The following is a 288,358-nucleotide window of genomic DNA, read 5'->3' as shown; positions in this document are numbered from 1 at the left end:
GAATGTCTGGCTAGCCAGAGAAGTACAAGGAGACTAAATGAAGCACACATACACACCCCTTTTTTCTTTTTTTACAGCTTTATTGACATAACATTCACATACTGTATAATTTACCTGTTTAAAGTATATAATCCAATGGCCTCTAGTATGTTCACAGACTTGTACATCCATTACCACAATCAATTTTAGAACACTTTCATTACCCCAAAGAGAAGCCCCCCACAGCCCCACCCCATGCCATCACTCTAGGCAACCACTAATCTACTTTCTGTCACTATGGATTTGCCTATTTGGAAATCTCATATAAAGAGAATCATAAATATGTGGTCCTTTATGACTGGTTTCTTTCACTTAGCATGTTTTCAACATTCATTCATGTTATGTCATGGATATATCAGTACTTCATTCCTTTTAATTGTTGAATAATATTACATTTAGTGGATTTACCACATTTTACTTATCCATTCATCAGCTAATGGACATTTAGGTTGTTTCTATTCTTTGGCTGTTATGAATACTGCTGCATGAACATTCATGTACAAGCTCCTGTGTGGACAATTGTTTTCATTTCTCTTGGGTATACCTATAAGTGGAGTTGCTGGATCATATGGTAACTCTGTGTTTAACTATTTGAAGAACTACCAGACTGTTTTCTAAAGTGGCTGCACCATTTTCCATTCCCATCAGCAGCGTATGAGGGTTCCAATTTCCCCACATTCTTGCCAGTTGTTATTATCTGTCTTTGTCATTATAACATCCCACCTCCTATTTAAAAATCTCAAACAGATCTTCTGGATCTTTGGATCTAGAAACTGAACCAGTTCCTTGGTTAGCAAAGCCCACCTACAAAAAGCAAAATTCTTGGGTGCCTGGGTGGCTCAGCCCGTTAAACGTCTGACTCTTGATCTGCACTCAGGTGTAGACCTCAGGGTTGTGAGTTCAAGCCCCACGTTAGGCTCCATGTTGGGCTTCATGCTGGGCATGGAGCCAACTTTAAAAAAAACGGCCAAAATTCTGAGCACACACATGCCTAATGAGCAAGCAGGAAGAAAAGGCCATAGGGGACCCAGAGGACCCAGTCCCTTCTGACTATAAACACAAAGGAGGCCTGGATTGAGATTGCTTCTAACTGAACTTGTTTGAGGCATGGCTAGGACACGATATGTAGGTGAGAGAAGATGAGCAAAGGTTGGGACTTCACTTGACAATTCAATGGAGAGGGGAATATGGGGACATTGCTAAACTCCGACTATTATCTTCTCTCCTCCATTCCTACTTGGTATTTTCCCACATACTAAAAACCTTGGGGATCTCCTCTACTTTTAAAGTTCTATGATTCCATGACTTTATTCCTGTTAAGTGCAATTTAAATGGATCATGCAATGTATGTCTTTTAAAAAGAGAAGGCTTTATCTTAATGAGATTCAGTTTAAGTGTTCTTAATGTTTTTAAAAAATATTTTTATTTTTTGTACACCTGAAACTAACATAATATTGTATGTCAACTATACTTCGATTAAAAAAAATTTACTTTTAATGTTTCCTGAAGCTTGTTGAAATATTATAACTCTATCCATAGCATTAGTGTTTCCTAGAAGTCACTAAACATGCCTATAGTGTACCTAAGAAAAAAGGTGAATATAGTTAAAAGGGAAAAAATACATTTATTCCTTGGAAAGTACACTGATTACTATTTAGCCAGTTAGAGAATTGTGTTCTTTCACCCTTGAGAATTGTGCCATGGAGTAAATTAATTTCTTCGAATTGCAATATAATGACCACATCTGAAAATATAGGAAAAAATGAAATAGAAGGATGGAGGATTCAAAATAAGGAGAGCCATTGCCAAACAAAATACCAACCAACCAAATTAGAAGATATTACACATGCTCTTCCTTATTTAACATGGAAGGAAATTGCAATTATTATTTGGTTAATAAGGCACTTCCTGGGCCCTAAAGTTACTAGTTCTTCACTTCAACATACATTTGTTGTGCAACTGCTGTGAGCCGGAAACCTTGTTAACTGCCAAAAATAAATAAGAGAGTCTCTGCTGGCAAAAAGCAACAGAGGGCTTGGCCTCTGCCAGGCAGATGCAAACACACTATCCAGCTGCAATCCATTCATTCTATGGCTACAACAGGAAAGAAGGAGAGTGGAAATGGTGAAAAGGAGTGATTTACACCTAAACTGGGGAAGGAAGGGAAAGAGGAGAGGGAGGACAAAGGAATAGGGGCGTAGGGAACATGACCAGTGAACGTGGCTTTATAAGGAGTGGGAAGGATTTCACCAAGCAGGGAGAGACAAGACATTTGTGAAAACATTCTAGTGGGAAAGCAAATATTTTGGAGACTTATAAGGTTTAACCATAAGAAAATGTCAATAGTCAACCACTTGTGGCCTATAAAAATAGCACATTCACATAGTTCCAACTCATACAAAACAAAATAATCCCCATGGATGTGTAGGGTGAATGTTTAGGACTTGTAGGAGAATTAGTTAGAAAAGAAGTTGGGGTCAGAGTAAGAAGAGCCTTGAATCGCCTTCTAAGGTTTCAACTTTATCCCATAGGTGATGGAGCAGTCAATTCACAAAAGAACTTTTGACAAATGACCAATAAATGTATTTATTTTTTTAAAAAAGATTTTATTTATTTGTCAGAGCGAGAGAGAAAGAGAGAGAGAGAGAGAGAGATACCACAAGCAGGGAGAGCGGCAGGCAGAGGGAGAAGCAGGCTTCCCGCCAAGCAGGGAGCCTGATGCAGGACTTGATCCCAGGTACCTGGGATCATGACCTGAGCCGAAGGCAGACGCTTAACCAACTGAGCCATCCAGCCTCCCCCAATACATTTATTTTTAATGTCCAAAGAATTTTAGGCTTCAATGAAAACTATATATCATTTTCAATACCACAAAGAAAAAAAATTTTAACGATAATATTCAATGCTATTAAGGACTCAGGGAAACAGGATGCTCTCATACACCGCTGTGTGCATACACTGGAATAATCTTGCTGGAAGACAATCAGAATACCCTTTGACTAAGCATTCTAGGACTTTATCCCAAAGAGAGTCATGGATATTAGGAAAAAAAAAAAAGTTTAGCCACCAAGATATTCTTAATGTCCAACAACAGCAAGTTGGTTAAACCAATCAGGAATCATCCTTACAACTTAACACTATGTAGCTACTTTAAATATTTAGATGAATATTTAGTAACATGGATACAAGCTCATGAACTTTTGTTATATGAAAAAATTAGGTTAGAAAACAGTACACGTGTCAGGTAGGGCTCTGAAGAACTAGGTCAGCTGACCACGTTTGAGTTTCAGGGCCCCCATTTAAAGTTGTGTAGACCTTGAGCAAGTAACCTAGCCTCTCTGTAACTCAGTTTCAACATCTGCAAACTGGGGATAATACCAGTACGTGCAGGATAAGTTGTAAAAATTAAATGAGTTAATACACACAGAGCATACTTCATACATAAATACATTTTGAAATTTGCCTGGCATATAATAAGCACTAAGAGTTGGCTTTGGCTGTTGTTAATATTGTTAGTATTTGTTGCCAGTAAGTTAAGTCAACTTTTAAGCTAATTTAAGGAGTAAAGGTGGAAAGACAAACCACTGGGCAAGAACCACACCCAAAGCACTCCGAAAAACTGGTCCTGTGAAGTTATGACTGCGGCTGCCAAGCACCAACCTCGTGATCTGCAATGCCAAGTCCTTGGATGCTGGACACCACACCCTGCCACAGAAGAGCTGTCTCTCCTGCCACTGGAAACCGGATGCAGCTGCCACTGCTGCTGTGCCCTGGCCAGAACAGATTCTGCGTCATCCCTGCTGCTTTGAGTCACCAGCTCTTGAATCAAAGTCGAGAGAGGATGCATCTGCTTGGCTGCACCAGGTCCCAAGTTCCCAGATGTAAGAGAGGTCAAGAAAAGCAGCAGTGAGCACTTTTATCATATAGAGAAGGTAGATTCTACTTTGTAAGACAAGGTCAACACACTTAGCAAATGCATTCATCGAGCAACTAAAGAGAGAATAAATGACCCCTCTATGGTTTTAAAAATATAAATAAAGCCTGAATATATTTATATGCAAAGAAATAAAGGACTAAAAGGATATATCTAAGTGTTAATGATTGTGAATTGACCATTAGGGCTGATTTGAAATTTTTTTAAAGATTTTATTTATTTATTTGACAGAGAGAGAGAACAAGCCCAGGGAGCAGCAGAGGGAGAGGGAGAAACAGACTCCCCACTGAGCAGGGAGCCTGATGTGGGGCTCGATTCCAGGACCCCAGGATAATGATCTGAGCCGAAGGCAGACGCTTAACTGACTGAGCCACCAACGTGCCCCAGCTGATTTGAATTTTTTATCTTCTGTCTCTGTAACTTTCCAAATCTTCTATGACATAGAAAAGACGTTTTTCTCTTTTAAAGCAAGACTAGGCAAAATCAGATCTCTATTTTGAAAGAGAATTAAGTATTTCTTAGATATGACCATGGGCTGGGAGGTGAAAGACTATGTTCAAATAGCCATTGTTAGCCGATAGCAGGCCTCTGCTACTCAAAATGTGGTGAACAGACCAACATCAGCTTGACTCAGAAGCATATTAGAAATGCAGAATCTCAGGCCACATTCCTGATCTACTTAAAGCAAAGAAGAGGATGAATCAAGAGATACTTTAGAAATATAAGCAAGAAGGGTTGACAACTGACAATGTGGAAAAACTCATAAACAATTACAAACCTTAGAAACACTTCCAAACTTGGAAGAAGGCAAAGCTATTAACAGAAATGGATGACTGGAACCAGTTTTAAAGGAAAAGAGATAAATGTAGTTGTAGATCTGTAAGGTTTGAGACCTTGAAAGGTGGCCAGATGGATATGCCCAGTCTGGGACATGCAGAACTGAAAGCCAATAAGAAACATCAAGATTGGGTTTACAAATTAAGAGTCATCTAAGAAAAGGAGCTAACAAAGGCCATAAAAGTGGTTAAGAATATGCAAAGCAAGAGAAGAAATCCAAGCAAGATCCTCTGGTGATACCTATATTTTGGAAACAGTGAGAAAGAGAAGTCAGAAAATGGGTTGCCAAAACTAAGATCATCAAGAGATTAGTGTCAAAGAAAGCAAAGGACAGACATTTCATTATTATTCAATTCTTTCCTCCTTTCCTGACAAATTAGGAGTGGTTTATACAATTATACTTAGACTATAAACAGGACAGTGGTGGATTAATCATCTTAATTCTTGAGATATAAAATGGCCAAAATATTAGGAGGGGGGTCGAAGAGGAAAACAATGATACCTTGGATATCTCGTCATCAGAAAAGATCCAAAGTTTTCTGGCTTTTGAAAAAGTTTTGATGAAAATTTTACAATTTTTACCATGTTGCCAATCACATAAGACCATATCTTATCTTTGTCTCATCATTCATTTATTCATTCAGCAAATATTTATTGAACACTATGAGGATACAGTAGTTAACAAAACAAACAAAACCCTTTGCCCTCATGGTGCTTCCATTCTGGAGGGGAGGCAGATAATGAACAGAAGAAACAAATAAACATATTGTATGTTAGACGGTGATAAGCATTATGGAAGGAAGGGATGTAGGAGTGGGGTAAGAGGTGCAAGTTTAGAGGAGGCAAAAGGGAAGACCCCGCTGAAGAGATGAACAGACCTGAAGGAGGTGAGGAAGCTACTCCTGCAGATACCTGAGGGAAGCACATTCCAGGGCAAAGCTGAACTGAACCTTGTGTGGTCTAGGAGGCCAGTGTGGCTGGACGGAGGGAGTGAGGGGGTGGGCAGGAAAAGAGGACTGGGTAGGTAAAGGCCATCGGAGGTTTTTGAGGATATAAATGATATTATCGGACTTGGATTTTAACAGAATCATTCTGGCTGCTGTTTTAAGAACATACTGAAGTAGGAAAAGCAGATGGGTGGCTATTGTAAATACCCAGGCAAGAATAATGGTGACTTGGACCAGATACCTTTGACAATTTTCTCTCTTTTCAGATAACTACCTTCAGATATCCTTCTAATATATCATACTAAAGTGAGTGGGAGGAGGAAGGAGAGACTATGTATGTAGCAGAGAAAGGAATACAAATCTCTCAATTCTTCTAGTTACATAAATCTAGGTATTTTCACATTTATCTTCAGCCACCCAGACCAAAATGTGTAAGCAACTTAAATACTTAAATTTTATGTAAATATTTAATGTTTAAATAGTATGTTTGAATCCTCTATATTATTACAGCTTCAAGGAAATGTTTAAAAAAAACATTAAAAACCATTATCATCACCATGTCAATAAATTTATATTTAGGCCAAGGTAACAATAAAAGAACCTGATCATTTATTTTAAAGACATGAGCAATATTTTTGAAACACAGAGTCACTGAATAATGACTAGTTCTGAAAGGTGTAATTTTAAACCTTCCACTCTTTCAATGCTATAATTAAAACAAAAATGAAAGTGAGATCAGAGAGTACACACACAGACCTGGGTCACACTGGGACATGTAATTTGCTTTTTCTGTGGATATGAGACCAAAGGCTCCATTTATTTGCTAAAGAATTAAAAGGATAAACTGATTATTTCTTATTTTAAAATACAAAGGCAACTAAGTCAAGTTCAATATTGATTGAGAGAAAAGAGTTGTCAACACTATTAATATGACCCTGGCTCTGCAGTGGCTTACTGTTTACAAAGCACTTTCACTGCCATTATCTCATTTGAGCCTCACAATAGACCCATTAATATCATTGTTCTTAATTTATAGACTCAGAGAGCTTCCGTGACTTACCCAAAGGCACTCAACTATCTAGCAAGTGCCAGAGCTGGGAATAGAACCCTAACTTCCCAGACTACAGCTCTTTGTACTATGTCAACCTGTGTTCTTTTCCAGATACAGAAATTTGGGAATGTTTTTCTCCTGCAGGAATTATCCTGGTCAGCAAGACCAAAGGTGGAGAGCAGTACCTTGGGTAAGGTACCAGGGTGGGAAGAGCAGTCTTACGATAAATTCTGTCATCCTCATTTAATGTTAGAAAAAACAAGGAACAGAGCCTTGCTAAGTCAAACACTGGCTCTTCAATTACTCAGGGGCTGGTGTCATTTGGGCTTACCTGGTCTTTTGCACTATTTCTATTTCCGTTATGGCTCGCTTGATCTCCTGGCCTGCTCTTTAACACCTCCACCAGAGGGCAGGCAGGGCAGGAAGAAGAGCATTGGTAACTGGTTTGCTCAAAAAGTTGGAAGAAAACTTAGGACATTATCTTAATTTAGATTTTTAGAGTCTTGCTAGATTACTCATGCAAAATTTGCCGCTTTTCTCCTATGTGGACCTGGAATATTCAGTGCAGTAAAATGATTTCAGAACTAGAGAATAGAGGTTTGTTATACTTCTTTGTATTTCCACTACTGGTTTTTCTAAATGATAAATGTTAAATGTTAAATCTTTAACAAATAGAACACTTAAAACCATTTGCGGAAATAGATGGGCAATGAACAAGAACAATTCACAAAAGAAGAAATGCAACTGGCAATGAACATGGAAAAATGTTCCACTTCACAAGCAATTAAAGAGAGAATATTTGAAACAAGAAACTGCCATCCTTCATCTGTCAAATTAATCAATATTAAAAACGAGAATTATTGGTAAGGGTGTAGTGAGATGGGCATTTTCATATACTGTTAGTGGAAAAGTAAATCGGTACCATCTTTCTGGAGAGAAATCTAACCATTTAGACAGATTAAGCCTGGCAGAAGAAAATCGGAGTAATTTCCTACTACCCAAGCTGGAACTAAAATCTGGTTCTTTTTCCTCTAATCAAGTGAGCCCTTACATGGAGAATACAGACGTATGATACACGATAGAAAGAAAAACAAGCTTTGTGCCACCCCCTCCCCGCCGCAGACTCAGTGAGCGGGAAAGAAGAAGGTCCCTACCCCAGGAGAGAGTAAGGGCTCTAACTCTTACCGCCCCAGGGAAGAGGCAGAGCTCTGGCAGTGGAGAGAACTGGGAGCATCTGAAAGCCTGTGGGTCTCCCAAGATCACAGGATTTGCCTCATCCCCACAGGAGAGAAAAATACTGCTTTCTGCAGGTTTCAGCGGCTGTAACACATCACACTGACCCACATCCTACCTATGCCAGGTTGTACTAGACAGACAGAGCCAGAGGGCTCTGACGTTTATGGGACTATTGAGATATATTTGTATATCTTTTCAATAATGGTCAGGCATGCTTGCACTGGATCAGCCATGCACCCTCAATTACGCTGCTGTAAGACTTACAGGTCAGGGGTGCCTGAGTGGCTCAGTCGGTTAAGCCTCTGCCTTTGGCTCAGGTCATGATCCCAGAGTCCTGGGATCTAGCCCCATGTCTGGCTCTTTGCTCAGCGGGAAGCCTGCTTCTCCCTCTGCCTGTCACACCCTCTGCTTGTGCGCACGCTCTCTCTCTGTCAAATAAATAAATAAAATCTTAAAAACAAAACAAAAAAACAAACAAACCAATTTAGGAATTGCCCCTAAATTCAAACTACTGGACTGTTAACAGACTTGCTCAATCTTGCTTATAACTTAACATCTACTAGTTCCAGCTAATTTAAGAGATAGCCTAATGGTGAAAAGGAGAAAGAGTCTCACTGTAACAGGAATGTGCTTGGAAGTCCCAGGCCCCACGAAAAGAGAGATTCTCCCAAGTTCTAACTATAACTCATCACAATCTATAATAGGAAGAAACTGGAAACAATCTAAATGTCCAATCAAAAGTGTGGTATGCACCCATTAACTATTTAACAAAAACAGAAAGTGCTTATTCTACAATAAGAAGAGACAGAACAGAGAGGTTCCAGGTCCACATAGGCGGACTCCATCCTGCGCCTCCCACTGAATGCGGATAGAAGATGGACAGAACACCTGAGTACCCTAAAATGAAATGGTAGCAGGCATATTGGGAAAGAAGAAAATTGTGGTCCTGCTGAAGGAGCCCAGAGTCTCCCATTTTCTCTTCCCTCCAGTGCCTCCTTGCTTGGACTCAGGCTAGCCTGAAACCAGAAGTGGAAACCAGGTCCGGACAGAGAGAATACCAGAAGAAGGCTCTAGTTCTGGCCCAAAGAGCAAGCATGGAGATCTCTACTGCTCAGAGAAAACAGAAGAAATCACTAGGGTTTTGTTTTTTTTTTAAACCCCCCCCCCTTTCTTATTTCTTTCATGCCCCACACTCCAAGCAGCCACAATGCAGGGAGCAGGGAGCCGTGGTGCCTAAAACTCTAAGGGAGGGGATTATTTACTGAGAAGGGAAACCAGTGTGAGGTTCTGTATCAGGATTGGAACAGTGGACCTGGTATGGGCAAACTGCCTGCCAGAGATACCATGGGGATCTGTGACGGGCAGTTAGAAATGTAAATCTAGAACTCCGAGGAGAGGTCTGGGTTAGAACTGTAAGTCTGTGAATCATCTGCACTTAGAAGTGATTTAAAGCTAAATACTCTGGATGTTTTCTCCTTATGACTGAGCTAATTACTTATGACTCCTAATTACTGAGCTTTTCTTACAGCATTCTTTAGTATCTGTTTCACTGAAGAAGTAAATAAACTGATTATTACAATTCTAAACATGGAGTCTATCTTACCACTGGAAAAAATAGGATTTGATTTAGCCCTAGGATCTGCGCCCTGGCTCCTAAGTGAATGGTCTTTAGACTCTGCTTACATGCTCCCTAAAACAATTTTGAAAAACTTTATAGTCCCTTGTATATTTCTAAATTTGCACCTAAACTTTTTTATCATAAATTTAAATAGTGGCAAAGGATGTGATTTCTGGTGTATTATAACTACTGACATGTTTAAAATTAAACTATTATGTGACTCTTAAATATAATCCAGGAATGTAAACACCAGAGAGGTTTGATTCCCACATCATTAAAAAAAATACATATGAGGGCACCTGGGTAGCTCAGTCAGTTAAGTGACTTGATTTTGGCTCAGGTCATGATCTCCGGGTTGTAAGATCGGGTCCCATGTCAGATTCCATGCTGGGTATGGAGCCTGCTTATGATTCTCTCCTTCTCTCCCACTCAAGCTCTCATACGCCATATTTTGATGCTTGAAAATCCTTGATTGATCATTCTATCATAATTCTTTACAATACAAATACGCATGCACACTGAAATATTCTCTGCTTCTATAATGCTGTTATTTTTTTCTTCTGTAGTTACTGTCACAGTAATTAAATGACAACACTGATCAAACAACACAAATGACACATTTAAGTAAATGTTAAATATAGGTTAACATATTAGTGTAAGCATATCTTTAATAAGGTAATGGGGCCTTTTTTCAATTAGTCTTTGTATCTGTGGGTTAATATTACTTATGCTAGAATTAGACTTACATTTGACTTTCTTTTTTAATATAAGTGCTGAAGAACTTAGTCACATGCATGAGAAGAAGAGACTGAAAGTTTTATTACAGCAGTGACCTACAATTATTTGAAACCCTTCAGGGTTATATAATTGAAATCACATAGTAATGAATCATAAAAGTTATTCTTTAATGAATCACCAGCTGACCGCTCAATTAGTTCCTCCTTTAATTTTGTTGAAAGTAAAGAACTGAAAACCTCCTGAGTTTCAAAAGGATTATTATAATTACTCCCCCCTCTCCCCATCCACACCAATAATTTGTCTTCTTGTCTGACTCTTCAGAGGTTCTTCCACCCTACGGCAATGTGCCACTGTAACGTCTCCAACGGGAGGGAGGCCCTTTCATAATGTGAGAGGTGCAGGGGAAGGGATTATGCAAGGGGCCGTGAGAAAAGAGAAAGCACCACACCTCAAGGATATCTTTAGGCAGATCAATTTTAAGGGGAGTGAAGGAAGCTGAAGATCCAGAAACAACTGGATTCCATTCAGTAAATCTATCTTTAGGCCCTTGTGCTTCGTAGAAATCTTGTGCACCCTCAATTGGTTTAGGCTAGCTAGCATTTCCTTTCTTGCATCATGCCCTATTCAGGGGGGGAGAAGGGAGAGGTAAGAAAGAAAAAAGAAATCCACGAGGATTTTTGGAGGGTTGTGTGAAAAGTCAGCGTGATCCCTACGGATAAGGAAAATTCCTCAGGGACAGGGATTTGGGAGGTGGACGGAGGAGGAAGGAGTGGTAGGTGTCCATAGGTGGAGTAGATCAGGGACTGTACCTACTCTCCATCCCCCAAAAGTGGGAGAACCTTGAGGTTAAGGCCTCTCCTTCCTGAATCAGCACCCTGGGACTGCATTTCATTTATTCAACAAACATTTTTTAGGCACTTTCTATGTCAGCCTCTGTGCCAGGCCCCAGGGATACAAAGACCTTTATACTCTCGGTCTTCAAGGAAGCTGATCAGGATTCAGCTTCTTCACTGAGGTGCTCTAGCCCAGCCAGCCACCCTCCCTGCTTCTTACCAAATGCTCCCTACATCCTGAGATTTCTCCCCAAATCCCTGTTCCCTATTCTACCACTAGCAAAAGCTATGTTCGCTTCATTTCCTCCATGCTTTCTCATGTAGAGCGGGCCATGACACAGTGAATGATGCAAATGGACTACAGTGAGTTACAGGGATGCCTGAGATAGTTAGCTCTTCAGGCCCTCAATAACTCAGGGTGGTGGGGGGTGTTGAGACCTAAGCATTAGGAGGCCACAATTCAGATACCTCTAGGCAACAAGAAGCTTCTTTCAGTGTGCTGTACAAATGTTATCATACTTTTATGTGTGCTCTGGTGTCAAATATGTTTTATGAAATTATGAACATAGGTCTGTCTCAGCAAAAGTCCAAATATGCTGCCCAGAAGCTACATCTGTCCTACAGACGTCTTTGGTTTGGCAGATACAGTGCTGACAATTAACTTATTTTGTTGAAAATAACTGAAAATAACTTATTTTCAACATTAAACATTTTCACATAAAAATCTAGATATCTAACTTCTCATGAAAAAATGCTATGAGCTATAATCTCCTTTTGCAGCACTCAGTTGGCAATGAGTCCTAGCTGCCCCCTTGAGATAGGGTTTGCCCTTCCACTTTATTTATTTTTTTTATTTATTTGACAGAGAGAGAAGGGAGAGCACAAGCAGAGCGAGTGACAGGCAGAGGGAGAGCAAGGAGCCCAATGTGGGACTTGATCCCAGGACTCTGGGATCATGACCTGAGCCAAAGGCAGACGCTTAACTGACTGAGCCACCCAGGCGTCCCAGCCCTTTCACTTTACCTGCTTTTTCTCACCCACACTATTTGTATGCCCTCCCCAATTCCATCATCACTTGAGCTTCTCTCTACCGTGCTAGAATACAGTTGGCCCTCATGCTAACTTCAGAATTACCATGTGTGCACACGAGCAAACAACGCCTGCTGTCTCAGTAACAATACCCTCAAAAGTAAATTTAAAAATGCAATTTAATTATTATCATAAAAATAATACTTATGCATTTCTAATCTTTTTATTTATTATTTGACAGAGAGAGACACAGCAAGAGGGGGAACACAAGCAGGGGGAGTGGGAGAGGGAGAAGCAGGCTTCCCGCTGAGCAGGGAGCCTGATGTGGGGCTCGATCCCAGGACCCTGAGATCATGACCTGAGCCGAAGGCAGACGCTTAACTGACTGAGCCCCCCAGCTGCCCCAAATTTCTAATAATTTCACAGAAGCAGTTGAAGAGGTATAATCAGTAGTTATCTCTTCTGTTTTAACTCGAATACATGAAGTTTCAGAGATTTCAATGCCAGTGATAACTATAGCTTGAGAGAGGTGAAATCATGAATTCATGAAATGATGATGGAGGAGGAGAAGGCTTCCTTTTCTTTTCAAGTAAAATACAAGAGTATCAGTAAAGGTTTTTGTTTTAGTGGTTCTTTTTAGTCAAGGAGAAAATAATGTTTATTCTGAGTTATCTGTACTGTTTTGGCCCACTTTTCTGTTGTATATCACAGCAGCTTCGGTAGTATTAAATATAATGTGAATCTGTGTCATAATAATCCCATTTTATAAAGTTGCTCCACGTTAAAAAAAAATGAAGTTGTTCCATGTTGCATTTTACTTTCCTGGATTACTTATACGTTGGTTATTTTAACATACATTTACAGAATGCCTGCTCTGTGTCAAGCACTATGCTAAGTGCTGAGGGAAAAGAGCGAACGAGACAGTCCTTCCCTTCCAGGAATCTCGGTGTAGGGAGACTGACAACTGCACTACAATGCAGTGATGTAGTGCAATTTATTTGTTTTCAAAATTTTATTTATTTGAGAGAGTGAGCGAGCGAGAGAGAGCGCACGCGCGCACAAGTAGGGGGGGAAGGGGCAGACAGAGGGAGAAGCAGACTCCCGGCTGAGCAGGGAGCCCCATGCAGGACTCGATCCCGGGACCTCGGGATCATGACCTGAGTCAAAGGCAGACGCGTAACTGACTGAGCCACCCAGGCATCCCTGAAGTGCAATTTGGGGTAGAATGAATCATGCGATAGGGCATGCATGGGAACACACCGGTGTTAACAGCAACCTGAAAGAGTGATTAAAGATGAAAAAAGGAGATGGTGGCTGAATCTTAATGGATGAGTAAGAGTTTCCCAGATGAAGACAGGACGAAAGCCATTCCAAGCAAGAGGAGCAGTATGTGCAGAGAAGTGTGATGAGAAAGCAAGGTGAATTTAGGGAACTAAAATTTGGTTCAGTATGACCAAGAAATGAAGCTGGAGAGCGGACAAGAGTGCTGGAAGGTGAGGCTGAACAGAGGGGCAGATCATAATGAATCTTTTATGTCACGCCGAAGGTTTGCATTTTATTTTCAAGGCAATGGAAATTCACTGACGGCTTGTTAAAAGAGGAGGGTCATGATCAGACTCATGTTTGAGAAGGTCAGCTTGTTGACAGGATGGAGAATCAATATCGGAAACAGGAAGAGCAGCTGGGAGCTGGTGTAGTTGTCAGGTAAGAAAGGATAGTGGCGTGAGCCTATGTAGTCACAGTGAAGACACAGAAAAGAGGATGCAACTGAAGATATTAAGGACAGAGGGTCTGTGAGAACTGAAAACTTCCCAGATGTATGAAATGAAGGACTTCCTGACCATGGACATGAAAAACGCTTGTGAAAATGTTTGATCTCCTTTATTGGTGCAAAATTCAGATTAAAACACCTAATACTCATTCTTATTTTTGAGTCCTAAAGCTTTATGTGAAAATCTTTTCATCCTCTTGAATAAAAAAGATTCTGATGGTCTCATTTCAACCTTCAATACATCTTTTTCCGTATCATAAAACCACCATTTGCTGAGAAGGTGAAAAAAAAATGGGGATGTGGTTCTTTAGAATAGCAGCAATTTCATATCTCTGTCACCACAATCTACTACACCTGTTCATACACCCACCTCCTGTCATTATTAATAGACTTTTGCTTTCTCCATTTTCCATTCAAACCTGAGTTTTTAAAAAATAGGCTGACTACCAGTTGGGTGAGTCACTTTTAAAGTCATTCTTATGATTAGTGGAGTTTCGGTTCTCAAATTTGTTTTAAATAATGAGTTATCCTAAATGTCCAAAAATGTGGTTGAGTAATACCGTCAATGCATCTTAAATGTATCAGAAGGTGGCAAGGGAATTGTAATGCAATATGAATTTAAATTTAGGACTCAAGTCATGTACTATGATAGGTGTGATTTGAAGGAAAATGTAATCGCTAATGTCAACATGCATAAATTTGAATCAAAGGGGAAAGACACTGCTTAATAGACTTTATAGTTACAAGTTGTAAAACATAACATTGCATTAGTTAGAAACTTTGCAAGCTTACTGAATAAGCTCATTATCATATGAAATATATTAGTATGCTTTTTATTTGAACCACTATTTCTCATATGCCCTTGAATATAATGATAAATTGCTGTTGTTATAACAAAATACTTAGATTAGAATTCTATTACCAGTTACCAGTGGCACTTAATGGTAGAACTAAATAATTATGGGAAATGGAGTTTGGGAAATTCTGTCTCCACTAACAATGATATGAGACTCAGAATGTCCAAGACAGAAATTTGGGCCTTGGTTTACACAATATGTTCCTGTAACTTGAATTTACAGAAGAAACCATAGAGATTATCTTGCTTAACCCCCTAATATTGAGGAACTGAGCACCAGAGGATTATTTGATACAACTAATGAGACAAAACTGGTCGGTAAAGGCCCTAGAATCTAGACCGGAGCTCTCCTCAAGCATTCCTGCCTGTCTTTTCCATGACCTTATCACTGACTTAGTTGAATCAGAGAATTTCCAATTACAGAAGGAAATCTTTTTCATAAAGCTAATAACCAGCCTCTAAATTATACTATATTTTATTTAAATTCTGATTTTCATATCTGTATTCAGGGTGCTTAAAGGAAAAAAATTCAAATAATTACAGGTGTCGAATTTGAACTAGACGAGTTTGGAGGTTGTGGGGAGACACAGCCTGAATTAATCAAAAGAATGAAGTTTTTTTAAATTTAGGAGAATTTCTTTCTTTGGAGTAAAAACAGCAGTAAGTCAAAGCTGACCATATCTTGCTCAAAGAGATGAGAAATTCTGTGTTAATAACTGCATATGGATGAGAGGTGATCAGCATATCATGAGCCTAAGCTGAGTTGTTCCACACAACCCTAATCAACGGGGTCTAAAGCCCAGCCAGCTTTTATTTAATTTGTGATTTTCAGAAGTTCTAATGATGATGTTACTACAATCATGAAAAATCTGCAGCAAAGAGAAAGTGGAGGCCTGGCCAGAAACTGCATCAGGGGCTTTCGATGGAGCCCAAAACAGGTATATTCTCTTCTCTCTACCTCCTTGTTTCCCCCTATCATCACGGACTACAGAAAGAAATGGGAGGGACAGTCATGCTAAGGACATGACATGTAATAAGAGTCCTGGGAATGTGCTGGGAATCCTGAGCTTCATATGCAATATTCAGTTGGAGTTACTTGATTTCTGGCCATTAAATTCTTTTTACAAATTTGTGTTGAGAGTGCTAACAATTGAGGAACAGTTGGCCGCTCACTGGTATTCATTTTCACATGGGTTGGGTGGGGCCCTGTGCCAAAGGAAGTTCAAAGCAATAAAACAATTACTCAAGTCCTTGTGGTTAAGCCATTGTGATCCAAGAATCAGGCTGCCCATCAGACACACTTACCTTCAGAATCCAAGTCACACTGATAAGTCCTCTCATAAAATGGCAGCTACTCCTAGTCAAGAAGGGAAGGGAACTGACATTTGGACACCTGCAATGTTTTACATGTTTCCGCATTCTCACAACAGCCCTGTAAGAAATGGATTACCCCACTTTACAAATGAAGGAACAAATTCTGAGAAACGAAGAAAGTTGCTCAAGGCCACGCAGCCAGACCGGTCTGTTCAAAACTCAAAAATTCAAGTCCACTCCATCATGCTCTGCTTTGTTCCCAATCGAGGAAGAGGGGCGTGGTCCCAGAATCTCTATTCAGAGTAAAAATATATTGTAAAATCCCATGTCCTGTGGAAATGAAGGGAGTTGCCCTTGCTATGACACCACATTATGCCTCTGTGCATTTTATCTGAAAAATCTGCTGGCTCTCTTTCACTTCAAATAGCCAGAATGTATCTCCATGATTAACTAACTCAAGGGTGGGTGTTTAAGAAATGCAATTTGATGAGACTGGGAACATGGGCTTCACAGCCATCAAAACAGACCTAGTCCCAGTTTCAGTGCATTGAGATTGTCAGGTAGCAAAACAGGTGATGACAGGGGGCCAAGGCAGATGTTATTACAAATTAACAGGGGAAGACTGCAGGCCAGGAAAGAGTCATAAGATGTCTCAGACATATGCTGAAGTATACTTTCAAGTCATCTAAGATCACTGACTGAAACAGGCCGTCAGAAAAGTAACACAGTTTTGACTGAAAGAGCCACAGAGACCAGCCAGCTGAGCTCCCAGCAGAATCTGGTTTTGTCATCAGTAGTTTCACTGCTATTTAGCTAAGCATTTGGGCTGGCTTTCACATGCAGAGCGATGGTGTAAGACGGAACATTAGGTCATGGCCAGTATGCCAAAGCCAGTCAAGTGTGTTCCACATTTAGAGAAGAGGAAGAATTTCTGGGCCTCTGCCCCCTTAAAAGGCGATAGGACAAGCTAGGGTCAATCAGAATGGCAATGTCTTGGTTTTACTTACCCTACACACACACACACACACACACACACACACGGAAACTATCTCTAGCACCATTTAGGCCTCATTTTTATATATTATCATTTTTATATTACTCAATTTGAGAAAGTATCAGTAGCAGAGTGTTTTCATCATATTGACAAAGATGAATATTAAAGACCTAATTCTTTCAGTTCATACACATTAGGGTACACTTCACCAGCGCAAATTATCTTGCAAATATGCCGATCACAAAATGTAATGGTGCACTGAAGGGGCTAAAGAATATATGTGTTAAAACAGAAATATGTAAAAACAGAAGTTTTTACTGAAAACCAAAGGACCTGCAAACATTTTAAAATGGGAAAAAAATGTTCACCATCACAGATAATCACAGATGTGCAAAATAAAATTGCAACGAGTTCACTTTTTTTATCTTTGGCATTAAGAAATTACAATATTCAGGGGTGCCTGGGTGGCTCAGTCATTAAGCGTCTGCCTTCGGCTCAGGTCGTGATCCCAGGGTCCTGGGATTGAGCCCCACATCGGACTCCCTGCTTGGTGGGAAGCCTGCTTCTCCCTCTCCCACTCCCCCTGCTTGTGTTCCCTCTCTCGCTGTCTCTGTCAAATAAATAAGTAAAATCTTAAAAAAAAAAAAGAAATTACAATATTCAATGCAATAAAGGGTACTGTGAGATGGGCTTTCTCATACTCACCTGATAAAAATATAAACTGCTATGAGCTCTCTGGAAAGTAATTTGCCAGTATATTCAAAAGCCCTAAAATGTTCCTGTGCTGTCGAAAGTACAGTAGTATCAGAAATTCTGGGGGTGGGGCCAAGCAATCTGTGTTAACAAGCTATCCAAGTGATTCTGATGAACATTTCCATTTGAGAACCACTGCCCAATGGACTCTCATCCACTCCTGTGGTTAATGACCATCTATAGGCAGATGAGACCTACATCCACATCTGTGTCCCAGGTGTCTTTTTTGAATTCCAGGCCCATAGAACCAACTACCCACTTGACATTTCTTATTGATATCTCATTGATACTTCAAAATAAGTAAGTTTAACATTAGTTTTAGATATTTCTCCCCAAAATATTCTCTACCGCCAGTGATTCCAATCTCCATAAATAGCACTATTACTTCTACTCAAGCCAGAAACCTAAGTTCATCCTTGACTCCCCTACATTCTTCCACCTCATCCCCACATCCAATCAAGCACTATTTCCTAAAGATACAATATATTGCTATGGACTGAATTGTGTTCCCTAAATTCATATGTTGAAGCCCTAAACCCCGGGTGACTAACTGGACATAGGGGCTTTAGGAGGTAATTAAAGTTAAGTGAGATCATTTATAAGAAGAGGAAGAAGGAAAGAGATCTCTCTCTGTCATGTGAGGACACAATGCAAGCCATCTGCAAGCTAGGACTAGAGCTCTCCACCAGAAACCAACCCTATTAGACTTTGATCTGGGACGATTAGACTCCACGACTATGAGAAAATAAATTTCTCTTGTTTAGGGCCCCCAGTCTTTATTATATACTTTATTATGGCAGCTTGCGCAGACTAAGACAGATATCTGTAAATCATCCATTTCCTTTTATGTCCATTGCTACCATCCTTGTATAGATTATTTTCATCTCTTGCCTAGATAGACTACTGCAATATCCTTCTAGCAGTTTTCCCTTGAAATCAGTTCCACCTACTTCCAACCATTCTCTATACCCAGCTAGACAGATACCATCAAGACAGGTTTCTATTTAAAATCCCTCAGTGGTGGGGCGCCTGAGTGGCCCAGTTGACTGGGCGTCCAGCTCTTGATTTTGGCTCAGGTTGTGATCTTGGGTTGTGGGATCTAGCCCTGCATCCATCGGGATCCATGCTCAGTGGGGAGCCCGCTCTTCTTCCTCACCCTCTGCTCCTCCTCTCTCTTTCCCTCATAAATAAATAAATCTTAAAAAAAAAAAATCCCTCAGGGGCACCTAGGTGGCTCAGTTGGTTAAGTGTCTGCCTTGGGCTCAGGTCATGATCCAGGGTCATGGGATCAAGCCCCATGTCGAGCTCCCCAATCAGCAGGGAGTCTGCTTCTCCCTCTCCCTCTGCTTCTCCCTTTCCTTCTGCTCCTCCCCATGCTTGTGCTCGCTCACTCTCTCTCTCAAATAAAATAAAATCTTAAAAAAAAAAAAATCCCTGGGGCACCTGGGTGGCTCAGTCGTTAAGCGTCTGTCTTCGGCTCAGGTCATGATCCCAGGGTGCTGGGATCGAGCCCCTCATCGGGCTCCCTGCTCAGCGGGAGGCCTGCTTCTCCCTCTCCCACTTCCCCTGCTTGTGTTCCCTCTCTCGCTGTCTCTCTCTGTCAAATAAATAAATAAAATCTTAAAAAAAAAAAAATCCCTCAGTGACTTTCTACTATATTTCAAATAACGCCCAATACTTAACATGGATATGTTAGGATGCTATAAGAAATATTACCTGATGTACTCCAACCCCACCCCAACGTACTGATCCCTTTCCCTCCCCCTCTAGACACTTGCTGCCCTCAGTATTTGCATTGCTTTGCAAGCAACCTCCTGGTCAGCCTACCTTTTAGTGTCACTTTCTGGTCACACTGGAAAATATTGGACTGCTCCCCGCAGCCCACAGGGGATCACCTCCATCTGTGAGGCTGTGCTCGGGTCCTTTTCTCAGGGACCCTATGCAGCCGCTTTACTCTTTTCTCACTCAGTATGCATACTGCCCCAATTTCTCTAATGCCCAGCCTTTTTTTTTTTTTTTTTGGTTTAGATTTAGCCAAATATTTAAAGTTTCTGTTACTGGTTTTCTTTGCGGCACTTCCTCCACCTCTTGGGGGAATACCTCTTGGCTTACAGCCCAAGTGGTGGAGGGTTGACAGTTAATAATAATACTGGCATTAAAAACACATCAATTAATAACTTTACAAATTACCCCCGGGCATTGGCTAGAAAGTCTTGCATGATTCGGTTTCTATCAATAGCTCACTAGTCTCTCCAGCTTTGTTGGGGAAAAGCCACGTTGACTTTTAGTTTCTCAAATAGCCCAGGCCCTCTCCCACCTTTGGGCCTTTGCACATAGTGGCCCATCAACCTGGAATACATTTTTTGTCCTTCCCTTTGCCTATTCACCTTTTATGTTTCAACTTAAACACCATTTCCTTAGGAAGAACATCCTATACAAGGTTAGGTCTCCTGTCATACATTCCCAACATACTTAGGATTTTTTTCAACTTGTAGTTTATACACTTGTAAATTACTTACAACTTTTTTTTTAGTGTCTACCTTCCCTGCTAGGCCATAAATTCTATGTGTCTGTTTTCTCTAATACAACCTCAACATCTAGAACGTACTAAGTGTTCAATGAATATTTATGACTGACCCCTGATAAAGTTAAATAATTACAGGGTAGATTTCAGAATTAGGGTTCTGGTACCATATCGATTTACTTTCAGTATGCCAAGACCGCAAAATATGTTTGTTTGTTTTTTTAAGTATTCATCTGCAACTACTCTTCTGAATGAATCAGTATTTTATCATTACAGATTTGGAAAGAAATTTGCTTGCTCACATATAACCATTGTCCATATACCCTAGCTTTAAACTTTTATCTCCATCAAAACAGTCTCATTGTTCTAATGGAACCTAGGCAACAGGTTTAGCATGAGTAAATGATATATATTTGAATTCAATCAAGTACAGTTACATTTCTGAAATACTTTTTCTGCATAAGATTTCACTCGAACCAAGCTTGAAAACCACTCCTAAACAATGGCTTTAAGTCCTAGAGAAGAAACAGAACTTTCACAATGGGTTGGAAGAATATCTAGAGTTCTCCTTTACACAAAGACCCGTAAAACATTTGCATTTACAGTAATACCTGTAGTTTTGAGTTTTGTTCTCTTCACTTACACTTATCCTACATAATTTTTCCTTCCCCAATTTACATAACTAATGTATATTTGTCAGCAGGCTGGAGGAAAGGGAAGGAAGGACTGAGGGAAAGAAAAGGAGAGCTCTGAGGGAAAGAGCTGGATCTTAGGCATCTCCTAGGCAACTTATAACACTGAGTATCCTACCATGAATCTTCTCACTTTTCCTTTTTTTTTTTTGTTGAAGATTTTATTTATTTGGCAGAGAGAGACGCAGCGAGAGAGGGAACACAAGCAGGGGGAGTGGGAGAGGGAGAAGCAGGCTTCCCGCGGAGCAGGGAGCCCGATGTGGGGCTTGATCCCAGGACCCCGGGATCACGACCTGAGCGGAAGGCAGACGCTTAACGACTGAGCCACCCAGGCGCCCCTCACTTTTCCTCTTATACAATTTCGTAAAAAATACAAAATATATTGATTCCACGTCATATTGGGAAAGACACAAATAGATGTATGTCATCTTCAGGACAATCATGGTTGTACCACACTAAAGAAATAATTTAGCTACAGCAGTAATTCTCTGAAGTCCACACAGCAGAGAATCCATCCCACTAATCAACCCCCAGACCTGAGTCACCAATCCATTACAAGCTGCCAACAATATATCATCTTCATTTGGATGTCAAACCCAACATGTCTCAAATGGAACTCATTATTTCCTCCATAAACTGGTTTCCCTTCTTAATTTCCCTCTTTGAACCAGCGCTACAATCGGAATCCTAGTCATCCGAGTTTACAACCTAGGGGCTCCCTTTATTGTTTCTCTTTTCTCATCCTTCACAGTACAGGGAAAAGGGAAGGAGTTAGGACCTACTCTCTGTCCTAACCACTCAAGTGGTTTACGCACTGTCTTCACAGAGTTGTCAAGGTGTAGTACAAGGCCCGAGTGGGTCACAATGCCCTGTTGCATTTGTTAAAAATGTAGACTTCCAGCTATACCTCAGACCTACTACGTCAGGGTTGAGTTGGGGAATCTGCATTTTAAATGAGCTCCTCAGGGGACTTCTTAGGCCAAATAACAGAATCGATGCTCTAAAGGAAATGACCCAATTACAGGAAGTCACACTGCGGAGGAGAAGCAAGGTGAGTAAGACACTCTGTCCAAAGGATACAGAAAGAGGTAATGGAGTCCCAAGAAGGTGAGTGGAACACAGAGGCAGACAAACAGAGCAGACAGTATGTAAGAGTTCAATACTTCTGAAGCCACCATTTAGATCTGTTTATGAATAGCCTTCACCAGGGTAAGGCAGGAGAGACTGCAGTTCACCAAAAACAGGACCAATCAGAACATGTCAGAGACCAGTTCTAAAAATTAAAGCACACAGAGGAGAAATAGGAACAATTCAAGTAGCAACGTACCATTCCAGAGTTATCACTGGCCCATAGGATAACAGCTGGTTGACAATGAAGAGATGTAGGGAACAATAGGAGGCTGGCAGGAGGCTGGGAGGAATGATGGGCTTCATCTGTGTTAGCCAGGATTTGATTGACAATAAAAGAAGCCATTCTAGCTAATTTAAAGGGATTTAATATAAAGAACTAAGTGTTTACAAAATGGTTAGAAAGTGTGGAGAAACAGGCTTCAGGATGAGCTTCCAGGAATAATCACCAGACATGCCAACCTGTGCAATGGTCAGAGAACTGGGGAATGACCAGAAAGCTGAGCAATAAGGAAATGGCAGCCTCAACTCCTGGCTCCAGGCACCCTGCCTCAGGGCAGATCCATGCCATCAAAATGGATGTCCCTGGCACCCACAGAAATAGGTACCAGACCCTGGGTACATCGTCAGAGAAAAACCAGAGCCTCCATATCCTTGCTTGCTAGTGGAAACAGCAGAAAGCGCCACCTCTGTCTCACTTCTGTCTTCCAAATATAACATTCATATGTCTGCTTTGGCAAAAGCTGGGCCACATATGGAATCTGAGGAAGTCTGGGAAATGGAAGCTTTAGCTCTCTGTCCCCTAGCACGTTACAAGGGGAGAGAGGTGGAGTAGTATGGGCCATATATCTCTCTCGGCATCACACTTAGCTATAAGCTTCTCTGCTAAACTGGAAGCTATCAGAGACCAGGGACCTGATATTAACTGTTTCAGAAGTCTCAGCACTTAGCAGAGTGTCTGATGAATAGGAGGAAAAGGAAGGAAGGAAGGAAGGAAGGAAGAGAGGAAGGAAGGGAGGGAAAGTGGGTAGCAAGGAGCTCAAGACCAAGTCCAGGCAGAGTCTACAGGTAGGAAACATCGGAAAATTCTGTTTTGGCAATATTTAAAATTTAAGATGAAATGAAGCAAGGACTGATACTAATAATTCTTATTTCTTAGTAGCTTTTGATTTCAGTCTGCTTCTCTTCATTTCCATGACTATGAACTTGATACAGTTCAAATTCCTTACATCTGGAAAAAGTCAATTGTCTCCTAAGTGGTGCCCTGCCCAATTTCTCTCAATTCCTCCCCATTCTACACACTGCTCTCTGACTGGGTTTCCTAAAATAGTGGTCTTCAAACTTTTTACTTGCAAACACTTCCAAAATAATTTTGTAAAGCTTTGTATCTTCTTGCACATTAAGCTGACACCTAAAACTTTTCATCTCAAGTTAAAAATACTTGCAAAGGATGTAACTTCCAGTGCGTTGTAAATATTATCATTAAAAAATATATACAGCTCTTTCCCGTCTTGCAAGATGGCAGGCAAAAAAGCTGAGAAGCCGGATGCTAAGGAGAAGAAACCTGAAGCTAAGAAGGCTGATGCCGGTGGCAAGGCTAAGAAGGGTAACCCCAAGGCTAAAACGCCAAAGAAGGGGAAGCCCCACTGCAGCCGAAACCCTGTCCTTGTCAGAGGAATTAGCAGATATTCCCGATTAGCTATGTATTCCAGAAAGGCCATGTACACTAGGAAGTATTTGGCAGCTAAATCCAGGGTTGAAAAGAAAAAGAAGGTGAAAGTTCTTGCTACTGTCACAAAACCAGTTGGTGGTGACAAGAACGGTGGTACCCGAGTGGTTAAACTTCGCAAAAAGCCTAGGTATTTAACAGTCTTGCACAATTCACAGCACTCACCATAGCACATACCCTCCCCAATGTCTATCACCCAGTCACCCCAACCCTCCCACCCCACCCCCCACTCCAGCAACCCTCAGTTTGTTTCCTGAGATTAAGAATTCCTCATATCAGTGAGGTCATATGATACATGTCTTTCTCTGTTTGACTTATTTCGCTCAGCATAATACCCTCCAGTTCCATCCACGTCGTTGCAAATGGCAAGATCTCATTCCTTTTGATGGCTGCATAATATTCCATTGTGTATATATACCACATCTTCTTTATCCATTCATCTGTTGATGGACATCTTGGCTCTGAAACAAATAATGCAATATATGTTAAGAAAGAAAAAAAGAAGAAGAAGAATGTAGCAGGAGGGGAAGAATGAAGGGGGGAAATCGGAGGGGGAGAAGAACCATGAGAGACGATGGACTCTGAAAAACAAACTGAGGGTTCTAGAGGGGAGGGGGGTGGGAGGATGGGTTAGCCTGGTGATGGGTATTGAGGAGGGCACGTTCTGCATGGAGCACTGGGTGTTACGCACAAACAATGAATCATGGAACACTATATCTAAAACTAATGATGTAAATGTATGGGGATTAACATAACAATAAAAAATTTAAAAAAAAAAAAAGCCTAGGTATTATCCTACTGAAGATGTGCCTCGAAAGCTGTTGAGCCACGGCAAAAAACCTTTCAGTCAGCACGTGAGAAAGCTGCGAGCTAGTATCATTCCCGGGACCATTTTGATCATCCTCACTGGGCGCCACAGAGGCAAGAGGGTAGTTTTCCTGAAGCAACTGAGCAGTGGCTTGCTACTTGTGACCGGACCTCTGTCCCTCAATTGAGTTACTCTGTGTAGAACACACCAGAAATTCGTCATTGCTACTTCTACCAAAATTGATATCAGCAGTGTGAAAATCCCCAAACATCTCACTGATGCTTACTTCAAGAAGAAGCTGCGTAAGCCGAGACACCAGGAGGGTGAGATCTTTGACACCGAGGAAGAGAAATAACGAGATTACAGAGCAGAGCAAGGTTGATCAGAAAGCTGTGGACTCGCAAATTCTGCCAAAAATCAAAGCTGTTCCTCAGCTTCAGGGCTACCTCTGCCCTGTGTTTTCTCTCACAAATGGAGTTTACCTTCACAAATTGGTGTTCCAAATTTCTTACAAAGAACGTAATTAAATAACTGATCCATTTGAAAAAAATATATACATATACACATATATAACAGCACTTACAAGATATAACTAACAGAATCTAAATACATCATCTATTTAAAAAAAATACATGAACAAGTTGTTCTTTAATAATCAGAGATTTTGCATCTTTCCTTTCTCTCCTTGAAATCATATTTCTATTCTGCTTCTACCAAAACCTTTCATCCTAATATGACATATTTTTTAAATTTATTTTTTATTTTTTAAAAGATTTTATTTATTTATTTGACAGAGAGAGAGACAGCGAGAGAGGGAACACAAGCAGGGGGAGTGGGAGAGGGAGAAGCAGGCTTCCCGCTGAGCAGGGAGCCCGAAGCGGGGCTGAATCCCAGGACCCTGGGATCATGACCTGAGCTGAAGGCAGACGCTTAACGACTGAGCCACCCAGGCACCCCCCACCTTGTTTTTAAAGATTTCTAATATGAATATTTTTATTCTTCAAAGACTTTGGTCAATTACCTTATCACAACAAAAGGCATATATGTTGAAATTACATTTTTTAATTTGAGGTGACCATGAAGCTATATTTAAAAATTATTACGGATCAAGTTATTTCAACTACTATTAGCATAGTGTTGATGAAAACAACATGGGTTATAAGTTTTGCTAATTAGACAGAAAAATCAAATTTTTTATTTTAGATGTATCTTAATGAGCTGGATGGAGACTGGCTAGTTTTGCTAAAATTAGGTCAAGTATCTAATTTTTGCGAAAATTAGGTCAGGTATCAATTTAGCCATAATTACTTACTACTTGTGGCTAAAGTGAGACAGGTTTCAACATCAGTTTTATCCTCCCACCTTTTTGTGTTTTGAAAATGTTGAGAAAAAAACTGTTTATGTAAATAAGTAGGTGGGGATAGAAGGAGCTTTGCTACAGCAATGCTCTCAATTCTTTGCACTTTCAGTCATATGCCAAAAATCACAGGGAAAACTAGCACAAGATTGTGTTTTTAATTATCAGTTGACAACTGATTGTAGATCTTCTTGCAATTTTACTGAAAGCAAAGTAGGAAACCATCTAACTACAAAAGAACTTATTACTCATTTGTTAGTGTGACTCCCTTTCTCAACACTGATACCAATACCTACACTATGTTTCTGATTATATCCATGGACTACAGAGGTTTTTCTCCTGTAGGATAATATGCTATAGAAAGATTAGGGTGAGAAGGGGGCCTCTCTTCTTTAAAATATGAGATAATGGGGAAGGGATGTGTGGAAGCAGAACTGGAAATATATCCTCAGGCAGATCAGGCTTTTTAAAATTATCTTTTCAGCTTTATTGATGTGTAATTGACAAATAAAATTATTAGATATTTAATGTGTACAATGGGATTTGATATATTATATATTGTGAAAGGATTCACTCCACTGAGTTAATTAACACATCCATCACATCACTTTTAGTGTATGTGTGAGAATATTTAAGTTCTCTCTAAGCAAATCTCAATTATACAATGCAGTGTTATCAATTATAGTCATATTATACATTAGACCTGCAGACCTTGTTCATCTTATAATTGAAAGTTTGTGCCCTTTTACCAACTTCCCTCTATTTTCCTCACCTCCCAGACATTGTAAACTACTTTTCTACTCTCTGTTTCTATGAGTTTAATTTATTTTTTAGATCTCACATGTAAGGGATGCCATGCAGTATTTGCCTTTCTCTGTCTGGCTTATTTCCTTACCACAGTGCCTTCCGGGTTCATCTAGATTGCAGCAAATGACAGGATTTCCTTCTTTTTTAAGGCCGAATAATATTCCACTGTATACATATACCACATTTTCTTGATCCATTCACACAAGAATGGACACTTAGACGGCTTCCCCACCTTGGATATTGTAAATAATGTTGCAAGAAGCATGGGAGTCCAGTTATCTGTTCAAGATAGTTATTTCCTTTCCTTTGGATACATACCCAGAAGTGGAATTGTTGGATCACATGGTAGGTCTACCTTTAATGTTTTAAGAAACCTCCATATTGTTTTCCACAGTGACTACACCAGTTTATGTTTCCACTACCAATGCACAAGTGTTCCCTTTTCTCCACATCTTCACCAACACTTGACATCTCTTTATTTTGCATATTAACGCCTTACTGGGTATGTGGTTTGCAAATATTTTCTCCCATTCCATAGGTTGTCTTTTCATTTTGGTGATGGTTTTCTTTGCTGTGAAGAAGCCTTTTAGTGTGATGTAGTCTCACTTGTTTATTTTTGCTTTTGTTGTCTAATTAAAAAAAAAAAAAAATCATTGCCAAGATCAGTTTGAAAGAGCTTACCCCCTCTGAATTTTCTTCCAAGAGTTTGACAGTTTCAGGCATTACATCCAAGTCATTAAACCACTAAATCCACTTGAGTTAGTTTTGTGGTATGGTGTAAGATAGGGGTCTAGTTTCATTCTTTTGCACGTGGCTGCCAAGTTTTCCCAACATCATTTATTGATACCATCTTTTTTGCTATGGTCTTGTGGGTCTTGTGGATGCAAGCTCCATTGGCTTTCAAAGTTAGGTGTTTTTGGGGGCCAGTCAAGTGGGACACTAAATGGGGGGTCCAAACCCTTCACTCCTCAGGGAGAAATGGGGAGTTAGGAGTGTGGAGGGTGGGGGGAGGCTTATGGCAACAGCATGTCTCAGCCTTTCCTACATGTTTTGATGTGGGTATTTTCTTTTTCATCGGATTGTAGAAGTTGCTTGGCTAGTTTCTGGGTCTCTTCCAGTAAGAACTGCTCCATGTGTAGCTGTACTCTCAGTGAGTCCATGGATGAGGGGAGCTCAAGAGCCTCCTGTATCACCATCTTGGTCTTCTCTCCAGAAATTATTTTTTCAGATCAATTTTAAGGAATGGAAAGGGAAATGGAATATTCAGAATCTTGATTCCTTTAAAGCTCTCCTTGGCCTTTATATCTATTGTAAAGTCTTCCTACATCATGGTATAGGTAAATTGAAGACTGCTACCCTAAAATAATTTGCCTAAGTATTATCTCCTCATTGGTGTAAAATACTCACATTTTGAAAAAAAACTTAAAAGGATGAGAACAACTAACCATTTAAATCTGTATTTTAAAAGAGCTTACTATTGAGTAACAACCGGTAAACATATGGGCGATGTTATTGTTCTTAGAACTGACGGATATTTTTTCATTTAATATATCTAAAATTTTCCCCAAAATGTAGGATTTCTTTTTGCACAAGAAGCTGTTGTTAAATCAACAGTGCATTTTACAGCTTGAGAAAATACACTTCTAAAGACGGTGGTGGGCAGGAACGGAGTGGTGGTTTATTGTTCTTGGTCCTGCCATCCCACAGCCAACTGGAAACTTCCTCTAAAGCTTAGTTGTGAGTTGTTACCGCGTACTGGAGCCTTGTGCCTGGGCCTTGCCTCCAGTGATCTGTTCTGGAACATGTGTGGTGGGGGTGGCTCTCAAAGCATTCCAAGCGATGTGGGTGCAAATGAACCTTAGTCACACCTTGGGGAACTTTCACCTAAAGGGAAAGTGTCCTGGAAAATGTATAAATTGAAATCTGTAGAGGTGATTTATGAAATGAAAGTGTTAATTAAACAGAATTTGGAGCAAGAAGACCACTACAAAATGCATGTATTATGAGTTCAGGATTGACTTGAATAGGAAGAGCACAACCTTGCCCCAGTTGTTCATCTCCACTGGATCTCTGAGGTCAGAAGGTGAGCTCAGACTGGTGAGCTCACTCTGTGCTCTGGAGTCCGTGGGATCTCCCAGGGAAGAAGAGGACCCACTGAGTCACCTTACCATTTCTATAACAAAACATTTTATATGCTGGAGAGGCTCTGAAGACACCTCATTCTATAAGCTACTTTACAGACTAAACAATTTGAATGGAAGAGAGACCTGATTTCAAAAAGATCTTTATTGTCCAAGGATGCCTGGAGTTCTTAAAAGTTTTTTTTCAATAAGTGGAGGAGGGCACTATGAAGAGGACAAATAAATCAATGTAACTTGATACATTGTAACCGAGAGAAAAATACCTCTACATTTACATTTCATAATATTTATTCATTAGTGCTCATAGTGCAGAAATACTGTAAAATAAAAAAACAATGATGAGCTAAAATAAGTCAGGCACTCTTTGGGGTAAAAGGTAGAATTTTTAGTATGCATTAATTTGTTAGTTTTACAGTATATATTTAGTTGCCTACTTAGTTATCTCTAGAATTCCAAAAAGATTGTTTATCTACATATGAATATATATTAAAATTCTTTAGAGCAAAAGGTATTAGAGGTCCTTATAAAGAACTCAAGATTCTCTTGACCTATGGAGGGGATAATGAACTGATGACATCGAAGTATACATGGATCTTTATATTTGTGAAAACAATTATTCCTTTCCCACCTACAAATACAAGATGAAGGGTGACTATAACGTGACTTTTAAAAAAACTTTCTATTATTGAAAGCTTTGAACCTGTGCAAAAAAACATGTGCAGGACCAAATACGATGAACCTCATATGGCTACCCACTAAATCATCTGTACTCCCCACACTGCCCTCTCCTCCCACCACTGGATTATTTTAAAGCACATCTCACCTTATTATTTCAGTATGTGTCTCTAAAAAATGATTTTTTTAAGAGATATAAGCACAACATCACACCTAAAAATGAACAATATGTGACTATTTTAAAATATACTAGAATTTGCATATCCAAAGGAGTGTTCTCAGAGAATCACCTTAAAAGGCTATAAAGTGACGCCAGCACTTCTCAAAACATTTTTGGAATACTTCTCAGGATTATTTTCAGAATGTGCAACATATTCCTTAATTATCCCAAATGATGACAAATCTTTACTCCTCAAGGATAGACTTGACTTGGAAACAGTCAAAAGTCTTTGGGAATAAACCCCAATTAATGGGAGGAGTAATCAGACTAGGCAAGATTGGTTTTGTTAAAGAGAGTAATAGACACAGAGAGGCACAAGGTGTGTCCCTTTCATGAAAGGAGTCTGACGCTCATAAACTAGCCAAGAAATGACCTACTCAATGGCCAGAGATGCTGGGTGAGAAAGAGAGCTCTGTTGTACTGGAGGCTGAAGCAGGAGTCAACCAGAGGAGAATGTGAGAGGCAGCTGAGAGCCAGCCAACTGGTGAAAGGAAGTTATGCTTAATCTTTGTACCCTAAATTCCAGTGATTCCAGGCCACTTCCAGGATTTATCTTGCATTTCAGGCCTCCGTGCTTTTGCAAACAATGTTCCCTGTGATTGGAATGCCTACTCCCACTGGGGGAACCCACTGAGTGAATCTCTAGTCATCCTTTAAGACCTCGATCAAATATTAGCACATTTCTTGCCTCTCTCTCTCTGGCACAACAAGGAGTTGTTCCATTGTCTGGTCCTGGTTGTGCTTTGTAAGTATTTCTTTTAACATCTCTGTGATGACTTCATAATTATTCAGATATGTATATATTTCCCCAGCTGGACTGGGAGCCTCATGACTGTACCTTGGGCACACAAACAGTGACTGGCACATAGTAGGCCCGCAGGAATCATTTGTTCAGTACACAGGAACAAGTAATAATCTGTGTATCTTTACATGGTTTAGACCCCAAAATGTCCCCATAATACAGCAAAGTAGTTGCAGGCTCAAAATGTTATAAAATAAAACAAAGAAGAAAAACCTTATGCAAGGGCAGTTTTTGTAACAGAAACCCTGGAAGTATCAGATGTTGGCAGTGGAAAGTTACAACACAGAACTGCCCAAAGAAATGTTAGTAATTCCTTTCTCTCTTTTTAAAAATAAAATTTCCAGGGGCGCCTGGGTGGCTCAGTCGGTTAAGTGTCTGCCTTTGGCTCAGGTTATGATCCTAGGGTCCTGGGATAGAGCCCCACATCGGGTTCCTTGCTCAGTGGGGAGCCTGCTTCTCCCTCTTCCTCTGCCTGCAGCTCTCCCTGCTTGTGCTCTCTATCTCTCTATATGTCAAATAAATAAATAAAATCTTGAACAATAAAAAACTGAAAAAAAAAATAAAATTTCCAAATTCATTTTTTGGGATGGTAAAATTTTTTTTTGAGGGATTAATCCTTGAGGAGTCAGCAAATTAAGTACCGGTTAAAATTGAGTTCAAACTTAGTTGATCCACATTTTTCTCAAAATAAATTTGGAAGGCAGAACAAAAAGCATAAAAAATGAATCATCTACTTCAAAGGAAACAGATGACTGACCCGTAAGGTCATCATGTAAAAACTATAGAAATTTGGAATGATTGAAACTAGGACTTAATAGATCTCTTGTCAGGACAATTCATACACTCTTCTCGCATTCTCGCCCTCTTTCTGCCCCAGAGCAAGAACAAACGCATCCGCCATTCCTACACCAATGACCTGGCCCTGGGCCTGGGTGGGAAGCAGAAGCATCTCTGCCAGAATCGTGCCAGCGGCAATGCCTCACCTGCCACACCTGTGGTACAGTTCTCGGCGGAGAAATAGAGGCTTTTGTGGGTAGCCCAGGTGGGTAGAAAGAAGAAAGGGAGAGCCACCCGTCAAGAACAATTGCATCTGACGTCACCTGTTCTTGGCTGAACCTGAATTTTACCCAGACAGTAAAGCCTGTTTTTTTTTTTCCCCATTCTTAAATAACATTTATTATTGTTGCAAAGAAGTCTTTTTGATAACAGTTCTCATATTTAAAGCTATTATCAGTTATGGTTATAGAAGCAGATTTCATTGAGTGCTCTAGATGAAGTAAAGCCTGTTTTTTTTTCAGAGTGTCTTCCAAGCCCCAGTGGACTCATGGCATATTTTCAAACTAGTTTTTTTTTTTTTTTTTTTTTTTAATTCACTAAGTCCACAGAAATTTTTGCAATCCTTCTTGTCAGGTGGTAAATATTATATTGAACCACGTGTGCATGGGAATAACCTGATTTGGATACAAAAGAGACAGGATTGAAGTAGTTGAACAGGTTTGCTTGGTTTTAATGGTTACATTGCACAACCAGGGCAAGGCATCCCATGATATCAAAGGTTGTTCTAACTCAACCCGGAAATCCGGTCAAACTACCCAGGGACTCACAATAAGCACTTCAGCTCCACAACAAAGGAATGATTTCACTGACCTCATGACACATGGCCTCTTGGATTCTGTGACCATTTCCAACTGAAGAATATATTAAATGAATGAGCATTTGCTTTTTTTGCTAGTTTTATAAAGAAAATTTATTTATTTTTTAAAATAGAAATGGAATCCAAAATTATAGTCTAAAATGAATGCATGCACACAAAAGTTGAAAATACAGATATGATGCAAATCCAAATAACAGTATCATTTTTATCCTGTTGAAAACAGTGTATTTTTTTTTTTAAGATTTTATTTATTTGAGAGAAAGAGACAGATAGTGACAGAGACAGCAAGAGAGAGCACAAGCAGGGAGGAGAGGGAGAAGCAGGCTCCCGCTAGGCAGGGAGCCTGATGTGGGGCTGGATCCCAGGACCCTGGGATCATGACCTGAGCCGAAGGCAGCTGCTTAACCGACTGAGCCACCCAGGCGCCCCGAAAACAGCATATTTTGATGATTACCTCATAAAGAATTTTACATTCCAGGGAAAAAGTGAAATGTTTGAGACCTTCTTTTATCCTCTTAATACCAAAAGGTAAGATTTAATCTTGTTTCCAGATTACAGGGAGAGTTATATGAGCGATACTTTCTTAAATTCTCAGGGAAAACAAATTAAAATATTTAAAATGATTTTTCAAACTGTATATATTAACAGTTTTCTCTGAAGATCAATGTATTTAAATTGAGATCTATCTTTCCTAAAGAAGGTTTAATTTTTATTTGTTGGGTCCAGCTTTTACATATGGAAGTTCAAAACTGTTCATTGTAACTGATGCTTTCTAGTTAATCATCAATTCAGTTCCCATTAATAATGCAAACTTTTACATGCAGATCTATCCATGATATTCTATTTGCCTGGAGGAACCACGTATTAAAAGGATGACAGAGAATTCATCACCCTCATTACTTCTTGTAAGCACATTCATGGAAATAAGGCATCAATTATGGTAAGTAAATCTTTATAGACTGCTAAGGGCTAAGACTACAAACTTTTTTTTTTTTTTTAAAGATTTTATCTATTTATTTGAGAGAGAGAGAGCACAAGTGGGGGAAGGAGCTGCAGGCAGAGGGAGAAGCAGACTCCACACTGAGCAGGGAGCCCAATGCGGGACTCGATCCCAGGACCCTGGGATCATGACCTGAGCTAAAGGCAGATGCTTAACCAACAGAGCCACTGACACTGACTTTTTTTTTTTTTTTTAAAGAATACAGTCCATTTGTAATCCTCCAATTTAGATTTCTTTGAGGTTTCCTCATTAGTAGATCAAAATATGTATTTCTGGCAAGAATGCTTAATGAGTGATGTTGTGTCTTCTTCATGCACCACTTCAGGGGGCACACAGAGAGTTTTTTCTCATTAGTAATGTAACTTGGTCACTTGGTTAAGGTCGTGCCCATTAGCAAAACAAGATAAATTACTGGTTGCAATAAAGAAATAATTAGATGACATTTTAGAGTTATTTTGTGTGGGTTATTTTCTGAATATTAAAATTTCCTATTTAATGACAAAATACCAACCACACAAAGTAAGAAAAGATACAGGTCCTGCTATTAAATGAAATGCCAGGGATCAAGGCAAGAAATATTACTTATATCAACGACTAATTGGACTGCATGATCTGATAAAAATAGCTTTGACTTATTTCACTCCCTGCAAAACATTTTATGTATACGATTTCGAAGCTTTATGGCAGTCCTGAAAGTCTTGAATTCCAGCTCCATTTTGCAAAGGAGGAAACTGAGGCCAGAGAATTTAGTGATTCTTTTGGGGTTAACAAACAGTAAGAAGAAAAGACAGTATTTGAATTCAAATCTACCTGGATCTCAAACCCTTGCTTATTTGAGGATATCACACTGCAATTCTTTTAAATTAAAAAAATCTGTTTCTATATGTCAGCCCAAACCAAATATAAGTATTATTAATTCTTCTCCATATAAAAAGATTATCTTTTCAAGAAAATTTTTTAAAATGGTAATGGCAAATTTTAAAAAATTATCTCGAGTATATTTTATATATTTTTTTATTTTTAAAGATTTTTATTTATTTATTTGACATAGAGAGAGGACACAGAGAGAGAGGGAACACAAGCAGGGGGAGTGGGAGAGGGAGAAGCAGGCTTCCCGCTGAGCAGGGAGCCTTGACGCGGGGCTTGAACCCAGGACCCTGTTATCGTGACCTGAGCCGAAGGCAGACACTTAGCCAACTGAGGCACCCAGGCGCCCCAAGAGTATATTTTAAAATAGGCACTGGAAATAATGGACAGCTGGTATGCCAGCTTTAAGTAAGATGTGGTGTATGTATTAAACTTTTGCTTACTTACTCACTTATTGAACTTTATTTGTCAGATGTCTCTCTATTGCAGACATTTTTTTCCTTTTTCATGTTCTCCTATTTAGCCTTATTACTCATCTATATCTTTCTTTCTGTTTGGATCTCTAGATTTCTCTCTCTCACTCAGGCCTCTTTCCTTTCCAAATATTTATCCACCTTTTCGATGTTTCCTTGTTTCCAATATACCACAGCTAATAAGGACTTGGGCACTGAAGATTGTTTTAGAGATCAATCCTTAACCCTATGACATTTTGCATTTCCATTAATAATTTAAATGATGATAATTAAGAGTAATTCCAAAGTGGCTGGAGTGGCTACAGCCTAGGAAAACTGCATTAAAACTAGAATTTCTAACAAGACAGGAAAACAGATGGAGAAGAACAGAAAATGCTTTGCAAGTATGAGTAGCACAATTACTTTAGGAAAGAAAAATAGGGGTGTCTGGCTGGCTCAGTCACTCTGATCTTGGGGTTCTAAGTTCAAGCCCCACGTTGGTTTATAGAGATTCCTTAAAAATAAATTATTTTTGAGACAGAGAGTGGGGGGGGGGGCAGAGGGAGAGAATCTCAAGCAGACTCCCTGCTGAGCATGGAGCCTGACATGGGGCTCAGTCTCAGGACCCATAAAATCATGACCTGAGCCAAAATCACCAGTCAGATGCTTAACTAACTGTGCCACCCAGGTGCCTGTTGGCTGTTCACATTTTAAAATGTTTGCATCTTATAGAAATATTGGAAAAATAAATGTTATAGATATATTATAAATTAATTAAAGATTCCAAGGAAAAATATCCAAAAGCTTTAAAAGATATACAATCAGATCTATAAGGACAAATTTAAGAAAATGAGCTTATTAGTTGACTCTGTATTTCAAAACTATTAATATGGACTGTATTAAAGCATCAAACTCTTCAGATAAGGCCATAAAAATATTATTTATAGGATCAAAGACTATTTGGAGTCTAGGATCTAATAATAGTAGATACTATTTGCTTTATGAGTATCATCTACAAAGCACTTTATTATTATTATTTCTAAACTTTACACAGTCCTCAAAGGAAGGAATATTAGCTCCAACTTCTAATATCTTTCACTGATAAGCATTTTATTTCTTTTTTTTTAAACAGCATTCTTTTTTTTTTTTTTTAAGATTTTATTTATTTATTTGACAGAGAGAGATACAGCGAGAGAGGGAACACAAGCAGGGGGAAGTGGGAGAGGGAGAAGCAGGCTTCCCCCTGAGCAGGGAGCCAGATGCGGAGCTCGATCCCAGGACCCTGGGATCATGACCTGAGCTGAAGGCAGACGCTTAACGATTGAGCCACCCAGGTGCCCAAGCATTTTATTTCTTAATCAATAGGTGCTTGCTTTAAAAAATAAATACCTGCTGAAGAAAAAAGCCTTTTTAATCATTCATATCTAAATGAAAAACATTTCGTCAGGTAATCACTTCGCTCCACTCAATACCTAATAAGTAGCTGTTTTGAAGGGGGAAGGGTGAGGGATGGAATAAATTGGGGGTACTGGGATTTAATGGGGCAGCCAGTTTGAGCTGAGCATCAGAGTAGGACTACTGGGACTTACAGGGCATGATGGGCACATTGTAATTTGTTCTACACCTCACCAGCCAACAACCACTCCCTCATGCATTCTCTGCTTAAGAGTTTGGAAAGGCTCCTTGGTGAGTAAATTTCTGTCCAGCTTGTTCCCATTGTCACTGCAGGGCAGACAAAATGGAGTAGGGATCATATATGGTAGATGCAAAGATGAACTTCCTGCTTACAAGGATGAATAAGCACTGGAACCAGCTACCCAGAGAGAGAGTCTATGGAATCTTCATCCCAAAAGAAGTAGATATATCACGGGAAAAAGTTCTCTAATGGAAAGACGCTCTCTGGACCACATACACCTGACTAGACATGACCAGGGATACTGAAGGAGGACAAAGCTTTGCTATAAGTGAGAGGCACAGGAGTTGTTGTGTTTTTAAAAAATGCTATGAGTATTCATTTCTGTCCAAAGCAAAAAGAGATACTTACCACTTTACAAAATTTTCTTATTCTGCAAGAAATCTAGTAAATAGACCATCTGGAGAACCTTATAGTTCAGGTTTCCAGAACTGATTTTTTTTTTTTTTAATAAACGACCCTTCCTAATTTTTTTAAATAACAGAAGTACTTCCAATTAGAAATTGGTAATGGGTAAGTCAATTTGGGGGAACTTCATACACCTAAAATATGCTCTTATGATTTCTCTAAACCCCCACATTCCCCCAAATTTATAAGCATATGCCAGGAAAACAGGGGGTGAGCAAGGGGAGGTATGGGTGGGGAGGACAGAAAGTTTAAGCATTGGATTTTGTTCACTTAGTTCACTGATTTTGCTCCCCTGCCAACAACATCCTTCCCTCCACAAAAAGTTAACAATTATCACAGTGTCCTCTTGTTTACTCATTAAAATGTGAGTGCCAGGGTGCCTGGGTGGCACAGTTGGTTGAGTGTCTGACTCTTGATTTCGGCTCAGGTCATGATCTCGGGATCTTGAGATCCAGCCCCACGCTGGGCTCTGTGCTCAGGAGGAGTCTGCTTGAGATTCTCTCCCTCTGCCCCTCCCCCTGCTCGCCCCCATGGTGCACGTGTGCGCTCTCTCTCTGAAATAAATCTTTTAAAAAAACGTGCCTACGATGTATTAGGCAAAGAATTAAACTGGTCCAATATGTAGTGTGGGACTTTGGGCACGTTACCTAACCTCCTTTGGAGCAAGCCTCCTCACAGTACTGCCAACATTACAATCCTTACTTCATGCACTCTGTTGTCAGGTTACTTAACCCAAGTCTGTTCCCTCATGTATGAGATGCCATGGACAGGACCTGAGAACATATAATACCTATAAAAAATGCCTAGCATAATGTCTTACACTGTCTTTCCTATGAGAGCCTCAATGAAGTTAATCCTATTCCTTCTGCTATCTTTGGAGAGGCTCCTCAGCCATTTCAAACTAATGTCACACATAATTTCCCATGAAAACAAAGGACAGGAGTAGGGAAAACTGTTAGGCTTATATTTTGGAGTTTGACACAGGCTTCGCATTACAATATTTTATCTTTCATCCTTTAATTGCTCATTATGATCAAAATCATCTGCATGTATATTAGCTGTCTGCGTGTCCAAAGTCAAGGCTCAAAATAAATGCATATATGAGAACTTGACCAGAAACACTTGACTTTATCAGAAATACAAATGGTTAGATCAAATAGCCAGATAAAAGTGTGAGGGTCTTGGGGTGCCTGGTGGCTCAGTTGTTAAGCGTCTGCCTTCGGCTCAGGTCATGATTCCAGGGTCCTGGGATCGAGCCCCGCATGGGGCTCCCTGCTCCGTGGGAAGCCTGCTTCTCCCTCTCCCGCTCCCCCTGCTTGTGTTCCCTCTCTCGCTGTGTCTCTGTCAAATAAATAAATAAAATCTTAAAAAAAAAAAAAGTTTGAGGGTCTGGAACTTTTTCTGGTTATTTTTAATCCCTTGCCTCTTATTATTTTCATTGTTTGTATTAATAATTTTAAATGTTCTGTCCAAACTAGATCCATGGAATGTTTTAATTTTTTTCCTATTTAAGTGCAAACCCTCACTTTACTGTGGGTGAAACTTAACTTTCTATAGATTTCATGAAAACTGTAGTTGAATATAGAATTTAATATGTAGATATCTCAGAGAGCAAGCTGACAGTAAGAACAATTTTTCCTTAGAATCAAGCGATGTACACATCATATATAAATACTTAGGGACCATCTAATGATGAGATATTCATGAACATTCTAGGACACATACAGAACAAGCATATGTAGTGACATCAATAAATACCTGTTGAGTTAATGAAAATAAAAGATCTCAGAAGGGTTTTGAGTCTTGAAACCTGTTGTGATCAATATTTTTTTCATTGTATACCAAGTGGACATTCTAAGAGGCATAGCAATTATCGAGTCTATATTAATTCAATTTACAATCACCCCCCAAAATTACAAAATTAATCTATATTTCTTCAGCTTTCATATAAGTCTATTTATTTAACATTATGTTCTTGGACTTCTGCCAAAAGCTTATGCTGAAACAACCACAATAAGGACTATTTTGGCATCTTTCAGAAAATTGTAATTTGATGACACTTTTGTTTATCCTCCATAATAAGATCTGTGTGGTAAATTTGTCTTTGAATTTAATGCTTGGCAATATTTGTTTCTTCTCACCAACTAGTATGTTTCATTTTAGTTGTTAGTAAGAACTATGCAGCTTGTATTTCCTCCTTTTCTTAAAAAGATTTTATTTTTTGAGAGAGAGAGAGAGTGTATGAGAGAGAGGGCACAAGTGGCGGGGGGAGGGGCAGAGGCAGAAGGATAAGCACAGGTGAGCAGAGAGCCTGACCTGGGGCTCGATCCCAGGACCCTGGGATCATGACCCAAGCCAGAGGCAGAGGCTTAACCAGCTGAGCCACCCAGGCATGCCTTATATTTCCCTTTTTACCAAGAAGTCCAGAGTTAAGTTTTCTACTCAATTTTAACATCTACTCATTCTTTTCAGATTAATGATCCACCATCCCTACACCTTCTACTCCCAACAACCTGTTTGAAAACTGACTTGTTTTTTCTCTCTTGTGTTTTTTTAAATGTCTCTGTACTTCATTATAAGCTACTCCAAATCTTTTTAGAAAGAATACAGATAAATAATTTTATACTGTCTAAGTATGATTTTTTTCTTAATTTAGCAATTATTTTGATTAAAGCTAACATTACGTCTGGGTACATAATGTTAAAGCCTAAATCTGACTCTTGATAAATAATATCTACCACAAGAGCCAAATGCTAGGGGTGTGTGTTTATTTAGATGTAATCTACTGACACCCTGTAGCAGCAGTAGATATGTTTACCTCCAAACATGTCAAACAGCTCCAAATAGATATATTACATTCTTAATGTAATGCCATGTACTCCAAATACACTAAAAACTTCCTTTAATTAATAGTATAAATGATATGGCTCTACATATTTGTTTAAAATACCTGAATCATTCCCTGGATTTATAGTCCAAAAAGAAACAAGTCTGACATATTTCCAGATGTGGTCTCTATGAAGTTTTTATTCCCTTTGACTTTGATTAGCTGAGTATTTGAGATCATCCTGAAATGTGAAGCTTGCCAGTCCAGGAGTCATGCCCATTTTATATTTGTCCTAGAGGAGAGGCTAATGGAGATCACTGTATTAGAGCATTCTCCTTGACTTAACCTTAGTGGTATGCATGCATCAGAAGGGCTGAACTGTGAAAGCCACTCCTCTTTGGTTCTAATAACATTATGGGTCAAACCTTCTTCCAGTCACCATTATCTATGAACTCTGAATTGGCTACCTATGAGTAAGAGAACTTCAAGCCCTAATATCAGTGGTGGGAAGTACAAACAGAAGAACAAAAATGAGGAGGTGAGTGCCTGCTGGGTGCTACCCCCAGGTCATTTTTGGCCGCTGGGTAACAAGCTAGGCCTCTTCTGGGTTAGTTCCAAGTGTAGCATGGACGAAGGCTAGCTCTGAAATCAATATTCTGCTGATCATTTGATCATTTCACGAAAACTGAGAAGGAATGTATTACCTTCTCTTCCTTTTTGGCCTTCTATTCAGGAATGCATGCCATTAAGCAACTCTTATTCTTGCAAGAGGAAGTTGATCGTTACTCCAACCCAGAAAAAAAACTAGAACGAGTCTATGTGCTGAAAGAAGCACGATCACAGAAATGATCTGAAGGATATGAAATCAATTCATTCCTCTAGATAATCAGTCACAAAATGAGGTCAATTTAGCCCACAGAAATACTTTATTTGGCCCACATAGTATCTTTTAAAATTTGAGCTGACATTGAAAAATTGTGAGATTTCAAATATAGAAGGACTGGCAACACCGTACGGGTGTCCCCACATGGCAACATCTGCTGGAGCTGAGACATGGCAGCTGTGCCTTTTAATGAGGGTAGGGACTCTCCAGGTGGTTACACTCCACACACATCTGCCTTTGCAATGCCTACAAATACTCTACAGTCAATGAGAACCAGCAGAGATACGATTGTATCATGTACTGCCATTTTAGTGTCAGTATGGCTTTTACTGATTTTAATTTTGGTGGCTGTCATCAGCCTACATCTAGGGATGCTATAAAACAGCCTGAGAAATTCTGTATTCGGCTACAGTTAAGAGTGTGGATTGCATGTTCTTTACAAAGCAGAATCTTCTGTGAGGACCGTTAGGAGAGATTTTTTTTCTTCCTTTTTTTTTTTTTTTAAAGATTTTATTTATTTGACAGAGAGGGACACAGCGAGAGAGGGAACACAAGCAGGGGGAGTGGGGGAGGGAGAAGGAGGCTTCCCACTGAGCAGGGAGCCCGATGTGGGGCTCGATCCCAGGACCCTGGGATCATGACCTGAGCCGAAGGCAGACGCTTAACGACTGAGCCACCCAGGCGCTCCAGGAGAGATTTTCTTCTGCCTCTATTAAGAGGCCTATGCATGCTTGTCCTAAGCAGTTGGTTCACTTTCTTCTCATATGGTATCTTGTGTATCTCATCAGCTTATTCTTTTTGGTAATTATAAAATCTAAAGACAAATCTGTAGCCCATTCTTAGCAACGATCTAGGGCTCAATGGTGTATGTGCACCCCTGCCTGCATCTGACAGTTCTCTTGTCTTTTGCTTCAGCCTTCATTCTCGCTTTACATATAAAGTAACACATATTATACATTAACAGAGGAAAATAAAAAGGAGATAGCAAAAATGGAATATCTAGAGAACTCCTCTTGATACTAATTTTTTTAAAATGATTTTATTTATTTGACAGAGAGAGACACAGCGAGAGGGAACACAAGCAGGGGAAGTGGGAGAGGGAGAAGCAGGCTTCCTGCAGAGCAGGGAGCCCGATGTGGGGCTCGATCCCAGCACCCTGAGATCATGACCTGAGCTGAAGGCAGACGCTTAACGACTGAGCCACCCAGGCGCCCCTTGATATTAGTTTTTAAAGAAAATACATAACCAAAGTTAGGAAATTCAAATAGTATAGAGAATAAGTTTAAAATGTCCTGGGGTGCCTGGCTGGCTCAGTCGGTAGAGCATCTGACTCCTGGTCTCAGGGTCGTGAGTTCAAGCCCTACACAGGGTGTGGAGCTTACTAAAAAAAAAAAAAAAAAAGAAAGAAAAGAAAAATCTCCCTCCTCACCTCCAGTTCCTTTCCTCAAAGATAGCTACCTGCAGACGCACACATATATTTTAATATCAGGGTAAAGATGTATCATCAAGGCTGAAGAAAGAAGTTCCCTTTCTGATACTTAGCATTTTCTAGGAATAGTTTAGATGTCTTTTTTTAAGAATTTTACTATCTTGCTCTGAATATTGTAATTCTTTTATAATAATTTATAGTACTAGATTTTCTTTGATGTAAAAAAAGAGCCTTCACAAAAATATTATTTACAGGACAATTAGGAAAATAAGAATACTAACTGGATAATTGATGATACTAAAAAGTTACCATTGTTTTTGGATCTGTAATAATAATTTTGTGATTATGTTTAAATGGTGGATTCCTTACTTTTAGATACGTGTACCAAATATTTATAAAATATGATACTTAGGACTTCAAGTAATTTGAGGTAGAGTAGAAAAACAAAATTGGTGAATTGATAATGGTTAAAACTGGGTGATGGGCATATGGACTTTTTAATACTGTAATATTATTATATGTTTAAAACTTTCCATAATAAAAAGTTTAAAGACTTCATAGGTACTATTAGATTTATTTAAAATGTGATAAAACTGAGTTTTAAAAAAAATATAATCTAATACTTCTTTGAATATATATTTTTAAAGATCTATTTGAGAGAGAGAGATTAAGAGAGACAGAGTGGAAGGGAGGGGAAGAGGGAGAGAGAAACTCAAACAGACTCCCCTCTGAGTGCAGAGCCCGATGCAGGGCTCCATCTCACAAGCCTGACATCACGACCTGAGCTGAAGCCAAGAGTTAGACACTTAACTGACTGTGTCACCCAGGCGCCCCTCTTTGAATTTTTTTTTTTTAACATTACCCAAGAAAAATATAAAGTTCTTTAGATTATCGAAGGCACTATTTTTACAGTTCCAGCATGCAAGTGTTGCTTATCTCAGTTTTATTGAAATATAATTCACATACCATAAAATGCACCCTTTTAAAGTATACCCTTCAGTGGCTTTTCATATTTTCACAAATTTGTGCAAGTTTTATCACTGTTTAATTTTAGAACATTTTTATCACCCCAAACAGAAACTCCATGCCGTTAGCAATCTAGCATGAGACTTGACTGCAGACTCACTCCACTGTAATCTGGCTCTTTCTTTCAAGATGTCAATACAAGTAAATCCTCCACTCCTCTGCAGAGAGATCTAATGATTTCTAAGCACTTTTCCTTTCCTATCACAAAAATAAGATCTCAATTTTCTTCTCATCTCATCACACTCACATCATAAAAAATATAGTCACCTTCTACAGGACACTGCAAGTATAGGCTTCCTGAAAGAAGATTATGTACTCACAGATGATGGGTCTGGCCAACGGAATGTGAACAGATACGATATACATAATATCTGAGCAGAAGCTTTAAAAGACATTGTGTTCCCACCAGCCACCTTTTTTCTGCCATGAGAAGGGAATGTCTCACAAAGGCAATGCTGCTTCACCCTAGGTCCTAAAATGAGGAGTCATGTGAAGCCTACCAGAAGGCTAATAGAGGTGCAAGTGACCTACAAGCCACATGCAATATGAGCAAGCTGAGATAATCTTGTGAAACTAATATATCTTCACGTGGCATAAAAACTCAGAATAAATGCCAGTTTTGTTTTACTCAATTTATATTTGAGTATTTGCAGAGAAAATGAGCTGCTAATGGAGAACTGTGGAACAAGGCAGAAGATTCCCTATCTCCTAAGAACTTATAATCTTGTAATATTATAAGAACGGTGGCCTTTGGAGACATTTTGACTTTTACCTTCCTTCAGAAAGCCCACCCCAACTCAGTTCTGGCACCATCGAAGACAGAAAAATTCCTGCTCATCAATGTCCACAATAGCCAAAATATGGAAAGAGCCCAGATGAATGGATAAAGAAGATGTGATGTGTGTGTGTGTGTGTGTGTGTGTGTGTGTGTGTGTGTGTATGTGTGTATGTGTGTATATGTATATATGGAATATAACTCAGCCATCAAAAAGAATGAAATCTTGCCATTTGCAATGATGTGGTTGGAACCAGAGGGTATTATGCTAAGTGAAATAGGGGAAAGACAAATATTGTATGATTTCACCTATATGTGGAATTTGAGAAACAAAACAGACAGGGGAAGGGAAGGAAAAATAAAATAAGATGAAAATTGAGAGGGAGGCAAACCATAAAAATGCAGAACTCTAGGAAACAAACTGAGGGTTGCTGGAGGGGAGGTGGGTGGGGGGGGATGGGGTAATTGGGTGATGGGCACTAAGGAGGGCACTTCATGGAATGAGCACTGGGTATTATATGCAACTGATGAATCACTAAATTCTACCCCTGAAACTAGTAATACACTATATGTTAATTAAATTGAATTTTAATTTTAAAAAAATTAAAAAAAAAAAAAGAAAAATTCCTGCTCAGAAACACACAAAGCTACCAGACATGGGGATAAGGACAGTGCTTCAGAAACTAAGAGAAGAATCGTTGTCTTTGTCAGAAGTGAATTTTTCTGAAGCGCCTGACTGTTCCAGCTACCGTAGAGGGTTCCTAAAAGGGCCAGGAGAGGTATCGCTAACAACTGTTGTCAGTGAGCAAGAACAGAAAAACAACAGTTTCTTAAAATGTTGTTCAAATCAAATTGGCTAATTTTAAAATAAAGGCTTCAGTTACTCTAATTAAGGGATCATATTCAGAATTCATATGAGAAAACAGATGTTTACAGAATGAAAAAAATACATTAAGATTGATTTGCTATAAAGTTCATTTAAGAATCAAACTCTTTGTAAATGTATTGTTCCACTTAAAAAACTCATTTTACACACAGCTACTCAGGCAGTTATTGTATAAATTGAGGTGGCCTCGGTGGCGTAGGTCCTTATATATACCGATTCCATTTTCGTTTGGGGCTGGCTTTCAGCTGGTTAAAATGTCAACCTTAATTTTACTCGTGAATGTGGCTATCTATAGGTGGCAGCCTGTTTATTTAGCTGCTTCTTTGTAGGGGGGAATGCCGGGAGCAGAGGGTGTTTGTTATGCTTTTCTCATTGAAAATGGAGGAAGTCATGTTTTTATCCTGGTTCTACTTCCTGTTTATAGGCTAAAGATGGAATTGTCATTATGCTGTGGAAACACCTTATATATTCTTTTCCTCCCACTCTTTCATGAAGAGGACATAACATGGAGGAATTCTTGCTTAGTCCAGGGATATTTGAATATTTATGTATGAAATATGACAAAATTAAATGTCAGGATAAATTAGTATAGCTTTGTGAAAGGCACTTTAGTGGTAACTTTAATTAAAAAACAGTTTTTTAAAGATTTTATTTATTTATTTGAGAAAGAGAGAGTGAAAGAGAGAGAGAGAGAGCATGAGTAGGGAAAGGGGCAGAGGGAGAAGCAGACTCCCCGCTGAGCAGGGAGCCTGGGGGGCTAGATCCCGGAACTCCAGGATCATGACTGGAACTGAAGGCAGACACTTAACTGACTGAGCCACCTAGGCACCCCGACCCCCCAAATTTTTTTGAGTAGGCTCCATACCCAATATGGGGCTCAAACTCACGACTCTGAGGTCAAGAGTTGCATGCTCTACCGACCGAGCCAGCCAGACACCCCTTAGTGGTACTTTTAAAAAAATATATACAAATCCTTTACGATAACAAATTATAGATATTTATCCTATAGAAACACTTTTATATGTATTCAAAGATCTATAAACAAGGATGATCTAAATGAAAGAAGAAAAGATCCAAATGTCTTTCCATAAAAGTATGATTAAACAAGTTATGGTACATCCATATTGTGAAATACTGTGCAGTCTTTAAGTGGTATGAGGTGGTCTACCAGTTAAAGATGACGTATTGATACACTAAATTGCATTTAAATGAGCGCAAAGGAATAAAACAGCATATAAACCCATAATGACAAAGACAATAGAAAATCAGAAGCGGCAGCAAGACATTTTAACAAATTTCTAAAGAAGATGGAGGAGCGGGAACCAGTGTCCCAGTGTCTCAGCCCACGAGCAATCTTGTGGCCTCCCCCCGTCCCACCGCCCCCTGTAAAGCCTGCAGACCAGGCTGAGAGCTTATCTGCAACCTCGTGAGACGGTGAGCAAGAATCACCCAGTTATGCCACGCTCCAAGTACTAACCCACAGAAACTGTGAGATAATAAAGGTATATTGTCTTAAGCCATTAAGTTTTTGGGTAATTTGTCACACAGCAATAGATAACTAATACAAAGCCTTAAATTGAAAAGTTAAGAAACAACATTATAGGCATGTTGAGTGATTTTAGAGGTAACTATTTTAAAACCCCCCACTGTTTGATTTCAAATGGCATGCAGGTATTCACTGACTAAATTTAAAATTTAAAAGATGTAGATTTACATGTTGAAAATTTTAAACTGTAGGAGTTTCGCATATTTATACATAGATGTGTGCATATGCAAGTATACACATATGTACACGTATAGATATATACGTGTACATATAAATGCATATATATGTATAACACTTATGAATGTATCTTTGAAAATAGATTGAAAAGTATCTGGAATATCAAATTAGAACAGTACTGGAGGGGAGGCTAAGAGATTTCCACTCTTTATGTATTTCACGTTAAGTTATTTTATTTATTTATTTGACAGAGAAAGAGACAGCGAGAGAGGGAACACAAGCAGGGGGAGCTGGAGAGGGAGAAGCAGGCTTCCCACTGAGCAGGGAGCCCGATGTGGGGCTCGATCCCAGGACCCTGGGATCATGACCTGAGCCGAAGGCAGACGCTTAACGACTGAGCCACCCAGGTGCCCCACGTTAAGTTATTTTAAAATGAATATATTTTACTTTAGCTATTTTGTTAATTGAAAATTTATGTAGACGGCGTATAACCACTGGCATAATCCAAGGGGGTTAAAAGCACTAATAAAGAAGAACTCTTTGCCTAAAACAAAAGAGTTAATTACGAATCAAGGGAAATATGTATGCGAAAAATTCTGAGGATAGATGTTTAAAATTTTTCTGGAGAGACCTATGAATGTTATGTTGTACGAGGTATTTGTATAGTGGTTTGGAGCACAGTGTGTAGATGCAGACTGCCTGCATTTGAATCACTTGTCACTTAAAACTTACAGGATCTTGACTTCTCTGTTTCTCTGTGCCTGTCCTGTCATCTACAAAATGGGGATATCATAGGGTCCATGGAAAGATCAAATAAGTCAATATACATAAAGAACTTAACAGAGCCCCTGGCCAGAGTAAGCACAATATAAGTATTACTATAAGTATGCTGTGAGTGGATTCAGTAATAACACCATAAGGAAAGGGATTGTACTTTTTTTTTTAAGATTTTATTTATTTGACAGGGAGAGAGAGAGAGAGAGCACAAGCAGGGGGAGCGGCAGGCAGAGGGAGAAGCAGGCTCCCCGCTGAGCAGGGAGCCCGATGCAGGACTCAATCCCAGGACCCTGGGATCATGACCTGAGCCAGAGGCAGACCCTTAACCGTCTGAGCCACCCAGGTGTCCCAGAAAGAAATTGTATTTGAAGCCAGAGGAAAATAGCAAACATCTTCCATAGCGTTTTAACATAACCATGAATACATAGCCAATACTTTCAGGTAATTAAGAGCATGAACTTTACTTTCAAATAGACCTTAAGTTATTTTGTATAGGTTATCTAAGCTCTTTGAACCTCAGTTTCCTGATCTATAAGATGGAAAATAAAAAAAATATTATGTACTTCATAGTAGGTGTGTGAGGATTAAATGAGATAATACAAGTAAAGCACACATTATAGGGCTTGGCATATGGTAGTTGCTCAAAACAGCTGATTTCTTTCTTTTGATTGTCCTCAAATACCATATTTACCCAACCCTTTGCTTACTTTCAAATAATATGCCAGTGTATTATTTATTATATGCTATAATTAGAAGCATCATGGACTTGTGGTTAAGAGTTCAGATTCTAGGGGCGCCTGGGTGGCTCAGTCGTTAAGCGTCTACCTTCGGCTCAGGTCATGATCTGAGGGTCCTGGGATCAAGCCCCGCATCGGGCTCCCTGCTCAGCAGGGAGCCTGCTTCTCCCTCTCCCTCTGCCGCTCTCCTTGCTTGTGCTGGCTGTCGAATAAATAAATAAAATAAAAAAAATAAAACTAAATATTTATTCATTTTAAAGAGAGAAAGAGAGAGAGAGGGAGAGAGACAGAGAATACGTGAGAGGCACAGGGAAGAGAGAGGGGAAGCAGTTTTCCCTCTGAGCAGGGAGCTCTACATGGGGCTGGATCCCAGGACCCTGAGACCATGACCTGAGCCGAAAACAAGAGTTGGATGCTTAACCGACTGAGCCACCCAGACGCCCCAGGATCCCTCCTTTGAAGGGACTTTAACAAGCATCTTTGAGGAAACATCTATGAAGCTAACTTTATTACAATGATTTTTTGTTTAAGCAATGAACCCAGGAATATTTGTTTTGCTGCTTTAAAAAAAAAAAAAAATCAAATACACTAACCTGTAGCAAACAGAAACACAAAGATCTGGCCAAAGGACATCATAAGCAACTTCTCAGAAGGAAAATCTTTTTCTTTTTTAAGCTGCTCGTTTTTATTTATTTTTCACTTTTTTAAAAGTCAGCTCTATGCTCAACGTGGGGCTTGAACTCACGACCCCAAGATCAAGAGTCACGTGCTCTACTCCGAGCCAGCAAGGCGCCCCCTCAACGAGAAAATCTAGATGACACTAATACCAACTGTCTTCCTCACTCTAATTTTAAAACCTTATCACATTGGCAGCATGTTTTTCCCCCCACAAATGATGACCTGTATTATATCCAATGCAGAAAAATCCATTCATTTATTATTGTTTCCCTAAAACTTGTATTGTTACCAGACTCCTCTCCGCTCTTCAAAGTGCAGCTAAAATATTACCTCCTCTGTAAGGCTGGCACTGAGCTTTCTCCTGTTTCTCAGACAGAACCCATCCCTTTCTGTTTTTGCTTACATAGTACCTTGGAGTTAGCAGTAGCCAACATTGATCATCAACAATCGTAATTTTTTATTACTTTGTTTTTCTCCTGTTAGAATGGAGCTTACAAAGGATGTCTTATTCTACAGTGTACTCTTTGACTTTGGTTTTGGTCCAACTGATTTCTATTTTGTACCTGGCCTGTGCTCCTTTGTGGAGTCTGCTTTTCTCACCTGAGACATCTCTCCCTTTTTTGAAAGAGACTGAGCCTACAACTTGGCTTCTTCGACTAATGCCAATTACACGGCCTGTTTTCTGAAGGCATCTTCTTGCTTCTTAGCACACATTTATTTTGGACAGTGACATTAGAAAAGTCTTTAGGCTTTTTAAGTTTAGAGACTGTGGAAAAGACAGTTTGTTGGTCCCTATATCTATTCTCTCTTTCGTATGGCAACAGAAACCCCAATTTTCACTGAGCACATGGTGGCCCAAAGAAAAGACTACACTTCTCAGCAACCCCACAACTGAATGTGGTCCTACAACTAATTTATTGACATTAACTGGCGTCCATGACCTTCACCCAAAGACCACAGGAATAAGCCAGTAGTTGAACGAGTTGGGTTTATTGCTCATTTCAAGGAGGGAGAATGCACACCATAGGGAACCAGGGGTGCCTCAGTAAGAGGGTGTTAGACTTTAGTATAGAATTTGGCTTGTATTAGGCCATTTTAGGATGGGTTGAAGCAGCAGGGCTTTACTGTGGATTGCATGTTGTCAGGAAGCAGGGGACAATTCTATAGTTAGGTATCTTAAAATGTTATCGGGAGAAATGAAACACAACCACAGCTGTAATTGGTAACAAAGCAGCAGTCGTTCATATTAGGCCGAATAGGGAGATGTTTGGACAATGTTCATTATTTCTGTCTGTGTTCAGGCATAATTATGGAGTAGTTTGTTTTTATGGCCTTGTCTGATGTTGGTGTTCTTTGAAATTGCATGTGCTTAACAGAATGCCAAGGCCTAGCTCTGAGTGCTAGAGCAGCTCCTGGATGTCAGGGGCTGCTTTTCTCTCTCTTCTAGGTAAGCAAAATATGGCACTGAAACCTTCTTTAAAAAATAGCTGGCGTGTATCCTTTGCCCTTGATTCCTCTTTTCCTTCTCCAGACAGACTGGAATGCGGCTGTGATGGCTGCAGCAGTCCAGGTGGAACATGAACTGATCTTGGGAATGGAGCTACAATGGTCCTGGACCACCTCACCTCTAGACTTTTATGGGAGAAAGAAGCAAAAGACTATCTTGTTTAAGCTACTGTTATTGGGATCTTTTACTCACAGCTGAAGTTATTCCTAACAGATACAGGGATCTAATGATCAGTTCTCTTTTCAGTGTTTGTTTAAGGTTGTTTTCAACCTTAAGTTGTATAAATTGACATGTCAGAGCTGTGATTTAAGTGCCAGAACTAATTACCTTTGTACAAATGGAAGAACATTATAAATCTGTACTGTTGTAAGTTGAAATACTAGGACAGAAGTCTCCCAAGCTGGTGTACTGAGCACTGGTTTATCTCTAGTTTACCTTTACCACAAAGGTGTATTCTTTCTGAGTTTCAACTAACTGTGTGAGTCCATATTGCCTACTAACTCCTTGATGTGTGGCCCAAGCACTTTGATTTCTGTGCCTTTGGCCCCATATGGCTATCAAAATTAAAGTCGAAATTTGCTAGGGATCAGCAAGTGTTTTTAGCACATGGATTCGGTGCTAACTAACCTCTCTGAGTTTTAGTTTTCCCGTATCTTCAATGCTTTTAAACTCTTTCTTTATATTTTTTCTAGCATTTTTAGTGATTTTTATAAGGAAGATTAATTAGTTCAAATAACCTCATCTACCATTAGTCAAAATATTTATAACATTAAGACTCATTACTACTTTTTGCTTCTTTTTACATAAATTTTCTGCATGAACATGCATTACTTTTGGAATAAGAAAAAATACAAGTTATTATAAAAGCTGTAATGCTAAAAACAATAAGTTGTTTTATATCTTTAAACTCTATTATCCATAATTTAGAGAAGACTTTAATGTGAGCAATATCTGACTTTCTAATGAACTGATTACTTTTTTATCTAAAATTTGGTAATACGGTATTTGATTTATTTAAAAAAATGAGACTACCTTACATTGTCTTTACTTGAATATCATGAACACATTATTATACTGACTAGTAAAGCATTCCTGAGTATTAGCATGTATTCACTGTAAACAGCCTAAGTCCATGTTATTGACAAATAACTCCTTGGGCCCCTTTGATTAAAAAATATATTACTTCCTTATCATTTGTAGTATTTGTCATGCTATTTGTAAAATGCGTACTTATCATTAGAAGTGTTTGTTTTTTCATAAATGTGTCTTATTTCCTCTATTAACTATTAAACTCCTAGAACAAATTATGTCTTATACATCCTTACATTCTGTATAGTATCTCACTCAATATTTTTGGTAGGTTAACTGCATTTCTAAACTTTTGAGAAAGTTTGTGACATAATTATTTCTAATGTAAAATGAGGTTCAACAGTAGTTATGAAATTATAATATACTAATATGCAGAGTAACAGGGAGACATTGCTACAATGTAGTTTTCCTTCTTATATCTACCTTGTGTTTTGAGTGCTAGATACTTTATAGATTACAGAAGAGATATCCGTGGATTTAAGATTACTTAGTACCTGAGTATCCAGGTTGAAGATTTACCCAGGTCTCTCCTGCTTCCTGTCTTTTAGACATATTTCTCATTAATGTCTCCAGCGAATGTGAACTAGAGAAAAAGAGAGGAAAGAAAGTCAAGTCAGCTGATGGGGCTACCCACTTACTGCTCTGGGGTAAAGTATGGTAGAAACAAGTTTGAAATTATTATTTAAATTATTATTTGAGACGAGAATAAAGAAATATAGCCCTTCCTTATCCGCAGGGCCTAAGACCCCTAATGAATGCCTGTGGGTAGTACTGAACCCCATATATACTGTTTTTCCTATACATACATACCTATGATAAAGTTTAATCTGTAAATTAGGCACAGAAAGAGAGTGGCAACAACAATAAAAAAATAGAACAATTATAACAATATACTGTAATAAAATTTATGTGAATGTGGTTTCTCTCTCTCAAAATATCTTCTCGTCCTGTATTTGCCCTTTTTCTCGTGATGATGAAATGATAAAATGCCTCCATGATGAGATGAAGCGAGGTGAATGATGTAGGCATTGTGAAGTGGTGTTAGGCTGCTACTGGCCTTCTGACAATAGGACCATCTGCTTCTGGACTGTAGTTTACCATGGGGAACTGAAACCACAGATGGGGGAGGGGCACAACTTTAACTGCAGACTGACTAGCTGTACCTGAGACATGTTCATTTAAACATGTACATTCTAATGGTAGTCGATATTTTCAGTCAGAGAGAACTTGGATTAGAGGAAGCCCAAGTGAGACAACAAAGTCATTCTTTTTTTAAAGATTTTATTTATTTATTTGACAGAGAGAGAGCACAAGTAGGCAGAATGGCAAGCAGAGGGAGAGGGAGAAGCAGGCTCTCCGCGGAGCAGGGAGCCCGATGCGGGGCTCCATCCCAGGACTCTGGGATCATGACCTGAGCCGAAGGCAGACGCTTAACTGACTGAGCCACCCAGGTGCCCCAACAAAGTCATTCTTATGTTCAGTGACCACATGCCCCAGATTTTTCAGAACAGTTCCTGTTTTAGACATTGAGTCTCATTGTTACCAGTGGTACATTCCAACATGTCTGACACATACCTTGATTTGTGACATAAATATGTCACCATATTTATAGGGACATTTAAGATACTTTTGAAAATTCTCCAGGTAAATTTCATCCAGGTATCCCTGATATCCATTTTGTGGACTTTCTGCAAATGTTCCAGAATACTTCCTAAGTATTATGACTTTATATAACGTAGAGAGTAAAACCTGATTTCTCCATTTCGGGTAAGTGGCACAATGCTTCATCCAGTAGGAACCTGGGAATCGTGACTCTTTCCTCTCCTTGAGTAAGTCTCTTAATCTTGTACTGCATACCCTCCCTCCCCATGTGATGCCTCACCATTCATCCTCCACAGTAAGCCAAAGTGGTCTTCTCTAGAAGAGCAAATGCATTCATGTTATCTCTGCTGTAAAATATTGTCCAGTAACTCCTCATTGTTGTAGCAAAAGAAATAAACTCAAATGTCTGCAGGGGTAGATAGGAAACCCGACTATGTGATTAGTCGGGTCAAATATGATATGAAGAGGTGGGCCTGAGGAGACAGGAAACTGGAAGATGTATGTCTGCTTAAAGGTATTTAAATTAACAACAACAACAATAACAACAAACAAACAAACATCCCACAAAAAAACCTACACCAAACAAAGCATATCTGTGGACAAGATTCCACCTGTGAGGTGACAGTTTTAATCCTTCTACCTTGTTAGTGTGGTAAAACAAACCTCTTTGTTATCTTGTCTACAAGCATCCATTCTGCTTTTCAATTATTCTAACTATGTAGCTGCTTAACTAAATGAAATTGTCTGAGTTAGTATTTTAGAACTGCAGTTTTAACATTTTCAAGTGCACAGAGTAGAACTGCCTGTCAGAAATGTTTTAATGAACAGATAAATACTGGCTACGATTGGCATACACGTTTATGTGAACAAATGAAGCCGAAGATGAGCATCCTTAGATCCACCCTCTCTCATGCTCACCAGAAAACTACATGGTAATGATCAAAAGTCTGAACCCTAAACCCAAAACTCCTGTTTGTAAAATGAGCATGATTAATAGTATTTACTTCATAGTTTACTGTAAAGATTCAGGGAGATAAAATATCCAAAAGCATTCAGTATAGTGTCTGGTGCATATAAGCACTCAACACATATTGATAATTGTAGTAGTATATATTTTGAGATATTTACCCATAATTTTTTCTTCTCTCCATTTTCCTTTTCCCTTCTCCACCGCTCAAAATTCAAAGAGATAGCTACATGTTCACTCTCTCAGGGAAGGGATCAGAACATGGTTGAAAACAGCTGGGCCAGCAAGTTTTTTGACTTTTATTTCTAAAAGTCCTGGAAATGATAAGAAGACTGAAGAACAAAATATTATGGCCATAAAGGTGGGTAAGGATTTCTCCAAGACAGAAACAAAATATCCCCAGGCTGTGTGTGTGTGAAGGATGGGGGGGTTCTGCAAATATGTCTGTCTTTAGGAAAAGGGGGAACTTTTAGGCCTTGCTTCCTGAGCACAGAAACTAGGAAGGTACAATCCCAGTGAAAGAATAATTACATGGTGTGTTGGGGTCAACAGGGTCATAGACAACCCCACAATAATTTCCATACTCCAAGTGCCTCGTGAAACAGCAGAATTCCTGTGCTCCTGGGATGCCAAGCAAAAGACAATGTTTATATCTGAATGAGCCATGATGCATTAGGTATGTATTACTGTACAGAAAATTACCTCTCCAAAACTGAGTGGGTTAACAACAAACATTTATCTCACATAGCAGTGGCTTAGCTGGGTGCTTCTGGCTAGGGGTCTCTCATGAAGCTGTAGTCAAAATATCAGCTGTGCCTACAGTCCTCTGAAGACTTGATGAGGGCTAGAGAATCCACTTCTAAAATGGCTCCATTACATGGCTGGCAAGTTGGTGCTGGCCATTGGTAGGCGGCCTGTTCCTCACCACGTGCACCTCTCACAGGGCTGCTTGAATATCCTTGGGGCATGGTGGCTAGCTTCACCCTGAATGAGACACCCAAGACAGCAAGTCAGAAGTGGCGATGTCTCTTTTTTGACCTAATCTCCAAAGTCACGGGCTATTATTTCCCCTGAATTTTTTTTTTTTTTTTAAGATTTTTATTTATTTATTTGACAGAGAGAGACACAGTGAGAGAGGGAACACAAGCAGGGGGAGTGGGAGAGGGAGAAGCAGGCTTCCCGCTGAGCAGGGAGCCCGATGCGGGGCTCGATCCCAGGACGCTGGGATCATGACCTGAGCCGAAGTCAGATGCTTAACGACTGAGCCACCCAGGCGCCCCTAGTTCCCCTGAATTCTATCTGTCACACAGACCAACCCTCATACGATGGGGGAAGGGGTGACACAAGGGGATGGAAGTCAGGAGGTAAGAATCATGAGAAGCAGGCTACCACACGGACAACTGGGGTGGTAGCTGTTTCAGCGGCAAGCTGCTTTGCCTGATCACCTCAGCCAAGACCGGACAACTTGCCAAGCTGGAAGATACCAGAACCTAGCATAATTGGGGGAGGAGAGGCTTAAAGGATTGCTCTTAAATTTTCCATCAACTGGTGGGATTGGAGGCACAAAACAGAATTTAAACTATCACAGAAGGTAAAGAAATGTATTTTTCTTATACAGTTTATGAATAATGATAGCAACTGCCATTATTATTGTACTTATGGGAATAACTCTACTTTTGTATCGTTTTTCCCAAACAGTTCAAGGTGATTCAAGTTCCACTAATTCTCAACTTGGAAATCAACTGTAGAATCAATTGGGAATTTCTTTTTTTTTAAGATTTTATTTATTTATTTGAGAGAGAGAGACAAAGAGAGCATGAGCAGGGGGAGGGGCAGAGGGAGAGGGACAAGCAGACTCCCCACTGAGTGCAGAACCTGATGCGAGGCTAGACCCCAGGACCCCAAGATCATGACCCGAGCCCACATCAGATGCTTAACTGACTGAGCCATCCAGGTGCCCCTCAACTGGGAAGTTTTAAGAAAATACCCACCCACAGAGCTACTGATTTAATTGATCTGGAGCAGAGCTGGGGCAACAGTAGTTTTAAAAGCCCCTCAGATGATTCTAATACGTAACTAGGGTTGAGACCCAATGGCTTCTGCAAATCCCAGGCCTTATTGCTATTTCAGACATCTATGATTCTATCAGGAGTTCACCTTATAGGAAGCTGGCTAATTCTTCCTGCCAACTGCCTATGACAGTTTTCTTTAAAAACACCAGAATAACTTCTCAGCATTCTACTGGAGAGAAGAGCAAAGGCTAAAGTTTGCTAAAAACAAAAGAGGACCAATGGAATCTCAGTTGGCTCTGTATTCTCAAAAACAGTCAGTGCAACCCTGCCTGTTAGGCCTATCATCCTCAGCAAGTGGTTAAAACTGAAGCCTCACCCATCAACTATAATCTCTCTCTTTCTCACACACGCACACACCCCTCCACACTTTCTCTTCTTTTATTCTATCTTTCCTGACTTCTTCAAGAAATCTGACACTTTTAAAATATATTCATCTCTCTGGACTTGAAGGATATAATTGATCTCTAGTTCCCCTACTTTTGTGACAATTTCTTGTTTTTTGCAAGCTGCTCTTTCTCTGCCTGCCTCTTAAATGATAGTGTTCTCTAAGATTCTGTTCTCGGCTTTCTTTTCATCTCTTATACATTGTTTTCCATAAGCAGAACAATTTATTTCCATAGTGTCATCTCTACCATCTATTTATTGACAATTCCCAGGTCTTTATTTTCCAGTTCAGGCTTTTCTTTGTGTTTCAGACCTGCATTCAACTGAGGCACCTGAAACTCAACATGTTCAAAATGTAATCATTAGCCTTCCCCACATCACCTCCCAACCTGCTTCTCCTCCGCCCTTTCCTATCTTATTGAATGGCGCCATACTTTTCTACTCATTCAAACTAGAAAACAGAAGTCATCCTAGAAGAGAGGCTGCAACCTCTCTGCTTATTTGTTGAAGTCGTTTTTATCTGATTCAGATAGAACTTTAGAAAACTTTGTGCCAACATTTGAGATTTGGGACATTTCCCATAGAAACATAGGTTTAGTTTCTCTTCAAAAATCAGAAGATGAGGCAACATCAGGTCCTATCTGCATGGAACAATCAGCTAGAGCTGAGTAACAGATGTCCCAGTTAGACTCAGATAAGCTCTTAGGTCATGCAGTAATTGTAATGGCCACAGTGGATGCTGAAGCTCCTTTTATTCATCTCTGTCATCTGTCTGGCTCTCCAGGCATCTGAGATTCTAACTCTTGTCCTAAATCCTTCCTCTCGCCATACCTCCACTACAATCAATCAGCAAGTCCTATAGATTCTAGCATTTCTCCAATCTGTCTCCCCCCCCCTTCATCTTGATTGCTACATTCCTACTTGAGGATCTCAATCATTGCTCATCTGGACTATCGTTAACAGTTTAACCTCCCCAGCTCCACCTGTCTAATCCACTGCTGACCCGTCAGTGAAGTAAACTGATGTTATTATCCTGCCAAAACGACTTTACTGGCTCTCCACTGCCTACAAGATAAATTTCAAATTCCTTTAGTCCATGGTACCAGACCATCCATGCCCTGACCCCCACCCACCACTCCAGCCTGATCTCACTTTACTCCATCTAAATCTGCCAAACAATTCTGCTAACCAGGTAGACTGCTGCAAACCTCTAGGTCATGCTGCTTTTTATGCCCAGAATATCTTCATCTCATCCACTGAGCCCACACAACCACATTCTTAACTCCACAGAGTCAGTTCAAGTGTTGTTTTCTTTTTGAAGACTTTTCTGCCTCATTCCCAGTCCTGCAGTTAGATGTGACCATTACACTCCCAACTCTACCGCTTTCTGTCCTCCGTAAGACTATTTTGCCAATTGTGACATTCTATTGTTCCTCTTTGTTTACTGGCTTGTATCCCCATCTATTATAATGTCAGTTCCTTAAAGGCTGGGACTCTACCTAATTGGTCCTGTATTTCCAGACTCATGCGTGGTGCAGTAACTGTAATGTGCAGCTGCTTAATAAATACTGGCTGAATGAATAAACGAATGATTACTTCAAATGATTACTTACAAGTAGGGTGTTCTCTTAAATAGGTTGATCATTTTCTTATAGTCCTCTTTACACTACTGATTTGCTTTTGTTCAGGAGTTAGGCAAGGGTTAAAAATTTCAGCTCAGTTCAATCAAATTAACTGAATTTCTGAAATAACAGGGGCTCAAATCATTGAGGTATGTTTGTATTAACAATGTTTCCCCAGTTTTATTTTTAAGACACCATATATTGCTTCTGACACCTAGGGGCAAATGATTGATAAGCAATTTATGACTCAGGTTAATTATACCATATGTAGGGCACACTTCAATGTGCCTATGGGTATAGCTTATAAATAACACTAGGTTATAGCTGTCAATCCTCTTAATGAGGAAAAGAATACAATAGGACCTTTAAAGAACCAATTATGCACCAACCAACTTTTACAGCATAAGGGAGTGTAAATGGCACTTCTCCAGGTAATATACTTTGTATTTCTCTTTAGAAAAGCATATTAATATAAAAGTAAAAATATTTAAAACTTCAAACTTTCAGATAAAATCACATAAAAACTTTTCTTGGAGTTCTAAAGACATTCATTCAGGAAAAATTTATAGAGTACCTACTCTGTGCTGGGTACCATTCTAAACTCCAGGAATACTGCTGCCTTTACAAAACAGGACTAAGGGATGGGGAAGCCAGTACAATACACCAGGCTGCAAGATAAGAAGGGAGCCCAGGGCTGACTATGGAACAGATCAAAACAAATGCCACTTTGCTGGGGAACTGAATAATTTTTTTTCACCAGCACCAACCCACAATTAAATTAATTGTAGAGGTACAGTTTTAAATAGAATGGTCAGGGAAAGCCTCACTGAAAAGGTGGCATTTAAAGCAAAGACCTAAAGGTAAGGGAGGGAATGAGTCATGTGGATACCCGCAGAAGAGCATTCCAACAGAGGAAATAAGCAGCAAATGCAGACAGAGGTCCAGAGGTGGCTATACGCCTGGAGCTTTCACGGAACAGCAAGGAAGCCAGTGGCCAATATGCCGACAGCCAGGGAACACAGAGAACAGTGAAGAGATTTGATCAGAGGTAATCTAGGGGAGGGGAGGGGAGGGGAGGGAAGGACCAGGACCAGAATACACAGGGCAGTGCTTCTCTAATCTGACAGGCCCAATGCTCTCTTTCTAGAACAAATATTTTGTATTCTTCCTTTACTATCCTGAAATTGACCTCACAGATAATACAACCTACCTATACACCGAACTTCAAAAGAAACAATATAAATGAGAAATGAATGAAAGAACCTATAATAGAAATGAGAGATAGACGAAACTAATTTAAAATAATTTATTTTGCAATACGTAAATGCTCAGACATGAACACTACAAATGACATAATGAAATGTGTCACCTTTATGTAGAATCACTATAAATGTGACAGCTACAAGTACAGACTGATAGAGGAGTGTATTCTTGGAAACTCAAATGCCACAAATGGTGACGCTGCCTCAGTCTCTGACATGCTTTTCCAAAATGGCAAACCTCTGGTAAAATTCTGAATGGAGTATCATCTTCCCTCAATTTACACGATAGCTGCATTTCTGGAAAAGCAAGTGTACACTAAAACCATGCAAAAAATATTTTGTATTTATATACAAATGGAGTTAGGTTCCAGGCTCAGATTATTATAAACAGATTCTTCACCCTCAGAAATGTCCAAAGGACACCCAAAAGTCATGCAGAAGACACACGAGGGGATTTTTTGTGGTGATGGGAATGTTTATATCTTGATTATTGTGGTGGTTACCTGGATGTGTATATTTATCCAAATGCATCAAAGTGTACACTTAAAATGGTGTATTTTATCTTACACCGCTAACCCTCAAAAAATATATTTATAAATTGTATCTCAAAAATTGATTTTTAAAAATGTCATGCGGGATGAGAGAGAATTCTTTAAAGTGAGAGAATCTGCGGGATGGGCCAGCAGCCCAGGCCCCCATACACTAAATGGTACTCAATCATGCTATGTCCAGAAATGTTTGCCACAGATTTCCAAAGTACACCCTAGTGAGCAATACCAGTCCCACTGAGAATATTACCTGCTGTCTTTTAGTGGGATGGGAAGCCACTAGAAGTTTTGAGCAGAGGAGGGATGTAACCTGACATGTCTGAAAAGGATTGTTTTAACCTTTGGGGCAGAGGTAGGCAAAGATCATAAAAGGCAGGTGAGAGATGACAGTGGTTTGGCCAAAGGTAGTAGCAAAGTAGAAACATAAAAAATGTTTATTAGATTAAAAGAAGAGTAGTAATTTTCAATATTCTTAACAATACTCCTATAACACTACTTCATTATGTGATGCAATTAAAAAACACCTTGGGGTTCTAGCTATGCCATCTTATATCTAAATATAATGAAGCGGGGTACCTGGATGGCTCAGTCGGTTAGGCATTCGACTCTTGATCTCAGCTCAGGTCTTGATCTCAGGGTTGTGAGTCTAAGCCCCATGTTGGGCTCCACACTGGGCATGGAGCCAAATAAATAAATAAATAAATAAATCGAAGCATTATTTTCTGGTGAAATGATATTCAACAAAAATGTTTTTTAAAAAACTCTGCCTCAAAAAAGAATATTTCTTTTTTTAAGACTTTACTTATTTGTCAGGGAGGGAGAGAGAGCACACAAGCAGGGGGAGCGGCAGGCAGGAGGAGAAGCAGGTTTCCCACTGAGCAAGGAGCCCGATTCGGGACTCGATCCCAGGACCCTGGGATCATGACCTGAGCCGAAGGTAGACGCTTAACCACTGGGCCACCCAGGCATCCCAAAAAGAATATTTCTTGCTTAAGTAAAATATTTTATTTTGGCTATTTCCTTGATATCTTAAGTTCAGTGTAATGAATATCAGTTTATTGTCTGAGCTTTTCTAAGTGTAGAAATTTAATAGATTATGCTGGAATTGTTTAAAGACTAGAACCTACTAAGTTGAATATTTTAAGCTCTGAGATGGCAGATAATCTCTTATGGTTTGTCTTGTTCTCTTAAAACTGAAGAACAATTAATTGAAGATTCAGTTTGGCTGACTCCAGGTACACTAAAGTTTTATATTTAACGTCCAAATTTTTCCCGTGAAAATGTCAGAAAAGTATTTATGAATGAAATGATTTCTGAGGTTTACTTCAAAATAATCCTGTGCGGAAAGAAAATTGAAGGGATTTAGATGAAAGAAGACTAGCCCTATGTTGATAATTGTCAAAGCTGATTAATGAAGAATGGCTATTCATTTCACTATTCTCTTTACTTTCGTATAAATTTACAATTTTTCACAATAATAAATTTTAAAAATCCAGGGCCAGATAATTCATTCACTACTTGGGCCAGACTTTTACTAGGGGCTTGGGAAAGATTTTTTAGCTTTGAGGATAACACACATTAAGGAGTTCATATCCTAGATACATAAACAATTATAAAGCAATGTAAGGGTTATAATATTGTGCTAAATGTATAAAGTGCTATACGAACAAAGAAAGAGTGACTGATTGGTGAAATCACAGAATCTTCCCAGAGGACTAATGTTCAGATTGGGCCCTGAAGGTTAAATAGGCTTTTTCTGAAACAAAAATAAGGTGAGAAGCCTCCATAGAGAAGGCAACCTAACTCTGGAAAATGATCATATTCAGGCATTAAGAGGAATACAGAAGATAACAAAAGAAATAAAAAGGTGTCAGTTGTATTTTTACTGCCAGTACCTAAAACAGTGACTAACAATATACTGGATATCAAAATTATCCTACTGGAAAAAGCTAATGTTTGAAAGAGTAATAGGAGGAAAAGAGCAGAAAGCAGTGTTTTAAAACCCAAAAGGAAACAGCCTACAGAATGGGAAAAAATATGTGCAAATCATGTAACTGGTAAGGATTTAGTATCTAGAATATATAAAGAACTCTTACAACTCAACAATAAAAAGACAAAGAACCCAACTAAAAAATTGACAAAGAACCTGAATAGACATTACTCCAATAAAGATACACAAATGGCCAACAAGCATACAAAAAGATGCTCAACATCAAAGTCATTTGGAAAATGCAATTCAAAACCAAAATGCAATTCAAACCCACAAGGATGGCTAAAGATTAAAAAAAAATTTTTTTAAGGAAAATAACAAGTGTTGGCAAGGATATGGAGAAATCAGGACCCTTGTACATTGCTAGTGAGAATGTAAAATGGTGCAACCACTGTGTAAAACAGTGTAGTGGTTCCTTACAAAGTTAAACGTAGAATTACCATAGACCTAGTGATACTGCTCCAAATACACGTACACGTATGTTCATAGCAGCACTCTTCACAAAGCCAAAAGATGGAAACAATGTCCGTCAATGAATGGCTAAACATATGTGGTATATATATATGCAATGGAAAATTATTCAGCCTCATCCAGGAAAGAAAATCTTGTCACATGCTACAACATGGATGAACCTTGAGGATCTTATGCTAAGGGGAATAAGCTAGTCAGAAAAAAGACAAATACTGTATGATTCCACTTATTTGAGGTATCTAAAGTAATCAAATGCATACATACAGAAAGTAGAATGGTGACTACCTGTGGCCATGAGTAAGGGAAATAGGGCTGTTGATATTTAATGGGTATAGCTTTTCAGTTTTGCAAGATGAAAAGGTTCTGGAGATCTGTTTCACAAAAATGTGGATATACTCACACTACTGAACTGTACATTTTTAAATAGTTAAGATAGTAAATTTTTATAAAAAGATTACTTATTTGAGAGAAAGGGCGTGCGCACAAACGCATGCAGGAACAGAGGGAGAAGGGGAAGGAGAAGCAGATTACCCGCCGAGCACGGAGCCCAGCTCGCGGCTCCATCTCAGGACCCGAGCCGAAGTCAGATGCCCGACTGACTGAACCACCCAGGTGCCCCAGATAGTAAATTTTACGTCACATTTTTCTTTTAACCATAGTTTTTTTTTTCTTTTTTTTTTTTTTTAATGAGGCAAGACACTACTTAATGTAACACTGGACATTAGAACAATAAAAATTTTAAATCCGAGATAACAGTTATTTCTGGGGAAGGAGGAAAGGGAAGGACTACAAAGGATCTCAATTTTATCTGTAATGTTTTGTCACCTAAATAAAATCTGAAGCAAATATGGCAAAAATATTAGAATTTGAGATAAAAAAAATTCCATTAAATGAAAGAAACCAGGCACAAGGGGTCACATATTATATGATTCCATTTATATGAAATATCCAGAATAAGTAAATCCACAGAGACAGAACACAGATTGGTGGCTGTCAGGAGTTGGGGGGAAAATGGAGGAGTAGGAAGTAATTGCTTAATGGATACGGGGTTTCCTTTTAGGTCATGAAAATAGCTTAGAACTAAATAGAGGTGGTAGTTACACAACTGAATTGCCACTTTAATTGCCACTGAATTGTTCACTTTATTTTTTTTTAAGATTTTATTTATTTATTTGAGAGAGTGAGAGAGAGAGCATGAGACGGGGGAAGGTCAGAGGGAGAAGCAGGCTCCCCGCTGAGCTGGAAGCCCCATGTGGGACTCCAGGACCATGACCTGAGCCAAAGGCAGATGTTTAACCAATTGAGCCACGTAGGCGCCCCTGAATTGTTCACTTTAAAATGATCAATTTCATGCTATGTCAGTGTCACCTCACGTTAAAAATTAGTTAAAACTAAGGGGAGAAATTCAAGGAAGGAAGGGTATTTGTCGAAAAGGGTCAGGTGCTCCAGACAAGTCGAGCAGGATGTAAATGAAGAGATCATTAGATCTGGCAAGTAGGAAGTCCATTTAGGAGAAGTGTGCCAGTAGTCAGACTGTTATGGGTCACAATAGATGGGCCAGTGTAGTAGCTCATGGTAGTCTTGCGCATTTTGTAGAATAAGGGGAGTCTGTGGAGAGGAAAAGGCTGAACACAAGATAAAGAAGAGGAGAAATTTGTATAGCAGAACTAGAAAGAGGTAAAAGAGGGCACAGAGGGTTGACAGGGGAGAGGTTAGCCTCGGAAAGGAGTAAGAGTCCTAACAATGGAGTGAAGTAAGTATGGGGTAAATTTATAATTTCCAAATTTTACTTGGAGAGCGGAGAGAGTGAGTGGGTTCAAACTTGGTAACTCCTATTTTCTCTAGGAATGAGGAAGCAGGGTATAGGGCTTGTGGAGCCATGGGAGTTCCAGGAATGAATAAGAGAACCGCCTTTAAAGAAGAGTTAATGCCTATTTTTCTCAAACTATTACAAAAAATAAGAAAGGAAGGAAAACTTCCAAATTCATTCTATGAGACCAGCATTACCCTGATACCAAAACCAGATAAAGGCACTACAAAAAAAAAAAAGAGAAATATAGGCCAATATCTCTAATGAACATAGATGCAAAAATCCTCAACAAAATACTAGCAAATCAAATCCAACAATACTTTAAAATAATCATTCACAGGGCGCTTGGCTGGCTCAATCAGAGGAGCATGCGATTCTTGATCTTGGGGTCTGGGTTCGAGCTCCACGTTGGGTGTAGAGATTACTTAATAAATAGGGGCACCTGAGTGGCTTAGTTGGTTGAGCACCCAACTCCTCATCTCAGCTCCGGCCTTAATCTCAGGGTTCAAGCCCTACATTGGACTCCACCTTGGGTGTGGAGCCTACTTAAGAAAAATAAAATAAATAAATAAATAAGTAAACTTCTTTTGAAAAATCATTCAAGTGGGATTTATCACGATCAAGTGGGATTTATTCCTGGGTTGCAAAGATGACTCAATATTCACAAATAAATCAACTTGATACATCACATCAATAAGAAAAAGGATGGTTCTTACCATACGATCATTTCAATAGATGCAGAAAAAGCACTGGACAAAGTACAACATCCATTCATGATCAAAATCCTCAATAAAGTAGGTTTAGAGGAACATAACCTCAACATGATAAAGGCCATGTATGAAAAACCCACAGGTAACATCACCTTCAATGGTGAAAAACAGAGCCTTTCCCTTAAGGTCAGGAACAAGACAAAGATGTCCACTCTCACCACTTTTATTCAACATAATACTAGAATTCCTAGCCACAGCAATCAGATAACAAAAAGAAATAAAAGACATCCAAACTGGTAAGGAAGAAGTAAAACTTTCACTATTTGCAGATGACAATGATACTCTATATAGAAAACCCAAAAAACTACACCAAAAAACTGCTAGAACTGATACACAAAATCAGTTCGCAGGAATCAAAATCAATCTACAGAAATCTGTTGCATTTCTATACACCAATAATGAAGCAGCAGAGAGAGAAATTAAGAAAACAATCTCATTTACAGTTGGTATTACAATTTACGATTGCACCAAAAATCATGATACCTAGGAATAAACCTAACCAAAGAAGTGAAAGACCTTTACTCTGAAAGCTATAAAACACTGATGAAAGAAATTGAATTTGACACAAAGAAATGGAAAGATACCCCATGCTAATGGATTGGAACAACAAACATTGCTAAAATGTGTATACTACCCAAAGTACCCAAAGTACTCTACACATTTAAGGCAATTCCTATCAAAAAACCAACAGTAGGGAGCCTGGGTGGCCTCAGCTGGTTAGGCGTCCAGCTCTGGGTTTTGGGTCAGGTCATGATTTTAGCACTGTAGGATTGAGCCCTGTGTCACGCTCTATGCTCAGCATGGAGTCTGCTCAAAATTCTCTTCTCTCTCTCTGCCCCTGTCCCCACTTGTGAACTCTCTCTCTCCATTTCTCTCTCCCTCTCTCTCAAATAAATAAATAAATACAATCTTAAAAAAACCAACAGTATTTTTTACATAACTAGGACAAATAATCTTAAAATCTATATGGAACCACAAAAGACCCTGAACAGCAGAAGCAATATTGAAAGAGAAAAGCAAAGCATCATAATTCCAGGTGTCAAGTTATATTACAAAGCTGTAGTAATAAAAACATATGGTACTGGCACAAAAATAGACACATAGATCAATAGAACAGGATAGAAAATCCGGAAATAAACCCATGATTATATGACCAACTAATCTTTGACAAAGGAGGAAAGAATATGCAACTGGAAAAAGATAGTCTCTTCAACAAATGGTGTTTGGGAAAAAGGGACAGCTATATGCATAAGAATGAAACTGGACCACTTTCTTACACCATGCACAAAAATAAACTCAAAATGGATTAAGGACCTAAATGTGGGACCTGAAACCATAAAACTCTTAGAAAAGAGCACAGGCAGTAACTTCTCTCACATCAGCAGTAGCAACATCTTTCTAGATATGGCTCCTGGGGCAAAGGAAACAAATGCAAAAATAAATTTTGGGGACTACATCAAAATAAAAAGCATCTTCATAGAAAAGGAAATAATGAACAAAACTAAAAGACAACCTACAGAATGGAGGAGGTATTTGCAAATGACATAGCCAATTAAGGGCTAGTATCCAAAATATCTAAAGAACTGATACAACTCAACACCCAAAAAAACAAATAATCCAATTAAATGGGCAGAAGACATAAACAGACATTTCTCCAAAGAAGACATACAGACGGCCAACAGACACATGAAAAGATGCTCAACATTACTCATCATCAGGAAAATGCAAATCAAAACCACAATGAGATATCACCTCATACCTGTCGAAAAGTCTAAAGTCAAAAACAGGAGAAACAACAAGTGTTGGTGAGGATGTGGAGAGAAAGGAACCCTCGTACACTGTTGGTGGGAATGCAAACTGGTGCAGACGCTGTGGAAAACAGTATGGAGGTTCCTCAAAAATTTAAAAATTGGGGCACCTGGGAGGCTCAGTAGGTTAAGCATCTGCCTTCGGCTCAGGTCATGATCCCAGGGTCCTGGGATTGAGCCCCATGTCAGGCTCCCTGCTCAGCGGGGATTCTGCTTCTCCATCTGCCCCTGCCCCTACTTGTTCTCTCCCTCCCTCTCTCTCTCTCAAATAAATAAATAAAATCTTTTAAAGAATTACCATATGATGGAGTAATTGCACTACTGAGTATTCACCCAAAGAATATGAAAACACTGGTTTGAAAAGATATGTGCTCCTATGTTCATAGCAGCATTATCTGCAATAGCCAAATTATGGAAGCAGCCCAAGTGTCCACTGATTGATGATGAATGGGTAAAGAAGTTTACGTATGTATATAGATATATATGTATATATTACTCAGCCATTAAAAAGAATGAAATCTTGCCACGTGTAAGTCAGTCAGAGAAAAACAAATGCCAAAAGATTTCACTCATATGTGGAATTTAAGAAAGAAAACAAACGATCAAAGAAAAAAACAAGAGAAACCAAAAAACAGATTCTCAACAATAGAGAACAAAGTGATGGTTACCAGAGGAGAGGTGGGTGGGGGAATATGGGAAATAGGTGAAGGGGATTAAGAGTACACTTGTCATGATGAGCACTGAGTAATGTATAGAATTGTTGCATCACTATGGTGTACACGTGAAACTAATATAACACTGTATGTTAACTATAGTGGAATTAAAAAACCAAAAAAACCACAACTGCCCCATTCCCCCTACCCTCAGGCCCTGATAATCACCAATCTACTTAATATTTCTATGAATTTGAATGTTTCAGATACCTGATACAAATGGAATCACAATTTATTTTTTCGAATTTTATTGAGAAATAATTGACATACATCACTATGTAAGTTTAATGCATACATCATGACGGGCTGATTTATATATATTGTGAAATGATTCCCACAATCAGTTCAACTAACCTCCATTATCTCATATAAGATAAGAAAAAAAAGCTTTCTCCTTGTGAACTCTTAGGATTTATTCTCTTAACTTTCCTATATATTATACAGCAGTGTTAACTATAGTCATCATGTTGCATATTACATCCCTAATACTTATTTAATCTTATTAAGTGGAAGTCTGTACTTTTTGAAAATCTTCCTCCAAATCCCTCTCTCCTCCACCATCTGCCTCTAGTAACCAAAAGTCTGATCCCTTTTTCTATGAGCTTGGTTTCTTCTTTTCTTTTTCAGATTCTACATCTAAGTGAGACCATTCAGTATTTGTCTCTGTCTACAATTTATCTTTAATCTAAAATATTAGCAGTCACTGAATGAAAGGGATTTTTGCTTGTTTTGTTTTGGGGCTTTCTGTTGATAACTGGGTCTGAGTCCAATCAATACACTGGATGGATTTTATATGGTACAATCATATTTCACAGCCCTTGTTAATGATCCATTCCTGAATATAGAAATTAAATGTCATTATGTTGAAGGATCACTAATTAGATGCTAAGGTACTAGTTGACTTTGAAGTTATTTATAAAATTTTAATTTTTCTTTGTTAAATGAAACAGTGTTAAGAAATATGAGATAGAAAAGTTACAGGGTGGATTTAATTACTGCATTCACCTGCAGTTAGTATTTATTATTACACTATTTGACTTTTGTTATGTAACACTGGAAAATTTTCATTGAGCAGAGAGTCACTTGGATTTTGGTTCCAGTTCTGCCATCTATGTGACCTTGGGCAGATCATTTTAATTCCTTTAAGCTTAGGCATTATTATTCCCAGTAGCATTCTAATGCATAAAGAAAGGAGATAATCATACCTGGCTTACCTACTTTAGGACAGAGTTATGAGAATAAATGGGGAGTATTAGGTCAAAAAGCTCTGAAATATTAGCTTTAGGAATACACATTAAATATTAAAGAAATATCATCCTTTCCAAACTTCTCTCCATTTTTATGTCTTTCTTCTAAAAATGTTATGCCACACTAGACTAAAAAGTTATACTGTTATTTTCCCCAGTTCCCTATCTGTTGGACTACATACCTCAAAAATAAACTCACGGATTAAAGATGGTCAACAGCTTTTTTGCTGTAACAGGTCTAGGAATGAGGGAGTAAGGGATATCAGGAATAAATTAGAGAAGAATTTCCCTCCCTTCTTTCTTATTCACTCTCCCATAACTTCCTAGTTAGGAGTCCTTTAGTTTGAAAGTACAGAGAAGACTGAGGGATGTTTCTAATGACAAGTTAATATTAGAAGTTCTACTTTGGGAGAATCTCAGGAATGGTTTGACTCCTCATCTGTAGTTTCACTTAAATTACACCAGGTATTAAAGCATTGTGACTCAATGGTTTATGCAACAAGCTGGAAACTCAGGACCTGTGGGTTCTGGATACGCGTCTGACATTTGTTTTTTACAAGTGAGCTGGTCATGTTCACTCCCGTGTTTTATTTAGTTATTCATCTATTAATGAGGACAAGGATGCCAAATTACCTCCCAGAGTTGTTAAAAAGAACAAAAAAGAACTCACAAAGAGTTATAATGCCTTGTAAGCCATAACAAAGGTAGTTTTCATGAGAGAATAGTTGTAAAAATACTCCAAAAGTTAGAATTTCTACACAGATATAAAGCATTACTTTTACCTGAGAGGGGAAAGGGATACAGTGAATATGAAACAGGTAGATAATCCTGAAACCCATTCTGAATTATTGGTTTCAAACTCTCACTCCAACCTTCACAAATGCACTAAGAAGATAAATTCTGAAACCGGTATTTTGGCTTTCTTTTCATCCCTCATGTCTTTACCCAGAGTGAAGGTGGCTAGTGAGTAGGCAAGAGCCTAAAGAAGAAAAGACAGCAGGTAAAAAATTAAAGGGCCAGAAAGCATTCATTGCTTATTTGTTTAACCGGCTCTTACTTTGTGTTTTCTGGGAGCAAGGGTAATGTGTGGTACACTAATTCTGCAACACACCTCCTGGAAGACGAAACCAAGGCTTAGAGAGCTGAAGTGACACCCCAGGGAAGAAATCGAGTGGGCGTTCGAAACTTCATCTCTCTCACTTCAGAGCCCAGGCTCTTTATTCTTGCCCTATTCTGTTTCAGGAAAAGCAGAATCTATTTATGGAATAAATGCCAACCAAACCTGTCCTGAAAAGTCCTCAGTCAGTCAAGTTGTCCTAGGGAATCTCCCCATCTCTCTCATGGCCACACAGGTCATATCGTGACATCTCTACATATCTCTGCATGCCTGCTTAATGTTCCTTTCGTGACTAACCAGATTCTTTATAATTTCTATTCTTACAAGGCCTGCCCTAATTGTATCCCACGGCATTCAGCTTCTGCCCTTGCGGTTTCATGACTTATTCTCTCTAGGTTTCTAAGTTCAGATTCCAAACAGTGAGAACTGATTGGCCATGGTCATGTTCCTACACCAAGCCACAGGTTGCTGCTGGCCAGTTTACATGGATTGGTTAATGTGGGTCAAGTGCAGCTGTGGCTGAGGACGTGCGAGGTGGTCTTTTCTTGAGAATTCTTGTGTAAACAGGTCAGCATTTCGAAACTTAGCCTGGGCTATTTAAAAAAATCTCCCAAATAAGAGCTGCTTTCATTTTTCATTCGGGTGTTTTTATTAAAGATATTGCCATTCTTCCTATCTATCATCTAGATTGAAAGTCTAAAAAATCTGAATAGATTTAATTTTGTTGGAAAAGTAATGCATACACAGAAAAATATTTAGAATATAAAAGGGTATACACATTGGAAATTGTCTCCTTTCTACCAAAAATTGTCAAGGCCTTCCTAGAGGCAAACACGGCTAACAGTTTTTGAAATATCCTTCAGAAAAATTCTGTGTTCAAGCATTTTATCCACATTCCATTTTACATAAAAGTAAGAATACATAAAACACAATGCCTAGCTTTTCTCATTTAATAAGAAGATCTTGGGACCTATTTCACATCAACATACATAGACTATTTTTTTCATATTTTGAATGGCTTCAAAAAACTTAATTAGGGGCGCCTGGGTGGCTCAGTTGGTTAAGTGGCTGCCTTTGGCTCAGGTCATGATCCCAGGGTCCTGGGATTGAGCCCTGCATTGAGCTCCCTGCTCAGCGGGGAGCCTGCTTCTCCCTCTCCTTCTTCCTCTGCCTGTCATTCCCCCTGCTGTGCGCTCTCTCTTTCTCTCTGTCAAATAAATAAAATCTTTTTAAAAAAAAATTAAAAAAACCTTAATTATATGTATGTGATTTTGTTTTTTAACCAGTGCCTTTTGATATGTAGGCACATTGTTTCTACTCTTGCCATTATAAATAAGGCTGCAATAAGCATAGATGTTTGTATACAGCTATAAATATTATCTATAAATTTTTCAGCTACAACATGCATGACGTTTCCATTTTTATACATTTATGGCCAAACTGCCTCCAAAGATGTGCAGATTTCTCTCACCATTTGTGCATGAACGTTCCCATTTGCCCAAACCATGCATAGTCCTGTGTTCCGTCAAACTTTCTGATCTCTCCCAATCTGGTAATTTCAGTCATTTTTAATTCTACCTTCTTTCTTGTCCACTAAGTCAGTCAGTCACCTAGTTCTGTGAGTTCTTTGTCTCTCTCACCTCCATCTATGTCTTTGTAATTGTGGTGCTATGACCTTAGTTACAGCTTTTGTTGCTTCATATATTGGCTCCTAATACCTCATTCCATTCTCTCCCCTTATTAAGTCACAATTTATCCAAAAAATGCCAGATAACTATTTTCCTATTTTTCCTTCTATTCTCAAAAACCTTTGGTGGCTCCCACTGACCATATGAAGTCCAAATCATTAGCCAGGCATTTAATGCTCTCCAATCCCTATCTACTTTAGCACCTTCACAGGCATATAAAAGTTCTCCTTCAAACTTCTGCTTTGCTGTCTTCATGTTTTTTGTTTCAACACTTCTCTTATCTGGGCGTTCTTCTTTCTGTTCAAACCCAATTTCACATATCCTTCAAGGTCCTCTGTGACCACTGCATGTGATAACTGGTTCACAAATCTCTCTTCTCAGAATTGTTAAACCACTCAATGTCCGTATCACTCATTTGGTATTTATTAACTCACGATATAACTAAGTTTATTGTTTTTCCTGTCTCCTGAACCAGGCTATAAACTCTAAGCCACCCCTAAAACATTTTTGTATCTCTCTCACACACGGCACAACGCCTCATATTCTGAGGTGCTCAAAAATTATTTGTAGATCGAAACGTGACCTAAGTATACTAAAGTGATGAAAGCACGGCTAAGCCTTTGCAAAAGAGTTGAAATACATAAGGGTACTTTACATTTGTTTTCCCTAACCTTTATCAGACGCCAAAGGTAGCTGTTAAGAACTCAAAATACACTCACGTTTTATAAGAAAGAGAAAATTGCCAGTAAGAGGAAAAGTAAAAACACTGCAAAAACACTAGCCAAAATGAGACTCAATAACTCAAAACAAGTAACACTTTCCATCAGACTGTCCCTAGACTATTAGACAACTTGTCTAGCATATAGTCTTTATCAACCACCCTGTGGTTTGTTCATTCTTTTGATACAGCGAAAGTACAGGCACTCCTGATCATCTACCCATTTCTTTGCTTAGAGTCTAATTTCTTTCCCAGTTCTGGGGGAAAAGGGTTACCTACAGTGAGCTGTCTTGGTAGGTGAGCAAGCCCAGATCCTGATCTTTTCTTACATCCAGTGAAACTGAGTCTCAGGATCTGATTAAAGTAAAATACTCCAGACCCTTGCTTCAGATAAAGCTTACCTTAGAAACTGAACTATTCCTCTAAGTAAATTTTTAAATACAGAACAAAACTTATCTTTTTATATGCACATACAACATATAAACCTATAGGAAGAGATTTAGAAGGGCACACCTGGAAATGCGTATTTCTGAGAGGAGGATTGGATTGGATACATTAGTTGTTATTATTTTTAAACTTACGTTTCCTATTTAACCAGATTCCCCAGCTTATCTGTAAAAAATGTTTTTTGTGGGTATAAGGGACTAAAAGAAGTCCACGGATCAAATCCTTCACTTCTGCCACATTACCACATCTTTACCTTCCTTAGTGAGAGGCAATGTAAGTGTTGTACTGAAAGCAATAAGATTTGAGTTCTCGTTTTGTCTCTGCTAAGAATATGCTGGGGGAGATCTTAGACAAATCGCTTTTTTTGTAAAATGGTGAGTTAGACTAAAACAGATATTCTCTGATTACTAGAAGATTTGCAAAGATGTATGAAAATTTATAAAGTCCATTCTATGGAGAAAAGTCACTTCTGAAGGGCTGCGAATCTAAGCGCAAGACGACAAATTCCCTTTCATTCAGCAAACACTGAGCCCTCGCCACATGCATGGTAGGTATTAGAATGCACTCCAAATCTTAGACGCTCACTCGCCAGGGTTTAGACGGATTTGCCAAAGTCCTTTCACTCAAGAAACGTTTCATTTCTCTTGGCCGTAGCCATTCCCCAAAGTGGCAAGGTCTACTTGCCGTCAACAGTCACCAAAACACTAGTAAGATGAAGACATACCTGCTGTGAACGCGGGGGTGACACAACTACAGTTCCCAGCATGCCTCTCTTTCCTACCACCGCCCTCTCCCGCCCCCGCCCCTGGATTCCCGCGGGCCGGGACTTGTAGTCCCAGCCCACAGTCGTGGGCGGCGCGGAAGCACTCTAAAAATATGCTTTTCCCACTAGTAGGCCGTGAGCCCGCAAGTTCCAACTATAATCTTATGCGACTGACTAGGGTTTACCCTGCTCAGAGGCGAATTCCCTCCTTCCAGACCTCCTCAGATCTACTTACAGCCCGGGCGGGACCACGCCCCGGAAGTAGAGTGAAGTCGCCCAGACGACAGCCAAGAGCCTTCCAGCCACTCGGAGAGGGGCTGGGACCAGCGGGGCGGGCTTGGGGGGAGTGGTCCAGAGGCGAGTTGGGAGGGGGCGGATCGGGCGTCCCAGCGCCTGGGGCGGAGCCACAGCACGGGGCCGCGCGTCGGGGTGGCGGCGGGGCCGCGCCCGTGGGGAGAGGCGGCTGCGGCTGCTAGTGGGGGGGGGGGGGGAGGGGGGACCGGGGAGGGGGGGGCAGGGCGAGCGGAGAGCCGTGTTCCTGAGGCGGTGGCGGCGTCTCCAACGAAAGAGGAGGAGGGCGGGGAAGGAGGATGGAGCAAGCTGGGGGTTGGGGTTGGCGCTAGCCGCAGCGGCTTGCCTCGTACTGTGGGAGAACGGCGGCTGCTCCTGGAAGTTGTGGGGTCGGGAGCCGGGCCGGTGTCTCCGCTGCCGCCGCCTTAGGCGGTGGGGAGGAGCAGGGAGCGGCGAGGCTTGGCGGGGGTCGGGAGGGAGGGGAAGGGCTGGGGAAGCGAGCTGGGGAAGACTGAGCGGGCTCTGCGCCGGGCGGGCGGGCGGCGGCGGGGGGGGCCAGCCACCGCAGCCGGGGGGACGCGGGAGGATGGAGCAAGTGGAGATCCTGAGGAAATTTATCCAGAGGGTACAGGCCATGAAGAGTCCGGACCACAATGGGGAGGACAACTTCGCCCGGGACTTCATGGTGAGTCGTTCCCCTTGCTGTCGCCTGCTCTCGCCGGCACCGAAGCCCACCGCCGCCTCGCCCGGCCGGCCCGGGCCGCCAGCGCTTTGTGTGCGGCTGTGAGGAGAGGGGCGGAGGGGGCGCGCACCAACTCCTAGGGCCGGGTGGTCTTGGAGGCGGGCAGGAGGTGAGACCGCCTCCGTCCCTCGGCCTCCTTTCCTCCCCTCACGCTTTCGCGGCCCCCTCCGCGGGCGCCGGGGTAGCGAAGGGAGCGGCCCCGACCGAGCCCGTACTCTGCACTGCCGCCCGCGACCACCTATTGTTTCTTGGGCCGGGAGCCGGAGGCGACTGAGGTGCAGACCCGGGGCGGGGGGACTCGTCTCTTCACCCCCCACTCCCCATCCAGCCTGCCCCTCCTTGTAGGGTCGAGGCAAGGTGTCTACCCAGGGAGAGCAGATCGCGGCTGATGGAGGAACGGGGGTGTTGAGGTTAGCATTAACTCGTGGGGTCCCTTTGCTCAAGCTGGTCTCAGAAGTGGGCAAGGTAGGAGTTCTGCCGTTTTGGGGTTCGTAGTTATTATCTCCAAGGCTTGGGAAAGGATTGTCCGTAGGGAATCCCGTGGCTTGCCCAGTTCCATTTACCCCCGTCCCATCTCGTGTCTCTTGAGACTCAGGTTTGAGATGGCGTTGGGGTCATCATGACTTTAGGTTAGAGGGGGTAAGTGTGTGTGTGGAGGGGTCGGTTATCCAGAAGGAAGCCTACTTCGGACTCCCTAGGGGATATTGTGGAAGGCGGAGGGGATGTGACTATCACTTCCTATCCGGGGTGGGGGGGGGGAACTTGGGAACAATAGTCCTGGTGGGGCGGAGGCAACGAAACGGGCCGAAGCCCTGAACTGGGAGATAACCTTCCAGCCTCCCCCCCCCCCCCCTTTCCGCCCTCCGCTTGGGCAGACCGGCTGGAGAGGAGGTTAAAAGTCTTGTTCGTGAAATTGCTCTAGATACATCACTTGTGAGGGGGTCAGATCCAAAGGCGTGGGACCAGAAGTCGACTTCCTACATGGCCCCCCCCCCCACCTTTTATTTTTCTGCTGGACAATGTTCCCTTCAGGGTTGTTTCTCGGTTTAGGAGGCGGTGGTTGCGGCTGCGGCTCCTACGGATATTGCGCAAGACTGGGGCGTTGGAAACTCTGGAGGTCTGGGGAATGGAAAAGGAAGTGGGACTTTGGGAAGTGGTTGCTCCTTAGCCTTGGCGGGGGTTTAGGAATGGGAAATAAGCTAGGGAAAATTTTGCTCCTGGACAAGGTACACCTCCAAGAATAATCACTTAACTCCGAAATTCTTGATTGTAAAAAGGATACACAGTTAATGTCGATGAAAATGAAAGAGCAGCAAACATTGGCTAGTTTTTGTTTCAAAGTACGGTTTAATTGTTGACAAGGTGCAGGTGAAATGACTTTTAGCACTGAAATACTTTTTCACATTTTAAAGAGACTAGGATGTAGTAAAGCTTTAGCATTAAAATTGTTAACAGCTTATAAAATAGATCGTTGACCTTATACAGTATTATAATAGTATTGTTGAGCTTTGTGATTCCCGCCTTCCTAGACTAATAATAGAGGATAGGAGTAAGATTTCGTATCTTTTGAAAACGGAAAAATATAGGTAAAATAATCTGCCTTATTTTAAACACTTTCTGTTGATATTTAGCCTATGTAGTTTTGAAAAATTAATTTTTGATCCAAGGGAGGTAAAGAAAAGAGGATATTTTCTCTTCTTACTAGTGAGAATTTTTATTGTGTTGGTATCTTTTGGATAGTCACTTAACAGTAATTGGATGGAGTCCCCTTGTTACTACTTTTTAGCAAATAGAAAATATTTACTTAGGATAGTTTAAAAGTTTAAAACAGGCTTTATTTTGGTTATGGAAGAAGAGGTGGTGTGGTTCTTGGTCTCTTCTGGTTTGCATGCTAGTCATCTTGTTATCCCTGGGCATATCCTCTCAGGAAAGAGCATTGTTTGGTGATGAAGGCCATCAGGACAGGTGCCCAGTCTCTGAACTTCTGTACTGGGGAAGTAGCCTTGGGGTTCATGCTTTGGGGATGAGTCAGGGATTCCTATTGGAGAGTTCATTTCTGAAGTAGTGAATGAGTTTCTTTTTTCTTCCATGATACCTACGGATAGCTAGGTGATTCTACATTCGAAATTTGATGACTAAGGCTATTTTATAGTGCCTGCTTTTTTTATTCCATGACTTGATAAGCAATAGCTATAATTAAGACTGATAGATAGTGCTGCTTTTTCCCTTGACTGGAAGGCTGGAGGGAAACCATGTCCCCTCTGCCATGGAAAGAGAATAGAAGATCAGCTAATAATTCTAAGTGTTCTGTTATTTTTAAATTCTTCTGTGGATCAAAAATGCATTTTTAAATTTTAGCATTTTAGAACTGAGCCTTAGAAATAATCTAGCTATTATAATCCTATTCAGTTATGAAGTACTAGTGTTCATTATTTCAAATTTGGAGATTATAGAATAATAATGAATAATGCCTTACTCTTAGGAAAGTGGAGTGGACATGCAGACTGTTCCTCCCATTGTTGGATCCTGTCTTTCTAGTCCCATCACCCAAAGGCGGTTTCTGTTAATGTTTTTAATGCATCTGTGTGACCATGTTATATATTTCATTTTATATTGTTGGGGTTTTTTTCAACTTAACATTTTGATAAGTGTTTTTCATTTGTAAAAATCATTTCAGTGGCTATATAATATTTCACCTGGCAACTATTTTATAGCTTAACCATTTCCTTGTGGTTGAATGTTTAGGCCATTTATTTTCTATTACATATTATAATTCTGTATTGAACATTTATGCGTAAAACTTCCTTATTTTGGATTGTTGCATAAGATACCTTCCAGTAGTGGAAGTACTAGGTAAAAGGATATAAACATTTAATACATGTTTATAAATAACTTTGAAGAAGTTGTATCTGTTTATACAACTGTCAGTAATGCATGAGTGTTCGTTTAATTATCTTGATCTTTGATAATTTGATGGTTGGAAAATGGTATCTTGTATTAATTTGAAATTTTTGATGACTAGTAAGGACAGAAAAATTTCCATCTGTCATTAACTATTCAGTGAGTTGTCTATTCTTGGCCTTGGTGTGTTGCGTCCTCCCCAGCCCGCCCCTAAAGAGTAGAAAACTAAGATACTAAGATGGTGTAAAATTACAGCATCAAGATGATTACTTACATGTTGAAGGTTAAACATCTGATTTGTGGCAGATCCAGAACTCAATTTCAACTATTTTGACTTTAAGTCTTCTTTACAAGATGGCAGACAGTGATCATGACAAGCAAATGTATACAGTAGAGTGGTGTGTATTCATGTTTGACAGACCTGGGTTTTACGCCATCTCTTTCATGGTCTAGCTGTTTGACTTTGGGCAGGCCACTTAGAAGAAAATAGTACAACTGATTTCTCTCATCTTTTAAGGAAGAAAAATGCTACATACTTCACAGGGCTGAGGTATGAGACTGATATTTAGGGTCATCATCTAACATATTATTTTGTGCTAAGGTCTGTGTAGACTCATCTAGCTGATTTATGTAGTCAGTTACAGATAACTAGACATAGAAGGAAAGAGGTATCTGGGCTTTTGTTTTCAATCCTTCTCTTGTGCTTTTTAAAGCTTTATAATGTCTAGGGGCTCCTGGCTGGCTCAGTCGGTTAGGTGGCCAACTCTTGATCTCAGCTCGAGTCTTGATGTCAGGGTCATGAGTTCAAGCCCCCTGTTGAGCTCCATGCTGTGTATGGAGCCTACTTAAAAATAAGTAAGCAGATAAATAAATAAAGGTTTATAATGTCTAAAACACTGAAACAAGAAGTAGATTTCTTTTGATCAGGCTGAAGTTTATCTAATTTACATTTAACGCTTGTATATTAAAAAAATCATAAAAGATGACACTTCAGCTACAAGTAAATACAGCAGTTTCAGCTTACAAACGAGTTCTCTCTCCATTTCTGAAGGTGAAAACAAAAATATAATGAGTGAATTCAGTGGAGTATTTAAAAAACAGGATGTAGCAGAGGTATGAATTCTCGTACTTTTTTGTGAAATATTGGGAGGAGAGTATTTAAGGACATTTTTCTAAAGCTGAACTGAGGTATAATAGCAAGCGATGCATCTGTTGTTATGTTAAAATGCTATTTAAAATAACTTTGATGTTTTAACATAATCTGAACTTAATTTATCTATCAGAGGTACCCAAGAACTACCATAGAAGTTATCCATTTCAAGGAATTTATTATATAAAACCATCTGTTTTACAAATAGTAATCCTGACAGAACTGTTCAAAACAACCAGTCTGTTTGCTTTGTTATGATTAAATAATTGTTAGGCGGTTTTCATTTTACTACACTAACATTAGTGACTTTACAAATTATTTTAAGTAGAAAAGAAATTAACGTTTTTCGTCCCTTTTATATACTAAACACTGTGCCAGATACTCTACACCCTGTCTTACTTAACATGTCAACAATTTATGAGGTAGATATAACCCGTATTTTACACATGAGGAAGCATACTCTGAGAAGTTAAGTATTCTGCTTGACTTTAAAACCTCTGTTCTTTTTTTTAAAGTTTATTTATTTCAGTAATCTCTATATCCAACATGGGGCTCTAACTCACAACCCGGAGATTAAGAGTCACATGCTCCTCCAACTGAGCCAGCCAGGCACCCCAAAACCTCTGTTCTTTTTGTTCTGTTTCTCCAGGATACATCTGAGGTCCTTTGGGACCTGGCTGGGACTAGGCTAGTGGTGGAGGGTGCATCACTATGTAAAGGGATGGAGGTTTTAGAGTTGAACATGTTTGGGGTGCCTTGGTGGCTCAGTCGGTTGAGTGTTGGACTCTTGGTTTTGGCTTAGGTCATGATCTCATGGGCCCAGGAATCAAGCCCTGTGTTGGGCTCAGCATGGAGTCTGCTGGAGACAGCCCCTCCCTCCACATGCACGCTTGAGTGAGCACACTCTCTCTCTCACTCTCAAATAAATAAATATATCTTTAAAAAAAATAAAGTTGAACATGTTTAGGGGAGTGGTAGATAATCAGCTATAACACAGCAGTTAACACCTTTTGGTTTCAAGAGTCCTTTACATTCTTAAAAATTATTGAGGGCCCCAGAAAGCTTTTGTTTATTTACTGTACTACAAATTAAAACAAATATTTTTTAAAATAATCCACTTTAAGGTAATAATAAACCCATTCTGTATTAACTATATGATAATTATTCAAAACAAAAAGTAATTACTGAGAAGAAACATTTTTATATTTTTTCAAATTTCTTTAATGTCTGGCTTAATAGAAGAGAACTGGATTCTCATATCTGCTTCATTCATATGGTTGCAATGGTACATTTCACATAGCATGACATGCCATGTACTCTAGAAAACTCTACTGTACACTCCTAAGAGAATGAAAATAATTTTTAAAAATTACTGTGTTAAGGTCTGTGTGTTCTCACATTTGCAAGTGAGGAAACATAACTTAGTATTATTAGGAAAAGAGTTTTAACTTCATGGACTCTCTGAAATGGTCAAGGGGCAGGCTGTCCCTGAACCATACTTTGATAACCAGTGAAGTAATGCATGGTAAGCATTAATGATGCTTCTGAGAAAGTTAGTAGGGGTTAGATTGTGGAAGTTCTTGCATCTATGCTACAATTTATTCACTAGTTCAATACCAGTAATTTTGAATAGTTCTATACTACAACTCTTAAGAGTCACCTGGACAGCAGGCAGGTATTAAGAAAATACACATAGTAACTGAACATTCTGGCAGTGAGTGTTTCCCCACCTCCAACCACTCACTCCCACCTCCAACCACTCACTCCCACCTCTTGCCCCAGTCTGCTTTAGTATGAGTCTTCACTTCTGTCATTCAGATAGGTTCTAGTAGAAAAGCTAAGAATCACTACTATGGGTCTTTAGAGAGCCACTGTATGTTTTAAGAAGAGTAAGCAGTCATTTGACAGACTTGTGTTGTAGATAGTTGATTCTGGTGGCAGTATTAAGGATGGAATTAGTGATGAAGGACAGCATTTTGGAAGCTGTTGAAATATAAGAAGTGAGATGAGGGCCTGAACTTAAACTAAGACAGCAGAATATAGAGTATATATAGGATCTGATAAGGATTAAGAAAGAAGTTTCAGTGATTCAGTAGACGTGGATAGTCAAGGAGAAAGGAATATTTACAGTATGACTCCAAGGTTCCTAGTTTGGTATACTATCACCCAAGTTAGAAAATACCATTTGGTATGGTTCAGAGTATGGGAGGAGAAAGAAGTAGAGGGAACCAAGTAGAAGATGGTTGGAGGAAATTTCAGGGTAGAAGAGAATTAGTTTAGTTTTAAATGTGATAAACTGAGGTGCCTGAGATATTGAGTAGAAATGTAGAGCTCAAGAGAGCTGACAGGATATAGTTAAAAATTTGGAAATCATCATATAATCATGTAAGAGGTAGTTGAAAGCGTGGGAGCAAGTAAGTTTATTCAGACGAGAATACAGAGTGACCAGCTTTAGGTTGGAGAGCAGCAGCATTTAAAGAGCAGCCCAAAAAGGAGGAGCCAGTGACTGTCCCTGAGAAGGTATTTTCAGAGAGGAGGAAAGGGAACCCAGAGGATGTCAGAAAAGCCTGGGAGAGTTTCAGGAAAGGAGTAGTTAGCAAAATCAAATACTTCTGGAGGATTGGTAAGGTGAGGTTGAGAACGTACCCATTCCATTTGCCAAGTAGGAGTGATTTGGTGACCACAAAAAGTGGTTTGGGTGGGATATGGGAAGAATTTAGATTATAGTTGATTGAGGAGAAAATAGGTAAAATGGGTATAAATTCTTAACATTTACATTTAACATTCTGAAAGTAGATGGTAGAAACCAGAGGAAGACAGATTGAAGGAGAGCTCCCTTCCCACACCCTGCTTTTCTTTTTTTAAGAAAAGATAGGTGCAATATTTTCCATGTTTCTTAACTACATGTATGTCCTCTTTTGTGAAATGATTGCTCTTTAAATATAATTGTAAAAGATAACAAGAACTTGTCTTTTGGTTAACTGAGATCTCTGAAGTTTTTTATTTGAATTCTGGGTTTGAAATGTTAGAAAAAAGGAGGGAGGAAAGACGGGAAACCTGGAAGATTTTACGCTGCACAGCCTAAATAAGTATAAAATTTTTCTTTGTTAAACTGTTTAATATTGTGGCTTGTAGGTATTTTAAAAATCAATAAGTTTTTTTGAGAGGTAATTCACCTACCATAAAATTCATTCATTTAAGCTGTATAATTTAATAGTTTTTAGTATATTCACAAAATTGTGCAGTCATCATTATCATCAATTTTTATCACTCCAAAAGACAGCCCAGGGATGCCCATTAGCAGTCATTCTTCCTCCCTTTCCTATCCCCCAGCCCTAGGCAACCACTAATCTACCTTCTATAGATTTGCCTTATATAAATGGAATCATACAATAAGTGGTGTTTTGTGACTGAGTTCTTTGACTTAATATAACATTTTCAAGGTTCATCCAGGTGTTGCTGGAATCAAAAATATTTCATTTCTTTTTATGACTAAATAATATTCCATTGTATGGATATACCACATTTTGTTCATCCATTGATGGACATTTGAGTTATTTCCACTTTTTGTAATATTTTCTTTGTATATAATACATAAAATAGAATATTTTGTATTTTATGAATAATGCTACTATGAACATTTATGTACACGTTTTTGTTAGGATATATGTTTTCCTTTATCTTGGGTATATACCTAGGGAGTAGAATTAATGAGTGATATGGTGACCATTGAACTTTTTGGGCAACTACTAGACTGGAGTTCACATTTTACATTCTCACCAATTTCTCTACATCTTCACTAACACTTGTCTTCTTTTTGATTATAGCCATCCTAGTGGCGTGAAGTGTATCTTGTGGTTGGCTTGTAGGTTTTTAAAATATCTTAGTAGGTTTATATAAATGGTGCTGTATGTTTAATGTGTCTTTAAAACCTAGAGTGGTAAGAAATATTGTCAGTTTTTACATTTGCGACTGGTTTAGTGTCTTATCCATCCTTTGATGAGTATCCAGCCAAACATACTTTGATTCTAACTAACTTTTCAAGTGGAAGTAAACTTTTAAGTAACTCTCTCCACATGGCTTACCAGAGACAGCATAGTACAAATTTAAAAGTGTTAATTCTCCAGAATGTTTTATTCTATGTATTTACTTTTAGAATACTGTTAGTTTTTTTGTTCAATATTTGACATTTAGTTTGAAAAAGTTTTTTGACAGTTTGAAACTGAAAGTAAGACATTGACATTTAGATAGATTAAAAATTTTTTGTTTATATGTTAAACACTTCTATGTTTCTATAGCACTCAGTTCATTAGATTCATAAACATTTACATTTCTGACTTCCCCGACTGAGAGCCTCCAGGGCTAGCAACTGGGACTTAATTATCTCTGTATCCTCATTGCTTATTAAGCAAGTGCCTGGCACTTAATAGGCATTAATGGCCATTGCATGAGCAGAAATTGTAGTGAGCTTAAAACTGTAAGAGATTTATTCTTCAGGTGGATACTTCAAATGGTCCAAGGAGCTTGTCTTCTTAGATGAGCTTGAGAACTGCTTTTCCCCCTTCTATGCATATACACTTCTGTGTGTGCTTACACAATGTGGTTGTATTTTCAGTATCCACTGAAAAAGAAAATATGAGGTAAAGTGCTGGACTGCATTCAGGAAAACTTTTAGATTAATAGGGTTTTATCAATTGTAATATCTTCTGCATAAATATAAAAAATAGTACATATTTTTCTCTGGACACTGGTTGGTATGCATAAGGATTCAGGGAACCACTTAAAGTAACTACTTATGTATCTCCCCACTCCATAAATCCTACTTGGGGACCATTATCTTAGAATATTAATTTTAATAAAATATCTACTTTTAACTTTTGATTTTAGATTTCATTAATAAAATCCAGATATCATGTTACTGGCATTTCTTCCGAAATAGTGGTATCTTGTAACTTGTGGGTGTCTTGGGAGTGATTACAGCAATAGCTGCTGTTCTCTTCTTGCCTCTAGTTTCTTGCCTTATCCAATCCATTCCACATATCATACTCACTTTCTTAAAATACCATTTTCAAGTGTTGGCATCTGTGGGATAATAGAAAGCATACTGGTTGTAAAATCAGGATATATGAATTTTAGTCCCTGTGTTGCTGCTTAGTTCTATTTTCTTTAATATGTTTATGTAGTACTGTGGAAACACGGTTTTATTTTTGGGGTGCCTGGGTGGCTCAGTTGGTTAAGCTTCGTAACTCTTGATCTCAGCTCAGGTCTCCATCTCATGGTTGTGAGTTCAAGCCCCACATCGGGCTCCACGCCCAGTGTGGAGCCTACAAAGAAAGAAAGAAAAGAAAGAAAGAAACATGATTTTATTTTTATAAAAAAAAATGTAAGTTCAAAAACAACTCAAGGCTCCCTTTGATGACCATTAAAATTATTAGAATTTTAAATGGCTAAGCCAATTCAAAGCATCAGATCCAAGCTCTGCTTACTTTCAAACTGTAATTATATGCTGTCTTCCCAAATTCCCTTTCTCCTCTTCTCCCAATTTTGTAACTTTTGCCCTAGTTTAGAATCGCAGCCCAATAGGATAAAGTCTACACTTTTTAGCTTGGCATTCAGAGCCTTCTGAACATAGTCTCACATTACCTTTGCAGTGTTAAACTCCTGTACTCTGCTGTATATATCCCGTTCCCTCTAGAATAAGTTATTTCTTGTTCTTGAGCATACCCACTGAATGAATGAAATCTTATCTGTGGTTGTACTATTAAACATACTTTTTCCATTTCTTAGAAAACTTTCCTTAGAGACCAGTACTTTGAAGATCAAAACACTAAAAATTGGGGTGCCTGGATGGCTGAGATGGTTAAGCACCTGCCTTTGGCTCAGGTCATGATCTCCAAATCCTGGGATCAAGCCCAATGTTGGGCTCCCGGCTCAGCGGGGCGTCTGCTTCTCCCTCTCTCTCTGCCTCTCCCCCTGCTCATGCTCTCTCTCTATATCTCTCTGTCTCAAATGAATAAATAAAATCTTAAAAAAAAAGAACATTAAAAATTTAGAATGACTTTACCACGTTCACCCCGAACTCAAAAGCAAAAATGTAATTAATTCTCACTTTCTAGGGTAAATATTTTAACCCAGTTTATCTTAAGAACTTCTCCATTGTAATATCTCATCGTAATGATATGTCTATTAATAATATCTCTATTGTAATAATATCTCCATTGTAAAATTTGGTTTTTAACATCATGGAAAAAAGCCTTGCATTAGATTTGAGTTCAAGATTTGCCTAATGTAAGTCCAGTGGTATGCAGTTATTCTACACCTTAAATTTCTTCCAGATAGTTGAACTTCTCTTCCAACATTTCATATTTCCTGTAGTATTTTTATTTTTATTTTTTTATCCTGTAGTATTTTTAGATTCTTAGGTTCTTTAGATTCTAAAAAAATTTTTAGATTCATGCAGTCAAACCCTGACAATTATCTCCTTCTCTGTGAAATACACAAAAGTCTTGTTTCCATTTGTATAATATTATAATGTCTATGAACCGGTTAATGGCGGATATAAATAGTTGGTCCCTCAGAGTTTTTCCTAGACAATGTGGAATGTGGATCATGTTAATCTCAGAGGCTTTGGGATATATGCTACATTACATGCTAATCTATATTTCTTGTAATAACTGTTCTTAGATGTAATCTGCATTTGAAAAGCTATTTAACAACATTTGAGTAGCTACCCTGGTAGGCTCTGAAGGAATGCAAAAATCCCTGCATTGTATCCCTGTCATTTTTCCATGATTCTTGCCATCCACTGTTCATACATAAGATGTTCCTGGAGTGGCCACTATGCCCTAGGTAATGTGTGTAGAATTGGCAATTGAAAATATGACAGTCATTTTCCTCAAGAACTTTACCAACTGTGAACAGACTTGTGAGAAGCAGCAGGAAGTTTTCCTGGAGGCATTGGATGAGCTTCAGGGGGTCTGTGAACCTTTTCAAATCATACATAATATTTTGTGTATAAGCCCATTTTGGGGGGTGGGGTAGAGAAGGTTCATAGCTCTTAGATTCTCAAGGGGCTTGGGTTCCAAAAACCTTAGACCTTCCAGGCTAGTAGAAAGATAGCAAGGTTTGGAGCCACACAGGAATTTTTATCCTGGCTGTGCTGATTATAAGCAGGTTATCTGGGGAAATTGTGGATATAATACCTACTTGGATGGACCAAGATCAAAATAGTTTGTATATAAAGCTACTAACATAGTATATACAAGGTACTCAATAGTAATTCAAGATGTCTTATTAGTCCAATGGAAGTGTATTCAAGATATAAACCTTAGAGGGAGGATATGGACCGTTTCCGCAAGAGTCCACATTTGAGCTGACTCTTGAAGGAAGAGTTTGTCAGATGGACTAGCATAAAAGGCCTTTCAGATATAGAAAACTGATAGCGCTGGGGCGCCTCGGTGCCTCAGTCTTTAAGCGTCTGCTTTTTGCTCAGGTCATAATCCCAAGGTCCTGGGATCGAGCCCCACATTGGGCTCCCTGCTCGGCGGGAAGCCTGCTTCTCCCTCTCCCACTCCCCCTGCTTGTGTTCCCTCTCACTATCTCTCTCTGTCAAATAAATAAATAAAATCTAAAAATAAATAAATAAATAAAACCCAAAATTCTTATCTCTATGTGTTTCTAAGTGCTATTAGTTTTCTTTTTTAATATTAATATTTATAATTAATATAAATTAATATTATATTAATATAAATAATATAATATAAATAAATAATATTTAATATTAATATATTTTTAAAATATTCCTTAAATCTGGTAATTTTACTTTATCTCAGATATATAAAATAGTACTCTTTACATAGTTCTTAGATGATTAGATTAGGGTTTTTAATTGGCTCCTGTTAAAAGTGCCCTGTAAAAAAATTACATTAAAAAAAATCTTTAGGACCTACACATATTATTTATAGTGATAGACCTCTTGCTTAGTTTGGATTTCTTAGCAAATGTGAGTTTTGCATAAGATAACTCAAGAGGTTTTGAGACTACACATTTGGGACCAGAACCAAAGTAAGAAATGAAAGGAGTTCTGGAGTCCATGACACCAACATGTGAAGAATAGTTTTTCTGGATACCTTCTTATGTTATGTACTATGGATTTACTCATAAGTTATAGACCCTTTGATGTTAAAAGAAACATTAAAACTGTTTAAAAATTAAGAAGGAGCTTGTTGCAGGTTTTACAATTAGAAGTTGGCAGAGCCGAGTTTGTTCCAAGTTATAAAAGCAGATGCTTTTTCTATGACATGATGTTGCCTAGGCCAACAATTGCATTCTTACTATTTAGGAAGAAAGTCAATAAAAAAAAGTGGGACATGAGAAATACAGAACAGTTCTTTGTTGGTATAGATTTTTGTTTGCAGCCTACTTCCAAACTGGCTTAAGTGAAAAAAAAATTATTATAATAGAATACTGCCCTTGAGCTGCTTGAAGCACAGGAGTCAAGAAATGGAAAGCTGTCTATAATCTTGCCTTTTCTCTTCACAGCCCCTTTCTACAATTTTTCAGTTTGTATGTGTCTCCAGGGCTGTTGTCTTTGCTTCTTTGCACCTGCTTTATTCTTCTCTTTGCGTTTTGGCTTCACTGTTTGGGACTGCATATTCTGAATAAAGGCATCCCTTTTGGTGTCTAACCTGTCTTACTCACTTTATTTCAGTTTAGGGTAAGAGATCAGAAAGACTAGAGTTGCTCAGTCTCATTTTCACATTCCTGAAAGAGTCCATCAACTTGCCAGTGAGAGGAGTATTGTGTGAGGTGACCAAGGTAGGGAGCTTGTTTAGGTGTATGTAAGGGAAGGGACTTTTCTTAGGGAAAGAGAATGATAGTTCACTAGGCAGGCAGTCTGAAGAGTACCTAGGACAAAAATCCTTGAAGGAAAACTGAAAAAAAAATTTTTGTTAACTATTAAGGTTTTAGCTCCAAATAAACTTGTACCCACTTTCTTTCAGAGAAGGGGAAAAGAAGCGTAAAGAGTCCTTATGACTTGAGAGAATATTGTGTTGGCTCTGGTAGAGCATTATTTCACATACCCAGTACATATTAAACATCAGACAAGTTTTCGTCTGTGTGAAAACTAAAGATAGTCTATAAGCTGGGATGCCTGGGTGGCTCAGTCAGTTAAGCGGCTGCCAGAGTCATGGGATCAAGTCCCGCATCTGGCTCCTTGCTCAGGGGGGAGCCTGCTTCTCCCTCTGCCTGCTGCTCCCCCTGCTTGTGCTCTCTCTCCCTCTCTGATAAATAAATAAATAAAATCTTAAAAAAAAAAAAAAAGATAGTCTATAAGCTGCATATTTATGGTATCTAAAATTTAAATTATATTTTTTCAGTGTTAAAATGAGGAACCAGAACATTACCTTCGTGTAAGTAAATATTATTCTAAAGATCAATTTTATTGAAATATCGTATCTAGTCATTCTTTGTTCACTCCTTGACTATAAATCCGAAGTACATCACTATCTGAAAGACCAATATATTTTCTTCACAGTAGATTTTGCATCAATAAAATAAATCCATAGTTCTTTTAATTCCCAAATCGTGTAAAAATTAAGTATTGTAGTATATTTGCCTTATTGTCACTGTGCCTGTCCTGTGTATCTGCTTGTGTCTGTGCCTCTTTCTGACACCTTTTGTCTACTCATCTTTTCTCTGTCTACTCTGTCCATTGACCTGTGTGTGCCTAAGATTTGTTAATGTGTGTTAGAAATGGGTGTTAGAAATAGATCAGGATATACTGTGTAATTCAGAAATTCCCTGTTATTTATGCCTAATGTTTGTAATTCTTTACTTTTTTTTTTTTTAAATAAGTCCTACTCCTAACGTGGGGCTTGAGCTCACAATTCTGACATCAAGAATCATACACATACTCTACCGATTGAGGCACCCAGACACCTCTGTAATTCTTTACTTTTAATACTGTAAATAGTTTATACATAAATGCCAAGGAGGAACATAGAGTAGATGGATATCAATAATAGGATTCTGTAACTGAAGTGACTGGATATGTTCAAGCATTTGTCACTAAACCTGTTCACTGGCATTATTAGATGTTCAAAATAAAAACTTTTTCTTATTTAATTTACAATATGGATAATAGAAGATTATTAAAGTAAGAGAAATACGGTTTTAATGCTTAATATACCAGATGCTTTGGTTTTTTCACTTTTGGAAAAGTAAAGAGGATGGGTATTTTAATGGTTCTAAAGCTTGAAATAAAAAATTTTTATTTGTGAAAGTCAACGTTCATAGAAACTATTATTTCCTTTCTTGGTTGATAATTAGGTAGGCATTGGCTAACCCCACATCTTCAGCCTCTTCTTCATTCCTTTAACCCCCCATTGTAATTTGATTTCAAGGTCTACCATTTTGCCAAAATTGCATTTGCTATGGTTGCCTCACATCTCCTAGACACATCCGGTAGATTCTTTATAGTAGTGTGTTTTTATAGTAGTGTGTTTAACATTCAGCACTGTTCACTGTCTTTTTCTTTTTTTAAGTCCTTGCCTTGATGTTGAAGCATCATTTATATTTGTTTTTTTTTTACCTACCTCTAAGTTTGTCTCTGCTAATAGTGGCTCAGATGCAACATACTTTCTGTTTTTTACCCTGGTAGGTCCTATGGGAAATATAACTGAATACTTGAATATTTAGAAATAAGAAGGAATCTTAATAATCTTGTAAAACTGACTATAGTGATATGGATTGCTTTAATGTTGCTAAAGAGTCTCAAAGAATAATAAAGTACTGATTATTTTCTCATACTCTACATTCTTGTGATGACTAACAGATTAATCTATTTTTAAAGTATTCTTGGAAAATGTAACTTAATCTAAACTAGAAGTATAGGATGAATATTTAACCAATACACTTAATTTTCTGTTACCTCTCTATTACATGCCAGTTTTTATATTATTTACAAGCCATATATTGGTTGCAAACCATATGTTGTTTATGCCATATCTAATATTTTCAAGCATGTTCTAGAATTATCTTACCATTTATTATTTTTCTCATTAAAGGAGGTTTAGAAAATTTTATTTTAACATAGAACGTGGATTGAATTGATACATAAATTGTCACTTTATATATCTTTAAGATATGTTGTAACTAAGAAAACTAAGAAAAATAATCTTTATACTGGTGGGAGGGAATTTAATTATAGAAGGTCAAGGAAGGAATGTGTAGATGTCAAGAAAGAAAAGACCAGACAGAAGTAGTAGCATATCTTTGTGATATATTTTATTTTAGCAATTTGAGTGTCTAGTGTTAAGTTATATTGGATACTCCAGCAAATGTAGATCACAACAGTTTTATCTGGATTAAACTTAGCCATTACTTACATATCTATGTAATTTTGAGTAAGTTATTTAAGCTACTCACAATCTGAGTTTCCTTATTCATAAAACAGGAATATTTTGCAGTGTGAGAATTAGTAATAATATGAATAAAGGACATAATGTAGTGTTAGATGTTATTCTAAATAAATGATAGTTAGAAATGAAGAATGATTAAGGACATTAAGTGAGAAGTAAAATAAATGTGAAGGGAAAAGGCAACCCCTTGCTCTTTTTCTCTTTTGGACCTCTTTGATGATAGAGAAAAAAATAATGTATCTGATGTAATTATCTGATGATATCATTGATAGTAACTTGGGAGTTTTGACTTTATCCTCTAAGCCAGTGATCTCTCAACTTTTGATCACAGTAAAAATTTTTAAGCATGCACCTTCTTAATATAGTTTCATTAATTTATAAATTACATACTTATACAACTATGCTAAAATTTATTATTATAAATACATATAAAAATTAGAATGGGATGAGATAAAGCCTATACAAATAATATTCATAAATTTAAAAAATATTTACTAATGACAAAGTATATTTGTTCAGTAAAATTACAGTATTTTGTAAAAAATCTTGATTTTAACACTTTGTGAAATAGGGTTTGAAAGACTGGCTCTGAGTTTAATGGCTTCCCTAGATTAAAAAGATACCTGACAGGGGCGCCTGGGTGGCTCAGTCAGTTGAGCATCTGACTTTGGCTGGGGTCATGATCTCCGGGACGGGCTCCGGACGGGCTCTGGGCTCCAGATGGTCTCCGGGTTCAGTGCTCCGTGGGGAGCCTGTTTCTCCTTCTCCCGCTGCCCCTCCCCCTGCTTGTGTGTGCTCTTGCTCTCAAATAAATAAATAAAATCTTTAAAAAAAAGATACCTGACAAAGATACATAGATACAAATCTTTTTTAAAATCATCATGCTTATTTTTATTTATTCATTTAATGGTTACTGAAAACCTACTGTGTGCCAGGTTTATTCTAGACTCTGAAGACTAGAACTCCTCATGGAACTTACATTCTATTGGCAAGAGTCAGAGAATAACCTAATAAACAAGTAAATGTAACTAGATATTAAATGCCATGGAGAAGAGTAAAACAGTAAGGAAAAAAAGGAGTAAAATACATCAGTTATCACCATGGTGGTGCTACAACCACAAACCTTAGTGGCATATAATAAATATTTTTACATGCTATTGGTTGTCAGCTAAACAGTTTTGCTGATCTTGACTGGGTTCATTCATGTTTCTGGGGGTTGGCTGGCTGTCAGCACATCCAGCCTGGCTGTGGCTGGGATGACTAGGATTGCTTGTCCCTTCTCTGCATGTTTCTCATTCCCCAATAGGCTACCGGATGTGGCAGGTGGCTGTTGCAGAGGTGCAGGTGAGGGGAAAAAATACACAAGACCTATCTAGTCTCGGAACTGGCACATTGTCACTTCCATCATTTTCTGTTGACCAAGGCAAGTTACAATGCCATCTCTACTTCAAGGGGTGGGGAAATAGATTTCATCTTTTAAGTCAAAAGAACTGCAGAGTCACATGTGATTTTAATGCAGGGAAGGATGAAAAATAGGCTTTTAATATGATCAATCTATCATATGACAGGTATAGGAGATATTATTACAAAAGGTGGTTAAGATATTGGACCAAAACTTGAAATGCAGTTATCTGCGAGGAGAGCATTCCAGACAGAGCATTAAGTGCCCATGGACCTGAGTTAAGAGTGTTGAAGGAAGCCATTGAGCTTGAGCAGAATAGGTGAGGAAGAGAGTACTCTATTTGTGGTTGGGTAGGGAGTTAGTCCAACTGTCTAGGTTCTTGTAGGTCATTGTGAAAATGGCTTTTACTCTAAGTAAGATGAGAACCTTTGGGGTTTTACTCTTAGGTATGATGTTAACTTTAACAGGATCACCTTGGCTGCTATGTGGAGAATAAAATGTAGAAGGTTAAGGACTGAACGAGAGACCACTTAAAGCTGTTCCACTAGTTGAAGCAGGAGGGCCTGAAGGTAATGACAGGAAAAGGGATGAATTTGGAAGGCATTTCCTAGGTAGCATTCACAAGACTTGGTCATATTAGAAAGTGTGGAAGAACTCAGCTAAGTTGGACACTGACTGATAGTGGTGAGATAGAGAATACAGGAGGAAAGATGAATTTGAGGAGTTGGATACTACTGAGTTCGAGTGAAATGTATTGAGTTTGAGGTGAATATAGATATCAGGTCAATGTCATGGTTTCCCCTACAGATCTCTAATTTTTTTGTGTATGGGTAATTATTGAACTCATGGAAGAAGATGAGGTTTCTGAGGTAATATATACTGAGAGTAACAGAAGAATACAGAACATGAGAGACACTTAAGTGTCTTCTTGAGGTTGATAAACTCTCAGTGCTTGCTAGAGAGTTAGGAACAGAATCTGGGGGGTAGTGTAGAGGCCAAATGGATTGAGGATTTTCAAAAAGAACTTGAATTTAAACGTGGATTTGGTGATTAGGAGTCATGGGTGACCTTGTCAAAAGCACTGAGAAGGGGGTGTGACAAGTTTGCATTAAATTTCTTTTTTTTGAGAAATAGAAGATATTAAGGGAGTTTTAGGCAGTTGTTAATAGGTACGAATAGATTTTATTTTGCTTTTTAAAGCAGTGGGAGAATTACCATGTTCGTGAAATCCTATCATACATATGAGTTGTCCTGAAAGGTAAACCTGCCGTAGTCATTTTAGGGAAAAGAGAAGCGGGAAGGGAGTAATGACAGGTCTATTGATGTAGATTATTATTCTGTCTTCTCTAAACCCTGAGTCCCTTCTTCTCCCATTTCTACCCTCTGCTGCCACTGTTGTGCTGCTGTTTACATTGCATTCTGCTACTAAAGCAAGATGGTCATCCATTGCAACCAGAGCTGACTTAAAGCCCATAGATTATGAAATCAAGGAAGTGATTTTAAAACCCTACAGGTGTTGAGGTGGTGTCAGTTTGTGCTTAATGAACTCTCATATTTCTCCCTACAACCCAATGAGCAAGATATTATGGCCATTTTATGGATGAGGATATGGATACCAAAGTTGTCCTTCAGCATGGTAAGGGCATTGGGAGCAGTAGAGCTCAAATAGTAGGTAATGCCATGCACAACTTTTTCCTTTTAAGGTGCATCAGTCAGTGGTAATCATTAGATGGTAGCATATGATATGGCAGAAGACTGTTGATGAAGTAAATAGAGTTCGACAGAGTAAAGGTGTAACATATTTACCCTTTCTCCTTTTTTGCTCCCATGGCACTTTGCATCTATATTATTCTCCATATCATATTGCAATTGTATATTTATTTTCTGTTTCTGTTACTAGGTTGTAAGGACTTCAGTGAGCAGAGATCCAGATTCAGAGATTCTGAGATCCAGTGGCCTGGATCTGTCTTGTCTTTATACTTCTGGTACCTAGTCAATGGCTACATGATAGGTGCTTAGTGAATCTTGCTAAATAAATTAATCATTATAATGTACTTACAAAATATGTTTATCAGATAACACAAATAATGATGTGTATGTATTAAATGCTATATATCTTGTTTATATAATGAACTCTGCAATTAATGTCACCAGGTCCGTTATATTGGATCCTCAGACTAATCCAAGTCCTGTTTTTGCAGATGAGGAATCTGAACTTGCCCAAGGTCACATGGGTAGTAAGTGGCAGAATTATTCCAACTATAAAACTTATGCTATTAACTATTATGTTTTATTGCCTCTTTCAATGCACTTGTTGTTGGCACCAGCAGCATGATCATCCATTCCTAATTTGAGAGAGAGAGTGACTGGCAGAACCTTTAAAATAAGTGGTTGCCACCCAACCCTGCTCAGACCATCATCTCAAACTTCTGGGCTCCAGAACCGTGAGAAGATACATTCCTACTGTTTAAGTCACTCAGTTTGTGGTACTTTGTTATAGATGCCCCAGGAAACTAACACAGTCACATATGATTTTCGTGGGCCCTGGGTACTTTGGCCTGTAAAAAAATACTCAAAATTACTTTGTGACTATATTGGTATAAAGAGAAATAAAACCCAAGCTGGATCATATTCAAAAAAATAAAAAATAAAAAAAAAATAAGTGGTTGCCTGACACCTTAGAATTTAACATATCTGCTGGCTGTCAGCTATTTGTCAGAGTCCCTTACCTTAAATATGCTTGAGTATAGATTGAACATGTTAGTGTCCCGTAGCTTTTAACATGGAATTTTTTTTACATGCTACATGTTAACCATTTTTAATCACAGGTGGGAGTGGGAGGTGGCTTCCTCTCTGCAAACTTATCAATCAAAGCATTTCTGTTCGTATATACTCTACTAGTTAGTGTATATTTTGATAAATAATATTTAATGGTATAGTGAGGATAAATAATGATAATATGTTTTTAAAGTCTCTTTTATCAATGTAACAGCTTCATTGAACCAAAACTCCATTGAAAGTAGAGTTTAGCACTAATTTAGTATGTAAAAGTAAGGCTAATAGGCTCCTTTTCACCTACTGAAGTTATAAAAATGGTCACCTCTGTATTTCTTAATCACATCAGAATTGGAATGAATTGTAGAATTATCCTAAATTTGCTTCATTTCAAAGAGAATGAGTTATTCTGAGTTTTTTGGCAAATTCAACCCATTTAAATTCTATTCCCTTTCCTATATATATATATATATATATAATCTTTTTCCTAAGGGAATTTTCAGTAGAGATGGGGAAATAATGATGTACACAAATAACTAATGCAAAACTGAGCACAATATAATGGGACAAAGTGCCATAAGGATTCTTTTTCTTTTTTGGTAACTTTTTAAAATTGTAAAATGTACATCAGATTTACCCATTTTAACCATTTTTAAAAGTGTATAGGTCAGTGGCATTAAGTATATTCACATTTTTGTGCAGTGAGGATTAGTAAAAGGGAAAAATTACATACTGTTAGGTCATAGAATGCTTTATAAGAAAGGAGTTTTAAAGTGAATCCAGAAGGGGTGCACCTGGGTGGCTCAGTCGGTTAAAGCATCCAACTCTTGATTTCGGCTCAGGTCGTGATCTTGGGGTCGTAGGATTGAGCCCCACGTTGGGCTCCAGGTTTGGCGAGGAGTCAGCTTAGAACTCTCTCCCTCTCCCCTGCACCGCTCCCCCCTCCCAACGCACGTGCTCTCGTACTCTGTCTCTCTCTCTCTCCCTCTCTAGGGTAAATAAATTTTTAAAAACAATAAATGTTATTGGATTACAGGGGATACGCTCTAAAATAATTTAGCCCCAGAGATTGTCAGTGTACCCACACTACACATTAAATATTAAGGCTTATACAAGCAGTGTTGTGTGTCCCAAAGGACTCAAACTGACAGTGTAGTATTGAGTCACACTGATGTCCTCATCCTATTAGAAATTAGCTGGGTACCTAAGAATTGTCACTTCACAGAGTGATGCAGAAGAATACCACCTTGCCTAAAATTTCTTTTCGTAATATAAAAAGTAGCTGAGGGGTGCCTGGGTGGCTCAGTCGTTAATCGTCTGCTTTCGGCTCAGGTCATGATCCCAGGGTCCTGGGATCGAGCCCGCATCGGACTCCCTGCTCAGTGGGAAGCCTGCTTCTCCCTCTCCCACTCCCCCTGCTTGTGTTCCCTGTCTCGCTGTCTCTCTCTCAAATAAATAAAATCTTTAAAAAAAAAAAGATTATCTCTCTCCCTCTTCCTTTTCCCCTCCCCCCCAAAATAAAATAAGTTCAAAAAAGATATAATATCCACCATATTTGGGTAAATTTTTTTAATGTAATAAATAGTTGCTTAGAGGAAGTCAGTCAGTATGCCAATGTAAGGAGATAGGTGGAACATCATTTAGGGGTAAAGCCAATTAGAATGCTTTTTCTCCAGACTTACATTTAAAGCACAAATATAATAAAGATCAGATTTGACCTCATAAAAATAAAAAATATCTATAATACAAAAGGTAATGCAAGGTTAAGCAATAGATTAAGAGAAAATGTTTTCAACGCATTTATCAGATGATGGGTTATTATCTAAAACATGAGTAGCTTCTATATATCAAGAAAAAGAACACTCCAGTAGAAAAACGAGCATATGCTATGAATGGCAATTAACAGAAGAAAAATGCAAATAATTAATGAACATGGAGAAAAGTCATGTAAATTAATCAATATTAAATTTGGGGGGAGTTCTTCACCAGATTCCACCAAATTTCGTAAAATTCAAAAATTGATAATTGTAGCAATTCAAAAATTGATAAAACAAATGTTGGAAAAGATAAAGAAAAACTGGCATTTTTAATTTGTTGATAGTAATATAAACTGGTGAAACCTTTTTCAGAAGGCAGTTTGGCTACATCTCATAGAATTGATGTATGTACTCTGACCCAGCATGTTAATATTGTAAAGAAAAGATTCTTTTCTTTACAGTATTTGCTATGTACGTAAAATAGTATGTCCAGGTATTTCATTGCAGCAATTTTTGTGAAACAAAATAAAATATCTATTAATAAAGAGATTTAACATGGTTGGCTACTTCTACGGAGAAGAATATAGAGAAGGGGGAGTTATTTTTTTTTATTTTATAATTGTGTGCATAAGAGATTTAACATAGCAAGCCTGAAACTGCTATCCTTAGAAAGGCCTGCTTGCAAGATTAGCCCTTGGACAGTCTCTGGGAACTTACTGCTTTGGGAGGGTTCCCATCATTCCATGATAGCAGTGGTTCACCATGCCTTTACTGTATGTATATGGTTTATGCTGAACACTTACTTTGCTTCTGGGAATCTGGAATTTTGGCTCACGGTAGGCCGTGACCAGCCCCCATTGAAAACACTGGGCACTAAATCTCTAATGAGCTTCCCTGGTAGACAGCATTTCACAAGTGTTGTCACAGCTTGGTTACTGGAGGAATTAAATGGGTCCTAGGTGACTCCATTAGGAGAGGACTCTTGAAAGCTTATCCCTAGTTTCTTCTGGACTTTGCCTTATGCATCTTTTCCTTTGCTGCTTTGGCTTTGTGTCCTTCAGCTGTAATAAATTATAGCTGTGAATGACTATATATAGTCCTTTGCGTCTTCCTCGTGAATCACTGAACCTGAGGGTAGTCTTGGAAATACATGACACAACATGTCCGTATGGTTTGAATGTTTTAGCATATTCATGTATTGCTTGTATAAATTTTAAAATATTAAATTTAATGTATTACATGTTTAAATTTTAAGTGTATATGCATATACATAAGGTACATAGATATATGCCTCACCTCTAAGGATATATTGATGGGTTTTTTTATATGTGTGTATTATGTGACCCATTTATTTTGTATATCTTTCCCCTGGTGATAGAAAATTGAAAGCTTTCCTTGGTGACATTGTAGGTAATATAATAAAGAACTGAATAAAAGGGGTTTAAGTATATACTCTCCGGTTATACAAACTGTATTATCTGAACTTACTGAACTAAATGTGTTATAACTGTGACAATAGGGTGCCAGTTTCATTGACTATGTGATCTGAATGTGCTTATCAGTTACCATTATGTCTAAAAGACTTGCCATGCTTTATTTGATATATAATACATGGAAGACACTGGGCACTGTCGGGGAATAAAGAGAAATATAAAAGATTGTCACTGACAGACAAGAAATTATAATCTTGGTTGGCAGCAGCTGTGGTAATCATGGGCTAAACCATGTAAACAGATGATGGGTGTAAAAGGCAGAAATGATAAATGCTGTACAACAGGATGTACTTTTGGAATGTATGCTACATGAAGTCGGGATTTTGTCCTGTTTCCCACTATATCTGTAGCACCTAAAAGAAAACCTGGCACATAGTCTAGGTTAGGAGAAAATGATGTGAGATCAGTCATCCTCATGAAGGTGATAATTGAATCTCATTCTTTTCCTTTTATGATAAGTGTCTGAATCCAGTATGTCAGCAAACTGAAAAAGTAGATGTTTTTTGAAAATTGTAACTGTTAATTCATGAGTAGAGCAGAACTATCTGATTTTATATGAATGTTGTGTGACCTGGTAATCTGAGATAATTTAATGATGTTACCCACAACTAGCTTCTCCCTTTCCTATGACTGGATAGACATTTAATTTTAAAGCAAATAACTACAAAGGTTGCTTTTCATTTAAAAAAATCTTTTAATTGTGGTAAAACGCAAATATAGAGCTTAGCTTAAACATTCGTAAGTGTACAGTTCGCTAATTTAAGTACATTCACTTTGTTGGGCAACCAGTGTCTACAACTATTTCCATCTTGCAAAACTGAAGCTCTATACTCATTAAACAAGGCCCATTCCCCTCCTCTCCCTGTCCCTGGCAAGCACCATTCTACTTTTTATTTCTAAGACTTTGACTACTCTAGGTACCTCACTTACGTGGAATCATGCAATATTTATCTTTTTATAACTGGCTTATTTCAACTAGGATAATGTTCTCGAGGTTCATCCATGTTGTAGCATGTGCCAAAATTTCCTTCCAAGGCTGAATAATAGTCTATTGTATATGTGTACCACACTTTGTTTATCCATGTGTCCATCAGTGGACATTTGGGTTGCTTTCACCTCTTGGCTACTGTGAAAAATGTTGCTACAAACATGAGTGTACACATATCTGTTTAAAACTCTACTTTCCATTCTTTTGGGTATATACCCAGAAGTGGAATTTGTGGATCATCTGGCAATTCAAGTTAAAATTTTTTGAGGAATTGCCATGCTGGTTCCCATAATGGCTGTACCATTTTACACTCCCACCGGTAGTGCACAAGGATTCCAGTTTCTCCACATTCTCACCAACATTTGTTATTTTATTTTTTTGGTAGTAGCCATTGTAATGGATGTGAGAAATGTCATTGTGTTTTGATTTGCATTTCCCTCCTGACTAGTGATGTTGAGCATCTAACCCTATGTGTGTTGGCTCTTTGTATATTTTCTTCGGAGAAGTATCTACTCAAGTCCTTTGCCTATTTTTTAATTGTGGTGTTTGGTTTTTTTGTTGTTATTGCTGAGTTGTGGGAGCCCTTAATATCAAGGTATTTCTGTATATCCATCTTTAGCACAGAGAAGCCTCAGTCAGCTTATAAAAGCTTACCAATCATAATAAAACAAAACTTATGACTCATTTTCAGATGCTCTCATCACACAGGATAGTGGCGTCATATTTCTAGTTTAATTAATAGTTCTTACAATCAGCTGAAGTTTTAGTCATTTATCATTTTTCCTCAGAAGACTGCCTTACAGATTGACATACCTTCTGCTTATCTCAGTAAAGTTTCTTGTGAATATATTAGTATATTCTCTTCAGTGACTTTAACCACAGTATGAAAAGCTATCAAAATATTGGCATCTTTTGGGGCGCCTGGGTGGCTCAGTCATTAAGCGTCTGCCTTCGGCTCAGGTCATGGTCCCAGGGTCCTGGGATCGAGCCCCGCATCGGGCTCCCTGCTCAGCGGGAGCCTGCTTCTCCCTCTCCCACTCCCCCTGCTTGTGTTCCCTCTCTCACTGTGTCTCTGTCAAATAAATAAAATCTTTAAAAAAAAAAATATTGGCATCTTTTATTTAAAATTTTGGCTTATTTTGTAACTTTTTCTTAAGAAGTTAAACCCATTCTAGATAATATTAAGTTATTTTTAGTTATGTATTTCCTCTATATCATTAGTTTGTATGTTTTTAAGATTTATTTATTTGAGAGAGAGAGAGCGTGCACGTGAGACAGCGTGCATGATTGGGGGAGGGCAGAGGGAGTGGGAGAGAGAGAATCTCAAGCAGACTTCCCTCTGAGCATGGAGCCCAACATGGGGCTTGATCCCAAGACGCCTGAGATCATGACCTGATCAAGATCATGAGCTGGATGCTTAACCGATTGAGACACCCAGGTGCCCCGTAAGTTTGTATTTTTATTTAAGGTATTGCATTAAACAAATTATTTTTGTTTGATTTTACATGTTGGAAGAAAGAGGAGCACTGTTTATCATTATTACAAAGAGATATTTGAAGACAAAATAATGCCTTAAGTAACTTGGAGTACATATATTCATTATCTGGCCTTTCAGGACTAAGTCTAAAATAATGCCAGAATGAAATATTTTGCAGGGAATCTGAATGTTTAGTATCAAAAATAACCTCCAATTTGTTTCCCCAGAGAAATACACAAAAGCTTTAAGAACACATATTTGCTTAATTACCTGGATTTGGGTTTAATTCTTTGATTTTAGTCTTTCCTATCTCGGGTTAGAGTTATAGAAGTGATAGCATTTAGACTTTAACCCTAATTTTAGATAGCTTATCAATTATTCCCTCTCCCCCTCAGCATTTTCTATTTACTGTCTTCCTACCTTAAATATCTAGTCTTCCAGGTAGTCTAGCTTCATTAGTGTGGTTTGACATCAAGTTATGTTAAAACCTGCATTTTTTATCCTTCTTACTTATTGTTCTTATCTAACCTTTCCTGAAAAAGTTACTTGCTAAGTTCACTGGCCAAAGTTTCTAGTAGACCTGATTGTTTGTAATTTCTTTGTGTTACTCCTGTTTCAACCAGATTCTGCATTCTTGTTATGTTTGACCCTGTCAAATTAATGTTCTAATGAGAAGGTCTGCAGTGAAGAATAGAGACTTAGTAATACTCATTTTGAGGAGGATGGATATTCCTTATTACTGGATGGGACTGGATGCCTTGGTTAGCATGCTCTGATGCTGTCAATAATTACTATTAACAATATTACCTAACCTCCTTTTAAGGATTTTTTATAACAGCTTTGTTGAGGTAAATTCACATGTATTGAAATTAATTCATATATACCATAAAATTCAACTCTTTAAAATATACATTTCGGGGTGCCTGGGTGGCTCAGTCGTTAAGCATCTGCCTTCAGCTCAGGTCATGGTCCCAGGGTCCTGGGATCGAGTCCCACATCGGGCTCCCTGCTCGGCAGGAGGCCTGCTTCTCCCTCTCCCACTCCCCGTGCTTGTGTTCCTGCTCTCGCCATCTCTCTGTCAAATAAATAAATAAAATCTTAAAAAAAATAAAATAAAATAAAATATACATTTCGGTGGTTTTTATTGTAGTCACAAAGCTGGACATCTGTCATCACTATCTAATTTTGGAACATTTCATCACCAAGAGAAACCCCAAACCCATTACCAGTAACACCTTATTTCTCCCTTTCCGCAATACCATGGTAACTACTAATCTACTTTCTGCCTCTATTGATTTTCCTAGTCTGGACATTTCATATAAATGGAATCATATAAGATATGCTTTTTGTGTATTTTACATAGTACAGTGTCTTCAAGATTCATCTATTAAGTATGTTATCAGTACTTCATTCCTTTTTATTGCTGAACAACAGCCTACTGTATGAATATACCATATTTTGTTTATTCATCAGTTGATGGATATTTGGGCTGTTTCCACTTTTTGGCATTTGTGAATAATGCTGCTGTGAACATTTGTGTACAAGTTTTTATGCGGACATACATTTTTAATTTTCTTGGGTATATATCTAGGAGTGCAGTTGCTGGGTTGTAACTCTATATTTAACCTATTCAGGAATTGCCCAACTGTTTCTATTAGGAATTTAAAACCTAATTCTATAGACAAAAGTTTGGCAACCTAGCATGACTTTATCTCTACTTAGTCTCTCCTTTTTGAAAAGTGGTAATGATTGTATTCAAGAAGATCCTTTATTACACTTAATTTTTTATATCTTAAAACAAATACCTTTTATTAAACAAAGAGTGTTTTTATGCATTGATAGGAAAAATTGGCTTGGCAGATCTCTTAATAGTAATTCTTAGGTATTACTAGACTTGGGGAGTTGAAATGGAAAGGTGCAAAAATATGGTTTGTAAACTTATTCTGGTTTGCCAGGTAATTTTCAAGCCTTTGGATATATATAATAATTAGGACTTAGGTGGTCTCTGTATAGATTGGTAATGGAAGGATTAGAGAGAACATCAATGACAAGTTTATTTTCTACCATTTTAGATTTTGGCTTATGATTTATTTTGTCTAATGGGTCTAAATAGACTTGCAATGTACAGTTAAAAATTGCTTTCTGAGTTTTTTAAAGAGGAACTGGAGCTGGTAGTGAGCAATGTGGTCTCAAGTATCCCACTCCTAGTATGACACCAAATCTTAAGGTATACACAAAAGAGGATTAAAATGCTCTTTAAGAACAAAAATTGGCAGTAATTGAGTATACAGATAAAGTTAATTTGGTGTCTGCCAATTCAGCTAATCTGAGGCAGCTAATTAAAATTTTTCCTAAATTCCTCATCTATTAATAAATCCTACATGCTTATCTCAATTTTTCCATACTTAAAGACATGCTCTATGGTAGGTGCTACATAGGGTGCTTTACATGCATGGTTTAATAAATGCATTTCTTCTGTCTTTACTCCTTGACATAATTAATGTAATTTATTTATCACATTAAAAAATAATTATTACATAAATACTGTTTGTTTATAGTATTTATTTTGTTACGCCCACCAAGTTTGTTCCTTTCCTTCATTCAAAGGACTTCTTAAATCTTTTCATTTTTAATTGAAAAGACGTTGTAATTAAAGGAAAAAAACTTAAGTTACCTATATCCTATATTAAAACAGCTTTCTGTCTTCATTGGCAGTGGGACTAGAAAGTAAGGGGCCAGGTTTGGGAGTTGTTTAGTGAGGTACACTCACCAGAACTTGAAATGGATTAGGTGTGAGAGGAAGCAAGTAGGATAAGGGGGAAAAGGCCAAAACTACTAGGAGGTCTGAAGCCTGAATGGGTAAGGAGGGCAGAGGTGCTGTGGAAAGAAAAAGAGACATAGAATCATTTGAAAAATCAGGTAGGTTTCTTTTTATCTAGTTAGGTTTAAATTGCTGTTGGGCATGTTAGGTAAGCTGTTTGAATATGGACTGAACTGAAAAGTCAGGACTAGAAATAGAGATTTTGGAATCTTCATAAATGTACTCGGTTAAAGTCACAATAGGGAGGGGATAAACTTGCTAAAAGATGAAATCTGAGGAGAGAACAGTTCAGAGAAAACACAACATTTAGGGGTTGGGAAGCAGAGGATGCAGAAAGGACTAATTAGCAGGGTAAGAGGAGAATCAAGGGACTGTTGTTTCATGGAATCTAAGAAAGGAATTTAAAAAGGGGAGGATCATCTGTATTAAATACTTTATAGGAATTGAGGCTTTGAGATTTTGATGCTGTTTGGAGATTACTGGTGACTTCATAAAAGTAGTTTCAGTAGAAGTAGTAAAGATAAGATTGAAATTTTTAGGGGGTTCGGGAGTTAATGACACCAGTAAGTGCAGGTTTCTCTTTAAAACTGGTCTGTTGACCACAACTTTGTGGCAGTCTGGCTGAGCAAAAAACAATTTATTTCCATATAGTGGTAAATACGTATTGAACTCTTAAACTGCTAAAGTGACTCTTCCTGTGCTATATTTGTTTTTGCAAAGATGAATAGGAATTCTGCAACCATGCTATTAATTTGGGGGTCTTCTTTAATTTTTTAGTTGGACAGTTGATGTTATTGTGGCTAAATGTGTTAAAGCTGGAACTCCGTATTCTCAATTTTACTGTATGTTTATACTCTTTGTTATGGAATAATGAGATTGGTGATAGATTGCTTTGGAATACTTTTGAGAGTCTGGGCTTGGTAGAGTATTCCCCTGTGTAAACGAAAGGGTAACAGGGACTGTTATGACAGCGTTTACTTAAATCAGGACACATCACCAGATCATGGGTGGCATGGTCAGGAGCCATAGGTTTACCCAAATTTTGGAATTTCTATTTTTTTTTTTTTTATTATTCATTTGACAGAGAGAGACACAGCAAGAGAGGGAACACAAGCAGGGGGAGTGGGAGAGGGAGAAGCAGGCTTCCCACTGAGCAGGGAGCCCAATGCGGGGCTCATTCCCAGGACCCTGGGATCGTGACCTGAGCCGAAGGCAGACGCTTAACGACTGAGCTACCCAGGCGCCCCTAAAGATTTTTTTTATTTTATTTTTTTTATTTTTTATTCATTTGACAGAGAGAGACACCCAAATTTTGGAATTTCTGAGCAATTTGCTGTGGAGGCAGTGGGACAAAATATTCGAATTTGAATTAACCTGCAAAACGTGGAACCAGTGATTTCATGAGTTAAATGGCTAGAGGAGCATTAGATAAAGGATGATGAAGAAGGAATGAACAAAAAGGTGAGAACCTGTGTGTAGAAACAAAATAATCAAACCTAGGAACACTTTTTTTTTTTTTTGCCATTTGTTGTATTAAATATCTTCATTTCAATAAAATTAATACATATAACAAAACAATTTTAGTGTCCTCTTAATTCAGATGGAATTCTACTTTATTTCCATAAGAATGTAACTTGCAGGTAGACAGAGGATAAACTTGCATTACATCTTCTTAACTTACTTTGATCTTGAGAAAGCACTGTATTTTCTTTTCCGACCCAAGAACAGGAACCTTTCCTTTAAGGAAAGTATTGCTTGTTGTCTAGGCTGTGCAAAAAACAAAAATAACAATATCAAAAAAAACGATTATAGGCTTGTTGTGAAATTTTTATAACCTTCTTTTCCTTTTAGTTTTTATGCTTTGCTGTATTTATTATTTTTAAATATAAAGTCTATAGTACAGAGTCTTATTCTAAAACAAGTTCTCAAGGGGCACCTAGGTGGCTCAGTCCCTTAAGCATCTGACTCTTGATTTCCACTCAGGTCATGATTGCATGGAGGGGGCAGATCAAGCCCTGTGTCGCCTTGTGTGCACAGCACAGAGTCTGCTTAAGTTTCTCTCCCTCTTCCCCGCCGCGGTCGCACGCTCTCATGCATGCGCTCTCTCTCTCAAAAAAATAAATAAATCTTTAAAAAACAAAAACAAAGACAAGTTCTCAAAATTAAGGTCTATTGCTACCCCTTCAAGGAGAATTTTAAAAGCTGCTACGTTGAAGAGATCTCCATTACTAGTAGTTGATGGAACTAGGAATTGAACCCCAGCTCCTCTGACTCAAACCTGTCCCATTGTGAAGTACTAATAAAGTGTAAGAGGGCAGAGAAATTTGTTTCCTAAGTATACTGGTCAATTCTAATTTGTATTAATTTTCTCTGAACATTACCACCAGAGAAGGCCTAAAGAGTGTATTTACTCACTACTGTTTGTCCTGGATTATGCTGGTAGTAGCTGGTATTAATAGAAAGAAGACATGGTCTGCATTTTCAGGGAATTCATGTTCTCATGGTATATATGCATATATAAGTTAACATTGGGATATGTCCTAGATGAGAGGTAAATATAAAGGACTGTGGGTAGAGATGAGGAAGCACTTTGGGAGGAAGTGGAAGATGGGGTTTGGTGCCAGGACTAGTCTCAGGAAATGTTTTAGTGAGAGGATTTCTGTAGTGAGCTAGAAGAAAGTGAGGAGTTTGTTTGGTGTATACTATTAGGAAAATAAGCATTAAAATCAGCTTGAATAAAGAATAAAATCTTTTTGTTACCCAAAGACCCATATGATCAGCCCCTACTTCAAAATATGTCCTTTTACTATCAGTCCTGACTTAGCTTCAAATAAGAAGGCACAGCTTGCTCTCTGAAGAAGAATGGCAGATAAATTAGTCTGTTATATAGTAGTAGGTAAAGCGTGAGCAAAGATAGGAAGATGCATTTTGAAAGGTGGAGTTGCATGTTTTGCAGTTAAAGGTAAACATTGCAGTTGTATAGTTTAAAGACCCTTTGGTTGTTTTGGTTGCTTATAATGGGTATTAGGGATATGCATATTTTTATATAAATAGGTTTGTAAAGATTTAAGAAAAGCTGGTTAGAGATAGTATACTTTTGGTGGAAATTATACTATGATTTTACTACTTGTTGCTGTTACTTTGTATTTGGGGTTTAAAAAAAACTATTTTGTCTTAATGATCATATAACTTACACGGTAAGTATTAGTAATATTACAATTGAGTGGCTTTTGTGATAGACTACAGTTACGTATTTCAGGTATAAAACCAGATGAATCTATTCATTTAATAGTTATTACTAAGTGCCACCTGTGTGCCAGCCCCCCTCCCTTTTAAAATTCAGATGGATTCGGGCGCCTAGGTGGCTCAGTCGGTTAAGTGTCCGACTCTTGATTTCAGCTCAGGTCATGATCTCAGAGTTCTCGGGGTTGTGAGAATCTCACGAGCCCCGCACTTAGCGGAGAGTCTGCTTGAGATTCTCTCTCCCTCACCTCTCCCCCCCCCCCCCCCCCCGCCCACACACACACGTGGTCGTTCTCACTTGCTCTCTCTCAAAAAAATTAAAAAAATAGGGACGCCTGGGTGGCTCAGTTGGTTAAGTGTCCAACTTCGGCTCAGGCCATGATCCCAGGGTCCTGGGGTCGAGTCCCACCTTGGGCTCCTTGCTCAGTGGGGAGCCTGCCTCTCCCTTTGACTGCCGCTCCCTGCTTGTGCTCTCTCTGTCTCTCTGACAAATAGATAAATAAAATCTTTTTAAAAAATTGAAAAAATAAGATAAAATTCAGATGGATTCTCTGGTAATTGCCTCAGAAATTTTTCAGAGCAGTGGCAAAAGCATTACTATGTTATGGGTTAGGTATTCTTATATTTTGGTACAGTATAACCTTTAAGCATAAAGTATAATTTCATTTTTATTTCACTTTAAAGTACAGTTTTCAGATTTGTGTGCATATTTACTGAAAGTACTATCTTATGAAACTCATACTGTTTTTTAAATATGTTGACATTGAGGAATTTGGGGCAGTAGCGTGTGGCCTGGTAACAGCATAAGAAGTCTTGAGCTTCAATATTTATTTATGTTCCATCTTATTCCAAAAAGAATTAGCTTTTGAGTTAGCTAAATTTCCATTTTAGCTCTATTACTTTTTGTGTCCATTGTTTTCTTAGTTGTTCTGATTTAAAATCCAGCCAATTAAGCTTATCTCAATGTATTCTGAATTCTAAGTGTTCAGTGATATGAAGAGAATTGGATATATTTTAGAAGTGGAGCTAACACAACTTGCTGATGCATTGGATGTTGTAGGGGAGGTAAAGGAAGGAATCAAGGATGATTCCTAGCTTTTAGACTTGAGCAACTGTTGAATGGTAGTGCTATTTGGACATGTTTGTGATGTCCATGAGACACCCAGTAGACAATACAGTAGACACCTATTTGGAGAGATTCAACAAACATCACACAACACATTATTATTAGCTTAGAGCCTTAGATAAACAATGAACCTGTCCTACCTTGTTAAAGAACTCAAATCTTAACACATAAATGGATACCTTAAATGAGGATAGTTACATTGCACGTGACTTAGAAGCTTTTGAGAATCAGTTTATTGATTTAAGATTAAGGGAATAAAACTTTTGTGTTTTAAGAAATAAAGAAAAAGGGGTACCTGAGTGGCTCAGTTGGTTAAGCGTCTGCCTTTAGCTCACGTCATGATCCCGGGGTCCTGGGATCAAGCCCCACTTTGAGCCTCACATCAGGCTCCCTGCTCAGCGGGGAGCCTGCTTCTGCCTGCCGTTCCCCTACTTGTGCTCCCTCTCTCTCTGTCAAATAAACAAATAAAATCTTTAAAAAAAAGAAATAAAAAATAATTTGGAACTTTAAAACAAAGTGAATATTAAGCTTCATTTTTGTTTGCATCAAAAATTCTAATGTATTAGAGACATCTGTATGACTTAAGAAAGCTCAATAAGTAAATGAATTCACCCATTTTTAATGTGATTTGCATTAGATCTTGGCCTATAAAGTCCAAGAAGATAGTCTAGAGTGTGCCTTCAGTTTTATAGTTTAGTGGATGAGACCGGCAAGATTGAAATATCACAAGTGGTAATAGAGCAATGTATTATTGACTCTTCGGTGCTGGGGGCTGAGGAGCTGTTAAGGGAAAGGTCAAGAAAGCTTTCACAAAGGAAATAACACTTTATCCAGAGTCCTACTGTTAACTCACCAGCAAGGGTAAAAATTGTCAAACTGTGATGTTGAGGGGCGGAGGGTTGCTTGTGGTCGTGGTGTGGCTGAAGCATCAAATTCTTAAGTAAGAGAATGTTACAAAAAGAAGCTAGGAAATTGGACAGACAGCATTCAAAATGTTATAATTAAACAAGGAATTGGTAGTTTAACTTGGAGGTGATGGACCCACGAGAGGATTTTTAAGGGAGGGACTAAAAATGATCAGATTTACCTTTTTAGGACAGTAACTCTGAGATAAGAAATTATTTAAAAGAATTTATTATGTGACTTTTTCAAGATGTTTAAGGGTAGACAGTTGCAAATCTTAAAGTCTTTTTGTTTTGTTTGTTTGCATAGTTAAAAAAAAATCCATATATGATATAGGGTATGGTATCTATAAGCTTATGTAAATATACCATTTAGCTACAATTTGCCGAGTTAGGATAGTAAATGATTCAGAGTACTTTCTTGCTTAGGATTATATTAAATAATTATGTTAAACTTAATAAATGAATTATTATTTTTATTTTTTTTATTTATTTTTTTTAAGATTTTATTTATTTATTTATTTGAGAGAGAGAGAGAGAGAGAGAGAAACAGAAACAGCATGAGAGGGGATAGAGTCAGAGGGAGAAGCAGGCTCCCCGCCGAGCCGGGAGCCTGATGCGGGACTCGATCCCAGGACTCCGGGATCATGACCTGAGCCGAAGGCAGTCGCTTAACCAACTGAGCCACCCAGGCGCCCGAATTATTTTTTTTAAAGATTTTATTTATTTATTTGAAGAGAGAGGCAAAGCCAGAGAGGGAACACAAGCAGGGGGAGTGGGAGAAAGAGAAGCAGGCTTCCCGCCAGGCAGGGAGCCCAGTGTGGGCTCGATCCTAGGACCCTGAGATCATGACCTAAGCCGAAGGCAAACGTTTAACGACTGAGCCACCCAGGCGCCCCAATAAATGAATTATTTTATTGGTGTTTTAGTTCAGTGCTGTTTTCACACACTCGGTCACATGCAGTATATTTATGAATAAGATGCCTTAGTATTTTACAACGTTTCTCAATTAATTAATTTCCTAGTAATTAATTTCACCTAGAGACAATGGAATTGGTGGCCAGGAAGTTAAAATGAAATTACATGTGTAGATACTTCCATTTCATATAGTTAAATGAGCTTTGGTGCTACCCCTACTTCAAGCACTATTTGGACATTAATTTTGATGTATTAAAAGAATAAAATCTTTTGCTTAGGCCAGCATTCAAATCTTATTCTAAGATTAATGTATTTAACATACAAGCATTTAATATGTTCTGGGGTACAGAACATTACAAATATTAATCTGATCATAATCTTATACTCACAGAGCTTACAGTTTAGCTGGGGAAATAAGATGTATACTCTTTATGTATTTATCATAAAGAGAAGTAAATGGTGTTTTAAGAGTGCATATAAAATCTAAAAAGAATTCAGAAGGGAAAGATTATTTTTGCATGAGAGGGATAAGAAACTTCGAAGGACCTAGGACTTAAAAGATGGGTAAGATTTGGAGGCTTGTTTACTGAGTGTGGGTATTATCCTCATATTACAGAAGATGAGACAGGTTAAATATATTCATTGTCATACAGCTAGAAAGTGGCAGATCCAGAATTTTAATTCAAGCAACTAACTGTAAAGCTGACCCTGTTTTGTTTTGTTAGGAAATATGACCTTACTTGGTATCTTTTTAAAACATTTGGGTAGAATTTTTTGATGTCAATTTTTTTATGTACAAAGTTTTCATGTTTAATGGACCACCTTTGTTTTATTTATACTACACCAGAGATGAGTATTGCCATTGGGTATGAAACTTTAAGTACACTACTTATGTAGACTTATTTTAATAGAACATTGGAAGCTTGAAGTAGAAAGCGTACCATGCTGTGCTGCGCTTTAAGAAAACTGGATATATAAAAATTCAAACTCAAATGAGATGTTTATTTGTACACAAAAGTGTTCTTATGTTTTATTATATGAAAAATGCAGTCATTTCACATAAGAACTTTATTTTGCTCATTTCTCAATAACATAATTTGTCATGTAAAAAAAGAAATGATTGGAGTGATTGCAGGTATTCCAGAAGTGCATTAACATTTTATAATTAAATTCATTCCCTCTTCTCTTTTCTTTGTAGTTATATACATTTTTTTCAGTGATTGTTACCTAATTCCTTTTCCCCCGTGTTTCTGCAAGTGTTTAGATTGATAACCTTCTGTAAGTCACAGTCACATACAGTATTTTGTAACGCATTAAGATACTATAAATAACTGAAAATTAAAATCTTTGAGCAAAAAAATACAGAGATTCTAATTAAATATGTAAGATGTATATGTGTATAACTGGGAGGGTCTTTGTTAACATGGATTAAGAAAATCATGAGCAATCTTTTCTATTCCCTTTAATTTTTTTAGCATTTAATTTTCTAAAATCTTTTTAAGTTTTTATTTTATTTAAGTAATCTCTACAACCAACGTGGGGCTCAAACTCATGACCCTGAGATCAAGAGCTGCATTCTTCCAACTAAGACAGCCAGGTGCCCCTTTAGCATTTAATTTTTTGAATAGGCAATACATTCATATAATCTCTAATAAGTATGAAATAATATATAGTAATGTTTCTTTCCCATCCATTTCCTATAGCTATTCATTTCTCTTCTCCACCAATAACAACAACCTTGTTCAGTTTCTCTCCCAGAGATATTTTATGCACATGTACAAGAAAATGCAAATATATTTTTATTCTTAACACCATCGGTAGTGTATTACATACACTGTTGTGTTCCCTGCTTTTTACACTTAATATGTATTTTGAGGCATTTCCATATCCCTATATGAAGAGCTTCCTTACTTGTTTTCAGTTATATCATATTTAATTGTATGAATGAAACAAATTTAGCCAATCCTCTATTAATAGACTTTTATTTGCAGTCCTTTACTGTTTTAAACAATGCTGCAGTAACTAACTTTGTGCATAATATGTCATTTCACATGTGCCATTTAGAGGACAAATTTTTAGAAGTACACTTGCTGGGTTAAGGGGTTATGTGTATTTGTAATTGCCAAATTACCCTCCTTAGGGCTTGTGTTAATGTTCTCTTCTACCAGCATTGTATTGAAGTTTTGGTTTTCTCACACCCTCACCAACATCCCATTTACTTTTAAATACAATTTTTTCCCCTAACCTACTTTTGAGAACCTTATTACCATAGAAAATAGCATCATAAATGTGGGTAATTTAATTTCGGCATTGTGACAAGGCAGAACAAGATTCTAATAAGTCTTTTCATCTTACTGAAAAAAATGTGTATTCCTGTTTTAGGTCTCTAATACTGTCATTATAAAGTTTAGTAGTTTTTCAAAGAAAACAAAAGATGCACTATTCTATGTTAAATTGTCTACTCATAAGATTATTTCAAATGCTGTATATTGAAGTATATCATAACAAGAATATGTTAATAATCTTAAATAAGTTCTGTGATTTAAAAAAAAAATGTTTTGTTGCTTAAACCTCAGCATCACAAGTAGCAAAAGTAAAATGGTGAAAAAGTTAAATGTTATTACCAGACTTTTTGTTCATTTCATTTGTAGTCAATAATTCGTTGAATAGTAAAACCAGAATGCCTTCAATATGTCTTTAAGCTTGGAAGAAAGTAGGCTTCTTTGAAATTAAATTTCAGCAATGTAGTTGAGTAGTGAATTTAAACAATTCACAATGCTGACTTTCAGTGCTTCTGAAAGCAGGAAGTGTATTACTGACACGCAGAAATATTCCAGCCCAAAGAACATCCCTACTGCCATATGTGGTAAGAATTTGTCACTAACTCACAAACCACTTCTGTAATGCAGTGAATAAGCAGAATTGGTCTTTGTTGGACATTTCCAATTCAATATGAAAGAACTTTGTTTTGCAGTGTCTTATAAGTAATTATTAGCTTATGCCTTGGAAGGAGCCTGGCACATCATGGGTGCCCAAGGTTTATTGAGAGAAGGAATAAAGAAACTTGTACATAATCTTTTAGGCATGATTTACTTGGTTTTAGGGACCCATAGTTAAACACAAAATGTTGAATAAGTTAAGGACTGAGTTAAATATTCTGACTCAACTTATTAATGATTTCTTTAAATAAAATTGCTTACTTTTATTTTAGTGTCCCCTTTCAATGCTATTTGGAAAATTAATCTTATGTTTGCACTTATGGTTAAAAAAAAATTATCCTTGGGGTTAATTATTAAGGGATAGGGAGATACTGTGAGCCTAGAAAACCAGGAAAATGAGCTGTAAGGAATTGGGGTTAGCAGAATTCAATACAGAGCTATTTATAAATCATTAAAATTTTGAAAATATTAATGTTTTTATAAACTTGAATTTTTTTGTTTATATTTTAAGCGATTAAGAAGATTGTCTACCAAATATAGAACAGAAAAGATTTATCCCACAGCCACTGGAGAAAAAGAAGAAAATGTTAAAAAGAACAGATATAAGGACATACTGCCATGTAAGTTTGAAATGCCCTCATAGAATGATTAGAAAATGTTAATTAGCGGCTTGTAGCCTAAACTAGTTTTATTCTTCCTAATGCGTTTGATTGTAAAGGAGTTAGTAATTAACTTCCCTTTACAATACTCTATAAGATAATTCGTAATTGTGCTTCTTGTTTTTCCTTCTGAAAGTACTTGTTTACTTTTTTCTTTAAGCATCACAATTACTCTGATACTTACTTTTAAATACAAAAAAAATCCAAGTAAGAATGTCTTTTGTGCACTCCCTGTTCAAAGAAGGTATTTTGTTAAAATAAAATAGATAATTCAGTAAATATAATGGAATAAATTTTATAAAATGCTAAAAATTCTAGCTCTTATCTATTCACAATTAGAACCTTGATTGATTAATTATGCATGAAAACATGAACCATAAGGTGATTCAAGCCTGCATATCTGCTTTCTCAGTAGGCTCAGTATGTGTCTCTGAAGAGTATACCTTAGACTTATTATATATTATATTATATTAATATAATATATTAATTATATATTATATTAATATAATATATTAATTATATATTATATTATAATACAATTATATTATATTATATATAATATAATAATATAATATATTATAATTATAATATAATATTATATTATAATATAATTATATTATATTATAATAATATAATTATATTTTTAAAAGGCATGGTTTTTGGCAAAATACCTTTAACTCTAAAAGCATGCATACTTAAGTGTGTTCCTATTTTATACAAAAACTTTACATCGTACATGCTATCTCTTAAAGCTGCTAATAGTCTTTTTCTTTGGGCGCCTGGGTGGCTCAGTTGGTTAAGTGACTGCCTTCGGCTCAGGTCATAATCCTGGAGTCCCTGGATCGAGTCCCGCATCGGGCTCCCTGCTCGGCGGGGAGTCTGCTTCTCTCTCTGACCCTAACCCCTCTCATGTGCTCTCTCTCATTCTCTCTCTCTCAAATAAATAAATAAAATCTTAAAAAAAAAAAAGTCTTTTTCTTTTCCTTCAACTGTCTTGAAATAGCTACATTCCATGGCACCATTCCCTCAACTCTCATTTGTTGTTTTCCCCAGCCTTAAGTTGAGATATAATTGACAAATCTCATTAATTTTTAAAGGTTGTTCTCTCTAAAATGTCTTTGATAAAGTTTTCAGTGACTTTATTTGTGCCAGATTTAGTAGTCTTTTTTCAGTGCTTACTCCTATCTGTTAACCATTTTTATGCCATTGACTAGTCTCTATTTCTGAAATTTTCTTCTTCCATGAAATCCTTCTTTCAGATTGGCTTATCCCTCTCTTTCTCACTGTCTTCTTTGCATAAATTTAATCCTTCAGCTTTTTCTTGTTGTTGTTCAACTGTATTCTCAGCTGTGGGATCAGTGGGTGTCCAGTATTAGCAGAATTACTAAGTGGCAAGTGTACATAGTATAATGGTGAAGAGCTTTGGCTCTGGAAGTTCAAATCCTAGCTCTACCACCTGCTATTTATATGACTTTAAACTCATCCTTTCTGTGCCTTTTTTCTTCATCTATAAAATGCAGATTAAAATAATCATACTCTTTATGATTATTTTGAGCATTAGATAGGTTAGTGCATGTTAAAAAGCTTAGAATTATACCTAGCACATCGTAACTAAACATTCAGCTTTTGGAAAATACGGTGCACTTCCTTACCAATCCCCCTCAGAATGGTGGATGGTGTGGGTTTCTGGACAGTTTTTATTGAGCAAGATAATCTCAACATACTCTTAATGTACTCTGGAATTAATGCATATACTTTTAAAGAGATACATCTGGGAAAATGAATCTTAAACAGCTCCAGCTTTCTGTTTTCATGTGTTGTGTTTTATTCATTCATTTTACAAGAAGCTTTGAGCAAATACTGTATGCTGGGGATGCAGCAGCAAACAAACTCAAAAATCCCTGCCTTTATGGAGTTTATATTCTAGTGAAGGGGGAATAGACAGTAAATACAAATAACATATATGGTCTCTCAGATGGTGGTTAGTGGTATTGAGGATAATACAGTGGGCATGAGGCACACAGAGACAGCTGAGACTAGAAGGGGGGAAGCTTTACAATTTTAAATAGAGATAGAGGGAGACATTAAGTGGTGTGCTATAAAATTGGCCCTCTAATAAATAAAAACCTTAATTTGTGTTGTTTGTCAATTTCTGTAGTAAATGGATTATTTGCCATAATCAACACAACGAAACTTTGTGGTAGGTACTAGTATATGCCATTTTGCAGATGGGAAACTGAGACAGAAATTAAATAGCTTGTCACACAGCTAATAGAATCGATGAAAATTTAAACTCAGGTGATTTTTGTCCAGAGCACTAGTTCTCAACTAGGGTGATTTTGCCCCTAGAAGAGACAGTTAGCCAATGTCTGGAGACATTTTGGTTGTCACAACTGGGGTATGGAATGGCAGGCTGCTACTGGCATCTAGTGGGTAGAGGCTAAGGATGCTGCTGCATCCTGTAATACAGAGGCTACAGCCTCCCCACAAACAAAGAATTAACACAAGGCCAAAATGTCAGTAGTGCTCAGGTTGAGAAGCCTTGCCCTAGATTCTGAGCTCTTAATCATTGTGCTATAGTCAGACTGGCAGTGTCTTTTTTCCTTTTAAGTTATTTAAGGTTTGATAAGTCAGTTTCCAATAAATTTCTAGTCATTTTAATTTGGAAAATCATATTAAAAGCAATTGGATTTAGAGATGTATATTTACTTACTGTCATAAAAATAATATAAGTTGTCAGTTTCCTTTGCATGTTTAGCATGTCCAGTGCTTCCAGACACAGTATTTTTTTAAACAGCTTTATTGAGGTATAATTTACATACCAGGTATAATTTAAATATACAATTCAATAATTTTTAGTAAATTTATATAGAGTTTTGCAACCATTGATACAATACAGTTTTAGAGCATTTCTATCAACCCTCAAATGATCGTTTATGCCAGTTTGCAGTCCTTAGCCCCAGGCAACCACTAATGCTTTCTGTCTCTAGATTTGCCTATTCTGGAAATTTCATGTAAATGTAAGTATACAATATGTAGTCTTTTACGTCTGGATTTTTTCATGAAGCATGTTTTTGAGGTTCATCCATGTTGTAGCATCTATAGTATAGTTCATTCCTTTTTATTGTTCAGTAATATTGCATTGTATGGATATATCACATTTTGTTTATCCATTCACCAGTTGATGAACATTATGAATAATGCTACTATGAACATGTCCACATAAGTGGACATACGGCTCTCTTTCTCTTGGGTAGATAACCCAGGAATGGAATTTCTGGATCTATGGTACCTTATGTTTAACTTTTTAAGAAACTGCTAAACTGTTTGTTAAAGTAGCTTTGTACCATTTTACTTTCCCACCACCAATATATGGGGGCTCGTTTCTCCACATTCCTTTTTACTGTCAGTCTTTTTGAGTATAGTTACTCTAGTGGGTGTGTAGAGGTATCTCTTTGTGGTTCTAATGTGCATTTCCCTAATGACTAATGTTGAGCATCTTTTCATGTTCTTTTAGCCACTTGTATATCTTCTTTGGTGAAAAGTCTCTTCAAATTCTTTGTACTTCCATTAGATTTTTTTTTTTTTTAATTCTATTGAGTTGTGGGGTGCCTGGGTGGCTCAGTCGGTTAAGCATCTAGCCCTGCATTAATCTAGCCCTGCATTGGGCTCCCTGCTCGGCAGGGAGCCTGCTTCTCCTTCTCCTCCCTGCTTGTGTTCTCTGTCTCTCTGTCTCTCTGTCTCTTAAATAATTAATAAAATCTTTTAAAAAAATAATTCTATTGAGTTGTTAAAGTTCTTTTTTTTTTTTTTAAGATATTATTTATTTATTTGACGAGAGAGACAGCAAGAGAGGGAGCACAAGCAGGGGGAGTGGGAGAGGGAGAAGCAGGCTTCCCACTGAGCAGGGAGCCCGATGTGGGGCTCGATCCCAGGACCCTGGGACCATGACCTGAGCCGAAGGCAGACGCTTAATGACTGAGCCACCCAGCGCCCCGAGTTGTTAAAGTTCTTCAGCTGTCCTAGATACAAGTCCTTCTTTACATATATGGTTTGCAGATTTTTTTCCTCCCAGTTCATGGCTTGTGTTTTTATTTTCTTAAGGTGTCTTTTCGTTTTCTTAAGGTGTCTTTTAAAGTGTGCAAGCTTTTAATTTTGATGGAGTCCAATTTATCAGTTTTATGGATCATGCCTTTGATATTCTGTCCATGAACTCTGCCTAATTCGAGATCACAAAGATTTTCTGTTTTCTTATTTTTCTTCTGGAAGTATTGTAGCTTTAGCTTTTACATTTAGGTCTATAATCCATTTTCAGTTAATTGTCTGAAATAATCTGTGTATGTAGGATTGTTCTAATACCATTTGTTGAAAAGACTGTCCTTTCTCCACTGAATTGCCTTGGTACCCCTGTTGGAAATCATTGGACCATAAATGTAAGGTTTTTTTGTATTTAAGAATACAACACTGTTGTATTCTTAAGCCAGTATCATACTGTCTTCATTATGGTAGCTTTGTAGTAAGTTTTAAAAGCAAGAAGTGTTAAGGCCTCCAACTGTGTTCTTATTTTTTAAAATTTATTTGGTTCTTTTGGTTCCTTTGCATTTACATATAAATTGTGGGATCAATTTGTCAATATCTGCAAAAAACCCTTAATGGATTTTGTAAGGATTGCATTGAATCTGTGGATCAGTTTGGGGAGAATTGCCATCTTAGACCATATTGATTCTTCCAATCTATGAACATGAATTGTCTCTCTCCATTTATTTAGATCTTTAATTTCTCTCAGTAGTGTTATTTGGTTTTTAGTGTACAAGTCCTGTGTTTATTTTTTTAAATTCTTTATCTGAATGAAAATTTTTTTTAAGATTTTATTTATTGTGAGAAAGATAGAGCAAGCACGCACAGCTGGGGGAGAGGCAGAGGGAGAGGGAGAAGCAGGCTCCCTGCTGAGCAGGGAGTCCGATGCAGGGCTTGATCCCAGGACCCTGAGATCATGACCTGAGTCGAAGGCAGGCGCCCCTGAATGAAATTATTTTATTCTCAAATTCTTTATTACTAGCACATAGAAATGCAATTTATATTTTTGTATTGATTTTTTTTAATCTAGTGACCTTCCTGAACTCATTTATTAGTTTAGTAGTTTTTTATGGATCCTTTAGGATTTTTTACATACTGAGTCATTTTATCTGGAAAAAAATGAGAGTTTTACTACTTCCTTTCTGATCTGAATGCCTCTTTTGCCTTGTTCTACTAGTTACAACCGCTAATACATTGTTGAAGTGGCAAGAGCAGACATTTTTGCTTTTGATCCATTAAAAGTAGTTTCATCATCGTTCAAAGATTATATGGGTTTTTCTAGAGCTATCTTGGAGATTTGATTCATTTTATACTAGAGTACTGAGGCCAGTTCCAGAATTAAGAAATATCTAGATACTCTTGTGTCAAGAATGATCTGTGCTTTGTCTGCTAAGAGGACTAAAATCCAGCTGGCTAGCCTTTAGAAGTGATGGATCAGGGCGCCTGGGTGGCTCAGATGGTTGGGCATCTGCCTTCGGCTTGGGTCATGATCCCGGGGTCCTGGGTTCGAGTCCCGCATCTGGCACCTTGCTCAGCAGGAAGCCTGCTTCTCCCTCTCCCACTCCCCCTGCTTACGTTCCCTCTCTCACTGTCTCTGTCTCTGTCAAATAAATAAATAAAATCTTAAAAAAAAAAAAAAGTGATGGATCAGTGTAATACACATATTGTAATTTAATTATGAAGATTCTTGTTTTTCCCTGAGACCTAGGATTTAATCACTAGGAAGTTTCGGTTTCTTCAGAGGTGACAGTATTTAAATATTTTCTTTTTGTTGCCATACGTTGTTGATGTTTGTTTGGGGGAAAAAATGTTGTGTAGAGAGCCTCCTGTGTGGCCAGTCTTGGTTTTATCTGTTTGGAGTTGGGTTCTTGGGAGGTTATAAAGGCAATCAGCAAAACCATGGAGAGGAATGATTGTTTTAATTTCTTTAATATTCTTTAAGTTATACACGTTTATGCTTAATAGGAGCACCAATGAAAAATCGAAAATACACGTGATGATGTGTTACGTTACATAAGCAACCTAACGTTGGTTTTTAAAATTATCAGTAATATACTGTGATTATTTGGTATAAAGCAATGACTACAAAATTTGCTTGTGCTTTAGAGTTTAAAATAAGCCATTTTTCTGCCCCATCTTGAAGTTACTGAATCAAACTTACTACAGAATATGGTACTCAGAAGTCTTGTATTTTAATTTGCTTTTTCCAGCCCCCAGGTGTTGTATGATTAGAGACAGATGAAATAAGATTGGCAAAATGTTGAAATTATTTAATATCACACTGTATGTTAATTAACTGGAATTTAAATAAAAACTTAAAAATGTTGAAATTATTAAAACAGGCTAATGGATATATGGGGATTCATTATGTTATTTTTCTGTATGCATAAAATTTTCCATCACAGAATATTTTTTTAAAAATTACCAGCTTGAATGTAACAGCCTGGTACCAGTATTGACTGTTATTTGGGAGCCACTGTTCTTATTTGGGTTCACAATCCCCAGAAACATTTACTGAGGATCCAGTGGTAAACCAACTATTGTACAAAGTCCTATGTTTGAGATACTTTAACTGGAGGCTAATATGCCACATGAGTAAAGGTAATTAATTGGGACTCCTCATTACTGGCAAACATGGTGAGAGGAAGCTTTGTGTAGTTACTTAACTGTCATTATCCTAACTACTGAATATTCCCATTTACCAGAAGGTCAAGTGAGATGAGAACAGAGCATTGGTAAACATGTAAACATTCTCTTTTCTGGAAACACAGAAAAGAGATAACATGATTTTAATTGGAAGCTAGTATGTCTTTCTTCTGTATCTCTTCCTACAGATTTTCAAAGATTTCACCAAAAATTAATAAAATCAGCAGAACTGGGTGGGCCTTAGTACTAATGTATAAAATTTGAGTCATTGACAAATTAGTTATTCATTAGTTGACTTTTAAGGGTTTACTAAAAAGTTTTATTCATGCCTGTTACCATTTCTGTATTTGTCTTTTTCTAATTTTAATTGCCTTTAATATTCATCATCCCTGGATTAGAAAGGACCGTTATAATGATAATGGCATCTTACATACTAACATGCTATGGTTCTTTCCAATCTGGATACTTGTGAATATTAGGCAATCCTACTGCTTTAGGATTTCCTAGGCTCAGAGTATCTTCCCCCAAATATTTATTACTACAAATGGAAAGATAGTAACTTTACAGTGGGAGACAACCAGGCGACACCATATTAACCAAGTATTCAAGGTTAATATCACAAATAATATGGAATTGACATCATAAGCCCCTTGGTGTGTCTTCTCACTGAGAAGGACACATCATCATTCTCTGGTGTTCTTGCCAAAAATGCATAAACCTCATTCCAATCATAAGAAAAAAAAATGAGTCAAAGCAACTTTGGTAGACTGGAACAAACTAAGGAGAAATAGTAACTACATGTAATGTGGGATCCTGGAAAGAGAAAAAAATTTTTAAGAATCAACACAAACTGGAACAAAACTATTTGCATTACCTATGACTAAAGACTCATTTTTCTTTTTTTCATATAAATCGGTAGTAAAACATAGACATTGGTAAAAATGTGCAAAGGACATAAAGAAACAGTATATGGTAAAAGAAATCTCAGTAATCAGTTAACTATGAAAAATGTGCGACCACTTGCATAGTTCAAGAAATACAAGTGTGATTTTTTTTTACTTTTTAGAATGTCACCTGTTAAAAAGTATAATACCCAGTCACTCTTACAAATAGCATTTGTACTGTGTAAGTTAGTATACACCTTTTAGAAGGCAAATAGCATTTCTTCTTTTAGGAACTTACGTTTTACCACTGCTAGCAGTGAAAGCAGATACATGTACAGCAGTGTTCAGTGTGGTAGTGTTTTTAATAGGAAAAAATGGTCCATCAGTACTGTAGCTGGTTAAATAAATGATGAAACATCCATATAATGGACTTTATGTAACATGTGAATAAAATAGACCTGTATTATATTAGCTCTGGGAAGAATTCCAGGATATAGGATTAACTGAAAAGTGAGATAACAGAATATGGGATCATTGCATTTGCAGTTTTCAAAGTATGTAGGTATATGCATAAAAATTACTTCTGGAAGGAAAAAAAACCTTAATAGTGTCTTTGTTGGGAAAGAGAGACCTGGACTTCAAGGACAGGGGAAGATTACTTTTCATTTTATACCTTTCTTTAAGGGGCACCTGGGTGGTTCAGTTGGTTAAGTGTCTGACTCGATCTCAGCTCAGGTCTTGGTCTTGGAGTCATGAGTTCAAGCCTGCACTGGGCTCCATACTTGCATGGAGCCTGCTTAAAAAAAAAAAAAAAAAAGCCTTTCTTTAAAATCTGATTTTTAAAAATCGTATACATATTACCTTTATTTGAAAGAATAAAATTGCAATTTTATAAAACTAATGAAATTTATATTTTTGAACTTTTTTGTAAAGATTGTTTTTTTAGGGCGCCTGGGTGGCTCAGTTGGTTGAGCGGCTGCCTTCAGCTCAGGTCATGATCCTGGAGTCCCGGGATCGAGTCCCGCATCGGGCTCCCTGCTCAGCGGGGAGTCTGCTTCTCCCTCTGACCCTCCTCCCTCTCATGCTCTCTGTCTCTCATTCTCTCTCTCTCAAATAAATAAATAAAATCTTAAAAAAAAAAAAAAAAAAAAAAGATTGTTTTTTTACATTAATTTGGCCATTACCTAATAATATTATTGTCAAGTGCAGTATTTAGCACTTTTTATGCATCATATTTCATGTGTCATAATTTACTTAATTTTTATAATTTCTTGTAAAATATGAAAGCTGCATTTCCTAATAAGAATTTTGGCAAATGAGCTTGTACATTAGTGGTTAGTGTCCGCTACCTCATATGCTTCTTAAAAAACTGCAGAGGCTTCGCCCTGGGCTCTTGTCTAGCAAATCTGGGATGATGCCCAGGAATTTGTATTTTAAAAGAGTTCCTGAGATTATTCTGATTACAGCTTTAAAAACACAGCTTTACATCATTAGATTTTTGTTTTTATAGACTTATTTTCTATAAATATGATGTTAGAAATTGTTTTTTAAAGAAAATATTTTTGAGCTATATGGCTTATTAGACCACATGTCTACCAACAGGACATAATTTATGAAATCCTTTTTTTTTTCTTACAGTTGATCACAGCCGAGTTAAGTTGACTTTAAAGACTCCTTCTCAAGATTCAGACTATATCAATGCAAATTTTATTAAGGTATGTATTAACTTCAAATGATATTTCTCTGCCCTACTTAATGTCTTCCTACATACTAGTTTTATTAAAAATTTTTAAATTGCCTAAATATACCAATAGCAAAAACAAAACAAAACAAAAAACAAAAAGAAAACCATAGCCCTGACACACTCTTTATGTGGTGTCCTTCTAACCTTATTCATAAAGATAAAGAGTTTTGCTTAGTATCATGATAGTTGAGATCGCTTTCTGTTTTTTCTTTTTTTACATTGAAGGCTTATAAACAATATACTAATTGTTAAATCATCTTCTCCATTGTCCCTTTGGGTTTGTATACACAAATGTATATACGTGGTTATTCCTTGTTGTTGAACTCTATAGGTTGTTTCCAATTTTCTTGATGGTAATATTGCAGTGAACATTGTTATTCTTTTGAATAATTTCTTAGGATAAATTATCAGGGCTGGAATTACTGGGTAATACTGATTTAAAATTATAGAATATAAGTTTAGATTAAAACCTTTTGAAAATTGTCACTGTGTTTCGAGTGGCAACCCAAATGAATACAAGATTAAATACAGCCTTTATGTAGATAACCATTTTTGGATACTCTTATATCGAAAGCAGTCAAGTTCTTGCATAGTAGTTATCAATAGACAGATTCAAATTGCTACTTGATTAAATAAAAGACTACTTTGTTCCATTAGTTATTCTGTTTTTGAATGACAGTATAATTTCAGTTCTTTTATATATGGTATTTATAGATATTTTTAAAAAATATTTTGTTGACAAAAATATTAAGGTGGTACGAGTTACATGGTAAAATTAATATTACCCATGTCAACATTAAACAGTCAAGGTTTCAAATAAAAACTTTTTTCCCCAAAAAAATTTTATTAAAATTATGGCAAAACCCAAAATTAAGAAGTTAAACAAAAACTAATATGTAGGTGGTTTCCTGTTTAGATGTTGTCAATGTTGATATTCTTTTATAAGGACATTTATTAAAAGTACTAGTTTTGCGGGGCACCCAGCTGGCTCAGTCAGTGGAGCATGCAACTCTTGATCTCAGGGTTGTAAGTTTGAGCCCCACATTGGGTTAAAGATTACTTAAATATAAAATCTTTAAAAACCAAAAAAAGCTCCAGTTTTTAATTCTACTTAGTAACATTGATTTATTGTTTGATTCAATTATGTGCTAGTTTAGTATTTTAGTCTGTTGTCTTATTTGGTATATTCCCAGGTTTCTTATTAGATATGTATATAGTAGGCACCCAATAAATCTTTTGAGTAAATAATTGAAGGTAGCTGTGGAAGAATGTAGCTAAGAAAGAACTATCAGGTAGTTTTACTATTGTTTTTAGAATCAAAGCATGCTTCTTTATGTTTCTTTCTAGTTAGCTTTGTTGACTAGGTATTGGGGCTTTTTTTTAAAGCCAGGTAAATAGTAATTTGTAAATTAGCATAAGGCAGTTTATTTATCAATTCTGTGTGCCATGTCTAATAAATACACAAAAATAGGATATTGTTTGGAAATACTTCAGGTGAAAAGAGAAGTATTGCTAATAAAATTTGAAACCTTAGAATTTAGGTAAGGAAATATTTTTAGTAATTGTAATAAATATGAAATTTCCTTTTAACCATTTTAGGGTGTTTATGGGCCAAAAGCGTATGTGGCAACCCAAGGACCTTTAGCAAATACAGTAATAGATTTTTGGAGGATGATATGGGAGTACAATGTCGTAGTAAGTAATTTAATTTTCATAATCTATTTTGAGAAGTATTATATGTAATGACATAGGATGTTTTGCTGAATAAGGAATGAGAAGACTTTTTAGCCATAATGGTATGTTAATTATAACTAATGTTTACTAAAAAGACCGAAACTGAAGTCTAGGATGTCTCATTCAAGTCTCACAAATTAGTTGAAATATTTTAAGAAGAGTGTGTGATAATACTTTAAATCTTTTCCTCAGTCAGTTAACTAAGAAGATACCTACCAAGTAAGATGGATTAATAGATGGATAGAGGGATAGCTATGTGATAGAAGAAGAGTGAAGTGTTAATGGTAGAATATAGATGGTAGCTATACAGTGTTTACTGTAAGATTATTTCAGCTTTGCTACATGTTTGAAACATTACATTATAAAATGTTGGGATGAAGAAGCAAATCTAATAACCTTTTTGTTTAAAGACAGTATTAAATGCATTCAACTTTCAGATAATTTTATTAAATATATTTAAAATACCTTGGGTAAATGTTTGGTAAATATCCTAAAGGGTGATATTTTAATGTAATTTCAAAAGTCAGAGGCCAGTCTATAAGGATCATAAAATTTAATTCAAATTAAATACATTATGTTAATTGAAGCCAATTTAATTTGTTGCTATATAGTTATCCCTTGATTGTAAGGTGTGATTTTGATCATTTCTTTAACTCCTACTTTTAATATTAAAATTGCTTTGACAGGCCAGGTATAATTTTACTCAGAGTAAAAAGTAATTCTTGAATTCATATTTTATTTAAAAAGTAAAATTGTGTTTAACTGATACAGTCTTTATCTCATCCCATCTCCTATTTCTTTTTAGATCATTGTGATGGCCTGTCGAGAATTTGAGATGGGAAGGGTATGTATACCTATTAACACTTAAAGTAATTGTGGAGGATCCTTTTTATCACTTCATTTCTAGGGATATATGGTTCCTGGTTCTTTATTATATTCTGAGCCTAAGTAGTTAAGGTAGATACTTCTTTTTTGTGTTCTGTTACTGGTTTTATTTGATAAAAGGAACATCATAATCTCTAAAAAGCACATAAACTTTTTTTTACATTTCATAAGTATGTTTTATGATACACTTAAAATAATAGATACTGTATTATTACTTAGTCTTTCGAAGTTTAATGGTGTTGTAAGTAGAACACTATTTATGGATTACAGTAGAGAGGAATAAATTGAACAAATGAAAATTAATTCAATAAAGTAATTTTGATTAATTATATCAATTTATAGCTGGAATATTCTGATTTTTCTGTCTGAGAATACCACTAAAATTTTTTGTTTGCTCATACTATCTTCAAAAGCAAAGAGAACAAAATTCCTTAATCTGAAATTTTTAACATTGGTATTTTTATACTCTGCAAGTAAAATTAGTTTTAAAACCATGTGATCTCCTGCAGCATCAAGACCAACTAAGTCTTTTTTTAATGTTGGTGGTGCTAATATATTTACAGAAAATAGGTATTAAATAAAACTTAAGTGTGGTCTTCTATAAATGTGACACATCAGACTTAGAAACAAATTATTTGGTGATTCGAATTTTCCTTATACTAATGTGGTACATTAGTTAAAGTAAAATTTTTTTAAATCTGTTTCACCCATCTCCTCACCTACCCTCCCCTCTGGCAAAAAAGTTGCAAAACTTCTTGTTAAATTTTTTTCGGTAAAGGATATATTGCATAAAGCAAGATAGTGCATCTTTTAGTTATGTGAGACATTGTACTACATAAATCATTGGGAAACCAATGTATTGGTGTATTTTAACTAATAATTTTTGTCATTCCTTCCTATTAAATCCTTTACCAGTAGTGGAAGTATTAAGTAATATTGGATAGAAAATTAATAGTCTAAGATTAGAAAATACACAAACCAATAAATTAAGTAATTAGGTTATCTGTTTAAGAATTGACAGGATATACTTCAATACCAGTATTATTAATTGTTTGTATTAGAAAATTTAAATTTCACTCTCCTACTGTTTAAGTTACTGTTAAGGTTTAGGATTTATTCCTCCTTTCATTTCTGTTAATGTTTGCCACTTGTATTTCAGTAATAATACTTGATGGAAAAAGGTCATACTGAGTACAGAATTTTTGAAGCTAAAGATTCTGTGATTCATAGTGTTTTGTTAGTAGTAAACTGTCAGTGAGTTAGGACCTATGAATTTATTTGATGAGCTTGACTGATTTTGACCTAATGGAAAGAACATAGATAATGAAATCAAATAAACCTACACTTTACTAGCATTTTGACCATGGTGCAGTGAACTACACCCTCTGAGCTTTAGTTTTATCTATGAAACGAATGTGATGATTATAGATTATGCATGTATGATGTTTAGCACATAGTTTTTGGTGTCAATTGTTTATTAGTTTGTACCTGGAATATAAATACCAATATATTCCTTACTTAGTTACGACCTGGAAAATTCTTCTTATAGCAAGTAGAGTGTTCTTTCTACTATCCCACAGATTTTATACCTAATGGGAATTCAGCTAGATATTATAGAGATTGTCATTTTACAAACATTAAAACTTGCCTGGCAACCCTTTATACTAAACAGACTTCTTGTGCCAGGTGCTTTGTTTTTTTAAAGCAGTGTTTCTTTTCTAGAGGAGGGTCTTTGGAATCTACTCTGTTGACCAAGCAGATAGCAATGAACTGCTTAGACACTTATATTAATAAAGTTCCTTTGAGTAACCTTGGAGAACAAATAGTAGCTTACCTTTAAGAACAGTTGGATAAGTGTAAGCTCTTCTAACACTTTGCCTACTGATGTCAGTTTTTCTGTCTTCTGGGAAGAGCAACAAGCTGAACACTAGGGCACAGAATATTTGTAAAAGTTCAGGAAAAACTACCATATGGATTACTTACTGACTTTTTTTTTTTGGACAACAGAAAAAATGTGAACGCTATTGGCCTTTGTATGGAGAAGAACCTATAACATTTGCACCATTTAAAATTTCTTGTGTAAGTACTTAGTTATATATATATATATATATATATATATATATATAAATTATTCAGAAAATTGGGATGCTAGACTGATGAATAATTATAATATGATGTGAACCCAGTTTTATATAAGCCAAGCATTCAATATTTCCATGTATACTTAATTATAATAAATATATATTAATAATAATGTTTGTTTTTGGGGGCCCCTGAGTGGCTCAGTCAGTTAGGTGGCTGACTCTTGATTTTGGCCCAGGTCATGATCTCAGGATCCTGGGATTGAGCCCCACATCAAGCTCCATGCTTGGCAGGGAGTCTGCTTGAGGATTCTCTATCTCCTTCTCCTTTTGCCCCTCCCCCTTGCTCTCTCTCTCTCAAATAAATAAATCTTCAAAAAAATAATAATGTTTGTTTTTATACTGCTTTTAAATTTAAAAGCTTTGAAAATGACTTCATAAATGTGTAATTTCCTTTTACTTTATTATTTTAATTTTCTGTTAGTCTTTGTATATAAGTTGGTAATAAATGTTGTATATAAGAATAAACAGGGTAACCTAGCTGTGCTTTGAGTGATCTATTTAGAAATTGGTATTAAAGTTGGGGTGCCTGGCTGGCTCAGTCAGTGGAGCATATGACCCTTAATCTCAAGGTAATTGGCATAAAGTAGTAGTTTCAAACTGAAATGGGAAAGAACCTTGATGACTGAAGTATAGTGTATCTTGTTAATCTTTCATATGTTTGTTACGCTATCCAGAAGTTTTGTAATTATATACAAAGATGGTTTTGAGAACTGCTTGATCCTATATGGCAGATAATTTATTATGAAACTTAAAATATATACCTATTTAATAAGCTCTAGAAATGAGTTAAATTCAAGTTCTAAAACTAACGCAGCCAAATCTGAGAAAATGAATTAAAAAACAAAAACAATGAAGGAAAAGCAAAAAAGAGAAGTAAAATATAAGTGAGCTTTTAGAATAGAACCAACAATTTGCTTTTGTTACACCCAATGGCATCTTTTTTTTTTTTTTAAGATTTTATTTATTTATTTGACAGAGACACAGCGAGATAGGGAACACAAGCAGGGGGAGTGGGAGAGGGAGAAGCAGGCTTCCCGCTGAGCAGGGAGCCCGATGGTGGGGCTCTGTGGGGCTCAATCCCAGGACCCTGGGATCATGATCTGAGCCCAAGGCAGATGCTTAATGACTGAGCCACCCAGGCGCCCCCAGTGGCATCTTTCTTAATCACCTGAAAGAAATATGTTGTCTTATTTACTCAAACTCAAAGATTATGACTGAACATAGATGAAAATTAAATAACTTCCCTTTATTAGTTAAGGTTTTCCAGAGAAATAGAACCAGTAAGATATGCATATATAAAGAGAAAAAGATTATAGGGAATTGGCTCATAGATCATGGAGGCTGGCGAGTCCAAAGTCTGCAGGGTGGTCAACCAAGCTGGAGACCCAGGGAAATTGACAGTTTAGTTCCAGTCTGAAGACCAGCAACCTGGAAACTAGGAGAGCTATTAGGGTAGCAGTTCTAGTCTAAAGGCAGGCAGGCTAGAGACCCAGAAGGGCTGATACTCACTTCCAGTTTAAAGACAATCTGCTGTAGAACCAGGAAGAGCCAGTGTTGCTAATGAAAGTAGTATATTGGAGAATTCTCTCATTTGGGCAAGACTGGTCTTTTTGTTCTAACTGATTAGAAGAGGGCCACTCCCACTATAGAGGCAATCTGCTCTACTCAAAAGTCCACAGATATAAATGTTAATCTTACCCAAAAACACATTCACAGGAACATGAAGAATAATGTTTCACTAAACATCTGGAACTCCCATGGCCCAGGCAAATTGACACATGAAATTAACCATCACATTCTCCATCGCACAATGACTTGTTTCTAACCTTGTTTTCTGTGGTTAAGTAAAATATAATTTCTGTGATTTCATTTATCTCTGGTGAGTTAAAGAAGTCCATAATTTTATGACTTACTTGTACTTAATGGCTTTTAAATTCCTCTGATGCATACACAAAGTTTATTGCTTTCTAAGTTGATGTAGAAAAGGACTCAAGGTGTTTACACAGTCTCCTTTATAAATGCAATGTGATTTTTGTAATGTTAACTATATCTCATAGTTGAATTGCCTGGATTTAATAAGCAGCCAATATTCTAAAGTCCTGGTTAGAATTAACTGTTTGTGGGTTAAATATAAATTTTTAAAATCCTACTGCATTTCATGTTATTTGGAATGGATTAAAAGCCAGTACATACCGCTTTGTGTATTTCTATGAGGGAAAACCTCCCTCCTCAGCAATCCATAAAGTATTCTACAATATTAAGTCCCTGGACGGTTCAGGAAACCTATTTTCTGTGCCGCATAGTTGTGTTGAACATTTGTAAGTTTAAATATAATAAGATATCTGTACTAAATGTTATAATTCAAGTGAAAACAAATAGTGCTTAACATTCAACAACTAAATGAGTTGAAATTTTTGAAGAGTTGGGGTTCAAGATTAGTAAACAACATTTAAAATAATGGAAGAAAGAAAGAAATAGATTATCATTTGGAAAAACATGATTTGACTTTTTTGGGTGATTTTTAAAATTGAACTAAAAGATAATTTAAAAAGTCCCTGTAAGAGATTTGATTTGATTAGCAGTAGCTGGTTTGATTTGTCAATATTGGGATTGATCCATGCTAAAGAAGCAAAATTCTTTCAAGATTTCAAATGGAAAGTAATTTGTATGTCTTGTGGTAATTTCTGACAACTCAGGATTTCTTATCACTGATGTAAACAAAAATCAAGTTTATAGGGGCACCTGGATGTCTCAGTCGGTTAAGTGTCTGACTGTTCATTTCGGCTCAGGTCATGATCTCAGGGTTGTGGGATCAAGCCCTGAGTTCGGCTCCATACTCAGTGGGGAGTCTGTTTGGAATTCTCTCTCTCCTCTCCCCTTGCTCTCACGCTTCCTCTCTCTTTCTCTCTCTCTCAAATAAATAAATCTTTTCACCCATACTCCTTTTTTTTGTTGAAAATAAAAACATAAACTTTCCCCTTAATGTTATTTGAAAAGTTAAAATGAACTGCTGTGATTTAAAAAATTAAAGCAGGAATAATATTGAATATTCTTTTTATTAAAAAACAGCACATCCTGTTGTTCTTGACAGTCACCACCCTAGATTATCTGTGGTTTTATATACAAAAGCAGAAAGAATAGTTTCCTAAGGGACAAACTGATATAGTGGCTTCATTCTAATACTTTGACAAATGATACTGAGAGACTCGTAAAGTAACGGTTATGTTGTCATCAATCAAAATAGTAATTTGGAATTTTATGAGTGCATCTTCTTCCTTCCCAAGTCTACATCCAATTAACTGAGAGGTGAGTGTTAGGTAGGGAAAATCAGGCTTTAGGGAAAGATAAAATAGTTGAAGATGGTAGTGGGTACTGAACAGTGTACATTTTGTATTATTTTTGTTACATAATTCTGGGGATGGTTGTAACTTTGCAAATATTTTATTGGATGATAGACTCTTGGTTAAGTAATTGGTTAGCAGACACTTCTGGGTTTTTGTTTTTGGTTTTTAACTGTAAGTAAAACTTAGATAAACAACTTGGTGACTTTTAGAATGGTTTTTTATTTGTTTTGGAGAGAGAGTGTGCGGTGGGAGGGGTGGGTAGAGGGAGAGAGAATCTTAAGCAGGCTCCACACCCAGCACAGAGCCTGTTGTGGGTCTTGATCTCACGACTTGAGATCATGACCTGAGCTAAAATCAAGTCTGACGCTTAACTGACTGAGCCACCCAGGTGCCCTAGAATGGTTGTTTTTGTAATTACCAGGTATACCTGGAATTTTAATGGTTAATTTTATATTGTGGACTTTAAATACAAGGTTATTGTTTGTTTTGGTGTGTTTATGCTTTTGTTTCAGTGTTCTCACTGACTCACAAGTGTTTTCCTTTATTTTAGGAAGCTGAACAAGCAAGAACAGACTACTTCATTAGGACACTCTTACTTGAATTTCAAAATGTAAGTATTTTCCATTTAGAGACAGTTTCTGAGAATAGTTTTTAAAGAGAGGATATATAAATTGTATGCCATCTTATCTTACATAGTTAAGGAAGTTTGTTAATTATTTCCCTTATTAAAATAATAAAGAAGAAAATCAGAGTGTAACATTTTATTTAGTATTTTCAGCCTTAAGCTTATAAAATTAGATAAAGTAATATAAATTTTAACTTAAAACAGTTTTCCTAAATTTACTATATTTGGAATATTTGGTTCTTTACTGCAAATATTTTTCCTCTATTACAGTAAGCAGATTATAGCACTGTTTACAAAATTATTACCCAGTTTTGCTAGTTTACAACTTTATCGAAACAAACCACCATCAAAGCTAAGTCTTCATTTAGATATATATTATTTTTACTTGAGGCCTTTGACTTTAGAGTTTCAGATCTATATAAAATAATTTTCTAGGAAGAAATCAAAGAAAATCTGATGGACATTAGAGAGTGCCATTTATTGGTTTCTTCCTCGATCTCTGTATTTTTATTATTTTAATTTTTTAAACCATTATGAACAATTAAGCATGTCCATAAAGTGCATCATTCTTCCTCAACTATTATATTTTAAACATACTTATAGCTCCTACCTTCCTGTTTACAAGTAGACATGGTTGCAGCACTCCATACTTTGAGAACCACTGATCTAAAATAAGGAAATGGATTGGGGTTGGACACTTAGTTTTGTTTCTGATTTTCTTTTTCAGTTTAAACATTCTGTTAGTCCTCTAATTACAGTAGATTTGAACACAGTGCTTATGATATATTGCTCATCCATTTACTGTGGATTAGTTAAAAAATATGCATAGTGTAAGGGTTAAAAGTGCACGCTCTGCAGGTGCCTGGGTTCAGACCCGCATTTGTCACTTGCTGTGAAACATTAGGCAAGTTATTTAATCTTTGTCTTAATTTACTTACCTATAAAACGTGGATAGTATTAACAGTACCTTTCTCATGGCATCACATGGAGAATAAGTAAATTGTTATATGTGAAGACCTTATATCAATACTTGGTATATGAGAGTCAATAAATGTACTTATTTATTTTTTTAAGGCATTGTTAAATACCACATAAATATATTACAAATGACAGTAAAGTGAGATGTGCAGCTTTTATGTATGCTTTAAAATTTGTAGTGTCTTTTTATAACTGTTGAATTACTGTTATTCTTGAAGGAATCTCGTAGGCTATATCAGTTTCATTATGTGAACTGGCCAGACCATGATGTTCCCACATCATTTGATTCTATTCTGGACATGATAAGCTTAATGAGGAAATACCAAGAACATGAAGATGTGCCTATTTGTATTCATTGCAGGTACAAAAGAATTTTCCAAATATTTAAATACTTTGGACTATAAGTGGCATTATAATACGGGTGACGTTTGGTATTTTGAAACCTAATTTTTGGAATTACCAAGAGAGATAGGTCATTATATTGGTTTCCAAATAGTAAAAGCTATCTGAATCCTGAGGAAATTTTTCTTCTCTTAATTTTTAATTTACGTTGGATTCTTCTAAAAGACTTAGATAATACTTATTTCATAAAACTGCTATCAGTTTCTCTAAGTGACTTGTATCTACATTCACATTTGTTATAAAGAGTAAATGAAATTTCTCAGACTCAAAAATTTACTGGTTAGTTAAATAGTTCAGAGATTTTTTTAGTGGAGACAGAACGCCAAAGATAGTTTTTCTTATCCAGTAGGTCTGATTGTAATGCTTATTAGTGAGTTGAAAAGGCTGCTTTTTATTTATGGGCCAGAAAGGTGACTTGCTGATGGACATGTGGGAATCAGTTAACAACTTGGTTAATTAAAAAATATTTTTCTATAGTTAATTCAGTGGTTAGTTGACCATTTAATTAAGTAGTTGGCTGTTTAAGAAGAAAAAATCTAATTATAGTAATTGCTTTGACTTGACTTCTTCAGAAGTTAGTCACAATCAGTTTTTGTTCTATCAGTGTTGCCCAATGTATATAGTTCATAAATCCAATTTGATAGGAAGGTTTTCCTTTAAAAAATTAAATAGGCCATTTAATATTTTTAAACAGCCAAAATAGTATTTTAACTGTAGTGACATACATAAAAGAAAGGAAATCACTTACAATTCCAGTAGAGGTGCTCATTGTTAAAACTTGAGTATATGTCCTTCAGTGTGTGTGTATATTTTTAAAGAATGTTTCCCCATGTAATATAATTGTGTACATTTTTCTAAATCATATAACTATTCTTTCTACAATGAATTATGACTGCCCTATACTTTATATTTAACTTCCATTCCTTGGCATTTACTACCCCTCCCCCATCGTTTTTCATCTATTTTCATTTTTTTAAACATTTATTTATTTATTTTAAAATATTTTTTTTATTTGTCAGAGAGAGAGCAAGAGCACACAAGCAGGGGGAGCTGCAGGCAGAGGGAGAAGCAGGCTCCCCACTGGGCAGATCACTGGGCATGATCTGATTTGGCTCAGATCATGACCTGAGCCAAAGGCAGATGCTTAACCAACTGAGTCACCCAGGCGTCCCCTTTTTCATGTATTTTAAACAATAGTTTAAATGTCCAAGTGGCTGTCTTTGTAGTGAAATCTTTGAGCACATCTGTAATTACTTCATTAGGATAGATATAAGCAAATGGGATTCCTAAGTGAAAGAACATGAACTTTTTTGTGCTTTTAACACATATTTTAAATTTTGTTATCCATAAAGCTAATGCTGATTATAATTAGTCAGTTTGTGGGGTGCCCGTTTTCCCGTACTCTCCCCAATACTGTTATCTTCTTGTTTGTTTGATTTAATGCCTGAATGACAGGCCACCTTTTTTTTTTTCCTGGTAGTTTATATTCTTTTGTGACTTGCTTGTTTGTATACTTTGCCAATTATTTCATAGCAGGCATTCATCTCTTAATAATTATGTTATAAATTCTTCATATATCTTTATATATTGAGGTTGTTAACTTTTAATCATGTTGTAAGTAGCATGGTTTTTAAATGGCTTTTATTCTGCCGGTCTTTTGCCACACATAAATTTTAAGTTGTTATGTAGTCAGAGTTGTGAATCTTCATTTATGATTTCTGTCCATTGAGATGCTTAGAAAGTCCTTCTGTAACAGTCGTACATAAACTACCTTTTTAGCACTTTTATAGGTTTTTTGTAAACATGTTTCTAATCCATCTGGAATTTTTTTTTATGATTAAGGTATAAGGTAAGAATCCAGCTTTTGCTCTTGTTAGGCTTACTTTCCCTGTATCATTTATTGAATGGTCTAATCTTTCTCCTTTCATGGGAGAATTCACCATTATGTAATACTTACATATACTTGGATGTGTTTTTGAATTTTGCATTATGTTTCATCAGTCTGGTTGTGTATGTCTTTGTAAGATCACACTTTCAACCATCAAATTTAAATATATGTCATTTAGCCCCTAGTAACTAATGCAGTATTCTAGAACTGTTTTGATGTGAGGAATTGATAAATGTATCAACAGTTAAAAATTTATATTACTGATATCTATTAAGAGCTTTTTAAAAATCATACTAAGTTGCTTATAGATGTATTTTATCAGGAAATCTTAGATGACATGTTTGACAAACTACTCATCTTTCTAAAGGTTTTGAAATATGTATTAAAATGCTACCCAACTTTTTTTCTACCTAAAAATTATTCTGGTGATATCAGTAATATCTTTAATTACTCAGAGTGATTCTCAGTCCTGAGGAGCATGTCTCCTATCTCCCTCTAGTTTGAGAATCAGTTGCTCTAACGTACTTTTGTCATGTTTTAAAATAAAAAAACCCTGCAGAATTTTACTTTACATTCTCCAGGTTCTATTATTTCTTTAGGAGATGAGAGTGCATCACTCGTCTTTGTTCTTCTGGTGAAATCACTGCTACTGTTCAAACCAATTTCTAGGGCTTGTGGTACTCCTCATCTTTTCTATACCTTTTGCAGATTGAAATGATGTATTGTTTCCTCCTCTACTCTAAGGCACCAGAGCCGTATTGGACGTAAATTACATTTCTCTCTGCAAGTTATTATGTTGGCAAGACAGGATTTTCTGAGGTAGAATTAGACTTACAAAGTAAAAGCTGCTAGGTATTTTGTGAATCACTTAGGTATTCTCTGAATCTTGGAAGTTCCCTAAATTAAACAAAAACAAGATGTAAATACTAATGTTAAAGATGTTTGCCATGCATACACTTTAAGTTATGATTTGTTTACTAAGATAGTAGAATATTGTCAAATTTCTTAAATGATTTTTTTGCTTCTGAAAATTGTGTTCATCCACATTTATTTTATAGTTCTTTTATGACAAAAATCAAATTATTCTTTCAAATTTTATATTTATAGTGCAGGCTGTGGAAGAACAGGTGCCATTTGTGCCATAGATTATACGTGGAATTTACTAAAAGCTGGGGTAAGAATAATTTTTATATAGCATTATATCCAATTGATCTATTATTATTTTCCAACTTAATGGTAAATTGCAGTAAATTATAACATGTGTTTCATTATACATGTTACTTATTTAGAAATAGCTTTACTCTGTAAGGAAAAAGGTAGTGGAACTGGAAAAGGTATAAATGATGTTTATTACCTTGAGATAATGCATGAGGCAGCAAGGTAAACATGTTACCACCTCTGTGTTCTGTGTGAATTGATACCTGCATTTAGAATGTAAAATCTGGGTTGACTTCTCCAAATACAGAATCTTCATTGCCTTTTATATCTATTCCAGGTATAAGTGTTATCAATTCAATAAATATTTATGCCTAAATGGAAATATTATTTTATAGTGGTTAAGGATGTTGAGTCTGGAGCCAAACTGCCCAGATTAAAATTCAGTCATTCACTGTCTGTGGGATTTTGATCAAATTACTTAATTTCATTGTGCCTCGATTTTTTCAACTGAAAATGGGAATCATAATATTAATAACTCATAAAAAATAAATTAACTTTGTAAAGTTCCTTAGAACTATGTGTGTCCTATATCAAGTGCTCAGTTCAGTGTTAGTTTTCATTAAAACCGGTGTTACTGTTGTTACTACCACTACTATTTCAAAGACGTTGTGTTCAATACTATGGAGGATATAGAAGTAAATAAAACACAGTCCTCGTTACAGATTTGAAAAACGTTGTTGTCTCATTGTATGTAGATTTGCTTCTCTTACTGGTTCTATAGTATTCATTTTCTATGCATTAGGAAGAAGTTTTTAATTCTTTATAGCTTTTTTAAAAATTATTTTTTTAAACACTATGCCCAGCATGGGGCTTGAACTCACAACCCCGAGATCAAGAGTCACATAACTCTACTCACTGAGCCAGCCGGGTTGCCCCCTTTATAGCTTTAAGGTGTGTTTCTGTGTCTTTATCTTGTATCAAATAGGATTAATAAAATATTTAATTTCTTTTTTTTTTCTTCCTTCCTCCCTCTATTCTTTCTTTTTTCCCCTGCCTTAACATTTTTCAATTTTGCTAGGGAATATTTAAATTTTAAACTTTCTTCAAAAGCCCTTTGGGGTTAAATTTTATTTTTGTATTCCTCAAAAATGTAATCATCTCCTGATACTCAAATGAAAATTTTTAAGTGAACAAAATTAACTAGGATTCTAACCCATTTTAACATAAAAGTCAAAGATTAAAACTGGGATGGAAAGAGGCATTTAAATAAATGCCAGTAAGCAGAAAAAACATCTGGTCATTCCACAAGTTGTGTATTTTGAACATAGTCCTCATTTGATTGTGTTTGGCTTAACATATATATAATCTTATGTTTTAGTTTAGGACTTGATGTAAAAATCTTTTTTTTTTTTTTTAAGATTTTATTTATTCATGAAAGAGAGAGCACGAGCAGGGGGGAGGGGCAGAGGGAGAGGGAAAAGCAGACTCTGCTGAGCAGGTAGCCTGATACGGGACTCGATCCGAGGACCCTGGGATCATGACCTGACCCAAAGGCAGACGCTTAACCAACTGAGCCACCCCGGTGCCCTGTGAAAATCTTTTGATGTATATAAAGACTCTCAAACAGTAGACCTGGGAATCTGTTTAACTCTTCTTTATCACTCCAAAATATTCTTGTTGATCACCAAGTTCTAATAGTTCTGCCTCAGAATTGTGCCTCAAATCTGTTTGTACCTTTCTTTTTTTTAGATTCCTTCAGTAAACTTCTACCAGTTTCTCCCTTTCAGACTCTGATCTTCCCTGCTGCAAAGCAGACTGAGTATCAGATCTGCTCATGTCAGTGTTACCTCTTGTAGTAGTTCTAATTCCAGATGTACCAAAGAATTGTCAGGGATGTTTCACAGTCTCCAGAGACATGGCTGAGGGATCTGTATTTTTACCAGCTTTCTTAGTTGGTTCTTATGTAGAGAGCCCAGGAAACAGTGGCCTGTGGAATAAGTTCAAACTCTATTATGTTTACAGTCTGATTCCAGGTAGCCTTACCTTCTTTCCTCCTTAAATACCTCTTTCTTTCAGTTTTAGGCTGTATCAAGCTTCTGAATTCCCCAAAAAGATTATACATTTAATCTGCCGTGCTTATGTATATTTCCTTCACTTTTTACTCCACACACCAATCAGAGTTAGTCACAGCGTCTTTATTCCCACTGCCTTGGCTGGATATTTATTTGTTCACTTATCTCACTAGCTTGACTGCTGAGGGTCCAGATTAACTTTGTATCTTCAATGCCAACAACAATGTCTGATGGATGGTAGGTAGTGCTCAGTAAATGTTTTCAGTCATCCAGCATGTATATAAGGTCTGTTTGAGAAGTTACAGGTCCACATGAAAAAGAGTTGATGTGTTAAATTCTTCGTTTTAGAAAATACCAGAGGAATTTAATGTATTTAATTTAATACAAGAAATGAGAACACAAAGGCATTCTGCAGTGCAAACTAAGGTATAGTTTTTTGTTTCACTTTATATAGACTGTATTTTTTTAAATATCTTCTTGGTTGGTTTGTTTGTTTTTTTTTCAAATGTCTTTTCCCTTGTTTATTTTCCCTTGTTCATCATGTCATCTCCCTAATAGGAGCAGTATGAGCTTGTTCATAGAGCTATCGCCCAACTGTTTGAAAAACAGCTACAGCTATATGAAATTCATGGAGCCCAGAAACTTGCTGATGGAGTGGTAGGTGTTCTTGGCCTATTAATTTTAGAAAAAGTTCCTTTCCTTTCCTTTCTTTTTTTTCTTTTTAGATTTTTTTTTTTTTAAGTAATCTCTACACCCAACGTGGGGCTCAAACTTAACCCCAAGATCAAGAGTCCCATGCTCTACTGACTGAGCCAGCTGGGTGCCCCAAAAACTTTTTTTTTTACCAAGATGTAATATTTAGCTTTTTAATGGTTATCTGTGTTTTACCTAACGTGAGAATATCCATGACAGTTGTTATTTTTATTTAACTTTGATTTTGTTAACTCCTTTCCTTCTTCCTGTTTGAATCTTTCTATTATCATGGACATTTAATGACTCCAGTACAAGTTAAATAATACTCAAAATAGAATATAGTTAGGAAAATAGGTCTTATGTCAAAAATCTTTACTGTTTCAAATATAAATTACTTTTAAAAAAATTAACTGCATTGTTCTCTCTTTTCTTCTACCCCCCACCTAAGTAATTTTAAGTTGATTCTACATGAATTAAATTGTGTTCTTGGTCATGATGATATAAAGTTTTATAATTAATTTTGTATAGGCTTTTTAATTAAGTAGAATTATAGTGCTACAATGAAGTCCCTTTTTGGCATGTGTTTCGTTCAATGTCATTTTAGCCTTAACAGATCTTACTGGATGTTCAAACTTTTGACCTGACAGAAATACTTTATTCTCATAGTGTTCTCATGTCTGCCTCTGTTTTCTCACTAGTTCTTTTATTTGCTGTCTTTCTGTAATCATCTTGTCCTTGAAGGTATTGCGCTGTTTTTTTGATAAAATTTCTTTACGTTTTTATCCCTGAACCTAAGATAGCCATCACATGATAAATCAACTTAGCCTCAATAACTGAAGTAAAATGAGGAAATGAGTTGCAATTTATAACCTTTGTTTTCGTTTTCTTCTTCACATTGTGTTTGGCATTTTCCTAGACTATTTGTTTGAAATTTCTTGGTTTTATAAATGAGAGACTTGTTACCAAATGCTGATCACAGTGTCTTAAAATAATCTAATATTGATCCATGAGTTTTAGGAGCTATGTATTTCCTTTATTAGCCAAGTGATAATTGTAGGTTTTTAAGATCAATATATGTGACCTCATTTTTATTTCTTGTATTAACATAGGAATCGTTGTGCAACTAGGCCTTACATGTTGCCATCTCTTTTTCCCTTTATTTTTAAAAAAGATTTTATTTATTTATTTGAGAGAAAACGAGAGAGAGAACATGAGAGGGGGGAGGATCAGAGGGAGAAGCAGACTCCCCGCTGAGCAGGGAGCCCAATGCAGGACTCGATTCCGGGACTCCAGGATCATGACCTGAGCCGAAGGCAGTTGCTCAACCAACTGAGCCACCCAGGCGCCCCTCTTTTTCCCTTTAGTTTAATTAAAACCTGTTACAATCTGTGCTGAATGTAGCCAGATATTGTATAACATAGAATAGAATGCTTTATATATTATTGTGTATAATGTTATTTAAATTGAGAATCAGTTAATGCTTCAGAAAGCTAAATAGGCTGTGCTTTTTTTCTTTAAATTTTAGTGGAAGAACATTTGTTGTTTATATAAATGCAAGATTAATTTCAAAGTTAAAGTTTCTATACTTCAGAAATGTAGATATTTTAGACTACCATTTCCTTAGTATATACAAGTGAAAAATATTCTAACCATTACATTTTTCAAATGTATAGGAAATTCTTATTTCATTTTTTATTGGGATATAATTGACATATAACATTGGTTTTGGGTATACAGCATAGTTATTTGATATTTGTATATATTGTGAAATGATCATCACAGTAAGTCTAGTTAACATCCATTACCACACATAGTACAAATTTTCTTTTCTTGTGATGAGAACTTTTAAGATTTACTCTAATGAACTTTGAAATATGCAATACAGTATTAAGTATAGTCACCATGCTGCACATTATATCCCATAATTTTTAAATTTTATACCTGGAAGCTTGCATCCTTTGACCCCCTTTACCCATTTCACCCATCTCCTACCCCCCACTTCTCGCAAGCACCAGTCTGTTCTTTGTATCTATGAGTTCAGTTTTTTGTTTGTTTGTTCTTAGAATCCACATATAAGTGATATCATACGGTATTTGTCTTTCTCTCTTTGACTTCTTTCACTTAGGATAGTGCCCTCAAGGTCCATCCATGGTGTTGCAAATGCCAAGAATTCCTTCTTTTTTATGGCTGAATGATACTCCATTGTGTGTATATGTCCCGTTTTCTTTATCCATTCTTCGACAAATGGACCTTTGGGTTGCTTTCATGTCTTGGCTCTTGTATTTATTTATTTATTTATTTATTTATTTTAAATATTTTATTTATTTATTTGACAGAGAGAGACATAGCGAGAGAGGGAACACAAGCAGGGGAAGTGGGAGAGGGAGAAGCAGGCCTCCCGTGGAGCAGGGAGCCCGATGCAGGGCTCGATCCCAGGATCCCGGGATCATGACCTGAGCTGAAGGCAGATGCTTAACGACTGAGCCACCCAGGCGCCCTTGGCTCTTGTAAATAAGGCTGCAGGGAACATGGTGGTACATATATCTTTTTGAGTTTGTGTTTTCACTTCTTTTGGATAAATACCCAGAAATGGTATTACTGGATCATATGGTAGTTCTTTTTTTTTTTTTTTTTTGAGGAACCCCCACATTGTTTCTATATGACTGCACCAATTTACATTCCCACAAACAGTGCATGAGGGTTTCCTTATCTCCACATCCTCTCTAACACTTGTTATTTCTTATCTTTTTAATGCTAGCCATTCTGACAGATACCAGGTCTCATTGTGGTTCTGATTTGCATTTCCCTAATGATTAGTGATGTTGAACATATTTTCATATATTCCTGTTGACCATCTATCTATATGTCTTCTTTGAAGAAATGTCTATTCAGGTCCTCTGCCCATTTTTAATCAGGTTGTTGGTTTTTTTGCTATTCAGTTCTCTTATTTCATAGATTGCCTTTTCATTTTGTTGATAAGTTTCCTTTGCTGTGTGGAAGCTTTTTAGTTTGATGTAGTCCCACTTGTTTATTTTTGCTTTTGTTGCCTTTGCTTGAAAATAATTTTAATGCAATATTCAGTGCTGTACCTTTAAAGCTTTTGAGTATATTTAAGTGATCTCCAGGAAATGATATGTGATAAATACTGCATTGCTCTTTCATCTCTGTTTTCTCATTACCTGATTTCTTTTAGGTTTTATTCCATAAATTAAACTTCCATTTTATTAGTCGGAACTTCACACTAGGATTATAATTTTGTTATAGATTGTTTCTGTCTAATGGGTCAGAGGTTTACAAATAGCTAAGGAATACAAGAAAGATCATATGCATGTTATGGGATGAGATGAAATATCACCTGATGGCAGATTAGTGGTTATTTCAAACCTACTTTCGTATCTCCTTGCCTGGTACATAGGAGACACCCACTAAATGTTTGCTAACTGAACTTAAGACGTTAGATTATATCCTTGCATTTCAAAGCTGACATGGTGACTGCTGGGTTACCTTTTGGGCAAGATGGATATTTCTATTTTGTAAAAAGGAAAAACAGTTGCCCAAGGAATCCATTCTGAGAAAACTGTATTTGGTAAGAGTAAATATTTTGCCACAGGTGGTATACTGTAGTGTCTGACACTATATAACTGTATAACTCAATGGATGAATGGATTTAAAAAGTGGAAGGACATCTGGGTAGAAGAAAAAGATAGCTTATTCTAGGTAATTTTTTAATAGTGTCCTCTTTTTTTTTTTAAGATTTTATTTATTTATTTGACAGAGAGATCACAAGTAGGCAGAGAGGCAGGTAGAGAGAGGGGGGAAGCAGGCTCCTCTCTGAGCAGAGAGCCCAATGTGGGGCTCGATCCCAGGACCCCAACCGAGATCATGACCTGAGCTGAAGGCAGACGCTGAACTGAGTGAGCCACCCAGGCGCCCCTGATAGTGTCCTCTTAAGAAATCTTGTTTTCTAGGTATTTCTGAATCTAAGTGACTGTTTTTATAGCAGGTTTATATGTAGTTGGAGACTATAAATCCCAGTCAGAAAAAATGTGGAATCTAAAAAGTTGGGGAAGATCATCTTAGAACTGTATGGTTGAATAAAATGATTTGAAATATATTACTTGCCTTTCTGAACCTATGCTGTGAGAAACATTTATAAATCTATTTATTATTTCTCTGACAATTTAAAGGTAAAGTTACAAAAAAAAAAAAAAAAAAAAAACCAGACAAACAAAAAACTCTTAAACTGTATGTTCCAGAATTATTTTCTTAGAAATTTTGGTTGGAATGCTGATCAACAATATAAGACTCTATAATAAATGATATTTGTCAGCGGTATGTACAACCAAGAAGACTTTCCAGAGTAGGAGATCTAAAGAGAAAGTCTATTCTGGAATTGAGTAGCCTATTGATTTGGGATTTAGAAACACTTCAGTAAGCAAACATCTATAAGATGTACATGCATGCCTTTTTATCTTCTATATAAAAGACCACTACCAGTTATCAGTACCAGGATTTTCAATTCTAGGATGATGGCGTAATAGCAACAATATGGTCCTTCTGTTGTTATTGTACATTTTAGATGTGATACTGAATTCTGAGTATTTTTTCCTCAAATGTAATGTCCTTTATTTTTAAAGCACTTTGTTTTAATATTTATATTGTTCTGCAGTTGATAATATATCCTTAAGTATTTGATAATTAGGTTCTGATCTTTTTTTGTGGCCTCTGATATGGCTGTTATGTGGTAAATATTAAGAAACAAAATTAGTGAAATGGGTGAAGGTGGTCATAAGGTAAAAAAATAATTTTAGCAAGCTTTTCTTGAAACAAAAGAATATACTAAAACCTAATTTCAGTGGATTATTTAATTTCTAAAAGACCTTGATTCACCTTCAAAAGTTGGTGATTGTTTCAATTGGTAGTAAAAGCCCCTTAATAGAGCTATATACATTAGGACAAATGTGGGGACAAAAGCTGTAGTTAATAGTGTCAAAAGATATGAGTAGAGCAAACATTATTGTAGGCAAAAATAAGGAATCTAAGAACTGTCCTATTCTGAAGTCTAGTAGCCAGGAGGTTTTGTTCATGCTGTGTAGGCAATGGTTCTCTGAGTTGCATTTCTATACTGCCACATTGATTTCTTTCATCAGATGAAATTCAGCATGTTCAAAAGTCTCTTACCTACCCCCAAAGTTCTTTTTCCTCTTTTGGCCCTTTCTATTAATGGTTCCACCATTCTGTCATTACCCAAAATGAGGAATCCTTCATGACACCTTTCCTTTGTCATATTTGTTTGAAAATGCCCTTAATTTCCCTTCTTATTCCCTTCCCACCTGTTCCCTTCCATACTCTTTTCTTTTTCTCAGTATCTTACCTATCTCTCTCTTTTTATTTTTAAGATTTTATTTAGGGACGCCTGAGTGGCTCAGTCGGTCAAGCGCCTGCCTTCAGCTGAGGTCATGATCTCAGGGTCCTGGGATCGAGTCCTGCATCAGGCTCCTTGCTCATCCGAGAGCTTGCTTCTCCCTCTGCCTGTTGCTCTCCCTGCTTATGCTCTCTCTCTCTCTGACAAATAAAATCTTTAAAAAAAAAAAAAAAAAAGATTTTATTTAGTTAGTTATTTGAGAGAGAGAGCGAGCGTGAGCAGCGGGGAGGGTCAGAGGGAGAAGCAGACTCCCCACTGAGCAGGAAGCCCAACGTCGGGCTCCATCCCAGCACTCTGGGATCGTGACCTGAGCCAAAGGCAGACAGCCAACCCACTGAGTCACCCCGGCGCCCCTCTTACCTGTCTCTTAATGTCATTCTAAATGCTGCCTTAATATTCTCAACTTCGTAATATTTTTCAGCTATATTCTTAATATTCTCACCTTTAAATAACATCTCTGGTTTCACTACTTTATGATTTTATGATTACCCCTTTACTTTTTAGTTTGATAATATTACTAGACTATACTTCTTGGAGTTAAGTACTATGTACTTTACATTTTTGTATCCTCTCCAGTGCTTACTGTTTAGTGCATGTCACATACTTATCCACATTGCCTTACCTGCTATTCCAAAATCCAAAATGCTCTGAAAACCTAAAGTGGGGGGGGAGGGGAGAGAGAAGAGAAGATGGGGAAATAGAGAGTGAAAGTGTTGGTTTGGTATTATACTCATTTGGCAGCAAAACCTGACTTGACATGACTTGAGGCTATTCATATTGTACTATAAAAAAATTGCTGTGTTTTACAGGTTAGAAGCAGTTTCATATGGTTCACCCTTAACCTTTATTTAACCTACTTAATGTGAATGTGTACAGATTTTGATACAAAAATATTAACGGGTGTTATGGGAGTGTGTTTGTAAGCAAATGAATTATTAATATGTCAGAGGTATCTTTATGATGCAGAGTGTCTAAATTCTGGTGATGTCTGAGGATCTAAAAGTGTGGCATCCAAAAGACTTGATTTACCTGAGGCAATACCAATTTATATTTGTCTAGGTGTAATAATAATTAGTGCTCCCACTTTCATTCTCAAAGAGCCCTGATTTGGACAATAAATTACATGGCTACCCTACCTCAGCAGATACCCCTGCAACAGATGCCTTTGTTATGGTAGGTGGCTTTAATTGAGAATGAAAGCATCCATTCTCATGATGTTATTGTTGTTCTGGTCAGAGTAAGATACATAGTTAAGATGCATAAAACTCTTCTAATACATCTGATTATGTGTCAGGAGACAGGGTGCACTAAAAATTGTGGAAAAGTTAGAGATCTCTCTTTTCCTTAGTTGAGCATACTTGGTAAAAAAAAAAAAAAAAAAAGTCACTGGCAAGAAAGGCAAAGAAGGTGCTATGATGGACACGGTAGAAGTGTCTTGATGTAAAAAAAAGGCAACTACAGTTTCAGAGTTCTTTAATCATAGTGTATGTAAAGATAGCTTTTTTCCTCAAATTAATCTGAGATGTAGTATCCTAGCTGGATAAAAATGAGGTACTTCCTTGAGGGTGAAACTAATTCAAGGCAATGTTTTATATAATAATCTCACAACTCTTCTATTCACAATCCTAAACACAACCTAAGATTCTTAAAACTGTATTGACTCTGGAACATCCAGATTAATGAATATTACTGGTCCTTGAGACCAGCAAGAACAAGGATATCCCTGAATGCGCGCTATCTGGCTTTTTGGGGTTTATTTGGTTAGGGAGTGATATAAGGGCCATATATGCTTATGGAGCAGGGCACTCCGTGGTGATAAAGGGTAGGGCAAAGAATGATTAAAATAAGATCTGGGACCTGCTTAAAAGTACTAGATAGCAATAGGAATCCCAAAAAATTGGGAAAAATAAAAGATCTAACCCTTATTTTGGCTTTTTTCCCCTTCTCTGTACATGTTAAGATTCTACTGGTAGTGATGCCTGAAAAAAGCTGTATCTTCTTTGATCTTTATTTTCTTGGAAATCTGTTCCTTTACAGTAGCATTTGAAATGTGTCGAAATGCCATGGTACACAATCGAGTTTTCAGTAACTGTGGAGATAGGCTGGGTTTGTTTTTGTTTTAAGTTTATTTATTTTTTTAGTAATCTCTTCATTCAATGTGGGGCTCAAACTCATGACCCCGATATCAAGAGTCACATGCTCTTTTGACTGAGCCAGCCAGCCGCCCCAGACTGTTTTTTGATATTAATCTCTTTGGCCCTTTCAGCTAAAATACAGAGAACCCATTTTGTTATTTGGGAAAAGTGGCATTATTTTAAAAATTGAAAAGCCTAGAAACAGTTTATGTGAAACATGTGAAAGGAAAATTATTTTTCTTCTAACTTTAATGAAGCTTTTTTTTTTTCCTCAGCAGAATGAAATTAACACTGAAAATATGGTCAGCTCCATAGATGCTGACAAACAAGATTCTCCTCCTCCAAAACCACCAAGGACCCGCAGGTATTGTACGTCACATTTTCTTTGAAAGGATATTTTTATTTTACTCACTGTTAATTAAAACAAATTCTGAATATTTCCAAGTTATTTTTATAACTTTTATCACTCTTTTGTCTCGGGTATAGCATGTGTATGGCAACTGATTTGTTATTGGTACACTAAAAATTTTGTTTCACTTTGGGTAAAATCTCAGTAGTACACTGTACCAGAGCAGTGAACATAACCGTGAATTGACAATAGCTCATATTTTGGTATGTAGTACAATTAAATTTTTAAATATTCTAAAGATTTCAATTTTTGCATAATGACTAAAAAAGTAATATTGTCAAAAACTGTATGCACATTGAAGAAATTATTTAATAACATTACTAGCAAAGATGAGTTTATTTCTCTCAGCATTTTATTACTTTCATACCAATCTCATTTATAATGAAGTCAAGATATATTCTTGTACCCCTTTGTATTTCTTTTTTCTTTTTTTTCTTTTTTTTAAAGATTTTATTTATTTATTTGAGAGAGAGAGAAAGAGAGAGCACACTAAACGGGGGAGGGTCAGAGGGAGAAGCAGATTCCCTGCCGAGCAGGGAGCCCGATGTGGGACTCGATCCAAGGACTCCAGGATCATGACCTGAGCCGAAGGCAGTCGCTTAACCAACTGAGCCACCCAGGCGCCCTGTATTTCTTTTTTCTTTTAGGGCAGCTGCTAGGTCAGTTACATGGTAGTATAGAAAGAATTTAGATAGAATCAGAAAGCTTTAGTTTCAAGTCCTTTTCACCCATTTACTACCTTTGAGGTTGTGAATAAGTCACTTATTTGAAGGTATTACCTTCCTAGAAAAAAGCAGAGTAGTGAAGGTTTTTGTTTTTAAAGTGTTATGTTCTAATTTTTTGGTTGTCATTTCCTTTACTCCCATACTCTTTTCACCCCATATGGAATCTAGCCTAAATTATTGTAAGAAAAGTAATTTTCTGATTTTAAATAAAACATCAATTTGGAAAAAAAAATTATAGAGTCACTCATCTTAAGACTTGGTCAAATAAATGTAAAATTTTTTTATTATAAAGTCCAAATATCTTTGTGTGAAATTCTGGGCCTCAGAGTATAGCTTCAGTCTTATCTTTTTAGCCTTATTTTTCACTATTTCTCCAAACTGTTGTGTTCATTGTTCTGTCCTCTTCTGGCATTGGTACAATGCCTACTATGTGGTAGGTCTTGAATAATTTGCTTTGTTTAAGGGAAAAATATGCCTTCCTCAAATAGATTAGATTAAAACCAATATTTACAGTAAGAATTATGCAAGTTAGATCATATCTATTCAGTGGAATTTTTTTACATCAGAATATCTAGTAAAAAATGTGAGTGTTGGATACTATAGTGGAAAATCCATATGTTGTATATATTTTTTTGTGGCTGGGCTTATAATAAGTGCTATTTAAGTGTTTTAAGCCTTGTTCCAACCTTAAATCAAGAAAGGATAAGGAAAAAAAAAAATCTGTTAGTGTAATTACCAATCACATTTGAGTAGCCACAAGAACCCACAAAGGGACACAAGGGAACTTTTGGGGTGATGGATGTATGTTTATTACCTTGATTGTGGTGATAGTATCATGGGTATATGCACATGTCCAAACTCATCAAATTTATACATTAAATATATTGGTTTTGTATATCAACTATACCTCAGTAAAGCTATTTTAAGTGTGAGTACTAAAAATATATTTATTGTGTACATATCAACATCCTGCACAGACGGCTTCCAGAAGCACTTAGAAGATTACAGGTTAAGGGGCACCTGGGTGGCTCAGTCAGTTGAGCATCTGACTTTTGATTTCAGCTCTGGTCAGGATCTCACAGGTTGTGGGATCAAGTCCTGTGTCAGGCTGCAAACTCAGCAGGGGGTCAGCTTGAGATGCTCTCCCTCCCTCTGGCCCTCCTCACACACATACACATGCGCACGTGCTCTCTCTAATAAATAAATCTTAAAAAAAAAGATTACTGGTTAAATAAGGCTACTTGAACACATTTAACTCTGGTCCCTCCCTAAACTTCCTAAAATTATAGTGAAGGGATATAAAAATGTATAAAGATTAAAAAAACAAAATTGGAGAGGGGATAGTATCAGATGTCAACAAAATTGTGGAAAGTGGAAAGCACATCGACCAGTGAAAAGGGACTTAACAGAGAAAGCTAAAATTTGCTTTCCTGTAGGTGGGGGAAGCCAGTAAGAAGCAACATGATTTTCCAGAGAACCCCCAGAAAAGCTCAGAAATTGGAAGTCCTCCTTAAGGCTGGTGTGTAGGATGGGACTAAAAACAAGGAGAGTACCTAAGTACTCTTTATATAGAGTACTTAGAGTATTAATGAGTTCATGACACCAGATTCCTTACATTAAATTGAGCAAATGACTGCTTCTCCCACATTTGGGCATACAGGAAGGATTTACTCTGGAGTAGTTGAACCAGGGAGTCTCTGGATTCAAGGACAAGTGCCTTACTGAAAATAGGAATTTGTATGCTAAATGGTAAGATCCTCCAGCTCCCTTGTTCCCAGATTGCTGGTGGGAGACAGAATCTCCCTCTTGAAAAACTAACCAGTCCAAGAGATGAAATGTATACTTATTCATGGTTGTGGCCTACCAGTGATTTGCAAGGGCTGTACTCAGTCACCATGCAGTTAGATGACAACTAAGCCACAAGTCTCAAGCCCTCCTCTTTACATATATGTAGACATCTTCCAGTCATTTTTAGTACTCCATTCTTTTTTTTTACCCAAAGATTTTATTTATTTGAGAGAGAGAGAGCGAGAGAGTGAGTGAGTGGGGATGGAGTGGGGCAGAGAGAAAGGGAGAAACAGACTCCCTGTTGAGAGGGGAGCCCGATGTGGGGCTTGCTCCCAGGACCGTGAGATCATGACCTGAGCCACCCAGGCACCCCTGCCTCCTATATATAGTTCTTAAGAAGCAGCTGAGGATATGGCCACCAAAACAAGGAAGTGTAACTAGAAAAAGTAAGATGGGACCTGGAAAACAGGAGAGTGACAGAGGAGAGAACGTCGTCAGCTCTGTGGTGGCCTAGGTAGTCAGTGGTATACACTGGAGCACGAGGCCCAAGGATCTGAGAGGAACATCTGTGGTATTGGTAATTACCGAATGTGCCTGATTGGTCAATTGAGAGGAGGTGTACAAATCTGCAAGAAAGTTCGAAGAAGGGCTGAATTACTGATGATACATAGAGAACTAAGCCATCTGAAACCCAAGACAATTTTAGAGAAAAACAAGAAGTTGTATCAGAAAATACAGGAAATCATGGTGTCATCTGTAAGAATAATATCTATAGTCATAAGATTGAGCTAGCTAAAAGTTACAACAGAACATTATTGAGAAGATAGAAAAGATACATAGGAAGACAATGGAGAATGTGTGAAGTAGATCAAGAAATAGCAGTTTATGCATTTTGAAATATTTTGAAATAATGGAGATGAATCTTAGAAGCAGCTATTTAAGAAAGTTGAAAGGTCATGTGTGGATAGCTGAAGGGCTGTGGAAGGGGACTGCTGTTTTTCATTAAAATTCTTGTATTTTTTTTTAATTTTTTAAGATTTATTTATGACAGAGAGAGAGAGACAGCGAGAGAGGGAACACAAGCAGGGGGAGTGGGAGAGGGAGAAGCAGGCTTCCCGCTGAGCAGAGAGCCCAATGCGGGGCTCGATCCCAGGACCCTGGGATCATGACCTGAGCCGAAGGCAGATGCTTAACAACTGAGCCACGCAGGCGCCCCTAAAATTCTTGTATTTGTAAACAGTGTACATGTATTACCTTATTAAACATTAAATTTTGTTTGACAGTGTATAATTTTTTATTCATAAAAGGATGAACATTCTTATGATGCCCTTTTCTTAAATGTTTTTCAGTTGCCTTGTAGAAGGGGATGCCAAGGAAGAAATACTTCAGCCACCAGAACCTCATCCAGTGCCACCCATCTTGACACCCTCTCCCCCTTCAGCTTTTCCAACAGTCACTACTGTGTGGCAGGACAACGACAGATACCATCCAAAGCCAGTGTTGCACATGGTTTCATCAGAACAACATTCAACAGACCTCAACAGGAACTATAACAAATCAGCAGAACTTCCAGGGAAAAATGAATCAACTGGTGAACAGGTGGATAAAAAATTGGAGCGAAATTTAAGTTTTGAGATTAAGAAGGTCCCCCTCCAAGAGGGACCAAAAAGTTTTGATGGGAACACACTTTTGAATAGGGGACATGCCATTAAAATTAAATCGACTCCACCTTGTATAAGTGATAAAGTCTCTAAGTCACAGGAATTGAGTTCAGGGGATCTAAAAGTTGATGATGTTTCTCAGAATTCTTGTGTGGACTGCAGTGCAACACAGTCAAATAAGGTTCCACTTATTCCACCAGAAGAGTCACAGAAGAATTCAGGCACACCTCCAAGGCCAGACCGCTTGCCTCTTGATGAGAAAGGACATGTAACGTGGTCTTTTCATGGACCTGAAAATACCCTACCCAGGCCTGATTCATCTGAAGGCAAACCCTCAGATATCCACTGTCGAGCAATGAAAACTGTGAGTCTAACACCAAGCCCCACAACACCAATTGAAACCCATGATACTGCAAATCAGCATAACAGTTCCCCTCTATTCAGAGCACCCCTCAGTTTCACTAATCCTCTTCACTCTGATGACTCGGACTCAGATGAAAGAAACTCTGATGGTGCTGTGACCACGAATAAAACTAGTATTTCAACAGCAAGTGCCACCGTTTCTGCTGCCACTAGTACTGAAAGCATTTCTACAAGGAAAGTATTGCCAATGTCCATTGCTAGACACGATACAGCAGGAACAGTACATTCAGGTGCTGAAAAAGGTAATAACAACAGTATCTAACACTTAAATATTTTTACTGTGTGCCAGTCACTGTTCTAAGCAACTTCTCTGTATTAATTCATTATGTTTTATTCCACATTTCGCTCTAGCGCCTACAGCAAAATTTCATTATTTTACATACTTTTTTTTAAAGTAAGCTTTTATTTATTGTTACCTTAATTTGGTTAATTGCATTACTAGGTTTTGTGTTTCCCAAGTATTTCAGTTGTTGTAACTGAAAATTTTTGTGCTTTTTTTTTCTCCTGTGTTATAGTTTTTAGTATTTTATGTGGGTCAAAGATTTAGCTGACTGAATAATTAGAAATAATTTAGGGAAGATAGAATTGCTTAAAGTAACAGTGACATAAATAATGTGGAGCGGCTTGATTGGCCATTTAAAATTTCATCCATGTTTATCACATATACTAGTTCATCTTCTTTTTATGCTTGTTTAACTACAAAATACTTTAAAAAAAAATTCTCTTCACAAAATACTTGCAAATGAAGCTACTTTCAACTCTGAGATTAACCAAGAAGCAAAATTGCAACTACTCAGCAGAATACAGGAAATTTAATTCAGTCAGTAGTGAATGTGATATATCCTCCTTATCTAAGTCATTGATACTATTATTTAATTAATGACTCTCTTTTTAAAACTGTCTTAGGTTTTCAAGGTAATATGTGCACTTGGTTCCCAAGATGTATTATTGGTTGTTGAAACTCATCTTTGATCTACTAAAATAATCCTGGCTGCCTTCTTAAACAGGCCATAAAGTTGAGAGCAAATGTAATAAACACAAAAGCTATTACGGGTAGATTAATTATCAGTGGTCATTTACTTGTCAGTGAACTTTGATCATGACTTATATAGGCTGGTATTTACAAAGTACAGGCAAAATAAGTACTGTGAACTTGAAAGATAACTTTCTTTTTCTATTTCTGACCTAATAAGTACCACCCATACTATGGTGCCTTTATTTTCCCCAACTCACACATACTGTGTTTTTTAATCCAAAGAATGTATCTGGTAGAGTAGGTGAGAATCTAAGGTAGTTTCTTAAATTTACAGGATTCTCTGTATTCTTCTGTGTGTGTGTGTGTTTAAGATTTTATTTGTTTATTCCAAAGAAAGAGAGCGGGGTGAGGGAGAAGCAGTGGGAGAGGGACAGGCAGACTCCATGCTGAGCACAGAGCCCATGTGGGGCTTGATTTCAGGACCCCGAGATCATGACCCGAGCTGAAGCCAAGAGTTGGACACTTAACCAACTGAGCCACCCAGGTGCCCCTCTTCTGGATCTTCAGAAGATAATGGTTACCACCATAAATATTACTTTACTAGTTTGCCATAATTTAAAATTGTTAATATCTTTTTCTTTCTCCACTTCAGAGTTTGAAAAATAACTGCCAAGTTGTAACTACGCAAGAAAATGAGTTGAAAAGAAATTTTCATTTTAGGCTTTTGTAGCATAGCAGGCATGCATCTTATACCTAGGAAATATATTTCTTTAAACCATTAGTAGAAATAGAATTTGGTGTGAGGGCAGGGATATGATATGCTCATTAAAAGTTATTGCTACCTGACCAGTCGATGGTAACAGAAGGAGTTCTTAACTACCCTTCCACAGCATTGTGTATTTTAAAGTCCTCCTGCGGTACACCAGCTCACTTGTATTCTCTCCATTTTATTTGTATGTCAAGGCAAAGATAGCTATAAATGTGATTTGTGTTTCTTTTTGCCCTATTCTAACAACGCTAAATGAGTTTGGTATTAACTGAAAACTGTCCTGTGTAAGTATTCTGTGCTGTTAACTTGACTACAAGCAATCCTATTTTTAATGTTTAGTTATTTACTTTATAGATGAACCATTGGCATAGGAATTAGTTTTTGTTTGCTTGTTTTAGAACTTGTTAAGTAATTACACAGAATAATTGTGTTTTGATACCTAAAACAACCTTTTGCATAAGTTACTACCTGACAAAAATTCCTGGCTATGAATTCTGATTTTAATATTGACTCCGGCCTCCTGAAAGATTTCTCAAACTTGGCTACACTAAGTCCCCATTCAGCGTATGATTTGCAAAAAAGCCTGTGTAAAATGTGCAGTCTCTGGTTGGATAACCTTTAAAACAGCAGTTTATAACATAGGAAAGGCGATCCAGAAATCCAAGAATAACATGGGGCTGAGAAGCACGAGCTGCAGTTAGAAAATAAAAGTCTTTAAGAATAAAGACTGTCATGAGAAAAAGAGGTATAGAGTTTCTGGGAAGGTAACCTGATATTTAATGTAAACTAAGCAAGACTGCCTTTCCTGATTTGTTCAATTATGAAATGGCACCACAATGTGAGATTATGCATCCCTTCCTTCCAACAGCCGTCTCTTCACTTGTGAGCTGTTAGTAATATGAGGGCAAGGGGAAGAATGGTGATGGCTCTAGTTATTACCAGTAGATAAAGTAGATTTTCTTTAGTGGCTTAACTTTACATGCAAGAGAGAGTTCCAGTACCAGTGATAGACATATAAAGTAATGGACTGGAATTCTTTTCTCAGCAGGACCCAGAGGCTGTATTTTCTTGGGTCTTTAGTTAAATAAATATAGGAAGAACACGAGCAATCATACCTGGCTCATGCTAGTTGAAAATTAAAAAGGCTTTGCTGATTTTTCAGTCTCTTTAATACATAGCCTGTCAGATATGGTTAAATAGCAAAGTATTATGGCAAGATTGTTCATTTTTTAAAGAGAACAGTTGTCAGGCCCAGACAAAATAATATAGGATTCTTACATTTCCCTTTCTTCACCCCATCCTTCCTAAGCTGAGAGTCCATACACGGAATTATATCCTCATATTTGCTTTCTCTACCACCAGTGAAACCTCAAAGATCTAATACAGGGGTGCCTGGATGGCTCAGTTGGTTAAGTGGCTGCCTTCAGCTCAGGTCATAATCCGAGGACTCTGGAATCAAGCCCCACGTCGGGCTCCCTGCTCAGCCAGAAGCCTGCTTCTCCCTCTCCCTCTGCCTGCCGCTCCCCCTGCTTGTGTGCGTGCGTGCTCTCTCTCTCGCTCTGTCAGATAAATAAAATCTTAATCTATGTTGTAAGCTAACTGATGAGGCTCACATCATGAATTATCTTTTCCAGGAGTGAATTTTGTTTTTACTGGTGAAAAGCTTTAATATAGCTTCAGTCAGTATTCTCAGAGCAGGTTATATGCCGCTGTTCAGAAGATTTTAGGCATTAAATAAATGAACATTAAAAAAAAATTAATAGATTAATATATATTAGAAAAATAACACTTCAAATTTGTTATTTGTCATTACTGTTTGAAATATGACCCAAAAAAATAAGTAAATAAAATGTGACCAAAGGACATAGTTAAAAATGAGTGGGATTTAAAAAGCAAATAGGACAGATGGTGGTATATAGTATGGCAAAATTCATGAAAGGAGTTAAACAATTGATTCCAATTTGGGAAACACTGGCTTAAGTCAGATGGCCCAAGCTTTCTCGTGGACTCAAAGCATCATCTGCAAGCCTAACAGAGAGGTCCCTTGCTTTCTACTGAAGTCTGCGTTCAGACTCAGAAGCCAGAGTGATTACTGTCTGCAGGGTGTCAGAAAGTCAGGAGAGAGTCATTTTCTCTGTGTGGTGGTGATGGAGTTCATTCCGCTTTGCTCATTAAGCTTCATAATTTTCTTGATAACGAGTCAAGCAGTAAGGATTTCTTGTTTGTTTTTTGCATTTTTAAAAACTGGTTCTCTTATATACTTGTGGAACTGATTTTTAGAATGTCAAAGTTTTCTTGTTTAGATAACAAATTCATTCTTTAATGAGTTAATTCTTTAACAAGTTCATAATTTGTCTGAATTTTATGTATTTAATATAGATGTTGACGTTAGTGAAGATTCACCTCCTCCCCTACCTGAAAGAACTCCTGAATCTTTTGTATTAGCAAGTGAACATAGTGAGTGTCTCTTCTGCTTTTACATACTTCATACTGTAATAATAAACTCCAAAAAACATGGCTGATTTTAGTCTAGTTGCTACTGAATTGCATAATTAACTTCAAAAGGTTTGAACTGATATTGACAAATGTTTTTAATTCCTTGTATGAAAAATACTTTTTATTTTTTTTAAATACTTGAAAATATTTTTTATTTGCTAAGATTGCTAAAATGGCTGCATTTATGTTACTTAAATTTAGTTAAATTCAATTATAATTGTATTTGCAAGTTGTTGTCTTTTCATTTCACTAAATATAGTACTTATTTATGAAAAGGCATTAATTGCTTCACTGGGTGCCAGTTTAGGTAAGTAAATATTTAAATTGGGTTGTAGGTGGGCATCAACTCAGTTGGTGTTAATTGAGGGAGACTTTAGGCCACATGAGTATCAGTGAGAACTGGGAGAAAGTGATCAAAGCCTCCATAATATACTTCTCTGTCTCTTCTTAAAAAAGAGTACAGAAACAGCTTTAATATATTCATAGTGTCTCATGCTCAGTGGGGTCCTCCCTAGCCTTATCTGAGTTACATTTTACTAATATTATATTAATTTCAACTGATTTCAAGAATGTTAAAAACAGTGAAGCCATATACACTACAATACTACCAGATGAGTACATCTAGGTCTGTCACATGTGTAGATGACAGTGAGCTTACAGTAACAATAAACTCTGATGACTGAATTAATTAAATTTTAAGAAAGGAAACTTAAGGGGATTTTCTTGAATTAATAGAGAATATTTTATGGAAGTGATAGTTTCTAAAAGATCTATAGGGTCTGTTTTTGTATCTTTAATGCAAGAAATTCGAGAATTAAACATGTTAATTGTAAGATTTCATTTTTCTCAGATACACCTGTGAGATCTGAATGGAGTGAACTTCAAAGTCAGGAACAGTCTGAACAAAAAATATCTGAAGTGAGTCCTTTTGGGATTGGAACAGCTATATACTCAGTATTTTTGCTCTTTTATTTTGTTAATTTATCTTAGTTTGTTACAAAACCTGTCACCTTAAGACTATTATCAGCATTTCTTTTGCTAAGATTTTAGATGAAAAGTCTATATAAAATGTGATAGGAAATTTTTTAAAAGGGCAACATGAGATACATATGACCATGACTTCAGAGTGTCATTCTTCTAGACTGTTTTTGAAATTTGTAAATTATGCCATGTTTTAAATCATTTTGGAGGTGTGACTAGAACAGGAGTTACATTTGCAGGGTCATAATACTTTCTTAGATTTTGTTCCTCCCACTATAACACTAAGTACATAGTCCCATCCTTTGGTTTGTCTGGTCACAAGAGGTTTCCTTTCACATTCAGGAAATGTTTGGTAGCTAAATATATTAGTCATGGGAAATACCGTTTTTCATCAACATTAATATTTTTCATATTTTCTCCATATTTTAATATCCCCCAAATTAGGGTACATCTTACAATTGATTAAGAAACATAATATACTTTACTTGGCACATAAAATAGTGGTAACCTATACTAATGATGTTATGTCTTATGAATATGGTAGAGGACTGGCAAAATGGAGTTGTATGGTCCTTTGTGTAGTAGCTCCTGCATTTTCAGTTTCCATCTAGAAGGAAGAGATAGTTACCCTGTCTTTTTCATCTCAGTATAAAATACCATAACATTTAAAAATTTTAAGCCTAATTGAAAACACCATTGTTTTCTTTCCCTTTGACACTGAGAATTTTAGTAGATCTTGCTTTCTTGGGATATATACTCAGACCAAATTTTCTATTATTTGTTATAAAAGGGATATACTGTAATAGCTATTAAAATGTCTTCCTTTTAGGACTTGATAACCTCTGGAACTGAAAAATGTGGTAAGTTAGATTTTGTTCCTTTTTGTTAATAGATTATATAGATTAATCTCCATAAAATAGCATGTCTCATGGTGTACTGAACCTGAACTATGCAGTATAATTCTTTTAAATTAATTACTGTATCAGATATTATTAATCTGGGAAGTAACAGCATTTATTCTTGGTAGTTACAGGCTAATGGAGAAAACATTATTTTAAAAAATATTTTTCTGTGTTTTAATCTCTGTTGTTTATAAAAACACTTAGAATCTAGATCTGACAGTGATTTGAATAAATGTCCCAAATTCATCTAGATTATTGAGCGAGGTCCCTAAAAATCAGTTGTTTGTAATTCTTCCTTTTAGCACTTCTACATTTGTGAAGACCAGTAAGATTATGTAGCTCAGCCCAGTGTTATAATGCCAAGTTAGAAAATTTTTCTGCCACATTTCTTTTATTATCATGGTAAAATACATCAAGTTATTATTAATTCCTGTAAGTCAGTGACCATGAAAGCAGCTCATCAAACATTCTAGCCTATACAATTCCCCCAATTCATCTGTCATCGCTGCCCTTGCCCTCCCTTCTACTTTTGCTGCCCCTTCCCTGCATCTTTGCCTAACGGGGCTCCATTCCCTCTCATAAATTCTTATTACTCTTTGTCTCCTTTGCTGGGGCAACGTGTCATAAGGAAAAGAACAGAAGCTTTAGAGTCAAGCCCACCTGGTTTGGAATTCCATTTTTACCATTTTACTTAACTATGTGACTTAAGCCAAGTCACCTCATCTTAGCCCCGTTTTTTTTTGTTTTTGTTTTTGTTTTTCCTCTGTGAAATGGAGGTAATAATAGCACCTGCCCTAGAGCATTGTTGTGAGGAGTTAATCAGATCACATTCATGGAATATAAGCACTGTGCTCGGCACGTGATAGGCACTCAAATGGAAGCCAGGCTATTATTGTTACTGTCTTTATTAGTACTGCCGATATTGCTGGATCCCTGGGCCCTTTATTTCTTAATGTATGCTAACTCCTTTCTGGATTCTCTTGTCTAGCCAGTCTAGACACTGCCCTCCATTACTCTAGTCATACTCAAAATTAACCTCCACTTTCTTGCTCCTAACTCCCATACCATTTTATTTTATCCCTCGAAACTCCTGAATACTGCTGGGGAACATCATTCCGCTTTACAGATTGAGCCTACAATTCTAGATCTTCATCCATAGTTGGGCCCTTAGCTTTGCTTGGTTATCTTATATGCTCTAGTTGGTATCCTTTCTATTTTCCTTGAATTTTCTAAATCTTTTTTTTTAAGATTTTATTTATTTATTAGAGCGAGAGAGAGAGAGCACAAGCAGGGGGAGCGGCAGGCAGAGGGAGAAGCAGGCTTCCTGCTGAGCAGGGAGCCCGATGCGGGGCTCGATCCCAGGACCCTGGGATCATGACCTGAGCCAAAGGCAGACGCTTAACCGACTGAGCCACCCAGGCATCCCAAATGTTCTAAATTTTTAATTTCTTCTGGGCAACACTCTCGGGTCCCCTCCCTCTTTGGGAGCTTTGTACTATCCCTCAATAAACTTCGCTTTGCTGCCCACCAAAAAAAGAATAAGTAAATAAATAATTAAAAATAAATCTTTAATTTCTTCTGAAATCATCGGTCCTACTCTTACTCAGTAGATGACCTTTTACTTCACTGAGAAAATTGAGGCCTTTTGACTAGATCATCATTTCTTTCTAGAAGCCAGTCCTGAAACCACTAGTTTCATCACCATGCCTCTCCTCTCTGTCCCCATTGCACTCTACATCATTTTACTATAAAACTTACCACACCAGTATAATAATAATGTGCTTGTCAGTCTCTCCTACTAGACTAGGCCTCGGCTTGTTTTTATTCTGACCTTGAGCTGAATGAATAATTTTTAGGTTTTTCAAGAGTTGTTTAGGGGTCTCTGGCTGGCTCAGTTGGTAGAGCATGGGACTCTTGATCTCAGGGTCATGAGTTCAAGGACCACTTTGGGTGCAGAGCTTACTTTAAAAAAAAAAGTTGTTTAAAAACAAAGAAACAAAAATCAATGAAGAATATGTGGCAGAGACTGTACGTGGCTTGCAAAGCCTAAAATAGTTATTCTCTAGCCCTTTATAGAAAAAGTTTGCTGACCCCTGTCTAAACTATAAGCACTTAAGGACAAGGATCTTGTATTCTTTGACTCATATTCCAAGTTTCCATAAAAGTTTCTTTAACAAAATTTCTTTTATTACTAATCTTAGGCATCAATAATTAAAGAAGTAAACTAAAATTTAAGTGATGTAAAACTTTTTTTTTTTTAAGATTTTATTTATTTATTTGACAGAGAGAGAGACAGCGAGAGAGGGAACACAAGCAGGGGGAGTGGGAGAGGGAGAATTCTGCAGGCTTCCTGCGGAGCAGGGAGCCCGATGTGGGGCTTGATCCCAGGACCCTGGGACCGTGACCCGAGCCGAAGGCAGACATTTAACGACTGAGCCACCCAGGCGCCCTGATGTACAACTTTCAAAGAAAAGAATTACGTTAGAAGTCAGTAGTCCAGGGGCGCCTGGGTGGCTCAGTCGTTAAGCGTCTGCCTTTGGCTCAGGTCATGATCTCAGGGTCCTGGGATCGAGCCCCACATCGGGCTCCCTACTCGGCGGGAAGCCTGCTTCTCCCTCTCCCCTCCCCCTGCTTGTGTTCCCTCTCTCGCTGTGCCTCTGTCAAATAAATAAATAAAATCTTTAAAAAAAAAAAAAAAGCCAGTAGTCCATTAATTAACTATGAACTTGATTGTTGTTGATTTCCATATAATGAATCTCACTTGAAGTTATATTGCCTTAGGACATTGGCACATAGTACACCTACCTTAAGGAAATATAAAATGGCAAGATTGAGGTTTATTAAATTAAGAGCATAAGGAGAATCCATACATTGCAGAACAACTCACTGAAGATTTCTACGTGCCCTCAAGAACACCTAACACATTTTCCTGTGTTCACTACCATTGTATTTATATGCATGTGGGCCTCTGAAATTATGATACCCAAGAGAGAAGAAACTTGCTCTTTTAACTCAATACAGACATTAAAATAATTAGAGGATTCTACATGTGATGCTACAAATGATGCTGATTAACAATGTTTTTATTTTGCATTTTAGATCATCCAGCCGGAGGTATTCACACAGAGACTTGTACAGAATGTCCACCTATTTTCAGTAACAAGAAAGATCAAATATCAGAAAGTCCAACAGAGGCCACAGATATTGGTAATTTGTTTTCTAAATAATTTTAAAACTGTAGTTATGTAGTTAATGCTGGCAAGAATGAGAAAAGGTTATTTGCTGTCATTTCAGGCTTTCCTGAAGGCAAAGCTTATCAAACTTTTTGCTATGATTTATTCAGGTTCTTAAATGAACTACCCAAAGCAAATTAAGAGTTTTTAGTAAATTAAAATATATTTCTGGACACTGACCAATTACTGTGGTGTTTTGACTACAGGTTTTCATAACCGCTGTGGAAAACCCAAAGGACCAAGAGATCCACCTTCCGAATGGACATGATTCAGGGAGCTAAAAGACACTTTAAATTATACTGGAAAATTCAAGTGCCACTGAAAGCCAGATTTATAGTATTCCATCTTAAAAATGTGGGACTAACAGCAGTGTAGATTGTTACCTTAGTATTTTTTTGCTGGGACCATCTACCTGCCTTATACTACACTTAGGAAAAAGTATTACATACGGTTTATTTTGTAACTTCAAGTATTATTGCCTTAATGTCTCTTAACCCTGTTACACGCTGCTTGTAGACATGTTAATATAGTAATACTTTTATGATAAATTGAGTTTAAGGACTACTCTTTTGCTAATGTTTTATCATGTATGCATTATTTTGTATATGTACAGGGCAAGTAGGTATATAATTTCATAAAGTTGCAGTCATAAAATATTATTAACAGAAGATGTAAGAAATTTCTGCATGGTCTAAATCTTTGTGTACCTTATTTGTAAATTATTTGCCCTGAAGTTTTAGAAAATAGTTTCTGAATTTTAAAATTGCTGGATTCATGCAGCCAGCATTGCAGGTTATCAGAGATCAAAGATTGTAATAATAATACATTTTGTAAATTGTAAGCAAAAAGTTATTTTTATATTATATACTGTCTAATTGTCCATCGTAATTGTCCTTGTTTTCATCTAGTCATGGAGATTCAGTAAGTGCCTTGGAACAATATTGAATTCTCTTAGCTCGTGTGTGTTACTTTAATATTTGAACTCAAGTGGGATTAGAAGACTATCAAAATACTTGTATGTTTCAGGATATCTGACCTGCATTAAAAAAACAAAAACAATTTTACAGTGCCTCCTTGTCTTGGTTTTTCATTCCTCATTCCTAGGAAATTAGAGTTAGTATCTACCTTCCCGCTGGCTCAGCCTTTAAGTCATGAGTGTGAATGGGGTTTAAACTCTTAATTAAAGAATAGGGAGCACCATCTGCAAAAACATGGCTTCGCAACTCCCAATACTGCTACTAATTCTAATACTTATCCTTGAGTCGGCCCTAGGCAGCCTTCTCATTACTGCCTACTAAGATCCAATAAAACAGCAAGCAAACAGAGGCTAGGAAAGGGGAACTGGTTTCTTCCCACTCCACAACTGGAGCACAGCTCCCCATCCGTAAGTCTCAAGTTTGAATTCTGACACCAGGGATTGAAGTTAATGGACGTCTATATTTTCCCTCTGTATACAAAAGGAAGAAGAAATTACGAGACTAATAGGATTACTGTAGAGGAGAAAATAATACTATAATTTCTTGTCAGTTTTTCTTTAAGCTCAATGGTCTTCGTGTTCATTCCTTAGAATCTCACATTTTCCCCATATATTTTGGTCATAAGGAAATGTGAATACAGGGGACCCTTGACATTCACAAGACACAGACATCTCTGTAGCTATCATTTTCCTAAAAAAATTTAAACTGAAATAAAATAGAACTGAAAAAAATATTTAGCTCCTCTACACACTTGATGATTTGTGTAATATGGTACTAAAATCATTTACAAACATTTTTTTGTTAGGAAGGAGTTGCTTGGAACATCTTCATTGAAAAATAACATGTATTCAGAAGAGTGCAAAAATCCTAATAATCATCACAAAGTTTACACACCTGTGTGAGTGTGACCACCATCCAGGTTGAGCAATAGAATGGGATCTGCCACTGAGATTTCCCCTTGGACTTTTGAGATTTGTCTATCATATGAGTAGCAGTTACTTATTTTTCATTGCTATAGAATTTTGCATTGTATGCATGTACCCCAGTATGTCCATTCTGCTATTAACAGACATTTTATTTCTGGTTTGGGAATATTACAAATTATGCTACTGTGAACAATTTTTTTTAAGATTCATTTATTTGAGAGAGAGGGAAAGAATCCCAAGTGGACTCTGCGCCGAGCGTACTACAAACATTTTTTAATGTGTTATTTGGTGTCCATATATATATATAAATCTGTTGGCTATAAATCAAGGAGTAGAATTTTGGGATTACAGTGTACGCATACATATTCTCCTTTAGTAGATACTGCCAGACAATTGTCCTAAATGGTTGTTCTAATTGTTATGTATTTCTTGGTATTGCCCTTAATTTTCATTTTAGCCTTCCTAATTGGTACAAAGTGGTCCTTAATGACAAATGATGTTGAGCACATTTTATGTGCTTGTGACTGACCACGTGGGTACTTTTTTTATGAACTACCTATTTTAGTTTCAAGGAATTTGTATTTTATATCTAAGACTACATTTTTTGGTTCAGGGAATGAGGTAATTTTTTCCCCCCATTGATCAATCACCATTTAATGCCCTTGCTCCACTGTTACATGGTTTTGTCAGGTAGCCATTGATACCAGTTAGGTATCCACTGATCTGTATGTTTATAGATTTTTTTTTCTTTGCATTCTATTGCCTATCTTTAGGATGATATATATTTTTTTAAGATTTTATTTATTTTTGGGGGGCACCTGGGTGGCTCAGCCGTTAAGCGTCTGCCTTCGGCTCAGGTCATGATCTCAGGGTCCTGGGATTGAGCCCTCCATCGGGCTCCTTCCTCAGCGGGAAGCCTGCTTCTCCCTCTCCCTCTGCTTCTCCCCCTGCTTGTGTTCCCTCTCTCGCTGTGTCTCTCTCTGTCAAATAAATAAAATCTTTAAAAAAAAATTTTTTTATTTTTTTGAGAGAGCGAGCGAGTGCGTGTGACCACGAGCAGGGGGAGGGGCAGAGGGAGAGGGAGAAGGAGACTCCTTGCCGAGCAGGGAGCCTGACACAGGGCTTGATCCCAATTTCCCTGGATCATGACTTGAGCTGAAGGCAGACACTTAACTGACTGAGACCCCCAGGCGCCCCTAGGATGATACTTTATTTATTTATTTATTTAAAGATTTTATTTATTTGACAGAGAGAGACACAGTGAGAGAGGGAACACAAGCGGGGGAGTGGGAGAGGGAGAAGCAGGCTTCCCGCCGAGCAGGGAGCCCGATGCGGGGCTCGATCCCAGGACCCTGGGATCATGACCTGAGCCGAAGGCAGACGCTTAACGGCTGAGCCACCCAGGCGCCTCTAGGATGATACTTTAAATTCTGCCTTTTTCTAGCTTTATTAGCTTTCTCTCACGGGTTAATTTTTATATTGCCTGGGACACTTGGTAGAACAGTTACTCATTTTTCTTCTTCCATGTAAAGCATATGGTAAGCTCATTTGTATCTGAGATAAATCATTGCCAAATTCATTCTGCCTCTTTATCCAAAACTTCTACCTTGTATAGCTAAGGCTACAAAGGCCTTTAAGATCTTTCCATCATAACACAATCAGTTAGCTTTCCTTTGGAAGCAATTTTTCATAAATAGTACTTTTCACTCTAGTACTTTTTACTTTATGGACATTTTCTCTATAGATAAATGAAGAGCAATAAAGCCACAGTTATAGGTCAGTGCTGAGCCAGCCTCAGTCATTGACTAAGTAACTTAAGTATATATATATATTATTTTTTTATTGTTATGTTAATCACCAGACATTACATCATTAGTTTTTGATGTAGTGTTCCATGATTCATTGTTTGTGCATAACACCCAGTGCTCCATGCAGAACGTGCCCTCTTTAATACCCATCACCAGGCTAACCCATCCTCCCACCCGCCTCCCCTCTAGAGCCCTGTTTGTTTTTCAGAGTCCACCGTCTCCCCCTCCGATTTCCCCCCCTTCATTCTTCCCCTCCTGCTATCTTCTTTTTTTTCTTAACATATATTGCATTATTTGTTTCAGAGGTACAGATCTGAGATTCAACAGTCTTGCACAATTCACAGCGCTTACCAGAGTACATACCTTCCCCAGTGTCTAGCACCCAGTCACCCCATCCCTCCCACCCCACCCCCCACTCCAGCAACCCTCAGTTTGTTTCCTGAGATTAAGAATTCCTCTATCAGTGAGGTCATATGATACACGTCTTTCTCTGACTGACTTACTTCGCTCAGCATAATACCTTCCAGTTCCATCCACGTTGTTGCAAATGGCAAGATCTCATTCCTTTTGATGGCTGCATAATATTCCATTGTATATAGATATACCACATCTTCTTTATCCATTCATCTGTCGATGGACATCTTGGCTCTTTCCATAGTTTGGCTATTGTGGACATTGCTGCTATAAACACTGGGCTGCACATACCCTTTTGGATCCCTACATTTGTATCTTTGGGGTAAATACCCAGTAGTGTAATTGCCGGATCGTATGGTAGCTCTATTTTCAACTCTTTGAGGAACCTCCATACTGTTTTCCAGAGTGGCTGCACCAGCTTGCATTCCCACCAACAGTGTAGGATGGTTCCCCTTTCTCCACATCCCCGCCAACATCTGTCCTTTCCTGACTTGTTAATTTTAGCCATTCTGACTGGTGTGAGGTGGTATCTCATGGAGGTTTTGATTTGTATTTCCCTGATGGCGAGCGATGTTGAGCACTTTTTCATGTGTCTGTTGGCCATTTGGATGTCTTCTTTGGAAAAGTGTCTGTTCATGTCTTCTGCCCATTTCTTGATTGGATTCTTTGTTCTTTGGGTGTTGAGTTTGATAAGTTCTTTATAGATTTTGGATACTAGCCCTTTATCTGATATGTCATTTGCAAATATCTTCTCCCATTCTGTTGGTTGTCTTTTGGTTTTGTTGACTGTTTCTTTTGCTGTGCAAAAGCTTTTTATCTGATGAAGTCCCAATAGTTCATTTTTGCCCTTGCTTCCCCTGCCTTTGGTGATGTTTCTAGGAAGAAGTTGCTGCGGCTAAGGTCGAAGAGGTTGCTGCCTGTGTTCTTTAGGATTTTGATGGACTCCTGTCTCACATTGAGGTCTTTCAACCATTTGGAGTCTATTTTTGTGTGTGGTGTAAGGAAATGGTCCAGTTTCATTCTTCTGCATGTGGCTGTCCAATTTTCCCAACACCATTTGTTGAAGAGACTGTCTTTTTTGCATTGGACATTCTTTCCTGCTTTGTCAAAGATTAGTTGACCATAGAGTTGAGGGTCCATTTCTGGGCTCTCTATTCTGTTCCATTGATCCCTAACTTAAGTATAACAGCCTCAGGTAGGACCTGTGGTTAAGATTTTTGCCTGAGGGAAATCACATAACTTTGTGTTCTAAATCCCTGGGGTCACTTAAAGTCATTGAAACTGAACGTTAAATTCTTGAATGTGAAGAGTTTACTGCGTATCAGTTTGTCTTTTTATCTTCTGAGATTGAATTTACAAATAGGTAGCGTTAAGTTCTTACTCCTGTTTAGGTAACTAGATGGATATGAGGGAAAGGGAGGGTCTCTTGGTTCCCAGAATTCTGGCTGGGAAATGAAAATCTCAATTTTGAATACATTGAGTTTGGGATAACCCCCAGCACCCAGGAGGTGATGTCCTGTCCATAGGTAGGTTTGAAGTTCATAAGAAGTGTCCAGACTAGAGATCAATAATAGGTCATTAATACAGCCAGGAATGGAACCACGAGGGCACAAAAACCCCGGGGAGAATTTGATATTTAAATGAACTTTTGTAGTAATATTGCAAATCTTCACATTTCTATTTGTTGAAACTTGATTTAGGTTAAACATGGGCACTATCCCCTACCTTGGTGAATGGTGTCCTCTTTCTCCCATTACCCATACTAGTCATCTATCTGGTTTACTCTGCACTCTAAGCTCTCATCTCTTCAATCCAGCTTCCTCACTACAAAAGGCCAATCTGATCTGCTCGTGACCTCTTCTAATAGTTACTTTTTCCCTAAAAAATCTTTAATGGCTCTTCACTGTCTATGGTAATATTTCTTCAAACTGTGTCCCAAGTTGTACTACATTAGAATTTTTGGGAAGTGTCCTTAAAATTCGGGTTCCAGGGTCCTCCCCTGGAGCCAGATTCGAAGGGGAATAAGAAATGTGTGTTTTAGGGGCACCTGGCTGGCTCAGTCAGAAGAGCATGCGACTTTTTTGATCTTGGGGTCGTGAGTTCGAACCCCACATGGGGTATAGAGATTACTTAAATAAATAAAACTTAAAAAAAAAAAAAGTGTGTTTTAGACAAGTACCATAGGTGATTCTGATGCATAATGCAATTGGAGAGCAAGGCCCACGGGATCAAGGCTAACAGCAGATGATGCAAGACCCCATCTAAGATCTGTCTGCTGCCGGCCTTTGCGGGCTTTAACTGCTTATACCTGTGCTCTGGTCATAATGAACTATGGCTGACCCTTGAACAACAAGGGTTTGAACTCCACAGGTCCAGTTATACACGATTGTTTTCTTTTTTTAAAAAAAGATTGATTTATTTGAGACCAAGTGGGCATATGCTTGCACAGGAGCCTGCAGAGGGAGGGGCAGAGGAAGAGGGAGAGAAACTTGAGCAGACTCGGGCACTGAGCGTGGGGCCCAATGTGGGACTCGATCTCCTGATTCTGAGATCACGACCTGAGCCAAAACCAAGAGTCGGATGCTTAACCGACTGCGCCACCCAGGTGCCCCAATACGATTTTTTTCAGTACATGCAGTACAGTACTGTAAGTATATTTTCCTTATTGATTTTCGTTAAAAATTTTTATTGAAATTTAGTTGACAAAGTTACATTAGTTTCAGATGTAAGACATACTGATTCAACAACTCTATGGTTATGCTATGCTCATGACAAGTTGTAGCTACTATCTTCAGCATTCAGTGAATGCTATTACATTACCATGGACAATATTCCCTATGCTGTACCTTTCATCCCCATGACTTATTCATTCTATAACTGGAAGCCTGTACGTCCCACTCCCCTTCACCCATTTTACCCATCCCCCCCCACCCATCTCCCCTCTGGCAACCATCAGTTTGTTCTCTATTTATGGGTCTGTTTCTGCTTTATTAATTTGTTTTGTTTTTTAGATTACACATATAAGTGAAAGCATATGGTACTCGTCTTTCTCTGATTTATTTCACTTAGCATAATACCCTCTACGTCCATCCATGTTGTTGCAAATGGTAAGATCTCATTCTTTTTTATCGCTGAGTAATATTCCAGTGTTTATGATTTTCTTAATAATATCTTCTTTTCTCTAGCTTACTTTATTGTAAGAATACTGTACCTAGGGGTGCCTGGGTGGCTCAGTTTGTTGGGTGTCTGCCTTTGGCTCAGGTCCTGGGATCGAGCCCTGTGTTGGGCTCCCTGCTCGGTGGGTAGTCAGCTTCTTCCTCTGCCCCTCCCCCTGCTCATACTCCCTCTCTCTTTCTCAAGTAAATAAATAAATAAATACATCTTTTGAAAAAAGGGGGCACCTGGATGGTTCAGTTGGTTGGGCATCTGCCTTCAGCTCAGGTCATGATCTCAGGGTCCTGGGATCGAGCCCTGCATCAGGCTCCCTGCTCAGTGGGGAGTCTGCTTCTCCCTCTGCCTCCCCCAACTTGTGCTCTCTTTCTCTAATATATAAATAAAATCTTTAAAAGAAAAAAAAAGTTTCCTGAGCCCCCTACACCTTACTTATACTGTAACCTGTGTCTTAAAACACCCTACTTTGTCCTTGTTCTGGTGAGCCCTACTCATCTATCAAGACTAATTCAAGTGTTATGTCTTTTATTAAACCATTCATCTCATCCTGTTTCCCACACCAAGTCAATCAACCATTTTCTCTGTGTCTATACTGTACCCCATTTATGGATCAATGTACTTAGACCTTTTGCTCTACTAACCTAGCCCCTTGAGAGAAATGATCATGATATTTAGGGAAAATGTTGGCATATATATACATACTTTGAAAACAGCTCAATGTACAAAGTAGAACTAATTTTGAATATATGTATTTTCTTAAACATTGTCCTGACAGAGAGCAGAAAATAAATGTCAATTGAATAGGTGAGTTGACTCCAAGTCCATAGCACATGTTAAGATAGTTAGTCCACACCTGATTTTGATTTACATTCCCAACCACCCTTCTATTAAGTCTTTGTATTTTCAAACTTCATACCTCTTGACACGTGATTTAAAGCACCCACATAAATACACTCAGGGAGTGAAGCTTACTAAAAGTTGTTTATAGACTTGCCCTGCTCCTGGAGCCAGCTCAAAAGTAAGAGTGGTCAAAAACATTACCCGCTGACTGTGAGTACTTTCCCAAGAATATATCCATAGTTTCCAAACTGAATAGCTGGCTCTGTTCTGAAGACATCTATACATATATATTAAGGACTTTTTCACAATTAAACTAAAAAAAGACAGTTTTGTGCTAAATGTGAAGGGGAGCAATAAAAAGAATAAATGCAATTTGCAATCTGAAGCTTTTGAGAGAAACTCAAGTAAAGAATGCCATCTTAATTATATTGAACCCAAAAATGTACTCTGATTGTAATATTTTTGTTGAAATATGTATTTGGTACTCTTGATTGCAATCCATGAAATCATTCTAGTTTAAGGATTAAGCCAGATTAAACAGGATTAAATTGAATTAAATCACTATTGTGCTAGTTTGGAAAAGTTCTTGCTGCTTTTGTTTTCTTACATGGGTATCTCCTCAATATCTGCTTTTAGTGATGTTACATCGGATGTCAAAAATTCAGACTCTATTAATAGCCTTCCTTTTTTCATTTTTATTTTTTTTAAGTAAGCTCTACATCCAACATGGCACTTGAACTCACAACCCCAAGACCCCCAGACTCTATTAATAGCTTTCTAAATAATGAAATGTGAATTAATTTCAGATTTTAAATACTCTATTCTCTAATACTGGATCTTTGTTACACAGCTCTTATAGGCCAGAAGCTCAAATTTTCATTCTGGCAGATGGAGAATTGCAAAAGCTTTAAACTAAGATTTTGGCACATATCCACTCAATAAGAAGCCACTGCATATTTGCTAAAAGTGCAAAGCACATGCAGTTTTGAATATAAACTGTATTTTCTTAACAGATTTGCTGCAATCTGTTTCCTCAGTTATTTGTCTTTAAGGTGCACAAATCTCCTAAGATGTGCAAATGACTGGTGTTTAGATCATTTAACCAGTGAAAAGTAGCTCCAGGAGGTGTGTCTCTGTTCTGTACTGTAACAAATCTGGGCTTTGTTGAATTAGTGGGGGAAGGGAATTCCAAAGATTCCAGGCATTTTACATTTTTTAGAGATAGCACGGCATATGTACTGTATCATGACTTAATGAAGTAGCATTTGTGACTTGAAACTGTGCTTGCCCAAATGTCAACAAGAACATACCCTTAGCTACTACAGAGTTATGCCCGAATAACCAAGCAGGAAACAGGAAAACAGTTCTAAATTTCTTAAAATACTATGTTTTTTTTTGTTTTTAAAGATTTTTTATTTATTTATTTGACAGAGAGACACAGCAAGAGAGGGAACACAAGCAGGGGGAGTGGGAGAGGGAGAAGCAGGCTTCCCGCGGAGCAGGGAGCCCGAAGCGGGGCTCGATCCCAGGACCCTGGGATCATGACCTGAGCCGAAGGCAGACGCCTAACGACTGAGCCCCCCAGGCACCCCAAAATACTATGTTTTTATAAAATCAGTAATTCTTTTATTTTTTTCCATAGTTACCTTTTTTTTTTTGAGATGAGAACTTTCAAGATAGATCAACACTCTTAGCAACTCTCAAATATGCAATGCAGTATTATTAACTAGAGTCATTGTACATTACATATCCATGACTTATTTATTTTATAACTGGAAGTTTGTACTATTGGCCCCCTTCACCCACCATTTTGCCCACCTCAACCCTCAATATTATATTTTTCCTGATGGAAAAATTCTTCAGTAGGATTGTTTGATAAGTACACAAATGTGCAGATCATCTATACCTCTGTAATATTTTAAAGTATTGTGCCTTCTAAATTTTAGCTTTATCTACTTATATATAACCTATTAGAATATTTCCAATGTCTTCTAATACTAAATGTGAAAAAGCATTTAAATAATATACTGTATTAAATATAAAATCTAAGTATTTAGCATTTCTCATTGTATTTGAAGTAAGCACACAATAACATTTTCATGCAGCTTCTATGCAAAAAATTTATTTTTTATTATTTTTTTTTTTAAAGATTTTATTTATTTATTTGAGAGAGAGAATGAGATAGAGCATGAGAGGGTGGAGGGTCAGAGGGAGAAGCAGACTCCCTGCTGAGCAGGGAGCCCGATGGCGGGACTCGATCCCGGGACTCCAGGATCATGACCTGAGCCGAAGGCAGTCGCTTAACCAACTGAGCCACCCAGGCGCCCCCTCTATGCAAAAAATTTAAAACACCAATCTAGGGATACTACATACGTCATAATTTGAAAGATGTAGAGATTTAGCTGAAATTAACGTTAGAAAAAAATTTTCTATATACACATTTAATTGTTTCAGAAAAGTGAAATGCAGTTTCTAGGGAATTTCCTATTGCTGATCGGCATAACAAAGTATTCTTACCATCTTTTCAACCTAAAGTGAGCTGTCCATTTTAATCTTACTGTTCCATCTGTCACTATCGATTTGCCTGTAACAGAAATAAACTGAAATGTATATGTAGAAGTTTTATATTCAGATGTTACTTTCATCTGAATTCACTTAGGAAGTTAGGATCAAAGATTTTTGAAAGCTGGATTCTTTGACAAAGGATTTCAAATAGAGCTTTTATTGTGGCTATAGGCCTCGGACAATCCCCGAACTTTTCCCCATTCTACCAGAAGAGGGCAGCAAAGCAAACCAAGAGGAAATTTATGGATCCAAAAAGTAAGGAAAGGCACTCAAGAAAATTCAGAAAACTAAGAGCCCAAAAGATTCTGTGGGTGGCTTCACTGTTTGAGAATGTTTATCAAGGCCCTAATACCAAGTGTCCCACTTTGCAAGAGGCATGAGCAAATCTTAAATTTTTTTTTTTTAAGATTTTATTTATTCATACAAGAGAGAGACAGAGCACAAGCAGGGGGAGAGGCAGAGGCAGAGGGAGAAGCAGGCTCCCCAGTGAGCTGGGAGCCCGATGCAGGGCTTGATCCCAGGACCTGGAGATCATGATGCTAGCCGAAGGCAAATGCTTAACCAACTGAGCCACCCAGGCACTCCGGCATGAGCAGATTATATAAGACATCAACAGCCGTCAGGCAGACTCAGACTTATCTAATAAAAATTATGAATTTTGCTAAATGCTTACCATGTGCCAGGCACCCCGATAATCTCTGAACACATATTATCTTACTTAATCGTCATAAAAACCTTGCCAGGTAAATATCCCTGTTTAATGGATGAATCTGAAGAATACAGACTTTAGGTAATTTTAAGTCACACAAAGTAGCAAAGCCAGAATTTAAACCTAGCTCCTATTCTCAAATCCTTACTCTTGACTACTAACCTCGCTATATGTCTCTAGATTTCAGAGAAGCTGGGGGTGTAAGCTTTAGCAGGCAAGAAATGTTTGCTTGTTAACTGACTAGAAAAGGGGCTACTTAGGTCAAATGTCATTTGTAAGCTTTAAAACATACAGCCTGAAAACTGATGAAGCCTGGAAATCGTGGCCACGATATTTTGCAGCTTCTCCCATGGAGGTGGAGTCTTTTTTCTTACCTCTAGTATCTAGGCTGACCTTGTACCTTGCTTTGGCTAATAAAACGCAGCAGATGTGTTTCTGGGTTGATTCTGTTTCTAGACCTTAAAAGGTCAGGCTACTCCCATCTCCTGGGGCCCTGCTGATGGCAAGGAAAGAAATTCTTAACCACACCACCCCTGAGAGACTATGTGGAGAGTCAGTCCCAATCAATACCACGTGGGAGAGAAGCATCCCACCTAGCGCTCCCAGTCCCCAGACCTGTGAGAAATAATCAAGTGTTGTTTTGAAACCATTATGTTGTATGGTGGTTTATCATGCAGCAATATATAAGTGAAACAATGACAACAATGGAAAACCAAAAATGTCCTAAGTCTACAAATATTTAATGTAGGTCCACTTCTTTCCTATCTTTTTCCTTTTTTCCTGTCACCTTTGCACTTTTCATAGGTGTATGAAATAGCCATGTGTCCTTTCGCTTCCTTTTCTCAACATATAGTTGGTAATGAACAGTGAAAATGTCAAAAGGCTGTAAGTCAAAGCCAAGGAATTTCCAAAGTTTTAAATCGAGCCTTAAGGAATTAGAAATGTACCCACTATATAAATTTATGTATATATTTATGTATATGTATATACGTATGTGTATATATATATACACACACTCACCATATATATATATATATATACACACACACACACACACACACAAACACACATATATTTTAAAGTAGTCTCTATACCCAGTGTGGGGCTTGAATTCACGACCCCAAGATCAAGAGTCTCATGCTATTCCAAAAGCCAGTCAGGTGCCCCAAAATGTACCCACCTATTTAATAACACTCTGTAAGCAGCTTATAGGGCAGGAAAAGCATTTACATGAGCTCTAAAATAAAAGGACATCTTGGAGTCCTTTTTGCTATTACATTAAAGCTATGATATACATAATAATTTTTAATGTGAAAAGTCTTAAGCCCATGGTTGGGAGTTAACACAGATCTAAAATCCTTCCTTTTTTTTTTCCTATGCCTCAAAACAATTGAGAACTTTTGATAAATAACTTACTTAACTCTCCGCTGATGCCTCCTACACCCACATACTGTTGTGAGTGACTCATCTAATAAGGCAGGCACTATCTTTAATCTCCATTCTATAGAACAGGAAGTCCGGGTACAAAGAGAGGTTAACTAACTTGTCCAAGATCACATGCAGGAAAATTCTGGTCCTTTTCTGCTGGATGAAGATGGTGGGGGTGGAGGCGGATACGGAGTTAGGTGGTATTATGTATTCAAGTAACAGTCCACTTCAGGAACCCTGGGAACTAACCACGAGAGCAGGGAGGCCTTTGCGTGTCATTTGAGATCCACGATGTGGCTCCAAGCTTTCTAGCTCCATCTGCCACCACTGGCTCTCCGCCCTAACCTTCAGCTAGAGAAACTTAGCCCCCACACATTCCTTGGAATTTTTCACCTCTGTGCTTTGCTCTTTGGGTCTCACTCAACAGCCAGCCCCTGCAGGGAATGCCCTCACCACCTTCTTCAAGTGCAGAGTGCACTAACCCACCTTTCAAAGTCCAGCAGCAGTACTCTCTTCATAAACCTTCCTACTTCTCAATGCCTCAGTGCCTTGGCTTCTGGCCCAATCAACTGCTCTTCCATCAAGTCTCCCTAGCACTAGTATGCTAAGCAATTTTTTTCCCCCACATCATTTAAAATTAGCTGTTTTAGAGGGTGCCTGGCTGGCTCCATCAATGGAGCAGGCGACTCTTGATTTTGGGATTGTGAGTTCAAGCCCCACATTGGGTGTAGAGATTACTTAAAAATAAAATCTTAAAAAATAAGTAAATACAATAAAATCAGCTGTTTTGAAAATATATCTTCTGCATTATTTTGCAAGCCTCTTGAGTGCCTAACCCAATTTTCTCTATACACTGTGAACACGTTGGTTGCAATAAAATCATGTGAATAGAGGTGGCATTCAGTCAGGGGGAAGAGGGCATCTTTTTCAGACTCAAATCCTGTTATATAAACTTTAGAGACAAGCGGAGTGACATTTCTGGTATTACCTCAGGGCAGCATCAGTTTAAGGGTAAGGAATAGCAATTTCACATCTTTGGTTCAAGCTAGAAAATTCTACAGCAGTTCCATGTAAGCAAGGGGGTGAAATCCAGAGGTATAGGACACTAACTCTAAATAGTTACCTACCAACAGGTGTTAAGATTGTTTACGAAGCACAAAGTTTAGCAGAGACTAGTGATCCCTAGTTAATAAGCTCGCTGTAAGAATAGCTCAGGTCAACTGGGGCTGCAGTTCCCCAAGGGAGCTATTTGGACATCCCTTTAACCAACTAATTACCAATTTTCCATTAGGCAGAGATGCCACAATTCTCCTTGAAGAAAGTGGCATTTGGTGGATTATTTTTAGAAAAACAAGGTAGCATTTTGATTTTGTAAGCTATCTGAAATCTGGGGGAAAAGGACATAATCACCATATCCTAGATAAAACATCTTTTGGTCTAAGCCAGTGTCTTTGAAACTTTTTTTTCATTATCGGCCCCTCACCACCCCCCCAACAAGGAGAAAGTATAGATTTATATTCTCCCTAGTGAGAGAAATAGGAATGATATTTTGTTGGGTACTGTTGAGCTTTGGAAGGGCACAGACCACTGTAATGTCGAAGCCTGTTTTTGCCCTGTAGGACAGAATTTTGGAATGCATGGTCTAAGCCCATTAACAGAGAGAACCGCAAGTTCAAGACTGCAGACAACTAGTTTTGGGGGCACGGATCGCCCCTTTGTCATCCCCTTGGCTGTGTCTGATAACACCAACGCTCTCAGTGTGCTGCTCACACTCATCTCACCTGGCTGGGGGTGTGCTCTGGGTTGTTCTTCATCTTTAAAATGAGACAACAGGTGCCCTCTCATACTTTCAGGGATAAAAGTAAGAAAATATTTTAAACATCAAATCTAATGTTTACTTTATAAAAACTAAGAAGTCTTAAAAATAGAGAGATATTATCTGATCATTTACTTTCCCTACAATTAGTGGTGGTACTTCTCTGAAAGTCTGCCTGCCTCCTTCTTCATTCCTAGACATACTAAGTGTACTTTAAAATAGGCATTTGTTTTTATCCACTTCCAGAAAGGCTGTGATAGATGTTTCTCTTAATGAACACTATAATTTACCTTCCTCACAAGCACTGTTACAGGATTAAGTTATTTAACATATGTAAAATGCTTAGCACAATAAACTTTCTGGCATAAAACACAGAGCCATAAATTAATTATGAAAGAAACAACGTATAACAATCTGAAAAAACAAAGAGCTTATTGTAAAAGTGATTGGAGTGATTGTGGACACTAACTATAATATCATTATGCATCTAAAAATTAACAATTCTTGGGGCGCCTGGGTGGCTCCTTGGTTAGGCCTCTGCCTCCGGCTCAGGTCATGATCCCAGGGTCCTGGGATCCAGCCCCGCATCGGGCTCCTGCTCAGTGGGAAGCCTGCTTCTCCCTCTCCCTTTGCCCCTCCCCCCTCCATGTGTTTTCTCTCTCTCTGTCAAATAAATAAATAAAATCTTAAAAAACAGTAATAAATAATTTAAAATTAAAAATCAACAACTCTTTAATGTGATCAATTATTCAAGTATGTGTTCAAATTTCTGAGTCTCATAAAATGTTTTTGACAACTGGTTTGTTTGAATCAAGCTCCATGCCACATTTACTCGATATGTCTTTTCAATCTTTTAATTTTAGGTTCCTTGCCCTTTTTTCCCTGCCATGTACTTGTTGAGGAATCTGTGTCATTTGTCCTGTAGAGTTTCCCACACTCTGGGCTGCACTGACTGCACCCTGTGGTGGCGTTAACGTGGGCCTCCATCCCTCTATTTCTTGTAAACTCGGTGTTTGGATCTGGAGGCTCTCAGGTTTGCTGTTTTGGGGCAAGAATGCTTCATAGATGCTGCCACCTACTTATTACACGCATCAGAAGGGTCGTAACGTCTAAGTCTCAGGAGTGATGCTGATCAGTGTGTTCAGGTACTGTCAGCCTGCTCGTTATGATCTGTTCACTGAAGTTTCCAACAGCCTTTCATCTCATGCCATCTGCCTCTTCACAGGCTTTCCTCGGCTTTAGTGTCAGGAAGGCTAAAAATGTATTTCTCAACCTCCCTTGCAGCTAGAGTTATGGATGTAATTTAAATTCCACCAACTCGAGGCACTTGTGTGCTGTGCAGAATCTAGGGTTGCAGTGGGGAGGGCCAGGTTCTGAGGCATCCTCCCGGATGGGGCATATTACAGTGAAGGCGATGTGGCTGTAACCAGTGGTTGTAAGGGCGCCCTCCCCACGCGTGACATGAGCGGCAGTCCTTTGACAGCCCCGTTCTAAAGCATGGATTGGTGAGGCGCTCCTGAAGCTCGGCTGACAGCCCTGCCGTTTGTAATATACCATGCAATAAATCCCTTTCGGCTTGGTTACTTAACGGTGGATTTTGTTCTCTGCATTGAAGCCTGACTAATTTCAGAAATTGTCAAACAACGGCTTCTCTGATTAAAAAAAAAAAAAAAAGAATCTAGTTAACTTGCTAACAATTTCCTGAGTGTGTAAAGTAGGTATTCTAGGAAGACAGACATTTATTTCTTTTTTAAATTCCAGTAGAGTTAACGTACAGTGTTATATTAGTTTCGGGTGTACAATCTAGTGATGGAACAATTCTATACATTACTCAGTGCTCATCACCATAAGTGTACTCTTCATCCCCTTCACCTGTTTCATCCATCCCCCACCCTTCTCCACTCTGGTAACCACCAGTTTGTTCTCTGTATTTAAGAGTCTGTGTTTTTGTCTTTTTCATTCCTTTGTTTTGCTTCTTAAATTCCACATATGAGTGAAATCATGGTAAATTTGTCCTTCTCTGACTGCTTTATTTCACCTAGCATTATATGACACATTCATGTTGTTGCAAATGGCAAGATTTCATTCTCTTTTATAGCTGAGTGATATTCCATTCCATATATATACCACATCTTCTTTATCCATTCGTCTGTCAATGGACACATGCGTTGTTTTCATATTTTGGCTATTGTAAATAATGTTGCAATAAACATCGGGGGGCATTATCTTTTCAAGAATTATTGTTTTTATATTCTTTGGTTAACTACCCAGGAGTGGAATTACTGGATCATTAAGTAATTTAAAAAAATTTTTCTGAGGAAACTCTCCACTGTTTTCCACAGTTTCCAGTTTGCATTTCCACCAACAGTGCACGAAAGTTCCTTTTTTTCCACATCCTCTGCAACACTTCTTTCCAGTGTTTTTGATTTTAGCCATTCTGACAAGTGTGAGGTGTGTATCTCATTGCAGTTACAATAAACATAAAAAAAAATCATATAGCTATTTCATATTCCCATTGTATAAACTTTTTGAAAAGAAACCCAGAAGTGCTTTTCAAACATTTAGAAATTAATCATGTTAAGGAAAATTAATCCATGTCCATTAATGAAGACAATTTTACGGAAAGATGCTGAAATGTCTAAAAATTTTAATACAATGTTAACTACAAGGCATAAATCTTCAGAGTCTAGCTAAGAGATTTCGTTCAATATTTTATATAATGTTCCAACACAGAGAAGCTGAAAGATCATACAGTGACCTATATACCTGTCACTTGGATTCTACAATTAGCATTGTTATTTTTGCTTGATCACATATCTAATCATCTATGGTTAGATCTATTCATCTCTTCATACATTAATTCGTCTTATTTTTTGGATATATTTCCAAGTAAGTTGGAAACACGAATACATTTCACACCTAAACCCTTCAGCACAGCAAAAGGATTTTTTTTTTAAGGTTTAGTATTTGGCCACTGGAGGGCTTCCAAATGCCATAAAATGCATTAGGAAGTAAGTTATTCTACAGCGTCCTCCAGTACCAAAAGGTCTCTGCAAGGGGTTGCATGGAGTATAAATGGCATCCATTAAGAGTGAGAGATTCAGTCTGAAATCTAGCCAGGGGTCGCAGCACCTTTTAGCTTTACTCTCCTCTTTTTACAGCTACTTTCATTATAAAAGAGAAAACACAATAGACCCCTTTCCCCCACACATGATTTATGCTCTCCAAGCTAGCAATTCCTTAGCTCAGAATCTCAGAAAACCTGATGGAAATCAAGACGCTATATTTGTGGAGATGAGCTGGTTCTCACGGACTCGAGGTAACGGGCTGACTGATAACTCTCCGCAAAGGCAGGGGCTCCGTTTTCATCACTTACCCCCCGCATGGGGACCACTGCCCGGCACATACTAGTGCTCAATAAACAATCACTGCAGGAATGAGTGAATGCCAGTGCTTGATGCCAAATATAATCTTCACACATTTAATGTCATCACTAACCAAAGACGCTGGGTTGTTTCTTTTTTAAACGACAATAAGCCTTAACATAAAAATAACAGCATCGGTGGGTTATCCTCCGGCTGGGGCTGCAACTAAACAGAAACAACCATGTTTTCCATACACACTTCAGTAATTCGGCATACACCTACGTTGTGTCCCCCTGGGGCGCAGCCGACTCTGCTGGGGCAGGTCCTGCAGAGGCCTCAGGCTGGGCAGAAGCAGGGCTGTCAGGGCCAAAGGGAAAGGTCCCCACAACTGGGGGAGGGCCCACATGGTTGCTTTTCAGACTTGTCCTGGGGCTTCCCTGAAATAAACGTGAGATTCTGAAATGGGACTGATGTCTTCTGTGAATCAGTAGCGGCCAGAGTCAGTGGAATCTGAATCGTTAGTGTCAATGTTCTTCCCCTTTTGTACCTTCAGAATGGTGATACCTGAGGAAGTTAAAGGGCCTTGCCATTTTTTTTTTCTTAAAGTAAGCTCCCCACCCAACGTGGGGCTTGAGCTTTCGACCCCGAGATCAAGAGTCACATGCGCTAGCGACTGAGCCAGCCAGGTGCCCCTACATTGTCATTTTTAAACTACCTTTTTTAAGGTGATAATTTTCTTTGATGCTTCCCTGGCCTGGAAGGGCATTTCTATAGTCAGCACAAGTTCATCAGGTTTGCACACATCTCAACAGCTACTATGGGTTTTTTAACAAATATTTTGTCTCTCCAGGAGAATGAGAGGCAAATTGTTTTTGATTGGGACTGTATAGAGAACAACATAAATAATCATTTCAGATCTATCAGTTTTCCTGTTAGAGATCACACGTGGGAACCAAAAGATAGGGAGAATTGTGAGATTTAAAAACCATAAAATCACCTTGTATTTTCTACTCAAAATAGGTATTTGAAGGAATTTTAGGACCTAATCTATAAAAAGAGGTACAAGCAATCTCTTACCACAGCCAGTGCTGCCCTCTCACTGAAGGAACGTGTGATGTGTAGGCCCCAGAGACTTCGAAATGGCCCAGTGATTTGCCTGTTGTTAAAGTAAGTCTAGAGAAAATCCACTCTTCCAGGTGAGCCAGAAGAGGCTCCCTGCCACACGAATGAGACACAGCACTGAATGTTGGTAGAACACTGCTTCTCTATGTCAAAGTTCCCACCAGTCATGGGTACAGCTCCCAAAATAAAAAACATGCAGTGAATGACATTTTCATAATGGTAAATTTATCCAATTAAATTTCATTTTTGGGGGCACCTGGGTGGCTCAGTCGGTTAAGCATCTGCCTTTGGCTCGTGTCATGATCCTGGGGTCCTCGGATCAAGTCCCACGTCGGGCCCCCTGCTCAGCGGGGAGCCTGCTTCTCCCTCTCCCTCTGCCTGCCACTCCCCCTGCTTGTGCTCTCTCTTTCTCTGTCAAGTAAATAAATAAAATTTAAAAAAAGAATTTTTTTTTCCGTAATGATTTTTCTATTTATTTTGGTGTTAAGATATCCTTTTATGAATAGTGGTGATGGATGACAGTTTTTTTTTTTTCCTTTTCCCATGATACTTACCTTGGCAAAAAATGAAAGTAAAACAACTCCACACTCGTTGCCAAAGTTATTTTGGAAATTTTATTGTACCTAAAAGTCTAATGCCTAGAAAGTCTGAAACGTCTCTCCCGAATTAGGATTCTATAATGCAAAACATAAATAAAATGACAATTCTATGAATTCATTTTTCCTATGCAGGTATTGGGCATGAAACTGAACAAACTGAAAACTATCGAGGTAGGACAGGAATTCCCGTTTTCAGCTCCCCCACGCATCTCAAATTCTCTCAAGGGATGTAACAAAATTAACTGATAAAAGATAGCTTCTAAAGCCAACTGCCTACGTTTAATTCCTAGTTCTGCCATTCACTAGTTACATTATCTTGGTCAAATTACTTAACCTACTCTGTGCCTCAATTTCCTTATTCATAGAAGGGGGATAATAATAGTGTCTAGATCATAAGGCTGTTGTGAGGATTAAATCAGATAATCCATATAAGGAGCTAAATACACTGACTGACACATAAGTGCAAATTTACCCTTAGCTGTATTAGTGTCTAGGCTAAGATACTATAACAAAGACCCCAAAATACATTGTTTTAAATAAGATATGTTTATTTCTCCCTCTTGTAACAGTCTGGCAAAGGCAGACAGACTGCTCCATGAGTTCATCCAAGGACCCAGCTGACAATGTGTCTCTACTAGCCTCAGTATATGGATTCTAATTAACATCTGAGTAAAAAGGAATGCTTCAGGGGTGCCTCAGGTCAGGATCTCATGGGTCATGGGATCGAGCCCCATGTTGGGGTCCGTGCTCAGGAGGAAGTCTACTTGAGGATTCTCTCCCTCTGCCCTTCCCCCCTCACTCTCTCTCAAATAAATAAATAAATCTTAAAAAGAAAAAAAAAAAAGCAACTGCTTCAGTTGTCTTTTCTTTTTTAAGTAAGCTCTAGGCCCAGTGTGGGGCATGAACTCATGACCCTGAGATTAAGAGTCACAGGCTCTTCTGACTGAGCCAGCCAGGGGCCCCTCAGGTGTCTTCATCCTCATGGCCTGAAGTCGCTCACCAGTACCATGTCTAGAATCTAGCCCATGAGTGAGGAAAAAGAATGTGTGAAGAGTAAGCATTTCATTTTTAAGGACACTGAAGCAGAAATTAAACCTATCATTCCTACTCATATTAATAGTCAAAACCTAGTTTATATGGTTACACTGAGCTGCAAGGAAAGCTGGGAAATGTCTCTAGCTAGGCAGCCATGTGCTCACCTGTCATTCAGTGAGTGTGGGGGGGAGGGTCTGAGATCATAATAGTCTCTGCCACGCTACATTTTTTTTTAAATTGTGGTAAAATACCCATAAGATAAAATTTACCATTTTAACCATTTTTAAGTGTATAGTTCAGCGACATCAAGTACGTTCCCACTGTTGTACAGCCATCCCGCCATCCCTCTCCCAAACCTTTTCATCACCTGAACTACAACTCTCTACCTCTTTTTTTAAAAAAAATTTTAAGGTTTTATTTCTGTAAGTAATCTCTACGCCCAACCCCCCAACGTGGAGCTCAGTCTCACGATCCTGAGATCAAGAGCCGCATGCTCTTCCCACTGAGCCAGCCGGGTGTCCTTAAAGCTCTCTACCTATTAAACAATACCTGGAGACCCTGATAACTACCATTCATTCTATTTTCATCTGTATGAATTTGACTAATCTAGGCATCTCATATAAATGAAATCATACAATACATGTCCTTTGAGTCTGGCTTATTTCACTTAGCATAAAGTTTCTAAGGTTTATCCACGTTGTAGCATGTGTCAGAACTTTACTCCTTTTTAAGACCAGTAATATTCCAGTGTATGGATATACCGCATTTTGTTTATCCATTACTTATCAATGGGAATTCATGCTGTTTCTACCTTTTGCCTATTGTCACATTACATATTATGAATAAATTACTTCAATTATTTATTTGAGAGACAGAGAGCACATGCATAAGCGGCGCGGGGGCAGAGAATCTCAAGAGGGAGAGAAAATCTCAAGCAGACGCTGTGCTGAGCGCAGAGCCTGGCTTGGGCCCAATATCAAGAGACTGAGATCATGACCTGAGCTGAAATCAAGAGTCAGATGCTTAACTGACTGAGCCACCCAGGCGCCCCTACTTGAATTATTTTTTAAATTATATTTTATCACTTTTGGGAGGATCTTATATACAAGCCACAAAAATCAAACAAGGACTGACTCTGAGTTTCACATCCCATCACCCCCAAATAAATGAATTGTGCTAATAAAATCACCATAAAGCTGTCAGTAATTCATCTTTGTGCAATATTTTTTTTTTTAAGTTTTATTTATTTATTTGACAGAGAGAGACACAGGAAGAGAGGGAACACAAGCAGGGGGAGTGGGAGAGGGAGAAGCAGGTTTCCCGCCGAGTAGGGAGCCCGATGCGGGGCTCGATCCCAGGACCCTGGGATCATGACCCGAGCCGAAGGCAGATGCCCAACAACTAAGCCACCCAGGCAGCCCATCTTTGTGCAATATTAATGCAAGTCACTTAAATGCTCTCAGTTTCATCATTTGTAGAATAAGAATAGATAACCAAAAGCAAAAACAACAAAAGCAAAAATAAGCAAGTGGGACTACATCAAACTAAAAAGCTTCTGCACAGCAAAGGAAACTATCAACAAAGTGAAAAGGCAACCTACTGAATGGGTGAAAATATTGGCAAATCAGATATCTCATAAGGGACCAATATCCAAAATAGATAAAGAACTCATACAACTTAATAGCAAAATAACAAACAATCTGATTAAAAACAGACAGAAAAGCTGAAAAGACATTTTCCCAAAGACAGGGATGGCCAACAGGGACATGTTCAACATCAGTAATCATCAGGGAAATGCAAATCAAAATCACAATGAGATATCACTTCATACCTGTTAGAATGACTATTAATCAAAAAGACCAGAAATAGCAAGTTTTTGGCAAGAATGTGGAGAAAGGAAATCCTCGTGCACTATGGGTAGAAATGTAAATTGGTGCAGTTACTATGGAAAACAGTATGGAGCTCCCTCAAAAAATGAAAAATAGAACTACTATATGATCCAGGATTTTCACTTCTAGATATTTAACCAAAGAAAACAAAAACATTAATTCTAAAAGATATATGCACTCCTATGTTTATTGCAGCATTATTTACAATAGCCAAGACATGGAAATAACAAGTTTCCATCAGTGGATGAATGGACAAAGAATATGTCACATACACACACACACACACACACACACACACACACACACACACGAATATTATTTGGCCATTAAAAGGAATGACATCTGGCCATTAGTGACAACACTGATGGATGGACCTTGAGGGCAATATACCAAGTGAAGTAAGTCAGACAGATATACAGAGATACAGAGAATTGATTGGTGGTTGCCAGAGGCGGATGTGGGAGGGTGAGAGAAATGGGTGAACTGTTTTTGTTTTAGTTTAAATAAATTGAAGTTAAAAAAAGAATAGGGGCCCCTGGCTGGCTCAGTTGGAAATGTATGCTACTCTTGATCTTGGGGTCGTGAGTTCTAGGTCCATGTTGGGTGCAGAGATTACATAAATAAATAAACATAATTATTAAAAAAAAGAACACTAAAGGTATCTATTACAAGTAGGGCTGTTTATGAGATAATACGTACAATGCATCTAGAATAGTAAGCTCTGTTATTATCAATTTGTCAGAACAGTATTTCGGGTCCAACAGACAATGCTGGTTGCCCACTGAATGTCCATTTTTCTCTTTCTCCTTCTTAACAGATCCTTTGTCCAGGCATCCCTTGCCCTTGTAGCCCATGAGACTTACAGATGCTAGTCAAATTCCCAGCTCCAGGGATGGACTCTAAGCCAACTATATTCATCTATTCCTTCTTGCTAACAATAGGCAAATAATCCAATACTAGTTAATTCAGTTCCAGGAGAGCATTGCTGGAAACTTCCAGAAAAGATTCTTTTTTTTTTTTTAAACTTAATTTTTTTTTTTTTTTGAGAGACAGAAAGAATCTCTCTCATAACTGGGGTTACAGAAAGGGCCCAGTGTGGTGGAGCCCAATGCAGGACTCAGTCTCACGACCCTGAGATCATGACCCGAGCTGAAATCAAGAGTTGTATGCTTAGCCAACTGAGCCACCCAGAGTCCCCTCTCCTTATTTTTAAAGACAGTGACAGAAAACCAGTCTTGCTAGACAAGAGCGGTGTTGAGTTGCCTGCTAATGCTAATAACTTCAAGTGGCATGATGGAGTAATCTGCTGGAAATGGAATCATTAAGAAAAGCAATTAATTGTAGCCCTCAAAGAAATAATTTGTAATTTAAAGGATTTGCTGAATCAAATACTGAAATGGGGGCTCAGAGGAAATAGAAGGTGCCAGGTAAGGGTAGGGTGCAAACAGCAAGACTGAGTGTATAGCTGATGGGAAGGGCTGGATGGATTAGTTTGGTAAGGCTGCTATACAAAGTACCACAAACTGGGTGGCTTACAAAACCAGAAATCTATTTCTTTACAGGTCTGGAGGCTAGAAGTCCAAAATCAAGGTGTTGGCAGGGTTGGATTCTTCTGAGGCCCCTCTCCTTGGCTTGTAGATGGCCATCCTATGTTCACATGATGTCCTCCCTGTGTGTGTGTCCAAATTTCCTCTTCTTATAAGGACACCAATCATACTGGATTAGGGCCCACACTAATGACCTAATTTTAACTTAATCACCCCTCTAAAGACTCTATCCCCTATAGTCACATTCTGAGGTGCTAAGGGTAACATAGGACTTAAACATAGGAATTTTTTTTTTTCGATTTTATTATTTATTTGAGAGAGAGAGAGAGAGAATGAGTGGGCAGAGGGAGAGGGAGAAACAGGCTCCCCACTGAGCAGGGTGCCTAATGTAGGGCCTGATTCCAGGACCCTGGGATCATGACCTGAGCCAAAGGCAGATTCTTAACTGACAGAGTCACCCAGGCGCCCCAACACATGAATTTAAAAAAAAAATTTTTTTTGATTCAATTTAGTTAACATAAAGTGTATTATTAGTTTCAGAGGAAAAATTTAGTGATTCATCAGTTGCATATAACACCCAGTGCTCATAACATCAAGTGCCCTCCTTAATGCCCGTCACCCAATTATCCCACCCTCCTCCCACCTCAAACATACGAATTTTTGAGGGGAAATAATTCAGTCCATAAGTGGGGTTAGAGAAAGTGGGAATAATATTTGGAAAAAGAAGAGGGGAGAGGAAAATGTCCAATAATGTGTAGAAGAAAATATCCTGAGTTGTTTCTAAGAGAAAGGGTAAGGAGGAAATATAAAGGGGGTACCATGGGCTGTCAGGAGAATTGCTTTAGGCACTGCCCCAGAAATTTAAATAGTCTTAAATCCCTTCTGTTTTAGGCTTATGTTCTTCAGAATCCTTTTTTTTTTTTAAGATTTTATTTATTTGAGAGAGAGAGAGGGTGAGCGAGAGACACAAGCAGGGAGGAGGGGCAGGAGAGGGAGAAGCAGACTCCCCGATGAGCAGGACCCTGGGATCGTGACCTGAGCCGAAGGCAGACGCCTTGAACCACCCAGGTGCCCCTGTTCTTCAGAATCCTAATGATAAGAATGCTATTTGGGTTATTAGTAAATAGGTGTTTTCATTTTACATTTATGTCTGACCTTCATAAGTTTCCATTTCAAGCCAGGACATAAGCTCAGTCAACACTTATGATATGTTAATTTTTTTTTTTTTTGACTCAAAGAAATTAGCTTTGAGAATATAGGGATCAGCAGACCAAGTAATGAATGTGTTCATGGTAGCTGTTGGTCATGTTACAGGATTTCTTTTCCTTTAGTGCCCCTGGTTCTTGGTCACTCAGCTTCAAGAATGAAGAGGTAGAAAAAGAAAAAACCCCAAGCAATTTTGTATATAAATGAAGAAAACTGCACTACAAAATACTTTGTTAAATGTTCACCTAATAATATTATGAATACGATAATAATAAAATCAGGGGCGCTTGGGTGGCTCAGTCATTAAGCATCTGCCTTCGGCTCAGGTCATGATCTTGGGGTCCTAGGATCAAGCCCAGCATTGGGCTCCCTGATCAGCAGGGAGTCTACTTCTCCCTCTCCTTCTTCCTCCGCCCCTCCTCCCCGCTCCCTCTGCCCCTCCTCCCGGCTCATGCGTGCTCTCTCCAATAAATAAAATCTTTAAAAAATAAAATAAAATTAGTCATTTAAGAGTCAACAAGGTACAGTTCATGTATTTTTAAAAATGTCACAATTCTCCCCTAACCTCAACTCTCCATTAACATTAATAAAACAAGTTCATACTATTGAAAACCACATAAATTAACCTTATTTTATTGCTAAAATAAAAACATAAAATTGGTAGATTGCACCCCCAACCCCCTTGTTACTAATGTAAGAAGGACTTTTACATCACTCTGAGAGCTCTCCTTTGGCCATCATAACTGTTAGCTCTCAACTAATAATAATGCTTAGAGACATTTTATTTTTGTGTTAATATATATTTTGATGCACTCATTTGCAATTTCCTCTTCTACCTAGTCATGGACAAAAATTTGAAAAGTGACTCAAAAACATGAAAGCAATTCAAAATGGCCACAAAGATGGGCTGTGGATTATGTATAATTCCCTGCATGTCAGCTGTAATTTTAACTCTTTCTCTCTCAGGAACTCATATTGGAATGTATATGAGAAAGTGATTTTCAAATCACTCATAAATGTGTGTGTGTGTGTGTGTATACAAACATGTGTATACATAAATAATTCAAGACCTTGGTGATTTATTATGGTAAATTATTTGTGATCACTTCATATCAAAACATGACACACAAATGTGTTATTTCACTGAGGTTGCAATACACAAAAAACAAAACCCCTCCGGATCATTCAAGTCTTAGTTCTTGAGACTCCTAGCACTAAATTCATATTTGTTTATTTTTTTTTCTTAAAGATTTTATTTATTTTTTGACAGAGAGAGACAGGGAGAGAAGGAACACAAGCAGGGGGAGTGGGAGAGGGAGAAGCAGGCTTCCCGCCGAGCAGGGAGCCTGATGCGGGGCTCGATCCCAGGACCCTGGGATCATGACCTGAGCTGAAGTCAGACGCTTAACGACTGAGCCACCCAGGCGCCCCTGAATTCATATTTATACCAATTGTTCACGGAACAATCTTTGAAGTAAAAATATGTGGAAGAAAAAATTTTATAGACTTAACATTTAACTTTTAATATGCTACTGAACTGTAACAAACATGTGGAAATACTGCTTAAGACAGCTGTAGATGAAACAAAGCCAAGTGAGATCCAACAATTATGGTTGGTGTTAAATTGGATGAGACTTCTCTGTTGAAACAGGGGACAAATGCTCTATAGGATTGCATGAAGGCATAGGTGTGAAAAAAAGAAGCAATTATTTTTGCTTTATTTGGCATTGGGCAGGCTTCGGTTGGAACAAACTATATTTAATTTTCATGTCATGCTGTATAGAGAGAAAAAACTTGGAGAGCGTTCAGAGGAGAATAACAACTGATTAAAGGTTTGTAAAATTAAACCTATGAGAAATTGTGAGAAGAAGTGGGCATGTTCAGTCAAATACAAGACATTCAGGCAGGATGAACAATTACCTACAAGTATATAAAGAGATGGTTCCCAAGCCTGAGGTTTAGGTTAAACAGAAAGTTAAATCACAGGATTAAGAACACAAAACAAAACAAAAACCAGAGCAATGGAAGTTAGAAACTAAATACTGTAAAAACAAACTAAAAAACTTTTAAGAGGGCGCCTGGGTGGCTCGGTCGTTAAGCGACTGCCTTCGGCTCAGGTCATGATCCCAGGGTCCTGGGATCGAGTCCCACATCGGGCTCCCTGCTCGGCGGGAGGCCTGCTTCTCCCTCTCCCACTCCCCCTGCTTGTGTTCCCTCTCTCTCGCTGTGTCTCCCTCTGTCAAATAAATAAATAAAATATTAAAAAAAAAAAAAAACTTTTAAGAAATTGATGAATGGAGCGATCTATAATTTGGACTTTTGCAAAAATGATTACGAAGACAATTAAATTCAATTTTGTACTTAGTTAAATAGAAATAATTTAGAGGGTGCCTGGGTGGCTTGGTCAGTTGGGCGTCTGTCTGCCTTTGGCTCAGGTCGTGATCCCAGGGGCCTGGGGCCTGCTCAGTGGGGAGCCTGCTTCTCCCTCTACCTCTGCTGCTCGCCCTGCTTGTATTCTCTCTCTCACTCACTCTCTCAAATAAATAAATAAAATCTTTTAAAAATAATAAAATAAAATTGGAAATAGAAATAATTTAGAAAGTAGAAAAGCATTCAATGGATTGTATTAAATATAAAAATCTCTAAGCGACATAAGTCAGACAGAGAAGGATAAATCCTATGATTTCACTTACATGTGGAATCTAAAAAATAAAACAAATGAAAAAACAAAACAAAACAGAAACAAACTCATAGACAGGGAGCATACTATTAGTTATCTGAGCTGGGAGAGGCTGTTGGGGTGCCAAGCAAAAGAGGTGAAGGCAATTAAGAGATACAAACTTCCAGTTGTAAAATAAGTCAGTCAGGATGGTGTAATGTACAGCACAGGACATAGAGTCAAAAATATTGCAGTAATTTTGTATGGGGACAGATGGCAACTAGATTTATCATGGGAATCCTTTTGTAATGTACTGAATGTATTGAATCACTATGACATACACCTAAAACTAATAGGATATTGTATGTCAATTATACCTCAATTTAAAAAAAAAGTACAAATCATCAGATCAAGTATGAGGAATATTTTTAAGAAAAAAAAATGTTGTATTTGGAGGTCTTCTTTGGGATCCAGGATAGCAAGAACAGAAAGGAGCTCTGATAGTAAGTCTTTGCACTCCTGATTAAGGATAGTTCCTCTGTGTGTGTATGGTGGGGAGGCAGCAAGGTGAGCAGTTTCTCTGACCTCTTGGAAGGGGTGGTTACCAGGAATCCCCATCATGACACAGTGATTCTCTCCAGAGCGGTTCTGAAATGTTAAGCTATTCTGTTTGTCCAGGGGAAATAGTTCTCCCTCTGAAGTATCTTCTGCTTTTTGGAAATCTTGTTGGGCAAAGCATGAGACAAATGTTTATTCTCCAGTTTACACTCTTCACTCCCTAAATGCAAAGGGAGAAAGATGAAACCGCAAAGTCTGCACTATCTTCTTTTACTTTAAAGCTGTTCTATTAGCCTGATGATAATTTGTTTTTTTAACTTAGAAATGTAGATAATCTAACAGTAATCTCATTTAAGTGTTCTAGTTCCCTGTTAGGCACTTGAACCCTGTGTTTAATACGATTCCGACACCAATTACCATGTGTGTTTTTCCCCACACTAAGCAATTCTCAGACCCCAGCTGGATGTCCTACAGTTCAACTTCATTCTGACTCTATCTACCTGGGATAGCATCACATCCCAGTTAAAGATTCTGACTGGCCAATCAGAGAAAGACAATTATCAAAGGATCTCATTGATATGTGGAATTTGAGAAACAAGGCAGAGGATCATAGGGGAAGAGAGGAAAAAGTGAAACAAGATGAAACCAGAGAGGGAGACAAACCATAAGAGACTCTTAATCTCAGGAAACAAACTGAAGGTTGCTGGAGTGGTGGGGAGTCGGAGGGATGGGGTGGCCGGGTGATGGACACTGGGGAGGGTGTGTGCTATGGTGAGCGCTGTGAATTGTGTAAGGCTGATGAATCACAGACCTGTACCTCTGAAACAAAGAATACTAAAAAAAAAAAATTACCAAAAAAAAAAAAAAAAAGATTCTGATTGGCAAAACCGCCCGCCCCCCCTTTAGATTCAATCACAAGTCCAGGTTGTTACGTGTGCTTCTGACTGACGAGCTCTAACCTGGAAGGTCCCACAGCCCCGTCACTGGGTTCAATTAATTTGCTAGCATGGCTCACACTCAGAGAAACATATTACTTACCGCATCACCAGTTTATTATAAATGGATAGAACTCCTCCGAGGCGCTCTAAGACTTTCCCTCCTCTATGCCAGTTCCACACCACCTCCCTACAATGCACCCGACAAAAGTTAATGATCAATTCAGTTAATGTGGAATTCTGTTGATTATATCACAAAAGGGCCCAGAACCAAGTTGTAAAAGCAGGCAACACCCGCAGGTGCGCAGGATCTTGGAGGATCCCACACCAGCAGCTCTGGTGATAGGAGAACAATGTGCTACAGGGTTTCACAGGGCAAAGTCCTGTCAGGACATTCTGATGAAGCTGGCCTACTGAAGACCAAAACAGAGTAGTGATTAAGCAAATATGGCATTTGTAACATATTTAACTACTGGTGAGATTCAGGGGAAGAGTGTTAACATGGTGGTTCACTGTACTAATCTTTTCATTTTTAAAAATAAAAAGTTGGGATACTCTGAGTCTTAGTTTCTTGTTTGGGCCTCTTGGTGCTAACCTGGTTTCATTAATCTGTTTTGATGTCTTCCTACCAGTAATTTTCTTTCTTATTTATTTATTTATTTTTATTTTATTATGTTATGTTAATCACCATACATCATTAGTTTTTGATGTAGTGTTCCATGATTCATTGTTTGTGTATAACATTCAGTGCTCCATGCAGTACGTGCCCTCTTTAATACCCATCACCAGGCTAACCCATCCCCCCACCCCCATCCCCTCTAGAACGCTCAGTTTGTTTCTCAGAGCCCATAGTCTCTCATGGTTCGTCTCCTCCTCCGATTTCTCCCCCTTCATCTTTCCCTTCCCGCTATCTTCCTTTTTTAAATATTTATTGAGAGAGTGCACGCACAGTGGGGAGGAGCATGGGGAGAGGGAAAGAGAGACCCAAGCTGACTCCGCACCGAGTGTGACGCCAATGTGGGGATCAATCTCATAACCCTGAGACTGCAATCTGAGCCAAAACTAAGAGTCGGACGCTCAACAGACTGCACCCCCAACCACCGAGGCGCCCCCTACCAGTAATTTTCTTGTTGCCATTATGTTATTACTGTGTATGCCTCATGGATAAATCTTCGAGAACTAGAGAAATGTCTTAATGATTGAAAACCAAAATAAATACATCTTATTACAATTTTGGCCAGCAAAATCTTTTTTTTTTTTGAAGTTATGACATAATTAGTTAACTCTCTTATTTTTAAAATTGTATTGTATTTTATTTTATTATTTCTTTAAAATATTTTATTTGTCCGAGAGAGAAAGAGAGCACAAGCAGGGGGAGCGGCAGGCAGAGGGAGAAGCAGGCTCCCCGCTGAGCAGGGAGCCTGATGCGGGACTCGATCCCAGCACCCTGGGATCATGACCTGAGCTGAAGGCAGACGCTTAACTGACTGAGCCACCCAGGCATCCCTAAAATTATAGTGTATTTTAAATTTGAATATACGATGCCCATGGCTTAAAATTCAATAGATACAAGATGACCTACAATGGAAACTTCCCTCCCACACCAGTGCCAGCTACTCATGAGGTTCCCTTTCCCAGAGGCAACTAATGCTATCAGTTTTCTGTGGATCCATCTTTCCAGAGACAAAGGAATTTGTTTGAAATTTAATAAAACGATTTGGAAAGTGCCACAGGTGATGAAGGAGAGACTGTTTTCAATGTTATGCCATAAGCATGTTAAATTTCAGCTAATTGATATAAATACACCTGTGTTATATTTTTCACTAGTAAAATAGCCAAACATTCCTGCTCACAAAAGATGCTACACAACACTGGACATCTGATTTTTAAACTGCACGCAATTAGTTTATTTGCTCTACTTCTGGGCTACAGTTTGCAGCAACACATCTTGCAAGCAGGGGTCACACTGCTCCTTGTTGTAATGGGTCAGGCCAGTAGCACGTAACAGCAGCCTTTAAAAATGTACAGAAAAAATCATCTCTTTCATATGGCATGGCAAAAAATGGTCTCACCACGTGCTTGTTTAAATACTTGAGCAGATTCAAAGTTTTCTGAGAAAAATACAGGCCAAATAATAACCCCGTCTGGTGGCATCTCTCTGGAGTAATTCCAGAGCAAAGTGAGGCAGAATTTATCTGGACAATAATATACATCAGACTGTAAATTAAAAAAAAAGACTAATGTAATAGTTCTATTTTAAATATATTTATCATCAATTAGAAATTATATCCTTAGTAAATATTTAAACTCATGATAAAAATCTGGGGATGTGAACTTAAAATTGTACAAGAAGGTGTACAGTTTTTCACATTCTCTTGGAGAGACTCACAGTTTTTTGAGGATCATTGTTCTAACCTATAAATATTGAATCCCAACCATTTCTGCCTCTGCAGGGCACATGGAGTGAGTGCTCCATTCTGGGCATTAGAGGGGAAGAACAACTGGTGGGGAGGGTGGGGGGAAGGTGGGCAAAATCAGACCCGAGGAGGGTAACTGTGAGGTCTCTCCTTGATGTGACCCCATGAGCACCCTCTCCTGGTGGCCGCGCCTGGTGCTGCTGCCCTTTGTTACAACTCACCACTAGGTTAACAGAGGATGAGATAGCCAATGAAGCTCAGGGACCTTCAACTTCCAACTGAATTATTTCCAAGTTACTGGAGCAGCTTGGTTCTGCATCAAGACTGACAAAGTCATTGCCTCCTGGGGACACTGTGGCTCTCTCCTTTTTCCTTGACCCCCTTTCCCTTCCCCTTTAAGCCTCTTAGAGTGAGCATGGGCATTGCTGCGTTCTCCCGATTTCACCCTCATTTAAAATGAATGTTGACTACCAACTAAGGAAGGTGTTAAACTCGTCTGCCATAGATAGGGAACCTGGTGGAAAGGATATTTTTCCACCCCTGGTAAGATGTCTGTACATTTTCTCCTGAGGTAGATGTCAGGGGACCAGGGACTTGGTTTACAGGCAAAGATGCTAAGCCTCTCTGTCATTTCACTCTCTCATTCTGAGGAGCGATCTCAAGCAGTAATGCAACAGAACTCATTGCTGTGCAGAGTGTCTAATTTTATTTTTTTGGAGGGGCTTCTCCCACCCTGTTGGCTTTATTTTGATCACCTCCATTTGTGTTCCATGTTCCACATTAGGGTCTGAGTCAGTCTTATGCAGCTGGTCATTCTCTGCAGCCAGGACTCTAGATGCAGACTGTCTGAGGTCTCTGAAGCTTGCTCTGTGGTATGTTGGCATGGGTCTTGTCTTGGAGTGGTGTCGCCCCATAGCGTCCGCTGGGTCTGGCCTGGCTGCTTTTGGCTCTCAGTCTATGGCAATCGATGAAACTTGTTGGCCCTTTTCGCTCTCTTCTTTCTTCTGGAAGTACTTATAACTTTAGGAGAGTATTTTTTTCTTGAACTCATGTGAAGTGATCTTTTTACCTTTTTGTAGATCTTTAGCACCTGGTAAGGCAACAAGGTGAGCCCAGAGGGCACTGAGTTGGGAGGAGGGAATGGGGGCTGGGTGGAAAGTGGGGAGCTAAGGAGGAGGTTTGTGCCAGGCAGAGGCAGGATTATCTGGGGAGGGAATGGAGGGGGAGAAAACATAAATGAGGAAGAAGAGAAGCTTGGGCAGGATCATCTGACCTTGCTAGCGCCTCTTGATCTGGATCGAGAGGGGTTCTTCCTCTTCCTCCGCTGCTTGGTGTTTGTGGTTTGTGGCTCCCATGATTTCTCTGCCACTTTTGCCATGTTGCAGCCTCTCAGGTGTCTACCCCAGGATTCCCATCCTCTGTATATATACCTCTCCCGGGACAATGAGGATTCACACCCCTCAGCTTTGTTTGGTCAGCTGGGCCCTCACCACAGCCAGTGGTGGCCACGGGGAGCTTAGACATCACAAAGGACCACTCCTGAGGGGTGGGGGTGGGGGGGCTGGGTCGGCTAAGATGCACTAGTTGGAAAAGGCAACTGCTAAGGAGCCTTCTTACCCTGACCTGCCACTCCTCTTTGTCTCTCCACGTTCAATTCTGGTTGTACACACGACAGAGAGCGGTGCTTCCCCAAATCGTTCCCCATGGTTCATTCTACAGGCTTCCACTCTTTACAGTCACCTCATATTTTTGAAACATCTCACCTAAAATCAGCCAGATAGAGGTATGACAGCCTGCTTTGAAGAACCTAGGAATTAGGGAATTAGGGGACAGTGTTTGAGGCATGATGTCCTTCACTGTCCGGTCAGACAAGAAGGCTGTGAAATATAAGTCAGGGCCAGGTGAGTGTGTGTGCATGTGTATGCACTAGGATGACTCATTCACAGGAAATAAGATTAAATTTAGGAATATATTTGTTTACATATATTATATATGGTTATCTTTTGGAGATCAGATGAAAATCTTTGGAATAACATCTTCAAAGGGGCAAGAAGTTTAACTTCAAATTTTGGGGATGGCAGAGAAGCAGAGATCAGAAGTAGAAGCTCACTTCCAAACCAGAGCTCACTTTTCTCCACATCTGCACCTATCCTCTCTGCGAGCAGCAGGAATGACATCTACAGAGATGGAAAGTAGATGATGAGTGGTTAACTAGGGCTGGCAGAAGAGTAGGGGAAATAAGGAGTGACTGCTAATGGGTGTGTGGTTTCTTTCTGGGGTGATGAAAAAGTTCTGAAATTAGATTGTGGTAATGGTTGCACAACTTTGTAAATATGCTAAAAACCACTGATTTGTAAAAAAAAAAAAATACTGGGGTGTGATTTAGTTATATTAAAATATGATTGTAACTACAAAGAGAGAAGAAACCAGGCGAGGGCTAAAGCTCCAGACCTCAAATGGATACCTGATGCTATGAAATTTGTTTGTTTGTTTTTTTAAGATTTTATTTATTTGACAGAGAGAGCACATGCACAAGCAGGGGGAGCAGCAGAGGGAGACAGAGAAGCAGGCTCTCCGCTGAGCAGGGAGCCCCATTCAGGGCTCCATCCCAGGACCCTGGGATCATGACCTGAGTCAAAGGCAGACACTTAACCACCTGAGCCACCCAGGCGCCCCAGAGGCTATGGAATTTATAAGACACAAGAAGGGATCAAATGAACTAGGCCTTTACTTTTTCCATGGGGAGAGGTGATATTTCAGGAAAAAAAAAACAAAAAAAACCAGGCAGTCTTTTGTGAAAATCTGGGAGGAGAAGAGGTAAAAGAATAAGACTGTGGAAGGAAGGAAGGAAGGAAGGAAGGAATTAGGCAAGAAGAGTCAAGTCAGAAGATGAGGAAACACCCATAGGATCACTGTCTTACAGCTTAAGTCATGAGACCTCTATCATCCATGTGCATGCTGATCTGTAAGGAACTGAAGTAGCTGGAACAGGGCTGATCCTTTTCCCAGACTAACGCCTATTCTGCTCCAGCCTCCAATTTGGTAAGAGTGAGCTCTACTGGCACCTTTATTGAAGACTACTGGGCAGTAAGAAGTACCTATCTACCCACAGCTGATGGCCCGGTTGTAAGGTGGACAAACAGTGTAGCTAGGGATAGGCGCTGTGAAGCCGGAAAGGAAGAGAGCCTGCTATATGAACTACGGACTAAGGTTAAAGATAACAATCTTATTCCCGACAGGCAAGAATACAGAATAAACAGTTTTGCACTTCTCTTGTCATTCCCACTGTGCTGTAAATTAAAAAGTAAAATAAAGCATGTAAGATTGAATAGACAGTATAACTGCAATGTACTAAAAAAACTATAATAAGATTAGGATCCAATAAAAATATACCAAAATAGAGGTATTTTCGTGGTTATTTCTACCTAGTCACAATTCCCTTACTAGATCTTAATTCCCTAGAAGGCCTGCGGTACTCAGTAAATATCTGCTGACTTGAATGAATGAATAAATGTATTAAAAAAATGGATCACTGGGTTTGTGTTAGTGTGGTACAATTATAGATGTTTACTTTTCTCTGTTTTCCAAATCTGATATGCTTGTACAGCCGACCATACATGTTGTGTTACTGTTTCTAGCACAAGCTGGCTCATTGACAGTGCATATTTAGCTCTTCTCCTACAAGAAGTCCCAATATAATGATAATAAAGGCATTTTTTATTTTTTTTTTTAGATTTTATTTATTTATTTGAGAAAGAGACAGCGTGCGTACCAGGGGTCGGGGTAGAGCAGAGGGAAAGGGACAAGCAGACTCCCTCCTGAGCGTAGAGCCCAAACCATGTCTCCATCCCACAACCCTGATATCATGACCTGAGCTGAAACCAAGAGTCAGATACTTAACCGAATGCACCACCCAGGCGCCCCTAAAGGAATTTTTTTTTTTTTTAAAAAGTGTAAAACTACAACATGAAGAGTATGGCACAGAGGTTACATTTCTGGAAGAGAGGAATAGCTCCTGAAGAAAGGGAGGAGAGAGTATAGTACAGAATATGGTGAGGGAGAACACAGCCACTCCTTTTTACAGAACCCAGGAGTATCTCAGGATTGGGAAGCATCAGGTTATATCAAGGTCAAGGAAGTGAGAGGATGGGCATCCTAGAACTCAAAGGGAGGATCTAGATAACTTTCTACCAGTTCTGTAAGTGACTTAAGATTGGAGAAGGAGAAGAGATGGGGGCAATGATCTGCTTTTTCATTATTTTGGCTATTGTTGTTATTATTATTCCAGCAGAGGCCTGCCCACCGGAACCTGAGTTCCCTTGAGATCCAGGAGAATATCGAGGCAGTCATGCAGGTGCACACTGAGCTGCCTCATTGAAAAGGCTGCAGCGACTGGCAAATCTTAAGACAAAACCTGCCTTCATATGGGGCACTTCGTCCTCTGCATCTTTTAAGTTTAACTCCTGCCCTTGCTTCATTTTCTCTTCCAATAGATTAAAAGATTAAAAGCAGCCCAGGCAGCCATTCCAAAATACAATCTTAAAATTCGAACAAAAGGGATTAGCCTTATTTACTGAGGTTCTAGAGAGTAGAACTATATACAGGGGGAAGGAATGGGGGGGAAATACTTGGCTCAGTGAAAGAAATAACTGTCTGAAGACTAGGGCAGTACAAAAGTGGGACAGGCTACTTTGTGAGGTAGCAAATCCCGAGTCACTGAGAACCTACGTGCTTGCTAATCAGGGTTATAAAACAATCGTCAGCCTCACAGCCCCAGTCAATGTTATTTTTAGTGTATGCTAGGGGAAAAGAGACTTCATTTTTTTTTTTTTAAGATTTTATTTATTTGACAGAGAGAGACAGCGAGAGGGAACACAAGCAGGGGGAGTGGGAGAGGTAGAAACAGGCTTCCTGTGGAGCAGGGAGCCCGATTCGGGGCTCGATCCCAGGAGCCTGGAATCATGACCTGAGCCGAAGGCAGATGCTTAACAACTGAGCCACCCAGACAACCCCCCTTTTTTTTTTTAAGATTTATTTATTTTAGTGAGAGAGAAGTGCATGGTGGAGAGGGGCAGAGGAAAAGGGAGAGAGAGATAATTTCAAGCGACTCCCCGCTGAGCACGAAGCTCAATGCGGGGCTTGATCCCACAACCCTGAGCTCATGACCTGAGCCGAAACCAAGAGGCCACTGCTTACCCGACTGCACTACTCAGGTGCCCCTTATTTTTACTTTTTTAATTAAGTAGGCTCCACGCCCAACATGGGGCTTAAACTCATAAGATCTTGAGATCAAGAGTTGCATGCTCCACCAACTGAGCGAGCCAGGCGCCCCATGAGACTTTGTCTTAATGTTCTTAATTATGCACCAAGCAATTGCTCCTTAGCATCCCAGACACTTCTCCACCAGTCCCTAGGCTCAATTCTGCCGGTCACTGCCCAGAAGGACAGGTAGAGTTTCTATGAAAAGAACTATTTCCTTGCAACATTGCCAGAGGAGGTGTGAGAGAGGCAAGCCTTCTGTAGGAATAACTATTAGTTTAGTATCATGGTTTTATTTAGCTTAGCAATATTTAAAAAAATGATTTTCCCTTGCTTTTGCTTCTGTGTGTGTGGTAAAATCTCTTCAAAAGAAACACTCATTGGGCATAAACCAAGTCAGTTATGTAGAATAATCTACACTTCTGATCTTCCTGGTGACTTCATTTAAGATGGTCACTCCTTTAGTTATACAAAGACTCAGGAGAAACTCTGAAATTACTTTCTTTAAGGGCTTGATTAAATTCTTAGACAAAGGTTAATTTTTTTCCAGCCTTGGTCTGGGGATTCGAGGGGCTGAGGGAGTTCTAGGGGTACAAAAATATATATTGGTTACAATCACTTTGCTAAGCTGCTGAAGAGGTGAAGTGGGCAGGAAGTTAAACCCATTGACCTTGGCTCTAACATTCAGTTATTTACTGATTTCTCTAGTCTACCTGTCACTACCGCCACTGCATCACAAACCTGATTTCTCTTCTTCCAGTTTTGGGTTTCCCTTCTTCTACCAAACAATTCCTTACAGTTGTAAGTGATCTTTATAAAATGTAAATTAGATCCCAATTTTTAACAGGGCTTGGCATGGTCCGGTCCTTTCCTACTTCTTCAACCTCAACTTGTACTCACTAAATCCTAAGTATACAGATACTCATTCAGTTGTAAACAAATATTTCTATAGTGATTGTTATGTAACATACATTGTTCTAGACAAAAGAAAAAACATTTTTCCCCAGGGAACTTAAGGTCCCATTCCTTGATAAGCCCAGTACTTTACTGGGCCTCAGGGCCTTTGCACAAGCTATTTTCTTTGCCTAGAATGCTTTCTTTTCACTTCTCATTCCTTTTCTGACTGTTCTATTTAAAATAGCTTCTTCTCCTCCCACTTAAGAACTCTGTTTATTTCCCTCATAACTTGTATCAGAGTATTATATTACTGCATTTTATTATTATATTATATTATATATGTGTGTGTGTGTGTATATATATATACATATATATATTTAGTGTGTGTCTGTATGTGTTTGTAATATATTTATCCCATGAGGCCAGGATCATGTTCATTTAGTCTGTCACTGTATACTTAAAACTTAGCATAATGAGCACATGGTAGGGGCTCAAAAAACATTTGATACAAGATTCTGGGTAGTAATATATAGAATTATTAAATCATTATATTGTACACCTGAAACTAATATAACCCTGTATGTTGATTATACTTCAACAACCACAAAAAAGGAATACAGACTCTGGGTATATTTTTATTGAAAAGATTCACTGATGACCACTTATAGCCTATTATTTCTATCCTTTTATATGTACATTTTAGAAAAAGGTAGAAAAGTCTGAATTGTAATTTACTGGCAGTCAGATTGGCTACCTGACCTATCTTGTTCTTAAAAAATGAGCCATTTGATAAATACCATGAAGGCAAAAACTCTAATTCTGAAAGACTCCACTGCTATCCCCAACTTCTCCATATGGTGCTAGCTTTTGTAACAATCTAAACATATAAAAAGTATATATAGTTCCAAATACTTATCAGCCTACAGCAATATGATTATAAGTCATGAGTGAGGAAAACAAACAAACAAACATGTACCAAACTGGACAAACAGGTTTTTGAGTCTATTAGAGTCCAAAGGTGGCAAAGTGTAGTTAAAATGAATAGCGCAAAAACAAAAACTGTTAAAAGAACAGTGGTGGAAGCTGGAAAAGGAAGTCCCTTATGAGAAATCTATTTCTCTGGGACAGTAGACATTATATTCTGGACCAAGTAGCTGTAGGTCACAGACTGCCGTGCTGGTTACAAAGGGGACCGAATTAGAGATGATGGATGGGATTTATAAATGTAGTCCCACCACTGGAAAGCTACACCAAGCACAAGCTCTATGATCATAGGTCAGTAGCATATTTATTATCCTCTTCTATATAAATTCCTTCTCATTCTGCTAGCAAATTACAGTGAATATTGAAAATATATCCACAAAATATAGAACTTTACAAATGGCCAGTCCTCTATGACGGGTAAACTACTAATGCAGTTATGGCATATTGGGCTTCCACATAGACGTTTATTTTAAGAAAGCGTTCTATTACTTTAAAAAGTCTAAAAACTATTTGTCTAAAGGATGACAGAGCTATTACAAATACATTTGAGTTTTCAGAAAAGTAGTACTATTTCAAAATGCTTTAGTTGACTTGCATAAATAACACCAGAAATGATCAAATATTCCATGGCCTACAAAGACCTAAAATAACAAAAAACCCAAAAATATTTATATATATGTTAATTGCATTAATATGTAAATATATTTTGTGTTAATATATAAACACAATAATTTATTAATATGTTAATTAATATATTACTGACCTGGTTTTTACATTAATATATTAGTTAGTATTAAGTAATATAATTAACGTATTGCTGACTTCTGGACTTTGTAGACCCACACACAGGTTCCAAAGACTTACATCTGAGTTTAAGGTGTTACCTCTGGCCTTGAGAACTCTCTCAATCATACTATTTTGGAACCTCAGGCACATGACTAAGGTATAACTTGTATAAAAAGGACTGGTTGTCTTTAGCACTTGAAGATTAACACAGCCAGAATAACACATGCATTGCCCACAGTCCTCCTTGCACCGATGATACACTATCAGACTTTTCACAGCTATGAGTTCTGTTGGTAGGACCCTATTTCTGATTTTGGCTCCACCTCTGCGTAATGGGGTTCTTAAACATAAATTTTTTCCCCACTAAAACTGTTGCATATCACCACCCTGCTTTGAACTAAAGGTCAAATATTTCCTAATTCCTTCCTACTCTAACATAAACTACACCAAACACAAATGTGAACAGATTCTTTTCCAACTATAATGGCTTTAAGAAATAGAGTAAGTGCTGGGAAGATAAGAAATCTCTTCGAGTTAAAATAAATTATTAAATACAGAGAGTACATACAATAATGTGGACTCTTAAACATAAATCAACTCTTCAATGGCTCTCATTCTCTAACTGGGGTCTCCAAACTTTTTGACTATGCACCATGTATTAGTTTTTGAAAGCCGCCATAACATAGTACCACAAACTGGATGGCTTAAACAATAGAAAATCGTCTCACAGTTTTGGAGGTTAGAATCCATGATTCTGCAGCACGAATGGTTCCTTCTGATGGCAGTGAGGGAAAGATCTGTTTCATGCTTCTCCCATAGCTTCTGAGGGTACACTGGCCATCTTGGACTTCCTTGGCTTGTAGAAGCATCAACCCAATGTCTGCGTTCATCTTCATGTGGCGTGCTCTATTTTATAAGGACACCAGTTATATTGGATTAGGGGCCCACACTCCTCTGGTGTGATCTCATTTTAACTGATTACATCTGCAATGACCCTATTTCCAAATAAAGTCATATTCTGAGATACTAGGGGTTAGGACTTCAACATAAATTGTGGGGGGACACAATTCAACCCATAACATACCATAATACATGCATATTTACTTATTCATAAATTATTTACATCCACTACTGCATTAGGAATTACATGCATTATAACCCCTGTTTAATTGGAAAATTTAAAAAGATAAGGCAAAGGTAGATATATAAGTGGTAATATTTTCTTTCTGAACCCTGACAGATTGCCTCACACACTCTCTGGGTTACATACATCTCACCAACTTCAAGGATAAAATCAAGCTCTTTGGCTTACCACACCCAACCCTCTGCCCTCTGCTTACTTTACCTGCCTTGTCTCCTGTCACCCCCAGGGGACATATCTGGCATACCAACCAGTCTGAACTATTTGCAGTTTCCCACATGTGCGAGGCTCATTCTCGGTTCAACGACTCTGCACATGCTCTTTCCTATTTCTGGAATGCCCTCATTCTCTTTGCTTCCTGGAAATACACAGTGAACTCCCAATCATTTTCTAAAACTCAGCTCAAATGTCATCTCCTTTGGGAAGCTTTCACTGAGTGCTCTAGGCAGCATGAAGCACTTTCTCAGTGCATGTAGTAGTACCTCGTTCCTGTCTCTATCATGGCAAATCTCTGTTCACATATACATGTTAGCCTGAACTGGTGTTTGACCATTTTGACCTAAAAAAACAAAGCAATTTCATGTGTTTCAACTTAACATTTCACTAGACAGTAAGTCTACTGAGAGCAGGAATTGTGTTTTATCCATTTTTGTATTTCCAGTGACTAAAACGGAGTTTGGCACAATATAAGTGCTTAATATATGCTTCTTGAAATTAAGGAAAGTCTTACTTTTAACACCACTAACAGTCCACTTTCAGATATTCCTTTTCAAGAATAGGATAAGTATTGACTTGATCCCTCCTGTAAGAATAACCATTGATTTAAGTTTCATTGGCTTTAGTTTAACAGTATTTTATTTTATTTCATTTTTTAAAATATTTTATTTATTTATTTGTCAGAGAGAATGAGAGAGGCAGGCAGAGGGAGAAGCAGGCTCCCCGCTGAGCAGGGAGCCTGATAGGGGACTTGATCCCAGGACCCTGGGATCATGACCTTAGCCGAAGGCAGATGCTTAACCGACTGAGCCACCCAGGCGTCCCTAGTTTAACAGTATTTTAAACCATTCTTCTCTCCTTTGGCATCTATATGTGTGGCAAATATCTCTTCAAAATAGACATTTAATTTTTAAAAATAGAGAAAAAGAAAGAAGCTACCTAAATATTGTTTTACAACCAACACCAAAGTATTTAATGATTCTACTTTCAAAGTACTTTTATGCTTTCAAATAAAAAAAGTAAATAGTCATAAATAGGAATATAAATAAGACAGCTAAATGAAGACATTAGTTGTGTAAAGTGAATATGACATTTTAAATTCCAATGATTTTTTAGTAAGAGCAAAAATAAATCTAATTTCAGAATTTCAAATTTTTCCTATTATTATTTGGTTTGCAGAAAGCTGTGAGGGGTGCCTGGGTGGTTCAGTTGGTTAAGCATCCGACTCTTGGTTTCAGCTTAGGTCATGATCTTGGGGTCGTAAGATCAGCACTGCACTGGGCTCAGTGCTGGGCACGGAGTCGGCTTGGGATTCTCTCACTCCCTCTCCCTCTGCCCTTCCTCGCCCCTCTCTCTAAAATGAATAATAATAATAAAAAAAGCTGTGATAACTGGAATAGCGTTTAAGTATCACACAGATAGTCAAAAGGCAAACGAGTCTTATATGGCAAGCAGAACTATTCAGCTAAAGTCAGGAAGCAGTACCTGGTGAAACCATGAGCAATTAACAGGAAGTGAAACACAGTTATGTGAACATTTTTCACTCTTCCTCATTAAAGCCCTTAAGTTAAGTTAGTAAGATGTGTTCACTGACTCTTCAGCATGCCAAGGCAGTCGCAAGCAACACCTTTCACAATCTGGCTTTAGCCCATTTGAGAAACTCCTCTCCTTTTATGATAGTTCATGTCCTTTATACTTGAACTACAATGAACTTACAGAGAATATCACATCGAACACATGGTTCCTTATCTTTTTCCAAATGCTCTTTCCTCAGCCTCAAAAGTCCTTCTCCATCTTCTTTGCCTACTAATCTTTAATCGGCTTGAATATTATCTTCTCCAGGATGCTTTTCCCTGTTTCTCCAGCTAGAGCTGTTGATCTGCCTTTTCTGTCTTCAATGTACATAGTTCATGCTACCACTTCATTATTTTAACCACAGTGCTTGAATTTATCTATTATGTCTTTTTTAAAAATTTATTTTAGAGACACAGAGAGAGAGCGAGAAAGCATGCACAAGTGGTGGGAGGAGGAGGGAAAGGAGGGAGAGAAGGGAGAGGAACAAGCAAACTCTGCACTGAGCACAGAGCCCCATGTGGGGCTTGATCTCATGACCCTGAGATCATGACCTGAGCCGAAATGAAGAGTCTGACACTTAACTGACTGAGCCACCCAGGCGCCCCTGTTATGTCTATCTTCTTAATTATATCGTCATGCTGTGCTGGGTACATACAGATACTCAATACTGTTTGTTGTATGAATAAATGAGTAACAAATGAAACAACAGTCTTGAATAACGAAGCACCAACGAAAGGCTTATTGGAAACGTATTTTGTGACTAGAAAGTAACGTCTGCTCGATGAGGACAGGGACCATGTCTGCTTTGTCTACTGCTATATTCCCAGAACTTAGTCTACTGCCTGGGACCATGCTTAATAAGTATTTGCTAACTTGGGGTGCCTGGCGACTCAGTCTGGGGGTTGTGAGTTCGAGCCCCACGTGGGGTATAAAGATTACTTAAATAAAAACTTTAAAAAAATAAGCATTTGCTAACTGGACACAATGTACATGGAAAATAAGAAAAAGCAGACTAGCTAATAATTACTTGAAAATAAACTAAAAAAGGGAATCCATAAAATGTACTAAGAGAAGCACCTCTAACATAAGTGGTAGTATACCAAGGAATAAAGAGACTGTAGAAAATAATAACATCACTGGTTAGCAAAAAAATTTTAAAAAATTACTAAACATATCATCAAAGACATGAGAGATTATTCTGGGGGGCAGAAGAGGCAATGTGAATTGATATAAATAGGATTTATATTTTTAATTATTTATAGAGTGAAAACAGACATTATTAGTATGCCAATAGAAATAAAATAATGATGTCCTTTACATCTTCAAACAAATCTATTATCATTTGCTGCTAATATATTTATTTGTCTTTTTCTGTTTAATGCCTCTACCTAGAGTATCAGAAGTAGTATTGAATCTCAACTAAGTTATTTATTCATTTATAAGCATAACACATTATGACCATATACCTGTTGTTTATACTGGTGCTGCTTTACTTTGGGCTTATTTTCCTATGATAATCACTGAAGCACTTCCCTTGGTATTTAGCACTTGTGTGACTCTAATACCTGTGCCTCTGTACTGAGAGTTCACTGTGAACAAGTTGAAGAGACTGAACGTCCATACTCCTCACACTTCTGACCTAGATCAAGGTGATGAGCAAGGGACACTGCTGGTATTTGTGAAGCCAGGTGGCAAGATTAAGCCTTCAAGGCAAACTCCACCCAAGTTAAAATAACTTTACAAAAAGAGAGTTTCTCCTCTTTGGGACTTAGACTTATGCATCTATGTTGGCAAGGCTGGATATGGCAAACTTTGATCCCAGGTTTTGGGCCTTGGTATTCAAGGTTTCTAGGGACTAGATTTGTACCTTCCTTTTTCTGTCCTCTTTCCCTAATAGATGTAAAACTCCCAGTGACAATAGTATAGAATTTGAATTTTTCATGCATTAAAATTAAATATGGAGGGGCACCTGGGTGGCTCAGTTGGTTAAGCGACTGCCTTCGGCTCAGGTCATGATCCCGGAGTCCTGGGATAGAGTCCCACATCGGGCTCCAAGCTCAGCGGGGAGTCTGCTTCTCCCTCTGACCCTCTCCCCTCTCATGCTGTTTCTCTCTCTCTCTCTCTCTCTCAAATAAATAAATAAATAAATAAAATCTTAAAAAAAAAATTAAATATGGGGAAAAGACCAGGATTACAATCCTAAGAATAGGAATTACAGGGGCACCTGGCTGGCTCAGTTGGTGAAGCTTGCGACTCGTGGTCTCACGGTTGGGAGTTTGAGCCCCATGTTGGGTGTGGCAATTACTTAAAAATAAAATCTTAAAAAAAAAAAAAATAGGAATTATAATGTAAGCAGATTTAATCACAGCTTGAGTTAGATTTAAAAGTTAAAAAGTGGTTATTTATTTGATGGTTCTTTAACTGTTTAAAGTTACATCTATTTTTCAATCAAAGATAGAGAAGTACTAATTCATCTGAGGGGAATCAAGAGCCAGCACTTGAATCTAAGGCAAGATACATGTTATTTCATGGCCCTGTAAATAAATTATACAGAAAAGCTTTTCAAAGTAAAATCTGTGAAACTAAAATGATGAAATGATAACTTCGTGACAGTCATAGCTTTGAAATTTCCTGGCTCTAGGTACAGTATTTGCACAAAACTCTTTTCTTCTAACTGTGGGTCATCCCCCTCTCCCCTTGGAATCTGTTAGACCTGCTTCAGGATGTTCAGCTTACCCAGACTTTCTCTGGGCAACTGAATTATAAAGTGTCTCTGGAAGCTGAGGCCACTGTTTCTATAGGTCTGTTGGTCTTCCCTACTCTCTCCCATTCTCACTCCTTCCCCTAGAAATAATCCTGGCCTATTTTTTTTAGGAGATAAAAGCACCAGTGCCCTAAGGAACACTGCATCTTTTTTGAATGCCTATTTTCTGAATATAGCAATTTAATTAACTGAAACTTCTAAAAAGGCCTGGTCAATGTTTGAATTTAAAATTTTGATGCTTTAGATTTCTGCTTCCCCTTGCAAGATAGGACATATTAGAAAGAAAACTGGTTTAGAGTCAGAATGAATGTGTAATTCCAGTTCAGTTTTGAAAAGGGCCCTGGAAAACTTTTCAGAGCATGGGATGAGGTGAAATGTCCACAAACATGAGGCTTATATGAAGCACTCAGTAAGTATTACACTTCTAGCCACAGTGATGATCTGGCTGAAACTATGAAGGAGAGAACAGTTATTCTGGAGGCGAAGTGTTCCTGTTCAAGAAGAAAGGAAAGGATATGTGGTAAAGAAAATTCACAAATTGGGTACGGGTTCGTTTTTCAATCCAGACATTCTATGAGCTTGTCATTTTTCTTTACACCTCTTTGCCACACCTAGGTTTCATGATAGTATACTTTACCCTCTACCCACCAGTTATTAGCTAAAATAGCTCCTTCTTCCCAGAGAACTGAGTAGGACAACAAAACATGCTTTTCTTTTTAGAGCTTTACAACATTGAATAAGCCTCCTGTCATACATTTTATAGGCTTCCTATCCCTTTCTAAAGTGATGTGATGTCCTGTCATATAAAAGTTCTGGCAGCAAAATTAACTCCAAAAGAAACATTTATGGATGCTTTCTGTTTACTCTATTTGGCTCCTTTTACTCTTTATACCTTCTTCCTGCTTTGTGGTTGCTCCTGGTTCTTCAATGAAGCCTTTAAACTATGGGCCACTCCCTCCCTTACAATTTTCAACTTCACTTTCCCCTACTTTGCTCTCCTTCCGCTGAACTTGAGTACATACTCAAACTGGAAAGAAGGTTGTGTTGAACAAGTGGGTGGCTCATATTTGCTCGAAAACGATATTACTGGTTAAGAGGTGAGAATTCAACTCACCTAAAATGTTAAATAAAAAAAAAAAAATATATATATATATATACAGCTGAAAGCTTTCAATCTTGACCAGTTACTGCCCTTTCTTTTTTCCCCTTACCCAAGTTCCAGGCAGGAGAGAAAGGGAGAAGGGAAAATAGGCTAAGCGCCTCTTCCCACCCCTAAAAGAGCTTCCTGAAAACCTTACCCAAAGACTTCCACCACATCACTGGCATCTCCAAAAGTAAGGGAGATTGGACAGGCTATTTTTTTCTATTTAAGCTAGGCACATTGCAAACTAAATGAAATAAAGGTTCAAGTAGTAAGGAAGAAGAGGGGCAAACATATACTAGCCATCTCTGCCACGGACATGCTGAGCTTGAGGTGTTTTTGACATATATGTGGAAGATGAGTAGTTACGTCACAAACACAGAGGAGCAATCAGGTTTAGAGATGTCCACTGGGGAGCTGTTACTATAAAACCAATTTATTGAAGTTATGGCATTTTGAGATTGGCCAGAAAAAAGAATAATGTGACGGGGGGAAAAAAGGGTCCTTGAATTGAAACTTGAGGGCTTCCACCATTAACAATGCTTGAGGAGAGGAGGAATCTGTAAAATATTGTGAGCAGGAGCTGTATGATAAATCTGAAATGCTTTTGAGACATCCAATGGAACTGATAGTGGCAGTTGAATTTAACAGATAATTCTCTCCCAGTGTCCCCATATCCATCCTTTATTTTTTTAAATTTTTATTTATTTATTTTTAAAATATTTTATTTTTAAGTAATCTCTATACCCAACGTGGGGCTAGAACTTACAACTCTGAGATCAAGAGTCATGTTCTACCGACTAAACCAGCCAGGCGCCCCCATTCTTTATTTTTTAAAAAAATATTTTATATTGGGCGCCTGGGTGGCTCAGTCGTTAAGCGTCTGCCTTCGGCTCAGGTCATGATCCCAGGTCCTGGGATCGAGTCCCACATCGGGCTCCCTGCTCAGCAGGAAGCCTGCTTCTCCCTCTCCCACTCCCCAGCTTGTGCTCCTGCTCTCGCTATCTCTCTCTCTGTCAAATAAATAAAATCTTTAAAAAATATATATATATATATTTTTTATATTGGATACTATATGGCTAACTAAATGCTATTTAGGTGCTTTAATTTTTTTCTTGTAATTCTAATAATAATTGAATACCTTTTATTTTTTTAACCACAGTTATTTTAATTATTTCCATATGCAACACTCCTATTTACAACTATAATATATTTCAACCCTGGGATCTCAAATGGTTCTTTCCTACTTCCTATATTTAATGATTATAATCAGGGTGAGGGAAGGGATTTACATAATCATTACAGAGCCCAGTGTTGGTATGCCAGAGAAATTGATGATGAATCTATGGTTCAGTGGGTTCTTGTCATATATGTATACATGGACGTCAAACTTGACAGAAATCTTATTTGCTAATAGAAAGGGCGATAATGTAATGTCATGCAGCTTCGTAAATTTCCTTTTCTGAAGTTAATTCCAATACTTTTTTTAACAGGGTTATGTTTGGACAGATGCAATGTTGATCTAAAAGCTTTTTACTCCAATAGTACAACAGAAGGTTTTCAGATGAATACGGAGACTAGCTTTAGATACTATGTTTTGTTCTACTTTAATAGAGTTCTTTTTGAAATTTATTCAGAGTTGCTTAACTCCAGGTTCTGAAGACAGCTATCAAAGAATCGAACTGACCCTCTTAGTCCTGTCACTACCTCATCTATTACCCAAACAGACCTTTCTTCCTAAAGGACAGGAATTCTTTTTTTTTTTTTTTTTTTTTAGATTTATTTATTTATTTGAGAGAGAGAAAGAATGAGAAAGCAAGCAGGAGCGGGGTGAGGGGCAGAGGGAGAAGCAGACTCCCGGCTGAGCAGGGAGCCTGGTGTGGGGCTCAATCCCAGAACTCCAGGATCATGACCTGAGCCGAAGGCAAATGCTTAACCAACTGAGCCACCCAGGCTCCCCTAAAGGACAGGATTTTATCAGTGTTTTTCTTATAGCCTTGACCATCCCTATGGAGGCATAATACCACATAAAATCTCATGCTATAAACTTGGTGTTGTTTTACCTATTCAGATCTGCAGCTGGAGCTATTCTGTACCTTTGGGGGAAAAGCTATAGAATGGCATTCTAGTTGTATGAATTTTCTTTCTTCTTTTTTTTTTTAAATTAAAAAAAATTTTTGCTTTAAATAGGCTCTACACCCAATGTGGGTCTTGAACTCACAACCCTGAGATTAAGGGTCTCATGCTCTACGGACTAAGCCAGCCAGGCCCCTAGTTGTACTAATTTTCAATGTATCTATGTAAAAATACACTAAGAAACAGTGACCATGACTGAAACCCACATGCAGTCATAACTTGGTTCGTTAGAAAGCTAAAATTTTGACTTTTTTTTGGTGGATATACCTTTGCTATTCTATCAGTTTCTGGTGAAAACAATTACATTGGCAAATCATAATACAGGCTGAGTCACTGACTGATTTATCGATACTGATATATCCAATAAACATCTGTTGAGTGTTTAATGTATACAAGGCATTTTACTAGATTCAACAGATACATAGGTGAATAAGAGTGAATGAAAAAGTCCTTATGGAGCTTACTATTTACTGAGGGAGACGGACGATAAAAAGTAAAGAAATAATTGTAAAATAATTACAAACAGTGATAGGTGTTCTGAAAGAAAGTACTATGATAGAGAATAATGAAAAGAGAGCCACCTAAGAATGGTCAGAAGGCCTTATGACATCTGCAAGAAGAGAGAGTTGTGGGTGGGCAGGAGGAAGCATTCCAGGTAGGGAAAACAGCTTGGGCAAAGGGTCTCAGACAGGATGGGCATGATCAAGGAACAGAGAGAATGCTAGCGTGGCTGATGCAGCATGAGCAAAGAGGAGTGTGACATGAGATGCTCAACAATCTTTTCACATGGTCTAAAGGTGGAAATCAAAATCCTACAGCAAGAGTCTGCAAACTATGTCTTGCAGGTCAAATCTAGCCTGCTTCCTAATTTTATGAAGTTTTACTGGGACACAGTTGCACCCATTTCTTTACATGCTGTCTATGGCTGCTTTTCGGCAACAAGCAGTAGTTGCTAGGAAGACCATGTGGTCGGCAAAGCCTAAAATATTTACTACCTGACCCTTTAAAAACAAGTTTGCTGGCCCCTGTACTAGATGTGGACTAAATTAGAACTGACAAAGTGTAGTTGAAAAGGTCAGGCTTTCCTAAAGCACAGAACCACTCTTTACAAGTGATAACTCAAGTCAGAAAGACACATAAAAATGAGCAGGTCAATGTGGTAGAGGCAGGACTTTGAGATGTCCAAGCCAGATGGGTAAAAGAGATGTCTTTAAGGTTCATACAGGGTTTTATAAAGCACAAGGACCTTTATCCAAGGGTGTCCGGAATGTGGACAAAGCCAGAGGATAGTATACCTGTAGAGTGAAAAAGAGTGAAAACGTAGTTCAGCTCAGGAATACTGGAGGGCATCATGTATAGAGAAAGCAGATTCTAAGACGTGCAGAGGGCAGCTTGAAGCACTGCTAACAAACACTTATCATGGATGGAAGTCTGAGTATAAGTTGACCTGTGAACAATGCAGGGGTTAGGGGTGCTGTGCACAGTCAAAGATCTGCATACAACCTTTGACTCCCCCAAAACTTAACTACTAATAGCCTACCATTGACTAGAAGCCTTAACAATAAGTCAATTAACACATTTTTTGTATGTTGTATTATATATTGTATTCTTATAAAAAAGTAAGCTGGAAAAAAGAAACTGTTATGAAGAAAATCGTAAGGTAGAGAAAATACATTTCGAGTATTGTATTTATTGAAAAAATCCTCATGTAAGTGGACCCACGCAGTTGACACTTGTGCTGTTCAAGGACCACTTTTATTTGTTTAGCATCCATTCCAGCAACTGACAAAGGTAGGGCTGTGGATTAACAAACAAACAAAACTCTCAAAAGGTACCTGACCCAAACTAAGCTATTCTTTTCTACATCAGAAGTCAGACTGGGTTACAATGACCCACAGATAAATTCTGTTTGGCTTACACAGCTTCTTAGGAAACTTCACATTAAAAAAAAAATCTACATATTTAGCAGGTAGGTCCACTTCATTTTCATATGGGAACAATCAGCTAGAGCTGAGAAGCAAATGTACCTTGTAGATAAAGCATGTATTCCCAGTTTTCCATAGTCCTCACCACTTCCTATTATATTACATTCATCCTGCCTTATTTTTATTACTTTTTAGCCTTCCAAAACCATTTCACATTCAAGTTTGTAAACCCGGGTCCCCTCTTACCATAAAGATCACAAACCTGCACTTTATATACTTATTTTCAACATACATTTACTGAGCACTGACTATATCCCAGATACTCTGCACACAAACATAAATACTGCATTATCCCTACCATAGAGGAGCTCACAGGCTAGAAGCAGAGACCAGTGTGTTAAATGATCCTACGCAGAATGATGATGGTGCAAAGGCATGATCAATTTTGACTGACAAGTCAGGAGCACCACACAAGGGAGATTTTTGAACTAAATCTTGAAGGGTAAATAGACCTTTAGTATTGTATTCCAGGCAGAGGAAAGAGAATGCACACAGGGACATGGAGTACAACTCTTTTGGCAATTACAATGGTTCAGAATAGATGAAAGAGAGGGAAGCCGTAGGAGAATGAGAAAGATAGGAGTGCTGGGGTTATATATCAAGAATGGCTTATATCTACACTAAAAAGTGTGACTTTTATTCCATATGCAAAAGGGAATTACTGAAGAGACTGAAGCATAATCAGGTTTACATTTTAGAAATACAATTCTGGTAGCAGCATGGAGGACAGTTTAGAAGATGGAAGACTGAAGGCAGAGAGACCAGTCAGTAAGGAAATCATTGACAAAACTCAAGCGGACTTGAGGCCTGAAGGCAAGAAGCAGCAGCAAGAATGAAGAGAAACTGACTAGAGATAGTAACCGATTGAATGTAGAGGAGGAGGGAAAAAAAGAAGTCAAAGAAGATTCCCAGTTTGTAGCTTGAATGATAAGGAATGTAGGAGATGACACATGGGAAGATGGAAATGGGTGGCATGAACTCTGAGGTGCTTGTGGTTACAAAGGTGGTGACGTCCACTTGGCATCTGGATAAGTCAGTAATCAGGTACAAGGTTAAGGCAGGAGGGAACTTGGGAAGTGTCAGCATTTATGAGCTATCAGAAGACACTGTGATGCATAATATCACACAGAAGTGTACAAAGTGAGATCAAGAGCAGTGACATACACCTAAGAACCACCAACACTTAAATGGAAAAGAGGGAGCCAATGCTCAGGAGGCTGGATACGAAGAGCAGGTAGAGGGGTTACCAGCAGCATAGAGATGAAGAGGATTAGAGTGTGAGGAACTGAGATGCTAGCAAATGTTTGGTACCAATTACATACCATAGGCTCTAGGTTAGATAGGATAGTGAAGAAAGTACAAAAAGGATAGATTAGTGCAGGGCTATCAGCTCTACTGAGAAAATTAAAAAGGGACATCTGGTTAAATTTGAATTTTTTTTTTTTTGTTTAGATTTTAATTTATTTGAGAGGGAGAGTGCACAGCGTGGGGGGAGGGGCGGAGGGACAGAGGGAGAGGGAGAAGCAGGTTTCCTGCTAAGCAGTGAGCCCAATGCTGGGCTTGATCCCAGGACCCCAGGATCATGACTTGAGCTGAAGGCAGATGCTTAACTGACTGAGCCACCCAGGAGCTCCTAAACTTGAATTTCACATAAACAAAGAATATATTTTTTTTAGTATAAATATGTCCCAAATACTGTATGGGGCATACTTAGACTAAAAATTTATTCATTGTTTATCTGAAATTCAAATTTAACTGGGTGTCCTGTATTTTATTTGGCAATCATAATTAGGTGAAAAAGAAAGATCTAGAGTCTGGGAGTTCTCCTGAGGTCAAAGGACAAGGGCATGGTATAGAGGAGTGAGGACCCTGAATATTAAAACATTGTAGTTTAGGATTTCAGAGATGGAAGGGTGATGAAAAGGATCAAGGAAGGTCCACTGGAATTTGTGACTGAAATGGAATGGAAATGCAAGTCCAAGAAGAAACAGAGGCAAGAATATTTGGTGGCTCATTAGCATGGACACTGAGGTCAGTTAAAATGTTGGCTGAAGGGTAGAGGGGATGAACATGAGCAAAGTACGAAAGTCTTTATTAAGTGTGGCAAAATCACCAGCAAGTCAGTGAGGATGGTACAGTCATAATACAAAAATTTGATAGAAGGGAGGGCTTTTGGCATGATATTGAAAGAGTAGTAATAACTTGAAATTCGGTGATGTAGAACTGGGGAAGTGATCCCCAGCTCAGAGAGAAGGAACAACTTTCAAATGTACAGACTGTGTCCTCAGAGTTTCAAACAAGATGGAGAAGCAGGATATATGGTAGTATGTTTTCAATAGAGCTGCTGTTATAGAGAAGGGAATGAAAAGGGATGGGAGAGATTATCAGTGAGCTGACAACAACAACCAAAAGCGAAAGAAATGGGGATAAAGAGAATAGGAACAAACAAGGTAAGAATCTAGTCTTGATGGAGAAGAAAAGGTAGGCTTTTCCAAACAACTGAGACTTGGCTTGAGCTGAGATCCAAAAGACGTGCTTTCTCATAGGCACCTCATGTTCATCAGGTCCAAGGTCAAGGAGCAGCCCAAACTTGTCACACTTCCAATGTTTCCTAGTGCAGTGAATGGTACAACTGTCCATCAAGTCACGCAGGTTAGAAATACAGGAGGTATTCATGGTATCTTACAACACTGTGCTCATTATCCAAACCATCATATAAGCATCAGGTAAAGAGAAAACCATTCCAGGCAGTGGAAACGACATATGCAATATTGTTGTGTGTTTTTTTTAAAGATTTTATTTATTTATTTGACAGAGAGATAGGAGAGCACAAGTAGGCAGAGCAGCAGGCAGAGGGAGAGGGAGAAGCAGGCTTCCTGCTGAGCAGGGAGTCTGATGCAGGGCTCGATCCCAGGAGCCTGGGATCATGACCTGAGCCGAAGGCAGATGCTTAACCAACTGAGCCACCCAGGCGCCCCAACATATGCAATATTCTTATGTTGAAAGATAGCATGGTGCAATCTAGAAACTAAAGAGCTTTCACCTTGATACAGAAGAAGAAGGGACTAGTTCATGATGGGTCACATTAAGGATTTGTTCTTTATCCTAAAAGCAACGGAAGCCATTGGCAGGTCTGAAGCAAGGAAAGTGATATGATCAAATTTAGGTTTTAAAAATAGCATTCTGGATAGAATGGAGAACAGATCTGAGAAAACAAGAATATAAAGAGATGACAAAAAAGACCAGTATAGTCATCCTGGTGAGAAGGGATAGTACTTTGAATAGGGTGCCAACAATGGGCATGGAGAAAAGTGGATGGTTTTAGTGGTAGCAGAGATGAAGCCAACAGGAATTGGTGATAGTGGTGGGAATTCTCTCCTACTTCAGTGTTATGAGGATTGATCTAGCTGAAAGGGGATGGCTGATTACACAGGAGAGAAAACAGATAATTGAGCACTGATAACAGATAACTGAATTGCCCTTAGACCTGGAAGGATCCTCTTCCTATTGCAAAGAGCAAGAAGTCCAGGAGATCAAGGGGCCATGTCTGCCTAGATCAGAGGGCAGACAGAGCTGCTGATTACACATCAGTATTTGCAAGAAGGGATGCAGACATAAGCTTGCACATGTTAGGTGCACACATGCATGGTCCCTTGTGGTGTGGTGGGTGAAGAAGCTGGGAATGGGAAGAGAACAGGATCTGGCTGAGAACACTAGAAGTCTGAGAATTATAAATTTAAACCTGGCCTTCCAGATTATTATTTCAGTCAAGGTGGTAGAGTAGAATACATTTTTTATTTTTATCTTTTTTTAAGATTTATTTTTTTAAGTAATCTCTACACCCAATGTGGGACTCAAACTCACAACCTTGAGATCAAGAGTCACATGCTCCACTGACTGAGCCAGCCAGGTGTCCCAGAATACATTTTTTATAATAGTTTGTTATCTTGATTTATAACTTAAATATTTAGACACATAGTATGTGAGCCTCCAAGCCATACTCCTGCCCAGGCTATGCAAATTTAGGGTTAGGACTGATAAGCGTGTATAACAGTATAAAGGACTATAGTGCAAGCAGAAACAAATTCATGAGAGTGAGAGTACACTTTAGCTGGGCCAAGTCGGATTTTCCAGACTTCTATGTGGGTGATGAGAAAATAAATGGTGCAAGTTTCCAGGTACTATATTAACGTATATGAGATACATTTATGTATCTGGAGGGTCAACAATTAAGAGGCTATTTTAATTGTAATGGTTTCAGTGTGATTTTGAAAAGATTCTTGAATATGGCAGAAGTTAAGAGCATGTAAGAGACTTTAGTGATCATGTAATTGAATTTATTCAAATAAAACAGAGGTTCTGACAGATGAAACACTGTGACTGAGGTTACAAAGCTAGTTACTACCCAGTGATTTCCAGCCCCATCCTCTGTCCACTCTTCCAACAATGCTACTTTTCATGAAGACATATGCTGACAGTCAATTCCAACCACAAAGTTTTCACTTTCTTTCATCGTTTAAGGTATTAAAGGAAGTAAATACTTTCATTACTTTAAAAATCTGAGGCACCTAAAAAAAAGTCCATTATTAAATTTTGACTCCAAAGTATTCTAAACAAACAAAAAAGGGAAAACAAAATAAAAAATTCCAACTTCGTGAGGTCACAAGAATTGGCAATCCTGGAAAGTTATTTCTGTTTTCTAAAAAGTTACAGGTAACATAGGGCTCCTTTTAGGATTTAGAATATTCTCCGACTGCTCATTTCCTGATTTAACTACTTTTATTTTTACATCTATTCCTTTGACTTGTTAATCTTACGTGAGACCTGAGTTGAATTAAAATCTTGCTCCTCGCTTTGGTTGCAACCGTGTTACTGTAACCCATCTCCCCCAGTTCCTTATTTTCTAAGCTAGAAATCAAAATACACATTTATAAAGCACTGAATACTCAGGGTGCTAACCGCTATTTTACACCTAAAAAAATCCTTGCTTTTCAAACATCAATAAATATCGCTAACGGATTTTTCTTAGCAAGCCTCAGTTATAATAATTGCAATAAAATTAAGATCTTTAAGAGTGTATCACTAAAGTTTAAAAGAAAAATTATCCAGGGAGTCTTACCTTCAAGCTCGGAAGTAATCCGAAAGTTCTGGCTTTGCACGAAGTTACCTCCCTTAAAGCATTAGAGTTGACGATCTTAGCAACAGTAACAGATCTTGTCAGGATACCAAGTGATTTTTAGTCCCTCCCATCCAACGACTGCTGCCTAACAGAAGGAAGGACTGAATTCCGCACAAAATTTTCTTCTCTGAGCTAAGCATCAGCGAAATTCGGCTTTCTGAGCGCGAAGAGACGGGGAGGGACCAAAAGGACCCCAGGGGATAAAAGGAAGAGAAAGTGACACATGACAAAGTTGAAGCAGAGACGAGCGCGCCTGGGCGGGGGCAGAGTTGAGGGTCCGGAGTTGGAGATCCATTCCGGACACTCACGCGGCACCAGGGTTCACGCTGGCGACAAGTGGAAGACCCTCCCCTCACAGCTCGCTCCACCACTAGCCGCGCCCCGCGGAGCTTTGACCTCCAAAACTGGTCCGCTTGGCGATACCGCCTCTTCGGCTCCAGATTGACGCCTTTGGTTGGTTCCCAGAGGGATCCTTCAGCATGGCTCGTCCAATAGAGGGCTCTGCCGATGGCCCGGCCGCTCCACTCCTCCCCCGCCCCTCCCCCGCCCCTCGCTGAGGGCCCGCCCCTGCCCCGCGCCCGGGAGCGGAGGAGAGTAAATACAACAGGAGCGCAAAATGGCGGAACCGCCGAGCCCAGTGCACGGCGCTGCCGCCGCCGCCGCCGCCGTCTCGGAGAAAGAACCGTTTGGCAAATTGCAGCCCGCCTTCCGGGACCCACCGGGTCCTCTGTCGGCCAAGAAGGTCCGAACTGAGGAGAAGAAGGCGCCGCGGAGACTGAACGGAGAGGGGGGCAACGGCGGGAACAGCAGGCAGCTGCAGCCGCTGGCGGCACCTTCGCCTCAGAGCTATGGCAGCCCCGCGTCTTGGAGCTTTCCCGGTCTGTCTGCTGCCCCGTCCCCGTCCTCTGCTCGGAGCAGTTTCTCTTTTTCCGCTGGCTCCGCGGTCCCTTCCTCAGCCTCCGCTTCCTCGTCTCAGCCGGTGCCGCGCAAACTGCTGGTCCCTCCTACGCTGCTGCACGCTCAGCCTCACCATCTCTTGCTGCCCGCCGCCGCCTCCTCGGCCAACGCCAAGCCGCGCCGACCTAAGGAGAAGCGAGAGAAGGAAAGGAGGAGGCACGGCCTCGGCGGGGCAGGCGAGGCCGGCGGGGCCGCCCGGGAGGAAAACGGGGAGGTGAAGCCGCTGCCGCGAGGTGGGTGCCGACGCTGGGAGGGGGAGGGGAGGGCGCCGCGGGTCCCCGCCACCTCTTCGCGCCCGCGGGGCCCGGGCAGGGGGAGCGCGGGGGCCGCGGGCGCCAGCCTGGAGGGGGCGGGAGGCGTCCCGTTCTCAGCAGGCGACTTTGCAGTCCCCTTGGGGACAGGAAATGGAGCCTGTAATTTCGGTTGCAGCGAGGGGAATGGCCGAAACTCTTATTTTTTATATTGTTTCTATCTCCCAGTTAATGCGCTGCAAGATTTGTAGAATTCGGTCTAGAGTACCCGCCTAGGTGTGCTGGGCTACGGAGGGAGATGGGAGGGAAGGGGATCGCGAAGGGTTTGGTCTTGTAAAAGGTGCTTGATTCATTATTAGACCGTTTAGACGTGATCACAGAATTCGTTATTTGTGACACAGACTCCAACGCCAGAAAATCCTGTCAAAAAAAGGGGTGTGGAGAGCATTGGCGTCAGCTGGAAGCTACCAGAGGCCTGAGCTTTTCATCCCTATTAGGGAAATGAGGTAGTGTGCAGGGCCCGAAGTGTGCTGTTTCATAAGGTATCCTCCCTGCACCCTCCGCACCGCTCAGTATTCTCAGGTGTTTTGAGTGGTCCTATTTGGAATACCACCACCCTTCAGAAAGAATTTTCAGCCATATTCTTTTTTCCTGCAGCAAATGATAAAATCAGGAGCGTTGACGTGTTTTTTGCCAGATCAAGTGACTGCAAAATGTTTTAGCATCAGAAAATGGCAAATTCATAAGGGTCCTTTTCAGACAGGGCTAGGCAATTTTCTTTTAAAATGTAGGCTAGCCGTATGATTTTCAGAAAGTATTTATTTGAAATAGATGGACCTGCTTATTTATTGATACACAGTTGATCTGACGGTGGTACAACACGGAGAGTGGTTGAAAATTAGCTATTTATGTGATCAAAAGCCTAAAGCACATAGTGACCTTTATTATAAATATACATTGAGAATGTATTGTGAAAGTGTTTTTGAGGAAAAATGACATGTCAAGCAGTTTTAGTATTGCTGATCTAATTGTAGCTTAAATCATGAATAATTCTCTGTATGTTTGAATTAGAATGGCTGTTTTCACAATTTTTTTAAAATGCTGCACAGGAGTATGTAGTAGCAGGGTTACTTCTTCCCTGCTGTTCTGCCTCTAGAAAAGCTTGGACAACTAAGCATAGCCATCAGGTACTCTGGCACAGGGGAAAGTTCTCTCAGTTTTGGAGAGTGTTGCTTCTAGGAAAGTGGTTTTGAGGATGGAACTTATACTACTTTTAGTCTGGAATTTTAGGTGGTTAGTATTTTAAAGCTATTTCGTTTTAATGCTTACCTTTAAAAGTAAAAAGTGCTTGAAAGTCTGTGCGCTTGCAGCTTGGTGTTAGTCTCATTTGGGATGTGTAAACAGTGTATTCTTATGAGTTCTTTGAATGAGGAAGTGAGTGTGGGGTATAACATTGTCAGGGTATTGGAATGGCTGAAAATAAATAAGCATTCTTTCCCAAGTCTAACTTAAAATATGGAGCATAAAAATGGCTCTTAATGTGAAATGGCTGTTAAAGAGAAATTTGTCCAGTTTTTTAAATTACATTTAGAATTCTTCTTTCGAAGGCTACAGATTATTTTATGAAGCCTTAATATGAGGAATGATAGCTTCTACATTAGGATGTGGGGAACATGTTTTTCCATGACCTCTATAGGGTTTTTTTCTTCGTAGTGACTAAATATGAACACCATTGTAAGATTTTCATTTTTTTTGAGAGAAATGCTGCTATTTTACTGAAGAAAATCTAAAAATCAAAGGATTTTTTTCAGTGTCTTAATGGTTAATGGTGAAAATCTTAAGAAGTATTACCCTTCTAAAGTTCAGTTTTAACTAAATTGAAGTTCTGTTTTAATCAATTAAGAAAATTCCTCAGCAACAGTGTTATTAAAATAGAAAATTATATACATTCAATATAAGTGTAATTATAAATATGAAAATTCTAATTTGTAATACAATCCGTTTCTCTGGGCTTTATGTAAGAATCTTAGTGAGTGGTTGGGGCATCTGGCTGCCTCAGCCACGGGAGCGTGCAACTCTTGATCTCGGGTCAGTGAGTTCGAGCCCCACCTTGGGCTTAGCCTTATCTTAAAAAAAAAAAAAATCTTAGTGGATATGTCTGTTTTTTTAGATATATAACTCTTTCTAATGTTGCTCTAAGTTGGATAGTTCATGGATAGCACAGAGGATAGTTCAGTGACCCCATTTATCCCATAGCTGGCTGATTGAACAAGCTGAATCAGAACAGGAAGTGAGCTATAAAGACACCTAAGCAAAGAAAATAGATCCTTCCCTCAAAAGGCAAACAGACATCCAAAAAATCTAGCTCCCAACTCCATTAACCAGTTGAGTTCCTGTATGCTAGTAGGTTTTTTTTTTTTAAGTCTTTAGTGAGAACTGCTAAATTTTTACATTGGCTACCATCTTAACAGGAATTACTTGTATTAAATGAAACTGTGTATGAAAAGGCTTGGCAAGCCATTTAGTAAATGTTATTTGAGTCAGAAACATGATGATTTGTTTTTTAACCTTGTAACAATTAAAAAGTGGATCAGTCCAGATAGAGTAAGGATCATTGACAGATTTGAAAGTTAAGAATGATAAAACAAAAGAATCATAAAACCGTAGCAGTCTAAGCCCATTTAGCATAAGGGTTGGTGCCTTACACACCAAAAACCTGTGAGGTCATCTAGTCATAGTGCGGTAGCTGACTTCCATGATAGCCTGAGTCATCATGTAAAAGTTAAATTTATTTCTTATAAAAAGAAAATGTGCAAAATGTTTTAGATTTTTAAAACTAGAAAATAACCAGATTTAGTGGTGAGAGGTAATCTACTAAGGAGTTCACAGCCCATTTTCCTATAAGATTGAATAAATTTTTGAATTGGTAAATGTGGAAGGTAAGAGTGGACATGTACTGAAGGTATCCAACATTTAGAATTATGTTATAGCAAACAGAACAAACATTATTGGATAACAGAGTACCTTAACAATTGCAGTAACTAATAAAACTTGTATAGCTCTTCTCATTTTTGTTAGTGTTTTTGCTTTGCATTTATTAACTTATTTTTTTCCTTAGAATGATCCTGTTAAGTATCCCAAGATAAAACCAGAGCATTTCACAGAATGTTTGCCTTGAAAGTATAGTTACAGAATTTAACTAATGAAAATAGAGGCTTTTTTTTTAGAATTGAATAATAATTATTTTGTTTCTATTTTAATTCCAGTTAGCATACGGTGTTATATTCATTTCAGGTGTACGATACAGTGATTCAACAATTCCATACATCACCAGGTGCTCATCACAAGTGCATTCCTTAATCCCCATCACCTATTTAACCCATTCCCCCACCCACTAGGTGCCATTGGTTTGTTCTCTGTAGTTAGAGTCTGTTAGAAGTGAATAATTTAAGGTATGTAAATGTCAGTGATTTAAAGGGATAGGTGTTGGAAGATTTTTCAAACTAGACTTTTCCCTATCTTTCTAATGTTAATTCCACAATTTTAGGTTAAATTCATATTCAGAGGTTTCATCATTATGACCAAGTATTTGTCACTGCTGAAATAGTTTACTATGATTTCATTTTCTTGTGTAACCTTTGTTTCTCATGCCTAGTTTTTTCATTTGCTTAGTTTGGTCTGGCAAAGTCTTTCTGTACCCTCCAGCAGCTCCATAAAATGCTTCTCGGTACAATTTTCCACATGGTCAAATCTGTCAGATAAACTTATCAGTTCTATTTGTTCCTGTAGTCATCTCTTCTGTAGCTGTCTTTCTTCCTGCTTTAGTCTGGATTGTTTTCTCTTTAGGCCTGCTGCAAAGCTGTCATCTGGGAACTTCCCTTAGCTGACATTCTGAGAATTTCTTTCACTTTCGCTGAGTCCCTTTTTTCTGGACCCTATGCCTTCCTTTGGTTTATTCCTTCATTTTGGTTTCCTCTACTATTACTGTGAAAGTATGCACTGGAAATTTTTTTTTTTTAATTTATTTTTACCCTCATGCTAGACTGTTTGGCTGTTGAGAGATTTCTATATTGGAAATCATTTTCCCTCAAAAGTTTGGAGGTGTTCCCATATTGCCTGGCTTCCAATGTTGGTGTTGAGAAATTTGATCTCCAAAAAAATTGTCTTTTTTCCACAATCTGGGCGATCTCAACCCTTTTATTGAATTTTTAAATTTTAGCTCTCTTTTAAAACAATGTTTTATGAGCTCTTGTTCTTAGTTCCTGTATTGTAGCATCTTGTTCTTTTTTCATGGGTGCAGCATCTTCTTTTATCTCTTCAAGGATATTAATTACAGTTTCTTCGTTTCTTGCATTGTTTTTGGTTCCTCTAAAACTTTTTTTTGGTCGTTGATTTTGGTCTTGTTGGAGGCTTTCTTCAGATTTGTGTGATCCTTAGCAGTTCCTTCATATTCAAGGAATGTTCAAAGCTGATTGAAAGCTCACTGGGCATGCATGAGCATGGCTTAGTGACTAATAAACTCCCATGTTTTACCTTTTTTTTTTTTTTTAATTTTATTTTTAAGTAATCTCTATACCCGACGTGGGGCTCGAACTTACAACCCCGAGATCAAGAATCGCATGTTGTACCGACTGAGCCAGCTGGGCGCCCCTCCCATATTTTACCTTTACTTCTTTTTTCTGGGTAGTGGGTAAGAAGGTTTTCAGTTTCTTCAGATAAAGGTCCTTCATTTTTCTGTCTGTGTAACTGGAATAATGGAGAGGAGGGGATTGCCAGAGGTAATGAGTTTAGATGGCGGGGCTGTAGTGCTTGGTGGAGGAAGAAAGCTATAAGTTTCACCGTTCAGTTTCTAAATTTTCACTTAGTCTCCCTTCTTTCACACCCACATTCCACTTCTCCCTTTCTCTGTGTGGGATGCACCTGAGTTTGGAGCCATTCTGATTCAGTTTTGCTGGAGATCGTACCTCATTCCTGTGGGGGGGGGGGGGGGGTGAACGGAGGAGGGGGTGAGTGAGCATAATGGAAGGTTAGTGTAAGTCCCCACAGAGATGGTGCCAAACAATCCTATTTACTTTGCAGTACCCCTAGAAAGGCTTATAAATTGGAGATGGTAAAAGATGCAAGAGGGCAGAATCAACCCCCACCCCTCCCATACACACACTTACACAAACTCACTCTCTCTACCTCTCTCTCTCTCTCTCTCTATATATATATATGTGTGTGTGTGTGTGTGTGTGTGTGTGTTGCAGCATGTGTCAGAATTTCCTTTTTAAGGCTGAATAATGTTCCATTATGTATTTATACCACATTTGTTTGTACATTCATCCCTTGATAACATTTGGGTTCTTCTACCTTTTGGCTATTATGAATAATGCTACTATGAACATGGATGAACAGATATCTGTTTGAGTCCCTGCTTTCAGTTCTTTTGGATATATGCCCTGAAGTAGAACTGCTGGATCATATGGTAATCTTAATTTAAGGAACTCCCATACTGTTTTCCATAACTGTTTTCCATAGGAGTTGCACCATTTTACATTCCCACCAGCTGTGCCCAAGGGTTGGGTTAACTATTTAGTATCAGAAAAGTAAATCTAAGTAAGGAGACAAAAAACTCCCAGTAACATTTATTTGGAGCAGATACTTGTGAAGTCAGTGTGCGGTCAGCCATGGTAGCTTAGGAAATAAAATTTGGGGATTTGGTGGGAGAAAGAAAAGGCATTTGTTGAGTGCTTGTCATATGCCATGGTATTATCTCAATATTTTTAGATTAAAACTCTGAGTTTTTCTTAGCTCGCTCAGAGTTGCATAGCTAATGTGTAAAGAATTTGGATCAACCCCATCTCTGCAAGAGTGTGAGCCTAACTACAGAATGCCAGTTAACTTAATTTTTTCCCTTTAGACTGTGATAAACAGGAAGGAGAAAGTGAAGATGAACTTTAAAACTTTTTCCAAGTTATTTCTTTTTTCTCTGACTTTTTATTATAAAAAATTTTAAGCACACAGAAAAGCTGAAAGAATAGATTTTCCTCCTAGATTCAACAGCTGTTAATATTTTATCTTATATATGCAATGAATCACTTGAAAGTAAATCATTTGAAAATAAACTGTAGACATCATGATACTTCATTCTTAAATATTTCAGCCTTCATCTTCTAAAAGTAGATAATTACAATAACTTTAAAATATTTAAGAAGGGGCGCCTGGGTAGCTCCGTCGTAAAGTGTCTGCCTTCGGCTCGGGTCATGATCCCAGGGTCCTGGGATTGAGCCCCACATCGGGCTCCCTGCTCAGCGGGAGCCTGCTTCTCCCTCTCCCACTATCCCTGCTTGTGTTCCCTCTCTCACTGTGTCTCTCTCTGCCAAATAAATAAAATCTTTTAAAAAATTTAAAAAATAAAACATTTAAGAAAATAATCATATAGCCAATGCATATTTAGTCTTCCAATAACCCCCAAGTTCCCTATTGTATCCCAAACAACACTAAATATTTATTTTTATAATGCCATTTCTTGAGTGATATTTTCTTTTTTTTTTTTTTTTTTTTTAAGATTTTATTTATTTGACAGAGAGAAAGACAGCCAGAGAGGGAACACAAGCAGGGGGAGTGGGAGAGGGAGAAGCAGGCTTCCCGCTGAGCGGGGAGCCCGATGCGGGGCTCGATCCCAGGACCCTGGGACCATGAGCTGAGCCGAAGGCAGACGCTTAACGACTGAGCCACCCAGGCGCCCCGAGTGATATTTTCTTTTTTTCTTTTTATGTCTTGTTTATTTTTTTAAAGATTTTATTTATTTATTTGACAGAGAGAGAGACAGTGAGAGAGGGAGGGACACAAGTAGGGGGAGTGGGAGAGGGAGAAGCAGGCTTCCCGCTGAGCAGGGAGCCCGGTGCAGGACTCAATCCCAGGACCCTGAGATTATGACCTGAGCTGAAGGCAGTCACTTAACCAACTGAGCCACCCAGGTGTCCCTCTGTTTACTTTAATCTGGAACTGTTCCACTTACTGTTTTCTTCATCTGACATTGACTTTTTGAAGATACTAGTTTGATATACCTGTTACCTTGTAGATTTTTTTATATTCATGATTTCTAAACATTTATAGTGATACATATTTTTAAAGATTTTATTTATTTATTTTAAAGATTTTATTTATTTATTTTGACAGAGAGAGAGAGAGACAGAGAGAGAGCACAAGAATGGGGAATGGGAGAGGGAGAAGCAGGCTTCCCGCTGAGCAGGGAGCCCGACGTGGGGCTCGATCCCAGGACCCCCGGGACCATGACCTGAGCCGAATGCAGACACTTAACGACTGAGCCACCCAAGTGCCCCGATTTTGTTTATTTTTTATTTTATGTCTTTTAAAGATTTTATTTATCTGCAAGAGAGAGAGCCTGAGAGAGCTAGTGCGAGCAGGGGGAAGGGCAGGGGGAGAGGGAGAGAGAGAAGCAGACTCCTTGCTGAGCAGGAAGCCCAACAATGGGGCTGGATCCCCGGACCCTGAGATCATGACCTGAGCCTGAGGCAGCCGCTTAAAGACTGAGCCACCCAGCCGTCCCTAAAGATTTTAAGTAATCTCTACATCCATGTTGTGGTATTTAGCTTGATTCTTTGTATTTATTACACACTGGAAGTTAGCTATCAAGATCAAGGCTGATTAATCCAGATTAAATAGTTTTGGTAAGAATATTTCATAGGTATGCTTCATATTACATCCCATCAGGAGGCGTATAATATTAAGATTGTGCCATTAGTAAATTGGTTGAGGTGACCATTATCCCCATTATACTAGTTCATTTTTCTGTTTGCATTTAGTTTGTAATCGGTGTGTTGATGATTTGTGAATATCCAATTTCCCAGCAAGTTTTTACTTAATGGCTTCAGTATCAATTAATGAGTTTTGCCTGTGTCACCCATTCTGTTGGGACTTAAAAAATAATGCCAAACTATTTCTAAATAAAAAAGGAATTCGATCTGGGAATGGGGAATTCAAAATAATTTGCTACTCTTGTATTTAGATTAAAATTTGGCAGTCTATTTTGATTTTGGGTACCAAAGTAAATAAGTAATAAGACTAGAATCTTATGGTAAACACTTTTCTTGAATTCTAAACTCATCATAGTTTGAATTTTGGAAAGCACATGAGAGGGGTTAGGGTCAGAGGGAGAAGCAGACTCCCTGCCGAGCAGGGAGCCCGATGCGGGACTCGATCCTGGGACTCCAGGATCATGACCTGAGCCAAAGGCAGTCACTTAACCAACTGAGCCACCCAGGCACCCTCTTGTTAGTTTTTTTATAGAAAGGGTATACATTTTCTTTAGATATTATTTAATTCAGAACCACTTTCAGTGGTTTGACATGTGGAACAATATTCTGGAAAGCCAGTGTCCTAGGGCATTCATTTTCTGGCTGAATCACTGATGAACTTTATACCTTAAGGGAGTATATAGTCACCATTTTTCACTTTTCTCCTTTGAGGATGATGAAAATATCACGATTAGTAAGTTCTGTCAGGCTTTTTTGAGTTGGACCAAAAGCTGATGCAGTGAGTACTTGGGTGCAACTTGAACTAGAATATAAGCTTCTTGAGGACAGAAACAATAATAACAACAGTAACAATAATTAACACATAGAACTGTACTTGGCACTTTATATGTATTATTTAATTTTCACAACTTCTTTAAAGTTTAGTTAGATATTAGCCTTTTATAAGTGCTGAATGGAAGCTCAGAAAATTTAAGTAACTTGCCCAAGGATATTAAATAAGTATACAATCTAAATTTTAGATCATTATGTAGTTTGACTTAAGAGCTCCAGCTCTATAAACTATTGTGCAAACTGTGTTAATTTTTTTAAATCTCCTTCATCCAGAATTGTACCTTACATTGTGAGCCAGTTTGCCAAATAAATGAACCAGAGTTTGAAGGAAAAGTGGGACTTAGGAAAATGGAGATGGAGACAGGCTTGTTAGGGGAAATGGTGTGAGCAAGACCATAGAGACCGGAGTGTGCATGCCATGTTCAGTGGTCTGTGAATAGAACCATTCAGCTGGGATTGGTGATTTTGTACAAAGTTGGGAAATAGCACCTCATGCCAGTTGAAAGTTTGCCACAATATGTTTTCTATTTGCCAGGATAGGGAGTTAAGACTTCGTACTGTGGGCAACAGCAAGGCACAGTTTGTTTGTTTTTAATAGAGTGATAATTTATTCAAATTGGTATTTAAGGAATACTAATTTGTTAGCATTGTATAGGATGAATTGGCTGAGAGAAAAAATAGAGACAGGGATATTGGAGACTACTGTAGTAGTAAAGTGGAGTGATTTTAGTGGTAAAATGAGGTACTCCTGGACATGGAAAGGAAAAGATTTTGAGAGGGAATGTATGATCAGGCTTCATGATTATCAAATATGTAGCAAGAGAGGAGGATTTATATATTTAATTTTGTGGTTTCAGATGGAGGGAGTAAGCGTATCATTGAAAAAATGTTGGTGGGCCTGCAGGAGAACTAGTTGGAAAAGATGGATATGAGTTTGAGATACAGGCAAGTGCCTTATATTAGAGTTCTCTTATCAGATGCAGCTCAAATTAATGGTGAGTCAATATGTAAAGTTTTAAAATGTTGTTCTGTGTATAGGAGATTCTGTTAGTGTGTGTATGCTTCAGTATTGCATATGTGGAGGGGACCCTTGTAAAAGTCTCGTGGTGGCAGACAACAATGATTGCTTTTTGTGTGAGGAGGAAATAATCTCAGATCCTCTCTTAGTTCTTAGGTAGCCAGCTGTTAACAGCCTTTAAAACGGTCTCAAAAAAATCAAGATTAGGCATGATTCCTTAACCTTTACTCTGGTCTAACAATTTACCTTCCATTTGTCCTCCCTCTCCTGGCCTCCCTCATCATTGGCCTTATCTCTGCTGCTACTATTTCAGCATTTAGTTTAGTTGGGGACCCTTTTACAGTACTCTTCTCTCTGGCTTTGCTAATCACCCTGTTGGTTTTCTAGTGTCTATTGTTAGCACTCCCCAAATCTTAGCTTAGTTTGGAGTTTTAGATCCATCTTTGACATAGTCACAATTAGATGTTCCACAGAACTATAAAATTAATATGTTCAAAACTCAGCCTTCCTTACTCAAATTTGTCGTGCTGTGTATGTTCCTTATCTCAGTGCCATCTTGTATCTGGTGGCTCAAGCTTGAAAACTGGATTCTACACTTTACCTTCATCCAACCTGTAGCCAAATCTTGTTAGTTCTAATCACCATCTTTTATATCTATCTCCTTTTCACTGTCCTTTCTACTAGTCTTAGTTCAAGTTACCATTATCTCTAGCCTAGATTATTGTATAACTGCCTCCTTATTGGGCTCCCTACTTCAAATCTGTGATCTTTCAATTCATTTTTCATGCTACAGCCTAAGTGATAGCTAGAGATCTGAACACATTTGGTTATGTCACTTTTCTGTTTATGAGATGATATTCAAATTCCTAAAAATGTCCTCCAAGGCTCTTGTTTAGCTCTTTAACTTCTCCTCAGTGCTTCTTGCTGCCTAGAACCTTGTCTGCGCGTTATCCCTCGTTCCACAGTTCTACTACACCTAGCTAATGTCTACTCATCTTTTAGGACTCCACTTGAAAGGGAGGCCTTTATTATTCCCTAGACGAGGTTAGGTCTCCTTGTTGTCTCTTCCCATGTCACCTTGCACTTCTTCCTTCCTGACTTTCTTCACTTCATTTTAATCACTTATTTAGTTATCTTCTTCACTAGACACACAGCCTGTGAAATCTGGGGGCTGTGGTTATCTTGTTTCAGGTCCCGGTACCTCTGGGTAGTCAGTAACTGGGAAATTAACGAGTTGTACTGCATTTCAGCCCTTTCTGCCTGCTGAGAAGAGATATCTAGTTGTTATTCAGGAAAATTTTGGCAGGTACTTCAAAGTAAGAACAGTAGAAAAGTGATAATGGGATGAGAAGTTGATCAACAGCTCACAGACAGTGGTTAAATTGTCAAGTGAGCACAAGAGGCAGATATTAATGGTATGAGAACTAGAAAGGAAAGTCACTGTGTGGATAATACTAATTGTATTATGTTTGACTCACTTGAGTTATCCGAATTGCCATTTTGTACACTCTAATCTCAAAAAAATAAAGCTTATCACTACATTATACGAAGAGGAGATTTTTTTATTTTTTATTTTTTTTAAAGATTTTATTTATTTGACAGAGACAGCAAGAGAGGGAACACAAGCAGGGGAGTGGGAGAGGGAGAAGCGGGCTTCCCACTGAGCAGAGAGCCTGATGCGGGGCTCCATCCCAGGACCCTGGGATCATGACCTGAGCCAAAGGCAGACACTTAACGACTGACCCACCCGGGTGCCCTGGAAATTTTGTTTTTAATCTGCATGTATTTACAAAACCCGTAAGGGCATTATAAATGGAAATCCTATTTGTAATTTATTTAGACATAAAATTAGATAGGAATTAAGATTAATTTTGTTCCAGCAATCAGATAGTTTTTAATACCATTTTAGCACCATTTATTGAATAGGTCATTCTTTGCACTCAGATGTGGAATGCCAGTTTTTATCCTGTACTAAAATCACGTGTGCTTGGATCTATTTTTATTTTTCTAAATCTTTAAAAAAGATTTTATTTATTTATTTATAGATTTTTTTATTTTTAAGTAATCTCTGCACCCAGTGTGGGGCTGGAAATCACAACCCCGAGATCAAGAGTCGCATGCTCTACAGATTGAGTGCCAGGTGCCCCCTTGGGTCTATTTTTAGATTCCCAATTCTTTACATTTATCAGTTCATTTCTGCTCAAGTAACACTCTCGTCTTTACTGTATCTTTAGATTTTAATATCTATAGGGCAAGGCCCCCCTGCTTCCATACTCTTTTTCAGAATTTTCTTGGCTTTTTAAAATACCAGGCTTATTGAGGCATAATTTACATAAGATAAAATTTACCCCTTTAAGGTATATAGGTCTATGAGTTTTAATAAGTGTACATTGTAGCCATCAGCACAGTCATGATATTTTCTATCACCTCAAAATGTTCCCTTTGCCACTCATTGCTCATACCTCCAGTCCCGGGCGTGATTTGTCTTTTGTCCCAATAGTTTTGCCTTTTCCAGAATGTCATATAAGTTGAATCTTACACTGTCTTTTTTATGTTTGGCTTCTTTCACTTAGCGTATTGCTTTTGAGATTCATCAGTGTTGCATTAATCAATTTATTCCTTTTATTTCTGAGTAGTAGTTCATTGCATAGAGATACCACAGTTTGTTTTTTCATTTTCCAGTTGGTGGACATTTGGATTGTTTCTGGTTTTTGATGGTTATGAATAAGCCCACTATAGTCATTCATAGACAAATCTTGTGGTGGACATATGCTTTCATTCTCTCGAGCAAATATCTAGAAGTGGAATCACTGGGTTGTATGGTTAAATTTATGCTTAACTTCATAAGAAACTTCCATACTTTTCTAAAGTGGCTGTACTTTCTTCATTCCCACCAGCCCTTGATATTGTTATAGTCTGCTAAATCTTAGTCATCCTAGTGGATACGTAGTAGTATTTCATTATGGTTTTAATTTGCAGTTCCCTAATGACTTCTGATGTTCAGCATCATTTTATGTGCTTATTTTCCAGCCCTGTCTCTTCTTTGGTGACGTGTCTGTTCAGATTATGTGTTGTTTTTATTTTCAAATTGTAATCATTCTTTACATATTCTGTGTTCAAGTTCTTTATCAGATATGTATTTCACAAATGTATTCTCCCATTCTGTGGCTTTGCATTCCCTTAATATTATCCTTCACACTTCTTCAGAGCAGAAAAATTTGATTTTGGTGAAGTCTTCTTCATAATTTATTTCTTTTATGGTTTGTGGTTTTTGTGTCTTAACCAAGAGAGCTTTGCCTAACCCAGGGTCACACAGGTTTTCTCTTATATTTTCTTTTTGATACTTTATAGTTTTAGGTTTTACCTTTAGGACTGTAGTGCATTTTGAAAATTTTTGTATTTGAGGTTTGGATCAAAGTTCCCTTACTCTTATTTTTCCTTATTGATTAAGTGGGAAATTATTTTGTGAAGTCCACTCTCTCCCCCCTCCCCCGACTCCAGTCACCTAGGGGTTTTCATTAAATTTATTGATTAAAGTAGGGGCAGATTGTAATTACAGAATTTTCTTTATACTTATAAGCTACATGTATGTCTTTACCTACTCTTATATTCTTTTATATCTCCATAAAGTCTATTGATATTTAATACAGATTATGAGTTTTCTTCTGGTATTTTGTTCATTTTGGGGAGTTTTTTCCAGATTGTTGCTGGTATATAAGAAAGCTTTTGTTGTTTCTACATATACTTGATAATTGGGTATGTTAAGTATATAGTATTGAAAGGTTATCAATTCTTCATAATCAGGAACAGGTTTTCATTTTGTTTTTGTTTTAAGTAGGCTCTATGCCCAATGTGGGGCTTGAACTAATGACCCTGAAATGGAGGGTCACATGCTCTACTGACTGAGCCAACCAGGGGCCCTAAGGAACAGATTGAATCACAATAAGGTACTTTGTAATATTCAGGAAATGATTTCTTTGTGGTTCTTCAAACATTGTGTTTGTCTTTGAAATCTGAGATCTCTGTTAGCAGAATATAACTATTCAACTTGACAAACACTTTTAGTGCTTAGGTGTCCTGGTAGGTTTTAGTAAAAATGACAAAATCAATATAAAGCTTCTGCCTTCAAGTACCTTAAGCAATCTAGCAGTATACCAGAAAAAGTAATTATAATATTTAATGCTCTAAGTTAAATACCACAAGACAGATGGACAGTAGTGTTGGTACTAGTGGAAATGGGAGTAGGCAGATATTAAGAAAGGGAGAAGGAATGCAGGAGGGAGGAGGGGATGTTTGAGAGAACCTTTGAAGGACAGTGTGGTAGGTTATCAGTAAAGAAATGAAGGTATTGGGACGCCTGGGTGGCTCAGTCAGTTAAGTGTCTGCCTTTGGCTTAGGTCATCGGGCTCCTTGCTCAGTGGGGAGCCTGCTTCGCCCTCTGCCACTCCCCCTGCTTGTGCACACTTTCTCTGTGTGTGTGTGTGTGTGTGTGTGTGCCAAGTAAAGAAGTAAAATCTTTTAAAAAAAAAAGAAATGAAGGAATTCTAGGTAGAGAGCATTATTTGAAGTGTAACATTCATGGAACTAGATAGGAAAACAACGATGCAGTGCCATAAAAGCTTAAGGAAGAAAATAATTCCGAGATGTTTGATTATAGTTCTGACATTATATATTGCTAAGCATCTTTATTCTAGCCCTTCACTTTTTTAAAAAAAAAGATTTTATTTATTTATTTGACAGAGAGAGAGAGAGCACAAGCAGGGGGCGTGGGAGAGAGAAAAAAGCAGGCTCCTGCTGAGCAGGGAGCCTAAAGTGGGGCTCAGTCCCAGGATCCTGGGCTCATGACCTGAGCCGAAGGCAGATGCTTAACCAACTGAGCCACCCAGGCACCCCTCTAGCCCTTCACTTTTGATTTTTAAATATCAGCGTGTTTTATAAGACAAATTCTGTTTTAACATTGACCTGAAGTCAGTGCAAGTTTTGTACATACGTAACGTAAACCAAACAACTTCTTCATTGACTCTAAGACTTTGTGAAGGATATATTATCTTTTGCTGTGTAACAGACTTAAAACTTGGTGGCGTAAAATACAACCATTTTATTATATTTAGTGATTTTATGGGTCAAGAATTCCAGCAGAATTGACTAGGTGATTCTGCTTCATGTGGGGTTGACTGGGGTTGCTCAGTGGTGGTCAGTTGGTCGCTGGTCTTGTTTAGTAGGTCCCAAGATGGCTTTACTCACTTGGATGTTTTCTCATCCCTCTGATAACTAGATGCTAAGCCGAGCCCCTCTCTCTCTGTGTCATCTTGGGGCCTTTCCACATGATCTCATCAGGATAGTTGGATTTCTTAGATGGCAGCTCAGGACTCCCAAGAGACCTGAGTGGAAACAGCGAGGCTTCTTATAACCTAGCTTTAGAAGTCTGAATCATTTCCTCCCTGTACATATATTAGGGCATTAATATTTATAATGTATTACAAATTTTAATATATTAAAATAATTTAAATAAATTAAAATAAAAATTTCTAATGCATTACATAATAGGTATATTTTGTAAAATTTCCCTTAGAGTACATTCTAAATTGAAAATAGATAAAGCACCTATAGGAGCATTATTTAATGATATTAACTAAATACATAACTTTTTAAAATTTAGAACTTTAATTGGTTGCATGAAAAACAAAGGGTTTATAATAAGAGCAGTGGTTCCCATATATGCTGTTATCATTAACTACAAACTGTATGACTTACTGTTTGCATTATAGAGTATAATTGTAATTAAATAATGTAATTGTATAATGTTGACTTCAGAGGTCTAGAATGCCCCAGTTCGTGTGTGAATCACATTTTATATGACAGCTGTAGTATAAAGTTCAGTGACTAGAGTGATTTAAGTCTGTGATCTAGATACCAAGTAGAGTGCCTCAGTACTTTTATATCTTGCCTTTACAGTATTTTGAGAGGAGAAAAACTAACTGTACTTCTGTTTTGGAGGCAGATCTTTTGTGGTCGGTCAGTGAAGTAAGCCTGACCTGAAATTTTTGATTAGGGTAGGAGAGGGAGCCCAGACCACTATTTCATGTTATGTCTGGCTTGGTTTTCATGTAGGTATATATATATTTATTTTTTGTTTTCCTTTTAGTGATTCTTTGTTTTTGGGATGACTGTTACTATACTGTTTGTCACTCTATGTGTGTTACTAGATGCTTTCTTAATACAATTCTGCTATTTATATTTAATAAAATGCTAGCTACCTTTGTTAAGTGCCTGTGATATATACTGGGCATAGTGTTGGAAATAACGCATATGTTGCCTTTAATCCTCATAAAAATCTAAAAGATAAGTGCTACTATCTTTGACAGATGAGAATGCTGAGGCACAACATAGTTAATAAGTAATTTGTTTTGTGTCAGTTGGTGGCAGGAGCAGCTGGAAATTAAGTATGTCTGATTACAAAGCCTGAGTTATTTCCAACGTATTATAGTATGTTTAGAATTTCTTAATACACAGCCATCTTAAACTACACCATTTTCAACATTCTCTTCCTTGTTTTTTTGGTCTCAGTATGTTAGAGCAACCTGCCTATTCCTTAATAGTAAGAGAGATAAGTATTGTACAATTTGAACTTCCTCATAATATCTTCAGGCAGAAACATTTTTTGCATTACTGTACAAAACATAGGACGTTTTTGCTTTATGAGTCATTATACTAAATTTTTCCCCTTCTTAAAAAAAGCAGAAACGTAGAATCATAAAATACTAGCAAAGAAAGGTTCATCAGAGATCAGTTAGCATAAGCCCCTGATTTTACAAGTACAAGCAACAGAAGCTCCATAACACTCCTTCAGTTCAGCAGTTCACAAGTCCTTATGTTCTAAGTTACTGGAACTGCACAGGTCTTTCATATCTCAGGGTTCTTAACACAGCAATTTTTACAGTTAAGTCCATAAGGACCTTTCACCCTTTAACAGTTGCCCTCAGTATGGATGAGCAGACAACCCTAGAGGAGGAGTCAGGTATTTTATTTATTTATTTTTTTTTTTAAAGATTTTATTTATTTTTATTTGACAGAGACAGGAACACAAGCAGGGGGAGTGGGAGAGGGAGAAGCAGGCTTCCCGCTGAGCAGGGAGCCCGATGTGGGGCTCGATCCCAGGACGCCGGGATCATGACCTGAGCCGAAGGCAGACGCTTAACGACTGAGCCACCCAGGTGCCCCAGGAGTCAGGTATTTTAAATACCATCTGCCTCATGCCTGTCAGATCTCAGCCATCCCTTAATTAGAAGAAAGGGTTTTTCTTCTTTGCCTTCCAACTTTCTGGAACCCATTTCTATGTCATTCCTTCCCCTATTATATAACTATCTACCGGAGAAGATTTGGTGCAGAAGAGCTAGAAGTAGTGCTCCTTGTATGTGCCAGTTATAAGTTAGGAACTATCTGTTATTAGCTAAATACAATGAAACATTTGTGGTCCAAAGAATTCTCATTATGTTTTTTTTTTTTTTTTTTTCCTAAAGTGTGGTATAGGAGCTTTTAACTGGAAATTTGGGGACTTGGTTAGGACTTTTCTACTTCTGCCACTTAGTCTCTGTCCCTGAGAAAATCTTAAATGCTCTGGGCCTTGACCTTTTTTCTCTATAAAAAATGAGGAGAGTAGGTGAAATCTTTAATTTGTTTCTATGAAAAAACTAATTTTATGGAAACTTTTCTGGCAACTGCCCCACTTCAACACTATCTTATTGATTGTTGTCATACCTCTGCTATTTTTTGTTTATTTCTAGAGTCTTATAAGAGCATTTACTTTCTTAAATTATGTCACAATTTCTCTAATTTGTCCTCTGCTTCTTTCTTATATGATTCAACAAACATTTACTGCCTGCTATATGCTTGGCACTGTGTAGGGGAATGCAGAGAGGAAAGCTGTTTATATTTCTTGACTTCAGGAATTTATAATTTAATTGGAAAGATTATTAGCTGCAATGTAAGAGACACTTTGTATTATTACGCATCTTGTTTCTTTTTCTGAATGTTGCTTTTTTTTTTATCTTCTGTGACTGCTGACCCTTCAGATGATTATCAGTAATTTGCTTTTATTTACATTAACTCTTTTCTTTTTTTGCCCCGTGGAAACTTCATTGATTTTGAGCATCTTATGTGCAAAACACTATTCTAGATTCTATAGAAGAAGACAAAGATGTGTTAGATATAAAAACTGCAGAAGAATTCTTAATCTCAGGAAACAAACTTGAGGGTTGCTGGAGTGGTGGGGGGTGGGAGGGATGGGGGTGGCTGGGTGATGGACATTGGGGAGGGTATGTACTATGGTGAGCGCTGTGAATTGTGTAAGACTGATGAATCACAGACCTGAACCTGTGAAACAAATAATACATTATATATTTAAAAAAAGAAGATAGTAGGAAGGGAAAAATGAAGGGGGGGAAATCAGAGGGGGAGACGAACCATGAAAGACTATAGACTCTGAGAAACAAACTGAGGGTTCTAGAGGGGAGGGGAGTGGGGGGATGGGTTAGCCCGGTGATGGGTATTAAGGAGGGCACATACTGCATGGAGCACTGGGTGTTATACGCAAACATTGAATCATGGAACATTACATCAAAAACTAATGATGATTAACATAACATAAAATAAAATAAAAAAAAGAAGACAAACCAAAAAACTGCAGAAGAGTTTATATTCAGCAGGGCAGATAGAACAGGTACACAAAGAAGCAGAATTCAAATCATAAGAGAGGGAGGAGGAGGCAGTGGGGTCATTTCTAGTTGTAGGGATCAAGGAGTCCTTAATGAAAAGCTGAATTTCAGCTGGATCTTGCAGGATGTGTAGGATTTTGGTCGGCAAGAGTAGGGATGGGCAAAGGCATTCTAAGTAAATGGAGTAAGACTCAAGTAGTAATGAATTAAACAATCTGGAATCTTGTGTACATATACATATGGTTGAATAATAGAAGAATGATTAAAGTATGAGTCTTCACTCTACAGATTCTTGAATGGCATACTTTGGGAAGTTTCTTTTTTTACATAGGGTGGATTTGTTCATTTGTTTAAAGTAGAGGAGAGTGACATGATAAACTATATTTTCAAGGAATATTTTTTTGTCACTGCTGAGTGGATTGGTGGAGAGGAGAGAAACTGTAAGTAGGAAGATCACTTCTTTCAAAAGATAATTAATCAGTTATGGTGGTAGCTGTGGAAAGGGAAAGGAAGATGGACGTATTTCGGTAGACTGAACTAAGCAAGTGATTTAATGTTAGGGGAGAAACTAAAGAGGGAAGTGTAAAGGTTTTAATAATTGTGAATTTGGATGTCAGGGGCTGTTGTGCCATTAACCTAAACAGGGAATTAAAAGGAGAGCTTGAACCTTATTTATCTAAGAAAGATGATAATTTTGGTGTTAAATATCTCTTTTCTTTTCTTTTTTTTAGATTTTATTTATGTATTTGACAGAGAGAGAGAGACAGTGAGAGAGGGAACACAAGCAGGGGGAGTGGGAGAGGGAGAAGCAGGCCTCCTGCTGAGCAGGAAGCCCGGCGCGGGGCTCGACCCCAGAACCACGACCCGAGCCGAAGGCAGACGCCCAACGACTGAGCCAACCAGGCACCCCAAATTCTTTTAAAAATTTTTTTAGTTTAAAGTAATCTCTATACCCAGTATGGGGCTTGAACTCACAGCCTCAAGATCAAGAGTTGCAGGCTCTGCTGACTGAGCCAGCCAGGTGCCCCAGGATGTTAAATATCTCTTACGGAGATGACGTGGTGAAGCTTGGCCAAGAGGTTGGGTTGAGATATTAGTTTGGGGATTCATTTGCCTAATGGTTACAGTTTAAGTCCTAGGAATGCATTTTTAGACAAGTATAGAGAAAGAAGGTACACCTAAGATAAAATCCTAAGGAGAATGTGCAGGTTTTGATGGTAGGATCATGAGTTATGGAGTAGTCACGATAGTGCAGTTCCACTGACTTTAGGGAGAAGTTTTGAGTAAAAGGCTAGTAATATCTCTTGCAGTGAGGACCAATTAAAAAAAAAGGCTGATAAGTGAAATATGTCAATCAGAGAAAGACAATTATCGTATGATATCACTCATATGTGGAGTTTAAGAAACAAAACAAAGCATCATAGGGGAAGAGAGGAAAAAATAAAACAAGATGAAACCAGAGAGGGAGACAAACCATATGAGACTCAATCATAGGAAACAAACTTAGGGTAGCTGGAGGGGAGGTGGATAGGGGAATGGGGTGATTGGGTGATGGACATTAAGGAGGGCATGTGATGTAATGAGCACTGGGTATTATAATAAGACTGATGAATCACTGAACTCTACTTCTGAAACCATAATACATTATATGTATGTTGTTAATTGACTTAAATAAAAAAACGGAAAAAAAAATAAATGAGTGTTGACAAACTAGCCTTAAAGCAAGTCTCTTTAAAAACAAGTGTTCCAAACACTACTTCTATGTCATACATAGAATGGCTCAGTGATTTGTTGATGAGATTTTCAATAAATATTTCTGTACAAGAAAAATAAAATCTTTAAAAAAAGACTGAGAAGGCATCACTCCTTTTTACTATATCTTTTAGCTTTTCCTTTCCATTTTTGTAATGTTACTTTCCCTCTTCCTCCCCACTTCAATTCTGTATTATTTCTCATTTTCTCCTGTTTCCTGCTTGTTTTCAGATCTATTTCTAGCTATACTTCTATCTGGGGAGGGTGATCAGGAAGATCAGTGTTGTTGTTCAGACTAACTGATTTCATAGACTGCATTATTACAGTGTGAATCATGGCACATACCCAAAGCAGGCAAAACTGTGATAGCATGAAGCCTATTTGAGGTTTGTTCTACAAGAATATATTGTGGCTGAAAGCTTTAGCAGGAAATTCTACCAACATTTCTTAAGAAGTAAGTGTGGATTTTTATGACACTTCTTTATTTTTTTGTTTTTATTTTTTTATGTAAGCTCTATGCCCAACATGGGGCTTGAACTCATGACCCTGAAATCAAGAGTTGCTCTGCTGACTGAGGCAGCCAGGCCCCCCGTGACACTTCTTAAAAAAAATTTTTTTTTTAAATGAACCTATATAAAGATCCTTTTTTAAACAAAAATCTTTGGTTTAATGAGTCATGGTATAGTATGGGATTTCTGTCTTTTCCTTAAAATCTATTAAATCTAACAAATAGTGCATGTATATATACATATTCAGAATACATATATAATTGTATCATATTTTCTCCTTTCATTCTTCTTTTTGTTAACTATAGCATGAACTTGACATAACGTATATAAAGTGAGGTAGAAATGCACTTGAACAATTGTAATGAAAGGGAGGACTTTGTAAAAAGGAAGAGTATTTTCATGTTATGTGTGTATTAGGTTATATATTCATTGTTTTATTTTGAAGTGCTTTTTTCTTATCTCTTCTGATAGATCTTAAGTGATTCTAAATCTTTAAAAAAAGTACTTGTCTGAACATAATTATCAATTTTTCTTTCAGGAAAGAGATGTAGGCTAACAATTACATAAGTAATAAATATGAATCCCTTTCTGTTGTAGAAATTATAATTAATAATAATAATAAATATAAATTTAGAAGTAAAGGAAATAAAAATCAAGAGTTCCTTTTATTCCTTCTACAGGAGTAAACCCTGTTAGGTGTTTTGTGTTCTTCCTTCCAGACTTTTTCCTATGCATTTACATGTATACATAAATATATGTACACACAGAAAAGAATATGTAGCCTATTTTTGAAAACCTAAATATGCTATATGTATTTTTCTATAACTTGCTCGTTTTACTTAACAGTGTGTCTTGGAGCTCTGTCCATTACATAGAGTGAAATTTATACACACATGTACACAAACTGTGTGTGTGTTACGTATGTATGTAGAGTTGACACGCAGTGCCACGGTAGCCTCGTGCACACAAACTGTCTGTATTTCTTATTTATTTATTTGACTGTGGTTGACACACAATGGCACATTGGCTTCAGGTATACCAATAGTGATTTGACGGTTTATACATATGCTGTGCTCACCACAAGTACAGCCACCGTCTGTCCCATAAATATGGAAGGCTTCATGAATTTGCATACCTTTCTTACTTGGGGGCCATGCTAATCTTCTCTGTATGGTTTCAATTCCAATTTTCGTACATATGCTGCTGAAGTAAGCACTGTATTTCTTTCTTTTAATTAAGTTTTGCCTTTATAAATTTATATATATGACTTTTAGTAATCTCTTAATTTTAGGAGAGTTTTAGATTTACAGAAAAATTAGAGAATGTCCATGTATTCCGTACTTACTTTCTCTTACTGAAATTTTACATTTGTATTATACGTTTGTCGCAATTAATGAGTCAATATTGATACATTATCATTATTAACTAAAGCCATACTTTATTCAGGTTTCCTTAGTTTTTACCCAGTGTCATTTTTCTGTTCAAGGAATCCCACCCAGGATACTACATTACATTTAGTCATTATGTCTGTATAGGCTTTTCTTGGCTATGGCAGTTTCTCAGACTTTTCTAGCTTTTGATTACCTTGATGGTTTGAGGAGTACTGGTCAGGCATTTTGTAAAATGTCCCTCAATTGGGATTTGTCCTATGTTTTTCTCATGATTAGAATGGGGTTATTGGTTTTTGAGAGGAAGGCCCATGACTTTGTAAATTTTAAAAATAAAATTTAATTTAAAAAATCAAGGGGTGCTTGGGTGGCTCAGATGGTTATTGGTCTAACTCGGTTTCAGCTCAGGTCATGATCTCACGGGTCTTGGGATATATCCCCCCCTCAGTGGGGAGTCTGCTTGAAGATTCTCTTCCTCTGCCCCTCCCCCCACTTACGTGCATGCACTCTCTTCTCTCTCTCTCTCTCAAATAAATAAAATAAATCTTTAAAAAAAATCAAGTAGTACTGAAAGGTTTTTGTTTTTTGTTTTTTAAAGATTTTACTTATTTGTCAGAGAGAGAGAGCACAAGCAGGGGGAGTGGGAGAGGGAGAAGCAGGCTCCCCACTGAGCAAGGAGCCCGATGCAGTTCTCGATCCCAGGACCCTGAGATCATGACCTGAGCCGAAGGCAGACGCTTAACCTACTGAGCCACCCAGGCGTCCCAGTACTGAAAGGTTTATAATGAGAATTGGCCCTAACTCTCTAGTCCCTGCCCTGGCCCCCAGCTGTTAACTCTTTCAGTTCTCATCTTTTAATTCCAAATTTCTAAATAAAGTGCTCATACTGCCTTTTAATTTTTTATTGGTCAGTTTTAGACATATATTGCATTCTTCTTAAGATTAATAAGAATTTAGCACTTTTATAACCTAGCTTCTTTCCTACCCAGTAATTTCATAAAACTTAGTTGAAACATAATAATCAGTGTTAATTATGACTTTGCAAATACTGTTGAGTGCAGATCAGAGATCCTTTTCTGTATGGCCTTCTGGGTTTTCATAATATTTAAAAATTGGCTCTCTTTACACACAGATAAATGGTCTCCAACTTACAATGACTTACAATTTTTGGACTTGATTATGGTGCGAAAGTGATGCAATTCAGTAGAAATCGTACTTTTGAATTTTTTTTTAAGATTATTTATTTATTTATTTGACAGAGAGAGAGAGACAGTGAGAGAGGGAACACAAGCAGGGGGAGTGGGAGAGGGAGAAGCAGGCCTCCCGCTGAGCAGGGAGCCCAGTGCATGGCTCAGTCCGAGGACGTTGGGATCATGACCTGAGCCGAAGACAGACGCCTAACGACTGAGCCACGCAGGTGTCCCTGTACTTTTGAATTTTGAACTGTACTTTCTGAATTGGCAATATGTGGTAGGATATTCTCTGGTGATGCTGGGTGGGACAGTGAGCCATAATGCCAGTCAATCATGGGATCACAAGGGTCAACAAGTCCATACACTTAAAATCATTCTGTCCCCATACAGCCGTTCTTTTTCTTATTTTTAGTACAATATTCAATAAATTACTTGACATATTCAACACTTTACTATAAAATAGACTTTGTGTTGGATGATTTTGTCCAACTGTAGGCTAATGTAAGTGCTCTGAGCACATTTGGTGAATTAGGTGTATTAAATGCATTTTTGACTTAATGATACTTTCGGTTTACAACGAATGGATTTATTGAGATGAAATCCCCTTGTAAGTCAGGGAAGCTCTGTTTATATCTATTGCATCTTCATTTTCTGTCCTGTTCTCTGTGTTGTGTGATAAGAGATAATATAGCAATTCCTCTTTATTCCTGGAGGTACTTTCTGCAGTGCTCTGTTGCTGTCCTTCAGTCTGAACTGGCTACCCTTTAAGCCAGCTGCACAGCTTTCGTACTGGTAGTTCCTTGTGTGCCCGCCTGTGCTGGGTCTCCTGCTTCCTTGGTTTTATGCCTTCTTCCTTCTTTGTTTAGTCCTTAAAATTTTCTTGAGCATATCCTAAGAGGGGATGCGTGTATGATAAAAATATTTGAATTTTTGCTTGTCTGATCATGTCTTCCCTCATACTTGATTGATAGTTTGGCAGATTAAGGAATTCTAAGTTAAAAATTATTTTCATTCAGCATTCTGAAGGCACTTGTTTGTTGTATTGCTTTCTAGCATCTACTGTCATGTTGAAGAGTTCCACGCTATTACCTGATCTTTTATATGTGATCTGGTTTTGTTTTGTTTTTTTAATTCCTTTGGAGACTTAGGATCTTTTCTTTATCTCTAGTGTACTGAAATTTCATGATGGTGTGCCTGGTGTGTGTGTGGGAAGGGGGGCTACCACTGTGAATTCCATTCTTTGTACTCATCCCTTGATGGAATCTTAATTTTGGTGCAGTCACCAAATTTGGTGCACTTAATTTTGGTGCAGTCTCTTTTCTGAGAAAATTTCTTTTATTTATTTATTTTGGTATTTTTCTTCCCTATAAAATTTTATTTTCCTTTTCTGAAATTTCAGTTAATTTGATATTGGATCTCCTGAATCCTTTAGGAATTTGGTCCTTTAGGTCACCTTATTTTCTGCTATTTTCCACTTCTTTGTCTTGTTGCTCTCTTTTTGGAAGATTATCTCAACTTACCTTCCAACTTTTTGAGTTTTTCAGTTTTGCCTTTGTATTTTTAAATTCTAAAAGTTTTTTTTTTTTTAATTTCCCGATTCAATTCAGTTTAAGCATTTTAGAGAAGTACAATCAGGTTGTTTTTTAGCTCCACCCTTTGCCTTGCCTGGGGTACCTGAGGTTCAAGCCTGTTCATTTTCTCCTGAAAACAAAAAATGGATGTTTGCCTTAAGGAGTGAGATTGAATGATTACTTGACTCTTTGGGACAAGGGTGGGAAGACTGGGAAGTCCTACTATTTTTTATGTAAACTTTTAAACGATTTCCCTTATTTAAAGACTCCTGTGTGTGGTGTGTATACACAGATGTATATACCTAAATATATGTGTATGAGTTTTCATATATTTACACAGATAAATATATATATATATATATATGATACATGGGATCATTTTATACATTTACATTTATATATGTTAAATTGCCTTTTTCTTCTAACATTTCATGAACATTATCCCTGCCTCATATTAACTATTATTCAAACATGATTTTTTTTTTTTTTTTTTGACAGAGAGAGACACAGCGAGAGAGGGAACACAAGCAGGGGGAGTGGGAGAGGGAGAAGCAGGCTTCCCGCTGAGCAGGGAGCCTAATGTGGGTCCCGCTGAGCAGGACCCTGGGATCATGACCTGAGCCGAAGGCAGACGCTCAACGACTGAGCCACCCAGGCACCCCTCAAACATGATTTTTAATGGCTTCATATTTTCCCATTAATGAATATACCCAAATTTATTTAATCAGTCTCCATTTGTTAAACATTTAAGATATTTACAGTTTTTCGTAATTATAAATAATATGAGATGAGGACTCCTGGGCATGTATGTTTGTGCTGGCTTGTTATTTCCTTTTTATTGAATCCTAGCAGTGGAATTCTGGGATCATAGGAATGATTGGGCTTTTTTTGTTTTGTTTTATTTTTGTTTTTTGTGGGGGGAAGAGGGAGAGGGAGAGAGAGAATTTCAAGCAGGCTCCACGCCCAGAACGGAGCCTGTCGCAGGGCTCCATCTCTTGACCCTGAGATCATAATCTGAGCCAAAATCAAAAGTCTGACGCTTAACCTACTGAGTCACCCAAGAATGATCAGTTTTTTTTTTTTTAAAGATTTTATTTATTTATTAGAGACACAACAAGAGAGGGAACACAAGCAGAGGGGGAGTGGGAGAGGGAGAAGCAGGCTTCCCTCGGGAGCAGGGAGCCCGACGTGGGGCTTGATCCCAGGACCCTGGGATCATGACCTGAGCCGAAGGCAGACGCTTAACGACTGAGCCACCCAGGTGTCCCAGGAATGATCAGTTTTAATGCTTTCCATCATATTGTTAAATTGCCTTCCAGTAAGACTTTTTAGTTTATACTTATCATTCTGTAGAAGTGCTTATTTTACTTAACCTTTGCCATTACTCTTAAGAAAAATGGTAAATTTGATAAGTGAAAATGGTTTTATATTGTTTTAATTTGTGTTTTTTTTTGAAGACTGGTAAGGTTGAACTTTTTTTTAATATTTATTTGACATTAACATTCTCTGGAATTTGTTTTATGTCCTTTGCACCTTTTTCTATTTTTTTTAAAAAGATTTATTTATTTACTTGAGAGAGAGAGAGAGAGCACATGAATGCTCGTGCTCCCAGGGGTGGGGGGGAGGGGCAGAGGGGGAGAGGGAGAGAAAAATCCCAAACAGGCTCCCCACTGAGCAGGGCTCCATCTCAAGACTTTGAGACCATGGCCTGAGCCGAAATCTTAGAGTCTGATGCTTAACCAACTGAGCCACTCACGCACCCCTGCACTGTTATTTTCTTTCTCTATTTTTTCTTATTTTAAAAAAAAATATTATGTTGTAAGAATTCTTCCTATAAAAAGAGATCTATATAAAAAAGAAATTACCCCATGGTCTTTTAAGGAAAATTATTTGTTTTTATTGAGACACATAGAAAAATTGTGGATCCCTAATATTTTTGGAGGAGTAGCTTCATTAAATCTTAGGATTTTTTTTTGTCAAAAACAACCAGGCCAGTTAGAAAAGGGAAATAAATTTGAGGAACTACTCCTGGAAGGCTGTAAGGACTAAGAATTTCCTTCCTTGCTGTGGTATGACTGGGAAAAGAAGGAAGAATTAACAAAGATCAACATAGAGCACCTAAGAGGAAAGAAAGTTACGATGTACTATAGAAAGTAATGCAGTAATTTCTTACTATATCGCAGGACCTGTTTCATGAATCCAACAAGCACTTACTGAGTTAGAGTCTTCTCTACCGTTAAGGAACATACACTATACTCTGGTGGGGGGAGGAATGATTATAAAGAGAAAGATACATTTATATCAGAAAGAATACAGTGTGAAATTTGCTGTAATAAGGCTAGAGAGAACCTGCCTACTGTATTATACAGGATAGTTTTAATGGACCTGGTCTGATTTCTTAGCACAGAGCAGATGAGAATGAGCCTATTGGTGACCGCCAGAAGTTATAACTGTCACCTCTCATATGTGCAATAATAAATGACACCCGAGACAATAAAAATTAAATGATGCTCAAATACTATAGTTTTGAGCAGGTGAATTTTGTTTTGCTTTTGAGTTCATCAATATGAGTATGATAATGAGTTTAAATATTTGTCATAATGAAAAGACTAAATTATATTTCTTAGATTTTTGTAAACAGGAAGTATGTAATACATTTTTGAAAATTACTAGAATGATTAAAAAATAGTGCCAATCTTCTGTTATCTAGAAACTATGAATGAATTCTTAAGATTCCAGATAAATGGATTTTTGTTGTATTATAAATCTCTTAAGGGGTGCCTGGGTGGCTCAGTCGGTTAAGCAAGTCTGTCTCTTGATTTCAGCTCAAGTCATGAAGTCAGGGTTGTGAGATCTGGCCCCTGTCAGACTCCATGCTGGGTGTGGAGCCTGCTTAAGATTCTCCCTCTCCCTCTTTCTATCCTCTTTTATTCTCCCCCTCACTCCTCTCTAAGAAAATTAAAAATATCTCTTAAAAGGATTCTCTAACAATGCTTTTTATAAGTTTGACTTTCTCCTTACTGAAGTGATTCATCTAATATTTGTGTATGTGCTTTCATCTCTATATTATTATAATGACTTTAATACAGGTGAAGACTAGTAAATTTTATTATAACCAGATGAAAACAATGATTTTGTTATTTAAGAGCTGGTTTTCCATAGTGGTACCAACAATAAGAACAAATGATATCGATGTTAAGACTCTTTAGTACAGCACTATTATTCATTTTCATCTCTTGCATGTAAGTGCTCAATAGAAATATATTGTGTGCATGAAATCTGAAATATATTGCTAAATCAGTAAATTGAATATATGTTTGAAAATCCCATTTATATCTTATTTGAAATTATTTTAATCAATTTTATTTTTTATATCATAACTTTTACATACAGTGTAAGTCTTCAGCACGTGTATTTTTCCACGTGTAATTTGTAGTTTGTTCTGGTTTCATAATGACTTAGTCATTTATTCCTTCTCCTTTCCTTCATTCTTATATTCCTTCTGCTTCTGTAGGTTCAAACTCTATCATGGGTCTGTTTATATCTGTCTTTCCTCTCTCCCCTCGCCCCCCTTTTATTTTTATCTATTTTTATTTTTTATTTTCATTTTTCATTTTTTTTAAGATTTTATTTATTTGAGAGAGAATGAGAGAGAGAGCACGAGCAGGGAGGGAGGGAGAGGGAGAAGCAGACTCCCCTGCTGAGCAGGGAGCCCTATACGGGGCTAGATCCCAGGACCTGAGCCGAAGGCAGATGCTTAACCAACTGAGCCATCCAGGCACCACCCCCCCCTTTATTTTTAAATAAAACTTGTAGTCCTTATGTTAAGTTGGACTTTTCAAAACCGATAATTTCTTGTTCTTATGGTAGAATAATTTTTACTTTTATCCCAATAATTAGCTAAAAATTCCTTCTAAACCTTAGATTAGACCATGAAGGGTAAAACCATACAAATTCTTGGTCATGAAGAGAAATGATTTTTTAAGAATGACCGTTTTTTAAAGAGCAATATTTTACAGTAAACATGATGCCAGGGAGCTGTTTTCCTTGTGAAAACATGTAGAAGTGGCTTTTATGACTATGAATGCATTAAAATATAGTAACAGCAGAGTTGCGATTTTATAGACAGTGGTGTTCTAAATTGTTATGACAAAAAATGCTTATTATGGCTCAATATTATGGATAGACATAGATAATATTCTGCATTCATAAGGCTCATATCTTTGCAGTACGCTTTTGTATATATTTCCTATTTAATCTTTATATAAACTCCATTTTACAGCTGAGATGGGAGATCTGAAAGTTTGTTATCAAGGTTGCAGAACTTGAACCTAGGTCTTCTGAACTTGTAGGCTTTCCACTTTGTTATAGCTGTAACATGTTTACCTGTAACATATAAACATGTCTTACAACATCTTTATGTTATCTGTAACATGATTTATGAAACATTTAATGGAGGAATTTAAAGTTGGATTTTGAAAAAGGATATGCCCTGAGAAGCAAAAAATTCTAGGAAGGCTGAAGGTAGATTGAAAGATTGAGACAGGTGTGTAGGTTGGGACAGCAGTTACCCCCCAGAAACGCTTTTCTGCTATGAATATATAGGATGATTTGTGTTTGCTTCCTTTCCTTAGAAGATTCTGAGTGTGGGGTGGGAGGGTAACTATAGTTATGTTGTCAGTCACTCTTCTTGTCTTGGCTATGTCATTGTTTTTGTTTCTAGATGTTTTTCATATAATGACTTAACATCTTCAGTTTATCTTTACCTAATATACCGGAAGGCATATTCTAGGACCCTTTTTCCTGTTTTATGAAACTAATATGGTCCTATTGCAGAAACTTTGAAACTTTTTGCTACTTAAAAATAATCGCTTTTAGGGGTGTCTGGCTGGCTCAGTCAGTAGAGCTTGTGACTCTTGATTTTGGGGTCATGAATTCAAGCCCCACATTGGGTGTAGAATTTACCTTAAAAAAATAATGGCTTTTAATAATTTGCGCTATTATTTTTCAGTCTGATTTTTGAATGTGTATTAATTATAATTTCAAAAAATTGGGATGATAATTGGGGTGCCTGGGTGGTACAATTTAAGCAGTTAAGTGGCCAACTCTTGGTTTCAGCTCAGGTCCTGATCTCAGGGTCATGAGATCCAGCCCCATGCTCAGCGTGGAGTCTGCTGAAGATTCTCTCTTCCTCTCCCTTTGCCCCCCACCCACATTCTGCTCTCATAAATAGGTAGGTAGGTAGGTAGGTAGGTAGACAGATAGGGATGTATAGGGACAGGAGTTATATATGGAAAATCTGTGTGCACTTTCTGTTCAGTTTTGCTGAGAACCTAAAACTGCTCTAAAAAGTAAAGTCTAGGGGCCTCTGGGTGGCTCAGCTGGTTAATGTCTGACTCGTGATTTCCACTCAGGTCATGATCTCAGGGTCATGAGATTGAGCCTTGCATCTGGCTCTTTGCTCAGCGTGGAGTCTGATTGTCCCTATCCCTCTGCTCCTCCCCCCCCTGCTTACGTGCATGCGTGTGCACGCTCTCTCTCTCAAATAAAGAAATAAAAATCTTAAAAAAATAAGGTCTATTGGGGTGCCTGGGTGGCTCAGTTGTTAAGCGTCTGCCTTCGGCTTAGGTCATGATCCCAGGGTCCTAGGATCGAGCCCCGCATCAGGCTCCCCACTCCTCAGGAAGCCTGCTTCTCCCTCTCCCACTCCCCCTGCTTGTGTTCCCTCTCTCACTGTGTCTCTCTCTGTCGAATAAATAAATAAAATCTTTAAAAAACAAAAAAACAAGAAAAATAAGGTTTGTAATGTAATAAGTATATTTATAAATAAAGTTTATTAAAAATTGGGTAATACCATATTATAATTTTATTTCCTGAGAAGCTAGTTTAATTGTATTCTGAAAAATATTTATATTTTGTGACTGTGATAGGTTTATATCATAATTTTTTATATATATGCCATTAAAATTTACAGTTATTTTAATCTTTGTGGCTAGAAGTCAGGATTGTGGTTACCCTTAGGGATGCTGCGTCAGGCCTGGAGGGAAGATGAGGGGTGCTGAGGGGCTGTTCATTTTTGTGAAAATTGAGCTATATACTTACATGTTTTTTCTGTATGTATATTATATCTTAATAAACTTTAAAAGTTCAGTAGTTCTTGAAATAACACTTTAAGGTTAATAAAGTTAATAGGGATGATTGGGAAAAGAAATGTAGAGATAGATGACTGTTTTCTTCAGTTGTGGTTTTTAAAAGATACGTAAATAGTTCATTAAAAATGTATTTTTTTTTTTTTTTTTAAGATTTTATTTATTTATTTGACAGAGAGAGAGACAGCGAGAGAGGGAACACAAGCAGGGGGAGAGGGAGAGGGAGAAGCAGGCTTCCTGCTGAGCAGGGAGCCCGATGCGGGGCTAGATCCCAGGACCCTGGGATCATGACCTGAGCCGAAGGCAGATGCTTAACGGCTGAGCCACCCAGGCGCCCCTAAAAATGTATGTTTACTTAGGAAATATTAACTTATATATGTGTCTTAAGTTCCAGCTATTTGGAGTAACACTTGATGGCTGGACGACAGCCTGTGACAGGATTTCAAGGACTTTAGACATCAAAAAGTAAGAGTAGCAAACTAGTCTGAAGCGTGAGAACCGCTTAATCTATTTCTAGAATTTAAGTTGTATATGAACAGATGAGGACCTTATTTACTCACTTCTGTCTCCCTAAGCCTTTTCTTATACTCAGCGATGCATATTTGTTAAATTGGTGAGTCCCTGTTTTTGTTTGCTCTCCCATCAACTATCCTTTCTTCTGCTTTGAGTATTATCACTTTTAAAAAAAGCACTTTGTAAGTTTCAAGGTAAAGTATCTTATTTGAATTTGTATTTTTTTATTATTAATGAGTGTAAGTTTTAAAATGTTTATTAAGTACATGGACTTAATTTTTTGAGAATTATCTGCTTAAGTAGCCTAGACCTGAGTTGTTCAGTGTGGTAGCCACCAGTCTCATGTGACTGTTGAACAGTTTGAATTGAGATGTGCTGTTAAGTGTAAAATATACCCTGGATTTTGAAGTCTTATTGTGAAAAACAATGTAAGATGTCTCAATAATAATTTGTTAGTGTTGGTTTCATTTTGAAATGACATTTTTTAGATCTATTGGTTAAATAAAATGTATTGTTAAAATTAATTTCACCTGTTGGTTTTTGTGTCTAATGTGACTACTAGAAAATTCAAATTCACGTATCTGGTAAGCATTTTATTTCTACTGGGCAGTACTGATCTAGATGGTAATCTAATCATGAGGTGATTAGGACCTGAATTAGGGTAGTATTTATAGAAAGGAAAGTAAGGAAGGATTTTAAGAAATTCTGCAGTATGCATATACACTATATAATCTCTGTTACAAGGTATTTTACAGTTTTTATGTGCTTCAATCATGACTTTGTAATCAATAGTAAGCTTTTTTTTTTTTTTGAAGGCAAAAGCTACGTTACTATTTGAAATTCTCCTCTACATCTTCTGTTTTGCTGTGTGCATAGTAGCTTGATTAAGCAAGAATAGGACATCAGATAATCTTATAAATGCAAATTTAAATTTTTAGAAAGCAGATCAGTGATTCCTAGAGTTCTTATACCTTTTATTTTAACATCCTAATATCACCAGGTAGCCAGATCAGTCATATCCTTTTTAAAAGGAGTAAGGGTAAGGGAACTAACATCTAGTCATATATATACCAGGGTCTGGGTAGTCATTTTATTTTTTTTTCGTTTAATCCTTATGGTAACCTGTGAGAAAGATAACCAGTATTTTATAGGTTAAGACACTGCGATTGAGTAATTTTTCCATTGTTATGGTATTAATTCAAATATGGCCAACTTCAAAACTAGCACTTTATCCATTGTAGTTTATTATCTTGATTAAAGTTATTTTAAATGACTTGAAGTTAGTCTAATATTGTGGTTGACATGAATTAAAGAAGAATAATCTCTAGAATGAAATATATAATGATAAATTTTGATAGTTTATGATGTGTATGTCATGTGTTCTATGTTAATATACGACAGGAAGTTTGGAAATCTCTTTCCCCAGACCTGAGAAGAAGAACAAAAGGCATGTTTGTTTTTCATTCTGATTTTTCATGATGTATTCTAGAAATTGCACATAGTTCTTGGGGAAAAATTATAAAATAGTTTTAAATATTTACTTGGTTTTGTCTTTCAGATAAAATCAAAGACAAAATTAAAGAGAGAGATAAGGAAAAAGAGAGAGAGAAGAAAAAGCATAAAGTAATGAATGAGATCAAGAAAGAAAATGGAGAAGTAAAGATTTTGCTGAAAAGTAAGTTTATATTCAGTGATTTTAGTTGTACTATATTATATTGCTCGGTGTACTTACTGGCTTAGTGATTCAAATAAGAAATGTTTGTTGCTGAATTTTGCTGAGAATAAACTTTAATGGTAAGAATATGGAAAGTTTTGTAATAGTGTGGAGTTCTAATCTGTATAGTAATGTCTTTAGTATATTTCATTAGTGAGTTATGAAAAAGTAGAAAAGTTTAGCCTTCATTAAACTATTAGGTTCCTTAAACATAGGTTATCTAATTCTGTTTGCATTACTAGTCTTTACCCATATTTAGATCATCTAAACAGGCTAAAACAATTTTAGTATGGTAGGGATGGTAGAAGAAGTGAGCTTAAAAATATTTGACTGTAATCACCCTATCATAGTCTGGTATCATAGAGGGAACATTTTATTCTGAGCTGAATTAGAAGGTATACTGTTTTGGGGTGCCTGGGTGGCTCATTCATTGAGTGTCTGCCTTCGGCTCAGGTTATGATCCCAGGGTCCTGGGATAGAGCCCCACATGGGGCTCCCTGCTCTGCGGGAAGCCTGCTTCTCCTTCTCCCTCTCCCCCTGCTTGTGTTCCCTCTCTCGCTGTCTCTCTCTCTCTGTCAAATAAATAAATAAATAAAAATCTTAAAAAAAAAAAAAAAAGATATACTGTTTTACTGTGTGTTTCTTGCAGGCTTAAAGAACATCCTCTTTTTGTTTGCTGTTTTTTCTCTATTGTTACATTTGTTTTCAGTTGCTGTTTATACATGGTGGGGGGTGGTTGGGGAATAATACAAATCCTATCAGTAAATCTGAACTTTTTCAGGGAATACGTGTGGTAGAAATAGAAGTAAGGACAGTTTTATTTTATTTTATTTATTTATTTTAAAGATTTTATTTATTTATTTATTCATGAGAGAGAGAGAGAGAGGCAGAGGGAGAAGCAGGCTCCCCGTGGGGAGCCCGATGCGGGACTCAATCCCAGGACCCTGGGATCATGACCTGAGCTGAAGGCAGATGCTTAACTGTCTAAGCCACCCAGGCGCCCCTATTTATTTATTTATTTTTAAAGATTTTATTTATTTATTTGACAGAAGGAGACACAGTGAGAGAGGGAACACATGCAGGGGGAGTGGGAGAGGGAGAAGCAGGCTTCCCGAGGAGCAGGAAGCTCGATCCCTAGCTCCTAGCATCATGACCTGAGCCATAGGCAGATGCTTAACAACTGAGCCACTCAGGCGCACCAGGACAGTTTTAAATTCACTCTGGTAGCAAGATAATCAGTGGCACTTTGGTTGTTAGGCAGCTAACAAATTCATTACCTGCCCCTATTGACAATTTGTAGATCAGAACACATTGATTAATTGGATGTTGAATTTATGTGTTAATAAACCATTATATCTACATTAAGAAGAAAAGGCTGTAGTACTGTATGTGTAATGAAATAATTGGTTAAAATTTATATTATTTAAGATAAACAGAATATTAGATTCTGTATTTTCATTTCATTCTTTGTCATGTTCCCTGGTCACACTTTAAGCTCTATTTTCTACTTGTCAGAACTTTATATTTTATAAAATTCTTTTGACCTTGGAAGAAGCAGATCAGAGCTTAAGTCGATGGCTACTTAGTTAATGCTCATGGTCCTTTTATTCTGTTTCTTTTGACATTGTGTTTTTGTTGTGTTCTCCAATTAGATTGTAAGACTTTGAAGCAGGAGTCAAATCTAACCACCCTAGTGCTGTACAGCGGCTAATGGTTCATGCTTGAAGGGTTTACTTAACTTTATCCTGTTGGTTTAGTCAAATAGTCATTTTTTACCGGTTTAGTCAGATAATCATTTTCTTATCCAATGGAATGTACAGTGATGTTACTGGGTTGAATGTGGGATTCCTTACATACCATTAATGTAAAATATGTGAATCTAGAGATTACATATACAAATAAAATTTAAAATAGCCCCAGAAAATGGAGATTTTTCAGTAATAGGCAATAATAACCTTGACTTTGAAGTAAGTGAAAAATCTAGGAGATATTTTGGACTGAGCTAAACTGAAAACCTAGTGATGATAAAGGGGAAAAAATGAGATAGTTTTGGAAATGAATTAGTGACCTCTGAGATGACCAGGGGAAAGTGTATTTACTGTAAAACAGAGGTAAATAATAATTTAATTACTGCCTTACAGGGTTGTGAAGATTAAATGAGGTAAGGTATGGTGGAAGTGCCAAGTAATGTGTTTGGCCCACAGATAATTCAAGAAGTGGATATGAATCTTTTTTGTAAAAATGTATGAAAGATTAACTCTTGTGATTGCAAAACAACAAAATTATCTCCTACCTGGGTAAGATATAGATAATTAAATGAATAAAGCACGATTCATTGGGAAATGGTGCCTGTCCCCTTGTAAGCAGCAAGTAAGTGTTAGCTATTGTTATTGTCTAGTAAAAACAGTTTGCTCTGCTAATTTATGATCAGGGAAAGGCCCTCTTTGTTATTGGTGTCATGCAACAACAACAGAATCAATATGGTGGGGGCGGTGTGCTGTTACTTACTACTGTGTGCCCCTTTTTCCTTCATGGCTTTTAACCTTTATTTTGTCTTTATAATTTTCTCCTTCTGATAAGACTAATGTTGCAGGCTGTGGCTATTCAGGCATTGATTGATGACAGCACTTGAACATCTAAAATAGATGCTAACTCTTACTTCACACCAGTCCTCATTTCCTTCAGGTTTTTATCAAAAACTGCATCAAACTGAGTATACTAGAGATATGTACATAATTATATACATGCTAAAAAGGTTATTTATTTATTTGAGAGAGAGGAGAGCACAGAGGGAGAGGGAGAAGCAGACCCCTGCTGAGCAGGGAGCCCAATGAGGAGCTCAATCCTAGGACCCTGGGATCATGACTTGAGCTAAAGGCAGCTGCTTAACCGGCTGAGCCACCCAGTCGCCCTAAAAAGTTTTTATTAATGCAGAAATCCTGTAAATGTTTTTCACTGATGAAATAGGATTATTTGTTTTATGAGAAATAGTTTAAAGGAACAAATATATTTGACGCATAAGCTTATCAGCTCATCCTTTTATAGTTAATGTCTGCCAGCTACTTTTTCTGAGCATACTTATATGTTCCAGCCATTTTTTTTGTTGTGAAAAGTTGTAAGAACAGAGATGTTATGATTATAGTATTTTTGAGAGTAAGTTTTATCATTATAGTATATCAAAGAAGCTTGTTGGTGAGCAGTGGGCATGGGGGTTAAAAGAAGCCAATATCCAAGATTATTGGTAGTATACCAAAGGTCGGTCGGTCATAGGTGGGTAATTCTTGTCAGGAAGAGTGAAAATATTGCTGTGCAAAAAAAGCAAAGTCATTCCCCCAAGACCAGACATTGAAAATAGCTAAGCTAATTACTACTTTTTTTCTATGTATGATAATGGAGTTATATATAAATATTAACTCTCGTATTAGATATGAAATCAGAACCAGTTTTTCTGGACAGCCTTTATTTTTTCTATTAACACAAAGTATCCTAAGGCTAGTGGTGCAAATAAATGCCAGTAAATTTGTGATTTTTTTAAAGGTTTTTTTGGTATAATTAGCCATTAACATACGCTATTTTTGTTTCTGTTTCTGTGTGTTTTTTTCTGTCTTTGAGTGACGGTCTCGTTCTCTCTGGCTGTGTGTGCACCTTTCTCTGTGTCGGAATCTCTCTTTGCCTCTGTTTGCATTTGTGTGTCTGGTGCCATGTGTCTGTGTATGTGTCTGGGGTCCACTGTGTGCATGGATCTGTGGATCTGTGGAGGGAGGATTCCCTATCAACCTTATACCTTTATATTTTTTGAGGGTCCAAATTACTGACAACACTTCTATTCTTTCTGTTATGGGTGCTTATTAGGATCCTTTTAATAAAGTATAGGTCTGATTTGAAGATTTACAGGATTTAGAGAAAGGTGTACTTTAAGTACTTTTTAGTGTAATAGAAGAACATTGATATTCAAAATTGTCTAATTTCCTTAAAGTATTTTATTTTTATTTTTATTTTTATTTTTGGTTTTCCTTAAAGTATTTTTAAAATTTTCTCATTATATATCTACTGCATTTCATATGTCATTCTAAGACAGGAAATGAATGACAGATTATATAAAACTTTAAAAATCTATCTAGTAAATGCTAGTGCCTCGGTTTGGTTTAAATATAAAGAATGCATTTTACCTGTGTCTATCAGAGGTCCCCGAGACTACCCCCAGGTTTGGTGATTTGCTAAGAGGACTCATATGACTCAGCATATAGATGTACTCATGGCTATGATTTACTACAGTGGAGGATACAAAGTAAAATCTGTAGAGAAAAAAGGCACATGGGATGTCTGGAGGAAACCAGGCATAAGCTTCCAAGAGTACTGTCCAAGTGGAATCATACAGGATACACATGTGACGACACATGTGAAATGTTGTCTACCAGGAAGCTCGTTAGAGACTTGATGCCCAGGGTTTCTATTGGAGGTTGATTACATAGGCACCTTCTGTCTAGCATGTACCAAAATTCCAGGCTCTCAGAAGGAAAACATGTGTTCAGTATAAAACAGATTGTTTACACAAAAAGTTTAGGTACAGTGAGCCACTCTTATCAGGGATTTGTGGGAACATTCCCAAAGAACAAGCTTCTCAGATGCCAGCCAAGGGCCAACCTTGCAAGCAGGCCTTCCTAAGATTAGCAGTCTCAGGCATGTTATGTTAACTCTCTTCTGCATACTGTGCTCACTTTAGTATTTAATTACAGAGCAGCTTGTCTTGGGAATTTAATTCCTTAATGCTCATTATGAGACTCTCTTAACTGATTTTTTTTACTATTTTGCATTTTTCATCTGACTATTTAATATTATTGCTATTTTCATCCATCCTCATGACTAGAGAATAGATAGACTGTTGTGCCTATTTCATTTCAAAGTAACATATATCCTATTGATTGGATATTTTCTATTTTACTTTTTTAAAGATTTTATTTATTTATTTGACAGAGACACAGCGAGAGAGGGAACACAAGCAGGGGGGTGGGAGAGGGAGAAGCAGGCTTCCCGCGGAGCAGGGAGCCTGATGCGGGGCTCGATGCCAGGACCCTGGGATCATGACCTGAGCCAAAGGCAGATGCTTAATGACTGAGCCACCCAGGCGCCCCTCTATTTTACTTTTTAAACATGTGTTAGGCATAAACGTAATAGGATATTAAGCTTATATTTTCATTCAAATGAAATTCTGTTTATTTTGGCAATCCATTTGTGTAATTTTACATGTATTTTCAACTTAGTTATTATACTTAGGCCTTTTAAACTTTAAGTTGTATTTTTTAATTCATTGCTTTTTTCCTTGACACATTTTTGATTTTGCTTACATATAAAACCTCTTTTATTTTTTATTCTGATTACCTCCCTATTTTAATTTTTTTCATTAATTTTGTTCTTAAGATATTAACCTGAATCTCATGTTTTGATAGTTCATCCTAGGTAGCAAGTATGAATTTGTTAATATATTTACTTCTAAGTAGACTCCTCAGAGAATTTTATGAGTTTACAAACCTGTGTAATCAATAAAGTTGAAAGGCTTTTATTTTTGCTTTTCATGATTATACCAAGTCAGTCTTCATTGCATATTTATGAATTTTTATTTTTTTTATTTTTAAAGAATTTATTTATTTGAAAGATAGTGACACAGCGAGAGAGGGAACACAAGCAAGGGGAGTGGGAGAGGGAGAAGCAGGCTTCCCGCCGAGCAGGGAGCCTGATGCGGGGCTCGATCCCAGGACCCTGGGATCATGACCTGAGCTGAAGGCAGACGCTTAACGACTGAGCCACCCAGGCGTCCCTATTTATGAATTTTTAGAAGTGATGGTTTACTGTTAACAGTAAACTTCCCCTTTTTAGAATTGCCATCAAGTTGAGAGAATTTTCTTTTTTAAAAAAATACTTATTAGAGAGAGAGTGCACACAAGCAGGAGGGGCAAGGAGAGGGAGAGAGAATCCCGAGCAGACTCCAAGCTTGAGCGTGGAGCCCGTTGCAGGGCTTGATCTCATGACCCTGAGACCACGACCTCAGTTGAAACCAAGAGTCTGATGCTCAACCGCCTGAGCCACCCAGGCGCCCCAACTTGAGAGAATTTTTATGTTTGTTTCCAAGATTAGAATGTAGTGGCATTTATATTGTGGAAAACTTTGGCTGAAAGGGGGACAAGGAAAAATTACACAAACCTCAGTTAGTTTGTTGGTGAGTGAAATGTTTTCATTCATGGATTCATTAAATATTCATCTGTAATGATATATTAAATGCCACAAAGGTTACAATGACGGGGGAGAGGTATCACTTCACTCTGAATCCATATAAAAATTACTTGTTTCACTCATACAATATGTGGAAGGACATCTGATATACAGGTATCCTATGAGTGAAAAAAATAACTTTATATGAATTTAGAATGAAGTGATTCCAGTTCCAACTAGAGAAATGAGGGAAAGCAAAATGAAGGAAATGATATGAGTTGTTTTTAAAGAATAGGTAAGAGAGAGGTCAGGACAAGAGTATTTTAGGGAGAGGAAATGCCTTTGCAAGTAGTAGAAAGAAAAGGCAGGACTAAGTGTTTTATAAGAAATTTTAAATAATGCAGATTGACCAGAGAATAAAGTACTTGAGAGCATTGTCTTGGGACTCCATACTGGAGTGGTTATATTTTATTTGGTAGGTATTGAGAACACTTGAAAGAAGTTTACTCAAGGGATGAATATGATCAAACAATATATAAAACTTATAGAAAGATTAATATGGCTCCAGAATTCAGGATGCTGGTCATGAAGCTGTTAGACCAAAAATTAATAAAGAAGTAAAAAATCAAGGATGAACTGGATAATTGTTAAACCTTGGAGAGACCAGGAAGAATGATTTGAAATAATATCACTGGATTTGATATTTGAACATTATGGGAAAGTAAATTTGAGTAGACTGGAAGCAGACCTAGAATTTAAGGAACAAGAATGATAAGATAATGAACGGAAGACACTTGGCATAGAGGGTTCTTTATGAGAAGTGTGGTCAAAAGAAGAGGAGAGGGAACTATTTTTGTAAGGGTTTTTGGAATTGGTGGGAAGGACTTATTTTTGAAAAGTAGGCAGGACATCTCACTCACTGGAGACAGGAATAAAAGACATACGTGAATATGGAAAAATTCAGGTAAGGAAGCAGATTGGGAAGATTTAATTCATAACAGGTTGTCTATAAAAGTGAAATAACAGGTGGAAACAGTGAATGCCTTCTTTTCTTAACTCTTACCTTAATGGCTTTCTCATATTATCTTAGGAAGCATAATATTTTCTTGTGAAGATGTTTACTTTCTCCTTTTTTCTTATTTTACAGAAATATATTGTGATAATGTTACGTGTTTATATGTGCACTTAGTCTATCGCTGTATAGACTCCGTGGATTACTCTTTTATTTTTTGGAGTTCTAAATTTCTGGGTGCAGAGTCTACCTGACTTCAGTTACAGAAGCTCATTAATATATAAACTTATAATGCCCCAAATCTTTTATATTCATCTCTTTACTAGTACATGGTATCATTTATGCTTAGGACATGAAAAATTATTCTAATTCTGTCATCTTCTTTATGGTGCCTTATTGGGTTTTCATCAGGAACTTTGCAAACTCCAGTAGATCTCTAAAATAGCCCATTTTAGATGCAAGAGTAGTTTACTAAGGAGGAAATACTGTAAAAAGCTAAGGAATTGGTGTGTTTTGTTGCTGTTATATTATGCAAGTCATTTTCTCCCATTGTGATTTACAAGTCTTGACACATATGCAATTGTGGAGAACTCAGATGAATAAAAATGATGCTATATATCAGTGGAAAACATCTGGAGGGCATTATTCATATTGACCTCTGTTCACCTTCCCATTTCTGATTTTCTACATTTAAATTTGAAGATTATGCTTTCTAAAACTTCCATTCATTACTTCAATAAACACTGACTGAGCATCTACTACATGTCAGAATGGTACCTGCACACTATAGGTGTAAGTTTGTCCTAGACCTTCGTGTGTGTGTGTGTGTGTGTGTAGAGAAAGGGAAAGAGACTAAATTATGATTACCAATACTGTGTGAACCAAGTCCCAAATATAAGCCTAAATCTGAGTAAACTTTGCTTATTTATTGTAAGACAGTTCCTTAAGTGTGATTTTTTCTAAGTAACTAAAGTACGGAGTTTTTAAAGAAATTTTTTCCCAACAGGTGGGAAGGAGAAACCAAAAACAAATGCTGAAGACTTACAAATTAAAAAAGTAAAGAAGAAAAAGAAAAAGAAACACAAAGAGAATGAAAAACGGAAGCGTCCAAAAATGTATAGCAAATCTATTCAAACCATCTGCTCAGGATTGCTATCTGATGTTGAAGATCAAGAAGCCAAAGGCATGCTAAATGATAACGTAAAGGATTACAGTGGAAAGAGTTTGGATAACAAGAACTATGATTCCAAAATTCCTGAGAATAGTGAGTTTCCATTTGTCTCATTAAAGGAGCCACGGGTTCAGAATAACCTCAAAAGGTTGGACACCTTGGAGTTCAAACAGCTCATTCATATTGAGCACCAGCCTAATGGAGGTGCATCCGTTATCCATGCCTACAGTAATGAACTCTCCCACCTTTCTCCTGTGGAGATGGAGAGGTTTGCCGAAGAGTTTGTGGATCTGGTGTTCAGTGAAAATGAAAACTCTGCAGCTTTCTATGTAATGGGTATTGTTCACGGGGCAGCTACTTATTTACCTGACTTTTTAGACTACTTTTCATTTAATTTTCCCAATTCGCCAGTGAAAATGGAGATATTAGGAAAGAAGGATATAGAAACGACAACTATGTCCAATTTTCATGCTCAGGTAAGAGGTTTTTAGTTAGTTTTTTTTTTTTTTTAACTTTTAGTTACATGATTTTAGACAAGTTTCAGTTTTTCATTTTGTTATAGGTTTGAAATAAAAAGGTAAGAATATAATGACAACTCTTGGGAATATTAAGAATAAATTACCTTCTTGATGTAAACGTAAGATTTTAAATTTCAGAGTCTACTTAGTCTCTTTTTTTCTTAAAGATAATTAATGAAATAAGATTTTGTTGTCCTTTTTTGCAAGTATTTATTTTGGAAATGAAAGGACTGAGATGAATTTAGCCATGTATTTCCCATGTAAGCAGTTCTCTTACCTAAAAATCACCTAAAGTCTTCTTGCTTTATGCCTTAAAATTGCTTAACACTGGATGCATCAGATAGTGGGTGCTGAGTAAATGTTAGCTGTTAAATATATTGTGGTACAAAGGAGTCAGTTAATTCTGCATTTATGTGAGGAGATTAGTGTAGCAGTGCTTTTATTGAGCTAACTTCCTTTTCCTACCCTTCTCTACGGTGTAGAATATACATTATTTTAGAAAGCAGAGGCAGAATCAAGTCCATTTGCTCTTGAAAGTCCATGTGGGCTCATCTGAAAGGCCATTGCCATTTGTTACCCACTCTCAGATCAGGGACTGCTTAGGCCAGGAGATCAGCCAATTTTCATATTTATGGGTGCTAAAGTTCCCAGTTTTCTAAGGAATAATTGACATCATTCTAGTTTGGAAGGAGGGAAAAAAGTAAAGTCTCAAAGGGATCTTAGTGATCATCTATCCCAACCTTTCTCACTTTACAGATACGCAAACAAACATAGATAGGAGTAACTTCCATTTCAAGGTTGGCAGCAGTACCAGGAGTAGAACACGATCTCCTTAGTCTTCATCCAGAACTGTTTTACTTACTCTGAGTGTATTTCTTTTTTTGATATGTGTTTAAGTTATAGTCTCCGCCTTAAATGGTAGTCTGGAAGTCCAGTCACATGCACACATACTTTTATTTCTAATTTCTTCATTCTTCCCAGGAAAAGCTTGTCACTTAATCTAATTTGTGGTATCCCTCCAGAGAATGATTTTTTTTAAACCATTTATAGAGCTTTTTAATTTGGGAAAATGGTTTATGAATTACAGGGACTAACTTACATGCTAAACCAGTTTATAACTTGAGGCTTTTCTTGTCCTGAATGTGAGAACCTCTCTTCCAAATTTTTTTGTAGTCATTGTAGTGTGACTGGGTTAGTGTGGGTAGCTGGATGAGCTCTGATATGGGGTGGATGCAAAGAGAAGGGAGCTAGTCCTGGTCTTGTCGTTTACCAGCTGTGACATTAGACAGCTACTTAAGCTCTGTGTCTGAGTTTCCTCACATACAAAATAAAGATAATATTGCTCAATTCACAGGGCTGTTGGTTAGAAATATTTCATAGAATATTAACAGGTTATACAAAGAGAGTTGTTACACTGACTTGGTATATAATATTACAACTTTCCATTTTGTTGAATAGGTGATGGCTAGTTTCTGAATGAGGAGGTTTTTTTTTTTTTTTAAGATTTTATTTATTTATTTGACAGAGAGAGACACAGCGAGAGAGAAAACACAAGCAGGGGGAGTGGGAGAGGGAGAAGCAGGCTTCCTGTGGAGCAGGGCGTCCAATGCGGGGCTCGAACCCAGGACTCTGAGATCATGACCTGAGCCGAAGGCAGATGCTTAATGACTGAGCCACCCAGGCGCCCCTGAATGAAGATTTTTGAGTGTGTTAATTTAGGGTAGGGAGTTCAGCAAGTACTGAAGATCAAAAATTACCACAAATGTTTTATATACTGATAAGGAATTGACTAAATTACGATACATGCACACAGTGGGATATTATTGAGCCATAAAAAGGAATGAAATACTGATACATGCTGATACATAGTGCGGATGAACCTTCAAAACATTATGTTGAGTGAAAGAAGCTAGTCGCAAAAGGTCACATATTGTATGATTTCATTTATATGAAATAATGAGAATAGGTAAATCTATAGAAACAGACAGCAGATTGGTGGCTGCCAGGACCTGGGGGAAAGGGACCTGCAGTAAACATAGGGGGTGCATCTATCTATTCAAGATAGGATCTCATTTCCTTTGGTTAAATACCCAGAAGTGAAATTGCTGGATCATATGATAGTTTTGTTTTTCATTTTCAATTAAAAAAATTTTTAAAGATAAACTTTTTGAAGCTTTTGTTAAACTGATTTTTTAAAAGGATTTTATTATTTATTTATTTGACAGAGAGAGAGAGAGAACACAGGGAGGAGGGGCACAGGGCTAGGGAGAAGCAGACTTCCTGCTGAGCAGGGAGCCCGATGGCGGGGCTTGATCCCAGGAGCCTGGGATCATGATCTGAGCCGAAAGGAGATGCTTAACCGACTGAGCCACCCAGGTACCCCCAGTTAAACTGATTTTTTAAATAAACTTTTTATTGAAGTATACATACACAGAATGCACACATTATAAATCTATAGCTTAATGAAGCTTTACTAAATGAACACATGTATAATTTTAAGAAGTAGAATATTACTAGTAGTCAGAGCTTCCTCCAAACCCTTCTTTATCACTACTTTGTGCCCCCCACCCATACATACACAAACACCCAGGTAACCACTTTCTGACTTCAAATACCACAGATAAATTTTGCCTGGTTTTGGACTTTTATAATAGAATCAACTAGTATGTGAATTGTTGTATGTGGCTTCCTTCCTTTAGCATTATGTTTGTGAGATTCATCCATCTTGTATATAATAACAGTTTATTTTCTCATTGCTGTATGGCATTCTGTTGTATGAATAAACGACAATTTATTTGTTCTGTTTATGGTGGATGGATATTTGTTTCTAGTTTGTGGCGGTTACAGTGGGTGCTGTGAATATTTTTGTACATGTGTTTTAGTGGACATATGTATTTGTTTCTGTTGGGTATGTATATAAGATTGGAATTTCAGGATCAGAAAGTACACAAATGTTCAGCTTTACTAGCTACTACAGGTTTTCCAGAAGTTATTGTACCAATTTACATTCCCACCAGCAGTGGTACACGTCTTTGGCTACACTTAGTAGTGTCTGTCTTTTTCATTTTAGCCATTCTGGTGGCTGTGTAGTAGTATCTCATTGTGGTTTTAATTTGCACTTCCCTGATGACTAAAGAAGTCAAGCTCCTTTTTATGTAATTATTGTCCAGTTGGATATCCTCTTTCTAAAACTAGCGAGTGTACTCTTTTGTACATTTTCCTATTGGCTTTTCTTTCTAATTGGTTTGTTGGGCTTCTTAATATATTGTGGATAAGAATCTTGTCAGATATATGTATTGCAAATACGCCCTCTCACTGAGTGGCTTGCCTTTTTACTCTTTAAGAGTGTCTTTTGATGACTAGAAGTTCTCAAGTTTAATGTGATCTCATTTGTCAGTTTTTTCCCCATTTACGATTAGTGCTTTTTGTGTCCTGTTTAAGAAATCTTTGCCTACCCCAGGTCATTAATGTATTCTCTAAAGTTTTTTTCTTGAAACTTTCATTGTTTTACCTTTTGCATTTAAATCTACAGTATTTTTGGAGTTGATTTTTGTGTATGGTATGAGGTAAACTTCAAGGTTCATATTTTTCCATATAGGTACTCAGTGGACATGATCATTTATTGAAAAGGCACCAATTCCACATTACAGTGTCATGTCATCTTAGCCATGAATCATCTGAATCATATATGTGGTGTTTCTGGACTCCCTCTAATTTCATTATTCTATTTGTCTTAATTGTCTTAACTTTATAATAAAACTTGGTCTCTAGTAGAATAAGTATCAGTTTTGCTATTCTTCAAGATTTTCTTGGCTCTCTATATTTCCATATAAACTTCACAGTTAGTTTGTCTGGTTCCACAGAAAAATCTGCTTAGGATATTGATTGGGATTACATGGAAGTTGTAGTTCAAGTTTGGGTAGGATTGATGTCTTTACAATATTGAATCTTCCAGTCTGTGATCATGGTATTTCCCTTCATTTGTCTTTTATTTTCTCTCAATAATATATTTTTTTCATCCTATAGATCTTACACATCCTTTGAGATTTATTCCTAGGTATTTGAGGACTTCATTTTATTGATCACTCTTTTTGAGAACTTGGAAGCTCTGAGTACTTTTAATTTTTTTTTTTTTTTTTTTTTTTGACAGAGACAGCTAGAGAGGGAACACAAGCAGGGGGAGTGGGAGAGGGAGAAGCAGGCTTCCTGCTGAGGGAGGGAGCCCGATGCGGAGCTCGATCCCAGGACCCCGGGATCATGACCTGAGCCAAAGGCAGACACTTAACCGACTGAGCCACCCAGGCGCCCCCTGAGTACTTTTAGAATATGACATTAACACTCATCTTGAGAAATTGAAAGTGTATCTTGTACCTTATTTCTCTTCCAGCATCCTTTCCCCCCTTATCTGTGGTATTATTGTGCATCATGCACACTTGTTAGTAGAATCACATAGTGAAGCTATGTATTTTGGTGATGTTAAATGAATTAGCTTACATAATGCCATGTGAATTTGTTTTCACCAAAAGAATTGGTTGAGGTAACGTTAACTGAACTAATTGTGTGTTAGTCTTCTAGGGGAGAAAGGAAAGGATGTATCAATATTGGAATGTAGTTTCACTTAATATCAACCATAACAAAGACAAGTTGTGGGAAATAAAGCCAAATTCATGTTCCAGCTTGATGATTTGGTCATGACTTCTTGTTAACAAAGTTCAAGGGGTTAGGTTCAGTAGAACCTGCTCTATATGAGAAAGAATGCTTTTTACAGAGCAGAGGAAAGCAGAGCTGTAGAGAAGTTTTGAATTTTAAAATTTTGTAATCCAGGGCTGCTTGGGTGGCTCAGTTGTTAAGCATCTGCCTTCGGCCCAGGTCATGATCCCATAGTCCTGGGATCGGGCCCCGCATTGGGCTCCCTGCTCTGCAGGAAGCCTGCTTCTTCCTCTCCCACTCCCCCTGCTGTGTTCCCTCTCTCGCTGTGTCTCTCTCTGTCAAATAAATAAATAAAATCTTTAAAAAATAAAATTTTGTAATCCAGTAACTACCCTTTAATTCCCCTTTCTACCTTTTATATTCTGACAAACCTTTGATCCAGTCAAAACCAGTCTGAAAAGCAGTATTCAAAAGATCTAGAAACATGAGAAGAGATAATTGAATGAGTTGATAGAGAAGGGTACAAATCTGACCTTTGTTGGGCACCTGGGTGGCTCCATCATTAAGTGTCTGCCTTTGGCTCAGGTCATGATCCCAGGGTCCTGGGATCGAGCCCCACATTGGGCTCCCTGCTCCGCAGGAAGCCTGCTTCTCCCTCTCCCACTCCCCCTGTTTGTGTTCCCTCTCTCGCTTTGCCTCTGTCAAATAAATAAAATCTTAAAAAAAAAAAAATCTGACCTTTGTTGTTTTTATTTAATCTTAGTTTAGAAAATACATTTAGCAGCATTAAAGAAATTCATAATGATAATGATGATGAGTATCTATGTAATGAATTAGCACAATTTTTTAGTGGATAAAATAGTATATATAATAATTTAAAATATATGTTCTATGTTTTCTTGCATTCTTTTTTTTATTATGTTATGTTATTCACCATACATTACATCATTAGTTTTTGATTGTTTTCTTGCATTCTAATATTGTACTCTGTGTAAATATTGAAGCTTGAAATGTAAATAAAACCTCATTAATTTCAACTTTAAAACACGTCCTCATATGCCCAAGTTTAGATCAGACCCAAAGAATTAATACCACCAGCAGGGCCACTGTATATGATGATGTAAATTGTTACTACAACTCTTGATAATGCAACCTGGTGGCCCTGACTACCAGTGGCTTATGGAACCCAAACTAAGTCCATCCTCATGAGACTAGTTTGTTTCCTCCTTTCCTTCCTTCCTTCTTTCCTTCCCTCTTTCCTTCCTTCCTTCCCAATTAAAATCCTAGCAACCAAAATTTAACCAAAATTCATTTCCCCTCAATTCTGTGGAAACTAAAAGATGACAAATTATGTAGCTATTTCTATGATCTTTATAGTGATAGTGTTTATCTTTGTAATAATTACTCTGTAGTTGTCACAAAAATTCATTTTTGCACCTGTTTAGCCTTTATCCTTAAAACATGTTAATTTGAGTTTTTTTGGTGGATATGTGTGTACATGTGTATACAACAGTACACACACACACATGGCAGTGACAGAGGATCAAGACATCCTAGCCTTTGAATTCTTTTGGTTATGGAATTCTTTTTACTTGTATAATAATGTTTTCCGTCTTCATCTGTATCCTTGCAAGTTGCCTGAAAAATTTAAAGGCCATGTGAAATTATATATTGTTTTAATAGGTCATGTCATGTCTCTAAGTTGTGGCTCTGAGTCACAGTGTCAGTCAAACTGTATGATAAAAGTCTTTGAGAATAGAAACATACCCGGATTTTTATCGTAAGTTTGTAACCTGTCTATATCCGTTCTTTTGCTGTAGAAAACAAAACCCTGAAAACCTAATGCCTTAAAGTGATTTCTCACAGTTCTTTGGGCTGTCTGGAGAGTTCTTAGGGTTTTTGTCATCTTGTCTGGGGCTGGGTGGCCTCATTTACATGTCTGGTGGTTGGCAGGTCAATTGGTCTTAGGAGATCTTGCTTGTATGTCTGGTGGTTGGTGCAGTGTCCCCTGGAGTGATGATCACATTTCTCTAATCATGTAGCGGGTTAGCCTGAGCTCATACACATGATGTTTGTTGTAGGGTTCCATGGAGCAAAAAGAGGGCAATCCCCAGTGCACAAGCCTCTGCTTGTGCTGTGTTTGCTAATGTCCATTGGCCAAAGGAAGTGAAAAGGCCAAAACCACATTCACTTCATGATGATAGGACTGGTGCAGTCATGTTGCTCAGAAGTGAGCATACATACTTGAGAAGAATTTTTGGTTATTTGCAACCTCCACATTTGTTCTAATTTTTCTACCATCTCCACTTGGTTCAAATATTCATTTGATAGTAGGGAAACAAAAAGGCAAGTGAGATAGGAGTTTTGTCTGTCAAGGAATAAATAAGATTTCTTTCTTGTTACTCAGTATTTAAGCAGCATATACTCTGAACCCTGTAGTTAGAGCTGTAAGAATATGAAAACGGAGCAGTTGTCTTCTCACCACCCTTTCCCCTGCCCCAAACTCTAAATCTTGTTTTTATTTTATCCTGGTTCTAAGTTGTTTGTATCAGGTAACTTAGGTCAAGGTGTTAACTAATCATGACTAAGTGGCTAATATCTTAATAGTGAAACAGTTATTAAATCTGATCTGATCTGTTAAGCTTTGCCCCTCTGCAAAATGAAGGGAGAATGAACTTCTTGCTAGAATCATTCACTGTGCTAGGCAATAAAGATCATTTGGTATGCCATCTTTGAACCATTGGCTACCTTTGTACTAAATTCTCATTTTGACCATTTGTGCCTGTCACATCTTCCTTGAAAGCTTATGAGCTGATCTGTACAAAATATTACTGTGGCTGGTACCAGATGCTCTAATTGAGAAAGGGGACTTTTTCCTTTATTGTGCTGATTTTAAAATGGATAATAACACTTTCATCCTTATTTTACATGAAATTATATGGATATTTTTGAAATAGAATGTTGACTAAATGTCATTACCTATTATATTTTGATTTGGAAGAATATGCCAGATGTGTTGGGAAATGGCTCCCTCTTGTGGCACACTCATTTATGTTAGATTTTAGATTGCCTCAGAAAGAATGTGATGAGCTAAACCTTGTTTTTTAAGATAAGACTTTCCCTCACCTTTACCCCTCCCCACAAAACACCCAGAATTGCCCTCACCCCCTCAATTTTTGTTCTGATAACTATCCTGTTTTTGTATTTTCTTCAGATTGATGCTTATGCTAGGTAGGAACATCTGTAATATCTTCTGTATTTATTATGGTTCACCATTATTCTGTGGAACTTTTAATGTCTTGAGATGTTGATAGGTATGCTAAAACAACTATGAGAAAAACAGGTTTTGAAGTCAGAATACTTTGTGTAATACTGAGCCAAATAAGTTATGTTTACCATTTAAGACCTCTCAGAAACGTCAGTAATAGTGTGTGTGGTAAGCCTCCCAAACAGAAGAGTTTCCCAAACTTGGTGGACTATATAGAATCCTCTTTTCAGGGGCTGCCATATAAGGAAACATATTTTCGGAAACAGCAAGTCATTTCAAGTGAGTCATTCATGGTTTTTTTGAATTACTTATTACCATATTTGCTTCTTCCCTTGTTGTAGCAATTTTTATACATAAAACAGTTTTAAGTCTAACAGATTTATTTTTGGCAATGTATTCCCTGTCAGAAAAGCTACTTTATTCTTTTTATAGCGGGCTGACCTCAGAATCATAAGGTCTTTTGTTTGTTTGTTTTAAAGATTACTTTTCATACAACGAGTAATGAATAGGATTTTAGTTTATTTTTTAAAGATATTTCAGAGAGAGAGAGTACAAGCATGAGTGGGGGGCCGGGACAGAGGGAGAAGCACACTCCCCACTGAGCGGAGGGGGGGCGGCCATGCAGGGGCTCAATCCCAGGACCCTGGGATCATGTCCTGAGCCGAAGGCAGACGCTCAACTGACTGAGCCATGCAGGCACCCCTAGGATTTTAGTTTAAATATAATTTAATTAAACAGTTCATTTCTTGTTAACCAGTATTTCTGAGATTTTGTTATTGGCACTTACTGGCAGTGGGTACAAGAAGTCTCCTATTTCCTGTTTTTTTCTTTCCCTCTATAACATTTGTAGAGAATATATGAGGGGAAAGGTAAACATGCAGTCATGATATTGGTAGGTTTTTTTTACCAGGGCTGGGGATGGCAAGGGGAGGAGCTGTAGGGAGGAGATTTAGATTAAAATCTATCTATCTGTTCTAACAGGTACTATTTAAATGTGAACTATTGAAATATAAGTATTTGCAAATATATAAATAAGTATTGTTTCTATCTTTTACTGTGTTGTCTTTTGAAAGAGCTATACCTAAATTGGGAGGAAAAATATGTGTACTCTTTGTAACAACGCATTTTTCTTTTAGGAAGCATATAGGATATGTTTTAAAGCAGTGACATGTCTTGATATTTTCTAGTAATTATTTTAATTGCATCAGAAAACTGATGGTTTGATTAATGTTTACTGAAGTGGAAAAAAAGCAAATACAGTAATCTCATGTCCAGTATTATCATGATGTGAGGTTTTTGAGATAGGTGATTTTTCTAGATAATGGAAGTCTTTAGTTTTGGGTACCAAGATTTTAGTGAAGCTATCCTTTTTCAGTCTAGGTTTGTCATTATGATGCTATAATACTGACATCCTAGGGAGCTGCAGCTATGTATGCTTGCTTCCTGCTACTCCTCCCCCTTCAAATTTGTAGTTTCTTATCCTTTATGATTTTAGAGGTTAGTGAGAATTGTGCCTAATGTAGAAACATGTGTCAGAAGAGACCCTTTTATGAGTCTCCCATGGTCTTACGGCATTTATTTTGGCTATCTAGAGATTCTTTAAACCCTTATCTTTTTCCTCCCCTGCCCCATTGCCCTTGAGTGTAATAGTTGGATAGATGATTTTTGGAGAATTGAGGCTTTTTAATCTTACGATATTGTAGATTTTATTTCATTCCATGTAGTAGGGGATATTTGTTATATAGTATTTAATAAAATAGGTGTCACCTAAATTGAGAACTATTTCTATTTTTCTGAAAGGTGTGTGGATTGTATTCTTATATTTTGTTTTAACTGCTTAAGTGCCATCTGTATATTTTCTCAAGAGATATGTGTTTTTTAATTTGGTTGCATTGTTTTATGTAATTTGCCATGTTTAAAACATTAAATTAATGATTCCAACTGACTTAGTGAATGTTTGAATATTGGGTCATTAAACTAGAAAGTTGGGTTAAATGGTATATAAGTAAAAGTATTACAATGTACTTTATTTTTTAAGATTTGTTTGTTTATTTTGGAGAGAGGAAGTGCATGCCACACACATGGAGGGGGAAGGGGCAGAGAGGGAGAGGGAGAGAATCTCAAGTAGATTCCCCGCTGAGCATGAAGCCCCACTCGGGTTCGATCTCAGGATCATGACCTGAGCCAAGATCAAGAGTTGGATGCTTAACCTACTGAGCCACCCAGGCGCCCCATGAAAGGAAGTTGTTTTGCTTTATAAAGATTCTTGTTTCCTAACATTAGGGTATGAAAAGGCATAGATTTCTTTGCAGGATTTAAATGTGCTTGCCAGAATTCAGGTATCAAGATTCCTTTTTTTTTTTTTTTTTAAAGATTTTATTTATTTATTTGACAGAGAGAGAGACACACACAGCGAGAGAGGGAACACAAGCAGGGGGAGAAGCAGAGGGAGAGGGAGAAGCAGGCTTCCCGCTGAGGAAGGAGCCTGATGCAGGGCTCAATCCCAGGACCTGGGATCATGACCTGAGCCGAAGGCAGACGCTTAACGACTGAGCCACCCAGGCGCCCCCACCCTTGTATCAAGATTCTTGAGGTGCAGGTGGTTTTATTTCAGTTGATACTTGAATGCTACCCTGCTAGCATTGTGCGGGCGGCTTTATAGCTTTACGTAATTATTGAATTTCCTTCAGCAGTCTGAGGTAGATCATTCCACTTAAGGAAACTAAAATACAGGAATTTGTGTGATTTCTGAGGATCACATAGCTGCTAGATAGTAAAGATAGCATTGGGACCTAGCACTCCTGATTCTCAATCTCTAGTAGTTTTTCTCAGAGTTAATCATAGAAATATAAACTGGATCCTAATTAATATGGTATGATCTAGAAGGGAAGATCATTCCTGGCGGCCTTTCAGACATACAAACCACTGGTAATGGTTAAATGTAACATTTCAGGCAGTCTACTTTTAGAAATTCTGATAAAAAGATATGAACCGTTTAGGAAAATATAGGTATATGAACTTTTGACTATAAATTTCATTGGCCTTATAGATCAAATAATAAACTGTATAATGAGGAGAAGTTATAGTCTGCTATCTAGAATTATACTGTTTATCTTACCTGTGTTTTCATAAGCAGTGTATAGGAATAGCTAGAGAAGGTAAAATAGCTTGCTCTGGTATGGATTTTTTTTTTATGCCTTATTTTTTATTTTATTTTTTTACTGTTTGTAAAGGCCTTTTTGTTTTGATTTGCTTACCTCACATTATGTTCTAATATTCTCAGACAATATAATTTGTTGTTACACAATGATAGCAAGCATTATCTTATTTATAACCTTTAATTAAATCCATATCCTTCAGGTAAAAAGAACATATTCTCACGGTACTTACAGAGCTGGCCCAATGCGACAGATCAGCTTGGTGGGAGCAGTTGATGAAGAGGTGGGAGATTACTTCCCTGAATTCCTGGACATGTTGGAAGATTCACCATTTTTAAAAGTAAGAGAAAACAATATCAAGCAGTCTAAATTGTGGGTGTCACTCACATGCTGTGGGTGACCAAATCATAGTTGTTTCAGAAATACAATTCTTGTATAGTGTGTGTGCATGTGACTCAGATATTAATTATGGCAGAGCTAAGTGGTGAACCAAAAAATAACGCTTGTTGCTACCACTTTAGGAAATTAGGTTCCATCTGTTTATTAACTTTTTATAAACTGAGTATCAGAGGATTTAAGAAGTATAGGAAGGATGCCTACTAAATTAAATGTTTAGGACAAAAGAATGGCAATTTGGCATTGTGGAAAACTGGCTTGGGAAATTGTACATCTGTATTTCAATCTTGGCTCTACCTCACTGGGTTGGGCAAGCCATTTAAACTTTCTGGACTTCAGTTTCCGCATCCATAAAATATTGCATTTAGGCTACGTAGCTTTAAGGCCCCTTTGAATTCTTTAAATGATGTCTAGCCAAATTCTTTTTATTTTTTCAGTAATCTGTGCATTCTAGAAAATATTTCTTCTTGTGGGCTGCTGGGGCTATCCCATTGAGAGAGATTTCTGAGCTGTATAGTTATTTAATCAGTAATTCAGAGGTCAGAATGTGACAGAATCCATTTGTCTCTAATATTTGCCACGTAATCTGTTATAGATCTATTCTTTTTTCACTTCTTCTTGTTCCGTTTTCTAACTTTTTCTAACTTATCTTTTTGACTCCAATCCATTCCCCTTTTATTTCCTTTTTTATTCCTTTTAAACCTTTTGTTACTTTTCTCTTTTTCCCAACTAGTGACATTATGGAATTTGATTGCATTTATTTTGAGTGGTATTTTAAAAATACCATTATTTAAATATTTATGTTTCAGATTTTAATTTTAAAGACAAATGAGCTAAATGCATTCTTTTAGGAGAAATTTCATGTGACAGTTCTACCCTTTCTTAAAAGGGGATGGGATGAATGGTTTTTTAAAATAACCATTCTCACTCTTCCATGGACAACGGCCCTTAGACATTCCTCTTTTTTTTTTTTTTTTTAAAGAAAAGTTGCTTTTAGACCAGCAAACTCTTTAAGAAACTACTAAACAGAAATAGATTTTGATTTTGATTTGGTTTTCCTTTCTGTTTTGTTAAATTTTCATTATAGCTAATCAAAGAGGTATCCATTTTTTTGAGATATCTATTTTTTAAAACAAATTGTTCATTTTTATTGATTCTCATGGAGAACACTTGCTTATTTTGCCAACTTACTAACATCATATGACCCTTATATTTGGTAGAAGGAGGAATAACAAATGATGAATATAGTGAATCGTAATTCTGGCAGGGTTAAAAGGAGGGAGCCATCCAAGAATAATTACTCTTGGTATGTTTGAAATCCTATTTTTGAAGGAAAATATATGACTACATAGGAATATATTCAATATAGGTTTGTATTTCAAATGTATAAGTATTAAAGGTATATATGAAAGTTTGTCAAGGGGGCAGTATTTAATGTATATTTGAAGATGCATTTTGAAAATAATTGGTTTCTATGTAATTATTTGCCTCTAGTGTACACTGCCATGGGGGACCCTATCTAGTCTAAAATTAGAGAGTCGAAAAGACAGTGATGATGGTCCCATCATGTGGGTACGCCCAGGAGAACAAATGATCCCTGTGGCTGATATGCCAAAGTCACCTTTCAAAAGGAAAAGGTATGTTGAATACCAATTTTTATTGCCAGGGATAGATGTACATTGGGTGAGTGTGTGTGTGTGTGTGTGTGTGTTAGTTGAAAATTGGAGAAAGAAGAAAGGGAACATTTAGAGCATACTTGGAATGTGAATTCAAAAATGGCTACACATGCTAATGAAATTTCTTGTAAAATATCAAATATAAATAAGGCTTGAAAAATGTGGGCAAATGACAATAAATTGTAATTAGGAATGGAAAAAATGTCCTTCACAACAAAGACATTGTAAACTTTTAGAATAAATTTAATAAAAAATATTCAGAACCCATATTAAGAAAACATAAACATCTTCTGGAGGGTATAAAATAATACTGAAACAAATCAAAAACTCTACTATGTTCCAGATTGGATAAAAATGATAGGCCTTTGAAATTTTTGGCATTTTAGTTGAACTCACACTTCCAGCACTGGATTTAATGATTTTAAAGTTTAGAAGGAAGAATAAGTAAAGTCAACAAATAGCCAAGAAAACTGTGAAAGAGAAGATAAGTGAGGGGGGCCTTGTGTTACTAGATACTAAAAGTTATTATAAAGCTCAAAAAGATCACTGGAGTAGGGTAGAGTACCCAAATAGATCAAAGTATATTGAGAACTTAATGTATGAGATAGATGGGAAAAGGAAGATTTATTTAATGAGTAAGGATGGCATAATTGAAGTCCATTTGAAACAAAACAAAGCCATAGCCCCTATCTCATATAGGAGGTAAGTTAGAGATTTGAACATAATAGATAAAAAAATTAAAATATAAGAATAAAGTTTTTAAACCTAGGAGAGACCTTTCTAAGCAATATAAAAATATGTAACGACAATACTATTTATGAGAGAAAAGTTAACAAAGTTCAGAACTATGATACACTTAACTAAAACATTTTGTAACATGTGACAGACTAAAGTTAATATACATAGAGCATTCCCAAATTGATAAGAAAAATGTAACATATCCCAGTAGAAAAATAGGCCTCAGCCAGTTATATTAAAAGATTTATGAGATATTATTTTTACCTATTACACTGGCAAAAAAAGTAGAACAATAATATTATAGACTCGTAGGTATGTGAGGAAACAGGATCATTTATATATTATTGGTAGAAAGATGAGCTGCTATAATCATTCTGTAAAAGTAATTTAACAATAGCTCATGAAGTTTAACACATGTATACATTCATACACTCTTTGATCCAGCGCTACCACTTTTGGGAATCTGTCCTAAGAAATGAAAGCACTAAAGGTAAATGTATAAGAATATTAATTGCATCATTATTTGGAGTGAGAAAAAGAGTTTAAAATGGTCTGAATGCCCATTAACAGTGGAATGGTTGAATTCATTTTGGTACATTCCTATTAAGAATATGGCGAAATAAAATCTTTAAAAAAAAGACAACCCCAAAACCCCAATATCCATTCCTTTGGGGCTCCTAGCTGGCTCAGTCGGTGGAACATGTGACTCTTGATCTTGGGGTTGTGAGTTCGAACCCCATGTTTGGTGTATAGATTACTTAAAAAAATAAAATCTTAAAAAAAAATATGGTGAAATAGTTCAAATAAATGAGTTATTTATGTGTGTTGATCAGGAAGATTGTTCATGACATTTGAAAAGAGCAAAATATAGAGTAATATGGCCAGTATGATTCTGTTTGTATGAAAAGAAATAAACATGTGTTAAGTGTATATTTATGTGAACACAGAAAAGTGTGGAAAAAATGTACACAGAGTTAACATTGGTGGGAATGGAGTGGGTGATAGATACCTTTTTTTAGGTCTATAAAGATGTTTTATTATTAATTACAGTGATTATTAATCTTAAAAACCAGGGAAAATGGTCACTGAGTAAACTGTAGGTTGCATGAGGACAGGAGCCCATGTTGTACTTGTTACTTAATGTGTCTCTAGCACATAAACAGAGTGCCTGCTGCTTAATAAATATCTGTTGAATGAAATTTTTACAAGTTAATTTATAAGTTGGTAGTAAATGATAAAATTGGCGTATTTCTCAGTGGTTCTTAACTAGGATTTATAAATCATTTAGAGATCTGAAAGCCTCTCCCCAGAACAAGTACAGATATCCACAGAGTTTTACATGTAATTTAAGGGAGTTCACCAGCCCTCTGAGGAACCTGCTTGTATGTACTTCAGGGATTAGCATCCATGTAATATGATTTCACATCACATTGTAGTCTGAGCAACTACTAACACTGCCCAAGGCACAGTGCTAAATGCTTCATATAAAGTCTTTTTTTTTTTTTAAGATTTTATTTATTTATTTGATAGAGCAGAAGTAGGCAGAGTGGCAGGCAGAGGGAGAGGGAGCAGGCTCTCCGCTGAGCAGGGACCCGGACGCGGGGCTCGATCCCAGGACCCCAGGATCATGACCTGAGCCGAAGGCGGCCACCTAACTGACTGAGCCACCCAGGTGCCCCGCTTCATATAAAGTCTTAATTCATTAGAATGTGGTGTTAATGACTACATCAAAAACTAATGATGCATGGTGATTAACATAACGTAATAAAATAAAATTAAAAAAAAAAAAGTGGTGTTAATGGGACCAGAGTTGTAGGCTTGAAAGTCTCTTAGCTTTCCATAGGAATTAAGGTCATCACCTAGCTTTCTGACGCCTATAGAACATCAATCACAAAGGGCAAAAAAGGTATGTTGTGTGTGCGAGTGTGTAATACGACTGTAATACAAGAGTGCACAAAGAGCAGAGATTGAGAGTGGGAAATTAGAGAACTAGTAAGAAAGGGTGATTCTAGGTAAATTAGAGAACAAGTAAGAAAGAGTGATTCTAGGGGTTTAGATGAGGATGAGAGGAGAAAATTGTGGGGGCAATCTGGAATTGTCTCTGAAAGCAACAGAAAAACTATACAGAGGGATAAATAAGATGATGACTCCCAAAGAAATTCTCACTCATTTCCCCTTCTGCAGCAAAATTAGAGAGGGTTTTTGCATTGAATGAGGCTAAGTAAGTAGCAGCTTCTGTGTGCGTATCCAGGTGAGCAGTAGCTCTGAGAGAGTGCCGGTGGCAGGTGGTTGTCCTTCAGGAGAGAGCTAAGGTTTTCTTTCTGCCTCCAGTAAGTCCTGCGTGTTTTGTGGAAGCAGTTATTATTTGGTGTTTTCTTGCTATTTATTTGTTGGTCTTTCTCTCACTGGAGTATGAACCTCTCATGAATGTGGGGAAACTTGTCTGTTATTTTCATTACTATCTTGTTCACGAGCTGCAGTGCCTAGAGAGGACCTGGTATATAGTAGGTATTCTATAAATATTAATCCATTTTTAAAGTTACCTGTTTGTTCCAGATATATATCTTACGTTAGCCATGTGACTTGAGTGGGGGCATGGTTCTACAGGTAAGACCCAAACAAACCTCAGGTAAAGATTCTGGACAGGGGAACTTTCGGGTAAACCACACCATCTGTAATTTAGTAGTCTGTCCACACTACAGCTGCCACTTTTGTGAAGCGTATGTTAGAAAAAGGAGGGGATTATATATGTTTTTGTTTGTACTTGTCCATTTTAAAAATAGAACCTGATTTGGGAGCAGGTGATTTAAAATTTCCTTCTGTCTGAATTACGTGATCTAAATGCTTCATGGCAATTAAGCCTCAGTACATCAATACAAATGTTTGAAGGCAATTAAACCTTAACACGTAGGCCTGCCTCTCTCTCCCCACCTCCACTTTATATTATGTATATGTAATTTTATTTTGACAGAACGACCAATGAAATAAAAAACCTGCAGTACCTACCTCGAACCAGTGAGCCCCGTGAGATGCTCTTTGAAGACAGAACAAGAGCCCATGCAGATCACATAGGACAAGGTTTTGAACGACAGACTACAGCTGCTGTCGGAGTGTTGAAAGCTGTGCGCTGTGGAGAGTGGTATATATTAACTACTGCTTTTTTTGTTTGTTTTTGAGCTATTGCTATTTTAATGATAGGTTTTCTTGGCTTCTAAAATTTTTCTTGGGAAGTTTCTCAGTAATTCTCCTTACTGTAAGGAAAGTAAGTTTTATTTTTCACTGTATTTGGATATCCTAATTGTATAATTGCACTAAAGGTTTTCAGTTGTTAGAATGTAGTCTTACTCTTTTGGGTTTGACTGGAGAGGGAGAAGCAGGGCTCAGTCCCTGGACCTTGGGATCATGTCCTGAGCTGAAGGCAGACGCCTAACGACTGAGCCACCCAGGTGCCCTAACATTTAGATCTTATCACTGTTTTTGGTGTGTTTTTTTTTTTTTTTTGAAGATTTTATTTATTCACTTAGAGACAGCAAGAGGGGCAGGGGGAGAGGGAGAAGTAGGCTTCCTGCTGAGCAGGGAGCCTGACGCGGGGCTCGATACCAGGACCCTGGGATCATGACCTGAGCCGAAGGCAGACGCTTAACAACTGAGCCACCCAGGCCCCCCTTTATCACTGGTTTTTAAAAATTTCTTTTATGATTTGCCTTGGTATGATTTTTTTTCTTTTTTTTTTTGGATTTATGTTGCTTGGAATTTCATTTCAAAATCCATTTTTGAGCATCTTCTGTAAAAATGTGTTTGTATATTGCTAGTTAATTGAAGAATTTGGGATTTTTTTTAGAACTATATTTAAAGACACTATTAACTCCCACAAATAGAGTGATAATAGTTTATTAGCACTTTTCTAAATGAAGGTCTCTTAATTTATTAAGGGTTACTTAGGAATTTTAGATATAACTGCAGTTATATATGTCTTTCTTAGAAGAAAGTACTCTTCTCCCCATATCTACCTCTAATTTTTATGTAGTAGTTTCATCTTTAGCATTTAATTTGTTGAAGTATTGACCTTTAAGACAAAGCCCTTAGTTTTTTGATTTGCATAATTAACCAATTCAGATTATTTTAATTTTTCAAAATATGGTTATACATAGCTATAATAAAATGAGGTTAGTTTTTATTTATGTTTAGGTCAAAACTCATGGTTTTATCCCTTTGTTTAAATATGTAGAGTGATCTTCTAATTACATTTTAACTTTATTTCTAGGTACTTTTGTTTTGACCACAAACTATTTTTGCTTTAAATTTAATAAGGACTTAACAGAGTGAAACATTAATGGAAGATTCTTCATTATCTCATGTTCTTTTTTAGGCCTGCTCAACCCCGAATAACCAAAGATGTAATTTGTTTTCATGCTGAAGATTTCTTAGAAGTAGTTCAACGAATGCAGTTAGATTTACATGAACCTCCACTGTCCCAGGTATATCTTAAACTATTATTGTTTTCAGTTTAATTTTTATTGTAGAAAAGACTTAATGGTATTCCTGTTTCTTTTTTTTAGTGTGTCCAGTGGGTTGATGATGCAAAACTTAATCAACTGAGGAGGGAAGGCATCCGCTATGCCAGGATTCAGCTGTATGATAATGACATTTATTTTATTCCAAGGAATGTTGTTCATCAGTTCAAGACAGTTTCAGCAGTATGCAGTTTAGCATGGCATGTTCGGCTCAAGTTGTATCACTCAGAGGAGGAGACTGCTCAGAATACAGCTACTCACGAAACAGGCACATCACCAGATTCCACAACATCAGTTCTTGGACCTCACACTGACCATGTGATTTGTGCTGTAAGCAAAACCTCCTTGGATTCTAATTTTTCAGACAAACTTCATTCTAAATCTGAATTACAGCCGATTAAACATGAACCTATTGCAGCTGTAAGAGTCAAGGAAGAACCTGTGAATGTTTATATTCCTGAAAAGACTAGAGCACCGAATAATACGGATGGCAAGAATGTTAAAGCAAAATTGGATCATGTTCAATTTACAGAATTTAAGATTGACATGGACTCTAAATTTGAAAATAGCAACAAAGATTTAAAGGAAGAATTGTGCCCTGGAAGTCTCATAAGTCTAGTTGATACAAGGCAACATAGTTCACATTCAAATCAAGACAGAAAAGATGATGACATTTTGTGCTAAATTTGTACATACCATTTAAAATTCTTTTTTTTTTTTTTAAAGTTAATAATGTAATAAAGATTCATGAATTCTGAAAGCAAGCCAAGGACTTGCTCCCAAGTTTGTTACAAAATAGAGTTTATGTAGCTTTGTAACATTCCTCAGTGCCTGTCCATAACTGTGAAGGATCAAAGCACTTAGGGCCAGATGCACTGTAAATATTACAGGTTTAAACAAAAGGAGTCTTTAAAGAATCATTTGATTTGGAATTGTAGGTTTTAGAATAGAGCTGACATTAACATATATATATATATTTTTTGTAATATGAGCCAGAATTCTTTTTTGACAATTTAAGGCTTTTCCATAGAGCTTATTTATACCGATTTTTTTTTTCATTTTAATGTGTCAGCACTGTAGTGTAAATAGCTTTTAAAAAATCTTTTTAGTGTGATTTATACTGAAATGTGAGCCACTTAATAAAGGTTCATAATAATAAATATGTTTTCTGTTGGGTCTGCAAAAAGACAAACTGACAATTCAGTTAAGTCATTTATTTGGTCTATTACGTTTCTGCTGGTGTATCCATTTAGAGTGGTAATGGAGTGCAAATGTAAGTATTCGAATCTAGTGAATATTTAAATTCCCCACACTGTGTAAGCATTTTTGAAAACAAGATTCAGTTATGAAAGCATATTTATATAATGTGTGTATGTATGGGAATATATATAGATATGTATATCATATTTTGCATAACTTCTTAAATTGCTGAATAAGATGAATATGTGAAACTTCCTAGCCTCACTCCCTGGAATACATTTTAAAATATTTATATTCAACATTCAGAAAGCAGTTTAGGTAATAGAAGCAGTTTTATAAAGTTGGGAGAAACAAGGTCTGTGAGTGGTATTGAACTCTTCTAACTCATGAAGTTACGTGGCCAGATTACATAGCCCTAACGTAAATCTTCTCTATATAGAGTGTCTGGAATGAGAAAAAGTTGAGAAAAATGTTCTTACTAATAAGCACCTGTACTATATTTAATAGTAGCTGAGTAAAAATCTTTAGTTACAGAATGTTTAGTTGTGAGCAGTTAAAATCCTCTTTTACATTTTTCTCGCAGAACAGGAGGAAAGTGTGACAAATACAAAATCTTAAGGGCCATGACTCAACTGCCATATACAGAGATATAACTAACAAAATAAGATGCGTTACCTCATTTTTCTAAGGATCCTTCTCCCTACCTTTTTCCCAAAAAAGCCCTGGAAAGTAAAATTCGGGTAGGATTGCCAGTGCCTAGCTAAAGATTAAAATAGATCTCTTCAGTGATGGACTTCAGCACTATTTGAGACTGCTTCCGCTACTGTAATTAAAAGTCAAACAAATGTCTTTAATGTATGCTTTGGTATAAGGAACACTGCTCACTGCACATTTATTTTATCTTTGGTATTTTTCTGGGCTCATACTTTGGTTGATGACTTTTAACTGAGATTCTTTGTGCTGTCTTTTGTTTAGTGTTGCTGTTGAAATTGTTTCTGCTCCAGCCTCATTTGTGGTACCCATAAAACTGCTTATCTTTATGGTTAGGGAGAAGCCACTAAAATCAATTGCAGCAGTGACATCATTTCTGGCCCGCAGTTTAAAAGGGTTAGGCAAATACTGTAGGAAATCTCAATGGTTTATAGGAAATCAATATATTTGCAATATAGGAATTATCATGGGATAAGGAAGGCATAATTCATGATAATGTAAATAGGGATTTTGTTTTATATGTTACCGTCTTAGCCTACTCCTCACCACTTTAATCTTCTCTTTTAAGCTAAATTTATCATTTGCATCTACTTTTTGGGGATATAAAAGTTCATAGCAAACCAGTATTGAGAAATAGGAGAGCATGTGGTTAAAATGTTTTCTTTTTTAATTGAAGTGGTTAAAATGTTTTTTTTTTAATTGTAGGGTGATATATTTAACAATATTTTAGTTTTCCAGTAGTATACACTTAGATACATGAGATCATACAGTAATATTTAAAATGTCTTTAGGGTATCCCTCCAAAATATCTTGAGCCTTAAACTTTTAACTAAAAGACATATCTAAAACAACCACAGTGGTTGCTTTTAGGTAGAGTTCCTTATATAACCAATACTCAAAACTTCTCCATATTTTGAAAATTTATAAAGTTTTGTAAAATACATATATGTATGCATTTTACAATATAAATATATGAAACATAAATCAGTGGGCTCAAGATTTCAAGACACAGCTTTGTCACCTTGAATAATGTTATATCCCTTGTCTTACGGGTTATAATTTTTAAAATCCTCTTTGGATGCAATCTAAGAACTTGCTGATTACCTTTGTTAAACACACATAATTTCTATTTCAATATTGCTTTATATTAATGGTTCCCTAGTTACTACATTCCAGTTCTTTACCTGAACACACGTTTTTTTGTTGATTTTTCCAATTTCTTGGACCAGAACAATAAAGCACTTAAGATGTAGTTTCTATATGATCTTATGCTATATAAACAGTTATTATGTAAATTATTAAATCGATACACAGACCTTTAAAAAAAACTAAGGTACCTCAGTGGTGTCTGCTACAGTGCTTTTTTTTTTTTTTAATTACTTTGGTTCATACCTATTAGCTATTGAAGAAGTAGAATCTTTTCCATTCTCAGGTTAGCTGATTAGCTAGCAAAAGAATTAAGCATTTGTGCTATTTAGTTGAAAACTTGACTAAAGCCATATTCATTATCTCCCTTGTCCCTAAGGCTGCTGACCTTAAATAAAGATTAGGTTGATCAGGCACAACACTCGTGTGTGTGTGTGTGTGTGTGTGTGTGTGTAAGATTATTGGAAATACTGTTTATTCCCACATATATTCATTTTCAATCGTGTGTGTGTGTGTAAGATTATTGGAAATACTATGTTTATTCCCACATATATTCATTTTCAATCTATTCTATAACTTTAGGGAGGGAAGGGCCAGAGAGGGTAGGACGAATTTTATTTCTTGTGTTATGTCCTCAAGGTATTTCATTAGTGTTCCTGAGTGTGAAACGGTTTTTTTCCCCAAATACATAATGGCAGGTGAGATCATTTTTGTAAATAGATTAGCACTGTTTTGGTAAATTTGCATTCAGTTATTTTGTTGGACAAGTTTATTGTCATGTAAAGCAAATATCTAAAAATTCATTTTACATTTAGCAGAGATGCAAGATTTGTTTTTAGTGTGAGAGGAATTTTCCTTGTCTTCCACCTTTCAATAAATACTAAAATTGATAACTGTAATCTTTTTACCTTTGTTTTGTATTATTTTCTTATATTTGACATTTTATTTTCATCTCGTCATCTTCAAAAGGTCTTGTTTCTTTGTCTTCAAATGAAACCATAAGATCTTGAAAGTGATTCCAATCTGAAAGTCTTTTTTTTCTCTTAAAAATTATCAAAAGTTGACTCATGCCAACCTAGAATATTGAGGATTACCTTAAGCAAGGCTGTTAAACTAGTTCGGTGTGGGTGCTGGGATGGCATGCTAAATCACTTCCCTTCTCTCTAGACAGGACTATTTCTGTCCCAGGAGGGGAGGACAAAAGTGCATTGTTTTCAAGATACTTTTAAGCTGGTAAAAAGTGACATGATGGGTTTTAGGTCTTCAGAGTGATAGAAGAGCTCTTGATTATTAATATTCCACCTGATGTAGCTACTTTGGTATGTAAACAGAATTTTACTGGTTTTGGAATGCCTTTTCTATTTCATGAAAGAGTTATGTTTGACATGCTTGGCACTGACAGTGTACCTCAGATAAAATAATTAAAAGGACAACTCGGAAGAAGTATAACTCTCTCTCTCTGCTCTGGCTTTTCTTTTTTTAACATAGTGCATATTGCAGATGGAAACCATCGCTTTTTAGAATGTCAAGCACAAGAGGCTAAAAGCAGAGATGGCTTTTCTTCTTTACGTTTACAGATGTTCTAGGTCATTATATCTACTGGGAGATAGGGAAAAAGGAGGGGATAACATCTTGCATTTCAGGTTATCTTCCCTTCTAGGACTTTAGGCCCAATCAGGGAGTGTGAATGAGCTGAGAATAAAATGTAGGCAAATAGAATTTATGTTAACTAGAAATTAAAAGTAAAATTAAAACATACTACTTATATGTTTTATTACTATTATTTGCCTTCCAAGAACTGCACTATTAAAATATTAGCACTCTGGATCCTTCTACACATTTTGAAATTCAGAATTTACGCATCTATATTTTTAAAATGTTAAATCTGTATGCTTTTCTATAAAGTTCATTGCCTTGGTACTACTGAAGACTACAAAGTATGCAGATTCAGAGACAAGTCAGTATAGTTGCAAATATTTTGCATAATATGGTGTTTAAAATTTTATTTGGACAGGCAGTTCTACATCCTCCCTCTACCCAAGTTTCTTCTTTCTTTGAAATTTTGTTTTTGTTTTTAACTGAGCCAGACATTTATGTGAAAAATCTCGAGTCTTCTATCTTCTTTAAAAAAACAAAAACAAAAACTTTAGTCTGGCTTTTGTTTATGCTGTTGTTCCATACCTCTTCCTGACTGACAGAGTTCTTGGAAAACTCTGTCTGCCTTCACTTCCTCATTTCACTATAATTTTGTCTTAATCCTCAAATTTAATCACCCGGCTGAAGTGGTTCTCTCAAAGGTCACCTTTTGACTGCCAAATTCATTGGCTTTATTTCATAATACTTCTGTTTATTTATTTATTTATTTTTTAGATTTTATTTATTTATTTGACAGAGATAGACACAGCGAGAGAGGGAACACAAGCTGGGGGAGTGGGAGAGGGAGAAGCAGGCTTCCCGCTGAGCAGGGAGCCCAATGCGGGGCTTGATCCCAGGACCCTGGGATTATGACTTGAGCCGAAGGCAGACGCTTAATGACTGAGCCACCCAGGCACCCCTTAATACTTCTGTTTAATCCTTGCAGCACTTGTTAGCAATCTTTTACTCCCTAAAACTCTATGTATGACCTATCTGTTCTGTTTTGCTTTTCCATTTCTTTGGATGTCTTCTTTTGCCTTAGCCACCGCTATTTAAAGCAATCTCAGGTTCTTTAGGTCTCTACACTTTGTCCCCGAATTATCTTCGTGACCTCATGACTTCAGTCAGCCTTGATTTCTTACTTCAGCTCTAAGGATCTGTGTAATCAGAATTAAATCCTTCTCTTCTCCCTTGCCCCCAAGCATTAGCTCTTCCTTTCCCTCCTAATTTGGGTATCGGCATCACTATGTCTCTACCTAGTCATTGCAGTTATCTGATTTCTCTTTTCTTCTAACTATATACAATGTGTCATGAGATTTTCTTGAGTTGACCCTGGAAATGTTCATAATTTGTCTCCTTTCTTGTTATAGTAGATGTTCATCTTACCTGGACTCTTAAAATAGCCTAAAATGTTCCAGGCTGCCTGCAGTCCTCTGCCTCTACCCCCATTCCAATCCATTCTTTGTTACTACCAGATTAATCTAAGATAGATATGATTGTTACTCTTTTGCTTAGAAATATTCCGTGGCTCCTTTCCTAAAGACTAGAAGCCAAATCTCAGTATCACACCAAAAAGCCTTCATGATATGGCCCTTCCTTTCCAGCTTCATCCACCAGTCTTCCATTAATGTGCCCAATTTTCAGATTTACCAGGTGCCAGGACTTGCCATTTCCTTTGTGTACTTTTAAAATTTTTTGCTTTTGCTGGGGAAATCTCTGCTTGGAATATAATACCGTGAAATCTTTTTTCAAAACTCTAGTTAAACATCTTCTCTTCTGTGTCGTTTACTGAGTTCATCCCTCACCCCAAAGCTGGTGTAGAATCATTTCTTCGCTCTGCTTCTTGTGTCCCTTTGTTCACATCATTTAATGTACACATTAGTTAAGTACACGTTGGGCTTTACCTAAACCATGAACTAGAAGTTACAAGTTTTTTCTTTTTTAATCCCTTTGTATCCTTGACACCTAATATATACACTTGGTATTCAATAAATATTTGAAGGAACAAAAGTTGTACCTTAACTTTACCGGGGGTGGGAAAAACTATGTGGGTTTCTATGATATAAAAACTGACTTTATTTCGTAATGTAATTCTAGAATTGCAATAGAAAAGTGGAGAAAATTAGATTAGCAGGCACTATAAAGAGACCGAGTTTCTATTTTGTACTTCAGTCTTACGAATAAAGTTTAAGAAGCTACCTGTTAAATATCTAGGCCCATTGGGCAATGTGGAGAAAGTATTGTGAAGATCGTTAAACCTGTAAAACTCACCCAACTTTTTTCTTCAACTAGAGATACACTCATTACAAATTGAGGGTAAATTTAAACTAGACCTAAAGTGATTAAAATGGCAAATAATCATATAAGAAGCACCTTAATATCTTATAGTCTGAATCAGATTTTTAGCATGCTAAGTCTTAACTTGGCAAGATACAGTCTCCCTATTGATATATTCAAAAATTGAAAATATTGAAGGTGATAACATGCACTCATATTTTTAGTCAATATCCATTCTGTTGCAGGAGTGGGACAAGGACATAAAGGTGGCACATTTTCACAGACCTTCTTCACTAGTATGATACTATGCTGAGGGCATTTGAGCAGTACAGCTATGGCTCATGAAAGGGGAATACACTTGTATAACGTTGAGAAATCACTTAGCTTTTATTTCATATCAGTAAAAGGGGAGGAGGGAATACCTATTCTGCTAATTGGTGGTGAAAATTAAATGACAGAACATGCCCAAGGCTTAGTGCATTGGTTTATATATTGTAGATACTACAAATGTTAGCTTCTGATTCTGGAATTAACATAGTAAAAAGAATAGAAGAGCTATGTTCTGGGTCAGCCTAATCATTTTATGCCTTTCTCACTAATTATCTTTTCTCTGTATTCTTCTAATTTTGGGCAAAGGCTAGGCATCTGGGAAGAGGAAGATGTTTATCAAGGGGTCATGAGGTATGGTGGAGGTAGGTAGATTTCCAAAACATACTTGTTCCTAGTTCACTATTTTGCCCAGGGCCAGCAATTCAAAATCATGTTACAGACTGCCTTTTCCTGATTACAAATTTGGGTTTGTAGTATATAGATGATAGTGGTAGTAAATTTACTTTGTGGTGTAAGATATCAGTATGATTACAGTATGGTAATTTGAACATAGGACAAGCAAAATGAGAGTAAAACATTAAAGTGTAAAGTAGATCCCTCTCATAAAAGTTTTTAGCCTAGGGTTACTTTATTTGGCATTTGATAACTGGTATGTATCTTCCATGGATGAATTCTTATTTTTTTTTCTTCAATAGCAAACCTATTTTGGAAATAGCATTTGGAGTTAAAACTTCTCCATTTATCAATGACCAGGGACTGATTTCATTTCATTTATCTGTGCTTTAGTTTTTCCATCATTATTATAATGAGGGTTTTTTCTTTGTTTTATCCTGTTTCTAACACTGTAATTCCCATGTACCTTCACTATGTCATGAATTATAAGAACACCAAACAACTGACATTTACTGTGCAAACATGACCAATCAAGATTAAAGGAAACTCCTTTTGTAGTTTGTGGCCTGTTTCTTAATATAATGCTAAAAGGATTCTGATTAATTTTCTCTCAGTAAAGAGAAAGAACTATTCTTGATGACACAGGTGCATAGTAATATGCCTGCCTCTAATGAAAGTTCTGTGGTTTCCTCTCCTTTTTTGGCCATCACTTCTGTTCATCAGTCACATCGGTTTCTCTTATTTGCTGCACTGTAAAAAAGCAGAGAGGAAAGCAGATGACCTAATTTGTAAGGTTAATAACTTTTAAAATCACAGTAAACTTTAGCTCACAGATGGATCTTTACTTCTAGAAGCTGTGAGCAACAAATTTTCTTGGTGCTTGAAAGCTCTCTGTTGGTGGATTTGTGTTCATGTTTCATGTGGTGGATTGATGGTACCACCATACCCAGCCTCTGTGTTCATGAAATATTGCTGAACAAGTTGTGAATTCTTTGAATATTTTCTACTTTTCATATTTTCAAGTCTTAAAAAAGTTATTTTGTTTACAAGTTGCTTTTACTCAGAATTTTTGATAAATCTTTTGCCCCAAACCAGAATAAGTTACTTCTTGTCCATACTGACCTGGAAAATACTGGCTTCATAAGGAACCTTTCATGTTTAAGTTAAATCTTTGTATTACAAAGGAAATATCCTAGAACTAAAAACAAATGGGAAAGTATTTTTCTGCAATATTGTTTATATATTATTCCGTTAGTTTTGCTTTTTCTATCTGTGAGCATAATTTCTATCTGCTCTATCTTTAATTATTTAATGTTTTAAATGTATTCCAACCACTGAGACTGTGACATTGTAATGTATAAGAAATATACATCTGGTCTTTATCCCTATTCTGGGCACAGGAATTCCTTGGAATTTCCTGTTAGTGTGATAAAGGTGTCTTTTGAGCTTATGTTAATGCGGTGACTTGGAAAACTCCTAGGTAACCTAAGGATGGGGGCTGGTTGCCAGGGAGAAACAACCATGTGATTAAAGGGTTGGAACTTTCCTCCTTCCTTATCTCCCAGGGGAGAGGAACTGGAGATTGGGTTCAGTCACCAATGGCCAATGATTTAATTAATATGCTATGTAATCAAGCCTCCATAAAATCCTAAAAGGACAGGGTTCAGAGAGCTTCTGGGATGGTGAACACAAGGAGATGGGGCAAGAGTGGTATGCCCAGAGAGCATGGAAGCTCCTTGCCCCTTCCCCATACCTTGCCCTACCATTTCTTCCATCTTGCTGTTCCTGAGTTATATTCTTTTATAATAAACTGGTAATCTAGTATGTAAAATCTTTGAGTTCTGTGAGCTGCTCTAGCAAATTAATCAAGGGAGTCGGAACATCCAATCTATAGCTGGATTTGTATTTGGTATCTGAAGTTTGGAGGGAGGAGGAGTCTTCTGGGATTGAACCCTTAACCTGTGGGATCACATAATATTTCCAAGTAGTGTCAGAACTGAAAGAATTCCTTGGTGGTATGGGGATAAAACACACATTGGAATTGGTGCCAGAATCAAGGAGGTGCACATCAGTAACTTACGCTGCTTCAAGTTGTTTATTTAGTCTGTCAGTATACTAACTTTAAGAAAAAGTTCTACTTTCTGGGAACCTCTCAGACACTATTACAATTAATTGATCCTCATGGGTCAACAGGTTGGTTATTGTGCTGCCTTTTAGATATAATTCTTACCCAGTTTCTCTTATTTCCTTGGAGACCTGTCCCACCTTTTCTCTTAGAAATCTCACACAGAATTTCTGCTTTTGCTTGTTTTATGACCTAGCTTAGGGGTGTTTTTGTATGGCTGTGAGGCAAGAATAGTTTTTATAGCTTTAAGTAATTGGAACAGAAGTCGAAAGAATACTACCTTGTGATATGTGGAAATTTTACAAAATTTAAGTTTCATTGTCCATAAAGTTTTATTGGAACATAACCCATGGTTTATGGCTGCTTTTTCATCACAGAGCTGATCCGAGCTGTTGAGATAGAAACGATACAGCCCACAAAGCTTAAAATATTTACTAGATAAACCTTTACAGAAAAAATTTTGCTGACTCCTGACCCAGCTAATTGTTTGCACGTGGTGCTGTCCTTTTCCTTTTCCCTGTGAGAGATCATACTTAGATAATACTTGCACAAATACAGCTTTTGCTGAATTTCAAAATCCTCCTATCTGGTTTCTCACTGAGATGAAAGCGTTCTTCTACTTTCAATCTATCATTAGAGAGACCAAATTTTTTGGATCTCTCAGCTGAATTAGGAATATCTAATCAAGTCTGGAACATTATGTTCCCCATATTAACTATTCTTTTCCATCCTATTTTTAGATGCTCAAAATAGGAATATATACCAATTGTAAGACAGGAAAACACTTGTAACTGATCAATTTTTATTTATTTAGCGTAGCTCTGTAGTTTCAAACAAGGAGTTCAGCTATATTAATTTGTGGTGTTGTAGCTTAAGCTTTGTCATGTTATCTGCTTTACAAAGGAGAACTAGACCAAAGTGCTATATTCAAAGCAATCCTCTCAAGTACTAGCAGCCAGAAATCACTTTGTGTGGTAGATATTTTTAAAACAGACAAAATACTACTTTGGGTTCTTCCCAAAGCTAAAAGTGAGGGCTGTGTAGGTCAAGAACAATCACCTGCTTCAGAGTTATAATGTACATAAGACTGTTCGGAATTCTTCTAAGTTAATGTCACCTGTGCTTCACTGGAATGGGTTGAGTGCCTTGGTAGGATCATCTATAAATTCTCAAGCCAGGACACTTTTAAGAGTGAAAGGGGCACTAAATTCCTGAACCCCAGGACAAAGGCATAAATAGGAACTGTCCTGATTCAACCATGATGAAAGGTCCCTCTAACTTTAGGAAGAGGCAAGCCTCTGCTCTGTTTTAATATGCCACCTGTAGTTCATGGGTCATAAAGGGAGAAGTAGCAATGATGTTAGCTTAGATAAAAATCTGTCAAACTCTCAGATTCCTTCTGAATGTAAACATG

The 288,358-nt window shown here is 37.6% G+C and overlaps 2 protein-coding genes, 1 long non-coding RNA gene and 2 pseudogenes across 6 annotated transcripts; 3 read left to right on the top strand and 2 right to left on the bottom strand.

Annotated features, from left to right (window-relative positions):
• Nucleotides 1-23,479: 23,479 nt before the first annotated feature.
• Nucleotides 23,480-40,583, top strand: LOC116630923 (annotated as a pseudogene).
• A 33,457-nt stretch (nt 40,584-74,040) lies between these two features.
• PTPN12 (protein tyrosine phosphatase non-receptor type 12) lies at nt 74,041-161,605 on the top strand. 4 transcript variants are annotated; one of them, XM_032402299.1, is made up of 19 exons: nt 74,165-74,219; nt 103,759-103,924; nt 112,103-112,211; nt 121,496-121,572; nt 123,201-123,296; nt 124,141-124,179; nt 126,228-126,299; nt 130,259-130,318; nt 131,530-131,672; nt 134,709-134,775; nt 137,180-137,257; nt 137,390-137,488; nt 145,360-145,448; nt 149,356-150,332; nt 154,215-154,292; nt 155,182-155,249; nt 156,142-156,172; nt 159,314-159,421; nt 159,654-161,605. In XM_032402299.1, the coding sequence occupies exons 2-19, from the start codon at nt 103,913-103,915 to the stop codon at nt 159,713-159,715; spliced, it is 2,265 nt and encodes a 754-aa protein (XP_032258190.1). In that variant the 5' UTR covers nt 74,165-74,219; nt 103,759-103,912; the 3' UTR covers nt 159,716-161,605. The 4 variants fall into 4 exon arrangements, with proteins under 4 accessions (XP_032258188.1, XP_032258187.1, XP_032258189.1 ...); XM_032402297.1 differs by lacking the exon at nt 103,759-103,924 and having other exon boundaries at nt 74,041-74,219; nt 145,363-145,448; XM_032402296.1 differs by lacking the exon at nt 103,759-103,924 and having other exon boundaries at nt 74,041-74,219.
• On the bottom strand, nt 103,973-216,008 carry LOC116631106. Its single transcript, XR_004299081.1, has 3 exons — nt 215,437-216,008; nt 200,088-200,265; nt 103,973-104,230 (listed from the first exon to the last, which is right to left on the bottom strand). It is a non-coding gene; the product is annotated as an uncharacterized LOC116631106 (long non-coding RNA).
• A 66-nt stretch (nt 216,009-216,074) lies between these two features.
• On the top strand, nt 216,075-281,083 carry RSBN1L (round spermatid basic protein 1 like). The gene is made up of 8 exons (XM_032402295.1): nt 216,075-216,686; nt 249,664-249,780; nt 258,045-258,685; nt 270,006-270,143; nt 271,694-271,836; nt 275,585-275,752; nt 276,983-277,091; nt 277,173-281,083. Exons 1-8 carry the CDS (start codon nt 216,113-216,115, stop codon nt 277,809-277,811), a joined length of 2,529 nt encoding a protein of 842 aa, XP_032258186.1. The 5' UTR covers nt 216,075-216,112; the 3' UTR covers nt 277,812-281,083.
• Nucleotides 238,395-238,507, bottom strand: LOC116631227 (annotated as a pseudogene).
• Nucleotides 281,084-288,358: the final 7,275 nt, after the last annotated feature.

Source organism: Phoca vitulina, unplaced genomic scaffold (assembly GCF_004348235.1).
Source record: "Phoca vitulina isolate PV1807 unplaced genomic scaffold, GSC_HSeal_1.0 scaffold4, whole genome shotgun sequence".
NCBI lineage: Eukaryota > Metazoa > Chordata > Mammalia > Carnivora > Phocidae > Phoca > Phoca vitulina.
This window is presented reverse-complemented; position numbering and strand designations above follow the sequence as displayed.

Excerpts from the sequence above, each read along its gene's own strand:
- RSBN1L (XM_032402295.1), top strand. The coding sequence starts at position 216,113 with ATGGCGGAACCGCCGAGCCCAGTGCACGGCGCTGCCGCCGCCGCCGCC. Across the intron at positions 258,686-270,005 it reads TGTCCAATTTTCATGCTCAG|GTAAAAAGAACATATTCTCA; the intron begins GTAAGAGGTTTT and ends CATATCCTTCAG. Across the intron at positions 271,837-275,584 it reads TCACCTTTCAAAAGGAAAAG|AACGACCAATGAAATAAAAA; the intron begins GTATGTTGAATA and ends TTATTTTGACAG.
- PTPN12 (XM_032402296.1), top strand. The coding sequence starts at position 74,121 with ATGGAGCAAGTGGAGATCCTGAGGAAATTTATCCAGAGGGTACAGGCC. Across the intron at positions 123,297-124,140 it reads TATGGGAGTACAATGTCGTA|ATCATTGTGATGGCCTGTCG; the intron begins GTAAGTAATTTA and ends ATTTCTTTTTAG. Across the intron at positions 134,776-137,179 it reads GGAATTTACTAAAAGCTGGG|AAAATACCAGAGGAATTTAA; the intron begins GTAAGAATAATT and ends TCTTCGTTTTAG.